Source organism: Notamacropus eugenii, chromosome X, assembly GCF_028372415.1.
Source record: "Notamacropus eugenii isolate mMacEug1 chromosome X, mMacEug1.pri_v2, whole genome shotgun sequence".
NCBI classification, from domain to species: domain Eukaryota; kingdom Metazoa; phylum Chordata; class Mammalia; order Diprotodontia; family Macropodidae; genus Notamacropus; species Notamacropus eugenii.
This window is the reverse complement of record NC_092879.1, coordinates 51,169,384-51,457,741: the sequence shown is the minus strand read 5'-3', so window position 1 is coordinate 51,457,741 and position 288,358 is coordinate 51,169,384. Positions and strand designations below refer to the sequence as shown.

The window sequence follows — 288,358 nt, the reverse complement described above, 5'->3', positions numbered from 1 at the left end:
CACTGTGATAAGCACTTTACAATTATTATTCATCTGTAAAATGGGAATAATGGCAGCATGGTATGAGGCTCAAGTGAGGTGATGGATGGAAAATACTTTGGTTTCCTGGGGCTTGATGCAATCAGTACAGTACAAGCAAGCAAGCCTTTATAAAGTACCTATTATGTGCCAGGCACTGTGTGCTAGAGGTGGGGATGCAAAGACAAAAGTGAAAGCCCAGTCCTTGCTGCATTAATAATTATCTGAGAGAGTTGTATGGAAGGAGGAAGGTGGGTGCTAGCCCCCAGAGGCCCTCACATCTGGGGAATGATGACTCTGATGGTCCAGAACAGTGTTAAAGAACCTTGGGGAGCATGTGTCTTCCTGTTTCATACTTTACCTGGCATTAAGGATTGGAAGGTTCACTTGCATGATTTTGACATGTGCAGGGGAGAGAGTTTGGTGTTTTGTTCTACTGGAACAAGTATGTTTTGTTTTGTTGTTTGGGTTTTTCAGTAGTCAACACATGACAAGCAATGGAAGATCTGGTATTCTCTGTATTTTTGCAGGCAGGTATGAGATGGTAAACATGTGGTATGCAAGGATTTCTCAGCTTAGAATCATCATACCCACTTTCTGGGATATAGCCCAGATCACCCTAGATTTCCCTGTCATTGCTAATCACGGTATTGTATCTTGGAATGCCCCCTGCCGCCATCATTGCCCAGATCAAAGCTAAATACATACCAATGGAAAAGAGGAAGGGGTCAAAGCCAATTCGACCTCCAGCCGGAATCTCTGCCAGGATCCATGTTGCCATAGGCGAAGTGCCAACTGCCAAACCCAATGGGAAACACCCCATACATAAGTGTGATCGCTCTGCAGGCCACCCACCCCCATCCCTCCTGGGCCCTGAGGTCTTTCTAGCCAAGGATTCTGATCTTGAACAAGCATCCCTTAAGTGTCTACTATGTTTTACGCTCTTGGCAGGTATGGGATCTGCAAAGACAAAGTGAGGCAGTCTATATTCTACTGGCATTGTGGGAGACTTAGGAGTGTTAATTTTCTTGGGGATCAACTCCAAAGGTCAGGGCCTATCCCAAACACCTTGAGCTTCTTGGAAATAACCCTCCAGAGCCCTGGCACCCAAGGGTTTAGAGCTTCCCTGAATCTCTGCATACCAGTGCTGAGACACCCAGTAAGAAGGTCAGATGGATGCTTTTCTTTGGGTATGTCAGGCCAGCCAGTGCTTATTTTGAAAATATCCTCCTCTTGGGGTGCCAAGGGGGGCTCAGAGGTTTTGCTGTAACCAGAAGGGAGGGAACCTCAGCCCCACAGCCCCCTCTGCCAACCTTGCTTATGCAGCTCCCAGTTGCAATCCATTTGCCTTTCAGCCTGAATCCAGTAGCGGCTGTCAGTCCATAGAGCTGCCTTCATCTTGGACACCACTGCATTTCCTGGAATGGAAGGAACACAAAAATCATAGCTTTACAGCTGAAAGGGTCCTCAAAGGCCATTGAATCCAACTCATGTATTTTATAGATGGGGAAACTGAGCCCCAGGGAGAGGAAGAGACTGGTCTAAGGTCACATAAATGATAGAGAGGTGGAAGGGATGTTAGAGACCATCTGGTCCAACCCCCTCATTTTTTCAGGTGAAGAAACTGAGGCTCAAGGAGGTATAGTGACTTGCCTAAGGTCACACAGTCAGTGAGTAGCAGAGCCAGGACCTCTGGCTCCAAATTTTATGCTCTTTCCACTGTACCAGGATGTTTCACCAAATGACAACTTAGAGTCTTGATGGAAGACCTCCCTTCTTACTTTGTTGGCAATCAGCTGGGAGTGCCAACCCTCTTCCCAACCCATGGTGGTCCCTCTCTCAGAGTACTCATTGCCCTACCTGATTTTAACAGCCTTTCTGTCTATGTCTTTTCCCCTTTCCTAGTCTGTGAGTGCCATGAGGGCTGGCAACAGGCCTTGCTCATCTCCAAGGACCCCACACCCAGCACATAATACAATTCAGTCCACTAAACACATCAGTTCATTGCCTACTGTTCATGGGTCAGCAGAGGTCATATTAGGAATCTTTCACCAGGGACCAAAAGAGTGGGGGAAGGGAGAGGGAAGTGGGGACATGGCAGACCAGTGGACAGTTTAGTCATGGGGCAAGAGAGTCAGGGCCTAGGAGAGGAATGAGTGGCCCAGAGCCTGACGAGGGAGTTGGGGTCATGCAACACAGAGCAAGTCTAAGAGGACCATGAGCTATAGGAGGAATGGTAGCACCTCCCTGCCCTCAATTCCATTGTCTAACCTCTGGGGAATTCCCTGGTTATCCTGTCATAGTTATGGATCTGGTGGTCTATGTTAGGCCTCCAGAGGCTTGGATTTCCTCATGCAGTATGTGCCGAGTAAATGAAGTATATGTAGTTTTAATGCATGTTTAAAATAGCATTTCCTAAGAAATATTCAGAGCTGTATTATTTGTAGAAGGCAGGGTATGCAGTGGAAAGCATGTGAGCTCTAAAGGCAGAGAATCTGGGTTTGAGTACCATCTCTGATGCTCTCTGGACCCTGGACAAGGCCAAGCCAGGGGCATCAGGGGCCTGAGGACCCAGACACTGGCCCAGGGCAGGTGGTTCCCTGGCCAGAAGGATGTTGGGGAGGTGAGTGTGGAGGTCATCACCTGCAGAGCCGCTGAAGCCAGAGATCCACTGGCGTCTCTCATCATGTTTGGCAAGGTACTCGCTCTGAAAAATCAAGCGGACACCTTCATGAACTTTTTGCATCCTGGGTCACCCTTTGCCCACAATGGCCTAGAATGCCCTCCCTTTTTCTCTCCCCAAATCTAACCTGCCATCATAGCCCAGTTGCAGTTTGGCCTCCTCCATGAAGCCTTCCTTGGTGTGGTGCTATAGAAAGAATAATGTAGGGCTAGGTACCAGAAGACCTGGGTTCAAATCTTGACTCTGATGCTTTTTAGCCCCGGGTAGGGGAGTTCCTCTCTCCAAGCCTTGGCTTTCACATCTGTAAAATGGGTCTAATAATCCTTGCACTACCCACTTCCAAAGGTGGCCAAGACATAATAAGCCCTATGTAAGCCTTAAAGGGCTCTGGAAATTGTTACTTTTGCCACCCTCATTAATCGCTCCTTCCCTTAGCTCTCACACTGCTTCATCCATGTAAATCCCCTCTCTTGCTCCATGGGCCTGTGTCTCCTGTTCCCCTTGTATCCGTTCAGGGCAAAACACAGAAAGACTGGGCCCAGATTAGATCTCTATGTGTATCAGGTAGAGCAGCTTTGAAATGGTCTTTCAGAGAGCACTTTCTGTACCTCAGAGTTTGTCAGATTGGTCTTCGGGCCTTCACACTGGCTGCCCTGAGGCCCCTGGATTCCTTCAGATTTCACCTCCAATCCCACCTTTTCCAGGAGGCTGTTCCAGGTTCCCCCATCCCCCAGACCTGTCTGACCTTTGCCCTCTTGTACCTATTGATGGATATGTTGTCTCCTCCATTACAATGGAAGCTCCTTGAAGGCAGGGGCTGTTTTCTACTTTTCTTTGTATCCCCAGTGCCCAGCATAGAGTTTAGCACACAGTAAGCACTTAATAAATGCTTGTTGATTGATTGACCTACAGCAGAGACTACTCTGACCCAGACCCCAGTCCTCAGTCCCCCATTTGTCCCCAATTTCCCTGTCTCTACTTGACCTGCCTACCAGTCTGGCAGATAAAGTCACCATCCTCAGCATCATTACCTACAAGCACTTATTAAGCACTTACTGTATGCCAAGTACTCTGCTAAGCACTGGAAATACAAAGAAAGGCAGAAAAAAGAGTGATCTTAAGGAGATCATGTTTAATGGAAGAGATGACAGCAACAACTATGTACATCCAATCTGTAAATGGAAGGTAATCTCAGGAAAGAGGGCCTAGCATTGAGGGGGACTGGGAAAGGCTTCTTGCGGAAGCTGAGACTAGAAAGTAACCAGGGGAGCTAGGAAACCTGGAAATGAGGAGGGAAAACATTCCAGGCATAAGGGAGAGCCAGGACAAAGGCACGGAGTCAGAAGATGGGGCAAGAAGGTCAGTGTAGCTGGATCATAGAGTACGTGTCAAAAGACTGAAAACATAGGAAGGGGCGGGTTATGAAGGGTTTTGAATGCCAAACAGAGGATTTATATTTGATCCTAGAGGTAATAGGGAGCCATGGAAGTTTAGTAAGTAAGGTGGTGACAGGTTCAGACCTGAGCTTTAGGAAGATGACTTGAAGACCCAGAAAAGAACATTTTTGTGACCAAAGTTCTTGGCCATGTCAAATGGTTCAGCATCAACATCGACATCAAAAAGTGCTGAGACTTTGTTGGTGGAAATGCCACTAAAGCAGAGGCCTTACCATCTGCTTTGCTGCTGCAACCTAAAGATCAAGAGACTTTTCCTTCTTTCTTGCTTTCTACAGGGGTTGTCTCTCTCGTTAGAGTGTGGGCTCCTTGAGAACAGAGACTGTCTGACTTTTCTATTTATTCTTCTAGAACTTAACACAATGCTTTGCACATAGCACTTAATGAAAACTTAAGTCATTCACTTATTCATTTACTCATTCATTCATTCATGTAGTTCTTTACATTTCCAGCTCACTGTTCCCTCTTGAGTTACAGTGAACAAACCTGTGCCTCCATGTCCTGTCCTGCCTTCCATGATGTGAGATCCCCTCTCACCCTCCTTCATTTCCAGCTTGAGTCTTCTCTCAGTGACTAACATTGGACTAGGCAGGGGAGGGGGTGGCCACTCACCATGTGGGCATCAGTGTCAGGAATGATGTAGGCATCAAGCCTATTAGTCTCCATCTGCTGTCGAAGGTCCTTGAGCCGGGCAGTAGTGTTGACAGCTGTGGCTGGAAGATACTGACATGGCCCCCCAACGTCCCAGGGAGATAGACAGAAACACAATGGTTTGGATGGGGTAGAGTCTGGATCCTCCGCCCTTCCAGCCCCAGTATGGATTTACATGCCTCTGACTTCAGGGCCCATTGACTTCGCTACAGAAAAAGATCCCAAGAAGCCCTGAATATGTCCTCATCCTCCCTGACCTTGGTGCAGCCTTTGATAATGTCGACTGCACTTTCCTGGATCCTCCAGCCCTCACTGCACCTCTCCACTTACCAGCCTGGCCATTCGCTCTCAGTCTCCTTCACTGGTTTATCATCCATATTATGTCTGCCCCCTAATTATAGTCATCTCCTCCCAGGTCTCTATCCTGGGTTATCCATGGAGGGAAAAGAGCCCATACAGATGCGTCGGAGGGTGGAGGAGGTGGGAGGAGAGAGCAGTCAGAACATCTGCTCACTGCCCCTTGGCCTGGATGCCTGGAGTTGGCTTGGGAAAGACTCCATTAATTTTCCAGTTTCCATAACTAGAATGCTCGACACCCCTCCCCTCCCCTACTAGTCCTAATCCCCTAGGCAACTGATGATATTCAAATAAATGAGTGTTTATCAAATGCCTACTATATGAAAGGTGCTGTTAGGCACTTAGAAACATGAGAGGCGATGGGGGGAGGGGGAGGGGGGCAGACATGGCAGGCCTCAGTCCCTTCTGCAAGTCCAGCCCAGTCTGGCACCCATGGAACTCTGGGTAGTCTTTGCAGCCACTAACAGCTTCTTTCTTCTATTCTTTCTCCACCCATTTTTGTTTCTCTCCTTCCAACTCTATGCCTCCCTCTATCTTTTTCTCTCCTTCCATCTTTCCTCATTCTTCTCCTCTCCCAGGCTCCCTCCCTCTTTCTGTCTCTTCTTCCCTCTTTTTGTCTTCCCTCTTGTTCTTTGTCTCTTCCTCACTCTTTGCCATCTCTCTCTCCTTCTCTCTCCCCCTCCTTCCCTTCTCCTCTTATTCTTACCTTCCTCCTTCTTCCTCTCCTTTCCTTTGTCCCTTCCCCCTCCCTCTCTCTGTCTCTCCCCCTCTCTCTCCCTCTATGTCTGTCTCTCTGTCTCTCCCTCCCTCCCCCCTCCACTTCCCATTCCCTTTGTTTTTTTTCTCTTTACTCTCCCCTCCACCACCCCCCCCCCTTGCCTCAGCTTGAGGTTGCCAATGGCCCCCATGGCATCCCCCAGCCCCTCTGGTGCCTCTGGAGGTGGGATATTGATGGAGCCAGAGAGGACTAGGCAGTAATGACTGATTCTCCAGCAGTTAATCAGAAACAGAGCCCCTGAGCCAGGAAACCAGGAGCAAGTCTGGTGGAAAGGGGAGAGTCTGGGAGCTGAGAGAATTGTCTTGGAAAGGGAGGCATTGAGTAAAGGGGCCAGCAAAAGCCACGTGGTGAGAGGGGCCCTGCTCTGGGAAGGGGGTCAGTCTCACCGGTGGGATCACAGAACAATTTCTCATATCCTCTCCTCCAGATGTTGTTTGCTTTGGGTGGCCTAGGACACAGGCTAGAAAACAGTGGGAGAAACAGTCACTTGCACTACCTCAGCCTGGTTTGGATTTTTTTTAATCTGGGGATCCTGTACATTCAATGGATGATGTTCTAGAGCTAGAGTTAGAAGACCTGAGTTCAAATTCTGCTTCTGTGTGACTTTAGGCACAATACTTCCTTTCTCTGGGTCTGCTTGCTCTGTAAAAGTAGGGAGGGGGGTAGATTAGAAGATCTCTGCTTCCAATAATCTCTGATTAGACGATCTCTTCCAGCCTCAACCATCTTCCTTCCAACTCTGATCCCTTTGTCTCTTTCACTCTCACCGAGTGGGATTTACCCAAAAGGCAATGGTGGGAAACCTGTCATTTTCAGACTCTAGAGATGGGGCAGGAGCTGCCTGGCTGCCTGGCTGGCTTGGGGGAGGCAGGGAAGGGGTGCCCCCGCTCTGATCAAAGCTCAAGGGGAAGATGAGACATATAGATGGAGGGGTGGCAGTTTGATTTTTTTTAATGATTAACCTTTAAATTGAACAAAGTTTAAAAGAATCCCAGCCCAAGGTTTTAAGATGAGAAGGTACCTTGATAAAATAACTGGATGAATCACACAGGCATCTTCCCCTCTCTTTAATATCTCTCAAAGCTCCAAGATCAGCTGGGTGGAGCTGGGAAGAGTCACCCAGATAAGACTAAACCAATGGCTGGGTGGGGCAGATTAGCTGTGAATCCCACCTCAGTGGATTCCCCCTCTTTGTTGTTCAGTCATGTCCAACTCTTCATGACCCCACTTGGGGTTTTCTTGGCAGAGATCCTGGAGTGATTTACCATTTCCTTCTCCAGCTCATTTTAAAGATGAGGAAACTGAGGCAAACAGGGTGACATGACTTACCCAGGGCCACACAGCTAGGAAGTATCTGAGGCCAGATTGGAACTCAGATCTTCCTGACTCCAGGCCTTGTGCCATATCCATATCAGTGCCGCCTCAGATTCCCCTCTACTAGTGAGAGTCACCCACATAACCCCCCTAGGAGGGTCTCAGCTATGAGCACTTTAGAACAGATTCGTTGATAAGAGAATGTGCCGCCTGTCACCCAGTCCAAAGTAGGGGCCTGCTGAGCAGGGGCACAGTCCGTGTATGTTTGGAAACAACTCATCTGGAAAAATGCCCATTTCTCTAGCGCTGTAAGGCTTGCAAAGTGCTTTCCTCACCACTCTGGTGGTAGGCAGTGGGAAGAGCTTTCTTTTACTGGTGATGGGCCACTGGACATAAACTAGTTTTCTGGGAGCCTCTCTGTGAAGGGCCGTTCTGAAGTTCGGGTAGTCATTCATAGTCATTCAAAGTACTCCACTGGTTAGGTAATTTGCTGGTAGTCCCACACAGGCAAGCATCTATGAGGCACTCAGCTCCAGGTCTGGTTATCACAAGCCCAAGGTACTAGGAAGCTGTCTGGCCTGGTGGCTTGTCTGAGGGGTTTGGCCGTGGGGACGATCACGATACCAGCAACAAGAACAATAACTTAAAAACTCACATGTCTCTCATACCTTTCGTTTAAAAAGTACTTTTCCTGCAAAACCCCTATAAGGAAGCTGCCATATGTATTAGTATTTCCATTTTACAGATGAAAAAACTGAGGCATAGAGAAGTGGAATGTGCTAGAATCCTAGATTTCAAGCTAAACAGGACCGTTCATATCATTTAGCCCAACCCTCTCATTTTGCGGCAGGGGAAACCTCCTTTACCACAGAGAGAAGCAACAGCTTAGCCAAGGTCACACAGCAAGTAAGGAACTGGGTCAGCACATGAACTCAGGTCTCTTGACTACAAGTCCAATACTCTTTTTCTTATACCAGGCTTCCTATTTTGGGTACTAAATGCCTATCAATATAGTTGGCACAGAAAAGAGAAAAGGTTTCTTCATCGTTCTGCTTTCTGGACCTCAGTTTCCCCATTTGTAAACTGAGAGCACTGGGCAAGATGCTTTCTAAGGACCCTTCTAGCTCTAAGACTGCTATGATCATTTTCCCCCGAGTGCCCACCCTGAGGAGTAGTTTTCTTGAGAAAGATAGGAGAGGAGCGGAGAAGAGAAAGAGATGCAAATAGGGCAAAGTCACCTAAGGGAGAGGAACCATGAGCCACCCAAGTCTAGGCTCCTGCCCCACTCAGTCTTCCTACCCCTGAATGGAAGAAAGAGGAAGTCATCCACATACCACACAGAAGGAAGGCCCAGAGACCAGCCAGGACCATGGTGCCTCCGTGGCTGTGTCTGGACCAAGCCGGGCACGACCCTTCTCCCTGTAGGGCTTCCTCAGGCCTCCCTGAGACTGCAGGGCTGGGCTGGGTCTGCTGAAGGGACTGGGGCCTACACACCGTCCAGCCCCCACTGGCGCCTCCCAATGACTCCGAGGGACCTGGTAGATCGCTGGGAGCCTTAAACTGTCTTTGCTGGCTTCACGAAAACAGCCAGGGTATACTGGGGCCGGGGGCAAAGTGCAAAGGTTCCCAGGGTGGAGAAGCCACAGCTGTTTTGAATCAGCACCTCCCAACCCCCAACCCCTTTCTGTTCCAGTTTCCAATGGGGCAGGGCCCAGACAGGCTCTGCAAATCAGGCCTTCCCTCTGCCACAAGCTGTTTCCTATCCTGCAGCCCTCACCCCAGAGCTGGCTGTAGCTGCACACCGGCCTCCGGATGGACTTGTTTTCTCTTCGCATTGTCTCGCTTGGCTTCTCTCTGGCTAACAAAGTCTGGCCTCTCTCCTTCCTGGGGGCCTGGGAAACCACATTAGACCCCTTTGGAAACCTCCCCATCACTTGGAAGTTGGCAGTTTCTGTTGAACACAAAGCACACTTCTTTGAAGTCAAAGGACCTAGCTTGAAGTCCTTGGACCAATTTCTTCCCTTTTCTGGGCCTCAGTTTCTTCCTCTGTAAAATGAGGGGTTTGAAACAAATGGTGGTTAAGGTCCCTTCAGACTCTAGATCCTGTGGGCCTGTCAGGTTTTCCCCAAGCCCTCCCCCTGCCCACTTTTCAGGAGGTTGTTGCCTGAAATCCCACCATCAGGACTTAAGACCTGAGATCCTTTTAACCCCTGGAAGGCTTGATTACATAATAGCAGGTCCTGTTCATATAGGAAGAAGGTAAGCTTTGTGTGGGCAGTGACTGCTTTTCTCTACGTCCTTGTCATCTGCTATTTGATACTTCATCTTCCACCTCTGCACCTTTGCATGCCTGGAATGGACTCAGATCCTTAACAACTGTTCAAGACTTAACTGAAGTAGTGCTTCCTGCAGGGAGCCTTTCCTGATCCCCCTAGTTATTCATCTCTTTCCGTGTTCTACACCCCAAAAGGAATACAAACTCCTCCAAGTCAGGGAGCTGGTTTTCATTTTGTCTTTGTGAAGAAACTGAAGTCTAGAGAACTGTGAAGCAAGTTTTCCAAGATCCTGTGAGGAGTAGGCAACAGAGCAGGGATTGGAACCCAGGTCCTTTGATTTCAAATTCAATGTTCTTTCCATGATGCCATGGTCTTTAGGGGAAAAGGGAAGGTAGGTGGTATTGCAGGGGATAGAATGCGGGGTTTAGAGTTAGGAAGTCCTGAGTTCAAATGTGACCTCAAATACTAGCTGTGTGACCCTGAGCAAGTCACTTCACCCTGTTTGCCTCAGTTTCCTCATCTATAAAATGAGCTGGAGAAGGAAATGAAAACCATTCCAAGATCTCTGCCAAGAAAATTCCAAAATGGAGTCAGACATAACTGAAAAATGACTCAGAAACAATAGCAAAATACTGGACAGAAGGTCAGAGGTCCTGAGTTCAAATTCCATTCTTGCCACTTTAACATGTGTGACCTTGGATAAATCACTTGCCCTCTATAGGCCTCAGTCTCCTCCTCTGTAAAATGAAGGGGTTGGCTTAAATGACTTCAGATGTCCTTCCAGCTCTGAGTTCTTGATCCTATGAGGGTCCTAGAAAGTGGCCTCCTCCTCTCCCATCCTCCCTGCTCACAATCTCTCCCTCACCTGCCTGCCACATTTTATCACTACCTATGCCCTGCTAAATTAGCATGTTCATGCTCATTAACCCCTTACTGAGGTTAAGTTTCCCAGGTCTCCTGAGAGTGGGGGCAGAGGAGATGGGAGCCTGGGAGGGTCAGTTTGGACTAGGGAGAAGGAGCAGAGTACAGGCTGCCGCCTTGGGGGGAAGGGAGGGCAAGAAAGGGAGGCTTTGACAGCAGGCATCCTGGAGCCTGGGAAAAGAGCTGGGGTCAAAGGTCATAAGTTGGGGAAGGGGGTGAACTGCCCCTCCTCCTTAGGAGACCCCCCCAATAACTTAGCTTCCATCTTATTACATCTCCTCCTGCCCTTTTCTTCCTGGAACTGTTGACCCATCAGTCGGGATGACAGCAAAGAGCCCTGCGATTTTTACAAGCTTGAAAGCCAGCCTGGGCAAACCAGTAAGTCTTCTCTGTCACTGGTCCTGGCCACCGGCCCTTTATGGTCCGGACTCTGCACTATAGACATGCTATTCATCCTGCAAGGCACCATCCAAGTCAGGGCTCTCTGGTATCCTGGCAACTCTCCCTATAAAGATGTTGATGGCAGCCTTGCCTGCCTCTCCTCCTCCCTTTCCTTATTTCCTTATCCCTTATCTCCCTCATCACTCTTCTCTTAGCTCGTTGGTTTCCGGAATGGAGCCCCTGCTGAGACCTGGTTTATGTCAGGGAAATGACCTAGGGAGTGGATACAGCTAAGGGCTAAGGTCCGTGCTTTGCTGGGTCTTCTCTAGGGTTACAGCCTGCTGACTTCAAGCTTTGGGCTGGGGCCAAGTTAAGGACTAGGTGAAAGTATTTAGCAACTCTCCTCTCCTCCTGACCCCCCCACAGTGTCTGAAAGCGGGGATTGGGGGCTTTGGCTAGATGGAGATGGGGTGCAGCCCCCAATATAGGGCTTGTCTTGGGTGCCCTGGTCCCCAGCTTCCACCCTTTCCTCGGCACATGAATTCTCATCTGAGCCTGGACATGGTAGTCAGAATTTTTAAACCTGTACTATTGGCCAGGGGAGAAGGGTGAGTCATCTTCCCCCTCACTTCTCGGTGTCTTTGGTCATATGGGGATTCAGGGGAGGGTATGACACCCCCCCCCCCCAAGCTCCATACATTCCTAAATCCAGTCCTCTGTGCCATGGGCCAGGTGTCTGTATAAGCTGGGCCCGTTCGAGGTCATGAGGGTCTAGCTCACAGCTCCCCAGATACTCAGAATGGAAATAGATTTCAGGGGTCATCTAATCTAGACCCTTCTATAATGTACCCATCTTCAACTTTCGCTTCAAGATCTCCAATGGTAGGGAAGCCATTGGCTCCGATGCAGCCCATTTTCTCATAACCAGCTCCAATTGTTGGGAGGTGTTTTCAGACATTGAGCCAAAGGGTCTCTGCTTTTTCCTCACTGGGCCTGCTTCTGTGGAGCCAGACAGAACAGGCTGAAGCCCTCCTCTATAGAAGAGGCCATCTGTTTATTGGAGACAGCACTCATATGTCACCTCCTGCCCCCAATGCCCCAGGTCCTCTCAGTACCCAAGGATAGAGGTCATCTGAAGCCAGTGACTTGAACTCATCAAAGGCAGCTAGTTAATTTCCCCTTATCTCCTTCCTTATCTTGGGCATCAACTCTCCATCAGCCACTTTTGCTTTGGCCTTTGCAGTGCAAAGGTCAGCCTCCCTTGCAGAGAAAACAAGCCAAATAAGTACAGGGTCATTCTGCTTTCTCTCTATTGTCCATTGTCATTGACCTGTCAGACTCTGGCAGTGGCCCCAGTGCCTCGAAAGAGGTAGCGTGTTACCTTTGGGAGCTCTGCTGGTGAGTCAGCAAGAAACTTGGGTTCACAACCAATCTCTGTTACTAACTACCTGAGTGGCCTTTGCCAAGCCACTTCCTCCCTTTGGGCCTTGGTTTCCCCCATTGTAAAATGAGTAACTTGGACTAGATTCTCCCCAAATGGGGTCACAGAGAGTCAGACACTACTGAAAATGATTTAAAGGTACCTTAGAGGCCATATAATCCAAACCCTTCATTTTACAGAAGAGGAAACTGAGGCCAGAGAGGCCTAGGCCACTAGATGTGGAGTCAGTTGAGGGATTTGCCCAAAGTTACACAGGTAGGAAGTGGCAGAGCCACCACTCAAAATCCAGGCCCTATGACTTCAAACTACTTTACCATTTCCCCATGGAAAGGAGGAAGGACCTTCTGACCTCTGAGACCTTAGGAACATAGGACGTAGAGCTGAAAGGGACTTGCAAACCATCTAGCCCAGTCCCTCATTTTAGAGAGTCGGAAAATGAGGTCAAGACAAAGAAAGTGACTTGCCTAAGATCACACAGCTAACTAGTGGTAGGATTTGAAACCTGATTCTGATTCTAAATTCAATACTCTTTCCAGCACACCACCTCGCTGCCCATCCCCTTAAGCTCCCAGGCTCGAAAATGAGCTATTAATACTAAGCCACTGGTTCTCCCTGGGAAGCCTAAGATGTCACGGAGCCCCATGCCAGTCCCTCTACAGAAGTGCCAATCTAGAGCCCCGAGCTTCATTTCCTGTCGCCAAGGTGATTTTAGAACCGGATCAGATGGTGATGGGTGATGAATCATTCGGTATTCTCCTATTTATTTTCCTTTGCTTCCCTGGCCTTCAAGGGTTGTTTTTTCCCCTCTGTGTTTATTCTACGTTTTATTCCACTTGCGTTAGTTTCTCTTCCCCCTCCATGTCTTACAAAAAAGGAAAGGAAGTGACAGGATTCCAGAAGCATGCCTCCTTCCCCGAGGAGCTCAGCACTGCACCTGCTGCATGACTGGGCTAAGTCGTCAGCGAGACCTCATTAAAGGCAACTCCACTTCATTCCAAAACACAGCACTGTCTCTCAAGTTTGTCAAAGAAATGATTGAATGAGTGAATGAATGAATGAGTGAATGAATGAATGAGACTGCTTGAAAGGGTCTTCCAAGCCTCTGAGAGACCTTAGAAAGAAACTAGCCAAATCCTCTCATTTTAGAAATGAGGAAACTGAGACCCAAAGGGGCTGAAGCTCCAGTCCCACCTCAGGTACTTACTGACTGTGTGACCTTGGGCAAGTCACTTAACCTCTATTTGCCTCAGTGTCCTCATCTAGAAAATGAGGAGGTTTGACTGAATGACCTTGAAGGTCCCTTCTGTCTCTAAATCTATGATCCCATGTGACTTACCCAGAATCATGCAGCTAGTATCCAAAGACGGATTCAAACTCAGGCCTCTAGAGTGCATTAAGGTCAAACAAGTAGGAAATGGCAGAGGCGGCATTCGAACTCAGGCCCTTTGACTTCAAATTCAGCACTCATTCCACCTTACCATGTCCTGATGGGAAGAGGGAGGGGCTCTCTTAGCTCTGAGACTGTAGCAACATAGAACTTAGAGCTGAAAGGGAGCTGAGACGCCATCTAACCCAACTGCCTCTTTTTAAAGAGTAGGAAAAAACCCCTACAGAATCATCAAACACGAAGCCCTCAGATTGGCCTACAACATTGTTGACTGAACAGGAACCAGATGAAAATAGAATCGAGAAATGTTTGATAAAACAAATAAAAATACAATAGAACATAGATAATGTTAATTTGTGGTTTTCCAAGTTAATATGCAGCCGGCAGGGATCTTTCTATTCCGTTTTATTTGCCCTCTTCTCTAACACCACTGGTTTATAGGTCTCTCAGCACCCCTTGAGGAAGCGTGAAAGTTATTACTCCCATTTTACTGATGAGGAAACAGTCTCTAGAAGGGTAAGTGACTTAGCCACAGTCACACAGCAAGAAGTGTCAGGGCTAGGTAGGGCTCCAGTCCAGCTCCTCTGTCTCCCAAGTAGGTCCTTTTTCTACTCCCCCTAATGTTAGTGACCTTCATCTATTCAGTCGAGCGTGTCTCCTTTAGTGCGCTATTTTGAGTTAGTAGAAATAATTTAAAGGTGCAGAGGTATTCTAGAACGCAGTATTTTCGTGAATTCAGTTCCTCTCTTACTCTGAGTTAGAGAGACTGGCTTGTCTCAGGTTATTTCCTTTTTACAGCAAGAAGTTGCAGGGGCAGATCAGTCCTTTCCCCACATCATGAAAACCTTAGTAAGGAACTGGCTGCCTTCTTTGCTCATCATCAGCAGGACTTTGACTTGTGGCTCCCACTGAACCATCTCCACTCTCTCCTTTTTTTGACTTTTAATGCCAGGACTACAGATGAGTCCATGACTGATACTGCGGTCCTCCTCTGCAGTTAGCCAGCTTTGTGATTTTGGATAAGTCATTCTCCTCATCTATACAATGATGAAGATGGTTTAGATGGTTTCTAAGGTCCAGTTTGGACAGCTAAGCTGTGCAGTGGATAGAGTGCCAGGCCTGGAATCAGGGAGACTTGAGTTCAAATTTGGCCTTGGACACTTACTAGCTGTGTGACCCTGGGCAAGTCACTTAACCTTGTTTGCCTCAGTTTCCTCCTCTATATAATGAGCTGGAGAAGGAAATGGCAAACCACTCTAGGATCTTTGCCAAAAAAAACTCCAAATGGGATCACAGAGAGTTAGACATGACTGAAATGACTAAAAAACAACAGCAGAAAGGTCCAGTTCATTTCTAAAGTTCTGTATTTCTACCATCAATATAGGAACAGTGGAACCTAGAGGGTCCATCTAGGGTCTGGGTCCCAGATAGGTAGCATTGACTGTCCAACCAAGGCATCTTGTCTGCATGGGCAGGACTAGGCTCCACCCACAAACACAAAAACAACACACCCAGCATTTTAAGATTTGCAAAAATGATTTATGTTAAGTTGGAGCCTTACAATCACCCTGAGAAGTAGGTTGTGCAGGTTTCATTATTTCCACTGAATAAACTGAGGCTCAGCAAGGAGGGGCCCTTCCCACTGCACCTCACTGCCTGTCTAGCATGGCCCATGTACTGCATCATGGTTATATGCATGTGAACTTCATGAGCTCATGGGGACTGTGTCTGTCTAAGTTTGGTATCTTGCCCAGAGCCTAGCACGAGGCTCGGGACATATTTAGATCTTAATAAATCCTCAGGATTAAGGAGCATGATATCACCTCATAACTCTAGAATCAGAAGGGACCTTGGAAGTCATTTAGTCCAACTCTCTCATTTTACGAATGGGGAAACTGAGACCCAGGGAAATGAAGGGATCCAAGGTTAGATAAGTAGTTGAGGATCAGAAGTGGAATTTGAACCAAAGAACTATTAACTGTGGAGCCAAGGCTCTTCTCACTCTACCATACTTCCTGCCATGGTTGTTGCATGAAGGAATGAGTGAATGAATGAATGAATGGGACAACTCTTGACCCTGACTTGGAAATCCTTTTGTACTATTGCAGAATTTCATCAAACTAGAATCTGAATCCCTCTGAAGAGTAGGCTGGGGGAGGAGGAGGAGTCACTGCCTTAATGGAGCCTAGCTCCAAACTGGATCCTCCAGATCTTTGTAGGATGTCACCCCCCACTCCTTGCCTCCATTGTTCCCAGGAGCCAAGGGAAGAATAATGGACTTTGGCAGCACCTCCTTAAGCTCAGAGACCTTTATGTACAGCCCTGGTGACAGGCTGTCTGCTATCCAAGAACCAGCCAGTGGATGAATTCTTCCAACTGATGCATGACCCATGAAACAGATCAGACCTTACATCTTCAGGCTTTCCTCCCTCCAAGTCTATGAGGCAACGAGTACAAGGATTCTGGTCCCCATTTTACGGAGAAGGAAACAGGATTGGAAAAGTTAAGACACTTGCCCAAGGTCACACAGCTCATGAGTGGCCAAGTGGGAACTTGGACTCGGGTCTCCTGATGTCAAGTTCAATGTTCTTGCCATGATCGCCACTCCTCCTCCACTCCAGGAGGAAATTAAAGACTCAGAAGCCAGGATAACTCCCCAAGAGGGAGAGAATACAATAAAGACAAGGAAATGCTCCCTGAACAACAGATGGACTCAACCTTTCAGCCTTACTGGAGCAAGGAATTTGCTGACTTCTCAGGAATCAGCCTTTGGCAGAGGCTACATTCTGGACAAAGGGGAAATGATCTGATCAAGGGTGTCAGCCAGGGTCGCTGGCAATTTAGTTAGGAAGGGGAGAGGCCGGGGAGGATGAGGTGGGGGGGGAAGGGGAACAAGAGGCCCAGACTTCTCTAGCACCGTCAGGTGAAGGAGGCACACACTTGAGGATTTGGGGGCTGGGTGGGGAAATTGATGAAATTGAGTCAGGACCTCTGGATGGAGCTGGGACTGGGGGATGGGGGGAACCAACAGAACAGCCCAATGAATGCCCTTGGAAATGCTGTTCTGGCTAGGGTCAGTTTCAAAGCTTCCCTCACTTCTCCAGGACACAGTCCTGAGGGTGGTGTCCCCAGTAAGGTGGAGGTCCACAGCCTAGGCAGCCAATCCCAGTTCTGACACAAGCTGTGTGACTTTCGTCAAGTTACTCCCCCTCTCTGAGTCTCCCCTTCCTCCTCTGTGAAGTGGAGAGAATACCTCCAGTACTGTCTTCCTCCTCCCAGAGTAACTGTGTGTGAAGAATCCTTTGTAAAACACAAAGTGGTAGAGAAAAAGGAGACCCTTATGATTATTAAGACAGGCATGGGGGTATAATGCATCTAGTGCTGGAACTGGAGTCAGAAGACCTTATGGGTTCCAATCCTGCCTCAGATCCTATCTATGTCACCCTGAGTAAATTGCTTCCCCTCCATGGGCCTCAGTTCCCTCTGTAAAATGAGAGGATAGGGCTTGATGACCCCTGAGAGCCTTTCCAGCCTTAGATCTCAGATCTTATGATGCTAAGCCCCAGGGGCAACTAGGACAGGTGAACTGGGGGACCTATCACCTTAAAGCTCAGAAAAAACAAATTCACCGAGTCTGACAGTGAGTTAAGAGTTTGGGGCACGGAGTGGGGGGATAGAGAAGCTGGGAAAGAAATTGGAAACTATTGTGAGGCTCTGTCTGTAACGGTTTCCAGAAGAGACCATCCCATAACCCTCCAAAACATTCAGTTTAAAACAGCAAATCCCTCCCCCTTTCAGCCAAGCCTCCAACCCCCAGTTGGCTGGCTTCAGTCTGAACTGGTGGTGGCAGCAGCAACTCCTGAGAAATCCCCTGATTGAGGGATTGGCTGCCAATGGGCACAGAGAAAACATGTTCTCCTGGGTGGCAAGAGATCTGGGTTCTGGGCTGTTTTCCTATGTGCTGTATGACTTTGGGCTAGTTCTCCCCTTCTCTAAGGGTCCTCCTTTCCAGCTCTAACGTGATATGATCCTTCCAAGGGGCAGGAATCCTGACTTAACCTCTGGCCTTTCTAGCTCCCAGGCCATAGTTCTGACCTCAAGGTGCTTGGGGAGGCCCCATAAGTCCTTCCATTTCTACAGTGGCTAAAATGCTATTCCCACAAGAGCCCCTTTAGGCAGGTAGTATAAGCGTCAGGGACCCCAAGGAGAAAGGAGGAAACCAAAGGTAAGAGAAATGAAGCGATTTCACCCGCTTCTAGGTTAGAACTGGGATTCCAAGCCAGGTCACCCAACTCTCAGGCCCTAAGCAATTTCTTCACGGCCCTATAACCTCCCTCTTGATTTGGGGCCTTCCCTCCCTGGTCCAGTGCCCTGTGCTGTCCTCAGCTCCATCCCCTTACTCTTGTCCCTGCCCCAATCCCCGTCTGTCTAGGCCTCACTCCTTCACCCAGTCTACATCTCATTTCCTTCAAGTTCTGTGTCTTCTAAGATGGAAACCAGCAAACCAGGGAGATAAAATTCATAGAATTGTTGGTGTCAATCTGGGATTGGGAGCCTCAGAGATCATCTAGGACAGGGATTTGGAGCAAGGGGTAGATGAACTTCCTTTCTTTAATATTTCAACAACTGTATTTCAATATTCAGTTATCCCTTCCACATCATGAGGGTTAGGGACTCAGTGCCCCTGTGATCTGGAAAATCTGTATAAAATTTTTTGGCCCTCCTTTCATACCAGAGAAGAAATCTGGATTATTATGGTATTAAAAGATAAAATAATGTTGATGTTATACAATGCTATACATATATTTTATGCATTTCTGAGTTTCTGAACTTTTCCCGTATTGTCTGCTGGCCTTTGCATGTCCTCTGTGGCTTCTGCAAAACTCCCCCCAAATTCCTATTTAATTTCTTATGCTGATCAGAGATATATTGAAACAGAGATGGGGAAAGTCAAGATGTGGAAGAGGTAACTGTAATTGATTTTCTGTATAATCCCATGTATTTTATTTTTTGCCTTTGAAAACTTTATTCTGAGAAGGGGTGCATAGGCTTCCCTAGACACTGCCCATGATACAGCAAAGGCCTTGCACCCCTGATATAGTCCAACCCCCTCATTTTATGGATGAATAAACTAAAGCTCAGAAAAGGGAAATGATTTGCCTAAGGTCACACAGGTAGTAAGTAGCTAGGATTTGAACCCAGGGCTTCTGTATCCAATCAGCCCTCTTCATCTTCCATCCCCTCCCATGTCCTCCATCCCCTCTCATGCTATACTGCCTCTGCTGATGTACTAAAGGGAGATGGCTGAAAGGCCTTCCTTCCTTCCCAGGGAATTATTTAAAAATAATTCTAGTTGAAAGTGGGCTTTCTGAAGACAAAACCCTCATGCGTGTTGCCTAACCCAAAAGAGGGATGCTAAGGGTACTTTTAGGTCAAGTAAAAAGAGAAAGTGTGGCTGAAACAAGCTACTGGAAGAGAGATATGGGGACAGACAGGGTTCTCAACTCATACTATAGAAGCTAGCTACTCACTGCGCCTAAGTGTGTGCCACCTTCCCTCCCCCAGGCACACTACACATCAAGCTTTTGCCAGAAAAGGCCCAAATCCAACACAATTATTTTTGGGACAGGCATTTAATGGTAGGGACACACAAATACTACAATTGTTTAGCCTTGGAATACAGTCCAGGAAATGCTTTCAGGGCCTAACATGTTCTTGGTCTGTACCGAGAGAGAGTCCTCAGTGTCCTGGCTACAGAGGTGGTCATCCTGCTCTCCTCAGGCCTGACGAAGCCATCTGGAGGATTAGAGCTAGGTCCCAGCACCATGGTTCAAGAAGGACATCAATCAGATGGAAATTCCTCCAGGAGGGCAGCAGGACGGTGAAGGGCCTCCAATTCATACCATATGTATCTCTAGTAAAGAGGAAGAAAGGCAGGAGACTGGTGAGGAGTCAGAAATTAGTTTCCTATAGTGTGGGCTGCCTTGAATCCTCTCTGAAAGGCTGGATGTCAAGGACTACTTTTGCACCTTAATATCTGTTCTCTAAGAAGGCAAAGACTAGTTTCCGGAGCATGTCCAAACTGGAAGGGTCTCAGAAGCCACCAAGTTCAATTATACTGTTTGAATTCATGTATTTTTCCCCCAACCCTCCCCTTTTATAGAAGAGGACAATGGAGCCTGGGGAGGAGATGGGACTTGCCCTGGGATACCAATGCATGAGATCACTGGCCACTATGGCGGTGGGAAATCCCAACAAGGGAGCTCACCCTAACCTTACTGGCTTCACAGTTTTGTCTGGTGCAATCCTTCCACTGCGATCTTATTGCCAAGCCTAGAACTATTAAAAAAAGAAAAAGCAGGGGTGGGGGTTTGGGGGAAGAAAGAAAACACAAAGGCATAATAGAAATGGAAATGGTTGAGAAACCCCAAAGGAGGGCAAACCTCAACTGTGTTATTTTGAAGGCGACGGCAGCAGCTGCATCTGTCTGGGGTCGGTACTGGTTTCTGGGCTTCACCCTTGGCAGGCCAGCCATGCCCTGTGGCCTGGCCCTGCTCCAGCCCATCTCCTCCTCTCACCCCTAGAGCTTGGGAAGCTGGGCCAGGGCTTTCCTCAGCAGCTAACCACAGTTCAGGGGGGAGGCCTACTGAACAGAAGTGGGAATTGGGGAGGGAGGCTGAAGAAACCTGGGACAGAAGAGGCAGTGTGGTCCAGACAGTGGAAAAATACCAGGCTGAGGGACAGGAGGCTCCCATCGGAATCTGGGCTCTGCCAACATATTCCTCTATGTATCTTTGAACCAATCACTTCATTTCTCCACTTTTCTGGGCCTCGGGGTTGGATTTGACACTCTCTAAGACCCTTTCTTCTGATATCCTATGATCATGGGAGAAAGGCAGAAATTCAACAGTGGGTGATGGTTGGGGGCAGTGGGAGGGAGGGGAGGGAAGAGGATCCATGGCATGCTGGGCAAACCCTGCCTGATCCTACCTCCATGAAGCTTCTCGTGACTACTCTGGAACACGGCCATCTACCCACACCCTGCCCGACAGATGCCATAGCCTTCCAGCTTGACACTGTATTATGCTATAGTCCTCACTAATTCTGTCATGTAGTAATAAGAGCTCGCACTCCTGTAGCACTTTTAAGGTTTGCAGAGAATTTTAAGGCATCATCTCATCTGATCCTCACAATAACCCTGTGATGAGAGGTGCTATGACTTTCCTCATAGAATGGGTGCTGAATAAATAAGTACCCAATCGATTCATCATACTGACAAGACCAGGGAGGCTCAGAGCTATATAAATATTACATACTATTTTGGTTGCTGTTAAGTAATACAGGATTCAAACTCAGGCCTTTCTATTATGTTCTCCCAAGTCTCTTCTTTGCCCAGCTGGGCCATAAACTCCTCCAGAGGGAATGTAGATGGTTTTACCCAAGGCCAGTTCTACTACTAGACAGATGCACATCTCAAAAATCCAGGATCTCAAAAGGCTCGATGGTAGGTAAGGGACCCCAAGTCTGAGTCCATGCTACATGAAGGGCTCCAGGGATTTCCATACCAGGCAAGCAAGACATTGCACTGAACGGAAAGATCTGCTAGAGAATTTCTCTCGGTAGCAATCTCCCAGGGGCCCCCCAAAGCAGGATTTGATTCCCCAAGGTTTAATCTGCTTGTGTTGTCTCAGGCACATGGCTTGTGTGTCAAACAAGGGACATGTGGGTCTGACTTGAGAATTCAAGGGTACTCCGAATTGGAAGGTGTGAAGAATTGGACAACTGCTCTTGGTTCTGGAGATACCCAAAGCTTGGCCAGCCTGGTGCAGGGAGTCACTGCTTCCCAATGGCAGGATGAGGTGCTTCCCTCTGACTCAGTTTGCATACCTCAGTGAGTGTTCCATCCTGCCGTTTTCTGACCTGCTTGAGACCCCAGGGCCCTGGGCTGCCAACCTAATTCTTGTCCCAATCAAGTTTACACTGGACTAGCCCTCAGAGGGTCTGGGTTCAAAGTCCATCTCTGATGCTTACTATGTATGGCCTTAGGTAAATGCCTTCCGATTTCTGGGCCTCAGTTTCCTTATCTCATTTCTCTTCCAGCTCTGAATCTTCTAATCTTGGGAAAAAAAGGCAGGCCCTGAAATGTGTTTATGTGAGGTAGGGGGGAAGAGAGGAGTAGAGCCTTGAGTCATGCTCATGGCCTGTGCAGGTGGTGGAAAGGCTAATTATAGACCACAAAGGGAGGATACCGCCACTTCCCTCCTTGTCCCTCTCTGGCCACTTGGAGGCCGACCTGGAAACTGGCCTCCTCCCCTCAGCCTTCTAGGAAACCCCAGCCCCACCAAGAGCCCAGCCCACCTTCCCCCCTTCTCTGGCTGGGCTTCTTCTAAATGAGTTTTGTCCTGTTTACCATGGCGCTTATTTGTTTTGGGGGATGAGGAGAGGCAGGTGCCCAGAGGATAGGGGGAAGAGGGGGAAGGACATGTTTTCCAAGGGAGCTCAAGGAGAGTTTAAATGTCCATCAGAACCAGGGAGGCAGTTTTTAAAAGAACTGATTTCCTGGATCTTGTGACCAAGGAGCTCATCACTGAGCCACCAAGCTTCTAATGATGGGCCTCTCTATAATTAGTTGGGCTGGTCCTCAGAGACATGGTCCATATCATTGACATCTGGGTCATACCAGAGTTTGTGCTCAGCACTGGCACCCACATTCTGTTGCCTACTTACAGCTGCCATGCCTCTTCATTGCTTTGTGGGTTGCCTGAGATTTCAGTGATTCCTGATATACAGCTTCAGGAGAATACTGGCACCAATAGGTCACCTTCTATACTAATGGAGTGATTCTCTACTGAGGAGATCATGGATCCACTAAAGATTCCATTCCGTCCCATATGATGCTTTGCTCCCCTCCCCCCCCCACACCAAGGGCAGTTAGAGAGTCAAGCACCAGACTAGATTACCCTCTGGTAGGTCCAGATATTCATGGACCTATATAAACTTCCAGACTTCTAGTCCTACCCTGGGTGGGCCTTCCCCCTCTTCCCTTTTCTCCTCTTCCCAAGGGCATCTCCCCACACTCACACATCCACAAGAGGAAAGTAGGCAGCAAGAAAGAAGCTTCTCCCTAGGATCCATAGTGCCAGCGATTGGTGAGGTCTGGGTTTGTTCCTCTGTACCAAGACTGGTACTCACCTCTGACTCCTGCTTGGTCCAGAGACTTGATCCCAAAGTTCCCATGCTGTTCTCCCACCAACATTCTCCAACTACCAGTTCATTGTCTTGCAGTCCCAAGATCCCAGTTTGGTCGAGGAACTTACCACTCTACCATGTCTCCTTCATCTGTCATCCCTTGGGTCATTCAGCTTCCTCCAAGGCATAGATGACCAGAACTCTCTCCAGGGACTATCCCTTCAAGGATATCACTGAGGGATATGAACTCAGTGATCAATGATGTCAAAGGCTCTGTGATGTGCCTGTGGTGATGCCCTATTAAGGAGACAAGTTGGTCAGTGCCCTCAGTGTCTGAAGGGACCTCATCAGTGGGCATCAAGGACCCAGGACACTGTGCCTGGCCATCTCTTACTACATATCTATTTCATCATACCTTAGGGCTGAAGTTTGGATGGGAGTAGCTGCCATCACTCGTCCCTGGTATGGCTCATCCCCAGTATGTCTTTCAATCTTGTGGTCCGCTCTGGCTGATGATTTTAGAACAATAATCCCTGTGTAGAAATGGAGGAAAGGGATGAAATTTGACCCTCTGGGTAACATCTTCCTGAATCTACCTTGGGGAAGAGTTTGTTTTCCCTGGATGACTACTTTTTGATCTGGAAAGGTTAAAGGTCATTTAACTCAACTCTCAGTTTCTAGGTGAGGCAACTTGACCTCAGAGCAGAGAAGTGACTTTCCCGAGGTCATATGCTTAGTAAATGTCAGGTCTAGGATTCGAACACAGATTTTAGGACCAGGGTTGGTGCTCTTTTCACTGTGGTTCCCATTGCAGCTCTGACCACTAGCAGCTAATCCCCAGGTTAGGCACTTTGGGAACATCAACAACAGTTTCTAACCTGATTTCTACTATCATAGTATTTAGAGCTAGTTATGGTCCTAGACAGCATATAGTTCAACTCATACAAGTGAGAAGGAAGGCCCTCAAATAGCTAATAGATCTCATTTATACTGTACTTTAAGGTTTACAGAGCATTTTACATGTTCTTCCTCAAAACAACCCTGGGAGGAAGGGGGTATTATTATCTCCATTTTACAAATGAGGAAACTGAGGCAAACAGAGGTTAAGTGATTTGCCCAGGATCACATAGCTACTGAGTATCTGAGGCTGGATTAGAACTCAGGTCTTCATGTCTAACCACTAGATCACACAGGTAGAAAGTAGCAGAGCTTAGATTCGAACTCAGGTCTCCTGCCTCTTGCTGGGCCGTTCCTCTCCTCCCACCCCTCTTGTATCTGAGCAGGGGTCTAACTATGGGTCTGGCTTCTCAGTCAGGGATGGAACAAAGCAAAGTTCAGTGGCCCCACTAGGGGATGGGGCTCAGGCCCTTGGCCTCATTAGCAGGCTGGCCAGAGCATCTGAGCTAAGGACCCTGGAGATACATAGACTGCTTCTGCCAGTAGCTTCACTGAGAATCCCCCCTCCAACCTGGAGGACCCCAATAAATAGGACACCAATGAATCAGCCAAGACTGAAGTTAGCATCTTGTAGGGGCTTGGGATGGTTCGAAGGAAAAGCCAGAAAATAACCAAATGAAATCTAGCCTGGACCAAGGCCAGTTGACCTCATATGTATGTGGCCCAGATAGTCAGGAAGCAGGGAGTTTGTGGGAGGGAGGAGAGCCCAGGGACACAGAGGGACGTGAGTGGGCAGCTAGTTAGTGGGGATTGTGGCAGGGGCTTGGAGAAGGAAACCATTTAGGGGCTGGCAACTCGGGCCAGGAGAGAGGGGCTCTGTGTGCTTAGAGCCTGCCCTCCCTCCCAGACAGGAACGTGATCAGCTAAGCAGCACCAGAGGTCCTGGGTTTGAATCCTGCCTCTGTCCCTTCCAAGCTGGGTAATGACCTTGAACCTGTCTCTGGGCCTTGTTACTCCCTCTCTGTTTACTCATATGGTCTGCATTTCCCTGAGATCTCTGCTCTAGCCGTGAGGACAAAGTCTTGACTACCTACCACTTTCTTGGTGGGGTTTTGCTTAATTGTGTGGAGTTTTGCTCTGTGGTTTTGCTCTTTTGTTTGGGGCTTCTGCTTCATTTGCTTGGACTCTGTCTTTGGCTCTCGTTCCTAGGCCTGAACATTTATAGCTGTTCAAACAAAATTTTAGCAGGAAAGAAACTTAAAAAAAAACAACCAATGAGAGAGGTGGGTTGGATGATTTGGCCAGGCCCCTTCTCAACTCTGAGTCCTTTGATCTGATCACAGATGGCTTCACACAGAGCCAACCTTCCGAGCCTCCAGAGTGGTGAGCAAGAGATGCCCACAGGGGTGATACCAATTTGGGCTCGGTTAGGGCAGGAGTTGGGGGTCATTGACAACCTAATGACCACACAGATAGAAAACACTTTTTGCTGAGCCAGTTTTCTTCTTTTAGTGGCCCTCCCCTCCTTTCCTCCTTCCTGGGTCAACCCAAGCCTGCCATCTGCCTTGGCTCTCATCTCCCTGCTCCAACTTTCTCCTCTACCCTGAAAGGAAAGTTCCCAGCTCATGTCCTGTCCAGAGCCTCAGTGGCCAACTTTACCTGGGCTCAGGGCCAGCCAGGAGTTAGGTGCACTGGGGGTAGGGGGAGGGGAGATAGAAACTCCCGTAACCAATGCTGGTTTTCCCCTCAAGGATCACATGCTTATTTATAAGAGAGGCACGGAACTCTTCAGCATGTCTAACAAACAAAAGGGGGGCTGCCCAAGCTGATTGGTTAACCCTGAGCCACAGCAGCACACAAGGGGAGGCCCCAAGATGGAGGACCCAGTCAGCCACGATCTAACGTGTCCTAGAGACCTGACAACAAATAGGGGTTTCGGATCCAGCCTGGGTCCCAGGGAGCTCCCTCCACTGAGAAGCTCTGAATGTGGGGGAGGAAGAGCAGCCTGGCAACTGGATTCAAATTCCAGCTCTGCCAATTATCATCAGTGCTACCTTAGACAGGTCACTTTTATTTTGTGGGTCTGGGTAGTTTCGTCTGTAAAATGGAGATAATACCTGCGCTCCCTCCCTCAAAGGGTGGTTGTGGGGCCCAAATGAGAACTGGCACATGAAATGTGAACACACTGGAATATTATACATAAGGGGGCAAAATAGTTCAGAAGAAAGATTTGGTGCCAAATGCCTCAGGTGTGAATCCTGCCTTTGTCACTTTGTCATTACTTGTGTGATTTTGGACAAGACTTTCTCCTTCCTTGGGCCTGTTTCTTTCTCTGTAAAATGAGGAGGTTGGACTAGGTGATGCTTCCAGCTCTAAATCTCCCATCATATATGTGTTATTATTCACCATGAGACGTTTGCTATGAAAACATTGGGCCTTAGTTCTCCTCCAGTCCAGGAGCACCTGGGATAACTGAGCCTTTTACCCTGCTAGGCCACCCACTAGCTCTGCCTATGAATCCTATGAACCCCATCCTGGCTCCCAAAGAGCCCACTCCACATTTGTGATCCCTTATGGCATTCTTATTTGCAAAGAATGGCCCATTATATGCTCAGGCTACCATCTGGGACCACCCAGCTCCCAGCCCCCACAGTCTCCCATAGGTGCAACCCCTCTGGGGTTGCCTCAGATGTTCCCTGATTGAGTCAGAATCTGTCAATCAGAGATAATCATCACAGGCTTGGACTCAGAGGGGTGCATCTCCCTCACTCTTCCACTGTCTTCTGGGCAGTTCCCTTTCCTGCAGTGCCCAGGTAGGAGGCCCTACCAGAGGAGCTCCAACTAACCAGCCAGCCAGCTTTGTCCTGGACCTTCCAGGGATACACAACTTACCTCCAGCTTCCTTTGACTATCCTTTCCATTCTCTCCCATGGGGTGGTTGCCTGAAACGGAAAGGTAGCTCATTCAAATCTCTGCTCCTTTCAAAGTCTGATTTCTTTCAGGCTTAGGGGTTCATTTCTCTTCGGGCTGAGGGTCTGGCTTGTCAAATTTCTAGGACCTCAGAAGTAATTTAGACACGCTTCCTGATTTGACAGAGGTGGAAACTGAGGCCCAGAGAAAGGAATTAACCAGACCAAGGTCACACAGGTAAGATGTGGCAAAACTTGATGGGATTTGAAATCACCTGGAGCTAAGTTCTGGCTCTGCTACTTGCTATCTGTATGACTTTGGTCAAGTCATTCAACTCCTCTGGACCTTGGTTTCCTCCTCTGTAAAATAAGGGAGTTGGACTTGGCTGCTAAGAACCCTTACAGTTCTAAAATCTTCCCATCAGAGAAGAAGAATAGGGTTGATCACAAAGAGGTAATTTTCCTGTTCTCCACCTGTGTGCCTTGGTTAGAAGGTGGGAGATTGGGGCTAGCCTCAAGGCAATTGGGTTACAGTTAATAGGAACTTTGGCGATCATTGAATCTAATGCCCTCGTTTTACCAGGGAAATGAAGTGACTTGCCTAGGATCACAGCTAGTGTCTAAGGTAGGATTCAAAACCCAAATCTTCCTGACTCGTTGCCTCTCTATTCAGGGACTCGATGTCATAGTAGGCAGTGAGGGAGCACTCGAGCACTTTTTTCACTCGTGACCCCTTCAGGGCTTCTTAAGCTGTGGGTCACAACTCAACCCAGAATATTCTAGAATCTTAGAACCTTCTAGGGGTTGAAATTGCTCTTGGGCACTCTAGGAGAGGCCCCTCAGCCCTGCCAATGACGGGGGTATGTTTTTTGAGGGTCTCAGCTAGGAAGCAGTTGATGGTCAATAGAGAGGCTGTTGGGGAGCTCCTTGTGCAGTCCCATGATGGGAAGGGACAGGCAGATCTGCAGTGCCAGACAACTCTAACACTGGAATTCATTCTGGGCAGGCCTCCTATTGTTTATATGGCATCCCCCGTCACTTAATATGTCCCAGCCCCACAAAGGATGCATGCCACTCTCACACAATAGAGAGTGTCTGGGCCAAAAAAGGCCAAAATTCAACTCCAGGCGAGCTCTGAGCTGTGTCTGCACCCCAGGAGCATGACTAAGCTGGGTGGTAGCAACAACCAAGGCTAATGGTGGGGGCCCAGCCCTGTATCACTGGGTGTTACCATACCCTTGATGTCTGAATAATTCCACATGCTCCATCCTGTTCCAGCCCAGAGATCTCCCAGCTACTAAGGGACTTTTGGGGAGGCTGGAGTGGGGAAGGGTTTGAGAGAAGAGATGGTTTCAGTGCTTGCCTTGGGATCGCATGTTTTATATCTGATCTCAGAAACAGGGAAGGCAGCCTGGTTCCTGAACATGGTTCCTTATCAGAGTGAGCATCCCAGGCAGGATCCTCAACAGAGCCAGAGCTGTAGCTACCAGTTTTGGTGGCGAGGGACAAAGTGCAGAAAACAGTCACAAGATGGTGGAGACAAGCAGGGAGGAGAAGATCCTGGGATACAAGGCCTTGTAACAGGTTAGAGGTGGAGGAAGAAGTGAGGCAGAGAACCTGGGGTACCCTCGGAAGCTGTTGCCAATTAAGGAGGTGGCAGGGCAGAGGTGGGAAGGCAGGGCAGGGGCTCAGAATCCTATGAGCCAAAGGAATGGGGAGCCGTTGAAGATCTTCAGTCAGGTATGATTAAACTCATTTAATTTAATTTACCTACAGAGAACAGGGTCAGATTGAAGATGGAGCCCTGGGGAATCTTTATGCCTGCTTGGCAAGCCAGAAAGTGAGCTGATTGGTGACCTTCAAAGGAAACACAAGGAGAAAAGAGTCAAGTTGGCTCATCTTGGCTCACCATGGCCCAGGTCAGCTCAGCTCAGCTTGGAGTAGCCCAACCCAAATGAATCGACTAGAGCCCAACCGAGCTGCCCATCATGGTCTAACTTAGCCTAGTCTAGCTCTGTATTCTAAGATGTTAGAACCAAGGTGTCAACCAAGCAGCAAACCCTCAGGAAAGCTGTTCAGAGATTGCCCCTCATTGGTTCACTCATGTCATGTGATCCCAGGTTCAGTTCTAGAATCTTCGCTGTGGAAAATTCTAAGCATGTAATAGCTCACTACACAGGAATACATGGGTTCCCCAGAGTTAGGAAGGCCCCAGGAGCCTAGTAAATTAAGGCAGCCAAGGTAGACTTGGCATCAAGAGAGACCTGAGTTCAGCTTCGGACTGTGGTACTAATCTCAGTCTCAGTTTTCAGCAATTTAAAATGCAGATAATAACAGCACCTACCTCACAAGAACATATGAGATCATGTATGTAAAACACTTTATAATCAGAAAATACTAGATAGATTATAGTTACTATTATTTAAAAAAGCACATCAGTCCTGGAAGAGACCTTATGACATAGAACAGATGATGTCAGGGCTGAAGAGATCTTAAGCCACAGTTCTTAACCTGTGGTCTGTGAACTTTGTTTTAATAAAAATATCTTGGCAACTGTGTCTCAATAAAATTGGCTTTCTTTTCATCCTATGGACAAGCCTTTATCCATTTAAAAACTTGATTTGGAGAAGGGGGCCATGGGCCTCACCAGACTGACTGCCTGTTGGGTGTCCAGGACACCCCAAAACCCCTGCATTAGAGCATAGAATGTCAGAGCTGAAAGGGATCGGGACATAGAATGTCCAAAATAGACCCCAGAGATAGTAAGATCACACATTGAAAGCTGAAACGGACCTTAGAAACTATCTAGCTCAACCCCCTCATTTTACAGATAAAGAAACTGAGGCTCAGGGAGGGGAAGAGACTTTCCCACAGTCACACAGGTAGTCAGTGACACCGTCCAAGATTCCAACTTAGGTCCTGTGACTCCAAATTCAGCAAGGTCATCTCATGCAACCTCATTTTACGAAAGAGGAAACTGAGGGTTAGGGAGAAGAAGGGACTTACCCAAAATCAAACCAAAGTTGGCGACTGATGGGACACTTGCCGATGGCTTGGAATTCCAGTCTTCCCAAGGACACCAGTCTGCACAATGTGGAAAGCTTCATCTTCAAGGAATGAAGGGGTCCTTTGGATAGCAACATAAGCCCGGAGCTTTCTGGGACAGTCTCACTTGGCTGTTTCTTCCCGTTCCTAGAGGACTCCAGGCTAGACAACTTCAGCTGGCTGCTGGAATCTGCTTTTCTCCCCTCCAGCAGCCTGTGGCTGAGGCCTCCCCCAATAGCCAAATTGCAGGCAAGGGTGTGTCTGAGCAGACCTCAGGCAGACTGACTGTGTCTTTTCTTCCCTGTGTCTGGCAGGGGCTCCCAGCTATTTCCAATTGCAAAAGTTGGCCAGGGGGAGAAGGAGGAGAAGGAGGAGGAGCAATGGATGAGAAGAGCTTTTTGGAGCTCAGCTTGCTGCCTCTGCCCAGGCAAAACTCATAATGTTCCCCAGAGTCTGACCCTAGCAAAAACACCTCTCCCCGTTCTTCCCTCAATCCTCCCTTTGCCGGCCCCCATCCTCCTCCCAATGCAGACACAGGTCAGAGGATCATGGGATATCTGAGCTGAAAGGAATCTTGAAGTTTGTCTAGTCCAACCCCCTTGGTTTAGGGATAAGGAAACTGAGGTACGGAGAAAGAGGCTGTGTTTTGCTTAGGGAAGGAAATGATGATTCTGCAGTTGGGGATCCAGGTTCAAACTCTACCTCTGATGCATACTACCTGTATGACCTTGGACAAGTCACTTCCCCTCTGTGGGCCTCAGTTTCCTCCACTGTAAAATAAGGGGGTTGGACTTGATGGCCCCTGAGATTCCTTTTAGCTCTAGAGCTAGGATCCTAGGATTCCAAGTCATGTTCCTACTCTGGGCCTCAGTTTCCTCATCTGTAAAATGAGAAGATTGGGCTACATTATCTCTGAGGGCCCTTCCATCTCTAGATCTAAGATATCATGATTGAAGGAAGTGACTCATCTAAGGTCCCACATAAGGACATAGCTCTAGAGCTGGCAGGGGCCCTGGAGACCATCTTGTCCAACCCCCTCATTTTACAGGTGAGGAAACTCAGGTTTTGAAGAAAGGAAGAGACTTGTTCAAGGTCACACTGCCAGTGAGTGACAGAGCTTGGTTGGGAATCTTGGTCTTCTGACTCCCAATCTAGTGATCTTTCCACAGTAGCACTCCTCTCCATTCCCAATTGCCCCTTCTCCATATCAGGTCTTTCTATTCAATTCAGTTTTTATTCATTTAACAACCATTTCTATTCTTGGGGACAAGGCCCTGGAGGCCCCTCATAGGATGACAGAATCTCACAGATGGCAGGGACCCCACAAATCACAAAGTCCAGTTAGTACCTTGTAGGGATCTTCTCTACAATGGTGTCTTCCAAGTTGCCATCCAGGGCCCACTGGAAGGCCTTGGGTGAGCAGGACACACTCATTCCATTTCTAGGCAGCTCTCACTACTATCAGCTTTTTACTTCATGGAACCAAAATCGGCCTCCATGACACACTCATCTGCTCCAGATCCTGCCGCCCTTGCCAGCCTAGTGGAGCAAGTCTGATCCTTTTTTCACATGCATCCTAAATACTTTAAGACTGTGGCCATGTCCCCTCCCAGGCTTCTCCAGGCTCCACATACCCAGTTCCTTTAAGTGATCCTCATCTGATATGGTCTTAAGGTCCATCATTCATATTCTTGGCTGCCCTAAAATGTGGTACCTGGATCTGAACACATTCCTTTAGATGAGGCCTGAGTAAGGCAGAGGATGGGTTGCTATCTCACCTTCCTGAATTCTGTACACTATGAATCTCTTAATGAAGCCCCAGATCACATTAGCTTTTTTTTTTTTACTTGTCATACTTATCACACTGTGAAGTTCTTAGATTCTTTACAGGAGAACTGTTTTCTGAGACTAGGCAAATTCATGGCAGTCTGGGCTATTGTTGAAAGGATTTGGCCCTTTAACATAACTTGGTACTCTGAGTGGCTCGTCAGTCATCTCTCTTGCCCTATGACAGCCACAAGGGGGAAGGTATTGCATGTGTGAAAAAGACATCTTGCAGCTAGTCTTCTCTGGACTATGGCTCTCCAGATGGTTCTCCAGATGGGACTCCAGGGAGGGGATGGTCAGGGTAAGGTCCTTCTCCATCTCAGTGTCATGGTGATCCTGCCTACATGGCAGTTAAGGGTGGAGGCTACAATGAGGCCCCTGGTCACCTCCACTCCTTCTCTCCTTATTCTTTCTTGATCTTGGGGGAGAGAGCATCCCAAGCTGGACATATCTAGGACTGGCAACAACTTTGTGAATTCTGAAAGTTCTGAAGGTTCTGGGAAGCCTGTAAATGCTAGCTGTGGTGTTCTTGGAGAGGCAATGGCTGATTAAGGGCTAATATTTAGACTGACAGAAAGAGGACTGGCTCAGCTTGACTGAGCCCGCAGGGGTAGAAATTCTGTCCCACTCCCTTTCTAAACTCAGCTATTGCTGTTTGTACTGGTTTGTGGACTGGGTTCAGTCATGGGGAAGCCTGACATCTAATTAGCAGATTTGGATTCCTCATTCACACATTCACTGGCTTACTAACAAAGCCCCACCCCAGAGTTCCAGGAATGAAGCTAATAATAGTAACAGCTATGGCTCAAAAGTCTAAAGTTTCCCTAAAATGGGGGAGGTAAAAGAAGTACCCAATTCACAGTGTAAATCAGGTATGGTTTAGGTAGTTTATTCCTATACAGAAAGAAATGCTAAATATATAGAGAGACACAGAGTGCACGAACAGAATGATTTAAACAAGATTTATCACTCAATATAAAACTCAAATAGATTTGTAATTTCATTCATTTGGAAGCTGAACAGCGTAGATTGAAACCCATTTGCACTTCTCATCCAGTATGACTCTCATTTGTGTCCTCACAAAAGTTCATCACAGTTGCAATCTTCTGGGAGAGTAGTAGTTAAATTCTCCTCAGGACATAAATCAGTTGGAAAGGTTGCTAATTAACCATTTCATACTTTACCTTGGATTGCCATTGTCTAACTCCTGGTAAAAATCTGCCTATAGGCCAACCAAGCTAGAGTAATGGGCGACTGGACAACCGGAGCCCAGTCCTCATGAGCATGCATATCACATTTTACCTAATTCAGTCACACATGAGGACTTTGGAACATGCATAGGTAGTCTGTGATTGTTTCCTGTACTCTTACTGGGTGGGAAAGAGGAACTGGGAATGGACACAAAAGGCACTAACTGACCAAGTTAGCCTTCTATAAGCCTCTCAGATGGGGACAGAGGTAGTGCTGGGCCTATACTCCCTCCTCCCCCACCCAGGCCCACATGAAAATATGTGGTACCTCTTTTGTTTCTTTGAGTTTGTTTTTTCCTATTATTAGGTGAAGGAGTTGATGCAAACGTGTAGTGTCCTGCAGCAAGGAAGGACAGCAAGGGGGTGACTCATTCATAGGCTATGTTGCATTTGGAATTGAACTTGGTGGAATGAGTGTAACTGTTTTAAGTTTGAGTCTACTCTCCCCAGACACTGAGGAAGGTTGTGTCTCGGACTCAGAGGAATGTGTTTGTAATTACTGTTCTTGCTCTATTTCCCCAGTAGGTATCCCTTTGTAAAAGCTAAAATTGATGTTGACTTGCTAAATTGGGAGTGGGGCACTCATCATATGGAGGTTAGTCAATGATATAAGGGAGAAACTAACAATAGCTAGTGATTGGTGGATAGCACACATCACACTGTAGGCTTGTGCTAAAAGCATTAAAAGAATGACCCCCAGGACCCTGAGGGGCAAACAGAGTTAGCCTATCTCTCTGGCTTGGCATTCCCCCTCAGCTGGGCCTCTGTCTTCCTCACCTTCTTCTCTTGGTTTTTCTGGCTTCCTTCCAAACTTAGCTCAAGGTGCATTTTCTGCAGGAGGTCTTTCCCAGTCCCCCCAGATGCTAGGAACTTCCCCTTTCAGATTACCTCCTATCTACTTTGTATGTATCTTAGGCATACGTACATAAATACATACATATGTGTATATATACACGTGTGTGTGTGTGTGTGTATGCATAATCTTCTCCAAAAGGGGCAGCTAGGTGGTGCAGCGGATAGGGCTCTGGACCTGGAGCCAGGAAAACCTAAATTCAAATCTGGCCTCAGATCTTTACTAGCTGTGTGACCCTGGGAAACTCACTTCACCCTGTTTGCCTCAGTTTCCTCATCTGTAAAATGAACTGGAGAAGGAAAGGGCAAACCACTCCAGGATCTCTGCCAAGAAAATCTCAAATGGGGTCACAAAGAATAGGATATGACAGAACAACAACCAACACAACATATCTCTCCTATAAAAATGTAAGCTCTTTCATGATTGGCACTATTTTTGCCTTTCTCTGTGGCCCTAGAACCTAGTGCAGGCCCTGGCACATAGGAAGGGCTGTATAAATGTCTATTGTTTCCCTAGGCCCAGTTTGGCTGGTTTGATCCATGGAAGGGGGACTCCAGGTAGAGGCAGAGTTGGGGGAGCCAGCACCTTCACTCACCCTGGCACTGTCTACCCCCTCTTCCAAATACTTTGTTCCCTCTCTAGGTTGTGCTTGCCCAGGACATACACCTGCTTGTTCCACCTCCTTGAGGGAAAAGTAGGTCATAGCTCCCTATGGCAGCAGCCTTGTTAGGGGAGCTGCAAACCCACCCTAGACCAAGCAAAACTAAACACAAGGGGCTCCATTCACAGATATCCTCAACCTATGGGCAGCTAGGTGGTGCAGTGCACCAGTGCAGGAGTCAGAAGGACCTGAGTTCAAATCTCACCTCAGACACTTGACACTCACTAGCTGTATGACCTTGGGCAAGTCACTTAACCCCAATTGCCTCATCCTGGGTCATCTCCAGTCATCCTGATGAATATCTGGTCACTGGATTCAGATGGTTCTGGAGGAGAAGTGAGGCTGGTGACCTGCACAGCCCTCCCTCACTCAAAACAAAGTCAAGTGCAAGTCATGTCATTATTTCTCTAATGGCATGGTCTTCTTTGGCAACGAAGGACAAACACACACAGCCCCAACCTAGTGAAACTGTTTGCAATGGGCCTGCTCTGAGGGAGGGGAAGAACAATGGAGTAAAGAACTCCCCCTACAGCCTCACCCCCTTGGCCTTGGCACCAGCCAAACCACCAGCCAGAGGCGAATGCTCATTTTTGCTGGTTAAATGACATCCACTGGTCCCTGTAGATCCCCAGGGCATCTCTTTCTCCCCATCCTCAAAATATTAGATCAAATTTATTTTCCTGCTGCTCTTGCTTTGGTCTAAGATTTCAATCCTTAATTATCAGATGGACTAAGTTTGGATCCTGGCTGCTCCAACAGCATGGAGGGAGAGAGAGGAGGGGTGAATAGTGGAAAGAGCCCTTTTCAGGCTAGGAATCAGGAGACTGGGTTTAATATATGACATCCCTACTACCTGTGTGACCTTGGGCAAATCATTACCTCTCTCTGGGTCTCAGTTTTGTCTTCTGTAAAATAGGGACAATCCCTTTCGCAAGACCTACCTCATAGTATCATAGAATTTTAGATGTGGCAATGACCTCTGAGGTTATCTAGCCTAATCCTCTCATTTTACAGATGGGGAAACTGAGGCCCAGAGAGGTGAAGTGACTTGGGATGACAGAATCATAGATTTAGGGCTGGAAGAGATCTTAGAGGTCCTTTAGTTCTTTTAGAGATAGGAAAACTGTGGCCCCAAGAGGGACCTAATTTGCAGAAATATGTACGTGGGGACTCAAACTCAAGAGGCCAGATGTGGGCAGGACTGCAGCAGAGACACCCCCCCCTCCCCCGGGGGCCAGAGTAGAACTGTATGTGCCCCAGTCCAGGTCTCATTCCCTGAACGAAACTCCCGCTATGCGCACCAGGTCAACTGCCAACTGAGCTGGAGGGCTGTGTTTGGGGAGCGGACGGGGGATGATGGCTTGAGGATGGCCCCTTGTTCCCGTCCCCGCAAACTGCTGTGGAGGAGATAGGTGCTGACCTCAGCTAGCAAAGCCTTCCCCAAGCCTGCAGGCACTGCCCCCTGCTGGAGCCTGGGGGAATGTGGTCCAGGAAAGGGCTGCTCCTTCCTCCTCACCCACCAGCAGCTCCTACTCTCAGAATTTTCTCACAAGTCACTTAGGAAAAAAAAAGCTGCCACTGAGAAACCCAGCTGGAGGAGATCCTAGAAGGGCATCGAGTCCAACCCTTTCCTCTTAAAGGGAAGGAGACTGAGGCCCTGGGAGGGAAAGGGACTTGACCAAGGTCACATCTGGAATCCTAGAGTCTCAGAGGCCAGCTAGTTCAAATCCCTCATTTTGCAGAGTAGGAGACTGAGGTCCAGGGAGAGGGATGGACTTGTCTAAAGTCACACCTATGATCACAAATCCAGATGTGGAAAGGTCCCTAAAGGATAAGGAAGCTGGAATGTCAGAGGCAGTCTAGTGTTGTTTTTATCTCAGTGATACCAGTTGAACTTGTTGCCAGTTTACTGTTTGAGATCAGGGTGCTCAGGGGCACCGAACATCCACAATGGACATAAGAGTGTCTCATAAACATCTCTCTCCCTGCTTTGACTCTATAGGTTTACCACAGCTTCAACCTCTTTCCATATCTGGGGAGTACCAGGTTCCACACATTTAGTTCTTATTTGTGTGAAATCAGGAGGCCTTTGATTTGTTCAGAAACTCGCCACAGCAGTCATTTCAAACTTTCTCATCTCTCCTCAAGCCACCATCTCCCCTCATCCTCTCAAAGACCTCCCCGTGTATTTTACTGGAAAAAGGGAAAGCAGCCCTCTTTTGCCTTCTCTACAAATCAAAACCCCATCACATTACTCTCCATGATCTCTTCCTTTCCTCAAATCTCTAATGAAGAGGTGGCCCTTTCCTTTGCCAAGGTCAACAACTTGGTCGAGTGTCCTTGATCCCATCAGCCACCTCCCCCCACCCCCATTTTCTCTAGCCGATTGCCCTCTTCTCTCTAACCTCCAATCTCTCCCTATTGGTTCCTTTCCTGATGCCTACAAACATGACCAGGTTTCCACTCAACCCAGCATCCTTAAAAATAAACAACTCTCACTAGACCTTCAAGTATGCCCCATCCCTCTCTTCAGTTTCACAATCAAACTCCCAGAAAAAGCTATCTCCATTCATTACTTCCACTTTCTCTCTGCTCTCCTTGGAGATTGGATTTCTGATCTTATCTCTCAACTGAAACTGTTTTCGACAAAGTTACCAATGATCTGATCTCTTAATTGCCAAACCTCTAAGACTTTTCTTAGTTCTCATTCTTCTTAAAGTCTCTGTAGCATTTGCAACTGTGGCCTTCAGTCGTCTCCTGCATTCTCTCTCCTCTCAAGTTCTCTCTCTTGGTTCTCCTTTTATCTTTCTCAGCTCCAGGAATTGTCTCTGTCTGTCCCCTATGCCTGGATCACTCTTCCCCCTCCATTCTGACTACTGACCCTCATGGCTTCTTTTAAGTTCCAACTAAAATCTCACATGCACACTTTCTGCCCCAAAAGCTATAAAACTGTGCATACCCTTTGACTCAGCTATACCACTGCTAGGGGCAGCTAGGTGGTGCAGTGCACCAGTGCAGAAGTCAGGAGGACCTGAGTTCAAATCTCACCTCAGACACTTGACACTCACTAGCTGTATGACCTTGGGCAAGTCACTTAACTCCAATTGCCTCATCCTGGGTCATCTCCAGTCATCCTGATGAATATCTGGTCACTGTATTCAGGTGGTTCTGGAGGAGAAGTGAGGCTGGTGACCTGCACAGCCCTCCCTCACTCAAAACAAAGTCAAGTGCAAGTCATGTCATTATTTCTCTAATGGCATGGTCTTTGGCAAAGAAGGACGAACACACACACACACACATAAAATCTCACATTCACAGGAAGTCTTGCTCAATCTCTTTTAATTCTGGTGCCTTTCCTCTGTTAATTATTTCCCATTTATCCCATGTATGTATGTAATTTGATTCATTGTATTTATTTGCAGGTTGCCTCCCCCATTAGATTGTGAACTCCTTGAGGACAGTGGCTGTCTTTTGCCTCTTTTTGAATCCCCAGCACTTAGAACAGTGCCCAGCACATAGTAGATGCTTAATATTGTTTACTGATTGCTTATTGCTCCTCCTCAATATCCTTTGCTGGATTATCATCTGTATCTTACCCTCTGACTGTGAGTATATGCCGAGACTCTGCCCTGGTTTCCTTTTCAGCTCTTTCTACCTTTTATCTCTCGGTGATCTCTTCAGGTCTATTGGGTTTAATGATCGTCTTTATGCAAATGACTCCCAGATCCATAAATCCAGTGCAATCTCTCTCCTGAACTCTAGTCTCCAATCTCCAGCTGCCTATTGTTCATTTTGAACAGTTTTGATCTGTTTTCCATAAAGCTGCCAAATTGGTATTGCTAAAGCTCAAATTTGACCCCTGCTCTAGAAGTTCAAGTTACTCCCTGTTGCCTTCCAGGATGGGTGCAAATCACTTTTCTTTGTGCACTCTATATTTCACCCAAACAGACAGCAATTCCTAGGACATAAAATCTCATCTGTTTTCCTGCATTTTCACTGACTGTTTGCCAATTTTGTTGGGATCTACTGCATTTTAATAAGCTGGGGGTGGGGAGTAGGGAGGGGATGTAGGAATGGAAGCCTCTAGTTGAGGAGACATGACTTGTATCCATGCAGCAGGCCAGTCATAATCACAGGTCCCACTTTTCTAGGCTTTCAAAACCTTCAAAATACTTTCCTCACCACAAGCCTGGGAAGTAAAATTGTCTTCCACATGATAGCCTTTCAAATGCTTGAAGACAGTTACCAAGTGTTCCCAGAGTCTTCTCTTCTCCAGATGAAACAGTCTCAGTTACTTCAATGGATTCTCATATGACATGAACTCTGGGTCCATCATCATCCTGGTTGTCCTCATCCAAACACTCTCCAGTTTATCAATGTGCTTCTTAAGCCACATGTCCAGAGCTGAACATCATACTCTCAACTAGACCTGATAAGGGCAGAGGACGGTAGCATTCTTATCTCACCATTCCTGGTAGCCCTGCCCAAGGTTGCATTAGTGTTTTTGGCTGCCATATCCCATTGCTGACTCATATTGAGCTCATAGTCCACCAAACCACTGAAATCATTTGCAGACAATCTGCTGTCTGACCAGAACTCCCCTCTCCCCTACTTTGTATTTGTGAAGTTGAATTTTTGCACCCAGGTGTCAGACTTTACATTTAATCCAACTGAATTTCATCTGAATAGATCTAGTCCAATGCTCTTGCCTGTCAAGATCTTTTCAGATCCTGACATTGTTATCCAGGGTGTTAGCTCTCTCTTTTGGCTGTGTGATGTCTGCAAATTTGACGATTATGCCTTCTGTGTCTTTATTCAAGTCTTTGATAAAAATGCATTAAACAGCACAGGCCCAGAGCCCTGAAGCACCCCCTGGGGATCACTGCCCTGATGATTTGAAACCAATCTTTGAGGTTGGCCAGCCACTCAATTCTGAATCCATGTACTTGTATTGGTATCTAGTCCCTATTTCTCCATCTTCTCCTGACCTGAGATATTTTACCAAAAGCTTTGCTAAAATCAGGCAAATTATATCTACAGTATTTCTCTTACTTACTGGTTTAGAAATCCTTACAAATGAGGAAATCATGTCTGGCATGACTTATTCCTGATAAAGCTATCTGAAGTTTCCTAAGCAGTCAGTCAGTAAGTCAATGGACATCTATTAAGCATCAACTATATGCTGGGCACTGTGCTAAGTTCTGGGGATACAAAGAAAGGCAAAAGATAGTCCCTGCTCTCAAGAAGGTCACAGTCTAATGGGGGAGGCAAAAAACAGACAACTATGAAAGCAAACTATAGACAGGATAAATTGGAGTTAATCAACAGAGGGAAGGTACTGGAATTAAGGATGTTTGGGAAGGATTTTGTGTAGAAGATGGGATTTTAGATGAGATTTGAAGAAAGCCAGGGAAGTAGAAGGTGGAATTGAGGAAAAAGAGAATGCCAAGCATGAGAATGGACAGGGAAAATGCATGGAGTTGAGAGATGGGCATCTTATTTGAGGAACAGTAAGATCAATGTCATTGGATCACAGAACATGTGGGGGTGAATAAAGTGTGAGACTGGAAAGTTTGGACAAAGTGAGGCTGCTTATGAAGGGCCTTGAAAACCAAACACAGAACTTAATGTTTGATTCTGGAGGTGATAGGGAGCCACTGGAGTTTATTGAATGGGGAGTAGGGTGACATGATCTCTTCTAGATCTAGGAAGATCAATCTGACAGCTGAGGGGAAGAAGGACTGAAGTGGGCAGAGACTTGAGGTGGGGAGCCCAACCAGCAGCTAGTGCAATAATGCAGGGGTGGGATGATGAGGGCCCACACCAGGGTAGTGGTAGTGTCAGAAGAGAGAAAGAGGTGTATATGAGAGAAACTACAAAGGTAAAATTGATAGAACTTAGCAACAGATTGGATAGGAGAGACAGAGCAAGGAATTAAGACTGACACTAAGGTTGAAAGCCTAGGGGACAGAGGGCATGGTGGTGCCCTTGACAGTAAGAAGGTAGAAAGGGGAGGGTTTAGGAGGAAAGATAATGAATTCAGTTCTGGAAATGTTCAATTTAAAGTGCCTCCAATAGTTTGAGATGTTCAATAGACAGCTGGAGATGTGAGACTAGAGGTCAGGAGAAAGATTAGGGCTGGATAAATAGATCTGGGAATTATCTGCATAAAGATGATAATTGAATCCATGGGAAGTGAAAAGATCACTAAGTGAAATTATTTAGAGAGAGAATATTATAGTAGGAGAAGAGAAGGGAGCCCAGGACAGCACCCTGTACACCGCCATGGCTAACAGGTATGACCTAAAGATACAGCAAGGGAAAAAAAGAATCAGCAGTAAGGTAGAGAAGGGGAAAACCAGGACAGAGCAGTGTCACAGATGCCTACCCAAGAGAGAATCAAGGAGAAAGAGGCAACTGATAGTATGGAAGGCTGCAGAGAGGTTAGGAAGGATGAAGACATAGAAAAGGCCATGAGATTAGACATTAAGGAGATCATTTACTGGTAACTGGAGAAAGCAGTTTCAGTTGAATGATGATGCAACAAGACAGACTACAGAGAGTTAAGAAAGGAGAGAAAGTGGAAGCAGTGACTATAGAAAGTCTTCTCAATGAATTTAGCTACAAAAGGGAGAAAAGATATAGGAAGATAGCTAGCAGGAATTGGTCAATCGAGAGGTTTTTAATTTTATTTTCAATTTTTTAACATTAATTTTCTTTCTTCTTCCTGCCCCTTACCCACCCACTGAGAAGGCAAATAAGATGATACTCATTATGCATATGAAGTCATACAAAACATATTTCCACAATAGCCTTGTTGCAAAAAAAAAAGCAAGAAAAAAATAAAAAATGAAAAAATGTACTTCCATCTGCACTCAGAGTCCATCAGTTTCTCTATGTGGAAGTAGATAGTATTTTTCATCATGACTTCTTTGGAATCGTCTTGGATTATTGTCTTTTACAAGTGGTCATTGCTAGAATATTACTGTTTCTGTACCCAGTGCAGTCCTGGTTGTGAAGTGAGGGGGGTTTGTAGGCAGTTAGGGAAGCAGCCAGTTGTGGCTGTTGTTCATTCTTCATTTTCAAAGAGGATCAATGACATCACAGGGCAATGTCTTGACTTGCTTGTGAATTTCGTCAGCCTCACTCTCTTCCAAAGTCATCAAAGTCAAGATAGTAGTCAAGGAGAGATAGAAGATAAGTGAGTGAGTGGAAATAATAGAAGGGGCAATCTCCTGGAGAAGACAAGACGGAATGGATATTTGTGCACATAGAAGGGTTTGCTTTGGTAGGGAGAAGGGCTACCTCTTCATATGAGACAGGGATGAAAGAGGAAATAGTGGCAGAAGGCATTTGAGTGATGTAAGATAATGAAAAGAGGAAAAGAAGAAACCCTGACAATGGCCTCTGTTTTTCAGTGAAATATGAAGTAGGTTCCTAACTAAGAGGGTAAGGGGAGAGGGAGCTATAGGAAGTTTGAGGAGAAATGGAAGAGTGGTGAGTGGAATACTGAGTCAATTATGGAGGTGTAAAAGGAGTGCCTCAACACGGTGAGGATCCAGTTGAGGTTATGTAACATAAATTTGTAGTGTCCCCAGTCAGCATGGTCTCATGATTTTCTCCAGCTTCATTCAGCAGTACATGAATTAGGAGTCAAGACAGCACATGGAAGGATATTCCAGGACTGAGGCTTGGCAGGGCAGTTAGGGACCCAAGAGAAGAGGAAGTATGGAGTTAAGCTGGTTCACCAAAGGGTCAAGATGGGGAAAGAAGAAGAGTGTAGCCACTGTGGGGTTGATAGCCTGGGAAAGAGTTGAGGGATTAAGGGATTGGAGGTCACATTGGGAATGAAGGACAGGTGAAGAGATTGTAAGTCTGGAGGGATGGAATGGCAACAGATGTTGATAATATTAGAGAATTTCAGATTCATGAACATGGAAGTGGAATGTTTGTGAGTGATGTCAAACTTAAGGGTTCATGGGTGTAAGTTGGGAAACTGGGAGCTTAAGGTATTTGAGTGTGTATCAATATGTACATTGAAGTCCCCTAGTATGAAGGCAGGAGTTGGGGAGGGCAGAAAGATTATGAACCAGACACTGAATTCACTGAAGAAAGAAGGCGTTTATCCTGAAGGCTGGTAGACAACAGCTACCTGAATTTTGATTGGGTGGTAGGTGTGGATCTCAAAGGAGGAAAGATTACTGAGTGATGGTAGTAGAGGATGAGCTAGAACAAGGCCATTGGGAGCAAGTAGTATTCTTATACTCCTCCTTCCCTTAGTGAGTTGGAGGGAATAAGTAAAAGTGTTCACTTGTACAAAGGGTAACCAGGGAAATGTGTCATTAGTGAGGAGCTAGGTCTCAATGAGAATCAAAAGATGGAAGGAGTGGCAAAGGAAAAGATTTAAGATGAAAGCCAGTTTGTTACCTATGGAACAAGCATTCCAGAGAGCATTGTGGAAGTTGTAGGTAGCTTTAAAGTGAGATTATTGTGGTTTGTCCTTCGTTTTCAAAGAGGATCCATCATATCATAGGTGATGGATGTCTTGACTTGCCCGTGAATTGAATTTAAGTGAGGCAGAGTTGCACAAAATTCTCAGCCTTACTCTCTCTTTTGGTGAGTCATCAAAGTCCAGTGGAATATTGAGGGGATTGAATTGAGTGCAAAGTGAATAGGGGGTGGGCAGTGGGCATGGAGAATAGGGTCTGAATCACTTAAACGGGGAGGGGGAGTTTGTTAATCATTGAGAAATATATTCAGGTAGGTTATCAACATCCCTAGGGGTCTAGCCTCAGGGTGGAGTTCTCTCTGGATTGTAGGCAGCTCAGGTCAAGGGTCCAGCAGGGTGGGGCCCACAGAATGGCATTTCTCTCCTTTATCTTCAGACAAGCCAGCCTGGGATACCATAGGAAAAGAACAATGGAACAGCCATTGGGAGCATGGGAAGTGATATGCTCAGCCTTGGGCCTTAGAAGGATTATTTTGGTTGCTGAGTAGAGGATGGTTTGGAAAAGGGAAACTGAAAGAAGAGAGCCCAATTAGGAAGTTCCTTCAATAGTCTGGGTATAAGCCAATGGGGACTTGACCTAGGTCAGACACCAGAGATACAGAGGTTGAATTACCAAGACTTACGAACTGATTGGATCTGGAGGGGGACGGAGAAGGAAGAGTACTTTCCTCTCTGTGAGTTTCATTTTTATCCTCCAGAAAGTAAGGGTGTTTTGCAGGAATAGAAGATTCTGCACAATGGCTACCATATTATAAAGGAAAAACAATATGAAAAAACATCAGAACCATGATCATTGCAGTGACTGGTCATGACTTTGAAAGATCATTGGTAAAGCACGTTTCCTTCCTCTTGGCAGAAGGACTATCAGGGTGGAGTGGGGTCTACAGTATCCTATATGGCCCATATGCTGGTTTGGTTTGCTTGGATACTCTTCCTTGTTACAAGAGAGGGTTCTGTTGGTGGGAATGAGCAGGGACATTACTGAAAAAGAAAGAAAAGGAAACAGACATAAGTAAAATACCTGAGAGAGCTGAATTATCTCCTATCGCTGACATTCTCTAATGCGAAGACATTTCTCTCTGAACTTGTGTTGCCTTATCTGAAAAATAGTGATAAGAGGTTTGAAACTACCTCTATCTGAGGGCAGGTATGAGAAAAATACTTTGTAAACTCTGAAAGTGCTCTGCTGATATGAACTCTCACTATTATGAGTAGTGATAGTAGCACACCCCTGGAATAAAACGGAGGCAATTAGCCAGAAGTTTCCTTCTTCGACAACACTGATCAAACATTTGGGGAAACTGAGAACTTGAATTGAATTACCCAGAGGTTTATATCAATTATCAACTTCCCCAGTAGTGTGTGTGTGTGTGTGTGTGTGTGTGCGTGCATGTGTGTGTGCGCACATGGGTGTGTATGTGTAGACATGGTCTGAAGTCCAAATAGGATTGAGCAGGGAAGGAGTCCAACAAGGCTGCTATCAGAGAGTTCTCCAGGTGAGGGGAAGGAAGCAGCTTAATGAGCTCTCCTCTTTCTAATTTCTACAAATCAGTGATTCAGGGGACTGGCATGCCTTTGGACATTCCAAGCTGATGAGATATCCTGGGCCAGGAATGCACAGACATACCAGAGGGAGAGAAAACAATGGGAGACAAGATGGAAATGAGCAATGGATTTTTTCAGTCTCTTGACCCAACTTTGAGGAGCCCAGAGAATAGGGAGGAAGAGGAGGAAATGTCCTTGCCGGAAAGGAGATTATGCTTCAGCCTGCATCAGGGAAGCCACTTGTAAGACTCTGAAGATCAGGAATGTCAAGCCTCAAGGGAGGTAGTCGGGGTGGAAGCACCAGGGGGGAGAGAGAGAGAGGAAAGAGGCCATATATTGATGGCTGGAGGTGAAAGCCCAGAAGGAAAGGGAAGGGAGACAAAAGACAAAATAACCACTCCCCAAAGCCATCTGTCAGTCAGTGCTATAGTGGATGGGACAGCATCTCAAACTCAGCAGAGCCAGCAAGGGGTTCGTCATCCTCTACCTCACCTTCCCTTCCTTGTTTCCGAGGGTACCATTATCCTTCCAGTCACCCACATTCCCAAACTTGGAGTCATCCTCAACTCTTCATTCTCCTTCAGCTCTTAACTTCCACATTCAAAAAATTGGCCAAGTCTTATTGATCCTACCTCCACTAGACATATCTTGCAACTTTCCTCTTCTTTTCACTCACTTAACACCTGAGGAGGGAGAGATCACTTTAGACAGAGGGATGTGTGTGAAGTGTTGGCAGTCAGGGGAGGCTTCCTGGAGCTTTGAAAGAAGGGACAGACTTCAGCCGACAAGGACTGGAAGTGGGGCAGGTTTTAAGCATGAGGGAATGTCATGAATCAAAGCATGGACCCCTAAGCAGGCAGAACTGGAGCTGAAAAGTAGTTATAGTATTTTAGAATTGGAAGAATCTAAAATATCCAGCCCAATTCCAGATCATGGCATCTAGAGTTGGAAATGAACTTGGAGGCTATTGGATTTAACTCCTTTGTTTTACAGAGGGGGGAAACTGAGACTTAGGGAGTAGAAGTGACTTGCCTAAGGCCACACACAGGCTCAGTAGTTTTTCCAGCTAAGGGATGATTAGTTCCAATGATGAAACCTGTCACATGTATTCAGGTTCTAACTATTAGAAGTTATCATTATATGTGAAATGCAGTAAGTGGTTCCAGTCCAATGGATTTGAATGATTTGACCATTTCACAGGATTCTTTATTCTAACTAATGGGAACCTGACTGTACTTTCAATGGGTACAGCGGAGACCATCTCTAGTCATCCTGATCCACATCTGGTCACTGGACCCAGATGGCTCCAGAGAAGAGAATGAGGCTGGTGACTTTGCCCAGCCCTCCCTCACTTAAACCCAATTCACATGCAAGTCATGGCATCACCTCCTTGGTGTCATGGTTCTTTTTGAGAGTGAAAGACAAACCACAACAACATTGGATATAGCTGAAAGAATGACTGAGTCAGGTGCTGAGCTCCTGGTGAAAGGAGGGAGAATTGCCCTGAGGTCCATAGTTAAGCACAAGTAGGAAATGGATAGAGTGATCTAGAAAGATGAAGTGAACCCCAAAGGAGATGTTCCATTCGATTCAACAGACATGCTCATGACGGTGCGTTAAAAACATTATGTGGGTATGTGTCAGGGAGGAGGGGGAGGTGACTGGAGGCAGGGGACAACAGTTAGGAGATTATTACACTGAAATTAGCCTCTCTGGGCCTCAGTTTCCTTATTTGTACAATGAGGAGTTGGACCAGTCAAACACTTAGGGTCCCTTCTAACCCTAGAGTTCCTATTTTCATTGAGAAGTGACAAGAGCCTGAAGTGGGGTGGGTGCTGGAGCATAGAGGGGCAACCAGATAGGAAAGACTGAGTCTTGACAATGGATTAGCTGTAGGGGACAGAAGAGAGGAAAGAGATGAAGCCATTTCCCCACATTGAGCATTGATTGATTAATGGCTCATTCTCCACATCGCACCTCCTACCTCAGTTGGAGAGACACTTTTTACTCAGGTCAGATCCGAGGCAGCCAAGATCCAATCCTTCTCTGCTCTTAGATTCTGTGATTCTTTGAAATTGAGACCCAGACAAACAGGTTCAAAGACTTGCCGAAGGCGGTCAAGGCAGGAAATTAGTAAAGATGGGATCTGAACCCAGGCCCTCTGACCAAATCCAGGGCTCTCCCAATACATCAATGGAAAAAGCATAGCAGAATTACAAGGTCACTGTAGAAAATGAATCCTGGTATCTCTTTTGCCTGTGAGGATGTTACCTTGGGAAAGATCTGACTCAATCTTTGTGTACTCAGGGAAAGGGCAAGTATGAAAGATGATGAAGTAGGAACCCAGGAAGATCTCAATTCCCTGAATGTCAGAAAAGAGATCAAATAAGGCCAGGCATGGGACAGAAATGCTCTATCCGGCAGGCAATACGGACTATGCTGGGCCTGGAACTTGGGAGTGAAGAATCAGCTGGGGACGGTAAAGTATACTGTTTCTAGCTACTGTGTCAGACAGTTGTGGACAAGGGCCACACCTGGCTCTCCTCTGACTAAGGAGAGGTTTGCTGAAGTGTTTGTTTCTCCAGTGTGGGAATGGTCTAGTCATATTCTCTCACCCCTTTCCGCTGGTGTGCCAAACAGACTAAGAGTAGGGCTCAGTCGGGGACCATGATCAGGTCCCTAATCTGGACCTGGGATCAGAACTCAGTCTGTAATTAGTGTAGGGTTTGGTCCCTAACCAGAGAGAAGGCTGAGTCTGGGGCTGGGTTTAGAGACTACTATATGGTGGAGTAGAATGGAACAGGCCCAGAAGAGGTGAAATTATTTCCCTGTCCCTGTATCTTAACCTTACAAGATGCCACCCATTTCTGATAACATCAGCAAGCAAGATCGAGAATCAAGAATCGGGAATTGGGAAGGTTCTGTGGGCTGGCTGCTGAAATCTGAGGATGACGGACCCTTTCAGGAGTGATTCCCAAAATATGGTAGCCAGGCCTCCTGAGGAAGGAATTCATGAGTGGTAGGGCGGAAATATTGAACTTCAAAAGGACTCAGTTTGGAGAAATAAAGGGATTGAATAGGGAGGTCATCCCTTGGGGACAAGACTATTTTGGGGCGAGAGAGAAGAGGAAGGATGGAGACCCCTGGGGGACACCATAAAGGATGTGGGTAGGAAATGGAATCTGCTTGGAAAGACAAGGAGGACCAGTGTGGTTATGGGTGGAGTCAGAGGATCAGAAGAAATCAGGAAGGATACAGAAGAAAGGGGTCAAAGGGATAGGTTGACCCTATGGGGTGGAGATCAAAATAGTCAGATATGGAGAGGCTGGGAAAAGTGGGGCATTCTCCCATCCAGGTGGTTCCCCTGTCAAGCAAATCTAACAAAAGCATTTAGAGCCACAAGGGACCTTAGACTACATCCCTGTCCAACTCCTTCATTTTAAAGATAGGGAAAATGAGGCCTAGGGAGGGTAGGACCCTCCGTCAGCTCAAGGGCCACCTTCTGCAAGAGACCTTTCCCGTTTCCACCCCCTCCCCTCCCCCCATCAGTGGCTACTGCAGGGGTGGGGAACCTGCAGCCTCAAAGCCACATGTAGCCTTCTAGGTCCTTGGGTGCAGTCTTTTGACTTAGTCCAAGTTTCACAGAACAAATCCTTTTATAGAAGGGATTTGTTCTGTGAAGTTTGGAGTCAATCAAAGGGCCACACTCGAGGACCTAGAGGGATACTTGTGGCCTCAAGGTTGCAGGTTCCCCACCCCTGGTAGTGCCTTCTCCCATAAGGATACCTTGTGTCTATGTATGTATGTATCTTGTGTACACCTGTGTGTGTACATGTTGTCTCACTCATTAGAATGTAAGCCCCCTGGGGGCAGAGACTGTCTCTTGTTTGTCTTTGTATCCCCAGCACCTAGTAGAATGCCTGGCACCTAGGAAAAGGGATTGGAACGGGACATGTGATTCCACTGGAATTCCCAGATGAAGAAACTCCCTCTACCAGTGCAAGTTGGCACCTCCTCTGTACCTTATAGCCCTAGAGAGCTGCCTAGAACACTTGAGGTTAAGTGACTTTTCCAAGGTCATGAAGCCAATATGTATTAGAGATGGGCTCCAAGACCAGATCTCTACCCACTGCCTAGAATACAATAGATGTTTAATAAATGCCTGTTGATTGAGGGATTGTTCCAAGGTCATACAGCTAGTAAGCAGGGAAGCCTAGACTTAAACTCAGGTCTTCTGGATCCAAATCCTATATTCTTTCCATGACCCCACCAGCTTCCTAGATTTATGCAAAAGCTAAATGAGGGGACCAGTTCCTCAGCTCCTAAAGACTGCTTCCCTTGGAGAGTGTTCCTCTAGAGATCATGTTCCCCAAGGGAATTTCAAATAGTATTTCACTTAGAAAAAATTTCTCTTTTCTTGTGTCAATTTGTTGTTGTCAAGTTGTTTTTTAGTCATGTCTGATTCTTTGTGACCCCATTTGGGGTTTTTGTGGTAAAGATACTGGAGTGGTTCACCATTTCTTTCTCCAGTTCATTTTACAGATGAGGAAAATGAGACAGACAGGGTGAAGTGACTTGCCCAGGGTCACACAGCTAGTAAGTATCTGAAGCCAGATTTGAACTCAGGAAGATGTCTTATTCATTCCAAGCCCTGAGCTCTCTCCTCTGCAGCACTACCTAGCAGCACTTCTCAAGACTACTGCCTAAAAGGAGGTATCAGGCAACATCTGAAATTTCACAGGCAGGAACTGGAGAAAAGCTTGAGCACCAAAACGATAAGGTATCGAGGAAGCAGCCAGTTATTTTGTGGAACACAATGTATTTCATATTGTTAAAGGAAGCTTGCTGAATTTGGAGTCTAAGGATCTGGGTTCCAATTCCTATTCTGTTCCTTCTTAGCCATGAGATCTTGGCCACCTGGGCCAATCTATCTGGGCTTTAGTTTCCTCTTCTGGAAAATGAGAAAGCTAGGCCTTGTAAGGTCCCTTCCAGCCAGCCAGTCATATGCTTATCGATGTTTAACAACGAGCTTGGGAACGGGGATGGGGAATGTATGTTAGACACACTTTGAAGTTTAATTTACATATTCACATTTCCTCCTTCCCTTTCTAGAGTCTAGACAATCAACAAAACAATCAATCAAACTCTGATTGGGAGCATTTGTCAGTTTCCGGGTGTTTAAATGCTGTCTCCAACGCATTCCCTAAAGTAGCTTTAGTTCTAGGATCCCATGAACTGAGGTCAACTCTTCAATAAAGTCATTTGGAGCAGGGAGATTCTTGGTGCAGGGGCAAGAGGCATTGAAAGAAGACAGGTTGGCATTATCTACCAGGGCAGGGCGGGATACCACCCGTGGAGCCAAGCAAAGAATTCAGGGAATCTAAGAATCCTCCTCCTAAAATCTTTTAGACATCAATGATCTAATTGTTGTTATAAGCATGTTCATCATCATCATCATCTTTCTTTTTAGAAATCTTATTTTTATTGAGATCTTTTGTTTTTACATTGCCTTTATTTCTGAATATATCACTCCTCCTTCCCCATACTCAATGAACAATCCCTCATAACAGAGATCAGAAAAGGAGAAGCTGTTCATCAAAACCAACCAATGCATCCACAACAGTGTATGCAATCTTCCACACCCATAGCCCCCCACATCTGCAAAGATGGGAGGGAAAAGGACTCATCTCTGTAGCACTTTCCTCACAACAGTCCTGTGAGGTAGGGGATGCAAGCATTATTATCTGGAACCTGGGGCTCAGGCAGGGGAAATAACTTGCCCATGGCCTCACAGCTACTTAGTGGACAGTTGGGGAGTCAGGTCTTCTGATTCTCTCTCTCTGTCTCTCTCTCTGTCTCTCTCTGTCTCTGTCTGTCTCTCTGTCTGTCTCTCTGTCTGTCTGTCTGTCTGTCTGTCTCTCTCTCTCTCTCCTCATGCTCTCTATCCACTCTGCCTCTGTTCTCTTTCCACTATACTTGTATGCCTGCCTTGAACAGATGTGTGGACCTTCGGTTCACATCGTTAATTCCAATCTGGGTTCCAAGTGGTTTGTGTATCTCAGTCTCTGATTAAAATTCCTGAAGCAAAAAATGAGTGGTGAGGATTTCTACCGTACCACTTCCTAGGCAGATAGCAACACATCCATAAGTAAGCATCTTCTAGAGTTGCCTGAGGCTCAGAGGGATTAAGGGATTTGCCCAGGGTGACCCAGTGTTCTTCCTACTAAGCTTGCTAGGTCTTTGCCTTTCTGCCATAAAGGATGCAGAATTCTAATAGTTCAGGTTTCAGCGCCCTCTTAACCAGGGCTAGAAGAATTGTTTGAAAAGCCAGCTGGAAGGATCTGGAGAAATTTAGCAGGAGAGGAGGACATTCAAGGGGGTTGTGTTAACTTCATTCAAGTCTTTGAAGAGCTGTCCTGGGAGAACAGGGATCAGGATGGTTCATCTTGGCTCCCAGGGATAGAACTGGGAGCAAGGTGGAGGGGAAATTGCAGACAGATTTATGTCTGATGAAAGAAAGAGATTGCTGAAATAAATAGAGTTAGCTAAACTCTCAGCCTTGGAAGTAAGCTGATGTTAACACTGCAACTGACATTTATAAAGTGCTTTATAGTTTATAAGGTGATTTACATCTTTAACAAGCCTAGAATCATAAATCTAGAGATGACAGGGACCCCAGGAGTCCAAAGCAGTCATTTTACAGAGGAGGAAACTGAGGCCTGCACAGGGAAAGGGACTGGCCCAAGGTCACATATAGGATCTTAGATCTGGAGTAGGAAGGTCAATAAACATTTATTAAGCACTTACTATGTGTCAGGAACTGTGCTAAACACTGAAGATACAAAGAAAGGTAAAAGCCTTTCCCTGTTCTCAAGGCATTCATATATCCAGTCACCACCTTGCTCAGCTCAGGTGGATACCTGAGGTTAAAGAGGTTAAGTAAGTGAATTGCTAAAGATCACACAGGTAGCATCAGTGGCAAGATTTGGACCCATGTTCTGAAAAGTTCCCATCAGCTCCCTCAGTGACATTTGGCTACTGAATTACAGAATCTCAGGTTCGGAAGGAGCCTCAGGGGCCATCAAAAGACTATAAAATCCCTGATAAATGGACCTCAGGATTCTTTTTCCTCCTTCTTCTCTACTTCCCTTTTTAAAAAATCTTAACAAAACTAAGATCCTCACAGGGCTGCCAGAAATGTTTTGTGAACTATAAAGCATCAGCTGTCAGTACTGAACCTGGAGTTCCTATTGGTGTCTGGTTCAGCCAGATAGAGCACAGTTCTAATAAAGTCAAGGTCATGGGTCTTATGTTGTCCTTTGCGACCCCATTTGGAGTTTTCTTGGCAGAGATACTGGAGGGGGTTGCCATTTCCTTCTCCAGCTTATTTGACAGATGAGGAAACTAAGGCAAACAGCCCAGTGACTTGCCCAGGATCACACAACTAGTAAGTGTCTGAGGCCAGATTTGAACTCAGGAACATGAGTCTTCCTCACTACAGGCCTGGCACACTATCCACTGCAGTGACATCTAGCCCACAAGAATGGGCACAAGGGGTCAAATGTGGTTTGGCCACACCCACCCACATGCCAAATGCTTGATGTAGAAATACCTTAAACTCAACTGGGTAAACAATAGAACCTGGAGAGGGGATAGGCCAACTGAGGTGGTAGAGTCAGGGAAGGCTTGGTCCAAAACAAAACTAACTCTTAAGTGACCAAGTCAGGATTCAAACCCAAGTCCTTTGACTCCAAATCTACCCTTCCCATCGCTCCATACACCAACAGGCCTTTGAGGCAGCCATTGTTCTGCCAATTTTACAGCTGAGGAAATAGAATTAGAGAAAGGGAAGAGGCATCAGAGTTGGGGATGAAGAACCACGCATTTGGTGGCAGAAGGCCTGATTCTAGGGCTAGCTGTGACAGTGATGGTGTAACTGTGGGTAGATCATTTTCCCAATCCAGACTTCAGTTTTCCCCATCTGTTAAGGGCAGTTAACTAAAAGACCTCTTAGGTCCCTTTTAGCTATCTACAAGCCTGAGATCTCTCAGGTTCCTTTCCATTTACCATGTTCTGGGATTCTGTGATCCTGCACACAGACTAAACTGTGACCTCCATCACCCTTGTCAATCGGATATCATGTCCCCACTGCTGATCAGGGTCTGTCTCTGGGCCCATGCTCTAAACCTTTCCAGCTTGATAGCATCTGTCAGATCTTGATCTCTGCTGGCACAGCCTTCTGTGTCCCATGACCATGTGCACATCATGATGGGGAATGGGCCTATGTCATCGCAGAATCTCAGACTTGGAAGGGATCTCAGAGATCTTCTAGCCCAACTGGTGAACAAGAATCTCTAGCATGCAGTACTCCAGCCTCTCCTTGGAGAGCCCTGACCCCTACAGGGATGAGAAAAGCACAACCTCCAGGCTTCCACTGCCAGGAAGATTTTCCTTCTATCAAGCCTACATGTGCCTCTCCCCAGCTCCCAACCATTGCTTCCAAACAGGAGAAACCTACTCCCTTGTCCACATGGTAGCCCTCCAGATGTGTGAAGACTGTGATGACACTGGATCATGGATTTGGAGCAAGAATAGACCTGGGCATTCATCAAGGCTTAGGAGCCCAGGATGCTGGTGCTGGGTGATATGATCAAGATCCTAGAGCTTAAAGGGACCTCAGAGCCACTCAGCCTCTTCATTTTACAGAGGAGGAAACTGAGGCTGCCGCTGGTTAACTGGCATCCTGAGGCCTTACAAGTAGTAAGGATTTGAACCTTTAGACTCTGACTTAGAGTCCAGTGCTCCTTTCCCCTAGGCTAAGCCCCTCACTTTGCAGAAGAGAAGGAGGCTCAGAGAGGTAACTGGTAAGCCTGGAATTCAAATTCTCAGTGCCCCCCAATCCCAGCGTACTTTCCATTTCACAAAAGTTCCCTTACCCAGCCCAGCAGGATACGGCCTCCTTGCTAAAACCTCCTCAGCCCCTTCACTGCATTCTCATCTATAAGGTGGGATCTCCAGGGTAACCATCCTGCTCTCTCTTTTTGAAGGATTTCAAATTTTTATCAAAGTCTAAAAGTGGGCTGCCCAGAACTAAGTCTACTACTGCATTGGGGGAGGGGGCGGGGATCCAGGTCAGAGGACAGACATCTTGCCAGTTTTTAGTTTTAGATAGTAAAAACTCACTATTTTTAAGGCTATTCCTCAGTGAGTTTTCTGTGTGTATCAGGCCCTTCCTGTACCAGATATGCTTAAAGCAGTGGGAGTGAAGGTCTATTTTCAGTATGCTCTGACTGCCACCTATATGCTGAGTCTTATACCGAGTACTGTGCCAAGGTTCCGAGAAAGAAGTCAGGCTCTGTGTCCAGGGCAGCTCCCAGGCTGATAGAAAAGACACAGTCCTTGTCTCAGGAAGCTCCCTGACTGGAGAGAAACCTAGATCCCTCCTCTCCTCTCCCCTTTTGATGGACTTACCAAGTTTAATGGGGGAGATTCAGCAGTCAGCCGGGAGTAGTACAATGGGCATTGGCTTTGGGGCCAGAATATTACTTATTACCTGTGTGATCTGGGTTCAAACCCCAGCCTGCTATTTACTAGACCCGTGCATGACCTTGGGTCTTAGGCAAGTGACAGATAATCTGGAGGGGACTAACCACCTTGGACTAGCAGCCTCTGAGTTTCTTCCTGCTCCGACTTTATGATTTGATATATTAGATAGGAAAAAATGCAGAGTCTCATTACGATACTCTGGTCCAAAGGGTGGGTACAAATTCAAGACAATTTGAATACCCAAACAAGTAGCCTGAGCATAGTTGGATGGGGAAAGCCAAAGGAACAACCAAGGAAATGCAGGTTCAAACCAGGATTGTCACAGACTCATAGAATTTCAGGATTGGAAGGAACCTCTGGGACATCTAGTCCCATCTGTATGGGAAAGTCAAGAGGCATGTTGTCGTTATCTAGGGAAAGGTTCCAAGAAGACTTGGGACCTCAGATCTTGGGGAGAGGGGAAGGGGGGTGGGGAAGAAAGCATCTTCTAGGTGTAGGTACATCACAGGAGGATCTTTTCTCAGTGTGGCTGAATAAGGGAGGCCAACCTGGGTAAGGTTTGATTAGATGACCTCAAAGGCCTTTCTAATTGTGAGATACAGTGAAACTTAGGGACACAGGATCTAGAGGCTCAAGAGACTTCAACAGCCATGTGGTGCAACCCTCTTATTCTGCAGAGAGGAAAACTGAGGCTAAGGGAGGGGAAATGACTTGCCCAGTGTCACACATGTATAAATAAGTAAGCTTCAAAGGTGAACTCCGAAACAGGGACAGCTAACTGCAGAGCCAGCTTCTCTCTTCACTGTGATGGAGAGAAAGGGAGGCCCCTGACGACTAGGCCTCTCAGGTCTCCCCAAATCCAATTCCAGATGTGATGGGCAATGGTCAGCCCTGCAACTGTCTCCAGCAGACCTTTCTGGTTTGGGGGCTGGCAACTACAGTTGAGTATGGGATGAGTGGATAGCGGTGGAGAAGCCTGGGTTGACTTTTCTCCTTCCCTAGGTTTCCTGACAGCTGCTGAGGAAACGAGGTGAGAAAGGGTTAAGATTCCGCCCCCCCCCCCCCCCCCCCCATGCTTCCTGCGTTTGAAATCCTCCAGGTCTCTGGAAACCCACTAGCCTTGGCCTAGGGCCAAGCGGGCATTGTCCTGGGAGAGTGGGGCTGGGGGGCGGGGGAGGCGGAGCTGGATGCCTTTGTTGTGGGTCGCCCCCTTTCAGTGCCCTTAGTATGGGGGGGGCGGGGCGGGGAGGGAGGCCTTCTCCCCCCTTCCCTCCAGCCCCCGCCGATGACCACATGACCAGGCGGGCTCTTGGCCAAGGCAGCCCCGGGCTCGGCTACAAAATGCAGCCCGGGGAGTGATCGGGCCAGCATTGTCGCTTGGCGGCCGGCTGCCCCCCTCGGAGGAGGGAGAGGGAACTAGTGAGCGAGCAGAGCAGCGCGAGATCGCGAGCCTTCTGCCAGCCTGCCCGCCTGCCAGCCTCGGTCTGTCCTTCCCTGCAGGCAGCCGCCGCCGCAGGGGACCAGGAGAAGGCGACGAGCTAGCGGCGGGCAGCCTGCCGCGGGGCCCGGGGCGGCGCTCCTTGCCCGGCTCGCCCAGGCTCCTCTCGGCTGCGCCCTGCACGGCACCGCTCTGCACGGCTCGGCACGGCACGGCACCGCACGCGCGGCCGGCTGGCTGGCTGGCCCGACGCAGGGACGCAGGCGCGGGCTGCCGGGCTGAAATCCCCCCACCCCGCACCCACGCCCCCCTCGCACGCCCCGCCGCTAGCTCGAGCTCGCTCTCCCCTGCAACTCGGCTCCCCAGGGCCGGCGTCCTCCCCGCCCCCGTAACCGCGGCCAGCGGCGCCAGCCCAGCCCGGCCCGGCCCGGCCCGGCCAAAGCATGAATTTGTGCCTGTGCTTGCAGGCGCTCCTGCTTCTCTGGCTCTCCTTGACTTCGGTTTGTGGAGGTGAGTGGGGGGCGGGGGGAGGCTGGGAGGTGTCCGCTCCCCGGATTGCTCCTTCTGACAAGCTCTGAGACCCCCTCTGCTCCCCCCCACCCCGGGGAGTTGAGCCACGCGCCGGGAGGTGATTGACAGGACAGCCCTGGGCGGGGGGATGGGAGGGGCACTGGAGCCCAGCTCTGTGGGCACAACGTGCCCCCCAGCCAGAGGAGGGCATTGGGCTTGCTGGGGCAGGAAGATTCCAGGGAACTGCCCCCCCCCCCAGTGGGTGGACGATGTGCCAACATGCAGACGTGACACTTGTTGCATAGGCCCTGGCCCACGGGGAAGGAGCCCAGCTGTTGCTCAGTTGACCCGTGGGGAGAAAAATCATCTCCCTCCTCTTCCCACCTCCTGCAGGTTGGATCTGGTCCAGAGCTCTCTGATAAAGGCCTGGAGATTCGGGTGCTTTTTGTACCTCCCTTCATCCTCAGGAGATGCTGCCTTAGGACCAGACACGGAGACAGCCAGGGCTCCAAGGCGCCCTAGAGGTCACAAAGGCTTTGGTCAAGTGGGAAAAGTGTCGGGTGGTCTCAGCTCTGCCCCTGGCCCTGTGACCTTGAGCAGCTTGCTCTCCTCTGACTTGGGTTTCTTCCCCTATAAAATGAGAGTGTAGGATTAAGTAATCTCCAAAATCTTTAGTGCAATTCTCTCTCCTTTCCCTTCCAATTTTACAGATGAGGAAACTGAGGCTCAGGGAGCTCAAGTGAGTTGTCCATAGTCACATGGCACTCAAATGGCAGATTTGGGACTTGAGCCAGGCCTCCTGAGTTCTGGCTCTGCCACTTCCCACCTTTGTGTCTCCCACAAGTTGATTGAACTTTCTGGGCCTCCGTTTCCTCATCTGTAAGATGAGCTCTAAAGTCCCATGGTGCTCTAAGTCAAGGATCCTATGATCCTGACTCCCAGTCCAGTGCTCTCAGTTCTGTCACTTTCTTCCTTTTTGCCCCTGTTCACATGCACCTCTTAGCACCTAGTTATAGCAAAGATGAAATCCTGAAACTTTTTCCCTGGGGGAAGGGATAGTAGGTATGTGGAGAGGAAGTTACACTGCCCTGAGTGGGCACAGAGGTTGCCCAACCATGGCACAAAGAAAAGAAACCCCTTTGTCCTGCTTCACAGTACCCCAGGCTCTGGCAGCTGGCCGCCCACTCAGCCACCAGCACCACCAAGGCTGGTCATCCTCTGCCTGTCGATGACTTCCCCTGCTTTTGCCAGCTCTCATCTCGAGCTGGCCCTAATCCTGAGATCCACCGGCTCCCTGCTGATGGGCATATCTGCCAGGCATTCCCCCTCCCACTCCTCCTCCAGGTCCAGCTCACAACAAAGGGGAATAAACTGAAGTTTAGTGGATTTTGGTACCTGGGAGATAGGGCTACAGGATTAGGGACCTGGGAGTAAGGGGAAAAGTTCAAGGTGACTTCCATACTAACCAGGGAGGAGGGAGGCACACCTTTCTGCCAATGGAAAAAGTACTGAACTTGGCAAGGGAAGGATCTGGGTTCCAGACCCTCGTCTGCCCCTGCCCTACCTGTGTGACCTTGGACAAGGCTCTTCTCTCTAAACTTCAGTTTCCCATTCTGTCCCACGGTGGGGCTATGATAAGTACCTTATCTGTATAAGTATCTCATTTTCTCATCCTTCTTCAGCTCCTAACCTCTCCCATTTTTGTTTTTATAAGTCAATTCTCCTTTCTCTCCTTCCCTGGATTGGAGAGAGAACCCAGCCTCAAGGGAGCTGTCCAGTCTTCTCTCTTCTTAGAGCGGAACAGAAGGACGGATATCAGGAAGGAGGGCCCTGGTCTAACCAAGACAGTGTCAGCCTCCCAATACCTTGTGGGGCCAGTCCTTCTGCCCTCTTACTATTTTTATCAGCTGCCTACTATGTGCCAGTACTCACTGTGGGTGGAGAGAGGTAGAGTTTGAATTCAAGTGAGGTGCCAAGCCTTCAAACAATTTATTGATTCACTGGGAGATGGGAGGTCAAATGCTTCACATCGTAAGACCAGAGAAAGAGCAATATAGATGGGAGGAGTGAGAGCTACCAATTATTTGGCAGAGAGCACTGGCTTTGAGCTGCCTGTGTGACCTTAAGCAAGTCTCTTTCCTTTTCTGGGCCTCACTTTCCTCATCTGTAAAGTGACTCGGTTGGACTAGATGCCCTCTGAGGTTCCTGTGTTCTTCATAGTTTACAAAGCTTTTGTCAAGTTATCTTTTCATATGTTTTCATAAGTTTTCATCTTTGCAACAATATTAGGAGAGAATAGGTAGGGCAGATGTTATTGTCCTATTTAATGGATGAGAAAGTTGAGATTGTTACAACTCCCATTTTGCTAGTGCTCTGAGGTTTAGTGTTTTCCTTGTAACCCCGTGGAAGTTAGTTCAAATTTCAAATATTACTCTCCTCTATTTTTCAAATAGAGAAACTGAGACTCAAAGAGGTGATTTCCTCCCTCCTCCCCAAGGTCACACAGCTGGGAAGCAGATCGAGGTTTCCTGCCTCCTAAGACAAGAACTCGGTTATTCTGCAGCTTCTGACTGATAGGGGTGTCAGTGGGGCTGGGGGGCTAGGTAAGATCACCTCTTGACCATACTGTCAAACAGGGTGCACATCTCTCTCTGGCCATAGATGCCAAATAGTCAGTGATTACTGCTGGACCTCAGAAATTCTTACAACCCCACTCCAACCCTTGTGAGCCCTCTTGGTCTGTCTATAGCTTCCTCACCCCAGGATCACCTGTTTACAGTCTGCCTTGGAGTCAAAATAGCTCTATTATAATTCTGGCTCCTGTGTGACCTGGGGGTCAGTCTCTCCTCCTTCTCTGGGCTTTGGTGCCCCTATCCATAAAGCAGAGGGAGTCTTGAACAGCCCTTCTAGCTTTCCATCCTAAAGGATTGAGCCCATGATTTGCCCTGTAACCAGGGAGGGCTGGTATCTCTGGAGCTAGCCACCAGGTCTCACCCTTCCCTTCCTCTCCTTTCTCCTTTCTCCCCCTTCAAGGACCAAGCAGGGCTGCTTCCTCCTCCCAGGGTCTCCCAGGGCCTTCAGTCTCTCCTCCCCATCCCTAGCTCTCCCTGCCACTCAGGGGCTGAAACTCCACACGCTCTTCTCCAAGCTCTGTTCTTACTTGGAATGTATCTCCCCCCACTTCTGACCTGGTTTACCCTTTGCTATTCTGGGGCTGAGACCCTGGGGAGAGGCCCTCTGTCCTTGTCTAGACTACCTCGCCCGATTGCTAGCCCAAAGCTTTTGGCCACCTGGATGGCACGGTCCTGTCTGTCCAGGGTGTGGGGGCAGTGGAAACGGGATCATGCCATCCCCAAACACTTCACCCCCACAGAATTGGTAACCTGAGCAAGGGCTCTCTGAGGCAAAGGACAAATCATAAAGAGGGTGTCCCTGAGCCGAGAAAGGTTGCCCCAGAGTGAGGGCAGGGCCACTGTCCCTGGAAATAGCTCCAAGAAATAAGCCTTCCTACCTCCCGGCTGCTTTCGAGCTCTAGAGGAGGGGTGGGGATGGGGCCAGAGCCAGGCAGGGGAGGCAGGCAAGAGGCTGGATTATAGTTCAGATCAGAACTAGAAATTAGAACTGGGAGGAGACCTTGGAGATCACCAAGATCACTCCCAGATCAGCCTGACTTGGAGACAGGAAGCCCTGGGATGGAATCCCACCTCTGACACTAGCCCTATGACGTTAGAGAAGTCATTTGACCTCTATGACCTTCGATTTCTTTATCCTTAATATACAGTTACTAGCAACCTGTCACCCGGTTGTTGTGATGATCATAAGGTTGGAGAGGTGCAGTGGCTCATCCAAGGTCACACAAAGGAGCCTTGATCTCGAGCTATAAGACCCTTTGGAGGCTGCCTAGTCAAACGTCCAAGGAGGAAAGAGACTTTGCCAAGGTCACATAGGCATGTCTCTGAAGGTGGGGTTTTAGCACAAGTCCTCTCATTCTTTCCAGTGATCCAGGCAACTGAGATGAGATGGGGAATCAAATGAAAAAAAACATACATAAAATGCCTTATAAGCCCTAGTTCTAGCTATGAAAAAAAAGCTATTATTGTATCAATATAAATTAATACTGTAATATCCTTCTCTAGCACTTTAAGGCTTACTGGACAGTCTCTCTTTTGTTTCTCTCAAAAACCAAGGTTGTTGTGATCAGTAGTATTATCCTCATTTTACAGATGAGGAAACTGAGGCTCAGAGAAGTTAATGGACTTGCCCCATGGTCACACAGCTAGTAAGTATGAAAGGTAGGATTTGCTCTCAAGTCCAGCACTCTCTCCATTATTAAGCCAGGAGTAATGGCAGCCTCTGGTTTTTCATTTTGGTAAGATCTGGGTTTTCAGAGGTCATTTTGTCTGTAAATGAGTCTTTGAGGTAAGAGCCTATATGTCAGGAAGTTGGGGGAGGGGGAGGGATGGAGCCACAGACTTGGAGGACTCCACTGACTCCTTGAGATCACGGAGGAAAAGAAAGCCTGGTCATGGTGGTAAAGAGTGTTGGTCTGGGCCTTGGGGGGCTTGGGTGTAAATCCCAGCTCTTTTCTCATAGTAACTTCGTGACTCTGGGTAAATCACTACCCTTCTCTGAGTGTTAGCTCATAAAATGGGGATAAAATCCCTTGCAGCATTTCTCAAGAGGAAGGGAATTCCCACAGTGTACATGAGCTCAGTCCCTACCTGTAGCCCTGGACTGTCAGCTGGAAATCTGATGCAGCAGGGTGTGAAGTGAGGTGAGAAGGGGCAGCTAAGACTTTCTCCATTCCCCGACGCCTCTCCTAGCCTTGTACTTTGCCCCCTCTCCTGCCCAAAGGTCTAACTCCTAGAGAGTCAAATGCTATTCAGGGGAGCCTTTGGGAAAGCCCTGCCTAAATTCTAGGCCTTGGGACCTCCCTTCCTTCCTTCTCCCTTCCTTGGCCTTTGCCCTCAGCACTTCACTTAGGACTGGTGCTCACACCCCTCCAAGGCAGTGGCCTTGCCCCTAGGTGTTCCAAGGGTCTTAACTTCCAGGAGCTCTCAGCTGTTCATTGGCAGTGGGCCCTCCCAGCTCTGCTGACTACCCTGAAGTCCAGAAACCAAAGGACTTAGATTGGAAGTCTTATTCATCTCATTCATGTTCTAAATCTTAGAATATGAAAAAAAAGTCAGAGGATAGTCCTTTAAACCCTGAATGCCAGTGCTGGAAGTTTAGAGGTCTGAGCTTCGAACAGAGAGTGCAGGGTCCTAGATTTGTGTTGGATGAGACCGAAGCACAGGGAACCAAGGACCAGCCAGGTCGGGACCTGCTTCTAGTCACATGACTAAGTGGCAGACATCTGAACCCAAATCTTTGTCTGCGTGTCTCTGTCAGAGCAGGAAGGGACTGCAGAGACTATCTGGTATAACCCTCCTATTTTACTGATGGGGAAACTGAGTTCTAGAGAGAGGGAGTGATGTAGCCAAGGACATACAGTGGCAGAGCTTGGAGAAAGTTCAAACGAGCAGGAGAGCTGGTGAACTAGGGCCCTGCCAGACCGAAGAGGTGAGGGGTGGAGTCACACCAGGATAAAGATCACCCTGACTTGTTGGCAGGAATCTGATAGCCGTTCCATTCTCTCCACACCCCTTTCCAACAGTGACTTCAGCCATTGGAGACAAAAGGTTTTTTTATGGCCCTAACCAAACATTAGGGCAGCTAGGTGGCACAGTGAACAGAGTACCAGACCTGGAGTCAGGAGAACTCCTCTTCCTAAGTTCAAATCTGGCCTCAGACACTTACTAGCTGTGTGACTCTGGGCAAGTCACTTCATCCTGTTTGCCTCAGTTTCCTCATCTGTAAAATGAGCTCAAGAAGAAAATGGCAAACCACTCTAGTATCTCTACCAAGAAAACCCCAAATGGGGTCATGGAGAGTCAGACATGACTGAAAACGATGGAACCAAGCATTATCCTGTACAACTCCCTGGGGTTGGAGAGCACTGATATGACAGTCAGGCCCAGGAAGCTCAGCTGTCCAAGCAGGAATCCGGAAGGAGCCCTTGAAGATCATTTAGAGAGGGCAGCATTAAGTAGTGGTTAGATCAGCCTGACTTGGAGTCAGGAAGCCTCTGGCAGCCCACCTTGGAGGGGTCCAAGGATGGAGGAAGGGCCTTTACTGTAGGACTCATATATGTCCTTCCGCTCCACGATCAAATCTTAAGTGGCAGCTCCCCTCCCCCCAAGAGGTGAAAAGGGTACTGAGCTAGGAATGGAATCTGTGGACTCCAGTTCCCCTTTGGCTAAGTAGCTACATGATCTCTAGAAGCTGAACTGGACCTCTGTCATTTTACTGAGGTGGGAACTGAGACCCAGAGTGGGGACTGACCCAAGGTCATGCATTCAGAGAGACAAAAGATCATCAAGAAGGCACTGTAGAGGTTGCCTAATCATGGGGTTTGCAACTAGGAGGGATCTTAGGAAATCATCATAGGTTCCAAGATCCAGAGCTGGAAGGTCATCAGAGGTCATCTAGCCCAATCTCATTTTGCAGATGAGGAAACTGAGACCCCCACGCAATGGAAAATGACCTGCCCAAGGTCACATGGGGTATAAGGGGCAAGGTAGGGATTTCATTCCGAGCCTCTGATGGATGTCCCACATTGAAACCTTGAGCCAAGTGGCTTCTTTCCCTTTTCTCAAGTAAGGGTGTTATTTTGGTCCTCTTGGAGAATGAAGGACAACAACCAGGGATACTGATCCCTGTCTCCCTGTCTCACCTTCTTCAAAGGAGCATCTGAAGGGAAGCCCATTGTCAAGCTTACAGTGGTAGGAAAAAACTGGAGCTGCTACTGTTGTTACTCTTTTTGATGGTTATTTATCATAAAGAGCTCCCATGGATCAATCCATTGGTCAGCTCCTACTCCGAGCCTCAAATTGGGCTAGTGCTGAGGATACAGTGGCAGAGGTGAGATGCTTCCTGCTCTCAAGGGGCTTCCATGCACAATTATACTTTTCCGTACAATTTTGTGTATGCCGTCTCCCTCATTAGACTGTGTTCTTTGAGGTCAAGGACTCAGTTTTTGCCTTGCCTTGGATCCCCAGCCCTTAGTTCAGTGCCTGGAACATAGTAGGTGCTTAATAAATGCTTGTTGTTGATCCAGGTTTTGAACCCCTTGAGACTGCAGAGAGAATGACCTGAGGGCCAGTAGCCAACAGCCAACAGAATTGGAATAGAGTGATTAATTTTAATGGATCAGATTTCAGGGGAGAAGAGATTGTTGTTATGGGGGATGGTTTGAGGTTTACCAGGAAGAGCTTGGGTCAGGGATCTTATTGACTCTGGAAGCATGAGGGGAGGAGCCAAGGCACCAAGCCTGCTCTCTCCCCAGCCCCAGCCCCCTAACAGGGTGGCACAGGGAACTCAGGCCTGCCTGCCTTGGGGTGGAGGTCTCTTGGTTCCAGGCTGGGAGCCAGCCTCCACTCCCTCTGACTCAGCATTATGGAGGGGTAGCCCACGTGCGACTCCCTATCCCGGGAGCTCCCCCCCTCCACTTGCTCTAACGAGCTGGTTTTCGTGCTGAGGGACTGAGAGAGAGGCAGCCCTACTTTGGATTCTCACGATGGGGAAGGCGGGAGGGAGGGGGGAAACACTTCTTCATGGATTATCTTCCAGGCAGCTGGACACATGAGCAGTCCAACCCAGATTCCTAATGATGGCCACCCCCAGGTCTCTGCAGAGTCCACATATCAGGCAGCTTGAGCATTTAGGGAATAGAAAGCAGCTTGACTGGCTTTTGGGGAGGGAGGGCAAAGTCTAGAAGAATGGAATGGCGACAGGGATCCATAAGCCCCTACATTTGCATGCTTTGGGCCACATTCCATGCTGTGAAGTAGGCAAGCTAGGGGCTATCAATCCCATTTTACAGATGAGGAAATTGTGGCTCCTGGGACAGAGTAGGGGGAGGGTGGCTTAAGAATTGCAGAATCTGAGAGTCTGAAAGGACCTTAGGTACTCACTTACTCCTGGTAATCCAAAGCAGAACTGCCTTCCTCATCCCCTTTTCATAAACAAACAAAAAACTAACTCATTTTAACAAATGAGACACCCTTGGATAGGGACCATAGAGGCCATCTAGACCCATTCATACCTGAACAGGAATCCCCTGCACCTCCAACGTTAACCTCTGCCAAGTGTTCACTACCTCCCTCCTTTGTCTTCTTCCTCAGGCAGCCCCTTCCATTCTGAGACGCTCCTGGTTCTTAAGAAATCCATCCTTACATTGAGTTGAAATATGCGTCTGCCGTTACAAGCACTGGGTATGGCTCTGTCCCCTGGGGCCAAACAGAGCAGGTCTGATCCCTCTCCCAGGGACCACCTCTCAAACACTAGAACATAGCTCTCACCTTCCTCTCAAAGTTTCCTTAGGCTGCACAATCCTCCTCCTTTGACTCATTGTCATATAGCTGTTGTTGATCAACCTCTTCTCCTTGAAGTTCTTCTCTCTAGAGCTCTGGGACACTCCTGGTTTTCCTTCTTCCTAATTCCTTCTTTGCTGGATCTTCACCCTCTAACCATGGGTACCTCCCAAGGCTCTGGTCTGAGCCCATTTCTCTTGGTAGTCTCATCAGCTTCCATGGGTTCAATTGTCATTCTATGCAGATCATTCCCCTGTCTAGTTGTTCAGCCCTAACCTCTTTGCTGACCTATGTTTTCACGTCTCCACTTGCCTATTGAACATCTCAAAATGTATGTCCCCTAGACATCTTAAACTCAGCATTTCCAAAACTGAAAATCATTATCTTTTCCCCTATCCTAACTTCCCCATTATCATCAAGGGTATCTCCATTCTTCCAGTCAGCCAGACTCATGACCAAGGTGTCATCCTCAACTCATTCTCTCTCACCCTCCATATCCAATGGGTTACCAAATCCTGTTGTTTCTACCTACCCTCACATCATCTCCTACATAGTCCCCTTCTCTCCTCTGACCCTGCTACCATCCTAGTCCAGGCCCTTATCATCCCACATCAACACTATTGAAATAGCCTTCTGGTTGGAGTCTTCTTGCCTTAATTTTCTCTTCACTCCATTTCATTCTTTGCTCAGCTATCAAATTGATCTTCCTAATGCTCAGGTCTGACTACGTCAGCCCCACCCTTCAGTAAATTCTCCTGGATCCTTATTACCCCAGGATCAAATATAAAATCTTCTGCCTGGTTCATAACCTGACCCCTTCCTACCTTTCTAGTCTTTGTACACTTATTCCCTTCTGTTTCCTACAATACAGTTATACTGGCCTCCTTTCTAGACTTCACACATACAACCATCCATCTTTCCCTCCAGGCATTTTCATTGACCGTCACTCAGGCCTGGGATTCTCTCTCTCCCAGATTCCTTGTTTTCCTTTAAGTCCCAGTTAAAGTCCCACCTAAAGTTATTAGAAGTCTATTCTGTTCCCCCTTAATACTTCCCTCTATGGATTGTCTCTGATTTATCCTTTAGATAGCAGGTGGCACAGTGGATAGAGCGCTGGGCCTGGAGTCAGGAAAACCTGAGTTCAAATCTAGCCTCAGACACTTGCTAGCAGTGTAACCCTGAGCAAGTCACTTGACCCTGTTTGCCTTAGTTTTTCATCTATAAAATGACCTGGAGAGGGAAATGGCAAACAACTCCGGGATCTCTGCCAAGAAAATCCCATATGGGGTCACAGAGAGTCAACTGCAACTGAAAAAAGACTGAACAGTACTGTGTACTGTTGAGCAAGTGTGAAGCCTTACTGAGACTTTCTTTCCTCACGTCTGTTCAACACAGTTGTTTGTGTGCTGTTTTTGCCTTTAGACTGAGCTCCTTGAGAGTAAGGACTGTTTTTGTTGTTGTCTCTCCGCCTGGACATAGTAGGTGCGTAATAAAAGTTTGTTGACCTGACTTGGTTTGCTATATAGCATGAACATCCTTCAGGGCTGGTCACCCTCTTTTGGACGCCACCCAACTTATCAATATCATTTCTGAAATTTAGTTCCTAGAACTGAACACAACGCTCCAGATGGAGGCTGACCATCTAGAGAGAATAGTAGGGCTGCCATATTCCTGGACCTCAATGTCACCCCTCTTTTAATGCCACCTAAATGGCATTACTTTGTTGGACCACCATGTCATTATCTTGACTCAGATATAGCTTACAATCCACCAAACCCCCCCAGATCTTTGTCATGAGAACCATGATCTAGTCATTATCCTACACCTGGGAGGTTGATTTTTTGAACCCACGTGCAGGACTTTACATTCATCCCCACTGATTTTCTCCTTGTCAGATTTGACCCACTGTTCTAGACTGTTCAGATGGTTTTTTGCATCTTGCACCCCATGTTGCACCCAACTATGTGCATTAGTTCTCTCTCTCATCTTTGGATCTGCAGATTTAATGGGCCTGCCACTTCTGCCTTCATCCATGTTATCGATAAAAAATGTCAACCTGCACAGAGCTCGGGTTCAGCAAGAAAGCTTTGGGGACCTGGTTAGGGGAGAGGAGGTAGAAGGAACTGTCTTCCCCTGGGTCATGGCCAGCTCTGACTGATGCCGATAAACGCATGGAAACTGTGTGTAAGGAGAGGGTGAAGCATGATCAGGATGGAGCCAAAGAAGGGATGTGTGTGTCGGGGGGCAGAAGGGGAGAAGCAAGCCTTGGAAGAGGAGGAGATATGATTGGAAAACTGGGGAGGGGCAGTGGTGGGAGGCTGTGTGGAAATAGTGAGCTAATTGTGAAGGATTCTGGGAAGAATGGGGAAATGGAGCACCAGGGAGAGGACAGTAGCTGTGGGGGAAAGAGGACCCATGCTCTTGTATAATAATAAAATGATTTCTCTAGAGCTTCTCTAACATTAACTCATTTGATCCTCACAGCAACCCTATAAGGTGATTTGGCTAAGGTCACATGTCTAGGAGGCTTAGTACTGGAACTTGAACCCAAGTCCCTTGACTCTAGTATTCTTTCCACTCTGAAGTGCTGAATTAGAGTCCAGAGGCTACCTACGTAGTATTGTCATTTACCCATCCTGGGTCTCAGTTTCCTAATTTGTCAAAAATGAAGAGATTTGGACTAGCTAGCCTCTGAGGTCATCTAGCTGTCAATCTATAATGATTGAGATCCAGTCCAATCCAATCTTTCCCCAATCATCCTCTCCCCTTGCCTATTCACCCTCTGCTTACACACAGTTTCCATGCATTTTCCTACCTTGCTCAGTCTCCTCACCTCAAGGCATAAAGAGCTTGACCTACACCTGATTCTATGTGGAGTCGTTCCTCTATGTAAACCTAGATGGCAGAGACTGGGCACTGAAGGCTATTGACCCACCTGTGGCACAAATATTCAATGATGAACTGATTGGAAGCTTCCTCTGGAAAACAAGAGCGGACAAATATGCTCTGAAGTCAGAGGGCCTGGGTTCAGATCCTTCCTCTTACCTGTGCAACCTTGGGCAAAGTGCTTCCCCTCCCTGGGCCTCAGTTTCCTCTTCTGTAAAATGAAGAGGTTGGACAAGAAGGCCTTGTGGTCCCTTCCAGTTTCTATCTAGGATCAGCAGAAGAAGGGCTACGTTAACTGGGATGGGAGGGTGCTGACATTGTCAGGAAGTGGACTGATAGGCATGGTTCTAGACTGGAGGTAGCGACTGCAGATTTGAGACCTTTCCAGTTCCTGTCGATAACCATTCAATGTAACTTTCTTCTGGGCTGACCTTGAGCTTCATGGGATGGGGTGGAGTTGGGGGGTAAGGAAGGGACAGTGGATTTGGATGATAAACTGCTAGAGTTAGAAGGAATCATGGTGATAAGATCATTAAGTACAATGCCCTCCCTACTCAGCCCCCCTGAAAGAGAAAACTTAGGTTCAGAGGGGGAGAGAGATTTCTCTGTTTTGTTCAAAAACAGGAAAGTAAAGGGTGAGGGTCACAAAGGGGAGGGCACTTTTCCGGGAAAAATAAAAAGCTGTGTGGCCTAATGGAAGACACTAGACTAGGAGTTAAAGACCTGGATTCAAATCCCAGCTGCCTTTTACTTCCTAAAACAAAAAAGCTAGACTCACTCCAAGGTCCTGTCTAGCTCTTGTGTACCAGTTTCTGTTTCTAATCTTACCATGTATTTAGTAATATTAATATCAACTTGAATTTCCCCAGAATTTACAAAGTACCTTCCTTACAACAGACCATTTTGTGGAGGAGGCAACTGAGTCCAGAGAAACTGAGTGACGTCAGTGATTACACAGCTAGTAAGCACCAGAGCTGGGACTCAAAGCCAGCCTGATTCCAATCTCAGGGCTCCTTCTAGTACACTCTCCTTGCCCAGTAACATAATACTTTTTGTATTTTCCAAGATCTTTATTATAACTCTTCAGGTGGTGTCTTTTGTTGCCTCAGTTTCCTCACTAGGACCACTGCTATGGTGGCATTTTTTCCCTTAGCAGGGAAAATGTTGGATTTGGAGTTAGAGGTTCTGGGTTCTAGTCCTTGCTCTGTCATTTACTACATTGGGCAAATCCTTCAGCCTTTTGGGGCCTTGGTTTCCTCATCTTTGTAAAGTGATGAGCCCCCTTGTACCCCCAGGTTCTCTTAAGCTCTAAATCTATGATCCTGTGAATCAAGGCGAGTCTGGGGGGGGGGGCGGTGTGGAGATAATGGTCCCAGCCCCTAGCACAGAGGCCTCCCTTTGGATTCAGCTGGAGTGACCTCATCTCCTTTTGGCTGCTGTTTAAATAGGGCAGAGGATGGGGAGGAGGGAGGGAGAGAGGGAAAGAAACTCTCCTGGGACCTGCTTGGGGGTCAAGAGGGAAGAGAGGAGACTGGCGTCGCAACCCCTCTTACTCTCAGGGTATGGGTTGTAGAATCATGGAATTTGAGCTGGAAGGGACCTTTGGGTGGTCTCATCCAACCCCTTTGGTTTACTGTTGACTTGCCCAAGGTCACACACTTAGTAAAGAGAAGCACCAGAATTTGCACCCAGGCCCTTTGCATTTTCACAGTTCTTTCTGCTCAGAGCCTGAAAGTTAGGGAGGAGTGAGTGGGGGGTCCCAGACCTAGAGCAGGGCAGGACTGTCTCAAGAGGAAGTGGCATTGAATTGTGAGGATCAGAGGGGACTAAAGGAGGTTGGGGGTCCCTTCGGCATTTCCTTTTGTGTTCCTTCCCCCCTGAGGGTTGACCTCAGAAGGAAGGAAGAGGAATGAGGTAAGTCCGGGGGTGAGGGGCAGCCCCCAGCCCGTCAATGGGATCTACTAAGAGGCCCAGCCCTTCCTCCCTCGAGAGGAAACTCTGCTTCTGATGGTTGACTGGGAGCAGTGGGGGTCAGGTGGGAAAGAGGGAGGCAGAGAGGCTGACAGGGAGAAGAGGGAGGCTGAGAGGAAACCAAGCAGCCAGAACTGACTGAGGCCCCTTTGTCATGCTTAAGGAGGAAAGATGGTGTCCCCAGCTTTGAGGCCTAGATTGGCAGTGGCCCTGTAGCTGCCTGGCCAGGGGGTACAGCTGGGAGGGGCTTCAGGTAGGAGAGAAGGGAAGGGGTTCCAGTCCCAGGTGGGCCCAGATGGAGGGGCCGATTCTTTGGAGGCTAACGTTTCAGGATCAGGCCCTGATGGAGCTTTGACCCCACACTGACCTTAACCTGTCTTAGCCCTAGCATCACTCATAGTCTCAATAGCAAGAAGCATTTATTAATCTCCTACTACATACTAGACACTGTGAGACTTTGGAGGGTGGGGGAGGAATGTAAAAACAGAACTGAAAATTGTTCCTATCCTTAGAGAGCTTACGTTCTATTTGGGGTCAGGGGAAAATGGACATAGCTAAGGTGATGAGAACTATGTTCAAATTAAATACAAAGGAATTCTGGGAAGGGAGAGCAGTAATGGTGGGGAGGGGAGGGCAGGTAAATCAGAGAAGGCATGTTGTAAGGAGAGCACTCTTGAAATGAACCTTGGTGGGAGCTAGAGACAGCAAGAGTTCTAGGTAAGGAGGGAGAATGATGGGAAATCATCCTGGAAAGATGCGTTGGGGCCAGATTGGGAAGGACTTGAAAGCCAAACAGAGAAGTTTGAATTTTATCCCAAAGGCAATAGGGGGCAGCATTCTGAATGGGGAGTGATGTATCCCTATTACCTCCCAGGCACACATCCTGTGGGAGGCAGTGTGGTACAGTGGAAAGAGTACTGGCTCTGGACCTGGGTCCAAATACTGTCTCTGGTGCTTATACCTTGCGTGAGCTTGGACAAGTCCCTTCTCCTCCATGGGCCTCAGTTTCCTCCTCTGTGTAATAAAGGGATTGGACTAAATGGTCCTTGAAGTCCCTTCCAGCTCCATCTGCTGGTAACCTTGGGGAGATCATGGCACCTTTCTGGGCCTCAGTTTCCTCATCTGCAAAATGGGAGGGTTTGACAAGATGATCTCTGAAAGGCTTCCCAGTTCTGAGGTCTGCAGTCTACTAACCTTCTTTTCCCTCCCCTCAGGGCCCCTGGTGGAAGCTTTGGACAGGAAGGAGCTGGAGGAAGGGAACATTCGGACCCTGGTGCAGCCCAAAGTGGCGAGAACTGGGGGCCCCTGGCAGGGTGGCAGAAGGAAGTTCCGGAGGCAGCGGCCCCGCCTCTCCCACAAAGGCCCCATGCCTTTCTGAAGCAGGTAGCTAAGTGGGCCAAACAGGCTGAGGTGAGGGCTGGGGTGAGACAAGGGGGCCTCCCATTGCTTCCAGGACACACCAGGCAGTCTTCCCTTCCCATGGGGAGTCTCCATTCCCTGTTAGGGAATCGAGCTAAATGAAATGGATACAGACCTGGGAGGAGGCTCAATTTTCTATAAAATGAAGAAGGACTCCTTCGCCAACATCCTCTCTTTAAGACCCCTCCCAGCCCTGCTCTTCTCTGTTCCAAGACCCCTCCCAGCTCTGACCTTGGTACTAGTTAATGAAGCCAGTGGAGAAGAGCCCAGTGCAATAAGATACGTTATTCTCCATGTCTCTTGCACTTCTAAAGTGACCAGCCATGAGAGGAAAGCAGCCCAAGTCTTATTACTCCATTTTACAGAAGAAAAAACCCAATACTCATAAAGAGATGTAACTCATTTATGATCACACAGCTAGGGAGTCGGAGTGCTGAGATTCAAGAACTAGGGCTTCTGGGAAGAGTTTGGAGAGAACGAAGACAACTCACATGTATACATTTCTAGCCACTAGGTTCCTCCAGAAAACATTTATTCCAAAACTGATCTCCCCATCCTCCAGTGTAGAAGAACCTGGAGGCTGGAGAAGGGCAGGCATTTTCCCAGGGCCGCCCATGTAATCATCAACTCATAAACCATAGACTGTCAAAAGCCAAAAGTGTCTATGTGGTCTGGTCCTGTCCTAGATGAGGGAATTAAGAACCAAAGGGAAAGGGACTTGCCCAAGGTCATACAGCTAGTTAGGGACTTCATTTGGGTCTCTTTTCTCTTGTCCTATGATTTTCAATACTGTGTCACCTGTAGTTAGGTAGGATTGGTCCAGACAGACAGACCCAGCATGGCTTTGGAGGCTGAGGGTTTTTCTCAGCCCTGGAGAGGGAGTGTAGATGAGCCTTCAGCCTAGGTGTCCCTGGGAGGGATGAGAGGGTTGTCAGGCAGGGTCAGTGAGGACAGGAGGGAATAGGGCAGATGCAAAGAGGAACAGTAAAGGGAATGGAGGGGAAGGAGCCAACATAGGAAGTCCCAGATGTCAACTTCCTGAGGGCCAGGATCTTCATTACTTCTTGTTTCTCCCCAAGGTAACTGGGATGTGGCTTTGTGTAGGATTTGTTCCCTTTTCCCGTGATGCATTAGACTTGATTTGGAGTTCAGGGTCCATTGAAAAGAGAATGTGTGTGTGTGTGTGTGTGTGTATCTGTGTATGTGTATCTGTGTGTGTGTCTGTGTGTGTGTGTGTCTAGCCCTAAAGGACCTTAAGCAGGATTATCCTTATGAGTTTTCTCTGCTTTGTGTTTGTCCCCAGCGTTATTAAGGACTCCAAGGGTCCATGTCTTCCCTCCCTGTTCTGCTCCCAGCAGATGGACGGCTTTTCCTACCTGCAGATGGGCCAGACCCCTCCCACACAACAGCTTCCCCACACCGCTGCCTGGATGGAGTTGTCCTTGGACCCCTTTCTTTCTCCTGGACTCACTTAATCCACTTCCCTCCCTCCTCCCTGCCTCAACCCCTTATTACATCTGGGGCTCTGACACTGAGAGGAGTGGGGGAAGGCTTTCATTCCCTTCTCTACCTCCCTCCAAGTCCATCTTCCAAATGTCACTTTGGCCCCCCTTCACCTAGTGATCCATGGGAATTCGGGTGTCCAGGCTGGGGCTTTCCCCCCTTCCCCTTAGGGTACCATGATGCAGTTGCTTTCTCTTCAATGAGCCCTGCTCTTAAGGGTGCCCAAAGAAGGAGATGTAAGGGGGGAGAGGGGCCAGCAGAGCCTTCAAGAGGGGTATTTAGGGGATAGAGATCAAGATGACTAAGAGAAACTGGAGGACCCTGGGGAGGCTCTGGTGGAAGGTGGGGTCACTTCGATATTGTGCCTTGCAATTTGGGGGTCTGGTTTCTGGTGAAGCCAACTGGATCCTTTGTTGGAGGGGAAGACAGCTGGTGTGTCTTTCCCACCTTCCAGTGCTGGGGACAATTTAAATTTTTGTCACTCTCCCCCCAAGGGAGAAGGGGTCCTTTGAAGCACTTTCTTAGATGTGGGGGGAGGGGAGTCCCCTCTGAAGTCTTAAGATGCCCCCATTTCCTTGTCTCTATGGTGTGTGTTTCTTCCTTCCTTCTACCTTCTAGAGATTTAAGAATATATATAAAGTATACATAAAGGTCCACACGTACACACACGCACACACACGCACACACACGCAGTCCAGAAGAGAGCTATTTTTGTGAAACAATGGCTTACGTGGATGGGAGGATTCTATTTATTCTTAATTAAACTTCCAAAATTAAAGGGAGGGATCTGACTTGTTCCACTTGGCCCCAGAGGGGTCAAAATAATGCAATGGGTGAAGGTTGCATTGAGGCAGATTTGGGTTCCATCAGGGAAAAAACTACGTAATCATTAGAGCTGGCCTCAAATAAAAGGAGCTGCCTTGGGAGGTAGTGAGTTCCCTGTCACTGCACATATTCCAGCACAGATTGACCAGTCACTTGCTGGGTATGTTGTAAAGGTCATTCCTGTTGGGTTGGACTGGATGGCCCCCCAAATTCCTTCTGGCTCTGTGATTCTGGGAATATGGCAGGGTTAGGGTTCCTCAGCCTTTCTGGGGAATGAGGATGTGTTGCCTTTGTTCAAAGGTCATTTCTGCTTCTCCCAGAATGCTTTTTGCATCCTTCCTGTTACTCAAAGGGGGCTGGGACTCAGAGGGAGGGCGTAATACTCTTCACTCCAGTTCCCCATGCCCTTTCATTTAACCCTCCATTCTCAAATGAAATTCTAGCTGCTGACTCCCTCCCACCCCCATGCCCAAACTTAGGCTGGGGTAACCCATAAAATAAGGAGCCTGTTGGGAAGATAGGTGCCTTTCCCCTACCACAGTGCCAAGAATCCTAGAATATCAGAGTTAGAAAATTGCTTAAGGATTCTAGTCCACCCCCCTGTTCCCTTCATGGGGAAACTGAAGCCAAGAAGGGGGTGAGGGGAGCCAGATCTGGGGTGGAAAGAGGGAGAGCTAGCTATGAACTGCCCACTTTCTGGAAGGGAGCTGTACCACTCCCCCCACACCTCTAGTGATGCACAATTGTTCCTCCCCAAATGTCCCTTTGCTGTGGGTGACTTGGATTCATTTGGGCTAGGTTTCCTCCCCTGCAGCAGTTAAAGCAGTGGCCCAGGGGCCAGTGTGGCCCAGGGCCCATCATAAGATATGGACCTGGAGAGCTCATCTAGTCCAATCCCTTATCTTATGGTGGGGGGGTGGGGTGGGGTGGGGGTGGGGCAAGGTCTATAGAGATGAAATGACTCACCCAAGGTCAGATGAGTGGCAAAGCTGGAATTTTAACCCAGGTTTCGACTTCCAATTCAGCACTTTTCCCACTGTTCTACAGCTCTTTTCATGATGTACTTTTGTGGCCCAGGCCTGAGAACCTGACTTGGGCCCTCCCTTTTTCCTATTTGGCTGCGCCTTACCGCCCTACCCACCTCCAGTCTCCTGCCTTAGTAGCTGAGGCCCCATGTTCACCTGAGGTCAAACCAGGATTGTCCATACTCCAGGGCTGCTGGTCCAGGCATATATCCCTGGCTGGGAGGGTAGAAGGGCCAGAGATAGCTGGAGGAGGAAGAGGAAGAGAAGAAAGGGGACAACCAGGTCTTAGCTAATCCCATTTCACATGGTAGCAATTCAGTTGGTGGTTCTAATTTATGCCAAGATGGAACCCTTCTTTCTTGAGGCACCATCCACTCCTGGCAATGGTCACGTCAATTCCTGTGTTTGTAATATTGTCCTGTGTAAATATGTCTTTATAATAAAGAGTTTTAAAAGGGCACTAAACCCTTATTTTTGGAGTTTGAGTGATGGTGTGTTCCCTTCTCCTTTGGGGATGTAAAGCTGACATCCCAAGTCCTCCTTCAGTCTTTTCCTATAGGTTGTGAGTCAGATTGTGTATGGCAGATGACAGGCACGTAATGAAACATACCCCCTCAGTAGGCCAATGTACTGGCTTGTTCTGCTTAGCTGGATCTCATTTTAAGGACATGGAGGTTGTGGGGGTTGTGGGGGTTGTGGGTGGCTTATGACAGTGATGTAGAAAAATGAATCAATAAAATACATTTTTAAAAAATTGGAGGCAGGCCCCTACATATAAGCCTTGATGCCAGGGGAGGCTGAGGCTGGTAGAGTTCCAACTTCTGAGCTCCATTGAGTGTCCCCACCCATATGTCTAGCTTCCAAGAGCAAGGGGTCACCAGGCTGTGTAAGGATGGGCCAAACTGGCCCAGGTCAGAAAAATGGAGCAGGTCAAAACTTCCATGCCAATCGGCAGTGGAATTGGCCCCTTGAGTGGCCACTGAGTCAGATGAGAAGACTCCATCTCAAAAAGAAAAGAAAAGATTTGGTACTACCTATGCCACTGTGAGCAAGTCCATTCTTTTTTGGGCCTCAGTTTCCTCTTCTGAAAAATGGAGTAGGAATATCAGATAGCTTCTGATATCTCTTCCAGCTCATGGGATTCAGACGTGGACAGTGTCAAATCCAGGCCCCCTACTTTACATGTAGTGAGACCTGTTCCCCCGAATGTAGCATGGGAGTGTGTGACTTGAAGGGAGACAAAATGGATATCTCCAGCCTCTTCTTATCTTCCTTTAATTCCTGCCAGGAGGGGAAGCAAGAGATTGTGGCCAGGTGCTTGGCCACCCTGCTCTCCTCAGGGCTAGAATTATGTCATGGATATAACAGAAACTGCCAGACCTCCTCGTGCCGGCTTCTTCCCAGAATCTTGTTCTCCCTTCAACAACCTGAAGGAGAGTTGGCATTGTCTATATTCTCTCTTGAGGCTGGAATCCAGAAGTATCTGCAGAGATTGACCCTCTCTCCTCTCCCACTCTTGCCAACTCTGCCACTGGATATGAACCCAACTCCTCGACTCCCAGTATCTTCATAAAACAAAATCTGTTCCCTCTGGGAACACTGGTCTAATTGGATGCTGTGTACTAGGGGCAGCTCTAGGTGGCTCAATGGAGAGACTACTAGACCTGGAGTCAGGAAGACCTGAGCTCAAATATAGACTCTTACTAGCTCTGTAACCCTGGGCAAGTCACTTAATCTGTTTGCCTCAGTTTCTCAACTGTAAAATGGGGATAATAATAGCACCCACTTCCCTGAGTTGTTGTGAGGATCAAATGAAATAATATTTGTAAAGGACTTAGTATGGTTCCTGGCATGTAGTAGGTGCTTAATAAATGTATCTTCCCTTCCTCCCCTGATAAAAACAACCTCAGCACCAAAAATGACAATATGTGGTAAAAGTAAAAACAGAAACATAAGGACAAGCAACTCTAAGTTATAAAGAAGGTGCCAACCTTCATTGGTGGAGGGAGTTTCCTCCTCCAGGGGTCCCAATACCACTTGCAGTGCATAGAGCGCTAGGCCTGGAGTCAGGAAGATCTGAGTTCAAAGCTGCCCTCAGACACTTAACTGGCTGTGTGACCTTGGGTAAATCACTTACCTTTGCCTGCCTCAGTTTCCTCAGTCATAAAATGGAGATTAATAACTGCTACCTCAAAGGGTTGTTGTGAGGACCAAAAGAGATAATCTTTATAAAATGATTGGCACAATGCCTAGCACATAGTAGGTGTTTACTTAATAAATGCTTCTTCCCTTTCCCTTCCCTTGTTCCCCAATTAGATCACAAGTTCGGGCCTTATCCTACAAGTGTGAGAAGGGTCTTGAGAGATCATCTACTTGAACACCTGGATCTTCTAAAGGAAGCACCTGAGAGTGGGGCATTCAAGGCTTTGCTCTGCTGCCTCATGACTGTGTGCCCTTGGGCTAAGCATCTCAACCCTTGATATCTTGGGTTCTCATCTGTACACCTTAGAACATGCTGGGAGTGTGAGCAGTTATGACTCTCCCATGCCTAGTTAGGAACAGGACAAAAGCAGTAGGGCTGGTGTGTTTGGGGGTGTCCCTGCTATAGCTATGAGGGGAGAAATGGGGGCCTGCTTTTAAAGGTTCAAAGGGGGCTGGTCTGAGCCCCTCCTCTTTGGGTACTTTGACAGGGGTCTGAGTGACAAGGTCTAGATTAGCTGATTATTGCCCCTGCTGTCTGTGGGCCCCTGACTTCATGAACAAGAATTCCTTTCCCCCGCCACACACAGTTTCTGTTACCCATGAATTCAGCCGGCACCAGGGGCACAGCAAGATAAGGGTAGAATAAACTGAAGACCACCCAGAAAGGAGTGAGAGCTGAAAAGGGTGACAAGGAGATGTCTCCTAAGTGCACCCTTGGGATTCCTTAATGTTGTGTGCTTCTGCCCCTTCTTTCCCACCCCCTGGGACTGGGCAGATGGGCTGGGAAGAATATTATATCCATATTACACTCAGCTTATTCTAATAATAGCACAGAGAGGGGGCTCCTCACTCTAGCCCTGCCAAGCCAGCTTTCCCCTCTTCCCAGAACTGGAGAGAATTCTCACACATGGGCCTGAATTGCAATCATTACTGATTCTTCAAAGACCAACAACTCAGGGTGTCAGAGGACAAGTGGGAATTTCTACAGCCCACAAAGTCCTAAGCCCTCTGCTCAAAAAAATTCCAGGTTCCAAGTTGCACCTCCCAAGCTCCACATCCTATATGGTTCCAAGCTCTAGTTTCCATGCTCCGTGCCCTGGAGCAGTTCCAAGTTCCAGGTGTCATTCTGTGTATTTCTAGGTCCCAAATTACAGGTTTTATGTCCTGCATGTTGTCAGGTTCCAAGTTGCAGGTTTTTTGCCCTTTTTCCAGGGTTTAAGTGTTACATCCTATGTTCTAGCTTCCAAGTTCCAAGTTCCATGCCTTGTGTAGTTCCAAGTTCAATGTTCTATGCCCTATATCATTCTCTATTCTAGATTCTCTGGTTTAACTCTAAGAACCACATCTATTAAGCCTACTGCCCTTGTGTGCATGATCCATGCCTTGATTTAGAGAGCACAGTCATGGGAAACTACCCCTTTTCTTTTGTCCAGGAGTAATTAAAATGAACATTTAAACAGAGAGCATTTATTCAGGACAGTAATAAAGAAATAAGGGGCCAATATCCCAACCTCATTAGTATAATGGAAAAAATCCTGGTTGTATAGTCAGAGGAACTGGCTTGGAAACCCACCTCTGATACTTGTGACCTTGAGCAAGTCACTTGCCCTCCTTGGGCCTCAGTTTCTTCATCTGTAAAATGTGTAAGTTAGACTCATTGGCCTCTGAGACCCCTTCTAGGTCTAGGATCCTAATGTAGCTCATATAATCTCTAGGACTCCTTATTCTAACTCTCACTTGCACTGATAAATAGGCACCAAAAGAGTAAGGCTGGCCATATCTCTTTTTTTTTAAATTTTTTTTTTCATTTCCAGTTCTAAGTTCTCTCTCTCCCTTCACTCTCTCCCCTACCCATTGAAAAGGCAAAAATAGGATACCCATTATACATATGAAGTCATCCAAAATATATTTCTGCATTAGCTGTTACAAAAAAAGCAAGGAAAATAAAGAAATAAAATAAAAATATGCTTCAATCTGTACTCTGAGACTATCAGTTCTATATCCGGAATTGATTAGAGTTTTCCATCATGAGGCCTTTGAGACTGTGGTGGGTCATTGTGTTGATCAGTTACCAAGTTTTTCATAGTTAATTATCTTTACAATATTGCTGTTCCTGTGTACGGTGTTCAATTTCACTTCACTTTGTATCAGTTTATATAGGCCTTCCCAGGATTTTCTGAAACCATCCTCTTTATCATTTCTTACAGCTCTATCACTAATCTATCACTGGCTATCACTAATAATTAGAGAGATGCAAATTTTAAAAAAAACTCTGAGGTATCAACTCACAGGCATCAGATTGGCTAAAATGACAAAAAAAAAGGGAAACAAGTGTTGGAGGAAATGTGGGAAAATAGGTACACTGGTGAATTATTGGGGAAGCTGTGAACTAGCCCAACCAATTCTGGAGAACAATTTGGAACTATGCCCAGAGGACTATGCATACCCTTTGACCCAGCAATACCACTTTGTTATTGTCGTTGTTCAGCCTTATTGGACTCTTCAAAGACCCTATTTGGAGGTTTTCTTGGTAAGTATACTGGAGTGGTTTGCTATTTTCTTCTTCAGGCCATTTTACAGATGAGGAAATTGAGGCAACTTACCCAGGTCACACAGCTAGTAAGTGTCTGAGGTCAGATTTGAACTCAGGAAGAGGAGTCTTCCTGATACCAAGCCCAGTGCTCTGTGCACTGCAATGCCACCTAGCTACAATGCTACAACTAGGCCTAACCCCTAGCACATTAAAAAAAAAAAAAAAGGAAAAAGACCTATATGAACAAAAGTAGCTCTTCTTGCAGTAGCAAAGAGTTGCAAACTAAGGGGATGCCCATCAATTAGGGTTAGGTTTATTGGTTTTAAATTTTATGTAATCAAAATGATTCATTTTACCTCCTGTGAATTTCTCTATCTCTTGTTTGGTCATGAATTCTTCCTTAATGCACAGATCTGATGGGTAATTTCTTCCATGGTCCTCTAATTTGTTTATTACTTTTTATGTCAAATGATGTACTAATTTTGAGTTTATCTTAGTATGCAGTATGAAATGTTGGTCTATGCTTAGTTTCTGCCAGACTACTTTCCAATTGCCCAGCAATTTTTGTCAAAAAGTGAGTTCTTGCACCAATAGCTGAGATGTTTAAGTTTATCAAACACTAGGTTACTGTGCTCATTTACATCTGTATATCGTGTACCTAATCTATTTCACCGATCAACTATTCTATTTCTTATCCAGTACCAAATTGTATCAATGATTACTGCTTTGTTATATAGTTTGAGATCTGGTGCTGCTAGGCCCCCTTCCTTCACATTTTTTTTCTTTGATTCTTTTGATATTTTGTTCCTTTTAACCTTTTATTCCTTCAGATGAATTTTGTCATTACTTTTTCAGCTCTATAAAGTAATTCTTTGGTAGATTGGTTGGTATTGAAAAAATGGCTCTGAAAAAATATGGGCTCAGGTTACCCATGAGCAATTAATATTTCTCTGGTTATTTAGATTTGTCTTTGTGTGAAGAGTCTTTCGTAATTGTGTTCATATAATTCCTGCGTGTGTTTTGGCAAGTATATTCCCAAATATTTTAGACTGTCTGCAGTTATTTTCAATGGAATTTCTCTTTTTATCTCTTCCTGCTGGATTTTGTTGGTAATATATGATGACTTATGTGGGGTTTTTTATATCTTGCAACTTTGCTAAAGTTGTTCATTTATATAATAATAACTAGTTTTTTAGTTAACTCTCTCCAGTTCTCTAAGCATACTATCATATCATCTGCAAAGAGTGATCATTTTGCTTCTCCACTGGCAATGCTTATTCCTTTAATTTTGTTTTCTTGTCTTATTGCTGTATATTTCTAGTACAGTATTGAATAATGGTCATAATGGTCATCCTGGATTCACCTTTGATCATATTGGGAAGGCTTCCAGTTTATCCTCATTACATGGAATGCTTACTCTTGGTATTAGAAGATGCTTCTTATCATTTAAAGAAAAGTTCCATTTATTCCTATGCTCTCTAGTGGTTTTATTAGGAAGTGGGTGTTGTATTTTGTCAAAAGTTTTTCCTGCATCTATTGATATTAACCTATGACTTTTGTTGTTTTGGTTGTTGATTTCATCAATTATTCTTATAGTTTTCCTAATATAGAATTGCCTTGCATTCCTGTTATAAATCCAACCTGATCATGTTAGTTGGACTTTGTGATGTGTTGTTGTAATTTCCTGGCTAATATTTTATTTAAAAAATTTTAATCTACATTCATTAGGAGAACTATAAGTCTATAGTTTTCTTTCTCTGTTTTTGTTCCCCTTGGTTTAAGTATCAAAGCCATATTTGTGTTACAGAAGGAATTTGGTAGGGCTCCTTCTTTATTTTTAAACAGTTTATATGATACTGGAATTAATTGTTCTTTAAAGTTTTGGTAGAATTCGCTTGTAAATCAATTTGGTCCTAGGATTTTTTTTATTAGAGAACCCATTTATGACTTGTTCAATTTATTTATAAGGTTACTTAAATAATTTCCTGTCCTGTTAATCTGTAAATATTCAGCCAGTTGGTTTAGATTGTCAGTTTTATTGGCACATAGTTGGGCAAAATAGCTCCTGATATTTATTTTAATTTCATCTTCATTGGTTCTGCATTTACCCTTTCCTTTTTGATACTGATAATTTGGTTTTCTTCTTTCTTTCTTTTTAAAAATAAAGTTAGCCAATGGTTTATATATTTTATTGGTTTTTTTCATAAAAACTAGTTTCTAGCTTTATTTATCAATTCAATTTTTAAACTTTCTTTTTATTAATTTCTTCCTTTATTTTCAGGATTTCCAATTTAGTGTGTAATTGGGAAATTTTAATTTGTTCTTTTTCTAGTTTTTTAGTTGCATGCCCAGTTCATTGATTTATTCTTTCGCTCTTTTTTGATGAAAGCATTTAGAGGCATAATATTTCCCCTAAGTATTACTATGGCTTCATCCCACATATTTTGTTGTTTCATTGTTACCATTATCTCTGATGGAATTAATGATTGTTTCTATGATTTGTTCCTTGATCCACTTATTCTTTAGGATTAGATTATTTAGCTTCTGATTAATTTTTAATCTATACCACAAAGACCCTTTATTAAATTGTATTTTTTAATTTCATTATGGTCTGAAAAGGGTACATTTAATATTTTTATTTCTCTGCATTTGTTTGTAAGGTTTTTATGCCCTAATACATGGTCAATTTTTGTAAAGGTGCCATACATAGTTGAGAAAATGTATATTCCTTTATATTTCCATTCATTTTTCTCCAGAGGTCTTTCATATATAACTTTTCTAAAATTCTATTCATTTCCTTAACTTCTTTCTTCTTTATTTTATGGTTAGATTTATGTAGGTCTGAGAAGAGTAAATTGAGCTCCCTCTAGTCTTATTATCTATTTCCTCCTGTAACTCATTTAATTTTTCCTTCAAGAATTTGGATACTATGCTAATTGGTATGTGTGTGTATATATATATGTTTAGTACTGATATTACTTCATTGTCTACTTTATTATATTTTATCAAAATATACTTTCTCTGATTATATCTTTTCATTAGGTTTATTTTTGCTTTCTTTTTGTCTGAGATCGTGATTACTACCCTTGCCCTTTTTACTTGTTAAAGTATGATAGATTCTGCTCCAGCCCCTTATTTTCACTTTGGGTATGTCTTTCTGTTTCAAGTATGTCTCTTGCAAACGATATATTGTTGAATTCTTGTTTCTAATCTATTCTGCTATCTGCTTCTGTTTTATGGGTGAGTTCATTCTATTCACATTCACAGTTATGATTACTAACTGCATTTCTCTCCATTCTATTCTTTTCTATTTATCTCTGCCCTGGAACTGTGACCCAGAACTAGGCAATGGGCAAAGGAGCTGCCAAATGGCACCTGGTCTTGCACCCACTGTTAGCACAGGGATCCTTTAACATCTTTCTAAGTATTTAGTCCCATTACCATCTCTGAGCACTACTGGTGCCTCTGCTGCTGCTGCAGCTACTTCCAAGTCCCACAGCTTGTGCTGTGTATACCATGCCACATTGTGCTCCCTGCAAGCCCCTACCCTCATGTCCACATACCTCTCTTTTTTCTTCTTAAGCTGTCGTTGGCTGGAAAAATGCCTCACCATGACTTCTTATTGGTTATTCTATTCAAATTTGGTTTGACGTATTTATTAAAAGATGTTGGGTTGGGAGAGCTCAGCAGAAATGCTCATTTTACTCTGCCATCTTGGCTGTACTCTGGCTACATCTCTTTCTCAGGGATCTAGGGGTACCCCTGAGGAGTTGCAGGGTTCTTCTCTAATGCTATCGATTCAGCCCTCTAGTCTGGTGTGTTCTTAGACCCAAAGAAGGGCCCCATTAGCAATTGTTTGTTACATTTAGTATCTTCCTAATATCAGCAATACCCTTCAGTGATTAGTGTCCCAGTTTCCTTTGACCAATTAACATAAATTGCTAAAAAGAGAGAAGTATAAATAGAAGAGAATTGGATGAAGGAAAATACAGTTTGCAGTCCTAACTGTGAATATGAAAGGATATGTACTAAGAAGATAAGGCAAGATTAGAAGCCCAAACAGAAGCACCTGGATCCAAGCTGCAGTCCTCTGATGCTCAAGGAAGTGTTTTCATACTCTACTGATACTTGAAAGGCAAGACCAAGTGCAATGGGAAGAAGGTGCAAAGATGAATGAATATTTTGGCTTGGTGTCAGTAAAAACCTCTTAACAACTGGAACTGTCCAAGAGTGGGATGGGCTGCCTGGGCAGGAAGGGCACTCTCCATTATTGGAAGTCTTTAAGCAAGTCTAGTTTAGGAATTTTGTAGAGGGAATTCTTGTTCAGTTAAAGGCCTCTCGAGTTCCTCCCAACTGAGGACATTTGTAGACTCTGATTTTGTCTACCCCTTTAAATTCTAAATTTTACTGTCATTTGATTTATTCTGAAGTCAGTACTGAATGAGTGAATGCCCCCTGCTGGCAGAGCCTCAGACTTATGGGATTCTTTTATGCCAGACCAAGAAAACAAATACCAGCCCTAGTGGGATGAATCAATGAATCAAGAAGTATGTATTAAGCATCGGCTGTGTGCCAGGGACTGTATGAGGCATCAGATATACAAGTACAAAGAATGAATTCTTACTCACAAGTGGCTTACCTTCTAACGGAGGAGATAAGTACATACATAAATATATGTAACATAAATATAAAGTGAATAAATACAAATATATACAAATTAGTTAAATACAAGGTGAGAAGGGAGTGCATTTCAGAGATGGAGGATGGCCAGTACAAAGGCTTCGAGATGGGAAATGGAACATGGTGTAAGGGAAGAGAGAAGGTCAGTTTGGATGGATTGCAGAGTGTGGTAGGGGAAGCACTGTCCAATGAGGCTGGAAAGGTAGGTTGGAGCCAGTATGTGTACATATTTGTTGATTCATTGATGATCTGAAATAGGGAGAGATTTGAGTCAGGGAGATCAATTAGGAGGCCAGTGTAATAATCTAGGCAAGAGGTGATGAGGGTCACAACTAGGCTTGTAGCTAACCTCATGAGTGCAGAAAAATGGTCAGATTGAGAGATGATACTGACTAGAGGAAGCCAAGATAATGTTATACTCCTTGGAAACTGGAAGGACAATGGTATTTTCGACAGAAATAGGGAAATTTGAAATAAGGTAGGGTTTAGGGATAATGAGTTCAGTTGTGGGAACATTAAATTCAAGATATCTCCAAGACATTCAGTCTGAAATGTCTAATAGGCAAGTGGTGATGTGAAGCTGAAACTCAGGAGAGATATATGGGGCTGGATATATGGATCTGAAAATTGTCTCCATAGAGAGGAGAGTTAAATTCATGAAAGCTGATGAAGTTACCAAGTGAGAGTATAGAGAGAAAAAAGAAGAGGATTTAGGACAGAACCCTGGGGTTCTGATACAGTTAGGTACTGTTAGGCAGATATAGGTGATAAGCCAGCAAAAGAGATGGAGAAGGAGCGATCAGAAAGATAGGTAAATGAGGAGAAAGCAGTGTCATGAAAACCCAGAGGAAAGAGTGTATCCAGGAGAGGATGGTCATTAATGTAAAATGTAGAAACAGATCAAGAAGGATTCGGATTTTGATTATCTTTCTACCCCTCTTCTGGGATGGTTCTGGCAACAAGCATCTCCACTTCCTCTCCTGGGCATGAAACAGCTGTTTCTATTCATCATACATCTGGTCTGAGAAGTTCACATCTGTTGGCTGAAATCCTCCATCCCTTTACTGATTCCCTGGAGTGAAGGAATGGGGTAGCTCAGTGAGAAAGTCTCCGAAATCTAAATCTCTGGCAGGCATTTCTCCCCTGAGTTCCCATCTCACCTCTCCTAGACCATTGGTTTTGTAGTCAGAGGGAACTGAGTTTAAATTCTGGTTCCGATGATTCCTAGCTGTGTGATCTTGAACAAATCCATTCCCATCTCTGGATCTGTTTCCTCCTCTTTAAAAATGAGAGTTAAACCAGATGATCTCGCTCCTAAGGCCTCTTGCAGTAATAGAATATAAACTTCTTGAAGGCAAGGACTGTTTTATTTTTGCTTTTGCATCCCCATCACCTAGCTCAGTTCCCAGCACATGGTAGACATTTAATGAGTGTTTGTGACTTAATTGATTAAATCCCTTGTTCCCATGATCTCCATCTGCATAGGCATCTGGCACAGTGGGGTATGGAATGAACACTGGGTCTGGAGTCTAAGGACCTGGATTTGAATTTTGTGTGCCCTTGGGCAAATAGCTTAACTTCCCCAGGCCTCAGTTTTCTCATTTGTACAATGGAGATGCTGGAATAGATGATCCCTGTGGTATCTTCCAGCTTTGAATCAGTGATCTTCTGTGTCTCAATCTCAGCCTTCTCCTTAACCCACTTCCCAGTTCCCTATCTCCTTCAGGATGACATTCTATCTGTTAGGTTACTCTGGACCAGGGGTGGGGAACCTGAGGCCTCGAGGCCACATGTGGTTTTCTAGGTCCTCAAGTGCGACCATTTGACTGAAACAAAACATGAAAAATGTGACGTTCAGATTCAGTCAAAGGGCTGCACTTGAGAACCTAGACTAGACCTGTGGCCTGGAGGCCGTGGGTTCCCCACCCCTGCTCTGGACAGTGGTATGAAGCTGGGAGCACTGGGCACCAAATGGGCCAAGTCTATTTGAGGTAATGGGACTGGTCTGTTTGGCATCAGCCAGAGAATATTTCTTAAGACAGTACAGATAGACTTTCCATCCTCCCAGGCACCCACACTCCAAATCTTCTCCAAAGTCCTCAGTTCCTAAATCCAAGCAGGTACCAAGTCCTATCTTTCTATCATCCCAGTATGGTTTTTACCTCCATCTCTTTCTCTCTATTGCTACTGCCTCCACCCTAGTTCAGATATCCACCACCTCTCTTCTGGACTCCTGTAATAGCCTCCTAAGTGGTCTCCCTGCCTCTAATCTCTCCCCTCTCCAATTTAGCCCCCACTCACATAATCTAAGCTATGAGTCTGACCACATCCCTTCCCTCTACTCTAAAATATTCAGAGGCTCCTTGTCTCTTGGATCAAATGAGATAATACCTGTGAGGTGCTCTGTAGAGATGCTGATTATTATTCACAGGATGTCCTGGAGCCAACTTGCTGGGAGTCAATTGTTAAATTTTCACTGTGAACATTTATATGTTGGAAATCAGCAAAAGCAACACATTAGGATTTGAGTTATTGTTTTGTCAGTTGTCTAGACTTAAGAAAGTGATAGAGAAAATGGTAATAAAACAGCTCCAACTTCAAAGTGTGCCTGGCGTACATCTGTTTTCCTTGAAGAGCTGGTTGTTACACATTTGTGAACACATTCTTGAGATATATATATATATATATATATAGATATATAGATATATATAAAATGAAAGAGGGAGGAAGGGAGGAAAGAAGGAAGGAAGAAGAAAAAGAAGGAAGAAGGAGGGAGAGAGAGAGGAAGGGAAGGAAGGAAGCAAGGGAAAGAAATTAAAAAAGGAAGGAAGACCTGGATCCAAGTGGTGCTTCTGATACATTGTCTCTGTGACCCTGAGCATGTTACCCCTCTGTACTCTTGATAACTCTTTAAGTGTTTAAGATACAGAGCACATATTGCTATGCATTGGCAGATAAAGTGAGTTTGTTTATTAGGGAGTTTTCTATATTGGTGAAATTCTAGGCCAGAATGATGGAGCCTAGGAGGCTAAGATTGCCCAGGACAAGTGTGGAGGCTGAGGTTGTGTTGCCCCCACCCCCCACAACAGTATTTGCCTTAAATGATGTCAATGTTGACACCTCCCCAGTCAACCTGGACAGCTGACCTGATGGGACATGAGCCAGGGCCAGGGTAGGGGCACCATAGCCGAGGCTCAGGAGCTGAGGAACCTCCTCTGTCTTCTGGAGGGCAACTGGGCAGGCTTGTTCTGGGCGAGTGCCTCATTGTTCTCTGGAAAGGTGCTCAGATGACCCGGTTGTGCCAGAAGAGTCCAACGTTTGGACAGACAGGTGTCCTGGGGCTGTCCATGGTACTGATGGCTTTGCCCTGGACTGTCCTCTCAAAGGCAAACTGAAATAATTGGGGCTGTTTTGTGAATGACTCCGAAGCTGATTCAGTCATTCACTAAAATACCTGTCAGTCTGACAACAGTTCAGAGCTCAAGTCCACTGTCTAGCTGGCCTAGGCAGAGCACCTCCACTAGAGGCCAGGGTGGGGTGGGGGGGACAGGTGGGGGTAGCATGCTGATGTGGAGAAGATTCATAGCTAAGGGGACATCCTGGGCTGGAAGTAATAGGATTATGAGAATACGAGAGAGGTGGACGGGACCAGGACCTCAGAGCTATCTAATCCAATCCCCTCATTTTACAGAGGAGGAAACTGAGGCCCAGAAGGGGGAGGGACTTATCCCAGGTCACATGTGCAGTAAATAGCAGAGTCAGGATTTGAACCCAGGTCCCCTGACTCCAGATTCAGGATGCTTCTTTCTGCTTTTCATTCCCTAGTGTCAGAGACATGGAAAGGAGATGAGTCAGAGTTTTCTTCATCTACCTGGTCTGTGTGTCCCCTTCCTGTCCCCTGTCTTTCCTGTCCCCCTGTCCCCAGCATGCTTAGAATCACAGAACCACAAAACAGTAGCAATAAAATCGCCCTCAGTAACAGACTAGCCCTTTAACGTTTTGGACGTTCTCCCATCTGAGTCTCCCAACAATCTGGTGAGGTGGGTGACCAAGGCATTATTGCCCCCATTTTACAGAGTCGCAAACGAGATGCAGAGAACCTGAGCATCTCAGCCAGGGGCACACAGCTAAAAAGTCTGGATGGTCCTGTGCCAGCTCTGTTTCTGACTTTCTGGACTTCACCACCGAGTCTCAGCTGCCTTCTCACCACGGATGTCCCCTCATTGCCTGTGCCTCCAGGCCAGCCATCCTTCATTCCTCAACCTGCTCTGCTCCTGACTTTGCACCTCCCCCCAGCCCTGCCCCGACTTCTCAGCTCCCTTTTAGGCATAGTTTTTCCCCATTAGAATTGAAGTTCCTTGAGGGCAGGACCTGGTTTTAGCTTTTAGCTCAGTGCCTGACACTTGGTAAGTGTAGAATAAATTTTTACTGATTTGACTTGATTTGGAAGAGTCATCAGAACATAAAACACAAAATGTCACAGCTAGAAGGGGCCTTAAAGACCACCTAGTCTAACCTCCTCCTTTTACAGACGAGAAAACTGAGGATCAAGGAGGGGAAGAGACATACCCAAGGTCACACATGGGACATAAATGCCAGAACCTTGGACTAGAACTTAGGTATTCTGACATCTTCCTCAAGTAGCAGTCCATGTCCCAGAACCTTTCCTGATCCATCCTCCGTCTCCAAGTCAAACTTCAGCTCAATTTCAATTCAATGAAACAAATTATGGGTTTGTTATATGTAAAGGGCTTTGTGCTCAGGCCTGAGCATACAAGGGTGAAATAACTCAGTCCCCATCTTTAAGGAGTTTTTAGTCTTCTATGGGGAAGGGTCATTCAGTTGTTCAGTCATTTTTCTGTTGTGCCTGACTCTCCCTGAACCCATTTGAGGTTTCCTTGGCAAACATACTGGAGTGGTTTGCCATTTCCTTTTCTAGCTCATTTTTACCGAGTTGGAAACTGAGACAAATGGGGGTAAGTGACTTACCCATGGTCACACAACTAGTAAGTGTATGAAGCGAGATTTGAACTCAGAAAAAAAGAATTTTCCTGACTACAGGCCCAGCTCTCTATCCACTGCAGCATTCAGATTCTACCTTCAGAGTATCCCCTCTCCCTTAGTCTCTGCCACTGACTTGCTGTGTGCCCTTGAGACATGTCACACTTCCTCTTTGTCTCTAAGGCCTCCTCTGGGGCTATTCTTTTTTGTTCCCTTTTCTAAGGTCCCTGGTCTGTGACTTAGTGACCGTGACCACATTGCCCAGAGAAGGACACTTTGAGGCATCCCTAGGCTCTCTGCTTTTCTTAGCTAAGCCAGAAAGGCTGCTGATGTGAAGCCCACAGCTATCTTCCTAGGCTATCCCTGGCAGGGCATTTGGTCTCTGGGCACCTTGGCTGATCCCCGACAACTCTGTCTACACAGCATGTGCATATACCTAAGTCAATCTTGCCAGGCCCCTTCCATCTGGCTCCCCCTCCTCAAGGGTCAGGAACTCTGTAACTCCAAAGCCAAGCATCTCTCTCTGGAGGGTGGGGGAAAAGTTCCAGGCATTTCCCCTCCTCAGCCAGAGGAATGTAGGAGAGGACCAAGAACAATGAGGAGAGGACAGCCCTAGCCCCTAGAGGGTAAGTGACGTGGTCCCTGGGATGAGGCCACTCGTGGGAGGAGGGGCACAGCTGCCTGCCAGAAGCCCAGGCAGAGCAGGGGGTGTGAGGGTGACATGCAGGAGGAGATGGGAATCCTTGAAGGAGGAAGCAGGAAACAGCTAGAGATGCTACTGACAGGCATTTCCCGGGGCAGGATGTGCTCGAGCATTCTGGCCTTCCCCCTGCAGCTGCTTCAAGGCGGGCAGCTTCCCCCTGACCTGAGGGGCAGGGGCCCCCAGGCCCTACCTTCCCTGACTTACAGCTATACAAACAGATGGCCAGGCTCTCTTTAGCCTGATAATGCTAACAATAATGATGAAGATATTAATAGCTCACTTTTTAATAGCAGTTAACAAAAAGCTTTCTTCACAATGACCCAGGGATCATCTCCATTTTACAGATGAGGAAACTGAGACCCAGAGAGGGGAACTGACCCATCAAAGGTCACCCAGCTACTTAGCACCACATTTGGGATTTGAACTCATATTTCTCCTGATTCTTCTTCTCCACATGTGAAAAAGGTGAACTTTGTTCAAGTTCATTTTCTTCTTCATTCCTTTATCCAGGGAGCATTGGAGCTGGGAGGGCCCTTAGAACATAGAACACAGCACATAAGAGCTAGAAGGGAATTTGGAGACCAATTGGCCCACCCCCTAATTTATAGAGGTCTGTACCCAGCTCTCTGATTCCTGGCAAACTACCATTTGCTCTCAGTCTATGCACTTTCATCATGGAAGAGGTAAGTTGTTTTTCTTCATGATCAGTGACCTCCCGATCTCAACCATCCCCTTTAAGATAGTGGGGCAATGGAGAAAGAGTTAGTTAATGTAGTTAAGATGGCAGATTCAATCAGGTAGGAGGGAGGGAGGAAATGCTGCAGTGGGGGCAGGGCCTACAGCCACAGGGACTTAGTCCCAGGGCCTGAACTTTGTTTTCTTATGGTAAACATTCCTTGATATAAACATCTGGGAGAGATGCAATAACATTGAATCTGAAAAACAAAACATAATGGGAATTAGACCTGCCTCCAAAGAGCGATAGGCCTGCACTGAGAAGATGAGGTTCAAGGAGCCTTCACTGTGGAATTTCCTGCCTCAAGCTTGATGGATTTGCCATTCTTGTCCTCAAGTGAATGTCAGCCTTAGGGACTTGGGAGACAGTCAGCAGGATCCCCTTCCCGCCCCCACACTGAGCTGTCCAGCTGGCCCCAAGTGACCTGACTAGAGAAGGGCCAGGGCATGGGACCAAGTAGCAAGGTTGGCTGATTCAGGTCATTGCTATTCCTTCCCCTGGCTCAAATGCACACCCCAGGTATGATGAGGGGAAAATTAACATGGTCCAGAAGGTACATGTTTAGCCTGGAGAATAGGAGACTTAGTGGGAGACACAATAACTGCATTCTATGTCCTATAGTCCCTCCCAGCTCTGTTACTTCATGAAAAAACATCAGATTTGGAGGGAGAAGAGCTGAAATCCCACAAGCAAGTAAAACATGGCCAGCTCATAGTGCAGACTCATTGTGCCCTGCCCTGCCCTCCATTTGCTTTCCTGTGTATGCAACCTGGGCCCAGTCTGACAGCTCTACTTCTGGACTCGATATTGATAATAAAACCAGTAGCTATTATTTCTAAAGATGGTTAGTGTCAAAGTCATAGAATCTCCCATTAGGAATGAACTCATCAACCATCTGGTCCAAGCCATACCTGAACAAGAATCTCTTTATCAAAGTCCATCTACCTTTTTCTTGAAGATGTCTACCCAAATATCGAACGACAGCTACCTAATCTCTCCCTCCCCTCCTCAACTCCATCTCCACTTTCAAGTCATTTCTTCTTCAGGCTAAACATCCCATGTTTACATTCGTGTACAGCATGATCTAGAGAACCTTCACCAGTCTGGTTGTTCTCCTTTAGACTTCCTCCAGCTTATCAACATCCTTCCTACAACGTGCTGCTGCCCAGAACTGAACTTGACTACCCTAAACCAACATGAGCAGCTTCCTGGATTAAAAGAACAAAGCTAGGACAGCATATGAAACCACTAATCTCCACCTCATATGGCTTGAGGGGTTGTTGTTTTTTGTATGTTTCAAATTTGACATGGGCATTCCAACACTGCTCTGTCTGTCCATGTCCCCTTCTGAGCTTCCTCTTCCTCTCTTGTTTATTTTCAAATGCTTCCCTGATGCTCTTGTCTTTTGTTTCCTCATCATTTTTAGGATTGCTTTCATTCCTTCTCTCAGCCTTCCCTTCCTCTTTGACACCCCCTCCACTCCCAACTACAGCTTTCTTACACCTAAGCTTGCAACTGATCTTGGTGCTTCATAATGAGAGCTCAGGTCCACTACAACCCCCAGATCTTTGGAGCAGGAGCTACTGTCTAGCCATTGCTTCCTGGTATTGTACTTAGGAAATTTTTCTTTTGAACCTGGCTGTCAAATCGTCATTCAGCCTTTTTCAATTTCATGTCATCAATTCAGTCCGATGTTTTCGCTTGTCATAATCTTTGTGAGCCTGACTCTTGTCATCTGATGGATGTGTTAATTATCTCTCCCTGCTTTGTGTTATCTGCAACTTGAGAAGAATTCCACCTATCCCTTTATCCAAGCCATTGATAAAAAATGTTAAGACAGCTCTCTGGGGACAAGCACAGATCTCTGGGATGCTTTGCTAGAAACTTCCTTCCCAGCTGACATCAAACCATCAATTATGTCTGATCTTTCAACTAGCTCCAAATGCACCTCAAAGTACTAGTGTCTTGACCACATCACTCCACTTTTCCCTCAAGAATGACAAGTAACTTTCTCAAATATTTTGCTAATATGTAGGTCAATTAGTTGCCACTGAGCTTGCTCGGTCTCTCCTAGTTTTCTTCTCATCTGCCCACTCCTTCTCAGTCTTTACTAAATCTCCCACCCCCAAGTCAAAGGTGTCCTCAAGGCTCTGGGTCCTGGCTCCTCCTCTCTTTTCTTTCTGTGTTCTCTCATCGGTGATCTCATCAGCTCCCATGGGTTTAATTATCTCTATGCAGATGATTTCAAGATTTATATAGCCAACTCTAATATCTCTGATGAGTTTTAGTACCATATCAACAAGCCCATTGGACATTTTGAACTAGATGTCCTATGGGTGTCTCAAATTCAATATAACCAAAACAAAATCTTCCATCTTTCTCCCTAAAATCTCTCCTCCTCCAAACTCCCTTATTTCTGTTGAGGGGCCACCATCCTTCCAGTCACCCAAGTTCCTGATCTCATAATCATCCTTGACTTTCCCTCTCCATTACTTCCCATATATAATCAGTGGTCAAATCCACCACCACAATCATACATTCATCTCTTTCTCTCTGCTCACAATGCCAGCACCTTAGTTCAGATTTTCTTTATCTCTCCCCAGGCTATCAAAACAGCCTCAGAATTAGATTCCCCACTTCTAGCCTCTCTCTTTACAATCCATCCTCCACAAAGATGCCAAAATTATCTTCTCAGAACCCATGACACTCCTCACCTCAAGAAACTTTAGTGGCTCCCTATTGCCTCTTGGGTACTATGAACCCTCTAGACTGGCATTTAAAGCCTTTCACAGTCTGACTTTTGCTTCCCTGCTCCAGGCTTATTTCACACGAATCCTCCTCACATTTTCTGTGTTCCAGCACAATTGGCCTACTTCTGTCTCCTAGAAACTCTAGCTTCAAGGCTCAGCTCACATAGCATTTCCTACAGGAAACCTTTCCTGATCCTCTTCCCACCTTAGTTGTTAGTATTCTCTCCCTCCTCACATAATTCTGTATCTATGTGTCTGTTTATATCTTGTATCTACCAATGGAATATAAGTTCTTTGAATACAAGGAGTTCTCCTTTTTGTCTCTGTATTCCCAATGTCTAGCACAGTGCCTTGTACTTAGGGCCTTTGGAGATTAGAGTGAATAAACTATATCCACATTTCTCTGGATCCTCTCTCGACCTAAATTTCCTCTTCTGTAAAAATGAGGGAGGCTAGACTAGATGACCATGAAGATCCCTTTTAGCTCTCAATCCTTGGTTCTGTGATCTACCCCTGTCAAAAACCAAAATGAGGTTCACAGAGCATGCATGACTTGTTTCTGATGAGGCCAGCTTAGTTCATTAGAATCAGTCATCATATCCTTCTCTAGGTACTGGCTTGACTATCTTGGAAATTCATGAGATGACTTTGCTTGTGATCACCCAAGTAGCAGAATTTGAATCCAGCTCCTCAGACTCTTTCCACTGCACCCTGTTACCTTTGACAAGGTCATTAGACTGATAGGTCAAGGGAGTCCTATAGGCACGGTATGCTTAGATTTCAGCAAAATATTTGACAAGGTCTCTCGTGCCTTGCTCATGGATAGGATGGAGAATTTCTTTGACTGTGTCAGCAGTACATGTGAAGAGATCTCAGTTGCCCCTTAGGATTTTGTTTTGCATCTGTGCTATTCTTCTCTTTGCTCAGTTTCTATTTTGGTCGCTTTCTTTCTCGTGTGGCTTTTTTTTTTTAGCCACTTCTTTTCCCTTTAGTGTCATTATTCTTGGTTTTCCCCCGAGGGCTTATGAAGAGCTGTTTACACTAATGTAATTATAATTGTAGGATCTTCAATTTCGAGCTGGAAAGGAAGTTAGAGGTCATTGAGTTGACCCTCCCTTTCATTTTACAGATAAGGAAACTGAGACTCAGAGGAGTCTCCTGCCTAAGGCCACATAGAAATGACAGGGTTTCATCTAACATTGTGCGTAATTCTGGATTTTGTGTCTTGTCCCCTTATTAGACTGGGTTACATGAAGGCAGAGATGGTTCCTTATCTGAACTTGGTACTTCCTCTGCACTGACTATAGGGCTATCCACAGCGTAGGTGCTTCCTAAATGTGTTGTATTATATTGAATTAATTCGTTTTGTAGAGGATCAGGCCTAACCAGGTGGGACACAATGCAGGGAAAGTTTGATTGGGGAAGAAAGAAGAGGAGGAAAAGAAAGAAGGCTGATGTTCAAGGGGGCAGCCTAGCTAGTTGCCAGTACTTTGATGTTTGGATGTGACTTTATCCACCTTTTTGGCCTCTTGGGTTGGCAAGGACAGGGGGAGGATGTCAGATGAAGGGCGGTATATGAAATGTGAAGGAGAAAGGACAGAGACTGAAAGGATTAGAGACTGAGGCACAGTGATAGTCAGGGGCACAGCAGAGCTAGGTTTGTCCCTGCTAATGAAGTCTGTGTGGTGCAGGCCTTAGGAGCCTTTGTGTACAACTCTCCACTGAGGGGTGGTTCAGGGATATACAGGTACGTGAGCCAGACAGCCACTTGGGATATTTCCAGCCCCGTTCTCGAGACTGTGGTGTCCTGTTCACTCAAGCAAACGCAACTATGAGAATTGCCAGAAGCTCTCCAATGTTTGTTAGGAGTTAACTGTGTGTCTGCCTCCCACTTTCCTGAGATAGGAAGGCTACTATAAGACAGGCTGATTCTTTCCTGCTCCTGTGCTAGAGCTGGGAGGCTGAAGATTTCAACCTGAGTTCAGTGGATAGAGCAGTTCAGTTCAGTTCAGTTCAGTGGATAGAGCAAGTGGATAGAGCAAATCTGACCTCAAGTACCTGCTATCTGTGTGACTCTGGGCAAGTCTGCATCAGTTTCCTCATCTGTAAGGTGGGGAAATTAATACCTCCCAGGGTTGTTGTGAGGAGCAAATGAGGTAATATCTGTAAAGGGCTTAGGCTGGCACAGAAATGTTTGTTTCCTTGTTTTCTAGGGATACGAAGGAAAGCAAAAAACCGTTCATGTTCTAACTGCGGAGATAATATGCAAACAACTAGGAAATCTTTTAGGAACAGAGTCAAATGAAAAAGGCTGGAAGGGCACGAGGAGGCCTGGTTGTGAAGGGCTTTCAATGCCAAGCTCGGTATTTCATATCTGATCCTAGAGGAAATAGGGAGCCACTGGAGTTTACTGAAGGGGGTTGGGAGTAATATAGTCAGACCTTCGATTTAGGAAGGTCAGTCTGACAGCTGAATAGAAGATGGACTAAAGTGGAGAGGAATTTGAGACAGGGAGACCAGGCAGCAGGTCTAAATAGCCTGGGCATGAGGGGATGAGGACCTGGACCAAAGTGGTGGCTCAGTGAGTAGAGAGATGTATATAAGAGATGTAAAGACAGAAACAATAAAGACTCGCCAACACACTGGATGTGGGGTATGAGTGGGGGTAAAGAGTCAGAGTTTGGCACAGATTTAGAACTGGAAGGGATCTTAGAGGTCATATAGTCCAACACCCCTTATTTTACAAATAAGGAAACTGAGTCCCTGAGAGATTAGGTGATATACCTAGACCAGAGATGTGACTGTGATTGTGACTCCAAAATCTCTAGTGATTCTCTATTCTGTAGACTCAGGGCTTCTTCAACTTTTTCTTCTCACAATCCCTTCAGCGCAGTTGTGACCCACAGTTAAGGAGCACTAAAGGAGTTATTAGTAGAAAAAGTTGAAGAAATCCTGAGTTTAGAACAAAATAAAAAATCTTCGGCCTTGGTGCTTCAATTCCTCCACCATCTGACTCCCACGGATCTTTCCACTCTTCTTTCATATTTCTCTCCTTCACATGCTCCCCAATCCAGTTAGACCAGTCTTCTTGCTGTTTCCGTATACAACATTCTATTCCCGATCCATGTCTTTGCATAGGTGGCTGGTCTCCCAGGTATGGACTATGCTCCTCCCTACCGCCCCCTCTTGGAATGTCCAACTTCCTTCAGAGCTCAGCTCAGGGACTGGCTCCTTTACAAGATCTTTCTTTCTGCTATTTGTATCTATACTGTAGCTTCCCTGTAGAATGGAAACCTCTCAAAGGCAAGACCCTTTCATTTTTTGGCCTTCTTATCCCCCTTCTCAAAGAGCCTTGTACATTGTAAGCGCTTAATCAGCATTCACTGAATTGAGTTGTTCAAGGGCATACAGAGCAGGGATGCAAAGATGGGTATTCTGACTTCAAATTCACCTTACCACTCTTTAGAGCAAGACAATAATTGTTTTAATTTAGCAACCCCTGCTCTATACTTCCCCCACACACATATATTTGAAGAAGCTTGTTTTCTATGTAGGAAGGTAAAGGGAACAGTCTATAATATTTCCAATAAATCGACACACAACAGAAAAACGAGAAATTGATTACAAGTCGGGCACTCTATCTAGTCATAATCTAGCTAGAAAATGGAGATGATGATAATAGCGCCTACCTCCCAGAGTTGTTGTGAGGATCAAATGAAACAGCATATATAAAGTGCATTGAAAATATTAAAATGCTAGGGAAATGCTGGTTAACATCATCATCAACATTAGCACTGCTGTTGCTGTTTTCTAAAGGAGTAAAATGCTGGTAAACCTCTGCCACCTGCTGGCTAGATCTAGGATCAGCAACCTTCCACTTCCAGTTCCTGAGCCCAAGCTCCAGAAACAGGTGGCCCAGGGACATTTAGCGACCGCCCACTAGCGCCGAGTTTGCATATTTAAGGGCATGTCCTAAGCCTTTCTGTCTTCTCTTGATGAATTCCCTTAATGGGTCATTTCATCCATTCCCATGGGTTCAATTATTGATATATTGCAAATTGACACCTTAGTTTTAATATTTCCATGCCCAATATCTGTGAAGAATCTTTTCCCTGTATAATATCTCCAGCTGAATGTATGAATGTAATCGCAAATGCAACATGTCCAAAATTTAAGTCATCTTCCCCAAATCTGCCCCTTTTCCCAATTTCCCATTTCTATTAATGACACAACCATCCTTCCAGGACTCCAGGCTTACAAGCTTGGAGTTACCCTTGACTTTTTCCTCTCCTTCATGGCCTACTTTCAATCAGTTGCGCAAGTCTTGTTGAATCAATCTCTTCTCCACTGGCACTGCCGTCCCTTTGGTTCATGCCCTCATCACCTTTTAGCTCCTAAGTGGTCTCCCTGCCTCCAGTCTCTCTCCTCTTGAACCCTTCATGTCACTGCCAAAATCATCTTCTTAAGACTCAACTCAATATGTGCCACTGTCCTGTTCAAAGATTATCTATTGCTGATGGGGAAAAACACTATCTTTTTAAACCTGGCTCCAAATCACCTCTCCAGCATTATTTCACCCTGCTCCTCATCATGCTGTTCTTACCCCCCCAACCCCGGGGTGCTCTCTGCCTTACCTCTGCTTCTTGAAATCCCAATCCTCTTTCAAGGCTCAACTCAAGGGCCACTATCTTCAAGAGGCCGTTTCCAATTCCCTGAGTTGTAAGTGCCTGTCTTCCCACCACCTACAAACCCATCCATCCCATCATCACTGTTTATCTTGTACATATTTTCTGTATCTACTCTCCATGAATACACTCTACTCCCCCAGTAGAATTTAACTTCCTTGAAGGCAGGGACTGTCTTATTTTCATATTTATATCCCCAGTGCCTGGTGCTTGCAAGGTACCTAATAAGTACTTGGTAAATTGGTGTGTTGCAGTCAAACTGGACAGTGAAATACAGAAAGAGTCCTGGCTCTGGAGTCAGAGGACCAACCCATGACTCTGCTCCTTACTACCCATGATGCCTTGGGCAAATCACTTGCCGTCCCTAGGCCTCAGTTTCCTGCTCTATAAAATAGACCAGCTGGACTAAATGGCTTCTGAGGTCCCTTCTAGCTCTACATCTATGATCCTAAATGTGACCTCAGTCAAGTCACTTCTCTTTCCTGGCCTCAGTTTCCTCCTTTGTAAAATGAGAAGGGTAGACTAGTTGACCTCTAAAGGATAGTCGTTGGAGATTACTTGTGAGTTCCTTATAATTGCCACAGGTTTTTCTGCAGAGTGAAGAAATGGGAGTAGGAAGAATGTGGCTCCCAAGAAACAAGCAAGGTAACTTCCACAGGAGAAGACAAGGGACTGATGCTTCAAAAGACAGGCTGATCCACTCTCCCATGAGACTGGACATGGTACAATGGTAAAGACTCCTACTGAAGCATCAAGAAAGTGGGTGGCAATCCCACATCTACTACTAGCTTGCTGTAACAACAAGGTTGTATTAGAATAGTCTCTAACATTTTCTATTGTACTGCCTAGTTGGCTGATCTGGGGCAAGCGCTTTCCCCTCAACGGGTCAAAGTTTTCTCTTTTCTCAAATGAAATTGAACTAGACCAGGGGTGGGGAACCTGCAGCCTTAAGGACACATGTAGCCCTCTAGGTCCTCAAGTGCTGCCCTTGAACTGAATCCAAATTTCACAGAACAAATCCTCTTAATCAAAGGATCTGTTCTGTAAAACTTTGACTCAGCCCAAAGGCTGCACCCGAGGATTTAGAAGGCTACATGTGTCCTCGAGGCTGCCATTTCCCCACTTGTGGACTAGAAATAATCCCTGAGGTCCTTTTCAGTAATAACTGTTCACAGAATCACAGACTTAGAGACAAGAGGGGCCTTAGAGATCATCAAACCAATCCCCTCATTTTACAGAAGAGGAATTTGAGGCCCAGGGAAGTGACATGCCTAGAGTCAGACAGTTAAATGTCTGAGGCATTACAAAAGATTATGAAGTCTTGGGCAAGAAATTAAAGACTTTAGGGGCATAAGTGGTGTTTTTATCATTGCTGTCCATTAATGAAAAGGGCTTTAGAAGAAAAAGGGAGATTTGGGAAGTAAATAGCTAGTTAAGAAGATGATGCTTTAAAATGGATTTCTAGACCACAGTTTAAAAATATAGGGATGCCAGGCTCTTGATCAGTAAGGAATGCACCTAACAGGGGCTGCTAAAAATGTACTGAGCTAGCACATTAAAAGTATTTAATAAATGCTTTATCTATCTAACTAGAGAGCCTGATATGAGGACAATTGGACCTCTTGGATATCACTGAGAGTTGGTGAGATGAGACCTATCACTGGAATATGGTTCTAGAAGGATAGACCTTATTCACAAGGAATAAGATAAGGAAAAGAGGTGGGGTAGAACAGCATTCCTCATTCATGTGAGGAAATCCCGGAACCAAGGGTTGGGGGGAAGGTGGCAAGCATGGTTAGAGACCACCTAGACAAAAACAAATGACTGAAGAGCTTGGGACACATCACAGGTTTGGCACAAAGGCCTAATATAATAGTGATGGGGACTTCAACCAGCTGTAGTTCTCTCTGCCAAAAGCATTTTTTGGCTTGCCTTAATGATAAGGTCATCCTTCAAAAGGGAATCTCTATGCTGGATTTGGCTTTTACTAACTGATAAAACTGGAGTAACTGGTTGCTGGGGCAGGAATTATGAGAACCTTAGAAGGAAGGCACCATTTAGAATATTAAACAGAAGGAAAGCCAAGCACAACTTGATAAGCACCTCAGATTTTAGGAGGATGTATTTCACAAGGTTCAGGGAAAGGACAGATAAGATTCCATGGCCTGAAATTCTGTAGGGAAAATCAGTCCAAGAGGGATAGGAAGCTCTCATGAGCAAAATTCTGGAGGGACAAAGAATTTCAAAGAGGAAAAACAGGAGAGATGGTGAGAGTCCAAAGTAGATGCACAGGTAATTTATCAACCAATTTCGATTTGAAAAGAATATGTACAGAAGAGGTAAGCAAGGGAGGTAACCAAGGAAGAGTGCAAAAGCACGACATGTTCTTTTTGGAAGGGCACCAGTCGTGGTAAAATTCAAAATGCTTGGTGGCTGATAAGGAAAGCTAAGGACAGTAAAAAAAATTGTTTTTTAAGCTACATTCGAGGGAAGAGAGGAGGATCAAAGAAGGGATTGCTCTGGGTGGATGGGCTAAGGCAGCTAGATGTCACAACGGATAACATTGGACCTGGAGACAGAAATCCTGAGGTCAAATCCTGCCTTGGCTATATCCCAGCTACATGATGCTAGGCAAGTCACTTAGCCTTTCAGCATAAGTTTTTTCATCTGCAAAATGGAGAAAATGATAGCATCTACCTCATTGGATTATCGTGAGGATCAAATGAAATCGAACACTTTGCAAAGTAGAAGTGCTATATAAATGTTGGCTATTGTTAAGACTGGAAGAGGGCATGTCTTCTGCTTCTTTTTTCTCTGCTTAGGAAAATGGTCTTTGGACTGGAAAGTACAGAATAAAATGGCTAATAGGGATTTGAAACTCAAGTAGAGAGATGGAAGAAAGCAGCAAACTGTCCTTGAGGAGTCTCCAATTGCCAGGGCAGAAATCCTCCAGCACTATTTCTAGCTCATTGTTGGTAGCATTTTTATTTTCGACTCAAAGGCCAGAACCCAAATACAGAAGAAAGAAACAAAAACATATCATAAACTTAAATATTAGAACTTAAATACAAAGGAAGAAAGAAAAAAGTCATGTCGTGAGCAAAGTAGAACATGAGAGAGGATGCAAAATATGGAATAATAAATTTTCATTTTAAGAAAGCCTGTATGATAAATAACACTTGTGTTGAAAATTGTCCTTTTCTTTGCTTCCTTGTGTAGACTTCCTTTTGTTCTCTGCTGTACACTTTTTTACTTCGCTCTTTTTTTCCCTCCCCCAGAAGGCTACAATAAAGTTTAGGTATGTTTCTCTATAGCTATAGATATAAACATACATATACATACATAAATAGGTATATACTTTCCCAAACCTATTCTACAACTGATCTTTGTTTTTATATTTGTGCATACTTCTTGTTTTCTATCCCTCCTGCCTCCTCTACTTTACTTCTACCCACTACTTTGCCCTCCTATTACTTGCCTACCCCACTCCAAAGATCCCTCCCCTATTCTCCCATTCCCATAAATCTAAACACCCTTCTATACCCACCTTTTACCTATTCCCTCCCCCTCCCCTCTACAGATCCCTCCCTTGTCCTCTTCCCACCCATGCCCCTACAGTTTTATTTCTTCTGAATTTAGAAGACTTTTATACTCTTCTAAATATGTGTGTGTATGTATGTATGTATGTATGTATGTATGTATGTATGTATTGTTCCCTCTTAAACCCATTCCCAATTGAAAGGTAGTTAACAGAACTACCAGTCCTCCTCCCGATCTAATTCCTCGATATCAATTCTTCCTCTTGCACCTCATTTGTATAAAATAATTACTCTTCTTAGCCATTCCTAAATGGCTTTTAAATTCATATCGTACTCAGGTTTACCCCAATCTTTCTTATGAGCTAACCAATTATTAATAAGAATCTTAGACACACATTTTATATATATAAAAAGTAAATAGCCTGTCCTTATGAATCCTTTATAATCAATCTTTGGTATATACCTTATATTTCTCTTGGTTCTTGTATGTCAAGGTTTTTTAAAGGATTTTTTAAACAAAGTGTTGAAAGTCTGAGAGTCTATCAAATGACCATTTTTTCCCTTCAGGATAATACTTAATTTTGCAGGGTATGATACTTTCACCTGGAGCCCCAGTTCTTTTACTCTTCAATATATTGTGTTCCAAGACCTGGGGTCCTTTAATGTCTCTGCTGCTAGGTTTTGTGTGATTTAATTGTGGCACTATCATATTTAAATTGTTTTATCTTGATGGTTTTAATATTTTATCCTTGAGCTCGGGGTTTCGGAATTTGACTATGATATTCCTATGAGTTTTCCTCATAGGGTCTCTTTTAAGTGGTGATCGGTGGATTTTTTTTATTTCTGCTTTCCCTTCTTGTTCTAATGCTTCAGGACAATTTTCTTTAATTATTTCTTGTATTATTGTTTCAAGAGTCTTTTTTTGATCATAACTTTCAGCTAGTCCTATTATTTTTAATGTTTTCTCTTCTTGATCTATTCTCCAAATCTGTTGCTATTCTTATGTTTCACTTTCTCTTCTATTTTTCATTATTCATATTTTGTTTAATTATTTCTTGATCTTATTTCACTGGCTTCACTTTGCCCAATTCTAATTTTCAAGGTAACATTTTCTTAATATTCTGGATCTCCTTTTCTAATTGGTTACTTTCCTTTTATAACCTTCTTGTTTTTCTTGGATTATTTATTTATTTATTTTAGTTTTTCCTTCATCTCTGTCATTTGATTTTTAAAGTCTTTTTAAAGATCTTTCAAACATTCTTTTGTGGCAAGTGACCATTTGACATTACTCTTTGGAGGTTTTGAAAATGAACCCCTGTTATCTACAATCCCATAATAGCTTTCTATGGTTGCTCTTTTTCTCCTTCGCCTGTGCTTTTTTTTTTTTTTTTTTTTTTTTTTTTTTTGTGGTAACAGTTTAATTTTTGTCATCACCTCTAGCCCTGGGGTTTGGGAAATGACGCCTCTCGCCCCAGATCTTCAGTTAGTTCTCGCCTCTAGCCTGGAACCAAAGCCAACAAAACCTCCAACCTGCTGTAAGTGCCCAAAGTCAGGGGCTTTCTGCCCCACTGCTTCTGCACTCACTGGGCATGTACTGGATCTTTCTTGCCCCCGCTGACTTTTGCAGCACAGCTGGGTCTGGCATTCCTTATCAGCAGAGGTTCCCTCAATCTTCCCTGTGGGTGGGGCCAAGGCAGCCTCTCAAACCAACTAACCCTAGGACTGGCTGTTTGTGGTTAAAACTGGACCTAGCCTGGAGGTGTTTACTCTTCGCCCAGACCAAACCTCTTCCCTGGATTTTTCTTCTGATCTCAGCTTGTCCCAGGAAGACCCCATTTGTGCCCTGGTTCTTGTTTATTTTTACCCACTAGTATCGTTTTTTCCCATGACTCTTGATAGTTTGTAATTTTCTTTTATTTTTAATTAATTTATTTGACATTCATTTTAACAAAATTTTGGGTTCCAAATTTTCTCCCCTTTTGTCCCCCCCCCAAACACCGAGCATTCTAATTGCCCCTATCACCAATCTGCTCTCTCTTCTATCATCCCTCTCTGCCCTTGTCTCCATCTTCTCTTTTGTCCTGTAGGGCCAGATAACTTTCTATACCCCTTTACCTGTATTTCTTATTTCCTAGTGGCAAGAACATTACTCGACAGTTGTTCCTAACACTTTGAGTTCCAACTTCTTTACCCCCCTCCCTTCCCACCCCTTCCCTTTGGAAGGCAAGCAATTCAATATAGGCCAAATCTGTGTAGTTTTGCAAATGACTTCCATAATAGTTGTGTTGTATAAGACTGACTATATTTCCCTCCATCCTATCCTGTCCCCCATTACTTCTATTCTCTTTTGATCCTGTCCCTTCCCATGAGTGTCGACCTCAAATTGCTCCCTGCTCCCCATGCCCTCCCTTCCATCATCCCCCCCACCCTGCTTATCCCCTTATCCCCCACTTTCCTATATTGTAAGATAGGTTTTCATACCAAAATGAGCATGCATTTTATTCCTTCCTTTAGTGGGATGTGATGAGAGTAGACTTCATGTTTTTCTCTCACCTCCCCTCTTTATCCCTCCACTAATAAGTCTTTTGCTTGCCTCTTTTATGAGAGATAATTTGCCCCATTCCATTTCTCCCTTTCTCCTCCCAATATATTTCTCTCACTGCTTGATTTCATTTTTTTAAGATATGATCCCATCCTCTTCAATTCACTCTGTGCACTCTGTCTCTATGTGTGTGTGTGTGTGTGTGTGTGTGTGTGTGTGCATGTGTGCGTGTGTAATCCCACCCAGTACCCAGATACTGAAAAGTTTCAAGAGTTACAAATATTGTCTTTCCATGTAGGAATGTAAACAGTTCAACTTTAGCAAGTCCTTTATGACTTCTCTTTGCTGTTCACCTTTTCATGCTTCTCTTCATTCTTGTGTTTGAAAGTCAAATTTTCTTTTCAGCTCTGGTCTTTTCATCAAGAATGCTTGAAAGTCCTCAATTTCATTGAAAGACCATTTTTTCCCCTGAAGTACTATACTCAGTTTTGCTGGGTAGGTGATTCTTGGTTTTAGTCCTAGTTCCTTTGACTTCTGGAATATCCTATTCCATGCCCTTCGATCCCTTAATGTAGAAGCTGCTAGATCTTGTGTTATCCTGATTGTACTTCCATAATACTTGAATTGTTTCTTTCTAGCTGCTTGCAATATTTTCTCCTTGACCTGGGAACTCTGGAATTTGGCCACAATGTTCCTAGGAGTTTCTCTTTTTGGATCTCTTTCACGCGGTGTTCTGTGGATTCCTTGAATGTTTATTTTGCCCTCTGGTTCTAGAATCTCAGGGCAGTTTTCCTTGATAATTTCATGAAAGATGATGTCTAGGCTCTTTTTTTGATCATGGCTTTCAGGTAGTCCCATAATTTTTAAATTGTCTCTCCTGGATCTATTTTCCAGGTCAGTTGTTTTTCCAATGAGATATTTCACATTATCTTCCATTTTTTCATTCTTTTGGTTTTGTTTTGTGATTTCTTGGTTTCTCATAAAGTCATTAGCCTCCATCTGTTCCATTCTAATTTTGAAAGAACTATTTTCTTCAGTGAGCTTTTGAATCTCCTTTTCCATTTGGCTAATTCTGCTTTTGAAAGCATTCTTCTCCTCATTGGCTTTTTGAATCTCTTCTGCCAATTGAGTTAGCCTGTTTTTCAAGGTGTTATTTTCTTCAGCATTTTTTTGGGTCTCCTTTAGCAGGGTGCTGACCTGCTGTTCATACTTTGACTGCATATCTCTCATTTCTCTTCCCAGCTTTTCCTCCACCTCTCTAAGTTGATTTTCAAAATCCTTTTTGAGCTCTTCCATGGCCTGAGCCCACAGAATATTTAGTCTGGATGTTTGGGATACAGAGGCCTTGACTTCTATGTCTTTGCCTGATGGTAAGCATTGTTCTTCCTCATCAGAAGGGAAGGGAGGAGATGCCTGTTCACCAAGAAAGTAACCTTCTATAGTCTTATTTCTTTTCCCTTTTCTGGGCATTTTCCCAGCCAGTGACTTGACCTCTGAATATTCTCCTCACACCCACCTCGCCTCCTGATCCTCCCAGCCAGTGCTTGGGGTCTGAGATTCAAATGCTGCTCCCCAGCCTTGGGGCTTCAGCAGGGGCAGGGCTGCTATTCAGTGTGAGATTAAGTTCAGGTGCTCAGGTCGGGGCAGGGCCACCTCTCAGGCTCAGTTCCCTCAGGGGGTTTATGCACAGACCTTCAACAATGGATCCAGGCTCCTGCCTGCTTGGGGAGCCCTGGTCTGCTGCTGCATCAGCTACTGCCTCCCGAGGGGGCCTGAGTTATGGGGGCACCCCACTCCCCTCTCAACCTGCCAAGAAGACCCTCTCACTGACCCCCGTCACCTGTGGGTGGAGGGACCCGCACGGCCACTGGAGATCCTGTCCCTGAAGCCTGCTCAGATCTGCTCCTCTCCGTGTCGCGGCCGCGGCAGGGCTGGGCTGGGCTTCGCGTCCGCAGCGCGACGGACCTTTTGCGAGAGGTTTGCAGGTCCCTCTGGAACAGAAATCTCCTTTGCTCCACTGTGCTGTGGCCTCTGGTGCTGCAGAATTTGCAGTGAGTTGCTATTTACAGATGTTCTATGGGTTGTGGGTTCGGAGCTATGTGTATGTGCATCTTTCTACTCCGCCATCTTGGCTCCGCCCCCCTGTAATTTTCTTAATGTTCATATTGTTGACTATTTAGTGATCTTTAAAAGACTGTGGGGAATGAAAGGTGCCACAGGATGGGAGAAGGGCAAAATCCTAATTAAAAAAAAAGAGAGATAATAGACTTTGGAAACTACTCAAACCAGTGAGTTTGGCTTTTATTCCTAGCAAGAACATATCGTTAAAGGGACAGTGAATGTTCAGAAAAGGAAGTGATAATGACGAAGAAGCCAGCATCTCTGCACCCAAAGCAGGTAAGGGCCCACTAACCTCATTTCCTTTTATGACAGGGTTACGAAGGAGTGGATACAGAGCTGGCCTGCAAGCCAGGAAGATCACAGGATGCTGCAATTAGGGCTAGAAGGGATCTTCCAGGCTATGGAGTCCAACTCCTTCATTTTACAGAAGGTGAAACTGAAGCTGAGAGGTGAAGCAATTTGTCCAGAGTCATACAGCTAACATCTGAGGTAAGAACTGAATTCAGATCTTCCTGATTACACTGCTCTACCACCTAGCAGCCTAAGACCAGCCTCTGCCAATGGCTGTGTGACACTTAACCTCACTAAGAAAATATGTGGCAGAGAAGGTGCCAACTTGCACAGGAAGAGGCAGTTTTCTCACCTGAGAGTTCCAGATGCCAGTGAAATCACAAATCCAGTCCTTATCCCCGTTCTTCTCGATGTCAGATACAGACAGCTAGGTGGTGCCATAGTGCACAGAACCTTGGGCCTGGAATCAGGAACACTCCTCTTCCTGAGCTGAAATCTGGACTTAGTCACTTACTAGCTGTGTGATCCCAGGCAAGTCAACAAACAGCAAACAATAACTACAGTTTTAAGCAAAGCACTTGATAGTCACTCATGCAATGCTTGTTGATGAGGTGGGGAAATTTGAGGTAGACAATGGTACAGTTAAGTGGAACCAGAGCTGGTTGTATGACCACATCCAAAGATTAATTATTAACAGTTCAATGTCAACTTAGAAGGATGCGTCAAGTGGAGGGTTCTAGGGATCGGTGCTTGATCCTGGGTAGTTTACAGTTTAATCAGAGACTTGGATAAAGGCATAGGATAAAGTCCTACTAAATGTGGAGATGACTCAAGCTGAGAGGGATTGCCAGCACAATGGTTAACAATCAGGATCCCAAAAGATCTTGATAAGCTAGAAGGCTTGGCAAAGTCCAGTAAAATGAAATGTAATAGGGACAAGTGTCAAATCTTAACACTTGGGTTAAATAAACAAACAACTTCATAAGCACATGTTGGGGAGGTGTGACTTTAATAGCAGTTCCTCTGTAAATGACCTAGGTGATCTAGTTGGCCACAAGCTCAACAATGAGTCAGACTTCCAAACAATGGGCGCTGTCCAAACCTGGAATGGACTCTCTAGAGAGGAGGTGCCTTCCCCCTTCTTAGAGGTCTTCAGGAAGGGGGTCATAATGGGGATTCCTTTTGTGTATAGGTTGAACCAGACTGCTCTCGAGGTCCTTCGAGTCCTCAAATTAAGTGATTCTGTGATGGAAACCAGCATGATGAAGGGCTATTCTAATCTTGAGTCTGGGACCTTTTTTTTTCTTTTTAACGCATTTAAAATCATTATTCTGAGGAGTTCATAGGCTAGGCTTGCTTTGCTTGGTCTCTAAGGTGGTCATTGTCAGAGCCAAATGAGATCAAATGTTATCAAGAGACATACAGTTTCAACAGCCTAGAGCCTCAAGAAAGCCAGGTCCTGTGCCACTTATAAGTGCTATGGTCCAGAGGGTTTGTCTCCCCTCTTTCATTCTGTTTCCTCCTCTGAAAAGTGATAGAGCTGGATTAGATGATCTTGAAGTTTCCCTCCAGTTCCAATTTGCTCTAGTTCTCATACTCTGAGTTCTGTGTATAAGGTTATCCTAAGAAATCTATCATGGGTACCTTGTAAAGAGAGTTAAAAGTGGATTGGGCTTGTCCTTAAATCAGGAAACCCCCAAGAACCTTCTCCTTGAATGGGGTTAACAAATAAAATATGCTGGTGCTCAGACAGTCAGCAATACAAAAGTTTCTTCCTCTGAATTTCTGGGAAAATTGAGAAAAGCAGGCCTGCCACATCATCAGTGTGCCTATACAAGCTGCTGCTGCTGGGTGCCATCACTGGCTAACAGCACTCTTGAAGCCTCGGGTGTGGTTAGAGAGGTTGGGCTGTGATCAGCACATTCACCCTGAGGAGAGGAAGGAGGGCGCTGTGCTCAAGAGGAAACTTTGAGGTCTAACTCTTCAGGAAGGCCCAGAAGGGGTGAGCTCTGCAGGTCACGAAAGGAAGGGCCAGGGAAGGAAGAAACCTTGTCCCCCAACCCCTACAATACTGACATGGGGGGTGGGGCTCTCCTCCCCTTGAAAATTTGAAAGGGATCAAAGTGTAGGGCAAAAAGTATTTTTCAAAAAATAACTAGTTTCAATGGTCCTAGATGGTAGACCCGGAATGGGTTTGTTAAAGGAAATGAAGATGTTTCCCTAAACACCAGTGTATGGTTTAAGCACATGACCCTTCCTGGTATGGAGGTGGCCCCAGATTCACTAACAAAATTCCAGCCCCAGCAGGTTTCCCAAGCTGGAACAGCACTGAGTATGGGTCTACACCCAACTGGCTTAGCTCATTTTGGAGAAGCTCATCAGCAGAGATCCTACCACCTTGTCTTCTTTTTCTAACTTTTGGCGACTAATGAAGTCAGGGTGGGATGGGTATCAGTGGAGCGGGGCCCACATTAAACGAAATCCTGTGAGCTTCCAATTGCAGAGACACAGACCTGCTCACCCTTTTCCCCAGAGGCATCCCCTGTTGTGAAATCATGCATTTAAGTTTTAACAGAGCCAGATTTCTTAAAGCAGTAGGTAGTAAGAGTACTGGCCTATGAGTCTGCTGCTCCTCCAGTTTTACTATGAAAATAAAGCACTTTAAAGTTAACTTCATATATCCTCTCTTACTTGACCCTTACTTGACCCTGGGAGAGCAGTAGGTACTACAAATATTATTTTCATTTTGGAGGCTCAGAGTAACTTGGTTATGGTTCAGCATCAGAGATTGGATTTGAACTCAGGTCCCACCTGACACTAAGTCCAGTATTCCTTCCACTCACTACATCACTCTTCCTCTCTATATGGCTGCCACACCAGATGGCTGGGTGACCTTGGACCAGCCCTCTCTGGATTGCTGTTAAAAAAAAAAAAAGAAGAATTCTGCTTAGATGAGTACTAAGGTCCTCCTCCACCCTAATCTTGAGATTCTAAGATGGGGGGATCGAAAACCAAGGGAGGCAGGCCACATTTCAGGCCCAGGGGGAGTCCAGCCTGTGGACCCCCATTCCCTTCAGCCCCCCGCATCCCAAGACCACACTTTCATATGTTGTACAACACATATTTATTCAAGGGAATGAAGAATTTTCCAATAAATTATAATAATAAAAAGATACCAACAAGATAAAGGGGACCCACTAGCAGCTAAGACCCCTTGGGGGAAAAACAAGACAAAAAAAAAACTATTTTGGAGTAAGAGTCAAAACAATGAAAAAACAGTGAAAGAAACAACACAGCCCCAAGGGCTGGAACCCTTTACAACAACAACAATGACAGTAAGAACAACAACAGTAAATGCTGGATGTGGAATCCATCCTGGGAGGCAATAATGAACAAACACACGAGGTACTTACGAAGCCTGGAGTAGGCAGGCCCTCCCCCAACCCCCTACCTACAGATTGTCCAGAACCCTCAGCTCTGAGAACTTGTCATGACCAGAGCTATAGAACAGACTGAGGCAGAGAAACTACTTGGTACTTTGATTTGAAAATGAAGCAGGTATGGTGGCTACACACTTACTACCCCCCACAGCCAGCAGCCACACATCCTGGCTGACCCTTGAGATTCCAAGTTGATGATATAGGAGAAAGCTTGTCTACACAAAATCCTTCCCTGCCCTTTGCCATGACCATGCCCTAATTCCTACAACCTCCCCAACTTTCAGGACCATTGGAAATAGGCAAGACCATATAATTTCAGTCTTCTGTTAGCCAACTAAGACAAAAAAATTACCTTAGGACTAACATCTTTCAAACTGCTTGGCACCAATAACTTGACTCTTATTTCCAAAGGGCTGAATCTCAATCAAGCAGACTGACATTTCTTCCATGTCATAAAAATAATTCTCAAGAGATTGGAGAGCCATGCTTAGCATGGCTTCCAATGTCCCTCCATTAAGTATGCTAACGGAACAAGTGCCCAAAGCACACATGGAATAAAAGAACTGTATGTCAAGCACCTCTAATTTCATTTTCAAGAGAAGGCAAGAATGAGTCACTTCTGATTGTGGCTCTCATGTGGGGGTGAGGGAGTGGGGGGGGTGACGTTTCCCATCAGGCAATTTGATTAACGGTTGGCAACCAACTTGCTTACTAATAAAGGTTAAGAAAAAAAGAGAGAATGACCTGCTGGTCTGTGTTCAATGAACAATTTGAAGAGATGTTAAAGGTGGGGAAATAAGGTGCTTTGTTGGCCCCAATGTCATCTTGGTAAACTGTTGCCTCTTTGACCTAGTACTTAAAAAGGTGGTTGCACACTACATTGGAAGTTCCCAAAATACTATCTACCCTGGCTCTAAACCCTTGAAGGAGCAGATTTCTTTGTGAGCAGGGGGATTCTGCTCACCCTTTGGTACTGAGGATGAATACCAAGAGGTTCCTGGGATTCTGAGGTCATCCTCAGTGATAATACTAGAGTTAGCTCCAACACTTGGTATGGTGGTCTAAGTGTTGTTTGAGAAGATGAGGTTCCAAGGGTGGGAGTAAGTCCCAAGGACACCCAGAGCCTCGTACTTTTACCCCCTAGATAGTTCCTGCAAGACAGAGAAACGCCTTCACCCTCAAGGTAACCAGGTTGCATTCATTTTGGTTGTGGGCCTCTGAAGTCAAAGAAAGTTCCTTTCCCACTGGTCACTAAGGCTCAGTTGCTGGGTATGGTTTGAGAGAAGGGGAGATGGCCCTAGCCACTGTAGGCACATGAACAGACCGAGACCCAGAAATGCCACTGTAGTAAGAACGTACAAATGCTGGCAGGAGCCTTACCCAGGTGACCTTCTCCAAAGTGATACTACTGTTTGAATGGGGGTACCAGTGGGGCTGGGGACAAGAGAGCCAAATACCATTCAGATGAATGACTCCAGATACAAATTTCATCTAAAGCAAATAGTGCGTATCAGTCTAGAACATTCACATCTCAGACCCCAAGTCGAGGGTGCTAAGCAGAGACAGGACAGTCAGATTTGGGCAACAAATAGATTTGGAAAACACTGGAGTGTTAATACAGATCTCTTTGTCCCATAAAGGTAAAGCACATAATTACCAAAATGTGGAGACTTTGGCTTGGCAACATGTTGAGTCTGAAATTCTCTAATGGATAAGGACATGTAACTTGTGTTTTGGTGGGTGGAGGAGCTACTAGAAGACTCCCCTAAGCACTGTAAACTGTAGATTTTCAATAGCCAGCAGCTACAATGCTGTGCAACACCTCTGGTGGCAAAAAACTCCTTCAACTAATTCTTAATACTCAAAGCTAGTGATCCTCCAGGCTAGAATCTCAGGAAGGGGGTGGAGGATGCAAGATGAAGAGAGTTAGTCTTCATCACCACTAAGCAGGAAACCCAGGAGGAACTGGATAGCATGCTGGCGATCGGTCGGAGTCTGTCTTGACATCAGATTAGGCGAAGGCCGTAGCAGGAGACCAGAGAAGAGATTGGCTGGATGGAGGGAAGAAGGAAAAAGGCAGAGTTACTTGTTAGGCTTCACCTACCCATGGACTCCAGAGGGTGGGATGAGATTAGGGGCAGGGGGGCGAGAATGACTTGGGTGCCCCAGTCCAACCAAATCAGAGAGCAGCTAGAAAGAACACACTCAAGAGTCACAATTGCAAAGAAACCTTACCAATCATGTTGACGTTGACATTGTTTGTTTTAGAGTGCTTTAAGAGTTCCCGAAGGAAAGACATCAGGTACCGGAAAACGTTTCTGTGGCACCGTGGAAGATGTGATATCACCTGTTTTAAAAAAAGGCAGAAGAGGGAAGAAGGAAATAGAGGAACTGCCAAAAAGCTCTTTATACCTCGAAATTTACAACACCCTCCACCTTTTCTTTATCTTGGTCATGACTCCCCACCATGTACTCTAGACCAGCATCTGCCAGGTTATGACACACAAGGTAAGCTCATGTTCCTGTCTGACTCCCGAATGGTAATCAAGTCATACTGTCACCAACTTTACTTGTATGCTTGGCCTCCCCAGCAGCTCAGTGTTAATCTGCTTGTTTCCGCTTTCCCCGTGCAAGTTAACCACAGCACCGACTGGGCCAAATGGGTTTTCTTCAATATCAGTTAATATAAAGTTGCCAGCCTTGGCGCCCACTGGTCTATCTCAGATAAAGACAGGTACTCTCAACTGTTCCTCACAAATCCACAATATTATTCTAAAATTAAGAACGAACACCAAAGGAAAAAATGGCTACCAACCACCCTAAATAGGATCCCAAAGACATAACTTTATGTAGCCAGTGCCATTAACTTCATCTTGGAATACAAGGGTATTATTAAATACCTTTCAACACCCCACCAAGAAAAAAACAGACCCAAGCCATCATATGGCTGCTTTGACTTTGCCAAAAAGACTTCCCTTAGGGTGGGCGATTCCAGTCTAATCATCTCCTCAGGTGAATGGAACTGACCTGTCGGGAGAGGCGGGGGTCATGAGAATAGTCAAGGCATCTCTGATATAACTCGTAACAGATGACAGGCTCTGGTAGGGCTTCCAGGAAGATGAGAAGGGCTTCAGCCACGGAGTGATTGCTGCCAGCTGAACAAAGATGAGTCAAGGAGCAGATATCCCCATGACTATGATGCCAGGAAACCTATGCTAGGTCCTATGCCCCTTGCTTCCTTGAACTCCCACAGGATCTGCTTTGTTACTCATGTCATACTGGTTATCTCTGGGATTTCACATTTTATTGCCTTGGAAAACTCTCAGAAATTCAGGGCCTTTCTGATGTAAGACCTGATCAGAACCGGTAAAGGGGAATTCTGCTGGAGTTCAGGGTCTATGAGATCCCATTTCCCATCCGGCCAAACTAACCATCACTCTTTTCCATTCCTAGCAGGGACAAAGAGGTGGCACAGCTTGGTATATAGTGCTGGGCTTAGAGTCATGGAGACTTGTGTTCAACAACCAATTCTGATATTAGCTATGTAACCTTGGGCAAATCATTCTCCCTCTAATCTAGCAGGCTTCTATATGAAGCTGGCTTGTGACTTGCACTGGTGAAAGTAAATCTCACAATGAGAGTTCTCTATGATGATAAAGTCTCAGATCCTTTGTGCAGTAGGATCATAATGATAATGGACCTGAGGCCGCCTTGTATTATGGACAGAAGCTGGACTAGGGAGTTAAGAGAGGTTCAACTCCTAGCTCCAATATTGACTAAAATGTGATCATAAATAAGTCCCTGCAACTGAACCTCATTTTTCTTACCTAGAGAATGGGAATAACATTTGCTCTACCTATTTTACAAGGTTGGGTATAAAAGTACTCTATACTATTATTTGATGGCTATGGATATTAACAGCCTGAAGGAGAGCAAGGCCAATGCTGTGGGTCCCATCTTCCATACCCATTCCAGTTCCCATTCACCAGATTCCTCATTTCTTTCAGAACCAATCTAGTGTGATGAGAAATCAGGGGTTCCTCAGGGTTTGGGAAGAGCCAAGTCAAGGAAATGTCCAAGAAGGCTTTAATGAAGGTGTTCAGTAAGAGAATGAAGACATAACTATAAAGATAGAAAGAAGGGCAAAAAAAGGTGCTGGGGATTCACTGAGCTTTCTAAGCCTGTGTTGAAAAGGATACGGACTGTCTCAGGAATGCTGGTATCCAAACAATCGATGATTTGCTGTAACTCTTCCTGCATGCCGGGGGTCTGGAACAGGTCCTCCTATCAAAGATGTCAAGAGTGAGGGGAAACAAACCAAATCCCCGAAACCCTAGGATTACAGAGATCAGTCAGCAGCTGAAAACAGCAGTGAGGAGCAAAAGGAGGGTGGCATTTGGATCAGCCACAGAAAGGGACAACACCGGGGTACATACTGAACAAGCCTAACTGCCTTTTCCTGAATTATCTTTAAAACTCATGTGATGAAAGCTGGATTTCAACACAAGAAAATCATTTTCACTTCAGTCTGTAGAAGATGCTGAGAAAGAATAAGGAAAATGAATTCTCCCCAGGTCAGGGAGACAACTTGGAACCCTCAGCTTGGGAAAAGGGAGCAAGATTATCAATCAAGCAGAGTCAAATATTATTCATATTACCAAAGGAAGAAAATATATTTTTACAATAATTTTCTTTTTCCCTTGGTCTGGTTTTGGCTCAAGAGATATTATTCTCTGCTGGAGATTCTAGGGTCAATCTAAAAGAAACATTAGGTACAAGTCTTACAGGTATGTGACTCCAGTTTTGCTAGAGCCTTTAAAGTATTACCGCCATATAAAAAGTAATTCTCCTGAAACCAATTTTGGGGGATATAGAAGAACCTGGAATTTAGAAAACCCCAAATTCACCTCTCCTGTGAGGTTTTAGGCAAATTACCTAGCTCCAATCTGGATCTCGGTCTTAAATGTAAACTAGAAAAAGAGCAAACACTTCCTACCTCAGAGTAATAATGTGTGGCTCTAATAAAATCATGTATAGAAGACATTTTGAAATGTGACAACCAATGAAATCATGTATATGTAAAGACATTTTGAAAAGTGAAAACCATACAAATTGGAGGTATCCTAACTTCACACAGCACTCACCTACCTCTAAAGATCCTAGAACATCTCTCACTTACCTGTTGACAGCCATTCTTATGTAAGTGATCCACTAAAAGCCAGATTTCTTTGGGAACCTGAAGGGGTCTCTCGCCAACATTCCCCTCCAAAGGAGCCAATGGCAGAAGAGGGTTCTCCTAATTATCAAGATGAAAAAGGGATGAAAGTCAACAGTTAACATTAAAAGAGGGCTTCTAGGGTTGTTTACTTTAATCTCCTATATCTGAGAGTACCAGTATGGTTTCCTTTTCATCTTTGACAATTCTCATTCAGCCCCCACCATAGACGCATCTGGATGGAAACACACATGACTAAATTCCTCAGTCAGCCCCATGGTCCCCTTTTTAAAAAGCCTCCTGCATATGTCTTTAGCACAGCCATGCTGGAATTTCTATTGTCTGTAAGGCCTTCTTTAGGCACCGTGGAGGAAATACTTTGTAGAGCTACACCTCTGTGCCTCTGAGAGACCATCTCTTTTAAGTTATAAGCCATTTCAGAATGATGGTACCGAGAGCCAGGGCTCTACAGATGTATCACAGCATGGACTATAGATCAATCTAATAGGAAATTATGTGATAACTGTCAATGTTGCAAGAGCCTATATACTCCAAACATCGATGAATACAAACATGGAGGGCTCATGAAAACCAGTCTGACTGTTATCACTAATTTGGGTACAATTCTTTTGTGATTTTAAGTATGAATAGATGTGACAGGTACAGTAACCTTACTCTAAGAACCAATTAACTACAGAGGCCTCCAAAGGGCATCTTCCCCATCTCCTGACCCTACATACATAGCGAATGTTAATTAAGCCAGGAGCAGAGGTGAGGTCCAGACCTAAGGGCCTTTTTAAAAAAATTTATCTTTGTTACATTTTAAGTTCCCAGTAGTCTCCCTCCCTCCCCACCCCACACTAGAGAAGGTCACCATTTGACACAGTATGTAAAACCATGCTATGGACCCCTTCTCCTTATCAGTTCTTTCTCTGGAGGTAGATGGCATCTTCCTTCCTAGGTCCTTTGTAGTTGATTTGAGTACTTTTATAATACTCAGAATGGCTTGGTTGATTAATTATTCCTTGAAAAATATTGCTGTTACTGTATATAATGTTCTCAGACCAAAGGTACTTAATCCTGCTGTAAGCCTGTAGCAGCACTGAATAAATCAATGTAGGAGCTGGAAGTACAGGGAAAATTCTGGGATCGAAGGCCAGAAGCTTCTCTCCATGGAGACTCTGACGCTTGTTCTGCCCACTTCTCCTTTCTGTAGGGTGCTTTGGGGGATAGCAGGGTGATCTTTGGGTAATTTAGAATGGGAAAGTGAACAAAAACGAAGGAACAAAAAATCAAGGTGGGACATCATCCAAGGTAGTCATAACTAAATTGGAATTTGAAAATTGCTGGAGAATAAAGCAAAAAAAAAAAGAAATTAATTTTATAGACTGGAGAAACTTCTCAGGAGATACCATTGTTAGAGTTATACATTTAGAGTTCTATGGGACTTTAGTGGTCATTTAATCCAATTCTCTCATTTTATAGATGAGGATAAGGCCTAGAGAAGTTAAGTGCTATGCCCAAGCAAGTCAAGTCTGACTATAAATATAGTACTCTCTTAACCAGAGGCAGCTAGGCAGCTCAATGAATAAAGTGCTGGGCCTAGAGTCAGGAAAACCTGAGTTCAAATCCAGCCTCAGATACTTACTAGTTGTGTGAACCTAGGCAAGTCACTTTACTTCTGCCTTAATCTACTGGAGAAGGAAATAGCAAACTACTCCAGTATCTTTGCCAACAAAACCCCACGGACTGTATTGGTGTGCTATGGTCCAAGGGATCATAAAGAGTCAGACAAGACTGAACAACAACTCTTTCCACTGAACAATGTGGGAAGAAACTAGGTAACTGCCTGTATTTACTTTTTTTTTTCCTAAAGGGGAATACAGATAATAGATTCTAATGCACTTATTTTTGATAAACAATGGAAGTTTTTAGGGATATTAATGATATGAAAGCATTACTACCAATGTACAAGATGAAGAACTGAGCAAGCTGTTAATAGGAGAGGGTCAGGAATGGAGTTCTCTCAAATTCTAGCCACTTAAAGGGTTAGTAAATTGTCAATCGGTTATCTATTCCAAACTATTTCCATTTCTAACCTCGCACATCATAATCCTAAAAAACACATTTGAGTATTTGTGTCTTTGAAGTATCAGGAAAGACACATGCAGGCATGTTTACTTTCTTAAAAAAAAATTTTTATATAAAGAAATATTTTCGTTTTAGTATATCTAAATAATATTTATACAAAATCTAATAAGATAGTAACAAAATTATTGTGTCCATATGATATATTTTTGTTTACTTCCATGCATTTAAAAATGTTTTTGTTTTTAACATATCTATCCCTACCCTTTTTTTACCCCAATAGAAGGTCTCATTGGTAATACATATGTGTGCATATATACTGGGGCAGCTAGGTGACACAGTGGATACAGCCCTGGGCTTGAAGTCAGGAAGACTCATCTTCCTGAGTTTAAATCCAGCCCCAGACACTTACTAGCTGTGTGATGCTGGGCAAGTCACTTAACCTTGTTTGCCTTAGTTTCCTTATCTGTAAAATAACATGGAGAGGGAAATGGCAAACCATTCCAGTATCTTTGCCAAGGAAACTCCCAATGGGGCCACACAGAGTCAGACACGACTGAAAAACAACTGGTATATGTATGTATGTATGTATGTGCATACACATACACGCAAGTGTGTAAATGAGCATCTATATGTTTGTGTGTGTATACACACATGCATGCATACATGTATCCATGAACAGATGTGTGTGTGTGTGTGTGTGTGTGTGTGTGTGTATGTATATAGTCAGGCAAAGAGAAATGTCAGCCTAGTGGCCATGTGGGAATATGCAGGTTTCATTTTACACTTTCAATCAGCCAATTCTCCACCAACAGGTGGGGGCCACCCTCCCCCATTTGTACACATTGTTGATTTTTTTAGCACTCATTTCTTCAAAAATTTAAGTTCCCAGTTCTCTCCCTCTCCCTCCCTCTTTCCCCCACCCACTGAGAAGGCAAGTAATTATACATGTAAAGGTAGGGTATGCTTACTTTCAAAAGGTCCAAAATCTAATCTTAAACCTTATTTTGATTTCCAAAGGCAAAACAAATGTGCTGTGGCTCCCCTCTAGAGTATGCAGTGCCATATAACAATAATAAAACCGTAACGAGGGGTTTAAGACCCCAGCTGCAGTCTAGTGTCATGCTAGATGTTATTAAAAACTCTCAACAAATATCTTCCTTCGGTTCCAGACTGAGAGAGAGAGAGACTCAGTCCTGCCTGTAAACAGGCTCTTACCATAGTTACTGATCCACCTCTGGAAGCTCTGTAGGAACAGATGAAAATCTGGAGACCAAACAGGGTAGCTTGTTTCAAGGATTTATCGTTACAGCTAACTTAATTATAATAGTAATAAAAATCCAACTCTTCTAGTTCTGCCCTCCATAAAGATGGCATACAACTGGCTGACCCTTCCCTCATTTTGTCATAAACCTTCAAAACACTGGAGAGAGTCACGTTTCATTTTTAAAAATCTGCATCTGGAAACCTCCAAGTTCTATTGCTCTTTGGCACTAGTGACTAGACTTGGCGAGTTAATATCTTCCCTTTCCTTCAGACACATTCAAATGCAAGGGATTAATAACCTGGAGGGGAAAGCCCAAAGAACCGAGACCAGACAAACTCAGAAACAATCCATCGGTTGTATTACCTTTTCTACGAAGCTGTCTTCTCCCTGAGAGCAGAGCAGGAAGAGAATGTTATTTATAGACAGAAAATGGTTAGAATTTGCAGAAACAGAAGCAGAATCAGTATTATGAGAACTCACCAGCTCTCCCAATAAATGTTTTAAAATAGCCTTGGATTGTTCAATAAGTGGGGAACATGTAGCACAACTCCCTCCCCCCCCCCACTCACTTTTTTTCTGTATACATGTTAGAGGAATCAGTCTCAGGGAAACTTACTCAGAGCAATTATGAAAAATGTATTTTTGGGTTTTTTTTTTAATAGGGAGAAAAACCCATCAGCAATCCCTGACTTAACACCCCCATATATAAATGGCTTCCTGGGTATGTATAACTTTCCTGGGTATGTGGGCCCTAGGAACTTTCTTTTCCCTTGCTCATTGAAGACCACATTTCTGCCTGTCCATTCTCACCTCACCAAGGTGCTGGTCCAAGGAGACAGTGAGATTGAAAGAAGGTGGAAAATCCCCCAACAAATTATTCTTCTTCCCCCAGTAACCTCACTCCCACCATTGTTCCATCCCAAAAGCTGGGCTTACCCATACAATCTGTTCATCTCCCCTCTTTCCAGCAACCCAGTAGGCTTATTGGCTTGGGGCATTTAATCTGATTTCAGTCCTTGAAGTACCCCCAAGGTCTACCATTCTCACTTCTTTGCACCTTTGCCTTTCTCTACAGGGAAGGTCTAAGTGCAAAAAGAGAAGGGAGGCAGGAGGCCAACAGAAAAGGCATGAACCTCATCAGTCCCGTTACTTTTGTTGTGAAAACATCCAGTGGGCTGTGGGGGGTTTTCAGGGACAGAAAAGTAGGGGAGAATGTATAAGGACCTCTGTTTGCACTAGGCAAGAGAAGGAGAGAAACTTCTGTTGTAAACAACAGGTGCTAATAGTGGAAAGAGAAGTGGGTAGATCAATCACTAAGAGTCTCGGAAAAAGAAAGAGGGTAATAGGGAACTCGCCCAGATTGAGAATATTGTACAAGCCAAAGGTTCCTCCCAGATCTCTTGTAGTTACCATTCCTAGGTTGGAGTCGGGAGAGTCTTATTGTTTTGGTTGTTTTGGCTCAATTGGTGGGGGAAGTGGGTTCTGAGTACCTCAAGTTGGAATTCCAGATGAGTTTCCTCATAAAGATGCTGTCAGACATGGCAGTTGGTTCTATAGTACCAGTACTAGCATTACCAGTACAACATTAGTACTACTTCCTTCAGGTACATCATTAAATATGCTTTTGGGAGCTACTTTGGGAACCCAACCACTGGGCATAACAAAAGGAAAACCCATTAGGTATGACCGTTTCTCATGAGTCCATGACAAGTGTGAAGACACCAAATGGTCACTCTACCAAAACCTGTCCAACCAGTACCCAAGAATAATTTCATCAATGGATCGAATCAATCAATACTGACCAACTACTATGTGTACTTATTGCATTAGGGAGCTGTAAAGAAATATAAGAGATGTACCCTGAGATAAAAGAACCTCAGCTAAGACACATACATAACACATTCTAGAATTGATGACTAATGATACTAACCAGTAAGTGCCAACTGAGTGGTAAGACAACATGAGCATCTATAAGACTTCTGAGGTGAGATGAAAGGGACCTGGCTACCTGGGTATGAGAGGAAAGGGATCTCAGACGTCAACTAATCCCTTATCAGAGGAAACTGAGGCAGGGGAAGTGATATGTTCAAGGTCACAACAGGATCACAGTTCTAGAACCTGAAGAGATCTTGGAGGTCACCTAGTCCAACTCTGTCATTTTATTTTAAAGAGGGGAAAACTGAGATAAAGAGCGGGGAAATGACTTGTCCAAGATCACATAGATGGTAAGTGGTACAGTAGGGGTTTGAATTGATGTCCTCTAACATACCCAGTCTTTTCAACACATGGGGGCATTTCAATGTTGATGGCAGTATCTGAGTGGAGTCTTGAAAGAAGGATAAAATTATGAGAGAAAAAAGGGGACAGGGTGGGCAGGTCATTCTAAGCAGGAGGATAGCATGACCATGAGCAAAGGTGGTGAGGCAGAGACATACAAGGCAACATCCAGAGGCCCCTGTGACTAGTTTCACTGGAAACTGGGGTATAGGTAGGGGAGTAGTGGGAGATTAGGCAGAAAATGTAGGTTGGAACCATGATGCAGAGGGCCTATATAATTATATCCTGTGGGCAATGGGCAGCAGCCCAGAAACATTTTTAGCCAGAGGGTGATATAATCAAAGCAGTGTTTTAGAAATATTAATCCAATGATGGGATGTAGACTGGATTAAAAAGAGGAAGAGGTTGAAAGGAAGAAAACCAGTTGGGAGGCAAACTGTACACAAAGGAAGTGTGAAATGAATGATCACAGGGGGATGAGAGAAAGGGCAAGAACTGTTCCATTCCTAGAATAAAACACGTACTCCTGCTGCTTTTCATTTTTCTTATTTGTCTTGGCCTGGGGCTACAAGGAAGTGAACTAGGAGGGAAGATGGCTAGGAAGAGGATTGATATGGAAAAGTCATATCAATCAATGAATGGAGAACGGATAGAACTTAGTGAGTCTCTTGGGGAAGAGGGAGGGTGAGGATGGCAGCTATTCTGTTAAAAGCCCACATGTCTCGGAAGAGGCAAGGAGAAAGTAGGGAGAAGTTTAATACTGGACTCAAACCTGCAAAGGGAAACAACTATGTGACCAATCAACAGCCTACTGTGGGGACCGTAAGGAAGAGTAGGTCCGATTTGTTAAGGAAGGCCCAAGTGGTCACCACACAGCAGAAATGACACTCCCCAGCACAGGGCTGCCCAGCCGGTGGCTTGTGGCCTATTAAAGAGCTGCTGCCCAGGATGGCTACAATGTCACTACGCCTAACTATGAAATCACAGTCACGTGGAGGAAATCTCACACTTGAACAATGTGAACCTGAGTTCAAAATACAAAAGCAAAAAAAGCTATTGGAAATCAAAGCTCTCTAACTATCCACAGATGAAGTGAGAAAAGAGAGGTCAGGTTGGTCAAAGAAAGAGCAAACAGATCCTGAAGGGACTTGGAGCCAAGCTCATCTCTAAATGCCTGTTTATTCTTATTCCCTTCCTAAGGGGCTCCTCTCTCCCCAAAATGGTTTGGCTCCCTATTCCTCAACCTTTTTTTTTTTTTTGCCTTTGGGTCATCCAAATGAGCCAAATCCAATCCAATCCTTCCATCAGGTTCTAGTCATCTCATTTCCAGTTTATAATAACATCTCCCCGTGAAACAGCCTGGGATAGTGGGTTGAGAACTGCCCTTGGACTCAGGGAGACCTAGGTTCTATGTCCTATCTCTGACATATACTGGTTATATGACTTCAGGGAAAGCACTTAACTTCCCACTGCTCTAGGCAACCCTGAGAGAAGCAACACGCACTGGTAGAGGGAATTTCCTCATCTGGGAGTTCTCTATATCAATGAAACCACAGATCTAGTCCTTATCCCTCTTTTCCTCATGAAATCCCTCATTTCTAGCCTCCCTCCATTTGTCAGTCAATCAAATGCATGCTATTTGTCAGGCACTGTGCTAAGTGCCGGCATTACAAATTGATGCCAAACAAAAACAATCCACCCCAGTTCCTGCTCTCGTGGAGCTTGTGGTCCAACAGAGGGTGGGGGGAGAGACAGTTCTCCATGCTTTAGGCATACAAGCTGACCATGTTATATACCCTCCAAAGTCTTCCAGGTGCCTCATGGATCAAAGGCTAATTCCTGCTAGTGAACTTCAGGGCACTGCCACATCCCACCCCTCTCCTATATAAAGAGACCCATGAGTGACTGCATCCTCTCACCTTCGCTATCCACTCCAATTACACAAACATGGGGACTTCCTTTGCAGTTTTCACTTCTTAATTCAAACTGTTCCCCTGCCTCTATTAGAAGAACCTCTCCTATAGTGAGTAATTTCTACTCTTCAAGTCAGTGGATTTGATTCAAAATTAGGTTCCTTCAAAACTCTTTCCCACTCGGCCCAGAATCACTTTCTCCTCTGTACTGAACTTACCTTATTTCTTCCTAATGTCATATATACAATCTATTTAAGTGCCACATCTATAATCCCAAATTGCATGATTTTGGAATTAGCTCAGTAATCAATCAAGTTCAAACCCTCAAAGAAATTTTAAAAGTCTATTATTAACCCCAAGCTGTAGAATTTCCTGCCACTGACTTTGTGAAACGTAGATTTGCTAGAGCAGGATGACAAAGTACCCAATATGTTCGATATAATTCAGGGAATGTGGCTGGTGTTAGGATTAGGGGAAATCACCTCGATACTAACCCCAGATCAGACTTTGATCATAATGCAGACCTCACCACCCGTGTATCAGCATCACCTGACTAAACCAGAGGCACTTCTACATAAATTTCCTGCTGCCCAACATGGACCCCAGACATCATGTATCCTGGGTGTACGAAATGAATGTCTGAGGAGGAAGAGGATCTTCTGCTGTCTTCCATAAATGTTAAAAGAAATAGATTGTTTTTGTCTAAAAAAAAATTAGAAGACAACTTCACTCATCTGTCTCTTCTAACCTTGGCCTTCCTAGGCATGGCCTAATCAATCAACATTTATTTCTTAAGTGTTTGCTATATGCCAGGCACCGTGCTAAGTACTGGGGATACAAAAAGGGCAAAAGACAGTCCCTGACCCTATAGAGCTGCCAATCTAATGGGAGAGACAACATGCAAATAAATATGTACAAAGCAAGCTACATACAATGGCCTAAGTCACAAGCACCATGAAAGGTGATTAAGAACAGGGGGACAGGGAACAGCAGGGGCTGTGATCAGAAAACAGGGACTCTAGATCTGTGGCAAAAAGAGCTTTACTTTTTTTTTTGTATTCACATATTAAAGTGAATAATACAGCACAGTATGCTAACTTTTGATATTACTATCTCATAATATTTAGCCACCTTCTTGTGACTGGGAACATGAAAAATATTAAGACTTAGAGGAAAATGTTTCAGAAGGTCATAATCAAGTCAACCAACAGGATGGGAATGGGAGTATTAAAGAGAGCTCACAAGTAATCTTAGAATTGCTCTTTGCTGCCAAACATTAATTCGAATCACTTAGCACTGAAACATGGCCCCTGCTAAGGGAGAATGCAGGAACTGAAGAATGTTGGAATATTACGAGCTGTCAAGTGAATGAGGATACCAAAACCCAGACTCTGTAAGGAGAATGAGGAGCAGAATGCAGGCTATAACTAAACATAGATTTTCACCAGAACTCTATTTAAAAGAATGCTCTTTCTTAGGACTGGAAGATCATTTAAGTAGAATATGCTTCAGCTCACCCTTTCCCTTGTGAACAAGGGATGAAGATCAATCAGGATGGAAGAGGCGTCTCTGAAGAGCCAGCAAATCCAGTATTAGTTCCTTACATATGCTGGCTTAACTCTAGGACTCAGTGGAAGTTTACTACTTGGTAATAGCAATGGCCTCTTTGTGGTGGCTGAGCTTCAGGGGAGAATTAGTGCCAATAGAGGAATACACCAGCGTGAAGTGGTTTCTCAGCTTTTACCAATCGAAAATAAAGTTGGGAACGCATCTTTGTCAAATGGTATCATTGGCATTTTAAATGGTGAAGTATTAAATGTGAAAGACTGTGATATTGAAATGGAAGAAAACAGGTATCAAGAGAAATAATCAGAAATGTTGGACTCTAATGTGCTGAATGAAATCATTCCCTTTCAAACAGGATTAAAGAACCCTGTTGCAGCAGTAAGAAGGCTCTAGGGAAATAAATTCCAAGGAAGAATAGGGATCGGACTGAAGGGTTTTAATCTATTTGAGTCACAGCTGAAACAATACTATGGCAACAGAAGAGACTATCCACAGACTACCCACAGACAAGTCAGCTGCCCACTGTTGCCCTCCACCACTTTACCCCTCCTTTGGCCAAGCCAGTCATTTGCTACATCTGGGCCAAACGGTTAAGCCTGAATGTTAATGTCACATTTGGTCATCATTTCACCTTATTTACTCTGGGTCAAGACTAAGAGTTCCCTTTTAGAACCAGAAGAGGTATGTAGAAAAACCCAACACCATTTACATAGAGGATAAAAGTTCCTTATCAATTTTCTATTATTTAGGATAAGTATCACTTTTGTAATTAGATTCATCATGGTTTGGCTGGAGAAACATAAAATAACTCTCTTTTAAGCAGGCCACATACACAGTGGTCCCTCCTCCAGACAACCACCTGGGTTCATTACAGAGACGGTAAATGACAGCAAACTTGGAGTTAGGAAGACCTCGTTTCTAGTCCTGGTTCTAACATGGACTTGCCAGGAGATGTTAACCAAATTACTGTGTCTGTGCCACAGCATCCTCACCTGCATAGATTTCTGCACAGTTAGGCTGTGAATGAATACCTATCCTACAAGGCTGTTGGGAGACTACTCAAGATAACACATGAGGAAGTGCTTTCTCTGGAAAGGGAAGGCTTATATTTCATTCACTGGAGTTAGTATTCTCAAATCGTGTACCAGCCCAGCACCAGCTACACATTACAAGTGTGTTTCCTTCTAGTCTACTAGCATTGAAGTCACCCTAGAGTAATAGGTTCTGTTACTAACCCAAGGCTGGAAGGGAACAAAACCAGACAATGTCAAAGATCAATGCAAGATGACAGACACAGGGAGGTGAGACATAAAGTATGGTAAATGCTCCTCTTTTAGGAATGTTTCTTACCAGGTCAATGAGTTTGGTAACAGGAACTTCTCGAATCGGTCTTTTCATGCGGCACAAAGCTTCCAAGGATGTGCCAAAGCAGCTTGGGAGGTAACTTCCACTGATGGTCAGGAAGTAATCTTTGCCTCGGTCCAAGTGAAGGACAAGAATATCTTCAATCTTATCTTCTCCTGAATTCAGAATTGTCACTGAGTCTTTACTGACATAGACATCCAAGGAAATGTCGACTGTCTCACCTAAAATGAAGTAGACAAAACTTGGCTATGCAAGCTTCCAGTGGAAAAACAATGAGAATCCCCAAAAGATAATTCTTCAAAAGAAGAGATATGAACTATTAACACCTATACGAACAAAATACTCCACATCACTAATAAGACCAACCCAGCCAATTGGCAGAGATAATAAAGGGCAGAAAAAATGTAGCGTGGGATTGTGGAAACGGAGGTACATGAATACCCTGAGTGTGGACCTTGGAACCAATCCACTTGCTCTAGGAAAATGATTGGGAACTGTCTTGGCAAATGCCACTGGGAACCATGTTATAAAAGTGGCTCAACTGTTCAAACTTTTTGATATTGCTACTGGGTATATGTATTCCAAGATCAAAGAGAAATTGAGAAAGGTCCTAAAATCAAAATATTCATAGAAGGACATTTTTGTGGTAACAAAAACACTGGAAACAAAGGAGGCATCCGTTGACTGGGAAATAGTTGAAGAAACTGTGGTATAGGAACATAATGGCACATTATTGTGCTCTACGAAATTATGAATATGCAAAACACAGAGAAACAAGAAAGGATTTGCTCAACTAAGAAGAACCAGGAGAAAATATACAGCGATCACAATAATGTAAAGGAAAACACCTTTAAAAGACCAATCAGACCAATGTTGACATCAGAATGTTCATGTCACTATAATGATCAATTCTTGGCATTGAAGGCCTGATGATGAAACATACCTTCTCTTCACTCAGAAGAGAGGTGGTGGATTATGGGCACAGGATAAGGCATATGCTATCAGACATGGTCAATGTGTTGCTTTGTTTAGCTTAACTGTCCTTCTCTGTTACAAAGAAAGGTTCTATTTTTAGAGTAGGATAGAGGGCCATATATGGATGTGCAAGGAAGTGATAGCAATGTAAATAAAATTAAAAGGAAAAGCAATAAGAGGGAGGTTAGAAACACAAAGCACAGCCATTGTGAACACAAGGAAAGTGAAGTAAGAGCCACAGCTAGAAAAGACAAGAGAAAGAAATGCCCGGCAGTCTTGAGGAGACAATGAGTGCTATGTGTGCCAAAGATAAAGGAAGGAACTCACTTGGTTCTAAGTAACCCTCAGAGGGCTCTGCCCGAAGCCAGGGCTTGCAGTACTGGCTGTCACTTAGCTTAGGGATGAAGGAAAAATGACATGGCACTTGGCCGTTGTTGGTGACCTGGAACTTCTGCTTCTGAAGTTGGCGGAATTTCACCTTCTCAAATATAAACTAGGGAATGAGAAAAAGGCATAAATAATTGATGTCATCCGCAGGGGAAATGCAGTTGGGCCAGCGGCTTTAGAGAGGTTCTAGGTAATAGGCAAGAGGGCTGGTCTTTGCTAAATATGTTGCTAGCAGTTGGACTCCATAACTCAGCCCGGACCATGCCCTCCCACATGCTACTTCTGCTACATGGCTCACTGTTAGCTGGTGTTCACCCTATAATTGACTATCTAAAGGCTGGAGACTGGGGGTGTAGGGGCACGGAATAAGGGGGATGGTATGCATGTTGGCTAGCATAACTAACTGGATGGTTTTTGTCACTGCTGTCTCTCCAGGCTACCACTCTTGGTGTCTTAACAGCCTGAGTCTCAACAGGGTCACCTACTGCTAGTGGCCCTATGCCCAATCCAGCTTCTGGGTTTCTACTTAGAGTGTTAAGGAGGAGAAATCCCCAGAGTCATTGAAAGGGAAGTAATCCCAGTTTCCTCTGGGCTAGCCAATATATACAACATGCAAAGAAGCCACACGATCCAACTCACTTCTCTCTTGCTGAGTTCTAATGAAGGAAGAAAATCATTTTCCATTCTATCCATGATGCGAACACTGTCCTCAAATACCTTCCTGTATCTTCTGTCATCCACAACCTTCACCTGAAAGAAAACAGGCCACTTTTCAGTTTCATATGTAGTCCTCCTCCTAAACCACACTGCCTCCAAGTCTTCAAACAATCCTGAAATGATCGTTAAGGTAAATGCCTGGATGATACTGAGCCCTACAGATGCACACTTTAAGATAAACATGGTGGCTGGCAGTTACCTGGCTACCTTCTTGTGAATTAAAACTTCAAATGATGGAGAAAATGGATAATAATCAACTACTCAGGACTACATTTTTGCTACATTTGCTACATTTTTCAGTAAAAGAAATATGACGTGACAAAAGTGAGTTCTTGAATAAGCCAGAATGGTAACAACTGGTCCAACATGTACAATAATACCAATAATGAGTGATAATACTAAGAGAGAGGCAGCATGGTACAGTAGAAAACTGAAATGAGGACCCCTAAGTGCTACTTGGAATTCTTCCTAATGAACAGGAACTGCTTCGAAGATGGGGTGGGAAACCTTCAACCCTTGGGTTAATTTTCTCTGGCCTGCAACAAGTTTGTGACTACTAATTATCTCTTGGGCATCCTATCTTCCCTCTGCAAACAGCCATACATTTCTACAGCCATGAAGATGCATTGTCTTGAAAGTCTTCTGCACTAACAGTCTAACAGCTTTTCAGATGGAGATGTGACTTTGTGAAAGGCGAACCTTTTCCTCCTTTGGTAGAGCTCTGTGGTATGAGGGATCAGAGCACTATTAAATTCAACATCCAGGTAGGGGAGAAAAAAAAAAATCAAAGAATTTCCTCACTAATTCCATTTTAGAAAAGGAAAATATGACAAAATACAGGTAGGTGTTAGTTAGGAAAGTAAAATATTAGGGTGGAATTTTCAAAGTCAATACAAGAGGTCTAGAGTTCATTTTAAAGCACCACATTTCTATCAAAAGTATGAGATATTAAAAAACAACCTTCCTCCCCCCAAAACAAACCATGCCCCCCTCCCCAGGATGACTGACTGGGAAATTCAAAGAGCCTGTTGTAGGGGGAAAAGGTACTTTTCAAAAACTGGCCAGTTAACAAAGTGAAGTTTGCAAGGTTTGACAGGTGAGAAATTTGATATGAGGACAAACTTAGAACACAGTAATGAGATGCTTTAAAAAGACCAAGGGGTAGAAGATGGCTACAGAATATTATGCAAGGACATGAACACCACATAGGGTCAGATGAACTCTCTTCCAGCCCAGTGCTCTGTCTCTAACAAGGGCACCAAGGGACACCTTTGGGAGAACATGAGAATGAACGTGCCCAAGGCTTTGTCTTCAGAAGATCAAGGTTGCAATCAGGAGATCTAGCTCTGATTTCTAGCTCTAACACTTAATAGCTGAGGAAATCAATCAATCTCTCAAGCCTCAGTTTCCTCCTCTGTGAAATGGGAATAACACTTGTACATAATAATTATCTCCCTGGACTGTTGTGAGCAAAGTACTTAAACCTTAAAGTGCTAGAAGGGTGAAATAGCAGTTACTCTAGACCAGCTTCTCAGCGGGAGTTGATGATCATGGTATTGAAGGTAGGCCAAGAGATAAAAAGAGCAAGCAGGAAGCAGGGGAGAGGCCCTGGGCTGGGCAGGTGAGATATGTTGACCCCCTCAGTGCTCCTCCCTTCTCTTTGATGCCTTTTTCCTCTGTCTTCCTCGGCCTGGGATGGCCCCTTTCCCATTCTTACCAGCCAAAAGTAGAGACCAAAAAATATTTTTAAGTTTTATAATTGTTTTTAATTTGAAAAGCTGATGATTTGAGTCTTTTATAGTTTTCTCATCTAAGAAAGAAACCAACTTCCCCTTCCTCCCAAAGTGCTTTTTACTTGGAAAGGTTGGGGAACCTTAAAACAATACAAAATAGAACAATGATTCTTGCGTGCTGTCTGTCCACCATTATTTTCTGCATATCAAGAGGCAACAGTAGAATGTCCTGAACCCTGAGCTAACTTGAAGGCAGTCACTTGGCCACATGCTATGCACTCAAGGTGCCATACTTTGTAAGTCAGAATGCGGAGGGCCAGCATTTTCCTCCTTGGAGATGTCACCCTACAACATTCCAAATTCCGATTCTGGCCAGGGCTAGGCACAGGTCCACCCAAGGTTCATTCTGTAAACTTGGTTCGGTACAGGACCCCTCTCACTTGCATGTCTGCAAGTCACATTCCTGAACCTAGCCCAGTACCAAAGCAGCCTGCAAAGAAGGCGGCAGGGTGCAAGACCTTTGTCTAGCTATATTTCTTTGCATATTTTCCTCTAGGATTGAGCCCAACATGGCTTGCACATGATAACACCACCACTGTGTAGTAAAAAGGCCTCTGGATTAGGAATCAGAAGACCTGAGTTTGAGCCCTAGCTTAACCACAGAGTGGTCACATAACCTTGGACAAAGCACTTAACCTCCTTGGGCCTCAAGTTTCCTCATTTACTTATATCTGTCCTGCCTACCTCATAGAGATGTGAAAATCAAATAGGATAATAATATATGTGAAAGTACCTCATAAAATGCAAAGCACTATACAGAAGGTAGAAATATTATCTCCTTATTTCTGTGTGACCTATCCAGCTGGGGTCCTGCACTAGGACCAAGCTGGGTATCCCAATGGGGCTTTGTCCCAGACTAGACCCGGATCTTTGGGAGGGTCTTCGCTGTCTGAAATGATCCAGAGGCTAGCTGGCATGTTCCGTGTCCTCTGTAGGTGTTAAAATGTGAGAGTTGCTCACAGGCCTTTGAAAACTTGTAACTCTTTCTGAATAGGAACTGCAAAAGACTGAGACTACTGTTGGAGGATGAGGGAAAATAAGAACCCTATTTCACTGAAGTCACAAGGTCATAAGACTTCGAGCTAAAAGGGACCCTGGACCCTTGAGCTCATCAAATTCAGAGGTTCTTAATCTTTAATGTTTAGTGTCCTGGACCCCTTGGTCATTCTTGTAAGACCCATGGACCCCTTTCTCAGAATCATGTTTGTCAGTGTATGAAACAAAATACACATGATTACAAAGGAAACCAATTCTGTTGAAATATGTTGATCAAAATCTTAAAGAAAACAACTTCAAAGACCCTAAGTTAAGAGTCCCTGACCTAGATCAACCCTTAGCATTTTACAGAACAAGAAACTGAGGCCCAGAGATGGGTAATGATTTTTCTCAAGGTCAAACAGCTTAGTGGAGAAGTAAGATTTGATCCCTAGACCTCTGACTAAAAATCTACCACTCTCCTTCTACCACACCATACCACGCTGCTTCCCAGGGGGCCTAGACAACATTTATGAGGTCCAGGTTAGGAGAACATTCATACCACTATGAAATGTATCTCCTGTCAACATGGATGGCACATCTACTCCTTAGTCCATAATTCTGAAATTGATTCCTTGACTGGGAGCCCCACTTGTATTTGAGTAAATTACTTCTGATCTTGATTAATGCTCTAGGAGGGAGACACTTCATAAATGTTTGGTGAAAAAAAAAAGACCAAATGTGCACTTACCCCAATGAGGAAGAGAGAACTGACGGGTTTGTGGTCACTGGTTTTAAGCTCCATGTGACTCCCGTAGCGCTCCTGATTAACGTTAGTCCCTCTCCAAAGGATTCGGTCACACCATGCTGGAGTACGACATTTCCCACTGCAAATAAAAGAATGAGCATATCAACACCCAGTGAGCCCGCTGGTCTAGCCAGCCTGGCCTGGCATCCCCTCTGGCATCCCCACAAACCCCTGTTTCCCTAGAATGGGAAGCCTGGGAAACACACCATTCTTAGTAACAAGGATGTACTTGTCCCTTAACTTTGGGCTCAGTGTCTCCAAATTTGGGATATAAAACTGAGAAATAAGTTTTTGTGAAGTTATGACTTCTACCTTCTCATAACTGAATACAAATTTAGAGCTGACAAACAAACATAAGAACATTTAACTTTGCCTGCACATTAGGAAGAGACTCAATTCATCATTTCCTGAGAAGAAAGGGAAACCTTTGCCCAGGATGCAGAAGATGGCTACAGACCATGTGTACAGAAACAACAAAGTACAAAGACAAGATCTGTCAAAATTACCTCAGGGGTATTGGTTTAGTTGCAGAATCACGGCACCAATCCCCACTTACGGAAGCCAAGCATACCTGGGTGCTTGGCCCATCACTTCTACCTGAGAATTTTGGGTTCAGCCAGATAGGAGATGGTGAGCAACAAAGGCTTAGAAGGAAGAAGACAAAAAGGTGGCAGGAACTTGCCTAGAGAGGACCCAGACTCCTGAAGGGCAGGGATTAAAAGATCACAGCCTCCTAAGGACGGCTTCCCTTGTGCTTTGATCACCCGAATGCCTCTCCCCTTCACTCTTCTGGGATTCTCACAGCTATCACTCCTTCCCCACTCTGATATCACCCTACCCCCCAACCCTCAGAACTGTGATTCTCTATCAGAGAAGCAGTTGAAGAAGAATCCAGAAGGGCAGCAGAAAGAGTGGTGTTGGTGGTAGTGGATAAATAAGAAGGCAACAAACCTAACAACATCTTTGGTGGTATTAAAATATGAGAAGGGCCTAAGCAGGGTCTGGAGGCATGGATTCAGCTTTCCTGATGTCACTAACAGAAATAATGGTTTCTTCTTTACTTCTGCTCTTGAGGATATCTATTATCTAACACCAGTCCTTAAAAACCCAATTCTGCTCAGATATCATGTTATATTCTTTTCATCACTGGCACTCTAGGGAGGGATTTAGCGTGTTTCAAAGTCACATGTCATCAGGCCTTAAATTACTTCAGGAGGTGGCTCCTGCTTTACCTGGAATCCCATCTGTCTGTTTTCGGGTCAAACTTGTAGGTGGGCATAAACCGAATTTCACCTTCTATAAAGTCAGCAAATGCTTTCTTGTGAGAACGTTGAATATTTAGCTAGAGATGGAAAGAAACATCATCTTAGTGTACACTATCACCAAGTTAATCATTATCCTCTCCTAGTTTTTAAGTACCCATTTCCACAGACCCCAAAGCTCTCTGAAACAAAGACAATTACAATTGGTTTTCCATCTTTCGAATCAACAGCTCCCATCTCATTCCAGGCAAGAGGCTCATTAGTAGCATCCAGCCATCTCTCTGAGCTAATGGGGGTCAAGGATAAAATGGAAAAATTAAACCTCTTGGCTTCTACCAATCATCTTTACCCTCTAGGGATGGGGTTGAATTTCAAGCTCCTCCTCAATCAATTATTTTTACCATGGTGATACACAAGTAGCGAAATTGATTAGTTTGAACTTTACTCTCTTTGCCTAGGAGAGCAAAATGGCTAAAAGATGAACTACGCAGTAGAAGAGAGAAAGAAAAGAAAGGGAGGGACATATCAGTCCTAGAATTAACCATAACACGAATGTGAAGGTAGAAGTTGACAAGAGAAGTCTATGTACTTTTAAGGACAGGGATTCAGAGAATCAGAGAATGCTGGAGCCTACAAGGGACTTAAGAGATAATGTAGCCCAATTCCCTCATTTTATAGCTTTCCCTCCAACCCTCTTAAGTTTATTCAATAATTGCCAAGTATTTATTAAGTTTTTACTATGTGCCTCTAAGCTGAGAAACCCACCTCCTACTTCAGTGAAAAAACGATGCCATTCACTGACAGTTCCTCTTCTCTCCTTGTCATCTCATATCACTCAGAAGTCTTCCCTCAACTTCTCCTTTACACCTTATCATCCTCACTCTATCACTTATCCTCAATCTCCCCTGGCCTTCTAGCTACTATCCTCCTGCCAACAAACACACCTAGTCTCCCCTCATGTGATCTGCCCATTGCTATGAGCTAGCATCCTCCATCTTACAACTTTCATGTCTCTACTTCCTCTTTTCTCATTCTCTTCTAAACATTCTGTGGTCTGGCTTCTTGCCTCATCATTCAACTGAAACTGCCCTCCCCAAAGTCACTGATGATCTTTTAATTGCCAAATGGAATGGGGCTTTTTTCAGTTCTCATCTTTCTTGACCTCTCGGCCTGGCTTCCGACAAGGTTGACCATCCTTTTCTGAATACTCTCTTCTCTCTAGCTTTTGTGACACTGCTTTTTCCTAGTTCTCCTCCTACCTGTCTGACTACTCCTTCTCAGTCTCCTTTATTAGATCTTCAGCTTGTGGGTGCCCCAAAGGTCTGTCTTTGGCCTGCTTCTCTTCTCCCTTTAAACCTTTCTCACTCAGAGTCTCATGAGTTCCCACGGATCCAATTATCATCTCTATGCAAATGATTCAGATTTATTTATGCAGCCCTAACCTCTTTCCTGACTTCCAGTCTTTCACCTCCAACTGCCTATTGGCCATCTCTCACTGGCTGTTCCATGAGTAATCTCAACGTGTCTAAAACTGCACTCATCTTTTCCCCAAAACCCTCCCCCTCTTCCTAACTTCCATCTTCCAAATCACCCAAGTTGATGACCCTAGGTGCCATCTTTGACTCTCATTTCTCCTTGGACCTCTCACATCCTATCTGGTGCCAAATCCTACCTTCCCAAGTCCCATACCTTCTCTCCTCTGACATTGCTACCACTCTGGGCCAGGCCCCCATCACCTTGCTCCTGCACTATTTCCATCACTTTCTGGTGAGTGTCCCTCCCTACTCTAGCCCATCGTCCACTTAGCTGCCAAAAGTGATCTTCCTAAAGCACAAGTCTGACCATGTTACCCTCCAACCTCAATTTATTAAACCTTCAGATAAAATCTTCTGCCTTTTCAATTCCTTCCTAGCTTGGCCTCTTCCTACCTCTGCAGCCTCCTTATATCCCATTCCCCTCTGTATATTCTATGAGGCAGTGACACTGGCCTCCTTTGCTATTCCTCCAACAAGACAAGTTCACCTCCTAGACAAGACATCTCCTGACTCCATACCTTTTCATTGGCTGTCTCCCATGCCTGACATACTCTCCCTCCCTCATCTCTTCAACCTGGTTTCCTGGTTATTCAAGAAGCCTACCTGCTCTCCCGCAAATGTCCTGTCTTTCCTCGATTCCTCCAGCTCTCAGCCAAAGTCTCACCATCTGCATGAAGCCTTTCCCCATCCCTGTTAACTGCACCTTCCCTGCTGTTTATTATCCCTAATTTAAGCTCCAGGGAGCTTGTTTGTACACAGGCGTTTGTACACTGTCTCCCTTGGGTGTCACATCAGTGGTACCTCAAAAGCAACATGTCCAAAATGGACATGTCGTGATCTTCGCCCTTAAAGCCCATCCCTTCTCCAAACACCCTCATTTCTGTTGAGGGCACTACCATTCTCCCAGTCACCAGGTTCACGGCTTCAGTATAGTCCTTGACTTTGTTCTGTCTCTTACCCTCTTATCAAATCAGCTGCCAAATCTTTTCTCTGAAACACCTGTCCCTTTTTTCAATATTCATAGCCACCACCTTAATTGGAGGGGGGGGGTCTTTATCACTTCTGGACTATTACAACAGCATTCAAGCTGTTCTCTCTCCCCTTTCCAGGCCAATCTCCACACAACTGCCAAGATAATTTGCCTAAAGTAAAGGTTTCCCTATGTTACACCCCTGCGCAGGAAACTTCAATGGCTCACTATTCCCTCTAGGATCCTTACACTGGCATTCATTCCTCAAGTGGTCCTTTACAATGTGGCTCCAGTCTCCCTTTCCAGGATTCTTTCCCACATATTCTGGCTTTCAGTCAAACTAGCCTGCTTCCTTTTCCCTAAACTTGGTACTTCATCTCTTGCCTTTCTGCCTCTGCAGTCTGTTCCCCATGCCTGGAACGAACTAGTTCCTCACCTCTTAGAACTCTTAGTTCACTTCTGATAAGACTCAGCTGCCTTGCTCTCTCCCTCCTCAAGTTATCTCCTTACATGGTAGCCCACCCCATAAAATGGAAGTGCCTTGAGGACAGGGACTGGTTTTTGGTTTGGGATCCCTGGCGCCTAGCACAGATTGAGTCCCTCATAAACATTCGTTGAATTGAATTAAGTGACATGCTCAAAGTTTCCCATCAAGCTGGGGCCAAGCTTGGTTCTGAAGTCAGGTCTCCTGACTCCTAGGCTCGTCCCTTCCCACAATACCACACTGGGAAATTCCAACTGTGTGCCTCCTCTCTAAGGGAAAAGGGGTTAAAAAAGCATCTATATAGTATCCACTTTGTGCCAGGCACCGTTAAGCACTTTTTAACAAAGGTTATCTCACTGAGAAATGCTCAAGTCACATTTGAGACTCGAAGACAAATTCATTGCCACTGAAAAAAAGAATAAATGTCAAGCTTCCCCAAAACTGAGTTTTACAGAAAAATTTCAGAATCAGTTTCGAAGTCTTCCCACCCTTCACTAGCCTGCTCTCATTCCCCACAGCACATCAACCTCCACCATCTGGCTGAGGCAAACGCTTCTTCTGTATCCCCACCGATCAGCACACTTGGTTCCTCCCTCCCATTTTCTGAGCCTGCTAAACCATCATGGAAGAGTCCTGCCTCCTCCCACAATCCAACCACACCTCTCCCCCTCCTTTAAATCTGGGCTTCCAGGAAGCTTTTCCCAATCAGCCCACCCCATCCTCCAGGCCCATCACTTATCTAATTTCTACTGTACAGTATGTCCATTTTGGCTGCTCTATTAGAATAGAAACTCCTTGAGATAAGAGATGTTATCTAATCCTTAATGCAACCCATTCCCCAGCATCCAATGCAGTGGCATAGAGCCTGAGTGGGGCCACAATCCATATGTGCTGAACAACTGGCTGTTTTCACAAGATTATACACACTCTTCCCAAATCCAGGGCTCCCAGAACAGGCCTTCCACTCACTTTCCCAGCTTAGAAAGCCACCAGGCTTCTCCCTCATTAGTCACTCTCTTCTCCTTCATACCCCAAAATTGATCTCAGAGAATGGCTTGAGAATGGAAATGAGGGTCATTTACTCACCTGGTCCAGTTTCAAGAGTTTCTGAAGTTCATTCCTGTTAATAAGCGTTTTCACTTCATTGGCATCAGGCATGCAGAGTCTATAGTTCAAATCTCCCAACCAGATGACAACACTGAGGGGAAAGACAAACACAAGAAAAAAAACCAGGAATGAACAGCCAAGTTCAAGCACAGTGCTGAGTACACCTCGGCCAAAAAGCTCCCTAAGGGCATCTAATGCAAGGAGGGGTGGCTGCTGATGCTATGTAATTCATCTAGCATCTTTTGGCCCAACCCAGAGAGGCCTGCCTTGCAAATCCCTACAGAGGGCAAAAATCTGTACCCAACAAAGATAAAGAGCTGCAAAATTACTGGAAAAGCAGGACCCTCCCTGCCACCCCTAACTCCACTCCCATAAACCTGCCCAGCCTCGAATCTGGTGGGGCAAAGAATCCAGGAGATGTGCAAGAGATTCAGGAGCCAAGGAGTTAGAAGACTAAAAAACGAGATGTATTTCTCAAACCATTTCAGACTTTTGCCAGGCCCTCAGCAGGGGGGAAACTGAAAGTCTGCTCTAAGAGCTTTTCCTGCAGCAGGACAAGCAGTGTCAGGGCTCTCCAGTGGTGGGGCCCCCTATTTCCAAGGTCCAATTTAGCTCCAGGGCTGTGACTTTCATTGACTCATTCTGCCTGGGAGTTCCACTCCTGGCATGGGAGATAGTAATCTGCCATGCTATGTGGCGCCTAACCTTTGTAATACGTCCTCTAATTGACTAAAAAATGAGATGTATTTCTCAAACCATTTCAGACTTTTGCCAGGCCCTCAGCAGGGGGGAAACTGAAAGTCTGCTCTAAGAGCTTTTCCTGCAGCAGGACAAGCAGTGTCAGGGCTCTCCAGTGGTGGGCCCCCCTATTTCCAAGGTCCAATTTAGCTCCAGGGCTGTGACTTTCATTGACTCATTCTGCCTGGGAGTTCCACTCCTGGCATGGGAGATAGTAATCTGTCATGCTATGTGGCACCTAACCTTTGTAATAAGTCCTCAAATATGCTGCTTTGATGGGAACCCTGTGGGGCTCCTGAAAGTGTCTGCACATGAGTGTTATGGAGCCTGAGGTGAACTTCAAAGGGCATTCTCACATCAACTGTCTGCCTCAAGTTCCACCTCCAAGTGGTTATTTAGGAAAACCTATTAAGGTGGAAGGGACCTTTGCGATCATTTAGTGCTTATTTTAGAGCTGAGATAACTGAGGCCCAGAAAGCCCAAGTGATTTGCCTACAGTCACACAGTACAAAAGGGTTGATCTAAGCTGTGTTTTCAAATGGAGAGAATCCAGAAAAAAAATCAAAGGACTCTAAATTCTGAGGCTTTGGTCTTTACCACTATGGAATTTAGTCTGAATTCCCATCATCAGGCCAGTCTGGATATGAGCAAATATAATCATTATCCTTACCTACCATTCCCCCAAGCCTCATCTGATGTTGCTCCTGATATTCCCAGATCTCTGTATCCTGGCTCATCTGATGCCTCAATTGGCTACTTAACTCATCTCATATCCCCTAATTTCCTTAATTACATTTCAGTCACACACACACAACCTTTCATGTCCTAACTGTTCCACCACTGACAATCCATTCCCAACTGACTTCTGTCTATTACTAACCTTCACCTGTAAATTAAGCCATGGGCTTTACTAATCACTCACATTCCCTTCCCCCTCACCCCCTACCCAACATCTTAAAAATCTTCCATATTTACTTTCAAAATGATTGCTTTCTATCCCCTTCAAATTCCTACCCCTAAGATTTCACTCAGTCGAACCATTCACAGAACAAAATCTCCTAATGATGCCTGCCAAGAGACCTCTTCTGTATCCCTTCCTGAGTTCCCACAAACAACTAACACCTTGAAACAATCCCAAAGCTCTGTAAAGAGTGCTGGGTATGGAATCAGGGCCTCTAAGTTCAAACTCTGGCCCTTTTGCCTCTAGATGTATGATTCTATGACCGCTAAGGTCCTTTCTAGATCTAAGCCTATGATCCTAGGAGACCACTGCTCCTGAGATCTTCTCCTTCTGATCTATCTTATCAAATTATATCACTTCATCCTTTTATAGAAAGGTTTCCAACTGATCCCATCATGCCCCTGGGAAGCTAAAGCAGAGCAAGATACTCACTCATGCTTCATGATGTTTAGATGACCCTGATTTGGGACCAAGAAAGTCATTCGGGAACAGATGTCCTTATAATCCTGATTTCGACGTTCAAAGTCTTCCACATGGGCAGCCAGATGGGAATTGACAATGCAAAATGTAGTGTTGTGGAACAAAAACCTCACAGCAACAGCCCCTTTGTTACCCTGGTAGGAAGAGCAATTATTTCCAATAATCACAAAAGCCAAGAAGCAAGGGTATTTCACATAAACGCAGATAAATAGTTCACTTTCAACCCGAAGCAACTTACCATTTTTCCCATGAGTCCTGTTCCCACAGTTTCTGTTACAACATCATGGAGGTATTTACATTGGTCCTTTTTGGCAAATATAAGTAGCATCATCCCAACCAGGCGGACTAACTGAACCTAAGAGATGAGTAGAGGGGAGCATTTAAAAGGTTAGCAGGAATACTCATCATTAAGATTACTTGTAAGTGTTGAGCACTTTAAAGTCTACAAAGCACTCTCTTCCCACCAACTCTACAAAGTAAGGCATTTCAACAGGGTCAGGAAGGCCCCAGTAAGGAAATGCATTTAACTGATGCAGATCAGAAATCCGTCTCAAACTTCTGATGTTAGAGTATTGTCTTGGGAACCGAGCAGTAAAGTCACCTGTCTGAGGTCACTTAACTTTAGAGTGTGTTAGAGGTAGGGCTTATACTAAGATCATGAGATTTAGATCTGACCTTAGAGCAGGCCTGCACAAACTTCGACCCACGGGCCTGCATTTACAGATGAGGAGAGTCAGGTGTTTCGGACTCCAGTGCTGGTTTTCTATCTACTTCTATGCTGCCTCCCAACGACGATTATCCATTTTACAGCTGAGGAAACTGAAGGTCAGGAGTTAAAATGACTTGTCCTTGATAACTAATGAACAGCCAACTAATAAGTGCCCACACCAAGAGTTGAAAATTTTCACACCATACGGCCTCTTTCCAATATCTATAATATCTCGTGGTCAATTTTATCAAGGAACTGATTCCTAAACCTGAATCCTAGAAAATTTTTTTCTTTTTCTGTTTTATTTTAGACTCAAACACTAGAACACAAATACAGAATAGAGAAAAGAAACAAAAACTTATTATAAATTTAAATATCATAACTTAAATACAAAGTAAGAGAGAAAAAAGCACACCATGTGCAAAACAGAACATAAGGGAGGATTCAAAATATGTAACAATAAATTTTCATTTCAAGAAAGCCTGTATGATAATACACGTTGTGTTGAGAACTGTCCATTTTTTCTTTGCTTCCTTGTAAGTTTCTTTTGTTCCCCCCTACTCCACCCCAGGCTACAATTAAGTTTGGATAGATTTCTCTATAGCTATGTATACATATATACAGACATATACTTTTCCGAATTCTACTGCTGATCTTGTTTTTATGTTTGTGCATATTTCTTGTTTCCTATCCCTCCTGCCCCCTCTACTTCAACCTGCTACCTTGCTCTCCCATTACTGGCCTATCCCCCTCCAAGATTCTCTCCCTGAAACTTTTTATTCTTTAAAAAGAGTCCATTGGAAAAGGAGGATGTAAATATCTGGAGCGAGCAAAACATTTCATTCTCAATGGCACCTGGGCTTCTGAAAGCTATGCCAAAGGACTGTGAGCCTGGGCAAGGCCTGTGCCAAGCTGGAGAGTTGTCAAGCACAGGAACTTCAATGCACTGTCTCCTTCTTGGGAACAAGTGTTTTAGGGTTTTGTGGTTTTTTTATGGGGGGAGGTGCACAGAAGCCCATGAAGAGCAGCCAATACAGTAAGGAGGGGGCGATGATCTGCATCGGTGGGGGAACCAGCCTCACAGATGAGAGAACAAAGACTTAAAGGATTAGCTTGAAATTCAGCTACCACAAAAAAAAGCTGAAAAGAGTCTGAACTCGTCCTGGCCAAATGTCTCCTTTTTACTGCACCATTTTCACTTCTTTTTCCCAAAAACCATTCCATTCATGAAATGCCCTAATCCTTTTCACTCTAGTTATCTTGCTTTATTTTTTTAAAAAACACATTTTATTTCTTTTTCTTTACATTGAATTTATTCATCATCAGATTTATTATTTATTAAATTATGTTGTTTTGGGGGCGGAGCCAAGATGGCGGAGTAGAAAGACGCACATACACATAGCTCCGAACCCACAAGCCACAGAACGGCTAGAGGGGACCAACCCACGGTGAATTCTGCACCCAGATGCCACGGAATATTGGAGCGAGGGAGATTTTTGTTCCGGAGAGACCTGCAAACCTCTCGCGGGGGGTCCTTCGCGCTGCGGACTGGGCGCCGGGATTGGGAGCTGAGTGCAGCCCTGCAGCGGCCGCGACACCGTGAGGAAAAGATCTGAACGGGCTATGGGGACAAGATATCCTGCGGCCACGAGGGTCCCTCCACCCACAGAGGGACCTGCAAACCTCTCGCAAAAGGTCCGTCGCGCTGCAGACACGGAGCCCAGCCCGGACCTGCGGTGGCCGCGGCTCCGAGAGGTACAGATCTGAGCAGGCTTTAGGGACGGGATCTCCAGTGGCAGCACAAGCCCCCCGACCCACAGGTGACGAGGGTCGGTGGGAGAGTCTCTTTGTCGGGTCGAGAGGGGAGTGGGGTGCCCCCATGGCTCGGGCCCCCCCGGGAGATAGAAGCTGAGAGGCGGCTGCAGACAGGGGCTCCCCAAGTGGGCAGGAGCCTGGATCCATTGTGGAAGGTCTGTGCATAAACCTCCTGAGGGAACTGGGCCTGAGAGGCAGCCCTGCCCCGACCTGACCATCTGAACTTAATTCTCACACTGAATAGCAGCCCTGCCCCCGCCAAAAGCCCTAAGGCGGGAAGCAGCATTTGAATCTCAGTCCCCAAACGCTGGCTGGGAGGACCAGGAGGTGAGGTGGGTGTGAGGAGAATATTCAGAGGTCAAGCCACTGGCTGGGGAGAATGCCCAGAAAAGGGAAAAGAAATAAAACTATTGAAGGGTACTTTCTCGGAGAAAAGACACCTCCTCCCTTCCTTTCTGATGAAGAAGAACAATGCTTACCATCAGGCAAAGACACAGAAATCAAGGATTCTGTGTCCCAGCCCACCCAATGGGCTCAGGCCATGGAAGAACTCAAAAAGAATTTTGAAAGTCAAGTTGGAGAGGTGGAGGAAAAACTGGGAAGAGAAATGAGAGGGATGAAAGAGAAGCATGAAAGGCAGATCAGCTCCCTGCTAAAGGAGAACCAAAAAAATGTTGAAGAAATTAACACCTTGAAAACTAGCCTAACTCAATTGGCAAAAGAGGTTCAAAAGGCCAATGAGGAGAAGAATGCTTTCAAAAGCAGAATTAGCCAAATGGAAAAGGAGATTCAAAAGCTCACTGAAGAAAATAGATCTTTCAAAACTGGAATGGTACAGATGGACGCTAAGGACTTTATGAGAAAGACAGATATCACAGAACATAGCGTGAAGATTCGAAAAATGGAAGATAATGTGAAATATCTTATTGGAAAAGCAACTGACCTGGAAAATAGAATCAGGAGAGACAATGTAAAAATTCTGGGACTACCTGAAAACCATGATCAAGAGAAGAGCCTAGACATCATCTTCCATGAAATTATCAAGGAAAACTGCCCTAAGATTCTAGAACCAGAGGGCAAAATAAATATTCAAGGAATCCACAGAACACCGCATGAAAGAGATCCAAAAAGAGAAACTCCTAGGAACATTGTGGCCAAATTCCAGAACTCCCAGGTGAAAGAGAAAATATTGCAAGCAGCTAGAAAGAAACAATTCAAGTATTGTGGAAATACAATCAGGATAACACAAGATCTAGCACCCTCTACATTAAGGGATCGAAGGGAATGGAATAGGATATTCCAGAAGTCAAAGGAACTAGGACTAAAACCAAGAATCACCTACCCAGCAAAACTGAGTATAATACTTCAGGAGAAAAAATGGTCTTTCAATGAAATAGAGGATTTTCAAATTTTCTTGATGAAAAGACCAGAGCTGAAAAGAAAATTTGACTTTCAAACACAAGAATGAAGAGAACCATGAAAAGGTGAACAGCAAAGAGAAGTCATAAGGGACTTACTAAAGTTGAACTGTTTACATTCCTACATGGAAAGACAATATTTGTAACTCTTGAAACATTTCAGTATCTGGGTACTGGGTGGGAGTACACACACACACACACATGCACACACGCACACATACATAGAGACAGAGTGCACAGAGTGAATTGAAGAGGATGGGATCATATCTTAAAAAAAAAATGAAATCAAGCAGTGAGAGAGAAATATTGGGAGGAGAAAGGGAGAAGTTGAATGGGGCAAATTATCTCTCATAAAAGAGGCAAGCAAAAGACTTATTAGTGGAGGGATAAAGAGGGGAGGCAAGAGAAAAACATGAGGTCTACTCTCATCACATTCCACTAAAGGAAAGAATAAAATGCACACTCATTTTGATAGGAAAACCTATCTCATAATACAGGAGAGTGGGGGACAGGGGCACAAGCAGGGTGGGGGGGAGGATGGAGGGGAGGGCATGGGGAGGAGAATGCAATCCGAGGTCGACACTCATGGGGAGGGAAAGGATCTTAAGAGAATAGAAGTAATGGGGGTCAGGATAGGATGGAGGGAAATATAATTAGTCCTATACAACACAACTAGTATGGAAATCTTTTGCAAAACTACACAGATTTGGCCTATATTGAATTGCTTGTTTTCCAAAGGGAAGGGGTGGAGAGGGAGGGAGCTAAAGAAGTTGGAACTCAAAGTGTTAGGATCAACTGTAATGTTCTTACTACTAGGAAATAAGAAATACAGGTTAAGGGGTAAAGAAAGCTATCTGGCCCTACAGGACAAAAGAGAAGATGGAGACAAGGGCAGAGAGGGAGGATAGAAGAGAGAGCAGATTGGTCACAGGGGCAATTAGAATGCTTGGTGTTTGGGGGGGGGGGATAAAAGGGGAGAAAATTTGTAACCCAAAATGTTGTGAAAATAAATGTTAAAAGTTAAATAAAAAAAAAATAAATTATGTTGTTTTATCATTGCATACTTATTTTGTTATTTATTTGTTAGGATGATTTGTTAAATTTGTTATTGTTTTTACGTTGCCCAGACTTCTCCCAGTACTCCTCCTTCGCAGACAGCCATGCCATATAACAAAGAACATTACTTTAATTTCAGGCACAGAACTACAGATGTGGCTGAAATGCAGAGAGTCTGGGGACATGCCAGAAAGAAGGAAAGCATATGAGAATGAAATATGCCAACATCTTCAGGAAGCTGATACCCAATGGGAGCCTTCAAAAGAGGTGAGATGAAAAACTGGTAAATAAAGGTAACGCTTTATTTAGCAAGCAAACTTTGGCATATAGGTCTTCTAAAGTTCAATAAGCTATCCCACCTTGCCAAAGAATATTGCTCACTGTTCTTCTTGGGAACATAGGAACAGATGAAAGGGCCCTTAGAGATCATCTAGTTGCAACTTCTCATTTTACAGATGGAGAAACCAAGGCCCAGAGAGGGGAAATGACTTGGTTAAGGATAAACTGGTAGTAAGTGGCAAACTTGGGGTCTTCTGACCCCTAAATGCAATGCTCTTTCCCCCTATACCTCACTGGTTTATAGGATTTTAGCACTGGAAGGCACCTAAACAACCACTTTGCCTTAGACTGAATACAGAATATAGTATTCAGTTCTAGAGGCTACATTTTAGGATGCACATTGATAAGCTAGAGAGTATCCAGAGGTCAACCAGGGTGCTGAAGGGCTTTGAGCTCAAGCCCTGTGTGGCTTTGGTTGAAAGAGATGAGGACAATTAGTTGGGAGAAGACAAGACATGGGGGCAGGAGTGATGAAAGGCCCACAAAAGCCATTTTTAAGTATTTAAATTGCTGTCATGTAAAAGCAGATTAGAATTATTCTGCTTGGCTGCAGAGTGCAAAAGGAGGTACTATGGGGAGAAATTCAGAGAGATACATTTTTGAAAATCCAGGCTGTCCCAAAGTGGAATGTAGACTTCTAGCTAGATGCCCGGGTCAGTGGTTGCATCAAAGTCCTGAGACACTTCATTATTTCAAGAAAAGCAAGAAAGTTACCAAAAAAAAAATCATCACGACAAAAAAGAGGACAAAGTGAAGAAATCCTCACAAGGAACACTTAATGGGAAACCAGCAGAGAATTATGAAATGAGCCAACAAAATAAGAGGTCCTAAGACACTGAGGAAATACTAGGGGATAAAAGAAAGAGAAGAGAAAGCTCCCAGTGAAAGGAATGCAGTGTAGCCGAAAGGCCTCAGCAGAGGGCCTTCTAACTTTTTTTGGACCCTGGACCCCTTTAGCTGTCAGTCTGGTGAAACCGAGGATCCTCTTCTCAGAATACAGCTTTCAAAAGTATAAAATAAAATACCCAGGACTACAAGGGAAATCAATTATATTGAAATATGGTGATCAAAATACTTTGAAGAAAACTCAAGTTCCAAGTTAAAAACTTGCTGCTCTGGAAAGAAAATGCAACAAGTACAAATCTCTCCAGAGTAGCACTTAATTTCCAATTTAAAAAAGGAAAAAAATTCTAAAAAGAGAAAGGAAGAGAAATTCTAACTCTGAAAGAGAATTAAAAAAAAATTATAAAAGATAAAAGTATAATTGGCTGCCTCAGAAGGTAGTGAGTTCCTCTTCACTAGAGGTGATTCTTGTTCAGGTTCAGAGACCTAAGAGCCTCTGTAGGAAGGGCCTTTCCAACTTGGGGGTTCTGTGACTTTCTGAGTAAAATATCTAAGTCTGACCATATTATCTGAGAACAAGTTCAGTGTTGGGGTACTCTTTACCCAGGTAAAGGATAGACTGGATCAGTTTGGCATTTCTCTTTATTCCAGGCTGGAAGAAATTCATTTTCAGCTACCCTATTAAAGCAAGTTATGAATCAGAGAGAATTTGCTGGTAAATCCCATGCTGAAGAAGAAAATTCAACTGGACTCACTTTCTTATACTTGGATTTGTAGTGTAAGGCTCTGTCCACAGATGTCAGCCACTCCTGCTCCTTTGTAGACTCAAAGTAAAAGAAAGCTTCCGTGCTTAAATCCAGTTCTTGAAACCTAATAATAAGGGGATATAGAGATTAATACATACTGCTTCACCTACTTCTAACCTACTTCTTCTCAAGTCTAGAAATACAAGATGAAAAAGGGGAAGAGAAAAAGAATCAGTACTTTCCTAGAAATGTTCTAGTCACTTTAGCATCCAGTGATGACATGGAACTTTCTTTTCTGAGTCTAACATTGTATTTAGAAGCCATACCAAAAAAAAAAAAAAATTCACTGAATGTTATGTATTTCTAAAAGGTGGTAAACAAAGAGTTTGGCTTTGAGATCTGAGGAAATCATTGCTACAAAATTATCTCAAACTTTGGCTTTTAAGATAAAAAAATCTATATAAAATATTCATGAAAACTAGATTTTTAATGGCAAAAAGTTGTAAACAGCATGAATCAATGATTGAGAAATGACTCAATAAATGGTGGTATATCAATGAAAGAGAATGTTATTACTGTGCCAATTATAAATAATACAAAGAAATATGGAAAGACTTACATGAAGATATAATGAAGGCAGAATCAGACCAATTCACTTACAAATAAATATCAACCATGTGAAAACAATGACAGTAATGAAACCCAACAGTTAAAGAAAAGGAAAACAGGAGGGGGATACAGCAGCAAGACATTCTTCTTATTGTCCTAATAAAGTAAACATACATAAAATTTAACTAATTTGAGTGATTGGTTTTATGTTTTATAGCCACTTCTAAAATTTGATTTGCTAATGGTCACTAAGTTTAGAATTTGAAAATTTGTCCTCAAAGTATAATTTTCTATGGAATTGTCTGTTTCCTTATGTTGTATATGCTACCAGTCTGTTTGCAGTCATATAGAACTGTTCCTCACGCTGCCAACTCACACTGCTGGTTTTTGTAGATCTTGAATGTTTAACCAAAAAGATATTTCTAAAGAAGTAAAACCAAGAAAAGGGACAGATTGGTCCCAATGAAGAGGCAAAAGGAAATGACAACAGGGTCCCTTACCCAAGGCAGTAAATATCTGGAGGATCAGTATCACAGTTCAGCCAGGGTTCCAAAGCACTGTCTGGAGACTGACCATTCACATTCCATGTTCCAACAAAGAACCTGGCATACACCAATGACCAAAATGAATTATTTTAAAAAACAAAACAAAAATCCAAATATGAATTAGTATAAATGCTTTCTTATGTTGTCCATATTGGAGGATGTAGCACTTGGGGAAAATAGTTATTTCAAACAAGATTTCAAAATCTGGCCTGATATGCAAGCAAACACCCCTGTTCCGGGCATCCACGAATACACATGGATATGCTTTCTCCCATTCATCACCTAAATTGTTTTCTTTAGGAAAATCTACCAAAATGAGCACTGTAAAGAGTACTATAATGAGCACACATTTTTGCTAGCACTTTAAAAGTGCTAATACAAAACATTCACCTCACAATAGTCAATGCAAGTACAATTATTCCCATTTTACAGAAGAAGAAACTGAGGTTCAGCAAAGGGAAGTCTTGCCCACAGTCACAAAGAAAAATGAAGTTAACTGCACAGGACAATTTATTTACTTATTTATCATTCCCAATTCTTATATCTAGAATAATTAAGTAGCCACTTGATGGGAATAACTTGGAGACAACAAAGTTATTTTCATGTGTACTCAAAGTCTAGGACTTTTAAAGAGAGGTGGGAAGATACAACTTTATTGGAAGCTAGGGTCAAGTCTGCCACTTTTTTTTTTCCACAGGCTACCATGGGACTATACAGACCTGTGATTCATCAATGTGGGGAAGACCCCAGTGGGAAAACTCTCTCCAGCATACAAATTAGCAACTCATTTGTAGCTTATCATCTTTGAGAGTAGCTTTGGGGTACTTAGAGGTTAAGTGACTTGCTCCAGGTCACAGAGATAGTATGAGTCAGAGGGGAGGACTGGAACCAAGGCCTTCCTGACTCTTAGGATGGGCCTCAAACCACTGCTCCAGTGCTGCCTCATTACTATACATAGCATGCGTGTGCGTGCGTGCGTGCGTGTGTGTGTGTGTGTGTGTGTGTTCATCCTTCGTTGCTGAAGAAGACCATGCCATCAGAGAAATAATGACATGACTTACACTTGACTTTGTTTTGAGTGAGGGAGGGCTGTGCAGGCCACCAGCCTCACTTCTCTTCCAGAGCCATCTGAATTAAGTGACCAGATATTCATCAGGATGACTGGAGATGACCCGGGATGAGGCAATTGGGGTTAAGTGACTTGCCCAAGGTCACACAGCTAGTGAGTGTCAAGTGTCTGAGGTGAGATTTGAACTCAGGTCCTCCTGACTCCTGCACTGGTGCTCTATCCACTGCACCACCTAGCTGCCCCACTATACAGAATAACAGCAAGGGGGAAACCTATAACTCTCTGAACTATTTACATACAGATACAAAGGTCATAGGGAAAGAAGAGTAATTAGAGAGTACGACTTAAGATAAAAGGGATAGCTCAGCTAGAATGCATGGAATATGATAGGACAGTTTGAAACCTTAGACTACATTGTTCAAGCAGTCTGCCAGGTGCTGGGGGAAGATAGAAAGTTTAGGCCAGATGCTATTTCCCTGTCCTCAAGGAACTTACAATCTAGTAAGAGAAGAAGACACAGAATCATAAAAATGATTATTAATAATAACAAAGATGATAAAACTATTAGCATTTACATAGCACTTACTATGTGCCAGGTGCTGTGCTAAGTTCTTTACAATGACATCATTCAGTAAATGCATTAAAGCTACAAAATGAATTCAGTACCAGTTGTGGTAAAGGTTAAAAACTGTAAGGCTTCCTATAGGGAGAGAGAGTCAAATTTGAGTTTTAAAGCATGACTAGAGAAAACAATACATCCCAGACATTAGGAAGAGTATAAGTAAAGGCACAGGAGGGTTGGAGGTAGAAATTTGACCTTTTCTCCTTTGGATCTCAGACAGTAAGTACATTGTACTGTGAATTTGATTGTCCATTATAGTTATCTGTACGTACAAACCCTATTCCCCCCATGAACTTTATGAAGGCAGACACTGTGCCTTCTTTTCTCTGACCAAGTAGTCAGAAGTCCTTTAAAAGCAATGAAAATAAGGAGTCCATTCCTTTAAAGTCAAATTCTTCAGTGATCACTCGATATTGCCTGGTCATGTAAGTACCCTACTTATACCCATTCCCTTCCAAGTTACTCTGTCCTACGCTAAGGTATTATATGTGCAAAATAGCATGGAGCATTAAGTCAGTTGCCCAATAATTCAAGCATATGGTGTCTTGGTTAAGCCTTGGGTCTCTCCTGCTGCCTAGTTCAGGACTCTCCAGCCAGTAGCTCTTAACAAATTGCTGTTATACTGAATGTAGTTGGAAGTATGGGAACGAGGTCAACAGGGAGAAAAGTATTTAGGTTAGGGCAAGAATGGAAAAGAATGAAAGGGATATTACAGAAGTCTGTTCCAGACCTCCAAGTCAGAAGGAGGCAGTAGGTGAAACTTTGGGCAGCACTGTTGATGATGGGGAAAGGGTCTTCAATATTTAGCTACCCAGATACCTCCCTGAAAAATTATTTCACAGGTAAACAGACTAACAAACTGTTGAAATGTGTTGAAAAGCAGTCTCTTAGTTTAGATTATTTTAATTTTCGTCTTATTAACTTAAAAGATCTTGTCATAGCTCTAAAGACAGATGGTACTCTCAGGAGAGGTGACCACAAAGGAACAAAATCCTATGTTTTGGCAATTAGAATTTGGCAATAAATGGTAATTAGAAATTCTAAGAGAGGTTGTGGAATCTCTCCAGATGATTGCAGAGACCATAACTATCTGTCTTGGCCTTTAACCAACTTGGAGGCAAAGGAGAGAATCAGATGGCCCTTTTCTTCATTCTGAGTTTTTCAGGAAGGTTTAAAGGTAGCAAACCAAATATCAAAGAGCACTCCTTACATATGTGATGTATCCATCCTCCTTTCCTTTGGATAGGGAGGAAAAGGAAGGCATGCTCACCTGAAAGTCTGAATATTCACATATTCTTTCTCTCTTTTTGCCAGGATATGTCTGATGAGTCCCTCTCGCTGCCCAGACTGCGAGGTGGGTACAAAGAGCTTCCTCATGGTGTTGGTCACTTTAGGCTGGTCTTTGCCTACAGTGTCCTTTTCACGTGAAAACCTGAATAAGGGAATCAAAAGCACAGTTCTCTTGGAGTCGAAATCTCTCATATAGAACGACTTAGGTGCTTCTCAGAAAGGACTTACTGTTTGCTCATGTGGCCAGGGGGTGGTGGAGGCTCCCGCCGGCTCTTGTTCTGCCGATTGTGCACATTTCGTTTCTTCTCCAAATTCATATCGGTGAAATTATCTTCAAATCCAAGCACTCCTGAAAATGTAAGAAGTACTCAAGTTATCAGGGAGGTCTTGCCCCCCTCCCCTAAAAGAGTTCAGTACTAACAAGGTTAAAGGAAAAGAAAGGATAACTGCCAGGTAAGCCAGGGTAGGCTAGAAATTTGAGTACTTTTCAGATGAAAGAATATACCAGGGCGGGTGGGAAAAGAGCATTACCTTGGAGGTCTGGGGGGCAAACACATCAGTCAGGAAGGGTTGACATACTAAGTAGAAGTAGAGACACATTAACCAGGAACCTGAAGAGATACCATACACTACAGGAAGGGTTAGAAGGAACATCGGGGAGCTGGAGTGGACCAAGGGAAACTGAACCCCTGGACACTCCAACACTGCACATCACCTCATCTGTCCAGATAAAAATCTCATGACCGCAATGATCAGAGCAGCCTTGGAAAGAGATGCTTCTTCAGTACCTGAAACATCCGATTCATTGGGAGTTTTTTCCGGAGTCTCTAATCTCTGGTACCAGCTGGTGGACTCCCTGAACTCAGGAAGTGAAGTAGGTTTATAAGCTAGAGAGAGAGAGAGAAAGAGAGGGAGGGAGGGAGGGAGGGAGAAGCATGAAAAAATTGGCTACTCAGCATCAAGTGGAATTTACAAAGACAAAAAGTTATTTACCCAGGGCTCTGAACAGTAAGAAATGCAACAGTTTCCCTCAAGGCCAACTGTGATGGCCCTGGGGCCAACACAAAATATCTACATTTGACTGTAAAGTAGGCCTATGATAAGCAGTAACAATTTTGCCTTCCAAGGTAGCTCTAGATTTGAACCTCCTCCCCCAAACCTATCCTCTGAAATCCATCTAGAAAAGAACTGGCCTCTAGCCTGAAGTGGTAAGGCCCCTGTTCAGTGGTCTTGGAATAAATTCTACTCTGTGTCAGCATATAAGAAATCCACTTCTACCCAAAGGAGATTTAAAAACAACAACGACCAGGTATCAATTTACCTTCCTGAGCAGCAAGGATGTCTGTGAGAAAAGTCAGGCACCGATCCTCATCAGGGATTTCGAAGAGACGCTCCCCGAGCCAATCACCCTGGACCCGGATTTTGCAGGGATCTAGAAAGAGGCAAAGAGAGGACTAGGGAACAGAACTGGTTGACCATGAACTTAACTCTTAATTTATTCATTTTTTTTACAAATGGGATAATGCAGATCACAAAGAATACAGAACACTGACAAAATCATATTAATAGCTGACATTCACAGAATATACTTCAAAGTTTGAAAATCCCTTTATATGCATTATCTCACATTTGATTCTCACAATAAGCCTGAGAGGTAGGTATTTACAGGTATTATTGTCCCTGACTCACAAATGATGCTCATTATAAGAGTTAACATTTATGCAGCACTTACTATGAATCAGGAATTGTGTTAAGTGTTTTTACAAATATTCAAATAAACCTGGGATGTAGGTGCTATTATTATCATCATCCCCATTTTACAGATGGGAAAACTGAGGCAAACAAAGGTTACATAACCTGTCCAAGGTCACACAGCTAGTAAGTGTCTGAGACCAGATTTGAACTCAGGTCTTTCTGACTCCAGGCCTATGCTCTATCAACTGTGCCAACTAGCTACCTCAAATAAGATAAGAAAACCAAGGCAGAGAGAAGTGAGATTACTTGGTCCTTGGTCAGGAAGCAAGTAAATGACCAGGGAAAGATCTAGACCTAGGTTTTCTTGATTAAAAAGGTAACGTTCTTTCTACAACATTACACTGCCTCAAGCAATTCTACAGATTAAGAACTAGAAAGGGAAAAGGCCAGGCCAGAAATTCAGAGTGGAATTAGGGGCCCTAAGAGGTTAAAAGGCCAGGAAAGCCTGCTGTGCTGATGCACAAGGTAAAAATTGATGTTTTTAGGAACCAGCTTCCACCAAAAAACCATCAAGATGTTGGCAGGAATAGCCCAGAATAGAACTGAATACCCCCAGAGGCTGATGCGCCAAAGAAATGGGCAAGGTAATGTAATGCCCACTGCACCCTCATGTTATGGTAATATTTCCAAGAAAGTCTAAAGTCAATGCAAAATGTTGGACATTGTGGGGAGGGGGGAGGAGAAAGAGAGTACCTGTCCCCGGTGAAGTACATCCGGCACTACCAACTGGCTTCGCTTCTTTGCTGTGCATCCCTATCATTATTAGCTAGTTATAGCTTAAAACCAGAGGACAAAAGGCAAGTGAGGTGGTTTGCTAATTTAGCAGCCACATCAAGGTATACAGGACTGTCCTAGGCCTTTCTGAAACAGGAGCCTTCTACCTAATCCCCTTCCAAATGGAAAATCCCTAGTAAGTAATGATAACCACTATTCATGATGGCTATTAAAACTTTATCTCTCCAATATAATACAAAAGCAATATCCTCAAGTCATTTAGTAAAAATAAAAATAAGTATAGTTGAGTAGAAGATCTATGTAGACCTTTTCTTTATGTGTAACAAATCATTCAGACTTGTCAAATACTTGGCACGGAATGAACTTCCCTGGTCTGTTAGGGCAGTGACCCATTCGCAAAGCTTTGCCTATCTTTTACCTTGTGCTCATAATCTGCTGGCTTTAGTTAAGAAAATAGAAGAAAGAAGAGGTTTACCACACGACAAGCACACATGGGGAGCACCCACAATTCCTCTGAAGGATTTGGAGGAAGAAAACTTGAAGAAGAAAAATAAAACCAAGAGGAGGGCACCAGGGGGAATGCGAAGAGAAGGCACTGAGAAAATCACAGGCTGCCTCAAATCCTCAATTAAATAAATAACAAGGGCACAGAACAGAGTAGAATGCAGAGGAGAGAGAAAAGGGTTGGGGCAGGGGGTTGAGGAGAGATCTGGCGATGAGAAGCAGCCTGGAGGCAAAGAATAAAACTCCTTCAGGCTCATGCTCACTCCTTTCCTAGAAAATCTTTATGAAAATATCAAGATGCATAAGACTGTGGGATAGGAGATTTTAAATAAAAACATTCTCCTCAACACCGTGAAAGATATTTTGGCAAAACCGACTGAACGGTTTCTAAGATTAGGGCCCTAGATGCATTCAAGGAGTGCCATACATCCCACCTGACAACAGCATCTGGATCGAGGACTCTAGTTGCATGCCAGGCATTCCTGTGGCACCAATCCCAAAGAGACCCCAAAGCAGGAATCAAAGGAAGTTTATAATGGTTCTGAGACCATTCCCAACACCCTGGGGATTCACGTGACCCCGGATGAACATAAGCCCTTTCGAGTGATTTCTAAACCAGTACTGCAGATCATGTTACTTCCTTCTCATAGAAAATCATAGAAACCTGAAGCTGAAAGAGAACAGAGACAGAACTAGGCCAACCCTTGCATTTTACAGGCGAGAATCTGGAAGAGTTCCAACCTAAAGCCATGCTACAGAGACAACTTCTTTCAAACAAGTTAATTCTCTCTCATCTAAGTTAATCAGTTGCTGATAACAAAGTCCTCTCCTCAATCCTTCATTAATTCAGAACATGAGAAAGATTTCCCAGCAGGTAAACACCTACAAAAAGCCCTATGATGGTGAACCACCTGAAGGACTCAAATCAGAACCACCAGATGACCCAAGAAATGATCGGCCCAAAGCTCAAAGTATTCTGCAACAAACTCTATGAGGCCTGACTGGCAGGTAATGTTCAGGTCAGATATCAAAATAAAAACTGGCTTTCTTTTAGGTTTTTCTGTACTACAAGAATGATTCCTGCTAAATTTCCCCCCAATCCAATCCTCTACACGGCCAATATATGTGCCAACACGTGACTGATTTCTATACGATAGGAGAGGATGCAATAAAGTGCATTTTTTGATAAATGTTACTTAATTTGTCTTTTCAGTTTCAGGTCAGAACCTCACAAGGAACAGAACCTACTACCAGTATCTCATTTTGACAGAGAGGTGAGCTGTTGCTGTTGCCGCTACAGTTGAGGCTGAGGATTTAGGCCTTTGCTCTATTTTCATCTTTTTCCCCTTCTCTTTTTTAAACAGAAGAAAGAACACATGGGTAGGTTATATTCTCCCTTGGACATATGCAAATAGGGGTCAGCAGCTGGGTTTAACTTAGTCATAGAATCAGAAAGCTGGGAAGCACAGCAACGCTACTCCAAACCTCCAAGAGAATCCTAATATCAGAAATGGAAGAGGCCTACCATTGGGTAGCTGTGGCTACCCAAACCATTAGACTCTGATACTGCTAAAGGCTAGAACCGTGTCTAAATAAAGCACGTATATGCCCCATTTCCTCTAGCACAATGTCATGCACCTCTCTGTCAAGGTTAGGAAGAACATTCAGTGGTCAACTCTGCTGGCCCACAGCAACCTCCCAAGTGTTGATTTTTATCTTCCCCATAACACATTACAATGAAAAATGGTAAACAATGAAGAACAGCTTGCAGAGGAAGTCAAAGATGAATGTGTTCTTGAAAAGTCCGAAGGAAAGCAAAGAGATGGACCAAGCTCCCTCTGGCCTGAAGACAGAGTCCTAGGGAAGAGGGGGGCTTAAAAAATCCTCACAGGAAAAAGGGACACCCTAGACAAGGAATTCCAGTAACTGTAGTCCCCAAAGACAATACAAAGAAAGGAAAACAGAATTATCTACTAATGAGTCAAGGGGAAAAAACCCCAGGGGTAAGAGAAGGTAGAATTCACACAGAACAAAGTTAGAGCTCATACTAATGATTTGGCTCAAGGCAACAAGCTTTGATAGCCTGAGGACATTTCAAGGCCCAGCCTGGTTTCCATTTTTACTAAAATTCTAGCTTGCCACCTGATTTCTTTTGCATTTGATCTGGTGCTAGTTTGTACAGTTGCTTTAAAAAGATGGCAAGCAGAGGCTACAGTGAGGGTAGAGGGAATACCATTCGTCCCTTCCCTGCCTTCTTCATAGCAAATGTTCAGTTCAGTGAATACTTGTTTATTTGCCCAGATTTATTCTATACAAGAAAATACTCACTGTTGGCTGCTATGTCAATCAGTAGAGTTTCTTCTGCTTCTGAGAAAAAAATGTGAATTAGTATAAGAGAAAAATAATTTATAAGCATTAAAACAATTACAAACCTAACTCAAAAAACACTGCAGCCTTCAATAATCACTTTTAGGTCTTGAAAGTCATTCAGAAAACCTTTGACCTTTTGGGAAGGTATCCAGGCTTCTGAGACTACACAGACATCAACTAAGAGAAAAATTCACTGAACAAATAATCAAAGGGAATCTTCAAAACAAGGCAAACTCCTGGAGTACAAGTTCATACAGTTGAAGAAATAATACTGGTATAAATTTAAATGAAAATTTAATTCCTCTGAACCAGATAACCAGATCTAATATATTAGGTCTTCAGATGTTTTCTATTTAGAGACTAAAGTTAATAAATAAGGGACCTCAGATGGCCAGAAATTATTGTCCCAACATAGATCTCTTCTGTAATGACCTTCCTAGGGATCCAAGCCACTTAGGGGTATGGTTCATCTGAAGGCTTTCTACTGCCTTCCAGCTGTGCTTAGCACCTGTGACCTCAGAGCCATGCATACTCAGGGGGCAGCCAGTCAGTTACTGGCCCCTTCCAAAGCCCCTTCTGTTCTCCTTTGGTTCTGGCTGCTTGTTGTCAAGTTCTCTCACCTTTGGACCCTGGCTTGCCTTGGAACTATGTTACCTGCCTGTTCCTCCCTCACTTTCCTCAACTTGGCTTCATGACCCTAGGTCTTTCAGATCCATGTGTATGAATACTACTACTACTACTACTACTACTACTATTACTACTACGTATTATAGCTATGTGTCCTTGTGTCTGATCCCCTTAACTGTACTGTAAGGTCCATCTTAAGCCTCCTGATCTGATCATAGACTCTCTAGCACAGGATAGCCTATACTTGTTACTGTCTCTGCCATGGTATTTTTCACTTGCAAAAGTATCCATCTGATTCTTGTGCAAATATCATGTCATTTGCCCTCTTCAGAAAACCTTTGGTGGCTTCCTATTGCCCAACAAGTACCGTTAAAATTTCCCATTTCTGGTATTCAAGGCCCTCTGCTATCTGCTGGCACCTGACTTTTGCAACATTGTCTTAGATCACTTCCTTCTACTGCACATACTACCAGCCTAACTGGTCTATTCTGCCCCTTGAGCTTTCCTACCTTGGAGTCTTTGTGCAGTTGTTCCCTGTACCTTGACTTCTTCCCCTCTTGGTCCGCTGAATTGCTGCTTAGCTTTGAAAGCCCCTCACTGCCCCTTCTTCTTCCACAAAGCCTTCCCTGCTCCTCAGTAATGTCCTTGCCCTTTGGACGTACAATCTTCTGCCTCCTATAGCCCTTCGTTTCAGACTCCTCTAGTGTACTTTATGGTGCATTGTGTGTAAGCATGACATTCCTTTTTCATTCCTTCATTTGTCTGGGTTGATGCCTTATCTCCCTGGATAAAAGGTGAGTTTCATGAGGACAGGGACCTTGTGTCATCTAAACTTTGTCTCTCCCCCAGTAGCAGCACAGAGCTCTGCAAGAAAAGGGTTCAGAACAATGATTTTTGAATGGAATGAGGACAAAGAGACTCTGAGGTAGAGAGAGAGTACTACTAAGTCTCTCCAGTTCCGGACAGAGTGATCTAAAGACAATCATGAAAACAAAAAAATAGACAATCAAGAAAAATAAAAAACCCACCAGGAATGAACATGAGCAGGGCAGCTGGGTGGCACAATGGATAGAGTACCAGTCTTGGAGTCAGGAGGACCTGAGTTCAAATCCAGCCTCAGACACTTACTAGCTGTGTGACCCAGTTCCCATTGTTCCATCCCCCCAAAAAAAGAATCAACATGAGCACTATAGAGTATCTTGCTTTAACTTTGTGCAATGCTCAAAAGTAGAACTCATCTAAATAATATACAGATTGGAAAGTAAGTAGGCTATGGAAGAAGTAAAAATGTCCCCTATAAAAATAAGGACAGGGTTATTGAGCTTTTTGTGTACTATGGGCCCCTTTAGCAGTTTGGGGAAGCCTACAAACCCCTTCTCAAAATAATGCATTTTTTTAGAAGACTTCATAATAGAAGGAAATGCTAAACTGCACTTGGAGGTTAGTGAAAATAAAGCTGTCATTTTTTTCTATCCAAGTACACAGGGTCCCCAAAATGTATCCACAGGATGTCTTAAGAGTCCGTGGGTCCCAGCTTCAGAAGTCCTGCACTAGACTGATAATTATTTCTAAATCCCAGAGAAGAAATGCTGAAATATCACAACTGTACAAAATTTGCAATTCATTCCTTCTCACTGAAATCTGTGATTTGAAGAACTGGGGGTGGGAAAAGTTGATCTTTGAGGTAGGAGGAGGAACACAGGGCTTCCTGGAAACAGAGCAAGCTGTCGGGGCTATCTTTGGCATCTCCCCTCAGCCAAAAAGTGCATGGGGCTACATGTAAGCCTAAGGACATACCACGCTTGGAAGACTGATGTAACCTGCCAAGATATCTATCCACATAGCAAGGCACGAAGGTGCCATTTAGCTGGCTGAAGAGCTCCCATCTCTTCAGTGCTGTGCTGAGAGCAGTACTCATGGAAGATGACCCTACTCTAGCCAGGCTTCTCTCAAAAGATCCCCAGAGACAAGAACTGGTACACTGAGTTTCTTCCTGCCTGCTAAATCAGGTGGGCCCAGAGGAGACATTGTAAAACCATCCTCAGTTGTTCAACTGCCTAGCTCAATTCAATTTGAGGTTACAGAATTAGCACGTACTATGAAATGAAATAACAGATAGCTTCTATTCTCAATCCCTAGACAGGAATTCAAAAGAGAAGAGGCCCAAACACTTTCCCTCCTGGAATCTACTTCTCTGTGTTTCATCAGTATTAAGGCTTAACAATATGGACTACAGACTGTGACATATTTTGATTGGGCTGGGCTTCCCACCCCCCACCCCCCGCTCCCCCACCAAAGGGTTGGAATTGCACATGTTGGGGAGAATGGCAGAAAATACATTAAATGCTGATATTTTCAGACAGGGGTGAGACTCATGGTTTGGGTCAGTGAGTGCAGCAGATTCAATTTGCATGTGGGTCAATCAGCATTCATTTCAATTCAACAGACCTTTATTGAATGCCTACTGTGTGCTGGGCACCATGCTGCATGATGAGGCAGATGGAATGTCTGGATAAGGTATGAGGAACAATGTAAGCAAAAATAGACAGAAGTGAGAGAGCATGAGTTGTTTGGACTGAATGAGGTATAGAGCGTATGGAAGAGAGAGTAACATGAGCTAAGGCTAGAAAGGTAGGGTAGTGACAAATATGGGAAGGCCTCGAATGCCAGGCCAAAGAGTCTGACCTTCTCACATTAGGCAAAAGGCATTGAAGATTTCTGCACATGGGAATGTTGTGACCAGATCTGAGCATAAGTAAGATTAGTCTAGCAGTGGTGTGAATGACAGATTGGAGGAGGACCTGAAAAAAATCTATTAGAAGTAAATTGCCCTGGTGCAGCCAGGTGGTAACAAGGGCTTGTCCTGGGGTGGTGGCTATGGGAATAGAGAGGACACGATAAATGTGAGGGATGTTGTGGAGGTGAAAATGGCAGGTCATAAGAGGTGAAATGAAGGGGACAGGTCAAAGAGAGAGGCTCTGGTCTCTGGCCACGGACAATACACCTCTGCAAGCCTAGATGATGAGCCAACAAGAATGGGTCACAAAGTGAAGCAGAGAGCATAGAGAGTTCAATCCACCTAAAACCTTCCCTAGACAAAGCATCCATCCTGCTAACGGTGGATTTAGTAGGTTCATCTTTGTACACCACTTATACAACATTGATTGTGACTGGGTTTGAGTGTATGTGATGCCAGATAACACAATAATGACCAGAGGGAAAATTATGAAACTAGCTAAGTAATCAAAGCTTGTACCTTGTATACATTTAAAGTGGCTATTAATAGGAATGACATCTTGTACAGGCACCTCCTTTTCATAAAACTGGATTATTAACCTAGGAAACAGAAGGATGGATCTAAGAGCAGCAACCAATGAAAAATGTTAAAAATACCAAATAATCATCCCCATTTCCGCGGTTCTTTAAGGTGACACACTTCTTCGCATACGTTACCTCATTTAAGCCTCCCCCCCATGAAGCAGGTAATATGTTATCATGATCATGTTATCATTAATACATTATCAACATTATGAATGGGGAAACTGAAGCGCAGAGAGATGACCATATGATTCATCAAGGTGAAAAGCTGGGACCCTTAGGCCTAGATCTTCTGACTTCAAATCGAGTGCTCTTTCCAGTACGCTCTACCGCCTCGCCAACGTTATATTCACATTGAGAATCTACATTCATTAGAGGATTATGAACACAAGATCGCTTGTTTTATTAGACTTCCTGCATGTGGTTTCCTGTGGCATATATAGGACAGCACTGACAGCTAGGGATTGCCCCAAAGGGTTGGCCTTGCTGGGTCATTTTTGACAACTCGCAGGGTAGATGACATAAAGAATGCTGTTGTGTGTCCTCACCCTATAAATGTTTATAAGCTAAGCCACATGATGTGCTTCCAAATATACAAACTGAACAAGGAAATTCTTATCTTTCACTTCCCAAGGCTAAAATTTAGTAAGTCAAGTTTTATACTTGTATACCCCACATCACATTGCCCCAACCACTGTAATTTCATAACGTTAGGCCATCATAACCAGATCACAAAAGCCCGTTGTAAGATCATAACTTGTCCAATTCCTCTGAAATGCAAATTATAATTTTTTTTCCCTATGGGACCAGCTGTCCCTGTAATGAGTTGCTGAATTAAACAAGAGGATGTTGGGCAGGGTATATCTGACCACATAAAAGTCTGGACTGAGCCTGAGTTCCCTAGAATAAGATACAAGAACGGTAAAGTTGATGCTACTTATGAAATAGATGGCCTATAATCAAGGCATCACCTGTTGTCACTTGACCTTTTGGTAAGCAATTAATTTGAGCCATCCTTCAAGGATGTGCTAAAACTGTTCAATTCTCCTCTCGAAAAGTGAAAGTGGTTTTCTGGGCTAACTTTCCATTTCTGTCTTATGCTTTTCTCCTTTAGGTTTTTTGTTTTGTTTCTTTTTTTAAAACATCTGTTAAGCTTTATGAGGATACTCTAGGGGGAGGGAAATTGCTTAGCCAGATTTGTGGGAATAATTCTCATTCTGCCTTCCTTTTCTTGGTTCTGTTTGTCTGATATGGGGATGTTTCTTACGTGAGGCTAACTGTGAAGGTCTTTGAAGGAATTAGAAGAGAGATTTATGAGTCCAGATGGATACCAAAAACTAGGTAAAAAGTAAATGGCAAGGAGAAACTGTTGGTTTATGGTAACTTTACTCAAATATGCTGCCTCTGAAGTAAAAGAATGCAGACATGGGATAGCGCTGGAAAGCAGCATAAACACTTCAATGGGACTATATTCTTTGCGGTCACCATAAAACAATATGATAGCCCTGCGGTAAAAACTGGAGCCCAGGAAACAGTGTGGCTAGAAGTGAGTCTAAAGAAGAAAGTCCAAGTTGAAAAAGATAAAAGAATGACATAAGGAAGCAAAAAAGTTCAGAAGCACTACCAAGAGGTTGTAGAATAGCCTGAAACACAAAAAACTTTGCTTGCCTGAGAAAAGATCAATGGGAAGCCAGCCTTGTTCCTGGCAGAGGATAAACTAAGAGGTTTGAGCCTAACCTAGATTGGCAATCCTCCCAAGATATGTGCTTTCATCAATGAGGGAACTTCCCCAACTCTCACAGATCACAGCTTCTACCCATTTGAAGAATGGTCTTCATGCACTGGGTTGGCTGCAAAAAAAGATTCATCACCTCTCAGCCAACCTTCAGGGGATGAACTTTTGTACATTTAATGAAATAGTCCTCAGATGAAGATGACTGCTCTTGCATCAAAATCTTGGCCTCCTAGTAGGTATGACCTTCCAGAGAGCAAAGCACCAAGAGTCTAGGGTCAGCTCTACACCATGATCTGTGCAGGACTTGGAAGAGGATTTGAGAACTATCCCTTGTGGGGGGTACCCCATAAATCTTTCTTCCTATTTTCATGCTTAGGAAGAAAATTTTTTGAATGTAATTTGACTTCCCAAGCAACATAAGACACAAGAAACCGTATACCCATGGATAGAGTTTGCATTTAGAAACATCTCCTTAACCAAGGAGATTTAGAGAAAGTTTAATGATCAAATTAATAGCTTCCTGATGTGTAATATAAGACAACCAGGATAAACTGTAATCAGTGAAAAATAATCTACACCTTTGGAATTTATAGCATGTTAAGAAAACCCATCAAACTGAAGGGTATATATTGTTTTAACAAGAACAACTATAAACGATGTGTTTCTTCTGATGGTGTCCAGAAAGATGGGATCAGACAAGTAAAAATATCAGGTTTTTATCAAGTACTGTCCAAGAGACACTGTAACTTGCAGACATAACTATCTGGTCACTAGAATGTTATTTTCAATGATGGAATTAGAATAGTTCACCATGGCTTATGGGGAAATATCTTTTGAGACCAGGGAGGCCCTTTTGTTCTGACTGGTCACCATACACAAACTCGGTTTACTAATTCAGTTTCTAAGTACTTTTAGTAATTAGGTAATGAATATACCTAGTAAGTGGAAGAACAGATTATAAAGCATAATATAATAGTATACATACAGGTGTTATACCATTATTAATTAACAGAAATTTTATTAATTAATAATATGATATGCATACAAGTATTATATTATTGGTTATAATATGTAAATATTATCTGTGAATTAATAACATTATAATATATAAATGTTATTATGATATATGAATATGATAATACATAAATATTGAATTTGAATCAAGAAGAATGACGTGTGAGACAGTGTAGCCTAGTGGGAAGATCCAGAGAACATGAGTCGGAATTCTTACTCCTCCACTTACTAGTTAGGCCACTTGGACAAATCACTGAAGGTCCCAGGCCTTGGGTTTTGTTTTGTTTTTTCCAAGAAAATAGGGTGGAATGAGAGGAGCAATAATTTTTGTGCTCCCTATCCCACAGGGTTGTTCAAAGGATTCAAATGAGATAATGTATGCATTAATGTAAAAAACTTTCTAACTATCAAATACTATGTCTGTTTAAGTGGTGCACTTTATACAAGTGACCTATTGTTACCGCTCTAAGGAGAGCCAGAGCCAGACAAAGAACCTTTTCCATGTCGATCAAGGTGCAGATCCAATGGGGAGGACTTAGGAAAAGCCTAGGTAAAACTGGCTTGGCTTTGTTGATGATAATAATAATGAAATAGCTTTCTGGTGCAAACAGATCTCTTGTGACTTTGGCTAGGCTAAGCTAGGACACTCTCAGGAGAGCTGAATATAGAGTTGAGTCGGGAAAGTCTGAACCATGTTAATCCCACCAAGATACCACACCCTATAAGGAGGTCCAGCCTGAATCAGAAGCTTACTCACTGAGTAACATGAAAAATGTTCTTGAGTTAGTTCTTTAATAACTGAATAAACTGATGTTCTATTTGATAATTCAATAACCTGTTGAGATTTTTGTGGGCTAGGATGAAATGACAGCTGTTTGTTATGCCATCCTTTAGGGAGTATCTGCTGAAAGATATGGATGAGAATTACACAGGGAAGTACCCTGAACCATTCAAACTAAATCAACCGATCAAGCCCTAGAGGCACAAGTGCCTATCGGAGTCACAGCTCGATAGGTCAGTCCATGCCAGGCTAGAGGATCAGTTACAGTCCAGAATGAGGTCACCTGGATGACCTGGCAAGGTGAGAAATGGGAGACATCTGATGCACACCTAAAGGAGTGTCTGCTCTCAGAGGACCGAACAGTCTTGATTAGAAAATAACCAGAGAGTAGAGGAGTAAGCAGAGACAATATGAGCTGAACCTGGCTGCCAAAGAGTCAGCCAGCTCAGAGTGAACGTGATGTTTAATGAACGCCATGAAGACCTCAGAAGGTTCTGACTAGGGGAACAGTTAGAGCCCTTGGCACAGGTAATGCTGATGACTGTGGTCACTACGAGAGCTATTTTGAGTACGGATAAGGTGGCAATGGTATGAAAGCTGGCAGCCACATGGTCAGCTCACTAGAGTGTTCTTTTGATCAGTCATTGATAATTTATCAAACTCCCACTTCATGCTGTTCGAAGCTACTAAGAGTATTTGTCCCCAAGTCACTCAGAGGGAGAGTTATTTATTAGTCCTAGCTTAGTAGGAGGGGGAAGCACCAGGAGACCTGGGCTTGAGTCCCAAGCTCTGATACTTACACTGGCCATGTGACCCCTAGGTCAAATTATTAAAGTGGTAATGTCTAAAGCCACTATTCTGGCATCAAAAGCCTCCATTTAAAGGAGTTCCTAATTTTCTCATCAACGGTTGCAAGTGGGGATTAAGTTGTACAGAATTAAAGAAGGCAAAGCCTAGTCTGTTAAAAGTAACAAAACAGCATTTTCTAAGGTACTTTTATTTAATCCTTTCCTAAACATTTTCCCATCTATTATCTCATTTTATCCACCATACACTGAAAAGACCAAGCAAGGTGGAGAGCTGCTATTATTCTCACTACCACGACATGGGAAACAAGAGCTTAAAGAGATGGAGATGATATAGTGGAAAAAATATTAAATCTGCATGAGGAGACTGGGGGTTGAATTTTGGCCCTGCCTCTTACTCTGTGACCTTGGGAAAGTCACTTTCCAGTTCTAATCCTCAGTTTCTTCCCCTGAAAAATGGGAATGATGATACTTGCACCATTTATCTTGTAGGGCTGTTGCCTTTAAAGGCAACAAAGAAGTCAGATACTACTATTATGATAAAAGTGAGTGAGGTACCCTCTTTTTGAGCCTGTTTCTTTACCTGTAAAATCAATAAAGCTTCAAACGCTACAGGAATATCAGATGTTATCATTATGTGACTTGTCCTCTTCCTAAGCCTCAGTTTCCTCACTTGTAAAATGGGGATATTTGTATTACCCACCTCACAAGAGCATGAGGGAAGCACTAAATCATAAGGCGATATAAAAAGGCCCAAGTCTTTGGAGCTGGCCCAGAGATGAGTCAGAAAGACCTGGGTTCAAAGTCCCTTCTATAACATAGAAGTTTCATCACCCTGAGCAAGTCACTCAAGATGATCAACTTTCTCAGGATTTAGGATTCAGAGCTGGACTGATTTCTCATGGTAGAGGGAGTTACCTTGTGCAGAGTTCTTTATGAAATCACAAGACCATACAAAAGAGAAAAGGAAGCGGGGGAGATAGAGAAAAGTAATTTGTTCTTATTATTACTAGGATGAAGTGACAAGGCCAAATAGGTCAGTGGCAGAGCAGGGCATTCTTTACTTCTGGCCTTAGTTTTCTGCTCTGTAACATTAAAGAATTGGATTCTTTCTAGAGTTCTTTATCTCCAACTCTGCTACTTTTGAGACCTTTGGTATGGTAGCTCCTCTCTCTCCCGCCATCACTCAGTTTCCTCCTCTGGAAAATAAAGGGGACCTGGACTGTCTCTATAGGGGCCCATTGGAGCTCCCTTCTGGTTCTAAATCTAGGCAGCTAGATATAACCACAGCACCATGCTAGGAGGTGGGGAAAACCCAGGGAATACCCTGGTTTTAATCCTGCCTAAGACACTTTCTAGCCACATGTGACCTTGAGCAAATAATCAATGTTTGCCTCAGTTTCCGTATTTGTAAAATGGGGATAATAACAGCACTTTCCACCCAGGGCTGTTATGAAGATCAAATGAGATAATATTATTGTAATTATTGCAACTATTATCATTACATCTATGATCCTTTCCCTGAGCCCCCCTTATCTCTCAGTAGAATGAGGTTGGCAGTAAGATTTGTAACATGGACAAAGCTCTGGACTTAGAGTCAGGAAAACTTGGATTCCAATCTTGTCTCAGACACTTTAGTGACTCCCTGAGCAAGTCATTTAATGTCTCTAGGCCTCAGTTTCCTCGTGTAAAATGATTGGGTTGGGATCAAAGACCTTTGAGGTTGCCTCTACTCTAAAAAGACGATTTTAGGAATAGAGCCCCTCCCAGATCCTTAATTCTACGGGGGGCGGGGGGGGGGGGCGCGTCCTTATACTGGGGCACAACCCTAGGGGCTCTTAAAAGGGCCTTCCACAGGTTCCCCTCCTGCTCCTCCCCATCCTCCTTCGTCCCCCACCATCCTCCTCCCCTCAATATTCCTCCCATTCTCCTCTCCCCCCCCCACCCAGGGTCCCCCCTCCCCAATTCTCCTACCCCTCCCTCAACCCTTCTCCCATCTCCCGGCCCCGCCCAGCCCTCGGAAGGCACTGCTCTTCACCCTGGGCCCGGGCGCCGCGCCCGGTGGTGGCCGAGGCTGACCGCCTGGCACTGGCGGAATAGTCCCTGCCTGCCGGGGGTACCCAGGGCCCAGAGGATTTCCCTCCTCCCTAGCCCGATCCCGAGGCTACTTACTCAGACTGTGCGCCCCTTCGAGCCAGGATCAAGCGGCAGGCCTCTCGTTCGGGGCCCTTCAACTCCCAGCCCTCGATTGTATGAAGGGGGGACAGTCAAGGAATCCAAGCTCAAAGCCAAGGCAGGGGTGCCTCGGGAGGGGGGCGCGCTCCCGCCCCAGCCCCGCCCGACCCCCGTTTCGGTCACGGCCGCCGCCCCGCCTGCGTGCGATAGCGAGGGCGACAACGACCGACCCCCCTTCTTTCCCGGGCTCCCCCTCCCTCCTCCGCCTCCCCCTTGACTTGGCCCTCGCCCCTCGCCCTTCCCAGAGGTGGATACTGTGAGGAACTGCACTCTGGTCGTGGGCCGATCCATCCGGGCGGGCGAGCGGACCGGCGCCGGGGGTTGTGAACACCGATCGCACGGTGTGAACCCGACCACCCAATCGGCAGCCCTCCTCCGCTTGCCTGACGGCCCGCCAGCCGGGCGGCCCCGCTTCGCCTGGTCTGCCGGAAGAAATTAACAGCTGCCCAGAGAGCTCCCGCGCTCCTACTGCGAGAGAGCGCCCCGAGCGGACAGCAGAGAGAACGAGAGCCAGTGAGCGTGAGAGGGAGCGAGCGCCTCCCTGCGCGCAGGGCTCCGCCCTCCGCCAACGGCGCCCCCGCGTGCTCTAGTGCCGCCACTGCAGAGCCGGAGTCTCGAGCCTCGGCCGCGGCTCCCCGCTGGGAAGCCAGCCAGCCAGCCATCTGCTGAGATCGCAGGCTTTCAATGAAACGACAATGGACGCCCTAGATCATCCTCTCCAACCTGGGGCCCTTCCAGTTATCCGTGCACAGACGAGTAAAAAGAGCTTGGAAAGCCTAACTTTCCTGTTCTAACTCAGCTACTGTATAGCTGGCTGGGTGACCCTGGGTGATATTTCGCCACTCATCCATTGGACCGCCCTAGGCACCTCGAAATCAGGCTGTTTCAAAAGGGCCCATGTGCTTTGGTAGATGAGGTTCCTTCACCAGAGATACACAGATGAAATTATTCATTGGTAGGTTCTCCCCTCCCCCCATCCGCCACATCCCCACCTCCCCAAAAAGTGCCAGGATGGTACTGTGCTAATTAAATTAACCAAAGAGACTTGGAGGAAAATGACCCCGTGGAACCTAGAGGCAAGAATGTTAGCTCTGCAAGACCCTCTGATGTTTACTGTACAGCCTTGTATGATTATGGGGCTTGGGTTAGACAAGGTCTGAGGTCCCTTCCATTTCTAGGATCCAGGATCCCTAAATCTGATCATTTCCATTTTGACAGTCTGTTCTGTGATTCGAATGTGTTTAATGATGCCCTGAGGGCCTTTGAAAAGGCGCGCGCGCGCGCGCACAAGCAGGCGCTCGCCCACCTTTCTCCTCTCCTGCTGCTCAAGTGCCCTCTGCCTGGTTCTTTCCCGCTGTTGTCCAGGGCAGCCCAGTAAACCGGCAATCCTGAGCATTTCCCAAGGCAAGCCGACTTCCCAGCCCTCTGAGCAATGGTGGAGAGAACCCCCACCCTGTAGGAGAGTGTAAACACTTCAGACCCCCCACCTGGGCCCATCGCCCGCCGACTTGAGGGTGGGGAGAGGAAGAACCAGTTCCTTGCTCTGCTCGGTTCCTAGTTTAATTTATTCTGGCTAACGAATTTCTACGGTACTAGAGTGACAACGTTCTGCCAGCAGGTAAAAATGTTCTAGCTTATTTTCTAAAACCATCATCCCTTTCTGTCTAGCACCTCCACCCCCACCCCCAGCTCAAACCACACTTGGGGTACCTCACACCGCTGCATTTATCATCATCTCTTAAATAGCATAGTTATCTGTGTGTGTACTAACCCCCCCCCCCCATTTGAGTTTACATAAATGTCTTTATCCCCTCCTTCCTGCCCCACCCCCCAAACTCTGGTCATATTTATCCCCGCCTTTTCTAATCACTAAGGTCTTGGTGATCCCATCTGGAAAATCCTGTGGAGTCTCCCTCCCCTTTCTTACTGCGCCCCAACACCCACCCATCCACATCCCACATCCTCCCATTACTCAAATTCCCTCCTACCCTGGTCTCTCTCTCTTCTCCTTGCCCCCAGCAACCAGATAATCTTCCCTAAAAACAGGGGGAAAAAGAAAAAGAAACAAAACTGGGCTGTTTTGATGTGGAGGGAGGAGGAAGCCCAGTCTGGAGAAACAGAAATGTCAATGAGTTAAAATCTGACTTGCCTGTTATATGCATAGTAGTGAGCTGGGATTGATACAAAAGAAAGTAATTTAAAAAAAAAAACAAAACAAAAAACCCCAGCAACCTTTGCCTTCCAGGGGCTTTACTGGAGTGGAAAAATAGACACTCAGATCAAGTGTCACAGTTTTCCACATGGGAATCCCTACTCTATAATAATATCACAGGCCTGGCATCCCTTCCCCTCCTCCCCCTTCCCCTTTTATTTATTCAATATTATACCAGTTACAGGAAACTACACCAGTGCAAAAACAATGTGGCACTAAAAAGTTGGGGCACTAAAAAATTTGTCCTATTTGTGTCACACTCAGGGTCATAGGAGCAACATAGCCAGTATGTCTATATGAGGGGTGGTACAAATGGCCTCAGATCCTTTCTTGACTCCAGAACTGACTCTCTATCCATATGCTATGCTTTCCGTAAAAATACATATATAGAACTATTATGGGGATTAAACTCCCTGAATTCAACAGGATTTGTGTTAAAGTCTCAGTTATGTTCAAAGCAGAGTCTGATAAAGTCTTGTCTAGATGGATCATTTATTTTCTCGGAAGGCAGGAAGCAGTGAGGAGACCTGCTTACCACTGGGACTTGAATAAAATGGGAAGTTCTTAACTTTGAAAGGATAAAAAAAAATAACTGCCATTTCTTGACATGAGAATAAACATGGCCTGGATGTCTGTGTGGGAAAAAAGAAGGGAAAAAAGATGGGCATTTTGCCTGAGTTCATTATGAATTTTAACCATGAGATAGACATCTGCGAGAAAGAAAAAAAAAACTGATATATCATCTTGGACTGCAGTGACTTAAAGTGGGGGAGGGGAGCATCCAGAAAAAGGGAGGGAGAAGAATGTCCTAAACTTGTCCTCTACGTTGGTCTCACCACACCTGGAGTATTGTATTTAGTTCATTTTATGGGGAATTTAGGGTTTGACAAATGTCCAGAGACAGCAGAGGGACGTGAGCAGCATCACAGCAGGATTATTGCTTAAGGAGAAGTGAATAGAAGAGATGGGAAAGTTCCAGGAATAGAATTGGACCTCAATATTGTAATCTCTCTGAAGGCAGGGCTTCAACTTGTGTAGATGCCCCTCAATTGAATACAGAAAATTTTCAAATGTTTAAATGCATAGTTATTTAATAACTCAATCAACTGAGTCATAATTGTAACATCAAATGACCCATTAGACTAAGCTGTCCAAAAATGGAAATTTCCCTGTTCCTGGAAATAATCAAAGCAGAGTCTGGGTTGCCCCTTGGTTCATAGATGGTCAAAAAAAAAGTTTTTTGGGTATCTCCAGGGTTGAACTAGTAGATAAAAGTCAGTCCTTTAAAGAATTACAATTCTTGGGGGTAGGGAGTGAAAGCAAGGATACAGGGGAAAATCTAAGTGATATGCAAACCAAAGATATCAACTAAAATTTTTTTAAGAGGTTACATCTATTGGGAAAGATAAGAGGGGCCTAGGTGGCAAAATGGATAGAGTGCCCAGCCTGAAGTCAGGCAGACTTCTTCTGCCTCAGACATTTATTAGCTATGTGACCCTAGGCCTGTTTTGCCTCAGTTTCTTCATCTGTCAAATGAGCTGGAGTCCTTAAAAAATGGCAAACCCTCCGGTTATCTTAGTTGAAAAAAACCCCAAAAACCCAGACACAACTGAACAACAAGACCACAAGGCACAAAATTGTTTAATATAATTAAAATATAGTTAAATATAACTATAATTAAAATATGATTGCAATTACTTAAGATAAGCATTCTTTTTTTTGACACTACCACCCCTATTCACCCCCCCTCCCTCTCTTCCTCCTTCCTTCCCTACACTGTTCCATTCCCACCAACTTCCTTTTCTACACTGGCCTAAAAAGAGCAAATGTAATATTTCTTTAATGGCACTTTAGGAGGCCTCACTCATGAGCTCAATATTTTGCAAAGATGAAGAAAGGACCAAGGATGAAACACAGTGACAGTGTTCCAAGTAGGCCCACCCTCTGCCGTGAGTTGAAGCTGATGGGACACACACAATAGCATTTTAAAGCTATCATCAAGATTGAGGAAAGGATATTTAACATTTTCCCTGCTGCAGCTGCTATGTTAGATTCCTGACAGTTAGATAACTGTCAGATATCAAACTAAGAAGGAAAACCTTAACCGGATCATAGATGTGGAAAGCTAGGGAATAGAGGGGGCAGATCACTTTCGTCAAGACTGCAATACGAATTGGTCTAGGCTATCTTAAGCCTGCATACCATATGGCCCATGGGCCACTTGTGGCTTGCCAAAGGGTTTTGGGTGGTCTATGAAGGATATAAAAGAATCCACCCTTCCACTAGTCATTATTATTTGTGCCTGTCATGTAACTTTTGCCACTGTTCACTCTCTCCTGTTTGTCACATGACCTGTGGCAATCAGTCTGTCTCTAGTCTGAGAGGAGTGATTTCATGATAAAGGAAAACTTTGAAGTTTAAGGTTTAAAATTAATTGAAATTTCCTTTTTAAAAAATGTTTTATTTGCAAAATAGGTTAATCATTAATTTATACTTTCACTTGGAAAGTTATGGCCCAAAGAAGTTTAGCCTATTTTAATTTTGGCCCCTACCTGTCAAGTTGTGCAGGTCTGTATTAAGCCTTAAGAGTTCTGCCTCCTCTGAAGGACTCTTGACAGAGAGAGCCTAACTCAGATCCTCAGCTTTAGCGGTGAGAAATAGTGTGAGAAATAAAAATTCATTAAAAACTGGACTGTTTTCACTTGGTCCCAGAAGTCTAAGTCCTATGTAGAAACTGATTAGATGACACATGTAAAAGTCATGGCTGGACCAAGATTGGGCTCTACAGTTCCTTCCCCAGCTCCTGAGTTAGAATAGAGGTAGACATGACATGAGTTGGACTAAGTTGGTGGCTCCTACCCAGTCACCCTTATCCCCCCCCCACCCCCCCTCCGCCACCCACTGTTGTCCCTACCCCCAGCTCTGAGCTTGAAGAGATATGGTTGCGGATCTCATACACTCTTTAAAAATAACAGACTCAAAGATCTTTTTTGTTTTTTAAAGGAGACAGTGATTTATTATCAAAATTTCTGTGCTGTGCTAAGCAACTAGGAAAATGACATTTGTTGCTGCTGTTAAAGATCTAAATCCCATTAACTTATTTGGTGAACTTGATTTTGGTCTGTACAAGTGCTCTTCCTTAAATTAAAGATGGCATTGTTGGAATCTGCTGACAAAGATGAAAATTGTTCTGCCAGACGTAAGAAATAACTTAGGTTTTGGCTTAAGTGAGGAGAGATGTTAACAGGTTTTTTTTTTGCTTTTGGTTTGTGCACGTGATCTTCCTTAAATTAAAGATAGCATTTATTGGAATCCGCTGGCAAAGACTAAAATTGTTCTGTCAGATGTAAGAAATAACTTAGGGTCCTGGATTAGTCGAGGAGAAATGTTAACAGGTTTTGTTTTGTTTTGTTTTTTTTTTTGATTTTGGTATTGCGTGAATGATTGTCCTTAAATTAAAGATGGCATTTGTTGGAATCTGCTGGCAAAGATGAACATTGTTGTCAGTGCGAAGAAATAAATACCTTAGGTCTTGGATAAAATAAGAGGAGAGGAGATGATGTTTAAAAGTTTTATGCCGTGGCTTTTGAGGATGTTGCAACTAGGTTAAGGCAGGGTGGGCATTCTGCCTGGCTGTTGATGTTTACTTACAACATTGTCTTATTTTTCTCCTCTTATTTGCTTTTTTCTCCATTTTGCTCTCATGGGGAGCTGGAGAAGCTCTATCCCCCCAGAGATTGGAGTCTTTGGTTTGAGATCAGCCTTGACATGCTGCAGGGTTTTTGACCCTGTCCTGAGAAAGGCAGAATGACAAGTACTTAGGATAAAGAACTAAGGATCAGGGAGATCAGCTTAGTGGCAAGCTAAGCTAAGATGACACTTTATGATGGATCAAAAGGGGGAAAATCTAGGGAGATGAATGTAGATTAACATTAGAAAGGTTATCAAATGCTATTAAAGGTCAAAGAGAACTCCTAAATAAACATATTTGTGTGCATGTATGTGTGGCTATATCCATACATATGTATATATGCATATATAGATATAAATAGATAATAGATAAATATATATATCTATCTTTATATATGCATAAAGAGAGAAGTGAGCTTACTGTATTATACACCATCTTTACAAGGCTGTTTTTAAAGCACAGCAGTGCCAGTCCCAGCCCGGGCACCCCCTTATATACTGTCTGGGGTACTGACCTCACAAGAGCCTGATGAGGTAAGCAGGCCTTTATGATGTGAATTTTCCAAATTAGGTAATTGGGCCTCACCAAGATAAGTGATTTGAGGGACTGACAGTTGTAATTCAGCAGAGTTGGGAACTGGAAACTTCTGATTCCAAATCTAAACCTTCTTTTCCATCACCACAATGGCTCCCAACCTCAATGGGTCTGTGGGACACAAGAAATCCTGATTCAAAGCAATCTGCATTGTTATTTTTTTTAATAGCAACTTTATTGAGGCCTTTTATCTTCATAACACAATCTTTCTTTCTCCATTCTTGGATGCCTTGTTTTGGTTTTGCTTCCCCCCCCCCCCCTTAGGGTTCAATTTCTTTTTTTTAGCGATCTTTTCATTTCCATCAGCATAGAAATTGTGCTCCTACATTCCCTCTTTCCCACTAGGGAGCCCCTCCAACTTCTAGTGGTCCCAACTCCTCTGTGAAGATTTTACTTTTTTTCTGTAATCTAATTATGTGTGTATATTGTCTTGCCTAATAGAATATAAATTCCTTGAGTTCAGGGGTGATTTTCTTGCTTTGTAATTATATCCCCAGGACCTCCTGGTGCCTATCAATAGATCTTGTCTATTCTCTGAATTTCTCCTATTTGTCATTTCTCCCTGCATGCAATATCCCATCCCATTCATCTGGCACTATTTGTTCAACCACTTCTAAACTGCATTAACTTTTCCTCATTATATACAAAGTTCTGGGGCAATTCCTCAGGATTTTGAGGAAGCTCCTTGTAGTAATCTCTCTTCAGAAGACAAACTTTCTTTTGATTAAGATTTAGAGCCAGAGTCCTTTGGGCCTAACTATGGAACTCTGTCAGTGGAATCACAGTGTGGTTTGGTGTATCTGTCAAGATGCCAGATCTGAGAAAAACATCGGGACAATATTGAAACTGTTATACCCGTGGTGATCCCTGTCTTAGGAGAGTATTAGACAGTAGCAGTAACTCTTTAAAGATCTTTTGTCAGCTTGTAAACAAGATTGGATACCCTGAAATAAGTCAGAGAATCCTGGAATGTCAGAACTGGAAGAGACATCACCTATTTAATTCAACACTCAGACCTGACTAAGAATTCCCCTCTATGGTATCCCTGGTAAGTAATCTTCCTATCCACTTTGCCAGCTAGCTGCCCCAAGAAGTTATGTCTTGTCTATACAGTCAGTATATGTTACAGATGGGACTTGAATCCAGATCTTCTTGACTCCAAGGCCAGGCCTCTACCTAATATGCTGTGATGTCTGGTCCAAAGGGAAGTATGACCAAGTGGGTGTTCAGGTCCTACTTCTGATACTACCTGTGTGATCTTGTCATTTATTCTCCCCAAGCCTTAGTTTCCTCATCTGTAAAATAAAGGGATCAAACTAGGTCTCTGACTTTATGATAATATACATATATAGGAAGTTTTCAGAATATACACTTTTAAACAGTGTGGTTTTAAAATCAAATTGTTTATTTTCCTGGGAAAATGTAATCCTGTTTCCAAGGGCTCAAAAGTAGGCAATTGATCAATGAAGGCCTCCTTTAGTGGGCACCTTTCTCCTGCCTTTGTAAGGAAATGAATTGCAGAGAAAAGAAAAAGGAGTGTATTTGTGTGATCAAAGAACTGAGAGCTGGAAGGGGCTCTTCATTTTCCAGATGAGGAACTGAGGCCCCAAGAAGGGGGGGAAGGAACTTGCCCTAAGGTCATACAGTGAATGCAGAGCCTGGAGCGAAACTCTTGTCTTCTGATTTTCCAGCCAAAGCCCTCGATTCTCAGCACTCTGCAAAGTCGGAGTTGTTCCCACTTGAGGGACTGACAATCTGGTGAGTTTCCAAAGTGAGCAGGAAGAATTTTGGAGAGAGAATTAAGGATATGAAAGAATTGAAGCTGGTATCTCTGAGAGTCTCCCCTTTCTGTGCGCATTATTGGTGGATATCTCTCCTAGCCACCCAGATCTTTCAAGCCCCCTTTCCCACAATCAAAACTTGCCCAAGGAAATGGGAATCTTTCTCATAAATTGCAATAATTAAAAACTTCTCTCTTCCTTGGCTAGTTATGTTTTCTGATGTGCTTTATATAATCTTTAGTGAAAGCAATGAAGCTCTCTCTGATCTTGTAATTTTAGACATTTGCTAGGTTGTGGAGGTATTTTTGTAGGGAAAGGAGGGAGAAAGGTGTTTTTCTCCTCTCCCTGCCTCCATCCCAAAGTGCCTGACACATAGAATCATAGCTGTGGAGCTGGAAGGGATCTCAGAAGCTCCCTGGTCCAGCCCTGTTATTGGACAGAGGAGGAAACTGAGGCCAGAGAGGTGAAGGGACTTGCTCGAAATTACAGGTGTAGACATTTCAATCCAAATTCTCTTATTCATTCCAGAGCTAGGTTTTGGTCCACAGTGACAGGTTACCTTCTCCACATTAGGGATTTAAAGAAATGGTTGATAGACTGGATTAGAAAGCAGACTGGCAAGGTCCCCAGGGTGGAACTAATTAATTCTCAATTTTTCAATCTGTAGCTTTTTGGAGGGGGGGGGGGGTACACTGCTTTCTTTTAAACCTTTTTTAATGACGGATAATTTAAACTCTGCAGGTTGGAAAGAAAATAGAGGGAAAAAAACACAGGAGTTCAAGTCAAATCAAGAAGCCTTTATTAAGCACCTACTATGTGCCAGGTACTATGTGAAACTTTGGGTTAGCATTGACAAGTGAAGGCCTTTGGGAGGACTGCTCATCCCACTGTGTCAGTCTCAGTGGGGGGCCTGGAGAATGCAAATTGCCCAGCTTCCCGTTTGGGACTGTAGACATAAATTGTTTTTAGATGCACCCAATATCTGAGTGCCCAGTCTGCTCCAGGAGCCGAATGCCGGCTGTTAAGTCAGAAAACCGCTTGCTGTGTGACTATGGATGCCTCTTCCTTTGCTTCTGCGTGCTGGGTTTTCCCACCTGTAAATGGAGGAGATGGGACTAGAAGGTGGTAATCCCGCAGCCCCTTCCAACAAAGGAAGGGCCAGCGAGTTTCTGGGTTTTGGGGGTGGCCAGAGAGTCCATCACTGGTCTGGGCCTAAAGGCCTGGGTGGAGCTTTGCTCAGGGAATTTTATAAGCAGGGAACCAAGAGCCCTTGGAGGTTACAAAACAACCAAAAAAAAAAAAAAGAAGCTGGACCTCAGTTTGGTTCCCCCTCCCCCTTCCCTCTCTCCTCTCCTTTTTCCCCCTCCCTTTTCTCCCCATCTACGGGTGGTCTATTGGGTGCGCTAGGGGTCGAGGTCGGGGGGGGTGTCGGGGAGAGCGCGTTTGAACGAACGCTCCGGCGCGGGTTGGGAGGGGGGAGTCTCGCGATTGTTGTGGGGGGCGCCGGGAGGGGGGCCACGGGGGGCGGGGAGGGGAGGGGGGAGGCCGTGACGTAGGAGGGCTGAGAAGGAGAAGGGGGCGGCGGCTCTGTGCTCTTGGCTCCCTTCTCCCCTGCTCAGCCGAGGGGGCTCGCAGCTGGCCGCTTCTCCTGCCCAGCTTCCCGAGATCGGCCTGAACCCCGAGTCCCGAGCTCCGAACTCCGAGCCCGCGGCCTCCCCGCCGCAGCCGCCGAGCTCATGGAGCTGCAGCAGTCTGGCCCTGGGGCCAGAGCGGAGGAGGAGCCGGGACCGTCCACAGTTCGGGAGGCGGGAGCGGCCCCCGGGGACCGGGGGGAAGAGGAGGAAGAGGAGGTAGGCTAAGCCTGCCGTGGGGCGGGGGGTGGGGTGGGTGGGGGGCGGCGGGGAGCCTCGCGCTGCCTCACTTCTCCAGCCTCGGCGCCCTTGCCTGCAGGGGTGACCCCCTCCGCGCCCACCGTCGGAGCCGGCGGCATGGGCCTGAGGGAGGAGGCGGGGAGGGGGGGAGGAGCAAGGAGAGGTAGAGAAAAGGGGGGCCGATTGGGCTGGGGCGCGGGGGCCGAGCCCTTGAGGGGCCCTACACTTCCCGAGGGGCTGGGAAAAGAAGCTAATTTGGATCTCTCTTGCTGGGATGGGGAAAGCTCGAGCGAGTCGTTTTCATTGGCTAGCCGGGCCTCGGGGATTGGGGGGTGGAAAAGAAATCGTCTCTGGCCCTGGCAATCCCCACCCCCATCGTCCTAGCCAGGCCACCCTGGACAGCAGCCCCTGAATTTTCCCTTCCCCCTCGCTTGTAGTCCCTCCCAGGAGCAGGGCCTTCTCTGCTGCTGTCTGTCTCCTGTTTCCCGTTCTTTCCTTCAGCCTCAGCCGGTCCCCCGACATACACGCAGTTGAATTTTTTCTTTAAACCGGCATCTTTGGGGATGAGCCACCCTCCGCTTCCCGGATGGGCTTGGGTCTGCTCTGATGGTTGCCCTATAGAATTGATGCTTTGCTGCTCCCCATCTTCGGGCACAGAACCGCGGAGGCATGATGAAGAACCAGAGCTCGAAGTTTTCCCCATTAGAGATAGTATAGGGACAGCTGGGCTGTTGTTGTTCAAAATTGCTTTTGTGATAGCATCTCCATATATTGAGATTTTACCTTTTAAGGCGTGCCAGGCTTGCATTTTTACTATGTAAGGTAATTAACGTGATGCTGCCCGGCCGTCAAGTGACCTGGCTTGGATTATGACGTGATGGTGATGTCAGAGGACCAAATGTCAACCTTTCCAGGGCAATTAATAACTTCTCTCTTGCCTTACCACGTCACAAAATCACTTACTACTCATCCTTATGAGTGATTTAAAAGTCAGCAGATTTTTTTCCTCCCAAAGAACCTGTGGCAGATTTTACTGTTAGAAGCTGGAAGAGGAACACAGCCTAAAAGGAGCCTGTTTAGTGAAATTCTGAGTTCCTTTGCCACTTGACCCTTGAAAATGTTCAAACCTCCCTCTAATAAATTCAACCAGACTTTGCCACAAACAACAGTAGGGAGCAAATCTTAACCAGTTTTTAAATAAAGACTCGAAAGAGCATGTATGTCTTATTCCCTGAGAATGACACTGTACTTTCAAGTGTCCAATAACACTTTAAATCTCCCAAACTGTGAAATAGGATGGTACTTCATCATTAAGGCCAGTGCTGTGCCCTGGCATTTACTTTCCTCTTTATAAAAAGCACAATAGAATTTGTGAACACTGAATGCCTTAACCCTCCCATTCCTGTTAGGCAGGGTGTCCCAAAAGTCTTAGTGCACTTTTCAACCATTACAAACAAACTTTAAACTGCGATTAGACTTTGGGGACACACTGTATATATTGTATGTAGTCACAGAAAATTGTATACTGGGTGTAAGTAGGTTGCAGCATATTAATAATGATGACTTATGAGCAAGAAAAGTAAAAGATACTGAAGACATAGATGAATGATGGGAAAAGGAGGTGGGACATTTTAGCTTCCCTCATGGCCGCCCAGCTGAAGACTCATAAGAGGGCCTCCAGTGGAGGATTTATGGAGGACAAGGACAAGGACGCTGGAAAAACAGTTGTACATCCTGGGCTGGGCCTTCCCAAGCTTTGAGTCAGAGCCTGTATATCAGTTGTGCGTCTGTTGTCTAAGGAACAGAATAGCTGTCAAGAAAGGATCAATGAATGAACAAGGTTGACCTCAGGGTGGGGAATTTTTGAGGTGCAATAATTTCTGAAGACTTGTCTTTACTAAGTTATGTATGGGTTGTGACTTGCATTGGTAGAGGGACTAGCCACACTAATGAAATAACAGAAAATAAAATTTAAAAAATAGGTAGTGTTTTTACATAGCGCTTTAAAGTTTGCAAAGCACTTTACAATCTATTAACTCGTTTGATCTGCACAACTACCCTGCGAGGTAGGTGCTATTATAACACCCATTTTACAGATGAAGAAACTAAGGCATTGAGCTTAAGAGATTGCCCAGGGGCTGAGACAGGATTCAGACTCGGGTCTTGCTCATTCTAACCAGTTGTAGCTCCCTGAATAAAAAGAAAAGAAAAGAATAATCTTTATTATTATTGATAATGATGATAGTATTTATGTGGGGTGTTCCAAATGACTTAGTTCTCGGTTTAAATGACTTAAAACTTCACTAAGACTTTTGGAACCTCCCCCCCACCCCTGCCCCGCCCTCTCCCTCCATAACTTTCTCTAAGGTTGGCCAATGACTTTCCCCTTATATCGCCTCACTTGATCCTCACTTTTCAACCTAGTAAAAGAGATGATATTATTAGCCTCATTCTACTGAAGGAGAAAATTTAATGACCCATTTACCCTCTGCCCTTGGGGACTTTCTTTGTAGATCTATTTGAATAACAATAATAATACCTAGCTAGCATTTAAATAACACTTTAAGGTTTTCAACTCACTTTTCTATCTCATTTGATCTTCACCACTGTTGGGAGAGGTAAGTGCTTTTATTATCCTCATTTTATAAGCAAACTGAGGCTGAGTAAGGTTAGGTTAATATGTTATATTTTAAGTGATTACAAGCTGTTGTGCTTTTTGTTTTTCTCTGTCCACTTTTTCTGGTTCTCTTGTTTTCTCTCTTCCCCCCTCTTATTTGTTACTTCTAACCTGTTGTGTACTAGTAAACCTGATAACCAAAATTGTTAGAATTATGTGAAAAGTAAGAGTTAATAGGCTGGATTTGAGTATTTAGGGTTAGAGTCAATGAGGAACGAGTCAATGGGTAAGCGAGATGAGCTTTGGAGGCTTCTGAATTCTCTTTTGACTGATCGCAGGTTTTTGGAGAACTCTTCTTGATTCTAGGATGTGTTTTCTTGGTAGCTGAGGTTGTTCTATCAGAGAAGGCATTTTCAGGAACAAAAATGTCTCGAAAAAACAATAATGCCTATATCTGTAGGATTTTAAGGTTTACAAAGCACCTCCTTAGAACAGCCCGGTGAAGTTGGCAGTGCATATATTCTTATTCCCATTTCACAGATGGAGAAACTGAGACTTAGAAGCATAAATTGAACTGGCCAGAAAAGAAAAAGAGGAAAGGAACAAAAGACTCATGATTTAAAAAATTATGGTCACCCTGCCTTATATTCTCTTGCCATTAAATTAAATTAAATTGCCTTGAAATTTAAAAGATTACTCTACCATGTTAGGGTGGGTTTTTTTTCCTCTTTAGAAAAGGAAAAAAAAAGCTTTATTGAGCTTTTATATATAAATATATATATTTACCTTTTATATATAAATACCTCTTATATATAAATATATATGTATATGTATGTATGTGTCTATGTATGTATCAGTTCTTTCCAGTTTTCCATCCCTCCCTATCTCCCCCCAGCAACTAAGATAAACAGTTAAGTGAAAACATCCCGGGACTTGGGGGCCACATTCTTCTCCAAGAGTTCATTTCCTCTCCAGTCAGAAGATGTTGCATCATCTCTTCTCTGGGCCATGCTGGTCTTTGAACTGTGGGTGTACTCGCCACTTTCCTAGAATTGCCATTCCTATTGTAGTCGTTGTGTCTTGTCTCCTGGTTCTTCGTTCTTGACTTCTTTGGGTTCTTACCATCCTTCCTCCTTTTCCTTTTCTCTATCTGAATTCCTCCTGTGGGTGCGATCCATTTGAATGCCTTCCCCCAAATTTGAAAACAACATACATACTTTCAGCAACAAAGTTTATCTGGCAGGTTTAAAAAAATAGTTTGGGAAGGGAATGCAAGTTAATTAAAGGAAACTTGGTCCCTCTTGCTCCCAGATCAAGAATTTTAATTAGCGTATAAATTAAATCAACAGGGGGTTTGCAGATTCTTCTGAAAAGTTAGCAAAAGCTTATGGAGTCAAAATGCTTTGTCGGATTAAGGGTTTTTTTTTTCCTTTTCATAAAAGTTCCTGTGTATGTTTATATTCTTGCCTGAAGAATGAGGCAATTTTTAACATTATGAAATTGGAAAACAGAATTTTACCTCCTCACCAATAGCTTCTAAGGAATTGGAACCTGAGGGGCTTGGTTTCCCCTTTGTTCTCCAATTTAGAAATAGGATTAGAACCCAGGATTCCTGATTGATTCTCTGTCTGGTGTTCTTTCTTCCACACTGAGAAGTTTCAGAAATTACTAGCTCAGATGAACTGTATCATTTCATAACACAAATCTTTCTGTGGAAAGCTTCCCACCCTTCCCCAATGACCAGGTTGCTTAGGGGTTCTCCCTTTTAGGAAATTCCTTGTCCCAGTGCTGGTCTGCAACTGTTCTTCAGAGCTGCATGTAGTCTTATGGGGTTGTCCAGGGTGTTGTGAAGGTGACCTCCCCAGGGTCACACCGCTAAGGATATATCTGAGGCGGGATTTGAGGGTCTTCTTCCCTCTCTGGATAGCCCATTATCCATTACTTCCATAATGTCTCTTGGAGTTACTTTTCCAATTTGTTGAAAATAAAGATACACCAGACATTATTTTCAGTGTGTACAATTAGATCATGTCAACCCCAAAGTTTTTCACAAGAACCAAATTTCATTTTTATTTCTGTCTTTTGATATTATTTTCATTTCCTCGTAGCTTCTTCCTCACCTGCTTTACCCAACAAGTCCTCTTTTCTAACAAATATCAGTAAAGAGGGAGAACCAAGAAGTTCAGCAAAACCAACCTACTCTATTCTACTCCCATAGTGCCTCTGTTCAGCAATGTGCCTTTCCTCTGTCCTTCTATGAGGCCAAGCTTGGTTGTTATAATCACACAGTATTCAATTGCTTCTTATTGGGCTTTTGATTTACATTATTGTCATTGTTCATCTTTTACTGGAAACCTTTCTCAACCCTCTTAATTCTAGTGCCTTCCCTCCATTATTGATTTCCTATTTATTCAGTATCAAGCTTGCATTATTTATATTTATTTGCAAGTTGTCTCTTCCATTAGATTGTAAGAGCCTCGAAGGCAGGGGCTGTCTTTTGCCTCTTTTTGTAACTCCAGCTCTTAGCACAGTGCCAATAAATATTTGTCAGTTGTCTATATTGTTCTCCTGTCTTCAGTAAGTCTTTTCTTACTTCTCTTCATTCTTCATATTCCTTGTTTTTTATAGAATTCTTCTACATTCAAGTCACACAATTTATTTGTTATTGTTTAGTTGTTTTCATTTGTATCTTACTCTTTGGGATGCCATTTGGGGCATTCTTGGTAAAGATACTGGATATAGTGGTTTGCCATTTCCTTCTCCAGCTCAGTTTACAGATGGGGAAACTAAGGCAAGGACTGAACAACTGCAAGTTATGGGGCATCAACATAGCTTCTAGCTCTCTTCTAACAGGAGAAATGCTGCCACATGTAAATTCTGTGAGATTAGAGTCTATCGTTATGCTATTTTCTGTATGACCTGTGCTTAATTGTTTATTGCCCAACTGCCTGGTGTCTTTGGGATATTTCTTTCCTTTCTTTGACTTCCCTGGAGCATCTGCCCAGCAATGATGGCAGTAAGGTCCTTTCCAGCTCTTCAAGGCTGCGCTTCCAGGCACTGAACTAGGTACTGAGGGCGATGCCTATGATAGGAAAAGGCACTGTACCAGATGGTAGAGATGAAGGGATTCATAAAAAGGAAGCTACCTCTGGCCTCAGCCCCTCTGGCCTGCTTTTACTTTCTTCATGCTACATCAGTGCTAACATTTTAAAAACTGCTAATCAAAACATAAATTTATAAAAAACGCTAACTCTGGTTTTCTAAGAACCTATCTTATTTCCGTGAATGGAAATCAGGATTTCTGCATTTTAATCATGTTCTTTAACTTGGGAATATTAGCAAAAAATACAGTATATTCTAGGTTGTCAGAATATACTGAACATTATTCATTTTAAATTAATTAAAATTATTATATTCTGTGATCTAAGTTTTTGGACTCACCCGGTGAAAGAATGACAAAAAATAATGAACAAGGACGAGTGGGAATGCAAAGATAGTCCTTGCCCTCAAGGAGTTTACATTTCTGTGAGGAAGACTATGCCCCAAAGGTCAATGCCTTTAGGCAGCCTGGGCGGCAACTCTGGTCCTGAAGGTTGTTTCCTTGTTCATTTGTTTTGTGACCTGGGGCAGCTAGGTGGTGCAGTAGATAGAGCATCAGTGCAGGAGTTAGGAGGACCTGAGTTCAAATGTCACCTCAGACACTTGACACTCACTAGCTGTATGACCTTGGGCAAGTCACTTAACCCCAATTGCCTCATCATGGGTCATCTCCAGTCATCCTGGTGAATATCTGGTGACTGGATTCAGATGGCTCTGGAGGAGAAGTGAGGCTGGTGACCTGCCCAGCCCTCCCTCACTCAAAACAAAGTGCAATGCAAGTCATGTCATCATTTCTCTGATGGCATGGTCTTCTTCGGCAACGAAGGACGAACACATACCTGTTTTGTGACCCCATTTTATGTTCTCTTGGATTTTAGCTGGAACTTGAAGACAGTCAGTGGTTTGCCATTTCCTTCTCCACCTCGTTTAACAGATGGGAAACTAAGGCAAATAGGGTGAAGTGACTTGTCTAGGATCATACAACTAAGTGATTTTAACTTTCTGTCTGTCGAAATCAATTTTACTCTTCTTTTTCATGAGTTGACTGAGAACATTTCGGTTGTTATTGTTTTAAGCATATAGCTTGTCATCTACTGACTGATTTTTCTTGAAAATTTCAGAAAAATGACCCTCCTTTTCAACTGAAACCTCCCCCTAAAGCTTGTAGACCTGAAAAGGAAATCGATTCCGAATACGAAGAGAAGATGGTATGTGCATTTGCTTGAGTCAGTCTCTGATTGGGGTGGTTAATTTTTGTTGTAGTGGGACGTAGCACAATAAAAGTGTGAGATACAGGAGAACCAAAGAATTTTCCAGAAGTCTTATGGTCCCTTGTCGCTCCAGACTTATTTGGTTCTAGATTCTAGGTTAATGCTGCTCCATCCCCCCAAACGCTCCCCAGTTTTATAGCTGAAGAAGGTAAAACTCAGAGAAGTTATGACTTGCTTCCTGGGCCTCTTTTCTACCCTCCCACCTTCATTGGACCTCCTGTAACATCATTAACTAGTAAGTCAGCGTTTTCACATAGTTTAAATAATACTAGCTTGAATTTGCATAGCAGTTTATTTGGGTGATCGCTTTTGAGCCCTGGGGCCATCCTGCAAGGTAGGTGCTATTATAAGCCCTATTTTAAAGCTGGGGAAACTGAGGCATTCCCAGGTCACTTCATAAACCTGTGTATCTTTTGTGAGTGAATTGTAGTAAATTGGAAAAAATGTGATCAGAGTAGATTAGTTATGTTACTCAGGGAAGATAGTCTATCTATGTTCACATTTCTCAGATTATGCTTTAGTTTTCAGGTATTAAAATCCATTTGGGGAGTTTTAATTTTGACTAGCATCCTGTTCCAATCTCCCAGCCCCGCCTCGCGCCCCGCCCCCCCCAGGGTTGTTGTAAGGATCAGATAAAATAATAAGTGTACCAAGCTTAGCACAGTGCTCAGTACATTGGAAGTGCTACATAAATCTTAGCTATTATTATGTTATCGTCATCATCCTTGGGGTCATTGAATTTCATGTTTGGGGGGAGGTAAGCTGTTAAATGAAATAGTGTTTTGGGAAAGATGGAAGAGTGTGTGTGTGTGTGTGTGTGTGTGTGTGTGTGTGTGTGTGTGTGTGTGTATGTGTATGTGTACGTAAGTGCTTGCATGCTCACATGTGTTTTAGATCGCTACTTAAAGATGATGGCATTAGCTTCTTGACGCTTTATTTTCCTGAATTTCTGTTGTCTTAGATTGAAGCTGTTGTGTTACTTACTGGTCATAAGAATGATCATCCTCAGGGGACAGAATGAAATGGAAACTTTTTTAGGTTTCTTCCAGCTGCTGTTTGGAATGTATTTAACATAAATTTGAGAGTCAGACAAAGAGCTTTTCCAGGTTCTCTTATATCTGTGCCCTTCCTAAGTACTCAGAGTCCCTTTTAGTCCAGGAAAGAGATGGAGTAAGCCACCGTAGGCATCTGTATTTCTGTTCCTTATCTAGGGAACTTAATTCTTTGATTTGCTTAAAGAGATACTCTGATCTGCTGTAGGGCAGTGCTTTTCTAGCAAAGGCAAATGCCATGTTGCCCTCCTGTGACATGAAGCAATATTATACTTTGAGAATTAATCTCAGATACTGTGATGTCTCAAGCTTTAATACAGCGAATGATCTAATCAGTTAATCTTTCTGGAAGCCTATTAGGTGCCAGGCACTGTGCTGGGGATCCAAAGAAAGCCAAAAGACAGTCCCTGCCTTGAACAGCTCTCAGGAGTCTGATGGGGGAAAAAAGGCAAAAAAACTAGGTACAAATAAGCCATGTAGAAGAGAAATAGAAAATACCGAAAAGAGGGAAGCATTAAGAGGGGTTGGGAAAGGCTTCCAGCAGAAGGTAGGATTTTAGCTGGGGTTTGAAAGCAGCCAGGAAGCCAGGAAGGGGAGAGAGTGATTCAGGCATGGGGGACAGCCAGTGAAAATGCCTATATGTTGATGTAATACAAGCTTCCCCTTTACTGTATCTGAATGGAGAAATATTTGTCAGACTTATAAAATGATAATTGAAGCACTTTGGAAAGGAAATAAGCAAGTATTGATTTTTAGCTATAGTTTGAATATTCCTAAAAGTTTAGCATATGGCGCCACATTATTCATCAGTAATAATGGCTTACGTTCTTCATTTCATAGCAGATTTTATATTATGAGGCTTTCAGAGAATTTGGTATATATGGACCATTTCAAGGAACTTCTTAGCTCTATCCCAATCACCAAACCTCTGCCTGGGCCTCAGTTTCCTCACTTGTAAAATGATGTTTATGGTAGCACCTTCCCAACAGGATTGTTGAGAAGATCAAATTTGGTAATGTTTGTTAGGCCCTTTAAAGGATTTTTACACATGTACACTTTACACATTACATATGGTGCTGTGTACATGAGAACTGCATTCAAGTTCCATTAGTTTGGAACATCATTTTTCAGAACAATGAATTTTTTTTGGTCTTAATTGTTAAAGAAGGTCATGGTGCTTATTTTCAGGGGCTTACTAAGTCATTCAAGTGACTGGGTTTTTAACTTAATTTACTGAAAAGATCATAGAATCATAGATTGAGAGCTGAAAGGGACCTCAGAGGTGATCCAGTAGGACACTCTCATTTTTCAGATAAGGAAACTGAGACCCAGGGAGGGGAAGTGACTTGCCAAGGTCACATATTCAGTAAATATCAGCGGTGGGATAATATACTAAATATATATACTAATAATATATAATATTATGTGCTATATATATATACTAATATACTGAACATTTGCCCTGACAAAATGAAATACTTTACAGTTGAAAGGATCCCTGAATGTCATCTAATCTAATCTCTTCACATCTTCTTGTTGGTGAAATCAGCCTACCCCAATTTTTTAAAGAAGTACCACCGATAAGTTTTCTTGACTATTGTCTTACAAGGATTTTTAAGAAGGAGAAGGAGAAAATGAATTATATTGTCAGACTTGAGGGCCTTTAAAGCAGAATTTCCTTCCTTCTAATAACAATTAACAAATGTTATAAATGTGTTATTTTTCTTTTTAGAAAACAGACCGAGCAAAAAGATTTGAATTTCTACTAAAGCAGACCGAGCTTTTCGCTCATTTCATTCAGCCTGCGGCACAGAAATCGCCAACATCGCCACTGAAGGTGAAAGTGGGCCGTCCCCGTGTGAAGCGTGATGAAAAGCAATGCCTCCTTTCAGCTGGGGAGTACGTTTGCATCTTTCTTTTGTTATATGTTTGAATCTCAGTCACATATGAGTAGATTGTGGTAAGTTTAGCTATGATGCTATGGAGCTGGCAAGAATTCTTTCCACCAGAAGTTCCCAAGTCAGGCTTAATGATGATTTATTCCCTGATTAGCCAGAATGCAAATGTGCCCTGTTGAATTACAGAGGAGATGAGGAAACCATCGTTCATTTCTTCCTAAAGCCCAAGTTCAGATTGAACACAAAGATAGGTACTTCTTTCATTATCCCTTTCAGCTATCGCCACAGACGGACGGAGCAAGAAGAAGATGAGGAACTGTTGTCTGAGAGCCGAAAAACATCGAATGTTTGTGTCCGATTCGAAGTGTCTCCTTCATGTGAGTACTACGCCATCTGGATGACTTTTCCCAGGCTGGCTTAAGGAGGACGTTGCTTGGTGCCTTTAAGAAAAAGATACTTTATGGTAAGATGGTTGATCTAATTTTAATTTTGCAGATGTGAAAGGAGGAACGCTGCGAGATTATCAGGTTAGGGGCCTGAACTGGATGATCTCCCTTTATGAAAATGGAGTTAATGGCATTCTGGCAGATGAAATGGTAAGGAACCGCTGGCAAAGGAGTGTACCCTGGATTCCCTCTCTTTTCTTTGCAAAGCCATTTTTATTGTTATTGTTTTCATAGTGCCTACATTTCCCCCTGCATACCTCTCTCCCCTGCCCTTATAAAAAGGAATTTTTTAAGAAGAGGAATAAGAAAAACAATTCAGCAAAACCAATGAACACATTAAAAAATCTGACCCTAAGTCCAATATTCTCTATCTGTTGAGCCCTACCTTTGCTCAAGGAGTGGGGGGGGGGGGGGGGGGGAGGGGGGGCGCCATCTTCTTCTTTCTCTTTTCCGGGACCAAACTTGTTCTTTATAATGTAGTGACATGCAGTTTCATTTATTTTGGGTTGGTTGTTCTCTTCATTTGTAATGTTGTCATTGTGCATTTCTTTTTCCTGGTTCTACTTCATTTTATATTGGTTCAGGTAAGTCTTCCCATGCATGATGTATTCATTGTGTTGGTTGGTCTTTACTGCACTATAATTCTTCATTACATTCATGGACCACAATTTGTTTAGCCATTCTCCAGTCAGTGGGCATCTACTTTGACTCCAATTTTGTGCTACTATGAAAAGTGATGCTATGAATATTTTGGTATAGACAGTGTCTTCCCTTTGTCATTGACCTCCTTGGGATATATGCCTAGCCATGGAATCCCAGGGACCATTGTAGTGACTCCCTGTCCTTTCAAAGGCTTTAGATAAATCAGAATTATCTCTACCTCAGTGTGGGGAAAGAAAATAGTTCCTAATTATAGAGAAAGCTATCTATTGCCTTGAGGATGCTGTGCTACCTACGTGGAATGCCTAGTAAAGTTTATAAAAATAGTTTCCTTACCAGTTTCCCAAATTCTTGCTGAGAATTCTTGCTGGAACAAGATCTTTTGTTCTCTATGTAATTTGAACAACTAACATTTCTGTAGTGCTTCAAGGTTGGCAGAGTGCTTGACAAATATGATCTCATGTGATCCTCAAAACAACCAAGTATGTTATTATTATCCCCATTTTACTGGTGAGGGAACTGAGGCTCAGAGAGCCAAAGTGACTTGCCCAGGGTCACATAGCTATTAAGTGAACAAAGCAGGATTTAGAGTCAGATCGTCCTGATGTGAGTCTTGTGTTCTATCTGCTAGAGGCAGTGTTTTTTATCCTGTACTACTGGGTTCCCTTCCCTGCCTTGGTTCTATTTTAGAGCTTCAGGATTGACCCAGAATTCCTTGCACTAAGATGAATCTGTAAATAGCCAACAGATTTTGAGGTAGCAACACCTGAAGGCTGTGTACTAGACAAAAGTAATGGCAGTTGATAAAAATGAATGATACTGTTTAATCTGATTAACTTAGTGGAGCTCTGATATACTGTGGTGGCTGCCATCTTACTGATTTCTGAGGGAAGAGACTTTTTAATTTTCTTTATTTCTCCAGTACCTTGTACACAGTAGGTACTTAATAAATGTTTGTTGACCTGAACTGAATTTACATGGCCATTCTCTGCAGCAGTGGAGATTGATATCCCTTCATGGCAAAGAAATTGATTACTTAGTGGCCAACTGTCTGGTAATAAGCTATGTGAAAGAGGCCAGTCCCTTGGGTGACAGTCTATCTGTCTCTGGTACTGTATTGGAAGACTTTGTGGCATAATTAACTCTTCCAGAGCCTTCAAGACTCCAGGGTCACCTCTGGTATGATGTGGTAGGACTTTAGAGGGCACACTCCCAGTTAGTGAATTCTGGAGCCACACGGGAATCTCCATTAACCAAAGAAGCCCCTCAGTGCCCCGGAAATAGTTCCAATATAATGTAATAGCCTATTAATGGCATTAAACATCTGAAAGAGCTATAGGATGATCAGAGAATGCCACAGGCACCTCAGCATGGCCTGAGTATCATGGGGCAACCCTTTGAGGACACAGACAGCTCATTAAAGGAAAGCCTTCCTTGAGGAATAAGCACAAAGTGTGTAATTTGACTAAGAGTTCATCCAGAAGCACATAACCGATTGTCAGCTCCCTCAGGGTCCTACTCAGTTACAATCAAATTGACTCCAGACCAAATTGATCCCCAGAACCTGGCCTTCCATCTCCCATTTTCTTGCCTTTATACAGAGTAAAATTTCATGCCAGGAATGTATTCTTCTGTTTCTCACTTAGCTTCCTTCAAGACTTAGATTGGGTACACTTCCTATGATCTAATCCTTTTCCTGCCTACCTACTGAGTAATACTCTCTTCCTTCTTAAATAATTCTGTGTATACGTGGGTCTGTTTACATTCTTTATAGTAAACCCCATTCCACCCCCACCCCCCCAACACAAGCTCTCTGAAGGCAGGGTTGGTTTTTTACTTTGTATTTCTTCTCTCTCCTCCCTTCCCCTCCAAGCATATGTATAATTGATGCTTGTTGAATTGGATTGAATGTGTTTAGAATTCCTCCATTCCAGTGGCTCCTGGCGTGTTTCATTTCTCTTTTGTTGACTCCGTAAATACTAAGAATCAAAGTTGTTTTTCCCCGCCCTTGTATTTTGAATCGTTCTTTCTTAGAGTCATGATTCTACATGTGGAAAAATAGGCAAATATTCAGTTCCAGTGTTAGTGCTAACAAAATGTTTCATTATTTGATGTTTTGTGACTTCTCTCTTTTTGCATTGATGATGCAGGGTCTTGGAAAAACTTTACAAACGATTGCATTGCTTGGCTATCTAAAACACTATCGGAATATTCCTGGGCCTCACATGGTTTTGGTTCCCAAATCAACTTTACACAACTGGATGAATGAGTTTAAACGCTGGGTACCCTCTCTGCGGGCTGTTTGTCTCATCGGGGACAAGGATGCAAGAGTAAGTAAGACCCAGGTATATCTAATGGTGCTTGGGAAGAGCAGCACATTCATGCTGTGGTTTCCAAGCTGCCACTACTTAGCTACATAACTAGCTGAGCAGTGATATCCAATTCTTGTTTTGCTTTGAAGTTGTATTATTTCTATCTTATGTTTTTCTAGCACTTTCATTTCTAAATATATTCTACCCCCTCCCATAACTAGGGAGCCATTCATTATAATGAAGAATAAAAAGAAAGAGGAGGAAAAAGTAGTTCAGCAAGACATTAACCAACTCTGACATTATCCACACCCATATCCCCCTGACCTGTGCAAAGAAGGGAGGGTGCTGTGCACTCTCAGATCTCTGCTTTAGGGTCACTCTGGGGCATTAGAATCCCACAGTGCTCAGCTTCTTTTTTTTTTTTGCCTTCTTTCTTGCCATTTACATTGGGGTAATCAATATTTATCTTGGTTTCCTGGTTTGGTTTCTTTCACCCTCCATCCATTCATATGACTCTTCTCATACACAATTCATTTTTTAAACCAGTGGAATTAATCTAAGCATTTTGAAATTGAACTCATATTCAGTTATTTGCTTTATCTTACCAGGATGGGTGTGTCTATTCCCAAAAATGTTATCTTTGGCTAAACCACTGATGTTAGATTGAAATAGGCAGTATTTTATGTTTTTTAAGCCAAAAGCTACTCTGTAAATGTGTATGGCTTGGACATTTGCTGTGATTCTTGGCTTAGATTCGATTTTGTTTGCAAGGGAGGAATATTTTATTTGTTTGTGGATAGCCTTGCTCGTTGCAATTGTTTTCCAGTTTTGTCTGGCTCCTGCTTATTTCCAGAATTATTTCACATTGCTCTCTTTCTTGTACTTTACATTCAAGCCAAACTGACATGCTTGCAGTTTCCTGAGTATGGTATTCCATCTCCCACCCTCATGCTTTCGCACAGACCATGCCTCATTGCCTGGAATGCACCCCCTCCTCAACCCTTTGTTGTAGAATGTTTAGCTCCCTTCAAGGCTTAACTCAGGTGCCACTCCCTCAGGAAGGCTCTTCTAATTTGCCTAGTTGTTAATGCTGTCTCACTTTTCAAATTTTCTTGTGGACTCATAGCCCCCAGTAGAATGTAAGCTTGAGGACACAGGGCATTTTTCATTTTTCTCAATGTATTCCCAGCACTTAATCCAGTGCCTTACAGATATTAGGTGCCTAATAATAATAATAATAATTAGTGCTTATTAAATTAGATTCAATTTGTCTATGAATATAGAAGTATATAGAATCATAAGACCATAGATTTAGAGCTGAATGTAATGGAAAAGGCTCTTTCATTTTACTGAGGAAAGTGAGGACCAGAGAGGGGAAGGGACTTGCTTAAAGTCACCTGGGAGGTAAGTAGCAAAACCAGGATTCTAACCCAGGTTCTCTGGCTCCAACTCCAGCACTTATATTTTCAGAGACCAATTTTATGGTTTGGTGATGTGTATAGATGAAGCTTGAGGGTGGGGCAGTGAAGAGGGCAGAGCCAAGATGGTGGAGTAGCATGAAGAAGAAAGTCCAGCTTCTCCACAGAGATCAAGAAAATGTGTCTGACGACATTCTGATTGGGGAAATCCAAGAAAAAGTCACAGTGATTCATTTTTCTAGCCCAGATTGGCCTAGGGAGACAGAGAGATCTGTGGACACAGATGATGGGATCTGGCCAGGAGTGTGCCACATGAAGTATATTTGCCCAGGGACTAAAAGAGGATGAGGCTGTGTACCAGGCAAGACAAGATCCAAGACTTGTGATCTTGTGTAGAGATTGGGAACAAGTGCTAGCTGACAACTCTGTCACTCATTACCCAGCTTTGGGTTGCAGATCCAGGGCAGACTGAGGAGACTGCATTTAGTGACAGCATTTTGGGCTATGGAGTGGTCACAGGCCCTAGGCTCTATACTGAGTGAGAAACAAGTTCAGATTCAAGCAGTAGCTGTGTGTCTCTGACCCCAGGAACAGAGTGGAGTCTCAGTTCCAGCCTCCAGCCCAGTTTGAAGAATTCAGAGGAATAACCAGGGCAGAAATCCCAGACCAAGGAGCAACCTGCAGTTTTGTGCCTCAGAGATAGTGACTGAGTCCAAAAGCAGTCTATTGGAACCTCCAACCAGGGTGGTGAGCTCTGACTGGGAGGGCAGTGATCAGATTTTGCCCCATATCACACTACTTTTGGAAACAGTGAAAACATACAAGGTCCCAGCTTGAGCTCTTCCTGAGATCCAGTAACACAACATTTAGTACCCCAAGAAAGCAGAAGGACCCAAAAGGAAAGGAGCTCAAGCCAGACATCCCCCTCCCCCAAAGTGTGTAGAGCCCCACCCTGATATACAGTCCAAAGTCAAGAAGTAGGCTGGAAGAATGAGCAAACGAATCCCATCATAAAGCACTATTATGGTGATAAGAATGTCCAAGACACAAACTCAGAAAAAGAGAATGACAATATCTACAGGCAAAGTCTCAAAGAAACACATCTTGGACAGGAGCCCAAACAAAAGAGTTAAAAAAGCTAACGATGATTTTAAAAACCAATTGAAAGTGATAGAGAAAAAATGGGAAAAGAAATGAGAGCTGTGGAAGAAAGATCTGGAAAGAGAGTTAACAACTTGGAACAATAGGTACAAAACCTTATGTAAGAAAAGACTCCCTAAAAATTAGAATTGACCTTCAATTATAAGCCAATGACTCTATGAGACAACAAGAAATGTTAAAACAAAGTCAAAAGACTGAAAAAAAAAGTAAGGTACAGCAAAAACATAGCAAAAACAACTGATCTAGAAAACAGATCAAGGAGAGATTATTCAAGAATCATTGAACTCCCTGAAAGCATTAACCATAAAAAAAGAGACTAGACATATTTCAAAAAATCATAAAAGAAAACTGCCCAGATCTCTTGGAACCAGAGGACAAAGTAGAAAGAATTTACCGGTCTTCTCTTGAAAGAACGCATTTGTCAGCTTACTCAGCTACTACTCTTTTAGGACTCCAGAGGGAATGAAAAAAGAATTGATTTAATACTTTGATGGATCCATGATTTCGCTGGTATTTGTTCATCCATACATCAGTAATTCATCCATGCAGACACACAGAATCTCAGAGTTGGAAGAGACCTCAAGACCAAAACAAAGATGAATGTGAATCTCCTCTGCAATATACCCAAGAAGTGGTCATTGAAATTATTCTTGAAGACTTCCAGTAAAGGAAAACCCCTTCTCTTTTGAGGTAGTCCATTCCCCATCTACTACTTGTTGCCTTTTCCTTATAGCAACTTTAAATTTCCTTCTTTGGCACTTCTGTCTGCTGTTCCTAGTCCTTCCCTCGGTGTCTGAGCAGAACACAGCTAGGCCATCTTCCACATATAAGCCTTCTAAATACTTGAAGATGCTTGTCACATTCCTGAGTCTTCTCTGGGCTAAACCTCTCAAGTTTCTTCCATTGATGCTCATCTAGTAGGATCTTGAAGGCCTTTCATTGTTCTGGTTCCCCACTTTTGGGTCCTCTCTAGCTTATCATTGTCTTTCCTAAAATGTGATACCCATAACTGGACATCAGAGTCCAGGTCTGCTCTGACCATGGACTCTGACCAGGACAAAGGACAATGGGGCTTAGTACCTCCCCGCTTCTGGACTTCTCTTCTTTCTCGGGAGCCTAAGATTGTGTTGGCTTTTTATTTAGCTGCTCTGTCAGACTCATTGAGCCCACAGTCTACTAAAACTTCCAGATAGTTTTTAGATTAAGTGCTGTCTAGGCTCAACTCCCATTTTATACTTGTGAAACCAGGTTTTTGAACCCAAGTGTAAGGTGACACTGAATTTCATTTTCTTAGATTTGAGTCACAATTCTAACCTGTCAGGGTTTTTTGAATCATAACTCTCATCCAGTATATCTTACTAACCCTCCACTTTTGTGTTATTTGCAAATTTGATAATTTACCATCTATACCTTTATCCAAATCTTGATAAGAGTGTCAAGTAGCTCAGGGCCAAGCATAAATCCCTGGGACACATCATCAAAAATGTCCTTCCAGATGATAATTGACTCATTAATGACTAATCTTTGAGTGTAGACACTCATCTACCTAATTGTAGTAGTTTGACCCATCCTTCTCTTTTTCATAAATACGTAACAAGAGACTTTCACAAATGCTTTATTAAGATCTATGAACACTTTATATATCCAGCATTCCCTTGTTCTACTCATCAAAAAGCAAAATAAGGTTAGTAAGACCTGATCTCTGTTTTTTGAGTTATACCGTCTCCTTGTAATCACTACTTCTGTTTCTAAATGCTTACTAACCGTCCCTTTAACAATATGATCCAGATTTTTGCCAGGACTCAAAGTCAAGTTCATTAGCTCAAAGTCTGTGGATTCTGTTTTGGAAAACTGGGACAGCATTTGCCTCTTTCCAGTTCTGCTATACTCATCTCATTCACAGGAGTTTTTTTTTCTTTTCAAAGTTTCGTGGATGCCTTTTTGTTTTTTATGCCACAAATATCTTCCCAAATTGTCCCAGCTCCCATAGCGAAGCAAAACCAATTGACTGCAATCAAATCTGGTGGCTTGTACAGCATTGAAAGCTGCCTTTCTGCCAAGATAGGGAAGTGGATTTCATCATTTTGTCCTCTGGAATCAGCATTGGGCCTTGCCTTTATCCTGAGTTTGGCTGCCATTTAGTATTGTTGTCGTTTCTAGTATTGTAATTGTTGTGTATCTTGGTCTCTAGATTGTGCTTTCTTTGCTCTGCGTTGGTTTCCGTGTGCTTATTTTATGAAATGTCCTGCTGCTTTTAGAATTGTTGCTCTGAATCGTCTTCCCACGTTCCTCTGAATTCCTCATTCACCATTTCTTGTGGCATAATAATATTCTATTACTTTCCATATCCCACAGTTTGCTCAGCCATTCCCCACTTGATGGGCACCTACTTTCTTCGCTCTCATTTACTACCCTACCCCTATTAAATCATTTGCCAGTTCTTATTAATTCTGCCTCTCCAACATTTCTTAAGTCTCTCTCCTTTCTTCCACTCTCGTTCAGGCCCTCACCACCTCACCCCTGGATTATTGTGCTAGCCTGCTAATTGACCTCCCTGCCTTGAGTCTCTTCCTTTGCCAATCCATCCTCCATGCAGCTGCCCAAGTGATGTTTCTAAAGCCCACATCTCACATGCCATTCCTCTGCTCAAGAAGCTTCAGGGGCTCCCTATTGAATTTAGAATTTTTTAAAAATCCTCTTTTACCTTTACAGGTCTTCACAGTCTGGCTTCAACCTCTTTCCAAATCAGTCACACATTACCTCCCAGCATGCCAAACTTGCTTTTTCAGCCAAACTTGCTATTCCCTGTACATGATATTCAGATACTGGAATTCCTGCCTCTGGTTTTGCATGGGCTGGGATGCTCTCCTTTCTCTTTTCTGTCTCTTAGATTCCCTACCTACCTTCAAGGCTTAGTGAAAATGCCACCTCCTAGAAGATGCATTTCCTCGTTTCCCCAGTTGCTAGTAACCTCTCTCCCTGCCCTTCAGTTACTGTGTGTTTATTTGTCTTTGTATGTATTGGATCTCCCTCCCCACCCCCACTCCCTCAATGTAAGCCTCTTGAGGTTAGAAACTTTCATTTTTGATTCTGTAACCTTTGTATCTGATTCAAATTAGACAAAGAAATGTTTGTGGAATTAAATCTAGTTGAATTTCTAACAAGTTTTGTTCTTCTTTTCTTTTGCTACCACAAGTGCTTTGATGAATATTTTGGTATATGTCAGATCTTTTTTATCTGCCTTTGACCTCCTTGGGGTATATTTCCAGGAGTTGGAATGCTCAGTCCAAGGGTATGAATAGTTTCATAATTGTTCTCAAAATTGCAAATTTCTTTCCATAGTAGTTGAATTAAATCTGGTTCCACCAAACTGCAACACTCCCTAACTCAGACATTATTTCCATCTTTCATCATCTTGACCAATTTGATGGGAGTCAGGTGAAACTTCTGAGTTTTTACTTCTGGCTTTCATCTTATTAGTAATTTGGAAGTATTTTTTAAATATGGCGCTCTGATGGTTCGCCAATTTTCTTTCGAAAGCTATTCATACCCTTTGACCACTTATCTATTGGGTTATGGTACTTGGTCTTAAATTTGTGATATTTTCCTCTATTTTGGATGTTAGCCTGTTATCAGAGAGTTGAACTAACGATCATTGAGATAAAATCAGAGATACTGATTTTGCTTCTTAAACATTTTCTCCTCTTATTCAAGTTACAATGATTTTGTTTGTGAGAAATGAAAAGCAAAACTTGTAACTTTGGATTTATCAAAATGGTTTATTTTTGCCTTGTGTGATCTCTTCTGTCCTTTGGTTATGAATTCTCTGCCTCACCATCGATCTTCAGTGTCTTTGTGTTTTTAAAATGTTTTTTCTACGATGTAACCTCTCCACAGGATCGCAAAAGTCACTGGCAGTGGTCAAGCCATCACAGCTGCCAGGTTTTCAGTACTCGAGGATGTAGTTCATCTGGGCCGGGTGTCTTGAACTCATCAAGGGCAGCTAAGTTTTTGTATTTGGTAAACCTCTGTTAATTAAGAGAATTGTCTGCAAAAGCCAATATGTTCACTTCACATACTGTATGTTCATCAAGAATACCTTCAATATATGCATAGATCGTAAAAATTTTTTAGAGATGAGAAAGTACTTATTGATGTCTTCTTGGTTGACTTTTGGGAGGGAGAAATAGTAATTTAGTCAGTTTTGGGGGCAATCTTCCGCATTTGAGAGCTTTAAAGTGCTTCTGAGTGTTTTCAAGATTATTATTCTTTATTTTTCATCTGAGTAAAAGATTGTATCTTTTTTATTTTACATCATCTTCATTTTTGAATGGAAGGCACCTCCTCCTGTCCTACCCAGAGAGCCATTCCTTGTAATGAAGGTGACATATGGGGAGGGGGAGCAGGTCAGCACCATTTCCTGAACAAGTCTAGCAGTTTATGCAATGTTCCCCACATAGCCCTCCACCTCTGCAAGGAAAAGAGGGAATTCTAAGGATTTTTGAAAATTGTTTGGCCTCCTGTATGAATTTCTCCTGTAGTATAGCCATTCTTTCCAACATTATTTTCTTGAATGCCGTTTCTGATTTCTCATTTAGTACTGAGGGGCTAGTCTAAATGTGTTGGTTCCGTTGTTTTGATGTCTCCGAATTGGAAGGGGGTATAACTGATAGGCAAACCCAGACCTGAATAAAAAACCACAGCATCCCCAACAGTGAGCAGCCAGCTTTTACCTGAAAATGTCGGGTTGCCAAGATTGTGGATAACCTCTGATGACTGTTAATCTCAAGTGCCTCTTTTCCATTTCTCATTATTTTTCTTACCTCCACCCTCTAGGGCCAAGCAGAACATGACCTCTGAGGTCCTTTCCATCTCTAAATCTATGATTTTTATATAATCAAATCTGTCTTTCAGATAATTAACTTTCGAATACTTAAAGACAGCTCTCATGCCTCTCCTTAACCCTCCCTCCCCCTACCAATTCTTCTCTTCTCCAGGCTAAATGTACCCATTTCCTCCAGTCCATTCTTATGGCATGAATTAGAGCTTCTTCACTATCTTGGTTGCCCTCTTCTGCATATTCTATCACTGTCTTTCCTAAAATACTTCAGAAAGGCTCTGACCAAGGCTGAGCACAGCAAGGCTATCACCTCTATAGTCTTGGACTCTACACCTCTTTTAATGTCTACATTGTCTTTTGGTATATAAAATAGTATTCACTTTTTTGGTTGCTACATTGAATTGTGAACTTAGACCAAGCTTGACATTCACAAGAGCTTTAGGAGTAATTGCTTGTCTCATTACACCTCCCCCAACTTGTACTTATGAACCTCATTTCTTTGACCTCAAGTGTAAAACCTTAAATTTCCCCCATTACATTCATTTTCTTAGATTTAGTCCATGTTATAGCCTAAGATTTTTTCTTATCCTCACTCTGGTGAAAATATCATATGTTAGCTGTCCCTTTTATCTTTTGGTCACCTGCATATCTGATAAATGGGGCAGCTAGGTGGTGCAGTGGATAGAGCACCAGTGCAGGAGTCAGGAGGACCTGAGTTCAAATCTCACCTCAGACACTTGACACTCACTAGCTGTGTGACATTGGGCAAGTCACTTAACCCCAATTGCCTCATCCTGGGTCATCTCCAGTCATCCTGGTGACTGGATTCAGATGGCTCTGGAGAAGAAGTGAGGCTGGTGACCTGCCCAGCCCTCCTTCACTCAAAACAAAGTCAAGTGCAAGTCATGTCATCATTTCTCTGATGGCATGGTCTTCTTCAGCAATGAAGGGCAAATACACATCTGATAAACACACCTCTCTGACTTTATTTAAGCTATTGATAATAAAATAATGTTAAACTAGCCCAGGGTCAGACATGGATCCTGGGAAGTGTTATTAGCAATGTCCTTCCAAGTTGATATTGACCTATCAATGATTACTTTTTGAGTCCAAACATTAAAGCAGTTTTGATTCATTATCATACTATAGTCTAGCATATGAGCCTCCATCTCTTTAAGAGTATCATAAGAGAATTTACCAAATGCTTTGTTAAATGTGACAATGATGATAATAGGTAGCGATAGCAATGCAACAGCACACTATAGATAGAGTAATTCATCTTCACATTGCTTTCTAGTTTCTTAAATATATAATCTTGGGATGATGTAGCTTAGGTGTGTCTTGCAGAGAACTTTCATCCTTTTTTTCCCTAAGACTTTCCACTATTTTGCAAGGTAATTCTACTTACAATCTTGTCTTCTTTCTCTGTGATATTTTGCCAAGGAGTTTATCCAAATTGGTGTTGCCCTGACTTGCTTATCTTGGCAAAGAAATCAAAGAGATTTATTGACAAGCAATATGGAGACTCTTTTGACTTCTTTGTTGTGGTGATTTTTTATATTGGTTAAACTTTTCTAAGAAAGAGCAGTCAATGTCTTTACTTTTATCCACATCAAAGTTTATGTACATTAATTGGGTAGGAACTGTCCAGGTCATAGGTTCTGACTAGAAACACAGATGGTAATGTCTGAAATCACTTAGATGTTGGTCACCTGTCATTTTCTTTCTAAGATATTAGTTATTTAAGGTTTTGAGATATTTTTTGTTGTTTCCACTCTCATATTAAAACAAAAACTAATTTTTGAGGGGGAGGTTGGAGACATCTAGCCTTTTTGGAAAGCAATTTGGAATGATGGGGAAAAAGTGATTAAAATGTCCATGCCTGTTGACCCATTGCTTAGCAATATACCCTAAGAAGGTCAAAGATAGAAAGATTCCATATGCACCAAAATAATTATAGCAGCAAGGATCTGGAAACAAAATAGAAGCCCATTTAAACCTTCATTGCCTCCACCCCAGTATTTTCTCAGGCCATTGCCTTTGCTCTGAAGTCACATTCCTCCCTTTCCAATCTCAATCTATTAGTTAGCTATATCAATTCTCTATTTTTCTCTGCTCTGGAATCCCTTGGGCTCTTGCCCTGTGGCTACTCTTCTTTTGCTAAACCTCAGCCTTCAATTTCTCCCACAACCTAACTCTTCTGTATGAGTCACTGAGGAAGCTAGAGGAAATCTTACAACAGTGTTGATGGAGTGTATTACAAAAAGTCTCAGTTGGGCCCTCACTGGAGCAAGGCAGTCTTTTTCTTTCTCCCCATTTGATACTGTTTCATTTTCCTCAGAAGTTATTCTAACCCTTTTCTTCCCTCCTTAAGCACTCTACTTCCTCTTTTTTCCTCAATTGAGGACCATGTCTCTTACTTTATTGAGAAAATTGAGAACATTCAGTGTGAGCTCCCTCTTCTCTCATTCTATTCATCTCAAACCCCCTTGATTTCATTTTCTGCTCACTACTTCTTTCTCCCAATCTCTGATGGCCCTTCTGTTTGCTAAAACCACCCTTTCTTCATGTTTCTTTGATCTCAACCCACTAACGCCATCTTCTCCAGCAGATTACATTCTCCCTTCCCCCCTACCCTCAAATCCTCAACCTTTCCCTATCAATTGCTTTTCCCTATATTTTCTTCAAATATGTACAACTCTTCTCTACTCTTAAAAAACCTTTAGTAGACCCTGCAATCCCCTCAAGCCATTGTCCTATGTTTCTCCTCCCTTTCTCAATAAAATTCCTCAAAAAATGTTCTGTATTTGCTGCCCTTTCCTTCTTCCCCTCTCACTCCTTATCCTTTCATAATCTGGCTTCTGACCTCATGACTCAATGAAAACTTCTTTCTCCAAAATTACTAGGGATCTCTTAATTGCCAAATCTGATGGTCTTGGTCCAGTCCTAACCCTATCTGATGCATTTGATCCTCCTGGATACTGTCCCCTCTCTGGGTTTTTGTGACACTGCTTTCTCCTGGTTTGCCTCCTGCCTATCTAAATGCTTCTTCTTAGTCTCATTTGCTGGCATATTATGCCCTCTAACTGTAGGTGTGCCCCTAGGTTCTTTCCTAAACCCTCATGTCTTCACTTTCTACTATTTCTCTCTCTCTCTCCTTTCCTCTCTCTCTCTCTCTCTTTTTCTCTCTCTCTCTCTTTCTCTCTCTCTCTTTCCTCATAACCTCCCGTGGCTTAACTATCATTGCTATCCAGGTGACTCTTAGATCTATGTTTATCCTCTGAGCATTTCAAACTGAATATCCTGCAGAAGTCTTAAGCACAAAATGTTGAAAACTGAACTCATTATCTGTGCCCGGTCCCGTCCTCCCCTCCCCCAATTCTCCCCTCCTTCAAACTTTCCTGTTTCTGTCAAAGGCACCATGATCCTTCCATTCTGTCAAGTTTGTAATCTCAGCATTATCTGTGATTCTTCATCCCCTATATGCAGTCAGATTACATATCTTGCTATTTCTACCTTATAACATCTATAACTTATACCTCCTTCTCTCTACTATACAACTAGCTATAACCTTCATTCAGATCCTTGGCACCTCTCAACTGGACTATTGCAATTGCCTTCTAACTCTTCTCTCTTCCCCAAGTCTCTCCCCACTCTAATCCATCTTATACACTGCTATGAAAACCATTTTCCTTAAGTGCTCATCTGACCATGTCATTCCCTTACTCACTTAATTCCAATAGCTTCTATTGCCTCTAACATAAAATATTCAGTCCTCAGTTTAGCTTTTAAAGCCCAAAACCACATGATCCTAACCTTTCTTCCCAGATTAATTGGACATTACTTCCCCTCTTACACTCTGGAATTCAGCCAAACTGATTTTCTCTTCATTCTTCACATAAGGTGCTCCATCTCCCATTTCTGTGCCTGAATATGCTCCCCTCTTGCCTTTTTTTCCACAGTTCCTTTCTCTCCTTTAAGATGTGGTTCACATACCTTTTTTTCTCTGAGAATTTAAAAAAAATTCTCAGTTACATGTAAACAAAATTTTTAACATTCATTTTTTAAAATTCTGAGTTCTAAATTCTTTCCCTCCCTTTCTTCTCTTCCCCCACCTTGAGAAGGCAAGCAATTTGATCTAGATTATTCATGTGCAGCCATGAAAACATTTCCATCTTAGCTGTGTTACAAAAGAAAAAACAAGCCCAAAAATTCCAAGAATAATAAAGAAAGTAAAAAAGTAAGTTTCAATCTGCATTCAGACTCTATCAGTTCTTTGTCTGGTGGTGGACAGCACTTTTCATCATGAGTCCTTTAGAATTGTCCTGGATCATCGTCTTGCTCAGAATAGTGAAGTCAGTCACAGTTGATCATCTTGCAATATTGCTATTACTGTGTACAGTGTTCTGATTATGTTCACTTCTTTTTGCATCAGTTTGTGTAAGTTTTTCCAGGTTTTTCTGAAATCATCTTGCTTGTCATTTCTTTTAGCACAATATTATTCCATCACAATCATATACCCCAACTTGTTCAGTCATTCCCCAATTAATTGTAATCCCCTCAATTTCCTATTCTTTGCCACCACAAAAAGAGCTGCTATAAATTTTTTTGTACAACTGGGTCCTTTTTCCTTTTCTTTGGGATATTGTGGTAGTATTGCTGGGTCAAAGGTTATACACAGTTTGATATAGCCCTTTGGGCATAGTTTCAAAGTGTTCTCCAGAATGGTTGGATCACCTCACAACTCCACCAGTACCATGCACCATCTTCTGCATGAAGCCTTTGCTAATCCCCTCAATTGCATGTGCCCTCCCTCCTAAATTACTTGTATTTAACCACTTTATAATTTATTCACTTTATATTTATAGTGTATATACTTTTAGATGTACTTGTTGTCTTCCCCACTTGAATGTAAACTCTTTACAAGTAGGGATTGTTTCATCCTTTGTACTTGTATCCCCACCACAATGCCTGGCACACAGTAGGTGCTTAATAAACACCTCTTGATCTATTGTTTAATTGGGAAATGGCTAATCAAGTAGTGGTTTGTAAATGCAATGAACTCTTGCTGTGCTGTCAGAAATGATGAATATGAAGAATTCAGAGAAGCATGGGCAGACTTAACATGAATTGATATAGAATGAAGTAAGCAGAGCCATGCAAACAATATACATGATGACTGCCATAATACAAACAAAAAGAACAGTAACAAGCAAAATGGAAAGCAGAACACTGAAATTATGATAGTCAAGCTTGACCCTGAAGAGATGATGAACAAATGATCCCCTCCTCTTTTTTTTTTTCAGAAGTAGGGGACTACGGATGTGGAACATTGCATATATTGTCAGACAGTTTATATTTTGGTTAGTTTTGCTGAACTGGCCTTTTGCCCTGCTTTTTTATTCTTTATTACAAAGGATGACTGTGGGTAGAGGAGAGTGAAGGAATATATTTGGAAATGAAGGTGATGTAACAATGAAAGCTGTCAATAAAAAAACACTTTTCAAAAGGTTTCATTGATATCTTATTTTTATGCTGCAGTCATTTCACTATAAATACCACTTACTCCTAATTGAGCTTTTCTGAGTAAAACATTAGAGTTTGTCCTTCATCATGGCCTTCTCATCCTGGAGGAGGGGAGATGTATACCCTCGGGCTTGTGAAGTTGCCACAGAAGCCCAAAGATGTCTTGCCAAAAACCAATAGGTTTTGTGACAGCATCTGATAGCATGGTCAGAGAAGGGAGGTTTGTTTGAATCATCAGTTCTCTGGAAGAGAAAGTAGTTATTATTTCTGAACCTTAGTTAAGATGCCTTTTAGTGTTATCTTTGTTAACATTATTATAATCATTGTTTACATTATTGTCTTGAATTTGTCGTGTGGTTTGGCTTACTGTATCAGTTCATATATGTCTTCCCGTGCTTCTCTGATGTCTTCTTGGTATTATTTCTAATTGCACAGGAGTATTCCATTATATTCACATACCATCACTACTTTAGTCATTCCCTAATTGATTAATGCCTACTTTGTTTCCATTTCTTCTCTACCACAAGAAGTGCTGTTCTAATTATTTTGGTGTATATGCGACCTCCCTTTTTGCGTTAGATGTCCTTGGAATTTTTGATTCACAGCTTCACCAACAGTGTATCATCAGTCAATAAACACTTATGAAATGCCTACTATGTGCTAAGCACTGTGCTAAATGCTGGGGATACAAAAAGAGGCAAAAGAGAGTCCCTGACATTCAGGAGCTCACAGTCTAATGAGGGAAACAACAAGATATGTACATATGGGCTACATGTATGGAATGAATAGAAAATTAACAGAGGGAAGACACTGGAATTAAGAGGGGTTGGGAAAAGCTTCCTGTAGAAGGTAGGATTTTAGTTGGGACTTAAAGGAAGCCAGGAAGCCATGAGTTAGAGATCAAGAGAGAACATGCCAGGCCTAGGGAACAGCCAGAGAAAATGCCTGGAGCCAGTGGAATGTCTCAGTCCTGGAACAGCCAGGAGGTCAGTGTCACTGGATGGAAGAATATGTGGTAGGGAGTAAGACTGGAAAGGTAGGAGGGGGCTAGGTTACGAAAAAATTTGAATGCCAGGGAGAGGATTTCGTATTTGTTCCTAGAGGTGATAGGGAACCACTGGAGTTTATGGAGTGGGAGTCAGGGATAGTGACATGCTTAGATCTGTGCTTTTAGGAAACCACTTTGGTAGCTGAATGGGGAATGGATCTGAGTGGGGAGAGGCTTCACATAGCTTCTCCAATATTGACTATTTCCATATTAAAAAAATAATCTTTGGCACTTTGAGGGAATCCAGTGAGACTTTAGTTATTTTATTGTGTATTTCTCTTTATATTAGTGATTTGGAGCAGTATTTCATAGAGTTGTTGATAATTTGCTCTTTGCAAAGCTGTGTACATGTCCTTTGATCATTTGTTAGTTGAGACTTTCTTGAAGGAAGTTTGTATGATGAGGAAGTGTGATGCTTTTGTAAATTTCTTAGGCCTTCGATCTCTTTTATTTTGTAATCCTGATTCTGCAGATGAATTGACCAAATAGCCCATGAAATGATGTCTTGTTGCCTTTGGGTAGATGGTAGAACCATCCCTACTAACTTCTTTTGGCTCTTCAGCCTTTGTTTTTTGCTTTTATTAAGAGCAAGATTATCATATACAAGTGGCTTTGTTATTAAGAGAGGTTTTTTTTTTATACCAATAGAGTATCAACTCTGGTTTTTGAACAAAGGTCTCACATTTAGGGGACCAGTAGTTTGTGTTTATAGATGGCCTAAATACTGTATGAGTCTCAACAGTCTCTACTTGAATGGCAGTGTGGTACAATGGGAAAACCTCTGGCTCTGGAATCTGAGGACCTGGTTTCAAATGTTCTCTCTAATACAAAGACTGTGCATGACTTTAGACCAGTCCCTTGCCCTCCCTGGGCCTCAGTTTCCTCATATGTCAAATGAATAATTGGACTAGATGCCTCTGAGGTTCCTTCTAGCTCTACAGTCCTGCTCCTGTTGGTGAAGTTGGGTAAGTAATTTCCACTATTCCAGCTTTAGTTTCTTTTTTCTGGAAAATGGGACCATTTGGTGTCTGAGGTTCCCCTCTAACTCTAGAGTCGTGGTCCTATATAGGATCTCCTTTTTACTCCTCTGTCATCACAGCAGAAGCTAAAGAGGACCCAGCAAGACCAATGACTGTTTTTATATTTTCACCTGTTTCATGGTTTATTGGGACCAAAGAATTCTTCACCTAATGGCCAACCGTCTGGTGAGGAGGCTCGCTTTTTAGTTAGGCTCGTCCTGGACTAGTAGACTCAGTCTGTTGCAGCCACGGTGACACTTGAAGTCTTTTCAACTTTGTACAACATGACATTGGCCTAGCTTTAGGAACCCAGCAATCTGTCCCCACGTACCGTTAATAAACAGTGACTTACTACTTTGGTACATAATTGTTTATGCACAAATATCAAACAGAACAATCAACTAGGAGAACATGGGTAGCTTTTATTGTCTCTGAATTCTGCCTCTAAAGGACAGAGTTCAGTTTAAGGATTCACTCTGTTCTGTGGGGGTTATAAAAAGATATCCTCCAAAGTATGGAACACAATGAATTATGTAATTCTCTCATTTTACCTTGAGAAAAATTACTTGATTTAGATTTAATTTTATAAATCATTCATATACTAAAATACTCAGCTTATGAATTTGGAAATAGAAAGTTCTTTTCTTCCCTTGTCAGCCTCAAGAAGTAAATTATGCACCTGAGGGGTGGGTGGGGGAAACCATTCACTCTTTCAGGTCTCTAGGTTATTGAACTCATTATTCGTCTTCCTCTGTCTGTGCATTACTAACATATCGATCTTCCTCTGATATAGTCTTTTACAGATCACAAAAGTGAACTCCATGGGCTCTTGCACAATGGAACATTCAGAAATAGCAGCTTTTAAAGGATTCTTTGTTGAACTCTCCCCCCCCCCCCCCCGCCCTGGGTTGGGGCAGGGGTACAGGTGGGAAGGTTCCTTGACAGAAAGCATGGATTCATTGTGTACAGTAACTTAGTGCCACCTCTATCATCTCCAGATCCTACCTCAGTAATCCTACTGGAAGTTGAAATTTGGGGATATGAGAAGTCTTTGATTTGCAAACTGTTCCTCTGGCTCTTGGAAGTCACTAGCATAATAACAAATATACCTCCCGAGGAGGGACATAGAAAATGACAAATGTGTAGTAGGGAGAATCGTTAATTAAAGAAATGTTAGCTTATAAGGGGTTTTGATTCCCTGTTGTTTGGCTCTCTGTGTTCATGGTCTTCTTTCCCCAGTGTTTTTAAAAGTCATCATTTCAGTAATGCAAAGTTAGGTGTTTTCTGTAATAGCTAGGGATTACATTGGGGAAATTGGTAGGGCTACTCTTCACCATCCACGTGCAATACCAATCCAGTCCTTAAAGTATGCATATTAGTAATGACCTCCTTGGTTTTGTACCCATACACTTATCTCTAGGACATCACGGCATGAACAAAACATGGGACTGAGGGTCAGATTTGTTTCTGAGGCCTAGCTCTGTGACTAACTAACTACATGTATAACTTTGGGAAAGTTATTTCCCCTCCATGTCCTTATCTGAAAAAAAATGTAGAGATTAGACTTTTATGATTTAAGGCATCCTCCAGATCTAAAATTCTATGACTGTCTTGAGAGGATTCAAACATCTCTCAAAACAGAATTTTAATTCTTGTAAATGAAAAAAGACTAAAATACATATGCAGTGTAAAACTTGGAAGAACCAGCAGGTGGCACAAGTCACAAAGTCAGATTTTCACAGACAAAATGGAAACCTGCCCCAATCCAGGTTTTCCCATCTTCTTTCCTTAGTTTAACCGATCCCTTTGCACCTTGGAGACTTTCAATGAATAGTTGGATGGAAATTGAATGAACCTTCATGGTTAATTTGGTTGCCTGTCAATTTTTATTGGTCATGAAAGATAAAGACCATAGAGAAAAGTCCTACTAGTTCAGTTCGGTTACTCAGCAGGTTTGCAGCCTTATTGTATTAGGCATGCCTTTCTCAGGACAGCCTCTCACTGCCCCATGTTAATTTCTGGTGACTTCTTTTGACCTTTTCAGGTCAGGCATTCAAGATATATGAACTTTGACCTCGCCAGTTAGCTTCACCCTGACCAATGACTTACTTGGGTTTGAAAGCATTAGGAGTCACATGTTCTTCATGTTCTCTAGTCTTGAGTTGAGCTATCTTTATAGCCCCCTTTCTGGATAATGGGTGGAGGAAGGGCTTTCCCTACTTGGCCCTGGATCTGGTTTTCTAACTTTTAGTAAAAATTAGCCATCTTCTTTGCCATGAGACTGGTATGCCCCTTTCTTTGAAGCAAATTTTGTTCTATCTTCTTCCCTAACCTTTGACATTCTTACCTAAATATAACCTAAATAGCCTAAATAATCAGCCTTTTGGTTATTTGAGCTATTTTGGTGGGTTCCTCCACTCCTACTCTGTCTGGATCCATCATCTTGGTCCCATCCACTATGTCTCCCTTCCATGTTGCTTCTGCCTATCCTTTCTTATTCTCTGTGGGTTTTTTTAGGTTCTTGATGCTTTGTTCTTTCTCTTGTCATCCTCCCTTTTCATAGTTTAGGCCCATTCAGCTTTCCAATTTTGTTTCTCTTTTTCCTGTTGATTTTCCCCCACCCCCTTTTTTCTCTTCCATCAGACATCCATTCACTGGTATACATTAGCACCTCCATTTTTACAACAAATGCCATGAACTTCAATATGTTGTTTAAAATTGCGTTTAAAAATATAAAATTAGCTCTTGTAGGGAAGAGGAAGGACATTTTCTCAGACTTTAGGCTTCAAAATGGTTGGAGTCGCTGATATAGATTGAATTCCTTTTTAGTTGTTAAGACTGGCTTTTGTTAACTAAAGGTGTTTGCATATTTGATCTTTGGATAAAAAAAGAAAAACAATCCAGAAAACATAATATAAGGAGAATAATCTTATCGAAATCCCTTAGCCTGTAAAAAGGCAGAACCAAAAGAACCTGTCCAGATCAGAAAATGGAGCAGGTCAAAGCTTCTGTGCCAATCAGCAGTGGGATTGGGCCCATGAAAGGCCCTGGGTGAGATAGCGAGAGGTAACCTCAAAACAAACATCCTTGCTCCCCTCATCCCCCAATGGAATTAGCAAATAGGATGTTTTTGTACTGTGTCCCCTTCTAGGAGAATATGTCTGCCACCTTAGATCCTGTTTCTTGGCTTTCTTTTCTTCTCCTTCTCCTTTGTTATATATCTTAGAAAGGATGTATAGCTTTTGGGGCTCTTTTTCATTCTGTATCTTCTTATATAGACCCTTCCATATTTCCATATACTTCTAAATTATGATTATATTTTTATGGTACCAAAATAATCCACTGCAGCCATGATGACAATGGAGTTAATAATTTTTTATATATTTGATATTCTAGTGGGTATAAGGAAGCATCTTAAGGTTGTCTTGTTTTTCATTTCTCTGATTATTGGGAAGTTTGAGCATATTTTCATGAGGTAATTAATAGTTTGTATTTCTTCCTTCATAATTTGTCTGTTTGTGTCCCTTGAAAATTGTCTCATTGGGGAACATTTGTTTTTAGTCCTACAGCTGGGCGATAATACATTTATAGATTCTGAGTATCACACCTTTTTTTCTGTTATATTAAAAACAATTTTTTTTAAACCAATCTGTTTTCTTTCTTTTCCTTTAAAGGTTTTCCTTTAAAAAAAATACCCTCGCATTTTATATACTCAAGTTTGTTGATTTTTGTCTCTCATGTTTTCTTCTCTTCATTTGATAAAATTTTACTTCCTTTCTAGAGTTGAAACAAGCATATTTTTCCTTTTTCTTGCCATTTTTAATGATTTTAAAAAAATACCTAGGTCACTGTCCAGTTAGAATTTGTTCTTTTGTATAATATAAGGCTCCAAACCCATTTTATTTTTTTCTATACATCTATTCAGTTTTCCCAGAAGCATCCTCTGACACTAGCTAATGATTTGGTAAGAATTTAACAATGATCTTCACATACTGATATTCTAATGGAAACAAATTTATTCTGTAACAGGCTGCTTTCATTCGTGACGTAATGATGCCAGGAGAGTGGGATGTTTGTGTCACATCCTATGAAATGGTAATTAAAGAAAAGTCTGTGTTCAAAAAATTTAATTGGCGGTATTTAGTCATTGATGAAGCTCACAGAATTAAGAATGAAAAGTCCAAGGTAAGCTACTGATCTATATCTTATTGAAGTTCTTAAAAAATAGAAACCATTATTATTATTATTTGATCATGATAGGTCATAATAATGAATCTGTGTCTAAAGATGGGTTAGAGTTGTGATACATTCTTGTTGGAAAATCACATTTCTTAGGCTTCCTCCTTAAAGATGAATCAAAAGTTTAATGGGGTTAATAATGCCAAGGGTGTTGGAAATTCACTGAATATTTCTCTTACTCCCCCTGCACTTAACAGTATTTTATTTTTTCAAATTGCATGTAAAGATGGTTTTCAACATTTACTTTTATAAGATTTTGAGTTCCATATTTTTTTCTCCTTCCCTCTCTCCCTCCTCTTCAAGATAGTGAGCAATCTGATATAGGCTATACATGTACAATAATATTAAACATATTTCCACATTAGTCATGTTGTGAAAGAAGAATCAGAGCAAAAGGGAAAATCCATGAGAAAGCAAAAGCAAAAAAAAAAAAGAGAGAGAGAGAGACAATGTATGCTTTGATCTGCATTCAGATTCCATAGTTCTTTCTCTGGATGGGGATAATATTTTCCATCACGAGTCTTTTGGAATTGTCTTAAATCTTTGTATTGCTGTGTTTCTCTTAAGTTAGCACCTATCTGATACATTTTTATATTGAATAAAGTACTTTTTAATTACAATTTAGAAATATTTTTTGCCTTTAACTGAGAGGATCAGTGTGTTACTTGTTTTAAAAATATTTTCTTAACCTTTTGTGATTGCGAAAATAAGATTAGTATCGTAAATCACAGTAAGATGTGCTGACAATCTTGCCGTTCATTTCTGACAACAGTTGGAAAAACTTCTGCTCTCATGTTAGGGTAAGCAGTCTCTTTGGATCACAAGAATACTTTATTGGGGAGCAGAACTAGCATACAACCACCAACAGGCACACGATTTCATATTGAATACAGCATCCGTTAAGAAGTGGTATGATGGAGGTTTGCTTGTTCATTTCAGAAAAGAGTAGGCAAAGTATGACAAAAAAACGTTATTGATGTGGTCGTTATCATTAGCAATTAATTTAAAGCAATTTTGCTTCCTTGAGCAAACTTTTAATGCCTTTCAATGACTGTTTCATGTTTCCTCTAGGTCTTAGAAGTTTAATATAGGGTGTTTATGAAATTGGGCTTCATTCTGGCCTCTATAGTGCTCAACTTAGGCAGTCAGGTGTGTGAGTGAATGAGGTTGGTGGGTCACAAGGAGACAGTGAGTGAAGATGCCAAGCCTTGCCTCCAAGGGAGATAGTCAGGGCTGATCTCTGTAACTCCAAACTTTCTGAAGATTGTCTTAGGTACATGTACCATCTGTGGTCTGTAGATGCAGAAGTGCCCATTTTGCCATGCTCCAATGCAGTACCTTCCTCAACGATTTGTTCTGTACCAAACTCCTTTTTACTTTCAGTTTGATGGTTTCCTTGCTAGGTAAAGAGTGAAGAGAGTGAGAACTGAGTCTCTGAGAGTTCTTCTATTGAGTGGTGATCTATGTGTTGTCTTTCTAGCTTTCTGAGATTGTTCGAGAGTTCAAGACCACAAACCGGTTGTTACTAACTGGAACGCCTCTGCAGAATAATCTTCATGAGCTCTGGGCATTACTCAATTTCTTGCTGCCTGACGTCTTCAATTCCGCAGATGTAAGTTTAAGCCTTGAGCTTTGATTTTCTCATGTTCACAAACATCTGTTTACAAATTGAATGATATGATTTCAAAAGAAGTTTGAAAACAGAACTTGATTGAATTTATAGTGCTTTATTTGTCTGCTGTTTCTGTTTGTTTAAGAATTTAAGCTGTTCTTAACCATCTTAAAATAGATGCACCTGGAAGTCTTTTTTTCTCTTTATCTTAAGGTTCCAAGATTAGCCAGCCCCTAACTGCACATGGCATGTTCTGCTCCTGCTTACGCGATATTGTACAAAGCAGGCCCAGGTCCCCTCTTATGCCAACCTGCCCAGGCTTGCGTATGAACCATTTAACATTTAAAACACCATTGAGGTGTTTGGAGTAGCACTTCAGCAAGCCGGCTGACAACACTGTAATAGAGGGTCTTTAAGAGGACCTCACGTATCCATTTCTTTAAGTCATTAGGATCTGGGTGCCAAAGGGCTCATGGTATATAATAACAATATTTTTCCTTGCTTTTGCTAGAAGCAGAAATTACTTCTGTATCAATCTGAACTTCAGGAGGATGAGGATGGTTGAGCCTGAGTCTCCGCAGAGCCCAAATTAACTGCCTATAGACAGTTACAAAATTCGGCTACCCATTGTGTCTTATTTTAACACCTGCTTAAATACTAATTCTTATTTGTCCACTTGTCTATGTGATAATTTGTTTTTCTACATCAGTGGTCTTTACCTTAGATTGGAAGTTCCTACTGCCTATTCATATAGTTAATAATTACCTTTTGTTTAGGATGAACCATAATTAGGAACTAAACTGAACTGGGGAGGACTAGATTTTGTTGGAGGACTAGATTTTGTTGGAGGACTAGATTTTGTTAACTCCTTGGGGATTCCAACTGTCCATGCTCCTGCAGGTGCTTTTCCCTCCATCTCTGTCTGGGTCATCCTACCCATCATTCATGCTTAAACGCAACTGCCTTCTCAAAGCCTTCACTGCCTCAGTTTCCCTGCAGCCTTGATATCCTCTCTCCTTCTATGTCTCCATGATCACTTTAGAGTTCTCCTGTGGCACCTACCATATTCCCCCTTGTATTTGTAGTTGCTGTGAACTGTCTCAATAAATGTTAATTTAATTTTTAGAAAGCTGTGTACTTAATTGCAGATTGTTTTTGCCTCCCTCTATAGGATTTTGATTCCTGGTTTGACACTAAAAATTGTCTTGGTGATCAGAAGCTTGTGGAAAGACTACACGCAGTAAGTACTAGTTACCAAGGTAATTGAGTAAATAGAAATAAAATAATTGGAGCCACGGGGTCAGCTGCAGCTTGGGGGCAGAGAGGTGGGCAGTCCCTAGCTTTGGCTGGTATGCTTCTTAGCTACCCATCCTGACCAGTCACTTCCTGAAAGTGCCTTTTGGATTTATATTTCTGGGTTGCAGAGATGTTAGTCATGACGACAGGTGTAGACATGGTGTAAAAAAGATTATGATAATTTTTCCTCTCCATAGAGATAGAGCAGAATAAACTGTAACAGAAGCACAAAATCACACACTTGTTCCCTCAAGTCTGTGACCCTGTCCTGAATGCCTACTTATGACATCTCAGGCAGAATGTTCTTGGGCATGCCAGGCCATCTCCTTTTCCCACTTTATTGTTTGCATATCCAGTTCATTTTGTACTATCTACTCCCCAGTGCCTAATTTAGTTCCCTAAATGTGGTACAGAGGATAGAGAGCTGACCTCAGAGCCAGGAAAACCCAGGTTCCAGCTCCACCTCTGACACTTCCTTGCTGTGTGACCCTGGGCAAGTCATTTCATTTCTCAATGCCTAAGGCCACTCACTCTCTGAGACTAGAATTGGCTAAGAAGGTGATGACTTACATTGATAGAAGGAGTTTCCTCAGTGACATACCAGAGCCAGGACTGCTCTCCCTATTCACCCTAAAATGATTTCCATCTTCTTTTCTGCATATGGAGCACATGGGGCCCCTAGAAAAACTCCCCTGGACTCATGATAGATACTCTGGCTATACATCCACTCAGAAGCCCAGTTTGTGAGCCCCTGTTGATGGGTTTTCTGAATCAGGAAACTTGAGAGTTGGAAGGGCCCTTTCAAGCTGTCCAGTCCAACTCTTACACAAAAGTAATTCCTACCATAACATACTGACAAGTGGGTAGCGGGTATCTGGCTGCCCATAGAAGACTTCTAAGGAGGGTGAACCTACCACCTCTCAGGGCAGTCAGTTCCTCTTTGGACTGCTTCTAATTGTTAGGAAGTCTTTCCTAGCTTTACTTGGCCTCTGTAGTTTCTACTATTGGTTTTGCCCCCTGAGAGCCCCTGAATAGGGCAAATCTATACCCTCTTTGACATGACATTCCTTCATAACCTTGAACATAGCTGGCAGAAATCTCCAAATCTACCCTTGAACATGGCTAGCAGAAATCTCCAAGTCTGCCCTTGAACATGGCTAAATGTAACTAGCTCCTCATCTGGGATGGACTCAAAGGCCTTTACTTTCCCATGTGCCCTTCTCTGGATACAGTCTACTTTATCAATGTCCTTCTTAGATTATGGTGCCCAGAACTGAATGCAATACTCCCGATGAGACCTGATGAGAACAGAGTACAGCTCCCTATTCCTGGAAACTAGGCCCCTCATATGTAATCCAAGATTGCATTAGTTCATTTGGCTACTATATCATATCTGATTCATATCAAACTTGCAGTCCACTAAAACACCCAGATCTTTTTCAAAATAACTGCCTCTGACTTTTACGTGTGAAGTGGCTTTTTTTGGTACCCAAGTACAAGACTTTACAGATTTTTAAAATTGAATTTCATCTTACTAGATTCAGTTCAGAGCTTTAGCCTATGAATATCCTTTTAGATCTTGACTGTGCCATCCCATGTGTTAGCCATTCCTTCCAGCTCTTTGTCATCTATAGATGTGCCTTTGTCCATCTGCCATCTGTGTCTTTGTTGAAGTTACTGATAAAAATGTTAAATGGCACAAGTCTAAGCACAGATCCTTGGGGGTTCTCTACTGTAGACCTACCATGTTGACACTGGACCAACCAGTAACTACTATTCTTTGAGTCTGGCCATCCAACCAATTCTGAATCCCTCTGATTGTATCAAGTATCTAATCTTTCTCTCTACCTTCTCCACAAGAATAGTATGATATGTTATCCAGAGCTCTGCTAAAAAAAAGCTAAAGAGTAACCATATACACACTATTCCCCTCATCTATTCATTAGGTAGTTTTCATTGGTATAAGAAACTCCTGATGGGGGAACTCCCTCCACTGATGAAGGTTGGCACTTTCTTTGCAATTTTTAGTCTTATACAGTTGCCTAGGGGACAGACTGGTGAAGTGATTTGTTCAGGGTGACATACTCAGCACATATCAGAGTCCAGACTTGCACTTGGGTCTTCCTAACTTCAAAGCTGGTTCCCCATCCATTGGACCCTACTACCTGTATAGTGATCCTGTCAACAGAGGAAATCAGGTTAGTTTGAGTACTTGATGAAACCATGGTGACTCGTTGTCATGGCCTCTTCCCTTTCTAGATTTTGCTAACCCATCTCTTGAATGTTCTGTTCTAGAATTTTCTCAGGAATTGAAGTCAAGTCATTGGCTTAAAACATATAGATTGTCCTTGTCTCTTTTTTGAAACACAAGGCAACATTTGCCTTTCTTCAATCTTGTAGTACCTCTTTTATCTCTCATGATCTGTCAGATAGCCTTGATGATGACTTGGCAATCACACCTGCTCATTCTTTCAGGACCCAAGGGTGCCTTCTCTTATGGGTCTGGTGACTTGAATTGATGGAGGGCAACTGGAGCTCACTTGCTATCTCCTTACTTATCAACTTCCCGTTAGTCATTGTTGTTCTGTCATTTTCTGTTTTAAGGTCATTCTTTGCAGAGAAAACAGAAACACTATGAGAATTGAACAGCTCTTCTTTCTCTCTGGTATCAGTGATCATCATCCCAGGCAGCCCAAACAAAGGTTCCATCTCTCCATTCTTTGATCTGCCTCTTCTTCCAGGATAGCTTCCTCCCACCTCAGTTTCCCTTACTAGCCTCAGTGCCTTCTGAGCTTTCGCATTCCCTATGCTATTTTTATGATATTGTGCACACTCTTAAATTTCTCTTCTCTTAATTCACCTTGCTTCTACCTTCTGTACATTTCTGTTTCAAATCTAAGTTGCTTGGTGAGTTCCCTGTGCAGCCATATCATTCTCTTCAGAACAATCCCAGCTTTCTTTCTCATTGGAATGTTTCTCTTTTTGGCTTCAGAATTTCTTTCTTGAGCATCTCCCATTCGCCATGGACTGATTTCCCCTTTAGCATTTTAGTCCATGGGATCCTGCATATCTTTCCTCTAAACCCTTTGAAATCTGCTTTCTCAGAATTTCATGTTTATGTCAGATGATGCCTGGATTTCCTGTCCTCTGTATCACAAACTCTGGGAAAGAGTAATCACCTCCTCACCACATTCCCTAATTCTCATTATTTCCACCCCAGTAACTAACTAACTCTTCTCTGTTTGGAAGAACCAGGTTCAGATTAGAATTTCTCCTTGTTGGTTCTTCCACCTTTGAAGGATGAACTTATTACTAAGATAAGTCAAAAAGTTATTAGCTTCTCTATTTTTGGCAGAGAGAATTCAAGCAGATGTCTGGATAATGGAAGTCCCCCATCACTATTATCTTGTCCCATTGCCAAGTTTGTGATCTGCTTCCTAAACTCCTGACCTATTTTCTCATTTCTTTCTAGGTTGTCTGTAATATACTCCAATGATGAAACCACTTCTGTTTCTCCATTCTTTGACCTTCACCTAAATTCTTTATACTTCTCTGCTCTGGTTCCTGGATTTCCTCACATAAGCATACCTTCTTGATGTGCTCCATTTCCTGCTTTTGAACAAAGTATACACATCCAAAGCCATAGTCCAGTCATGGATTTCATCCCACCAAGTCTCAGTGATAACTATAACGTCAAACTTGTCCCCTTGGGTTATTATTGCCTGAACTTTGGTCATTTGGGTATAGACATTTGAAGCTGTGGATTTTTACTACGGGTTCTATTGTTAGGTTTTGCCTTCTGTGAATTTCTGAGTTGTCTTAGTTGCTAGTATTCAATTTTTGTGGACATTCTCTTTAGCAGTGGTGTCAAACTCAAATAGAAATGTATCTCTGCTAGTCATACGTTGATTTAAAAAACCATAAATGAGCATTATGTTGTATTGTATTTTTATTTAATTAAACTTTTCCCAATTACATTTCACTTGGGTTCCACTGTGAGTTTGACTCTTCTGCTGTAAAGTATCTGATTTGAGCGATATGCATAGGCAATCCTCTCTTTCCTCTCTCCTTTTTAAATTCAATCCTGTTTGATTAGATTTGTAAGCTATCTGGCAGATACATTATTATCAACCTTTGTTAGGTCTGGCCAGAATTTCTCAACCCTGTTATTGTAAGCAGTGACCCCATAATCCACATACTATCCTCAGACACCGCCTTCTTAGTTCACTGCCCAAGCAAGTTTTTCTTTTCTTTTTTCTTTCCTGCTGTCCCTGCCTTCAGTAGGGAACAGTAAACTACAGCCTATGCCCCTGTGGGCTTTGGTTTCTCATCCATAATGTACAGAAATATTTTTGAGGATCCTTCAGGAAGTGTCATTTGTGCCCAGGTGAATTGCCAGATTTGATAAGTCTTGGGAGGGAATTCCCTGTTAGGTTCTTAATAGATGCTCCAGGAAGACAACAGAGCCTTCTGTTATTGAGTTGGCTGACAAATAGATGCCTCAGTATCCCTGAGCAGAGAGTCACCCACTTTTCCTGTTCTTCTCTTCTTCCTCTGCCCCCTGCTGGACCATGATCTCTCCCTCATCTCCCATGGCTCTACCATGGCATTCTTGAGAGGACAGGCAGCTTCTACCTGCTCAGAGCATCTAGTTTTCCTCTTCAGGAAGAGCCTGTTTTTAATCTCTAATTGTACAGGAGCTCTTTTCATTCCCTTCTCTTCTGTGTAATAATACACTAATTCTGCCATCCTGCTGAGGGCCATGTTTCCCAGAGTCCACCTCAGATGCCTTTCCCATGGAAGCCTTGTGTTTTTTGTTTGTTTCTTTTATCCTCTCTAACAACCGTGAGAGGGGAAGAGATATGAGACTGAGATCCTTCACCTTCTCCTCTGTGAGGGAGATTAGCTTAAATTTGGAACACAGTCTCTTTATTGTGACAGGAGTACAAAAATTGCCCCTGCCTTGCATGTCATGCACAGCTTCCTCTACTCTCCACAATGATCTAGATTTTCAGGCTTGTTTCTTTGTACCACCGTAGGGTGTTTACAACTCAATGCCAGGGACCTGGTTAAATCTTTTACCATCAGTTATCACCTCTTAACAGCTGGATTGCTCCAACCATTTTCTTTGCTTTGTCCCAACCACTCCAGAGCTACAAGTGCAGCCCCTTCAGCCTTGTACCTATTTGTCGCTTTCACCAATCAGTCCCACCCTCCAGTCCACTCTCAATTTCCTCATTCTTCCCGTTAATCTCTTTTGCCTTTCCCAGATACCCAGAAGATACAGTTAGTTCTAAACAGGGGCATTTAATGAGTTAACATGGTAAGAAAAGATGTTAATAGAACATTCTTATACTTCCCCATAAATACATTCTCAACAGGAGTAGGGACTGGGCATAGGGACATGCATATAGGTAACTCACAGAGGGGAAATGGGAGGCCAAGGTGAGACAACTCTGACGTCCCTGATCTTGTCTTCTGGAGATATCATTGTGCTGCTGTTCTGGGCCCGTGCTTGAGTGTCACACCATGTTTCCTCCCTGGACATTACATCTCCCTGCCTCTCTCTTCTGGGATGCTCTTCTCATTGTACTTGCCTTTTGGATGTCTTCTCAGTTTCATCTTCTTCAGGACCATCTGCCAACCATTTCAGCTTCAGTCTCCTAGAGTACAGTGACTGGGAAATGTCTTCCCAATCAGGGTAGGCTCAAGATTCTGTAATTACAGCCAAAGGTTGTAGCACCCACACCCAGCTAACCAAAAGCAGGCCAGGTACCACCAGACCAATATTGTCTTTTCCTTTAATTCCCCTTTCTGGTGCCAATTCAGCACCAGACAACTTTGTCCCAGACAACTATTTGACTTGGGGTTAGAAAGTCCCCAAATCCTCTCTGACTTGGCAAATAAACACTCATGAGCCTGGACAAAAAGTAGGTGAAGGAGGCCCTTCTTGTTTTCCTACTTGGCCCATAGTCCTACCCTTCTTAGGTTTATATTTGTCAATAGCAAACTCTTCTGGCTTTGATAGTCTATTTTGGTCAACGAAAAGCCTTACCCTCTTCTTGTATTCTACAACTAATAAGAAATAGCCCAAGCAAATTACATGGGGTACAGGTTAACACACAATTGTTTAGTAAGTCACAGGTGGTCATCTCATCTACATAGTCCAATTCACATGCATGGTCTTCACCCTAAAACTGCATAAGCTGTCAAACAGAATTTATAGCCTGTCGTCTGGACATGTATGACAATGTGGCCTGTATTGAACTAAGCCCCCAGGTTCCTACGCAGTACAGAGCACCTAGCATCGCAAATTTCAGTCAGTGACTAGATACATAGACCACACTCAGAAACATGCAGCTTATGCATAATAGCAGTGGTGTCTTAATAGCAAATGGTGCATATTCGCAAATTGTGCCTTTTGTACAAGTTCACCTCTGCCTCTTAATAACAATAGCTCGCATTTATAGAGCAGTTTTAGGTTTGCAGAGTACTTTATAATCGTTATCTCATTTGATATTCACAGCAACCCTTAGAAATAGGTGCTGTTATGATCTCCATTTGATAAATGAGGAAATTGAGGCAGACAGAGGTTATGTGACTTGCCGAGGGTCACACACTTAAATCCCTACAGGAGGCCTTTTCTGATCCCGTTCCTTTCCTTGTCACCCCTCCTCCCCTGCCAGCCCCAGTACTACTACCCTACCCCAAATTAGTTAGAGGCAGTTTTGTTTTTGTTTCTCTATAGTGCCTGGCATATAGTGGGTATTTAATGTCTGTGAACGGATGCCCAACATTAGCAATCAAAGCATTTTGCTTGGCAAAAACTTAAATCACATACACCCCACAATAGCCTAGCCTGTGTTTGAACGTGAAGCACACACTCCAATCTTCTCCAATAATTAGTTACATGGGGAATGGCTTCTCCCTTTTCTCTTGAAGCCTCAGATGTAAGCTGGGTCACTGGCCTAATAAGATCAGCCCTTGTACCCTCTTGAGTTTGTGGTTGGCCTAGATTGCCTGTTGGCATCCTTACATGTGCTGCTCTGTAGGCCCACTCCTGAGCTCCTGGCTGACTCTGGCTGCCTTTTGCTGCCTTTTGGCTCTGTGAGCGCCCTTTGGTTCCCAGGCATTACCACCCCTGGGGTATCAGGGCAGAAAAGGGCTATCTCTGACTTTATCGCTGCCCCACTAAACAGTGATTCCTCTACAGCTGGGCCAGACTTGGTTGATTTCAGTAACCCTCTAGTGGATTCCAATGTCCATTTTCTTTCTCCTCTCATCACCCTTGAGGACCCCAGCTTTGTTCCTTAGGGGGAACAATGCTTTCCTGTTGAAACAATAGAATTAGTCAGAGCTGTGGAATGGGGTGCCAGAGCAAATGCTAACCAGTCCCACCCATGGCACCAACAAGCAGGGATGGGTATGGATGTCTGGGGCCAAAGAGAAAGCTTGAGTTAGTGAGAAGCATAGTCTACTGACCCTGAATGACAAACAGATGTCTCTAAGACATGTGAGATTGCTCTCTGATGTAGTCAAAAGGAAAGAACTAGCAGCCTGTGCTGCATCCTGGGTGGGTGGGGACAGAAGTGCCAACAATGATTAGGACTTAGGTAGATCAGCTTTTTACTTCTAGAGAAGAAAGACAGGGACCATAAAGGCACCATCCTAGTGGTAACACCTGATGTGCACAAACACACCCAACTAGGAACTGCAAAGTTTCAGCTGCTGGGGTGTGATACCACAAGTATGTCTCCGTATCCGGCCTTCCTGCCAGGAACTTCTGTGACCAGGATAGAGACTTTGCAGTGATGCTACCTAAAGAGGGTTTGGCAAGAATCCTACCAGTGTTGAATCTGGCCTTCCCATCCTCGGGAACAGTCATCGCCTGAGCATTTCAATCACTCACCCCTGAATATGTTGGGGCCCTTGAGGGCTGAGCTTAATGGAACCTGGGAGTCCGGCAGAGTCCATGTGTGGCATTGAAATAACCCCTGTGCAAGGCCTGGATCTTCTTGGTGCTCTCTGGAGCATGTAATGTAGGCACCTGAGTGGTGCAGGGGAGATAGTGCTGGAATTGTTGTCAAGAAGATGACTTTAAATTCTGCCTTTGACACTTGTTAGCTCTGTGACCTCAGACAAGTCACGTAGCCCCTCTGTACCTCAGTTTTCCTATCTGTAAAATAGGGCTAATAGTAATAGCACCTAATTCAAAAGGTGTGACTCGAATGAGATAATAAATATAAAACATGCTGCAAACCTTAAAATCTTCTATCAGTGCTAGCTTTTATTATTGCAAGCTGTGTGAGTCTGGAAAAGTCATTTAACTTTCCTGAGTTTCAGTTTCCTCATCTGTAAAATGGGCATACTAATAGCACCTACCTCTCAATATAGTCGATCAAATGAAATAATATATGTAAAGCACATTGCAAGTCTTAAAGTGAAATATAAATGCCAGAAATGATTCAGACTAGCAGTTGGCTTAATCTACTTGACAATGGTTGGTTTCTTATTGGTCTGCTGCTACCTCATGCTTCCTCAGCAGAACCTTGCCACTATCTAAGGAGTGTACTGTTGCTCATTTCTGTAGGAGCCCTTCTGAGCTGAGGTAGACCTCTCTCAGCCAGTCTTGTAGCCACAGATGTTTTTGGGAGGCTCTGCCTTCTTCATCTTCTGAGACTCCAAGGCACAGTGCCTATCAAGACACGGCTCTGATGCCAGTATCAGCAGGTTGGATAGTTTATAGCCCTGTATTCCTGAAGGCCCTGGTAACCCTCCACATGAACTCTGCCAGGTTCCTAGGTTCCATGAGGCTCAGCCCTCAAGGGCCCCAGCATAATCAAGGGTGAGTGATTGAAACGCTCAGGCTGTGAGTGTCCCCGAGGATGAGAAGGCCTGATTTGAGACTGGCAGGATTCTTGCCAAACCCTCTTTATGGTTAGGTTTAGACTGCAAAGTCTCTATCCTGGTCAGAGTGGCTCCAGGCAGGGAGACCAGATACAGAGATATACTTGCTGCATCACACCCCTTCAGCTGAAACTTTGCAGTTCCTGGTTGGGTGTGTTTGTGCACATCAAATAAAAAGCTGATCTACCCAAGGCCTAATCATTGTTGGCACTTCTGTCCCCACCCACCCAGAATGCAGCACAGGCCGCTAGCTCTTTCCTTTGACTATATCAGAGAGCAGTCTCACATGTCTTAGAGACATCTGTTGTCATTCTGGGCCGGTAGAATGTGCTTTCTCTTTGGCTCCAGACATCCATACCCATCCCTGCTTGTTGATGCCATGGGTGGGACTGGTTAGCATTTACTCTGGCTCCCCATTCCACAGCTCTGACTAATTCCATTGTTTCAACAGGGAAGCATTGTTCCCCCTAAGGAACAAAGCTAGGGTCCTCGGGGCCATTCCCTTGCTTCTTGCCTTGTGTGACTTTTTGTTGCTTTCCAGTTAGCCCATGCTCTGGACACCTGTCTTCCAAGGACAATTGAGGCAAAGAGGGTGGATTCATTGCCACAAAGTTCCCCTGGAGGTGCACTTTCTGTGGCAGTCCCAGGTTCTCAATTATATTTATCCTTAGTAGCATTGTTAGTCTAAAGCCTGGGTGCTGTCCCTGGCTCTAACATCTGGAGGTGCTGGGATTACTGTTGCCATGACAACGGGAGCTGCTGACTACTACACGTGATGCCTCTGTCGTTTGTGCTCAGCCTCATTACATTTCCTTTGATGACTTCTTTCTCATGGAAGGCCTCACACATTCTCACTAATTCCTACTTATGCCAGTGTTATATTAATAATCAGAAGAATTAGCTTTAAGGCTTGCGAAGCACTTTACAAATATAATCTCCATTACCGTCCCTTTGGCCAGGCTAGATATGTGCTTGTTTTAGACGGTGTCCATAACCTGTACGCTGTCACCATCCATCTCTCTATCTCTCTATCTCTCCATCTCTGTCTCTGTCTCTCTCTGTCTCTGTCTCTCTCTCTCTCTATATCTATCTATGTACCTGCCCATAGCTGTATATATGCTCATCTATTTAGAGCAAGAAGGACCTCCAAGGCCATCTGGTTTAACTCCCTCACTTTAAAGAGGAGAAAACTGAGGCCCAGGGAGGGGAAATGATTGCACATTGGCTCCTAGATATAGGGCTGGAAGAGATTTCAGGGACCATCTAGTCCAGGTGCAGGGAGCCTGTGGTCTCAAGACCATATGTGACCTTCTAGGTCCTTGGGTGTGGCCTTTTGACTGAGTCCCAAGGTTTACAGAATAAATCCTTTCATTAAGGGAATTTGTTCCGTGACATGGTCTAATGAGGAAGCATCTGTTGAGTCTCTCTGGTACTTAGCCCAGTGCTCCTTGGATAATTAGATAGTTGAGGCAGCAAGGTGGAGTAGTGGATAGAGTGCTAGGCCTAGAGTCAGGATGATCTGAGTTCACATCTTGCCTCAGACCCTTCCTAGCTATGTGACCCTGGATAAGTCACTTATCCTCTATCTGCCTCAGCTTCCTCAGCTATAAAATGGAGATGATGGTGATGATGATGATGATAACACCTACCTCCCAGGGGTAGTGAGGATCAACTGAGAGTATTTTTGTAAAGTGCTTAATACAGTACCTGGTATGTAGTAAGTATTGTATAACTGTTTGCTCTCTTCTCTTCTGTGCCTCAGTGTTTTCGTCTCTCAAATGGGGATAATAATAGTACCTACCTCACAGGCTTGTGAGGATCAGATGAGATAATATATGTAAAACATTTTGCAGACCTTAAAGCAATGTAGAAATGCTTACTATTATTATTTTACCTGTTACTATTGTCAAATTGTGAATGAATACTTTTTCAAAGGATCCTTGCAGTATTTCAAAGGGATATCCCAATTAATCTCCTCACGTTGTAGCACCTCAGGAAGCCCCTTTTATTTGTTAAACTCCCAGAAAATTCAGTCCAGGTTCAAGGCACTCCACAGGCCCACCTTTACTGGAAATCCTAGCTTATTAACCTTTACTAATTTGTTTGCTTTTCCTAGGCAGCCCCAGGAAGTTAGTTCAAATCAATGACATTGAATGAAATAGCAAATATGGCAAGAAGTATATAGTAAAAAGTAATAACTGTTGTAATGGTAAAAGGAATAACGAGAACATTCCCTTCATAAACCTGGGGCATATGTTCCCCCCAAATGGATATATCATTAATGGGAGGAGTGGGCATGTGTAGACAGAAAATGAGAGTGGAGGGGCAGCTGCCATCGCCTGTGTTCATCTCTGTTTCTCTGTCACTCCCTGCCACCAGCTTCTGGACTTTGACTCTTCAGGGCTACCTGTCAGCTATCCCAGCTCTGGTCTCCTGTGATGATGTGACTAGAAAGCCTCTCCCTAATTAAAGCAGACTGATATCCCTTTAATCATAGTCAAAAACTACCCACCACATCTAGTTAACAAAAGCCAGGCAGAATGCCCCCTAATTGAAATTTTTTAGCTCTTACATCTGGGACTAGATAACAATCCTTTGTCCTCAACAATGACCAGACTTTGGTTTAGAAATTCTCAAGATTCTCTGGCTTGGCACACAAATCGTTGGGGCTAGAACAAGGTACATGAAGGAACATGGCTGGTTTTCCTCCCACCATTGGCCTCATTCCTCCATCTATTCCATAACAAATGCAAAGCATTTTGTAGCCTTTAAGGGGCTCTTTAAGGGCTATTTTCATTACTATTACTATTACTGTTAGTTCAGTAATAGCCCAGACTTTCTTGTTTCCTTGCACATGCAAACGCTTTTAAAATTTGCTTCCCTCACACGTGTGTATTCTTCATGATGTATGAGAACTCTTGGCCCATTACATGGAGAGATGCATTTCCCTTATTTTTTTGTTCAAAAGTTACAAAACCTGGGGGGATCCTCATGTTTTGTTTCAAGTTATGACTTAACATTGAAAAATTGAAACTAATAATTGGTACTGGTGACATTATGGAACTAAAGGCCTGGTGACCTATGGGATATGAACTCAAGGTCACATCTGGGCCTATTGTTCTTTTAGTGGTTCCTGGGCAAGGTGATGCTGCTATATCCCCTCCTCATCACTTGTGAGAGAAGCCATTGACTATCTGCTTGGAGAGCACATGCTTATACTCCCCTACTTGCTAGTGGAAAAAAGTCAGGAGATTCCGTCTTCAGTCAGCTGTGTAATGTTGTTTCTTTTGCCTTCTCTATGACTCAGTTTCTTAATCTGTTAAAGTGGGATTAATAAATCTGACACTATCCTTCGCAGGGGCTGTGAAGATAAAATGAAATTTTATGTGGTTTCACAGTAAAAGGTCAAAATTGTTTGATGAATGCCTGGTGCTGTTTGTTGTTAAATAGTTGGATGAACAGTTTTGTGGTCCCATCCACAAAGGCCTTGGTTGTTTTAGGCTTCTCTCGCCACCATTCTTACCCAAGGCTACTAATTCTTTTCGGCGGAGGGAGTCTTATTTCAGTTCAGACCTTTGGGATCTCTGAGCCATTCACATTACCCAGAGGAGCCCCTGAACAAAATCCCCCAGTGGGGAGTTCTTTGACCTTTTATGGCTATATCTCATTTTGGGAGTAGACCCCCAGGTAAGCTCAGGATTTGATCAGTTCCTTGGGACCTACTGTGATTTGAGATGGTAATAATAATAGTTCACATTTCTTTAGAGGCTTCACTCACAGCAACCCTTTGTGATAGGTGGTACGTAGAATATTACTCTTATATAAAATAAAGAAGGCTTTATCTGACATACAGAAAAGTCAGGGCTAAATGTCTAGCTAGTCTGAAGTGTGATTCAAACCAAGGTCTCCCAGTGCCAAGAACAGGGTTTTTTCCACCCTACTGCACTGCTCCACACTTAACCAATCAGTACTTCTCACTGTATCTCAAGCTCTCTTTGAAGGTTTTCCAAATGTGAATTCTTTAATCATATGGGCCCATGGCATCCTGTAGTCAGTATGTGCTATTTGGAATGGACATTGTGGTTCTGAGATAGTCATTTGGCCCATTGGTTCCAGATGGGTAAAACCCAGGAAGCTAGATACCCTCTAGGCATACCCAAATATGACACAAACTGCCTCAGTTAGTTACCCTAAAGTTTGGAAAAGTTGGGTTTTTTCAGTTCACTTGATGGCAAGGAAATTCAGTATTAGAATGTTGGTTAAAATCATGTATATAACTTGCGGTATTAAATTCCTTATAAACTTTCATGAAAAACTTCACTCTTTAGGTTTTAAAACCATTTTTGTTACGACGTATAAAAGCTGAAGTAGAAAAGAGCCTACCTCCTAAAAAGGAAGTAAAAATTTACCTTGGCCTAAGTAAGATGCAAAGGGAATGGTAAGCTTTTTAATTTCATTTAATGTTCATATGTTTGTCCAAGAGAATTTCGTTTCCTTGAATTTACTTGGTAGCACTTTACTTTTGTTTTTATTTCATGACTTAGATTTTATGTTCTGTTTTCAGTAGTAAAACAATGTCAGATATAAAATTTTTCAAATAAGCTTGTCATGAAGTTTTCTCATTAAGGTTGAAGAAAACCGATTGTGGATATTACATAAGTGGATGATGCTATTAGTCATGTGTAAGTAAAGAGGAAATTGAGAGGGAGTCTTAATGAACCATAGGCCGGACAGGTCAGCGATCTATTAATGGCATTAAGAAGAGAACAGAATCTCACTCACTTTAATGAGAATATAACATGAACTCTGAGGAGCCTTTGTAGTGGTTGATAGTCAGGTCTTTAATCCTCTTTTGACTTGTGCAAAAGGTCGAGAGAAGAAATTGTTTACAGGATTGGAAATGATCTCTGAAGGATGATTAGAGGAGCTGAGGATGTTTAGTTTGAACAAAGGAAGCCAAGGCCAGGAACTTGAGAACCATATACAAGTATAAGAAAAAGCATTTTACAGCACATAGCTACCAATGGATCTCCATTTTCATTGATGGATAATGCAAGGAGAAACGGGTTTAAATGACAGAAAAATAGTTTAAATGTTCAAATCTGTACTTGTTTCCACATAACTTCTTTTTTCTTTGCCTTTTTTTCCAATTGAATTTAATCCTCCTAGAAATCTCATTATTTTAAAATGGAAAGTTAAAATAGCTACCGAGGGAATATTACTTTATGGTATTAGTGAACCTTTTACTTAATCATTTAATTATATCATGCTTCTAAAATTGCAGGTACACGCGAATCCTGATGAAAGATATCGACATTTTAAATTCAGCTGGAAAGATGGATAAAATGCGACTGCTGAATATTCTCATGCAATTGAGAAAGTGTTGTAATCATCCCTACCTGTTTGATGGTGCTGAACCTGGCCCACCATATACAACTGACACCCATCTTGTCAATAACAGTGGCAAAATGGTGGCACTGGATAAACTCTTGTCAAAACTCAAAGAACAGGGTGAGAAAAACAAAGCAGAATGTTGATTTTCCTCAGCATATGTTTGAGAACCTTTTGTGCAAGAATAACATTATCCGGTTTTAAGTCTTCCTTGTCCTTGGAATAAAGTTAATGAATTAAAAACCCTGATATGCATTTTCAGATGGGATGTTGATCACCTTAAAAAGCATGCAGCATGCCACGTAGCATGTCATGTTCTAATTTTGAAATGACCTTTTCAATCTCGCATGTTTTTATTTTGTGAACATGTTTAGGGTCAAGAGTCCTCATTTTTAGCCAGATGACACGGCTGCTGGATATCCTGGAGGATTATTGCATGTGGCGGGGTTATGAGTACTGTCGTCTAGATGGCCAGACGCCACATGAGGAAAGGGAGGTGAGAAAGGTTAAGTAGCTGTCCACCATGACAGCTCCATTAAGCAATGTGTTTTCCCTCTGTGTTTTCTACTTTTAAGTAGTTTTCCATTTAGGATGTTGTTTTTGTTGGGAACATTTAATCCTGTACCACTCTAGGACTTTGGGTGGTTTTGTGAACACAATGATGGGAGCTGGATGACCTGGGTTCTCCTCCTGCTTCTGCCACTATTTTGCTCTGTGACCTTATCTCTGCTCCTGTTTCCTCATCTCTTTAGGGAGGGTGCCCTCTTAAAGTCCCTTCTAGCTCTGCCATTCTTTTCCTTTGCTGTGTTTGTTTGTCTTTCTTCTGATGGCTGTAATTTATCTACCTTTAAGTCATTCTCCTTCCTTTCTCAAGGAGTTCAGTGTATGGAATGCCACCTTCCTCACCTCCCCAGCTTCTGCCCTTAAGACCAGTCTACTAAGGGACTTTAATATCCATGTCAACAGTCCCTCAAACACCCATTTTCCTCAGCTTCCTTAAGTCCTGTGACCACCTCCTTCACTCCAACTCAGCCATGTTGAGGGAGGGCCATATCCTGGCTCTTGCCATTAGCCACTTCCCTAATTAGAAATTCTGACATTCCCTTCTCCAACAATAGCTTCCTATCTCTCCATCTCTTTCTTTTCTTCATCCCTCCTGTACCTGTCCTTTGGTCTCATCAGAACCCTAACTCCTCAGTACTTTCTCAGGCCATTACTCCTGCTCTGATAGTACTTACCACCCTTTCCATCTTAACCCAGTAGCTGGTTTTTTCAATTCTCCGTTGTCCTCTGTTCTTGAATCCCTTCTCTGTTCTTCCACTTGGGCTTTATTTACTGGACCTCAGCTGTGGATTATTCCCACAACCTACTTCCTCTGCCCCTCATGAGCCACTCAAGAAACCAGAGGAAATCTCACAACTGTGATGACAAGGTATATTACAAATTCATGTTATCCAGCCTCAATTGGACCCTCACTGGAGCAAGGCAGTCCTTTGGTTCCTCTGGAATTGACTCTCTGTTTCACTTTCCACAGAAGCTCTTCTAAACCTTCTCTTCCCTCCTCAGGTTCCCCACATCTCCTTTTCTTGCCTCTCTCAGCTGAGGACCTCACCATTTACTTAACTGAGAAAACAGAGGATGTTTAAAAAGACCTCACTCTTCTCCCATTCTCTTCATTTCAGAGCTCAACTCCTCTATCTGTGTGCTCAATCCCATCCCTTTCTGTCTTCTCCATCACAGCACATCCTGAACTGGCCTCTCACTGTCTTGAATCTTCACTCTCTCCCTATCTACTGGTTTCTTCTCTGTTGCCTTCAAGCACACCTAGGTCTCCTTCATCCTTCAAAACCCCCTCCACTGGCCCAGACCATCCCTCCAAAATGGCCCACATCTCTCCTTCGTTTCTCAGCTAAACTGTACTCTCGGCCTACTTAATGCCTCATCCCTCCTCAACCCTTTTCAGTCTGATGCAATCTTCATAATCTCTGAACTGAAGCTGCTCTTTCTAAATTTGTTGTCTGGAAAGTGCTTTGTAGGGTGCTATGTAAATGTTTCAGAAGCAGTGTTGTACAGTGGATAGAGAGCTGGCCTCTGAACAGGGAAGACTTGGGTTCATCTAAGTCACTTAACCTCTCAGTGTTCTAGGCATCTTTAAGATTGTAAGTTCACAGAAAGGGCCAACCTGCATTGGGAGAGGGAATGTCCTCATCTGGAAGTTACCCATATTAGTGAAATCCCAGCTATAGGTCCCATCCCTAAAGAAATGTCTACTGTCACTAAATACCATATGCTGGGCCTGAATTCTAGCTAATTTGGCCTCCATTATTCTGAAAAAAATTCCTAGTTGGGTCTTCGCTTGTCTTCTGTTTTGATTGGAACAGCCTTCCTGTAATTTGACTCCTCACCTCTGTGTGGACCCAGTTGCATGTTTGAATGACTTCATCACTGAGCCATATTTTCTGCCTATAACTTTGATCAGGCTATAATTTTCTTTTCTTTGAAAAAAAGTCATTTTTGGTTGAAAACCTTCTCTGATAACCCTTCCTAGCTGTGTGACCTTGGGCAGCTCACTGAATCTCTGTGTGCCCCAGGCCTCTCCTAGATTTGTCTCAAGGTCTGATAAGAGTTTTTGAGAAACAAAAATCACTCCTCCTTCGTGTGCATTCACCTATATTTTATTGCGTCTCATAAAGGTTACTTCCCAATCACTCCCCCCACCCTAAAGAATCCTCCCTTATGAAAAAGAAAACTAGTTAGGCCAACCCAGCCAAGACAGTGGAGATCCCCCGGCTTCTGTATGGAGAAGGGAGAAATCTTTATCATTGATCCCTTGGGAACAAGATTAGCAGTGAGCTTGGTGGCCAGCTTCTCTACTAAATGGTGTAAGGCACTTGTCCAATTCTTATGTCTTAACCTCCTGTCAGTAGGCGCAGAGGGAGGCCTCCTCCCCACTTCTTTTATCTTTTCTTCATATTCTCAGCTGCTGAAGTTTCTCTCTTCTATTCTTTCTCTTCTTTTTTCTTCTTCAAATAGTAAACATACATTTCTTTCTTCTTCTGCCCCGATTTAAAAGACAGAAAGAAACCCTCCACTGTTATAACAAATAAACAAAGATGAACAAAAAGAGGTTCCCACATTGGTCCGTTTCTTAGTCTTGCATCTTGAGGCCATCAACTGTCTCTCAGGAGGTGGGCAACATAGACCATTGAGTTAAATCTTTGTTCTTCTGTGTCCCCATATAAAACACCTTGTCTTACTGTTATTCCATATGGTACTAGAAATGTTAACTTTAGCAATAAAAGAAGAAAAAGAAATTGAAGGAATTAGAACAGGCAAAGAAGAAACTAAGTTATCACTCTTTGCAGATGATATGATGATATACTTAGAGAATCAAGTAAAAAACTACTAGAAATAATAAACAACTTTGGCAAAGTTGCAGGTTACAAAATAAACCCACACAAATCATCTACATTTCTATATATCACTAACAAAGCCCAACAGCAAGAGATAAAAAGAGAAATCCCATTTAAAGCTAGGGTAGACACTATAAAATATTTGGGAGTCTACCTGCCAAAACAAACCCAGGGACTTTATGAACACATTTACAAAACATTTTTCACACAAATTAAGTCAGATCTAAGTAAGTGGAGAAACATCAGTTGCTCGTGGGTAGACTGAGCCAATATAATAAAAATGACAATTCTCCCTAAATTAATTTACTTATTCAGTGCCATACCAATCAAATTATCAGATAATCATTTTCTAGAGCTAGAAAAAATAATATCAGAATTCATCTGGAAGAATCCAAGGTCCAGAATATCCAGAGAATCAATGAAAAGAAATGCTAGGGAAAGTGGCCTAGCCCTACCAGATCTCAAATTGTATTACAAAGCAGCAATCATCAAAACCACTTGGTACTGGCTAAGAAATAGAGGGGTAGATCACTGGAATAGGTTAGGTACTCAAGACACAGTAGTCAGTGAATATAGCAATCTACTGTTTGATAAACCCAAGGACCCCAGCTTCTGGGATAAGAACTCACTGTTTGACAAAAATTTCTGGGAAAACTGAATAACAGTATAGCAGAAACTGGGCATAGACAAGTGCCTGGCACCATACACAAGAATAAAGTCCAAATGGACACATGATCTAGGTATAAAGATTGATACTATAAACAAATTAGGGGAGCAAGGAATAGCGTATTTGTCAGATTTATGAAGAATGGCAAAATTTTTGACCAAACGAGAGATAGAGAACACTATGAAGTGCAAAATGGATAATTTTGATTACATTAAATTGAAAAGATTTTGCACAAACAAACTCAATGTAACCAAGATAAGAGGGAAGCAGAAAACTGGGAAAGAATTTTTGCAGCTAATGTCTGTAATAAAGGCCTCATTTCTAAAATATATGGAGAATTGAGTCAAAGGCACAAGAACACAAGTAATTTCCAGTTGATAAATGGTCAAAGGATATGAACAGGCAGTTTTCAGAGGAAGAAATTAAAGCTATCTATAGTCATATGAAAAAATGCTCTAAATCACTATTCATTACAGAGATGCAAATCAAAACAACTCTGAGATGCCATATCACACCTATCAGATTGGCTAACATGACAAAACAGGATGATGATAAATGTTGGAGAAGATGTGGGAGAGTTGGAACGTTAATTCATTGTTGGTGGAGCTGTGAGCTGATGCAACCATTCTGGAGAGCAATTTGGAATTATGCCCAAAAGGCTACAAAAATGTGCATACCCTTTGACCCAGCAATATCCCTTCTAGGACTGTATCCCAAAGAGTTCATAAAATTAGGAAAGGGTCCCACATGCACAAACATATTTATAGCAGCTCTCTTTGTGGTGGCCAAAAACTGGAAATCAAAGGGATGCCCATCAACTGGGGAATGGCTGGATAAATTGTGGTATATGAGTGTAATGGAATACTATTGTGCTATAAGAAATGATGAACAGGAAGACTTCAGAGAGGCCTGGAAAGACTTAATGAACTGATGCCGAAGGAAAGGAGCACAACCAGGAGACCTTCGTGCACAGCAACAACCACAGTGTGTGAGGAATTTTTCTGGTAGACTTAGCCCTTCACAGCAATGCAAGGACCTAAAACATTCCCAATGGATTCTTGAGGCAAAATGCCTTCCACATCCAGAGAAAGAACTATAGAATTGGATTGCAGAATGAAGCAGACCATTTTCTCTTGTGTTATGTTGTGTTTTGGTTTTTTTTCATGGCTTGTCTCATTCATTTTAATTCTTCTATGCAACATGACTAAGGTAAAAATATATTTAATAAGAATATATGTGTAGAACCTATATAAGATTGCACACCATCTCGGGAAGGGAGTGAGGAGGAAGATTGGAAGGAGGGGAAAAAATCTAAGCTATATGGAAGTGATTGTAGAAAACTGAAAAGAAATAAATTAATTTAAATAAATAAATAAATAAAACACTGTCTTGAACAACTCGAGTTTTGTCTCCCTTTTCAGTGAGACAACCAAGTTCTAAAATAGTATTTTTTTAATTTCCCAACTAGTAAGGTGCAAGATTGAGGTTTTTGCCATTCTTTCTCTCCCCTGCCCAAGTTGGCTTCTCCTCTCCTTGGGTCCATCTTCACTTCTTCCACAACACCATACTGATGCCATGTAGACAGAATGACAATTTAGTATTTGTTCATCTCAAGCTGTTCGTGTGTCTTCTTTTTGTGAAGTAGTCTGTAATGATATGTGTCATTGTGAAGCAGGGATTCACAACCTGGGATCTGTGAATGTTGATGAGCAAAAGAGGACATTTTCATTTGTAATCTTAGGTATTTTATTTGGTGAATTTGAAAATCTTATTCTGAGAAGGGGCCGTTGGCATCACCAGGCTGCCCGAGAGGTCTAGGACCCCAGAAAGGCTAAGATTCTCTATCCTAAAAGTTAAGATTGATGTCTCTGTGATTTCCTTTCTGTGTTCTCACATACAGTATAGTGTGTAGAAGCACATTTTGAAGATGAAAGCAAGCATTATAAAGTGAGTTTGAATAATGGTATATGTGTTTTAGAGACTGCTGCGATTGTGGTGTCCAATTTTTCCATCTTTCTCTTCTTTCTTTTTATTCAAAGGAAGCCATAGATACCTTTAATGCTCCTAACAGTACCAAATTCATTTTTATGCTGAGTACAAGGGCTGGAGGTCTTGGAATTAATTTGGCGACTGCGGATGTGGTTATATTATATGATTCAGACTGGAATCCACAGGTTGATCTACAAGCTATGGTAAGTCATCTTGAAATGAGTCTGTCCTTTGGGTTCAGTGGTCCAGGTTGTAATGTGGTTCCCGATGCTCTGAGGTCATCTGAATTGCAAGCAGGAGCATGTTAGTAAATATTTAACTACCAACTCTCCAAAACAAACCTGTTCACATGAACACACTTTAAGGGTTAGTTTTTATTATCAATATTTTCTCTATTACTTTCTCAAGTCTGGATAGTCGACAAAGCACTAGCTCAAGCCCTGATTTGGAACCTTCAGCAATTTCTGAGGGAGAAGTGATCACAGCGAAAATTTAACAATCATCTGAGTTTAAGCTGGCTCTTGCACACCCCTGAATGTGAGGCAGGGGAGTGTTTTGGATTCTGGTCAACTCTTAATTATCCATGTGTGGACAATCTGCTTGTGATGTTACCCAGTCACTGTTCATTTTATCATTATGTACATTAATGCCAGCCTGGCTGTGCAGCACCCTCCCAGGCCTCTTCTGGTCTCTGCCCAGATTCTATGTCCTCAGGAAATGAAGATATTTTTGATGGTTAGCAGTGGACTGGAGAGGGCAGAGGACTCGGGGAGAGACTCTCACTGGTCTTAAACCACTGAACTTTGGTGGTCTCATTTCATCCTTATGGGCAGTGCATCTGGGATGTAGGGCAGGTATTTGCACATTTGATTCTGAGTTCCTAGGGAGTCCGAAATCTTGTAGTAGAAAGAGAAATGAATTTGAGGTCACAAGACCTAGGTTCAAATCATAGTTTTGCCATGTACTACATTGATCATGAGCAAGTCATTTTCCCTCCTTGGGCCTCAGTTTCCCCTTCTGTAAAGTATGGGGGGGTGGACTCAGTGGCTTCTGAGGCCTCTTCCAGCTCTTTGGTCCATCCATTGGTCTCTCTTCTGAGCAAAGCCCTCCTAACATTAACTTATCCAGAAGCGTTGGCCCAAGTGGGTCCATCCTCTGATTTCTCAAGGCAAAGGAGTGCAGATATTTTTGGCTGTTTTGTATTTTTCCCATTCTCCTGACCTTTGTCTGCATTTGTTTCTTTTTGCTTGTAACTGGCATCATAGAGTGTTCCCCATATCTTTCATTGGCAAGGTAGGCCACTGTTTTCCTTTGAGGGACTGCATTCTTTGATCGCGTAGGTCATTTTGGTTGGCTTGTTTCTTTTCTATTCATATCAATTAGCTGTTTTTAGGAAAGATTTGACTAGAGCCCTTCCTGGCTAGTCAGGGCCCTGAGTTTATTGAAGAATGTGGGTGGGGAGAGGAGAAAAAGGGAAAATGGGGGGAGAAGGAAGGAAGAAGTTGTTTGGGACCGCTGGGGGTGATTTTGAATAGAATGTTCCCTGGTGGGTCCTGAAATTAGATTGGGGGACGCATCTCACACCTCTTTTTTAGACCATGTGCCTTACAGTCCAAGGCTCCCAGCATTAAGTTAAAGGAAAGGTATTTTTTACAGCTGAAAAATGCTTTCCCAAATCATCCTGGGCATTCCACAACTAGGACAGTTTAGAGCTGACCATCATTTTAGAACTGTGAAATTATATACCACATCACTTCAATAAAAAAGTGTGAAAATGGAAGAAAAGTGAATCTTATGAAGATGAAAACATATATGATTTACCCCTCTCGTGTTAACAGCTTTGTAAAAAGTCCCCAGCGGTAAATCTATCAATTTATTGATTTTTTAAAAAAATCAACGTGTTAATGCACATCAATATGCCTAAAATTAGAGCTTGGAGGGAATTCAGAGGCCATCTAGTCCAATCCCCTCATTTCACAGAGGTGGAAACTGAGGCCTAGGAAGGGGAAGAAACTTGCCCAAGGTCACGCAGCTCTTTGGGAATTAGAATTGTGGTGAACTCTGTTAGAGATCAAAGAAAGTTGATAGTGTGGTGAAAGACAAGACTCCTCGATAGGAGTAAGGACAGATTTGGGGTTTCAATCCCAGTTCTGATTCTCATTCTGATTCTGATTCTGTGTGACTACGGGCAAGTCACTTAAGTCTCAGTTTGCTCATCTGTATAATGGGCATGATAATCCACACACAAGTTTTCACACCCCTACGAAAAGTCAAAATCCCTTCTTCCCGCCTCCCATCCTCTGTGATGGATTCATAGGAAGATGTAGCCTGGAGGTGAGACCTGAATAAATACTTTTAGATTTACTGATGGATGGGAAAATCCTGGATAAATTGTGATCTGCCTTATTGGAGAACTTTTTCAATACCTGAGAGATCCTAGAACATCCAAAGAGCCAAGCCAAATCCTTACCCTAGATATACCAGTGGACTAGAATCTAGTCTCCCCACATCTTTCCTCCAATACAGTTAGAGTTTATAAAGAAGACACCATGCCCGTGCTTTGTTATTGTACTTTTTGAAAGTTTTGTCCAGAAATAGAGCAGCTTCTGCACCCTAATCACACTAATAGCTAGTATTTCTATATAGGGTTTGCAGACTTATCTGTGTTTATCTCCATTTGGTGGTTCATTTTTTTCTCTGCCCGCCCCCCCCCCCCCTTTTCCCTTAAAGTGCCTGCATCTCCCTTTAAAGGTCAGCTTCTCAGAGATCGCCGATAAGGTGTGTGTCCTTTGCCTTTGTCCTGAGCCCTAGATCACCCCCCCTCCCCATAATCATCTCACTTTACAGAACAGTTAAGCCTTCATTGCCTCTGTCTCTCTCATCTCCCTCTGGGTTCAAATTACTCTAAAAATTCTCCCTTAGGTAAACAGCAAAAAGTAGAAGGTCTCTGGCTTGGGCTCTGTGCATATATTTTTGCTGTTTTTGTTGTAAGTCCACCTGCTTTTGTAATTCACTATTCCTGTGAAAGTCAGTTTCCCTGTAATCAGTTACTTGGTGCCTAAGTATCCTCCCTCAGCCTCATCTGTTGGAGCCTTTGCCATTTTTCTCTCCTGATTTCTTTATCTTCAGGAAGGTTTTTCCAAATATTTCTATTCTCCCCACCTAGAATGTGCCTCCGTGAATGGGAAGCCTTGTGGATATAGGCAGCATGAAACTTACCTCCTAAAGGGAAAAAGATGGAAGTTCTGTTTTTTAGGATTTGGGGCAAACATATACTATCAGCCGATCAAAAAGCACCTATTAAAGACTTACTACGTGCAAGGCACTGTGCCTTTAAGCACTGTGGCTAAAGAGCAAAAGTGAACACAGCCTGTGCTCTCAAGAAGCATACGTTACAATGGGAGGAGGCAACACAGGCATAAGTCAGTACAGACAAGGTAAACTGGAAAGGTGCCTTACCATGGCCAAAACTGGCTTCCTGTGGAAGATGAAGTTTTGACTGTGGCTTGCCAGGAATCCAGGGAGTCTAAGAAACTCAATTCAGGAGGGAAGGCATTCCAGGCATGGGGCACAGCCAGGGCAAAGACTTGGAGGCTGGAGATAGTCATGTGTGAGGAACAGCAAGGAAGGCCAGTATGACTGGCTAGTAGAGTGTGTGGAGGGGAGTGTTGCGTAAAGACATTGAAAAGCTATAAAGGGGGCCAGATAGAAAGCTTTCACTGCCAAACAAAGGAGTTTACATTTGATCCTAGAGGTAATAGGGAGCCAGTGAAGTGACTGAGTGAGGAATGGGGTGAGAACCGGGAGTGACATATTCAGCCCCATGTTTTTAGGAATCACACTTTGTCTGCTGAGTAGAGGGTGGGTTGATATAGACAGAGACTTGAGGCAAGGAATTGGATCAAGAATCCCCAGTAATATCCATTTGGTTCATTTCCACCAGGATCGAGCTCATCGTATTGGTCAGAAGAAGCCAGTACGGGTATTCCGGCTTATTACTGACAACACTGTGGAAGACAGAATTGTAGAAAGAGCAGAGATCAAATTGAGACTTGACTCCATTGTTATACAGCAAGGTATTAAATGCTTTTCCATAACATTCAAAAAGATGTGTGTATATATACATATATGTGTATGAATATCCATATGATTCCTTAGTTCTTGCAAAAATTTATGTGTGCTTTTAAGGCCTCTACTTTTAAGATATCTTTTTTGTTAAGATTGGTCAGGGCTTGAAATAGAGGGATGGTTTTAGCAATAAGAAAAAAGGATCTTCTTTGAAAACATAATTATTTTAAAGCTGTCTTATCTGCCTATGACATTTAATATGCAGTTTGCGTATTCAGACTTCAGCTAACCTGATATTGGTTTATTTATAATAGCATGTAATTTGGAACACCTGGTATCCAGGGGACAAAACGTTCTGTTGTTTTTTCTGCAAACAGTTATAAGGGAATGCCTGCTCTCAGAACCCCCTAAATGATGCCACTCTAGGTTTTAAAAGAATTCTAGACAAAGAATGTAATGCCACAGTGGAAAACGGGCCAGCAGAGAGGCTTCAGAAGAGATAGCTTTGAGGAGAAATTAAAGCTAGCCAACTTTCTAAACTTCCCAAACAACTCGTGATTTAAATGTCATTGTGTCTGATTGTGAGGCAGAACGTAGGTGGATAGAGAGTTGTCTTTGAAGACAGAGAAGACCTGGGTTCAAGTCCTATCCATAACACATTGCGGCTTTGTGAGTGTGGGTAAGTCACTTAACCTGTTGTTGCTTCTGGTCACTCTGGGAGTCTAGAAGTAACTCTTATTGTCTGATGCAGGTACAAGGAATTTCTGTACAGTGAGTTCTCCACAATGATGAAATAGGTCAGCACCAAAGAGACAGATGCACAAGCACTTTCTTATACAGGCTTTGTAGTACAATCCATTTACAGACCCCAATATTTACTTTTGATAATAGGTAGGCTCATTGATCAACAGTCTAACAAGTTGGCAAAAGATGAGATGCTTCAGATGATACGTCATGGAGCCACACATGTTTTTGCTTCCAAAGAAAGTGAACTGACAGAGGAAGACATTACAACTATTTTAGAGAGAGGGGAGAAGAAGGTCAGTTAAAGGAGAATTTAAAAATGGAATTTTGCATCTTAATTATGTTGATTTTATGTTTATTGTGAGAATTTGGTGTTTGTTTTCGGTCAGGGGCAATTTGCTTTGCTTTTCATGGGAGGGCGTAAAAGTTCACCATGCCTGTTGAAAAAAATTGGAAATTGGTGTACTTCAAAGTTAATTCACTGTTGTCATTTACGTGTTTTAGACCTGCCTAGAGCCTCTGCTACTGGGGGAGGCTGAGGCTGGTGGATCGCTTGAACTCTGAAGTTCTGACTGGCAGTAGGTTTTCTAAAGCCCATTAGGCCTCTAAGCCTTGCCACCAGCGTGGTAGGCCCCTGGGAGCTGGGGCCAGCAGGCTGCCCAAGGAGAGGGGAACCAGTGCATGCTGGGAAATAGAGCCAGTCAAAACTTCCATGTTGGTTCAACCATTAATGGCTGCTTTGTGTCCAGCTGGGGGATGGAGGGGAAAACCTTGTCTTCACTGAAAATGAAAATAAAATGATGTTTTAAGACAACAGCTTAAGCAACAATTTTATTGATCCCTTTCCTTTTTATACCACAATTGTTGCCTATTTTTCTAGTGTCTCCCTGTGGACTTCACCCATGTCTGTATTCATCTGGAACTGATTGTTGAAATGGCAGAGGATGTTCATATTAGCCTAATTTCTACTAGTCTGCATTCGAATATTTCCACTAGGCTATGTGTTGAGTCATTACAGCAGTGGTTTGTGTTTCTTAGTTTATTGACTACTGTACTGCCAGGTTCAATTACAACAACTTTATAAAAAGTTGTCTGAGGCAATGGATTCAAAGTTACTCATTACTGATCTATTGGAATACTTTGAATCCACAGAATTTCCAAGTTAGAAGGGATTTCAGGCCATGCAGTACAATTCCCATCTAAGCCTGAATTGCCTAAACCTAGTGTGGGAAACCTGTGGCCTCGAGGCCACATGTGGCCCTCAAGGTCCTCAAGTGTGGCCCTTTGACTGAATCCAAACTTGTGGCCTTGAGGATGCGGGTCTCCCACCCCTGGCCTAGTCCACAGAGTACAGCCCATTTCACTTTGGGCTACTACTAGTTCTTTTTGGAACAAACATTTTTCACCATTAAGGGTAGTGGAACCACTTCACATCCCACAGTCTTGGATGTGTTTCTAGAGGAAATGGGAAGGACATTAGAGAAAGCAAAGATGGCAAAAGCAGTTAAACTAGAGCAGGTATACACAGAGGAGATCTGTCTTGGCAGTGTGACTACTTTGAGGGCATTGAGGAATCACCTTTGCAGGTATTGGAAGGAAGGGATGGGACCATACCTGGCTGGAGATGTCAAGAATACAGGGTAGCCCAGCCCTTGCCCCTTTACTTCTGTCCTCCTTTTGGCTAAGGCAGTCCCTTCCACAGAAATCTCACAGTCATTGGGTTCATCCCTCCCAAATTTCAGCCATATCTCAGAGCAGATTTGCTTGTTGAATCTTATATTTTCCTGCTTGTGTATATTTATTTATTTTTTGCTACTACATAAAATGATGAGAGCATTACTGAAGTGTTAGAATAATATAGTTTTTACTATTATCATGTTGTATGCAATTTAGCTGTCATAACATTTCTGTTTCTAAGATTCTTGATTGAATTTGGCTTAATCTTATGATAGCATGGACCCTACCATTGTACCATCTTGTCCCACATGTGCCTTTATCTCCTACAAGAATAAACTGATTCAAAGAAAATGGATCGAGCAAAGATTCTAATAGAATGGATAGCCATTGGTTGAGGGTTGTTAAGAAAGCAGAAGTGAGAACTAAGAGTCAATAGTGAATGAAAAATACTTGGGGACAAATAGAATTTCTATTCAGGTTAATATTTGATAAAGGGTCATTTTAGTATGTCTTTTGGACTCATCCTATCTTGCAAGTGGACCAGCTTGGACATTGCAGGTCAAACCCTAGTGTTTAAATAGAGTTGGAAAATGTTGATAAGAGATAAAAGAATTTGGCCATCTGAGCATGCTTTACTGTGTGTGTTTAGACTGCGGAAATGAATGAACGGCTGCAGAAAATGGGAGAGAGCTCTCTTAGAAATTTCACCATGGACACCGAAACAAGTTTGTACAACTTTGAAGGTGAAGATTATAGAGAAAAACAAAAGGTAACTTTGGATGTGGGACCGAAAGGCCCCAAGTTTCACAATTGTCCTTTATAAACATCTATTTTCACCGTCTCTTACATTCATCCCCTTTTCTTCACTCCTTTGGCCACCAGCCTAGTTTAAGCCCTCATTACTTCTTGCTTGGACTGGTTTAATAGCCTTCTAAACCATTTCCCTGGTTCCAGTTTTCTCTAGTTCATCTGCACAGTTTCCAAAACCTTCCTCCTGAGATACAGGTTTGACCACATCATTCCCTCTGTTCAAGAACATTCAATGGCTGCCTCTTGCCTAATAGGTAAAGCCCTCCACAACTTCCAGCAAATCCTTCCAGATATTTCATGTTACTTTCCATCCTGTGGTCTTCAATACTGATAAATTATGAGTTGTTTCCTAAATTCTGCATTTAGTTTCCCATCTCCATACCTTTGCACCAGCAAAGTCTCTAATGCATGTCCTGCTTTCCTCAGCCTCTTAGATTTCTTCTTTTCCTTGAAGGCTTAACCCAAATGCTGCCACCTCCATGAAGCCTCTCTGATCCCCTTTTGTTATTAGTTCTCTCTGTCTCCTCATCTTAGCTTGCTCTTGCTTTTCTGTGTCCATTTGTACCCCACAACAGAATATAAGTTCCTTGAGGAGAAGGAATATTTCATTTTTTATCTCTGTACCCTCAGTACCTAATGAAGTGCTTTGTACACACGAGTCCTCAAAGGACCTATTCATTCCTCATTTTGGGAACTCTCCCAGCAGTCCAGATCACTGCCCACCCTGACTCAGTGGAGAAGTCCTGGGAATTTGACCGAGGCACCCCAAAGTTAAGTGACAGTGCTAGCATGTGGCAGAAGCACACTCGGCCCTCAGGGTTCCCTGATTCCAAGCTCAGCACTCCACCCATCATACCAGATTGTCTTGTACTTTCTAAGTCACTCCATCATTATTTATCGAAGTGAATTAAATTAAAAGAATATGAAGCCACATGGGATCATCAGATGGTGGCCCTGAGGCTGGATGGGGCCGTAGAGGCTATTCAGTCCAGCTCCTTTATTTTACAGATGAGGAACTGGGACCCAGAAAGATAAGGTGCTTTACCCATAGTCACGTTTTACCAAGTGTTTGAGTGAGGTTCTGAATCCAGATCTTACTGACTCACCCCTAAAATGAGATCTGTTTGCCTCACCCCTAAAACGACCAAGCCAGGCTTTTCATGATCATGAAATTTGATTGGAACTTAACCTTTATAACATTTAGTCAGGTCAGGTGAGCAAGCATTTACTAAGTGTGCACTGTGTTCCTGGCACTACTCTGTGTTAAACCCTAGGTTTACAAAGCAAGGCAAAGACAAAAAAACCCAAACCTCTTAAGGAACTCACTGTCTGGTGGGAGAGACGACATGCAAATACCAGATACAAAATAACTATGGCCAGCATGAGTTGTAGATAATCTCAGAGGAAAGGCACTAAGCTTAATGAGGACCAGGAAAGACCTTGCAGAAAGCGAGACTTTAGCTAAGACTTGAAGGATACCACGGAAACCAGGAGGCGGAGATGAGGAGGGAGAGAGTTCTAGGCGTGATGGACAGCCTGAGCAAATACTCAGAGTCAGGAGGTGGAGTATCTTTTGCAAGGCACAGCCAGGAGGCCAGTGACACAGGATCCCAGAGTACGTGGAGGGAAGGAAAGTGTGAGAAGACTGGCAAGGTAGGAGGTTCTAAAAACGAAAAACTGAATTTTAGAGTAGAATAATTGAAATGAAATGTTATTAAGCTGGGGTTTCTTTGGCTTGGTTGGACCTGTGCTTTAGGAAAATCACCTTGGAAGCTGAGAGGAGGCTGTATTGGAGAGGGGGGAGACTTGAAGCAGGCAGCACCCCCCAGCAACCTATTGAAATAGTTCAGGCACGAGGTGGTGTGGCCCCACACCAGGGTGTTGGCAGTGTCAGAGATGCCACAGGGGTGCAATTGATGGACCTTGGCAACAGATTGGCTATGAGGGGGTGAGAGTGAGTGAGGAAGCCAGGATGAATCTAAAGTTGGGAGCCTGAGAGATTGGGAGGATGGTGGTGTGCTCTAATTGGGAAGGGAGATGTGGGATGAGGGGTAAAGATAATAGAGTTCTGTTTGGGGCATATTGAATTTGAGGTCTCTTTGGGTTATTCATTTTGATATAAGGTGGTCCAGAGGACTTTGAAGATATTTTCGTCCAACCATCATTTTATAGCTAGACTCTGTCCCAAGATATGGACTGAATTAAGAAATGCTAAAAGAACTTTTTGATGGTATCATCTATAAAGCAGCCCCACACAATGCAACCCAGGGACAATCTCATCAGGGAGGCCGATGTTTATTTAGCCTGGCAACTTTTAGTATATATTTAAAGTCATCATTTTGTAAACTGACCTAATGAATAGTGTTAAATTTCTTTTCTTATATTTGTCAATTTTACGAAGAATCAGACCTTTTACTATTTTAGTTTACAGCATAAGTAGTAGGTTGACAATGCTCAGTCACTGTCCCTGGCTCTTGACTTCCTGTTGAGATGGAGGCCTAGCTGCATTTTAACTATAGAATTACCCTTGTAATGAGCAAAGCTTCTTTTTACATTCTCCTTTACTCATTATGTGTGACTTTTATGAATTTGAAAATAGTGTCCAGGGGCTTATTGGTACTAAGAATGTTTTCTACATTTGAGGGGGGAAAATTAATATCACTAAAAACATTCTGTTTCATTCCTGGGAAGCAAACTGATTTTTTAAAAAAGTAACTTAGCTAATTTTAATCTACTTGGGTATTTTATGTGAAGTTGCTAATTCTCTTAGCAATAAAGTCCATCTCACGCAGACATAGAGGGATCTGTAACTGTAACCTGAGCATTTTGTCATAAACCTCAGTTATATTATAAAATTAAAGGAATCATTTATACACATGATAATAAATAAGCAAGATGTTTTCTCCAAAGACTTTGAGCCAAGATTACATTGAAATTTTGTGACTTCCATTTTTCTAGTGAGGTTCTCAAAATGTAGCTGATATTCCCTTGAGAAGGCAACTGAAACTTGAAGGCATAGTGCTTAAATGCAAAACTTGACAAATATGAAGTGTGCCGATAGAGTAATGACCTTGATTTTCATGGGTCAGGGTAAAATATCTTGTATTGGGGGAAAGAATGAGTTTTGTTTTTGAGACTTTTTCTGTGTGACTGAGAGCTCACATAGGAGAGACTAAGAGGTCAATGCTGAAAATAAAGTTTAGAGGAAATGTTGTATAGTGGAGGGCACCTTGGTTCTGCCATAAGGGCTGGGTTCTTATCCTCTCTCTGATGCTTGCTGCCTGAGTGACCTTGGTCCCTTCTCCTCCCAAAGTCTCAGTTTCCTCTTCTGTAAAATGAGTGGGTTGGAGAAGATGGCTTCTGAGATACTTTCCAACTTTAGAACAGTGATCCTGTACATGGGAATGATTGTTGAGTCTATGAGAGTGAATATATATTATTAAGGGAATAACGTTTAGAGAAAGACTAGGACTCGAACTTTACAGGCCTGATATGATAGTAAAAGAAATTAATAGAGAGGGAAGTCAGAGGAGGAGAAGAGGGAGAGTGGTATTATAAAGGAGGAAAGAATTTCAAGAAATCCTGTAGTCATTTCATGTGAGGTTTGTCTGTCTCCAGAACCAGATTAGATTTTACCTGTTGGCAAGGTCCAAAGCAGGAAGGACATCTTCTATCCATTTCAATAAAACAATTAAGGAAACATTTAATAAACACAGTGGGCTAGAGTGGGGATGGGGCCATAGTACATAGAGCGCCAAGCTTGGAATCAGGAAAACTCATCTTCATGAGTTTAAATCTGACCTCAGACATTGACTAGATGTGTGACCCTGAACAAGTCACTTCATTCTGTTGGCCTCAGTTTCCTCATCTGTAAAATGAGCTGGAGAAGGACATGGCCAACCACTCCAGGATCTTTGCCAAGAAAACTCCAAATATGGTCAAAAAGAGTTGGAAACAACTGAAAAGTGACTGAGCACCAGTGCTGTGTTAGGGACTGGAGATACAGTGACAAAAGAATGAAATGATCCCCAATGAGCTTCCATTTTGTGCAGGCCATACAGCATTAATACAAAATTGTAAAATGGAAAGAGACTTGAGAAAAGACAATTTATAACAGTTGCTGAGCTCAAAGACATAATCAGCCAATTAAGGAAGATTAGAAGTTTTGCTCTGCAGAAGTAAGGGATAAGGTGAGAGTAGGGAACCTGAATTTGTAGTGAATCTGCACAGTGGCATGACTTTTCCAGATGTGCTTGTCAGTCAGTCAATCAACAAATAGTAAGTGCCTACTATGTGCCAGGCACTATGCTAGGCATCTTAGCAGGATGAGTTGAAGGGGATGATCCAGCCCAGGAGTAGTATTAGGACAAGGAACTGAGCACTCGGGGTAGACAGAATGTGTGGTTGAATTGAATAACTGCAGAATCAAGAGGATGAAGGGAAGAAAGTGGTACCAGAGTAGGGCTGGTGACCTGGGAACAGAGAAAGAGGGATAGTACAACTGAGGTAACATGATGGAGTGAATGGAGTCATTATCCTGACTTGGGTCAGGAAGAGTTGAGTTTGAATTCTGCCCTTAACATTAGCTGTGGTCCTGTTGCCAAGGCACTTTGCCTTTCTGACTTTGTTTCCTCATTTGTAAAATGAGGATGATGAGAGCTGAAGTACCTACTTGAAGTAGTAGTACTAACTTGAAAGAGAAAATATAATGTAACGTATAGAAAACAATTTGTAAACCTTAGAGTGTTATAAAAAGGCCAGCTCTTAGTCACTTAACTGCTTCTTGCCTCAGTTTCCTCATCTGTAAAATGGGGATCATAATAGCACCTATCTCCCAAGGTGGTGGTGAGGATCAAATGAGATAATAATTGTAAAGTGCTTAGCCCGGCACGTAGTAAGTGTTATGTAAATATTACCTATTATTTTTGTTGTTGTTGATAGTAATAATAACTAAAGGTTATAGTAAAGATGAGTAGGTTTAGGAGTGAGGTGGAAGGAGAGATGAAAGGATAAGCAGGGCAAGAAGAGGGAAGTTCAGCATTTAAGATCATGGAGGGAGCCATTGTGAATGATGGTGTGGTCTAAGATAAGACCATCCCAGTGGATGACTGAGGTAGAGTCTACATTGACGTCTTGGGAGTTGAGGAGGCTGAGTGAAATGTGGGGCCAAGGGGATCTCAGGGGTCATCCATGCATATTTTGAAGTGACCTGGAGGCTGGTAGGTGACAGCACAAAGGACCTGGAATGGGTGATCTGATGAAGACAATGTTGAACCCTGGAGGAGGAGAGGAAGCCAAGGTGCAGAGTAGGGTGGCAGCACATAAGGGGGTTCTGAATTATATTTTCCAGCTGATTGTGATCCTTTCTTCGGCTTTTCATCAGGTTTGAGTTAGTTCCCTCTCATTTCAGGTTCTCTTTTCCAAGCATGTTTTGGAAGTGCTTAAATACCTGGTTTTTGTTTGGTATCTAGCTCAGCATGATGGAGTGGATAGAGCCTCCAAAGCGAGAACGCAAGGCCAATTATGCGGTGGATGCCTATTTCAGAGAGGCTTTACGTGTTAGTGAGCCGAAGGTTCCAAAGGTAAGTGAAGCTGGCTCTCTGTTTTCTGAATGTGGCTTAGTACCATTTACTAAGAGCATACCACCAGCCAAATCACACTTCTCTGAGTTGGATAGCAACCATGCCCCCAAAGGCCTGCTCTGATATATCCTCGAAGGGGGATGGAATCCTGTCCCCCAACACTAGAGTTAGAAAGGGGTCCCCCATACACAATCATTTTCTTTTTAGCAAAATGAGTAAAGTATCATGTATTTTTTTCATTTTACTGCATTTGTTTTCCTTTTACAGGCCCCCCGACCACCAAAACAACCAAACATTCAAGATTTTCAATTCTTTCCACCACGTCTATTTGAGCTTCTGGAGAAAGAAATTCTTTATTATCGGAAGACTATAGGCTATAAGGTAATTCCTCCCTCTCTATCACCCCTGTTTAGTTAGCAGTGGACTCTATTGTGATGTCAAAGTATCGGTCCATGTGGATCTAGGGATAAGTAAGGGCAATTTGTGTTTATAAAATGAAAAGGAGATTTAAGGTGCCATGAAATTCTCCTGGATCACCAGTTCTCACTTACTGAGATGAATGGAACATTATACAGTATTTGGACATGATATCAATGTAGAGTTTTGTGATGACTGTGTTTAAGCTGATCAAAGCCTCAACAAGGGGTTTGTGTATGTAATTAAAAAGAAGGCTATGATTTAAGGTCAAGGAAATTGGGGCTAAAGCCTATACATGGGATTCTCATGTTTATGCATGGGGATAGTTCTTAGGGGACCACGTGTTTGCTTTTGGGGTCATATCAGTGAAAATGATAATGAGTTTATGAATTTCAGACAGTTTGCCTTAGGACATAATAGAATAGATGGACTCATTTTCAAGATGAGCTAAATGCCATCAAGTCAGAATAAATTCACTGAATTAAATAAGAGGGGCAGACTATTTCCAGAGGTTGAGAAATAAACTAATTAGTGAAGGGCTGGCAAAAAAAATTGATATCTATAACCATAGGAGAAAATAAAATAATAGCAACCATACACCTGTTTTACATTTGTTAAAGTTCTAAACTTTATGTATATCAGTGATTTTTCTTTGAATTATGACTTTGTGTGTGGGGGGGTGGAATACGATAGCTGCCAAGTGACCTGGAGGCTGGTGATGCTCCAGCATTACCGAATCCAGTAATGCTCCAGAAATGCTCCATGTTGCCAGTTGTGGAGTTTGGGTATAGAGCTGTAGGAAGGCTCTTTAGATCAGGCAACAATGTGGTGAAATATTGAAAATCAGCCCAACCAAGATGACCCAAGCTTGCTTACAGCCTTACTTATCTTTCAGAAAACTTCTGACCTGTCCAGGAACAGGAGGCTGGTTCAGAAACCAATGGAAGAAATAGTTAGAAATGTAAATCTCTTGAAATTAATGGGACTGGATAAGACATATCTTCAGGTTTTTAAAGCAATAGGCAGAAAAGCAGTACTATTCCTCTGGAAAACTCTGAGAGAACAGGCCTACAAGGAGTTTTTAAGAAAAGGAAGACAGCATGGGAGTGTATGTGGGTGTATTTGGGGACCGAAGAGGCAGTGTACTCCAGCCTGGGCCTGAACATGGAGGCCCTCTTTTTATTAAAAACTGGACCAGATAAAAATCATCAAATTAGTAAACCCATCATTAGGTTTTTGTCTCAGTGGACTGACTTATGAGAAGTAAAGTTTTGTAAAATGATGTTTTATTTTTTTTTTATTGATCACAAATCAATTTTCTCTCCCTCCCACTCTTCTCTACTGAAAAAGATAGAAGGAAAATTCTTGTAACAAAGGTGCATAGAAATTTAAGGAGGTAAAAAGCATTCTCTTAAAGTTTGAAGGAATAATATTCACATTTTAAAATCCGATATTTGTCACACTAATCAGAAGGAAGACTTGAAAAGGAGGCCCAGCATTTGACTCATGAACCCCACTCACAGACCTCAAAGTGGGGCTGAGCCATTTTGGCTTGGGATCTGATCACATGGCCTTCTGCAGCCCAAAGATGACCCAAGTCCTGTGAGCTTGGCAATTATCACCTAATTAGTGGGAGATGGAATGTGCCTGGGGGGGCGAAGAAGACTATGGAACAGCGGTTAAACAGTTATGGAACTCTGGGTAACCAGCTATCCTTTACCCCCCCACTGGGCCACCCCAAGTTCCTAGAACAGGGGTGGGGAACCTGTGACCTCAAGACCCCACATGTAGCCTTCTAGGTCCTTAAGTGAGGTCTTTTGACTGAATCTGAATTTTATAGTTTGATAAAATTTAGATTCAGTCAAAAGGCCTCACAAGGACCTAGAAGGTCACATGTGGCCTTAAGGCCACAGATCCCCCACCCCTGTCCTAGAGAGTGTAACTTGGCTCTCTCATGAAACTTAATAGGGCTAACAGTGAGATCCATTGAATTTTGGGTACAATCCTAGATTTAATTTAATCGACTTCCAATTTCAACTTAGCTGCACCTGATTGCTATCCCAGCCTGGCAGTCTCAGAATGGCTTTGAGGTTTTTTCCACCCTTTTTTCTCCCCCATTCTCTGGCTTCTTCCCTTCCCTTCCTTCAGTTGCCTGTATGTGGGATGATGTCTGCTGTTGCCCAGGGAGGTGGTGTTGAGGGGAAATGGGAAGAACAAGAATGAGAAGTGGGGGTGGGGGGAAGGGAGGGCAGAATATTGCAGGGCCCCGCTGCTGCTCTCTCCTTTTCCTCTGTGCCTGAAAAGTTAATTGGCAGGAGAGAAGAGGGGAGAGTGGGGCTTTCTGCCACTATTCCTCCCCCCCCACTCCTGCTTTGTACCCTCTTCTGCAGTCCTAAGAAGCCTTGGCTTTCTTTTCTGCTCTAATGAGCTCCCCTGTTTCACCAGTAGCTTGGAGCTGAGGGAATTCCCACTGCTGGGGTCACATTAGAGAGAGATGTGCGCTTGGCATCCCAAATCGGAACTTAAAATGCATTTCCCCATAGAAACGAGGCTGTAAACAGTGGTTCACTTCTGTAGTCATGGCTGAAATAGGCTGGGTTTGTTGGCCCGAGCTGAGAACCTAAGCCCCATTTATCACATAGTTTCAGTGGGAAAATACATTCTGCATTCCAAACACAATCTATGTAAGTCGAGGACTGCCTCTGTTTAGAAAAGAAAAACTAAATAGTGAAATTGAGGCTCTCTTGGCTTGAATTAGAAGAACCGCAGGGAGAGTGAGGAAAGTCTCCTGTTGCCTGAGGGCAGCATAGAGACTAGGGCTTGGGGGGCTATTTCTCTGTTAGTCTTGAGGTAGGGTGGATTTGATCAGAAGATCTTACCCATCACCAATTTTGGTTGAGGGTTCCTGGGTAGTGACCCTCGCCAGAAACACTTCCATTGTGCGTTCAGGAACCACTTCTTCGGGCAGAAATTATTCACTCTGGTGAGTCCCCCCCCCCCCCCGAAGCCTTCCCTTTTATGTGATTACTTATATATTAACATGGAGATTTTTTTTTTTGTTCTTTCACTAATTTGATTAGTTAAAGGCTAACCTTGACTAATTAAAGGCTAAGTGTAAACATCCCAAAACAAAACATACCCTCCCCTTCTTGCAGTTTCTCAGTGATCATGGAAGAAAATGACTCCAGATTTTTCTGAGGTGGATCAGTCAGTCAGTAAGCATATATGAAGTGTCTGCTATGTTCTGGACCTTTTTTTTTTTTATAAAGTTCTTGATTGAGGGGGGGGGGGGGTTACTTTACCATTACTGATCTTTAATCAGAAATGCCCAATAATGCCACATTTAGATTTGTGTTTATTTTCATTAATTAGTATTCAGTAGAATGCTCAGATCATATATAGTCCTTACTGATGGCTAAAATTTGTCTGCTCAAAGGTAGACATCTTTAAATAATTATCATTGGTTCTTGCTTGATAAATAATGTTACAATCAAGATGATAATAAACCATATCTGAGATCCCAAAAAGAATAGGTGAGAGGCAGTCGGGTGCAATGGAAAGAGTACTGGACTTGGGAGACCTGAGTTCATGTCCTGATTCAAATGTTTCCTGACCATGTCATCTTGAGTATATATAACCTCATCGGTAAAATGGGGATAATCATATATGCTAACTACATCACAGGGTAAGGAAAATGCTTTTTAAACCTTAAAATGTTGTGTAAATGTGAGCTGTTATTCTAATAAATGGCTCAGAGTAAAATGTTTAGTTTTAGAAATGCTTATTTCTTTTCGATTCTAGTGTTATGAGCCAGTTAAGAGGACTTGTAGTTAATGCACTCCTCAAGTGATCAGTTCACTCCCTGACCTAGATGTTTTAACTCAGTGATAAAATTCAGCTCATTTTTGTGGTTATTTTTCAATTTAAAAAATGATTTCGTAAGACAACTTTATTTTGGTCCAGACCTGTGTGGGAGCCCTCCCAGTACCCGGATAGGTCAGCCTCTCTTCTGTGACTTATAATCTTGGTTCCCTAGGCAGTGAGAACATACACAGCAGGGGGCTTCTTCCTAACTGCCACTGCTGCCTTTCCGTTAATAATGGTTAATAATAGAATGTAAATCAGTGCTTCTCAGGGGCTAGATTGTTATCTGCTAGGAGCCTTCAGAAGAGGCACCGACTTCTAGGGGCACTAGTCACTAGAGTCACCAAGATCCATATGCTGGGAGAGGATAATTCATCCTCTAGAATTTATCATATCATATTCCTTTTGGAATATCGCTTAAATATCTTCAGGGAAATAGTAACAGAGTTAAATATGAGATGTTGAGAGTTTGTCAGGGTTCCTCTCTGTAAATGAAGAAAATGCAAACACTTTTGGCCATTTGTTCTTAATCAGAATTCTGTAGGAATATCAGCGTTTGCCCCACAGGAAGGCAATTGGCTCCGTAATGTTTGTGAGTTTGGAGGATGCAACACTGTGATCAACCAATTTTGCAGAGGTACAACTAAAAGGTTTTGAGGTGATTTTAGGTTACTGTTTTCATTTTATGTGCCATCACATCTAACCCTAAGCTCCATATTTCTATAGAATGCTGCCTAAAATGCCAGTGTGGGCTAAAGACAAAAAAAAAGCCCTTTGCCTCTGCCCACTCCATAGCTCTTCATCAAATGCTGCTTAGTTTGCTGCCTCGAAATCAAATCAAATCAAATCTTCTCTTCAAATCTTCTTCCACCAGATTTGGAGAGCATGTCCAGCATTTGGAGCTATTCTAAGAATTGAGGCAAATAACCAGGAAACATGCGGTCGAGATCTAAATGAAGTCGTTGGTCTCAAAATTGATGATGCTTTTTGTTGTAGGTCCTAGAATCCATTGCATTAAATATTCATTCTTCTAATCTCCTCTGTTTCATTAATTCAAGTAGGGTCTTTGATTATGTGGGATTTTTAAATAAGAATAAGCATTTCAGTTTGTGATTAAGTCTTTTCCATTATGCCAATTAGAATAATAATAGCTAGCATTTATATACCGCTTTAAAGTTTGCACAGCATCCTACAAATATGACGTCATTTTCTCCTCATGGCTGTCCTTGGAGATAGATGCTATTATCATTCCCCATTTTAAAGATGAAAAACTGGGGCAGGCAGAGAGTAAGTGACATGGCTAAGGAGTGACTGGGGGTGAGGGGGAAGGTTTCATGCTATTTACTGGAAACTTTTAAAGCCATAAGTACCGGATAGCTTGGCTTAAAATTGTAAATTAGGGAAACATCTTTACTCTTTGGGATTTACCTGCCAAGAAGTTTAATGAACAGGTTCATTATTTTAGATGTTTATATTTTCTTAAAAAGAATATATTCTATGCCCTTGGAAGATATTTTCTAGCCTTCCAATTTTGGCAGCTAGGTGGTGCAGTGGAGAGCATCCTTGGCTACTTAATTAGTGGGCAAGTCACTTAATCTCAGCCTGCCTCAGTTTCTTCACTCTTAAAATGAAAGGGTTATTTTAAATGACCTCCAGGGCCCTGTCTGGCTTTCAAATTCAGTGGTTTTATCATCCTGTGAAGGATTTGGTTATAGTGAGTGGAAAGGGGAGCACATCAGCAAGCCCACTAAAAAGGGAAGGAGCTGAGTATGTTAAGGTGACGGGGAGGAGACTGGGCTGGAAAGAGCCAGGGGAGCTAAAGAAGAGTGGGGAAGAAAAATGAAAGGAGCCTCCCAACTGGTCTCCAAAGCATCCTACATATAACTGCACCTAGATCATGTCACTCACTCACTCAGTAAACTTCACTGGCTTCCTGGCATTGGAAGCCCTTCACAACCTGACCCCTGCCCAGCTTTCTAGCTATGTTACCCATGATTTCTTTTTTCACAACTTAACCGATCTTAGAACTCTGGCTCCTTTGAGGCTCTGTCCATGCCCCATCTCTTCCTCTCCCCCTCCCCCCAAGCCACTGTGGCTTTCCCTCTCCCAAATGTTCCCATCTGGACGGAAAATTAGGGTCCCTCCCAGCTAAATCAGAAGCTCCTCAGGGCAGCCAGATAACTCAGACACTTTATAAATGCTGATTGACTGACTGACTGATTGATAAGACAATGATACTATGAAAGTACAATTTGGGGAAGATGAATCTGACATGCAGGTTGAATTGGGGAGGGAAAATGATTGAAACTTATTAATGCAGTAAAAACTAGGCAGAGTTGGTTTGGGGGGGATCAGGAAGATCCCTGCTCCGTGTACCAGGCATCTCTCTAAGCCTAGGAGTTTCAAACCAGGTGGAGGATCTACATTGCTAGAGGTATTTGCCTTTTAGGGGGTTCCCTATGCCAATGAAATCACAGGTTTTGCTCTCTACCTCCCCCCATCCCACCCCCAAGTGTATATAGACCATTTGCAGAGTGAAAAACTTGCATTTTATTGTGTTGGTGAAGGTGGCGGAGTGGTGTGAACACAGGATTCCCAGCTACTTTTCCCTATCCCTAAAGGGTTGGCAATTCTGGGCATAGGGTATTCTGAGTTCTCTCTCTGTAAGCAGGGGAGGATGGTTGCTCCCTTCCAGCAAGGGCTCTTAAGCTGGGGTCCTTGAACTGTGTTTAAAACAGTTGATAACTGAATTTCAAAACAATTGGTTTCCTTTGTAAATCCTACACATTTGATTTTATGCACTTAAAAGCATTTTTTGGAGAAGGGGCCCACAGGCTTCCCCAGATTGCCAAAAGAGTCCAGGACACAAAAAAGGATTGGGATTCCTTCCTTCAGGGCTCTAGGGGGTCGGGAATTACCCTTTGGTAGGTTGCCTTTCCAGGCATGAGCCCTATTCTTGAGCTAACTGCCAACCCTACAGAAGGGGACTTGGGACATTTTGATCCAACACCGAGGTATCCAATACCTCTTTCTCCCACGACCTGGGAGAATGGGTGGCATACCTCTTGGCCAGGAGAGAGCAGGGCAGACCACAGTTTCCTCATTGCCTTGCTGGCTTTCTTAGATGGGCCCAAGTGTCCAGTCCAGTCTAGCGACCAAAGCTCTGCATGTCCCACCCTCCCCTTTCTCCTGCCTTCACATCATGACATTCACAGCCATTACATCGTGAGCTGGCCTCCCTTGCTTTGAACTCATATCTGTGCTTCCTGTCCTTGTCTTCTGCTTTTACCTCTTCTCCTGACCTTGATAGACATTTGTTTCTTTCCTTTCTGCCTAGCTCTGCCATGCGATCTCATATCTCTATCACTGACCAAAACCATTGATTCGAATTTCTCAGCTATTATTCTATTTGAATGTGTGATGTTACAGGTTCTTTACTTTGTTTCTTTTCTATATAGGCAAGTTAGCTCTTTGTCCAAAGGAGTTTCATAGAGCAGCAGAACTTAACTGTGGAGGAGAGAGGGCCATCCCATAGGGACACCCTGAATTGCATCCTGCCATATCCTGCTTTTTTGGTTTTCGTTTTTGTTTGCATGTTTTTTGCTGGGGCTGGTAATTTTTTGTGGTTTTTGAACTTGGGCCCAGCTCTGTCCCAATAACTCGTACAATATGCCGGCATGCTTTTTCGATCCAGTCTTCCCCTACACATACCAATATCTTTATCCTAAGGTAAGAAATTGAGAATTTTCATCTTCTGAGTTATCTGTGCTGCATTCAACAAACCTGTATTACATTTTACCATGTTCAAGCTCTGAGCTCTCTGGGGGGGGGGAATAGGAAGCTGAATACACCAGTCTTTGTTCTTAAGAAGCTTTATAATCTAGTTAACTGCACCTCTATAAAATGAAGGGGCTAGACTCCATGGCCTCTCGGGGGTTTCTGGCTTTCTGCCTGTGATCCCAGAAGACAGACACATGAGTAGCTAGTTAAGATAAATTAGACTATGGTAAGTGGCATTTTAGGGGAACTGGAAAGGTTCTACAAAAGTGTTTGGATGGGAGGGGAGGTTACTTCTGCGAGTGGGGGGGAGGGAGAGGAACGAGGTGGTGGAGATAATGGAAAGCTTCATAGAGGAGGTAGTATCTAAGCTTGACGTCGAGGGCAAGTGAAGGTGAGTGAGGAAGGAAGGAAGGGGTCATACATTCCAGGTGTGAGCAAAAAACCTGGAGACCAGAAGGATGAGCTCAGACCAATGCATCAGTGAGCCACAGTCAGTACTGTGGGGGAAGGTGGGAAAGGTAGGTCAGAACTGGATCATGTCAAAGGGAAAATGTTTGCATTAGGCATTTTAGAGTAATATTTAAATTACCCATGAACACTTAGACGTACAGATTTGCTTTTTTTTTAAACAACAAATTGAGAAAGAGTATAGTTCTAATGTATCTTACACACAGCAGGTGCTTCTCTTAATTCTACTGTGTTACATTCAGCCTTTAAAGGTCAAGTGTTTTGTTCTCATGATTGTGTGCTAAGCTTAGGTGAGAGTGGTCACTTGGGTGTTAAATTAAAAAGGCCTTGTTTTCCAACTCCCCACATCTCCATCAAACCTGTATCACCCCTGGAAAGTGAGCAGTGTGATATTCGATGTCATTCACATATACAAGAATCCCATTACAAGGGGCTTACCTGGTACCCACAGGGAATGGCATTCTGTCTTCCTTAAGGATACCTTTTAGTTTTGAAGTTTTTTTTGACAGAAATCTTTTTATGATTTCATGGAGTGCCATCTTAAGTGATGTTCCTTTGTATTAGATGTAGGTATAATAAACCTAGCTGTCATAGACAGAGACGTAGAGGTGGGTTAATGACTTGTTATCATACATCAGACTATGTGTATGTGGCAACATGATGATTATCCCTACTGTGAGTGTGGTGCCCTCCTCCTCTTAGGAGTTTTGACCTCCCTAAGCTGAGATTTGCTGTCCTGTTTCTACCTCTGCCTCTGGCTTCTCCCCCATCAGAATTTGCCACTTGCTGTGTCTTCCTCCTGCCCCCCACCCCTACTCCCACCCTGTTTCTTCTGACTCGAATCACTGCTGCTTCTTGTCTCCACTGGCTACTGCCAGCCCTATCATCTCTTCTGTTCTCTGCCATCAGCATTGTGAATCCATGCCATGTCTACTGTCTCTTCCTCTCTCCCCTCTTCTCAACTTTTTTTTCTCTCTTGGCTCCTATCACTGCCCTCCTGTATTAAACTTTCAGGTTTAAAAAAATGGACTGGTTATAGACATCAGTGGCCAGGCAGAGTACCCTCTGCACTTGTGTGACTGACTTATCAGACACAAACCATTGGGTGTAGGCTTTGGGTTTCCAATTCTTGTCACCACAGACTGGGGTGGCAGGGGTCAGGTGTGGACTTTAATTTTTGAAGCTTATCTGGTAGTCTAGGGACTAATGCTGGATAGCTGAGGATGTCTTGTGTGATGGTAGTATGAGAGGGAGAGGGGAAGGTAATGCCCACTTTCCATGTTCTAGGATTTCTCCATTAGAGAGAGAGAGAGAGAGAGAGAGAGAGAGAGAGAGAGAGAGAGAGAGAGAATACCCTATATGTTATTATGTACATAGGAGACTAGGAGACTTAACTGATCACATGGCATACTCCAATCTGGGGCATAATGGGGTGGTCCAGATTAGGCTTTTAGTACAGTCACTATGTGGCACATTTAAAAAATGATTTTCATTACGAGAATTTCATGGCAGATGAAATGGCTCCTTTTGTAATAAATGTGGCAAAGGCTATCTCCATGTGTTTAGACTTTATGTTGTTCATTGTTTGCTGTGTGTCTAGAACCATAAGAAGAGTGCTCCCTAACAGTTTGCTTATTACTCTTTGCTGTGCTGATTTGTAGGTGCCAAGGAATCCTGAACTACCCAATTCAGCCCAGGCTCAAAAAGAGGAGCAGAAGAAGATCGATGAAGCTGAGCCTCACACAGCTGAGGAGACTGAGGAGAAAGAAAAACTTCTCACTCAAGTAAAAATTTCTGTATCTGATAGACTTGTAAACCCTTCCCCCAGACAGTCATGAGGCACACTAGACACACTTAGGAAAGAAAGCGATAATGGCAGAGCCCCTTTCCCTGACTCCGCAGGTGATGACAGGTCAGAGGCACCTTGCCAATATTCTTTTCTAGCAGACATCCTTGTATTTTTGAGCTGCCTGTCATCTGCTAGCAGTTATATTCCAGTTAAGGCCCTTCTTGGCCTAGCTTGACCCTGCACATCCCTCTGGAGAACATGGCCCCAGGCACAAAGCTCTATTGCTACCTAGTTTTCTAAACTCGAAGAAATCACTTCTCTGGGCCTTAGTTTCCTCATCTGTAAAACAATTGGGTTGGGCCTCTGAATCCTTTCAAGATTTTAAAGGACAAATCCTCTCCACCCTAGTGATTATAAAGGGATTCCAGTGGAATCTGAAACTTCTTTGACAACAACCATTTTTAAAAGAACCATTATATTTTCTTGTCTTTTTTGGGGTCATTTAATTATGCTGATAGAAAATTATTATTTTATTTTTTGATATTTAAATTGCTTATGCTAATTAATAATAATTGGTACCTCAAAACACACCCTAGTCATAGATCTTTATTTCTAGAATGATCTTGTAATTCTCAGAGGAAAACCTAGAAATCTTTTAGGAAGGCTTTGACTATGACTGTGGAGATTTCTAATGCAGTTGTTTATGCCTCACCTTTCTTCAGTTGGAAATGGAATTTTTTCTAAGGTGATCATTGATCAGTGAAAATTAAAAGTTCACAGTTATCAAATTGAGAACTTTTCCCATTAAACAAAATGACTATGCTTTGTATATTCCAAATAGTATAGTTGTAAAATAAATGACAGATAATTGGAAGCTGGACTTAAAGGGTTTTTGTAAAATAATAAGATGGTACCTCTTTAAAAAGAATTACATTTCACTGCTTCCTTCTGTCATTCCTATTGATGCCTTGTGGCAAAACGAAGCAAGCAAAAACATATAATATGTGGAACCGAGTCATGTACTGTCTGTATCATTCTGCCCCAGGACTCCCCCCCTTGGCCAGAGGAGGGAGCCATACATGTTTCTTCAGGATATTATGATTCCTCTGACTATGGTTGACTTCCTTTTAGTGATCATTTCATTTACATTGTTATTTTTGGTTTAGCTTCTTTCGATCTGCATCAGTTCATACAAATATTATATTTTTCTGAACTTGTATTCATCTTTTCTTACTACAGAACAATTTCTCATTATATTTTTACATGGGTTTTTTGTTTTTTACTTTAATCATTCACAAATCAATGAATACTCATCATTCTGTTTTATTATCATTATTATTTGCTCTCAGAAATATCTGTGCTTTGAATATTTTAGTATATCTCATTGGATCTTTGTTTCTGTCTTTGACTTTCTTAGGATATATGCCCAGCCTTGCTGGATCAAAGGGCATGGACAGTTTAATCATTTTTCTTGCATAGTTTCAAACTGGTATCTAAGACATTTGGGTCACTTCATGGCTCCACCAACATTGTGCATCAGTGTGCCCTCATTCCATAGCACTGACCACTTCCATATTTTGTCTTTTTTTCCCCACTTCACATAGTGTGAAGTAAAACCTCAGTTGTTTTAATTTGCATTTCTCTAATCATTAATGATTTAGAGACTACAGTTCTTCTTTTGATAACTGTTCATATCCTATGATTACTTAGCTATTGGGAAATGACTCTCATTATTATAGTACTTCAGTCAGCTCTTTATATTTTGGATATCAGCCTTTTATGGCCCCAAATCTATGTAAATATTTTCCTACTCTTGACTGTTTCTTTTCTAATTCTATCTTCATTGATTTCATTCATGTGAAAGTGTCTTAATTTTATGTAGTTAAAATTGCCCATTTTATCTTTTATGTTATGCTTAATCTCTTGTTTAGTTAAGAATTCTCCTCTAGTCTTTGGTGTGGAAGGTACCCAATCCTTTTCTTGTCTTCTGATTTTACTGTGGTATGGTTTTGAATATTCAGATAATACATCTACTTTGAGCTCATTGTGGCATTATGATTTAAGATGTGACTGTTTTCACTCTGATTTTCACCTTCCAGAGTTTTCCTAGCACCTCTTAACAAGAACAGAGTTTTCCCCAATTTATGTTCTTAAGATTATCAAATATTGTCCTTCTTTTCAGGCAGGTAGGTGGCACAGTGGATAGAATGTTGAGCTTGGAGTCAGGAAGACTTGAGTTCAAATGTGGCCTCAGATACTTAGTAGCTGTGTGACCCTGGGCAAGTCACTTAACCCTGTCTATCTCAGTTTCCTTATCTGTAAAAAGAACTGGAGAAGGAAATAGCAAATTGCTCCAGTATCTCTGCCAAAAAAAAAAAACCCGAACTAGGGTCTTGAAGAGTTGGACATGTCTGAAACGACTGAACAACAATTCCTTTTGAGGGTGTAAGCTTTATTTCATGTTTGTCTAGTCAATGCTACTAAGTTTTATTTCTGTTTTATAACCCATACTAACTAGTTTTTTTGTTATTGCATTTTCATTTACCTTGAGGCCTAAGAATGCTATTTATCCTTCATTTATTCTTTTTCTCTTTACTCCCTTTGAGATTCTAGAATTTTTGTTCTTACAACCAAATTTTGATGCTTGCTTGATTAGAAGGTCTCTCCTCAGTAATTTGATTGTCATGGAACTAAATCTGTAAATTTTAAGAATTGAGATTTTTATTATTTTGGCATGACCTGACCATGTGTTATGAATATCTCTTATATAAAGAGAATTTTGTTGTTATACTTATATACATCTTTTTTTAAAAATTTATTTATTTATTTAACTTTTAACATTCATTTTCACAAAATTTTGGGTTCCAAATTTTCTCCCCTTTTGTCCCCTCCCCCCACCCCAAAACACCGAGTGTTCTAATTGCCCCTGTCTGCCAATCTGCCCTCCCTCCCTCCCCACCCCTTCCCTTTGGAAGGCAAGCAATTCAATATAGGCCAAATCTGTGTAGTTTTGCAAATGACTTCCATAATAGTAGTGTTGTGTAAGAACTAATTATATTTCCCTCCATCCTATCCTGTCCCCCATTACTTCTGTTCTCTCTTTTGATCCTGTCCCTCCCCATGAGTGTTGACCTCAAATTGCTCCTCCTCCCCATGCTCTCCCTTCCATCATCCCCCCCCCCCCCGCTTATCTCCTTATCCCCCACTTTCCTGTATTGTAAGATAGGTTTTCATACCAAAATGAGTGTGCATTTTATTCCTTCCTTTAGTGGAATGTGATGAGAGTAAACTTCATGTTTTTCTCTCACCTCCCCTCTCTATCCCTCCACTAATAAGTCTTTTGCTTGCCTCTTTTATGAGAGATATTTTGCCCCATTCCATTTCTCCCTTTCTCCTCCCGATATATTTCTCTCTCACTGCTTGATTTCATTTTTTTAAAGATATGATCCCATCCTCTTCAATTCACTCTGTGCACTCTGTCTCTATGTGTGTGTGTGTGTGTGTGTGTGTGTGCATGTGCATGTGTGTGTGTGTAATCCCACCCAGTACCCAGATACTGAATAGTTTCAAGAGTTACAAATATTGTCTTTCCATGTAGGAATGTAAACAGTTCAACTTTAGTAAAGTCCCTTATGACTTCTCTTTCTGTTTACCTTTTCATGCTTCTCTTCATTCTTGTGTTTGAAAGTCAAATTTTCTTTTCAGCTCTGGTCTTTTCATCAAGAATGCTTGAAAGTCCTCTATTTCACTGAAAGACCAATTTTTCCCCTGAAGTATTATACTCAGTTTTGCTGGGTAGGTAATTCTTGGTTTTAGTCCTAGTTCCTTTGACTTCTGGAATATCCTATTCCACGCCCTTCGATCCCTTAATATGGAAGCTGCTAGATCTTGTGTTATCCTGATTGTATTTCCACAATACTTGAATTGTTTCTTTCTAGCTGCTTGCAACATTTTCTCCTTGACCTGGGAACTCTGGAATTTGGCCACAATGTTCCTAGGAGTTTCTCTTTTTGGATCTCTTTCGGGAGGTGATTTGTGGATTCCTTGAATACTTATTTTGCCCTCTGGTTCTAGAATCTCAGGGCAGTTTTCCTTGATAATTTCATGAAAGATGATGTCTAGGCTCTTTTTTTGATCATGGCTTTCAGGTAGTCCCATAATTTTTAAATTGTCTCTCCTAGATCTATTCTCCAGGTCAGTTGTTTTTCCAATGAGATATTTCACATTATCTTCCATTTTTTCATTCTTTTGGTTTTGTTTTGTGATTTCTTGGTTTCTCATAAAGTCATTAGCCTCCATCTGTGCCATTCTAGTTTTGAAAGAACTATTTTCTTCAGTGAGCTTTTGACTCTCCTTTTCCATTTGGCTAATTCTGCTTTTGAAAGCATTCTTCTCCTCATTGGCTTTTTGAACCTCTTTTGCCAATTGAGTTAGCCTATTTTTCAAGGTGTTATTTTCTTCAGCATTTTTTTGGGTCTCCTTTAGCAGGGTGTTTACTTGTTTTTCATGCTTTGCTTACATGTCACTCAATTCTCTTCCCAGTTTTTCCTTCACCTCTCTAACTTGATTTTCAAAATCCTTTTTGAGCTCTTCCATGGCCTGAGCCCATTGGGTGGGCTGGGATATAGAAGCCTTGATTTCTGTGTCTTTGCCTGATGGTAAGCATTGTTCTTCCTCATCAGAAAGGAAGGGAGGAAATGCCTGTTCACCAAGAAAGTAACCTTCTATAGTCTTATTTTTTTTCCCTTTTCTGGGCATTTTCCCAGCCAGTGACTTGACTTCTGAGTGTCCTCTCCACCCCCACCTCGCCTCCAGATCCGCTCAGCCAGCACTTGGGGTCTGAGATTCAAATGCTGCTTCCCAGCCTCAGGGCTTTGGGCGGGGGCAAGGCTGCTGTTCAGTGTGAGATTAAGTTCAGGTACTCAGGTCAGGGCAGGGCCAGCTCATGGGCTCCATTCCCTCAGGGGGTTTATGCAGAGATCTTCAACAGTGGATCCAGGCTCCTGCCTGCTTGGGGAGCCCTGGTCTGCTCCCACCTCCGCTGCTGCCTTCCGAGGGGGCCTGAGCTATGGGGGCACCCCACTCTCCTCTCGACCCGCCAAAGAGACCTTCTCACCGACCCTTGTCACCTGTGGGTGGAGGGACCCGCGCGGCTGCTGGAGATTCCGTCCCTGAAGCCTGCTCGGATCTGCTCCTTTCAGTGCTGCGCCGCTGGGGCAGGGTTGGGCTCTGCTCCGGGTCCGGGGCGCGAGGGACCTTTTGTGAGAGGTTTTCAGGCTCTCTAGAGCAGAAATCTCGTCCGCTCCGTTCTGTGGCTTCTGCTGCTCCAGAATTCGCCGGTGATTCTTTTCTCTATAGGTATTTTATGGGCAGTGGGTTCGGAGGTGTGCGTCTTTCTACTCTGTCATCTTGGCTCCGCCCCCTATTTATATACATCTTAATGGTGTCCTCCTGGTAGGTTATCTCCAAGATACTTTTTGCATTTTGTAGTTATTTTGAATGAAATTTCTCTTGTTATTGTTGCTTTCTGGTTTTGGATTCTACTGTCTAGAAATGGTGATGATTTTTGTGGATTTATTTTGTTTCTTGCAACCTTGGGGCTGCTCTCACTCATCCTATTTAATTTCTCAGCTGATTCTTAGGGCTTTCCTAAGCATGACAGCATATCATCTGCAAATAAGGATAGTTTTGTCTCTTCTTTACCTACGTTTATGTCTTTGAATTTGTTCTCTGTGTTACTGCTACAACCAACTGCTGCCCATAGAGCAGGCGATCCAGCCTAGCTGAATCAGCTGGGCACACTTCAGGAAAGACAGAAGGCAGCATATGCCAGGTAAGTCAAAACACCACTACCACCACTGCCACCTTGGCAACAGTCTCCACCCTGAGACTCTGATGTAGACAGCCTAGGACCCTGAGACCTGCAAGCCACCAGACCTTCTTCTAACCTAGTCCCCACAGCCATGGTTGAGGGGAAAAAATCACATATAAAATGGGCCCACCTTCCTCATGAACACCAGCAACAACTACCAACCAGTTGCCACCACTAGGAGCTCTGGGAGTGGCTACACCTCCCAGATGACCAGCCCTACTTCTAGCCCAGCCCTGGCAGCCATCCTTGGGATTGTCAAATGACTCAGCGTTAGAAACTGATTGGTTTTTGTCAGTGGTAATGACATCAAGGAAAAGGCGTTATCATCTGCTTTGTTATTGTCCCTTAAGGAACATGGGACCTACTTTTCTATCTGATTTCTATCCAAGATCTTCCTTAGGTGATGTCTACTCCATTACAGTACAGCTCTGTGAAGGCAGAGATTTGTCTGACTTTTCTATTTGTATCCCCAGCACTTAGCACAGTGTTCTGCATATATTAAGCATTTCATAAATACTTCCTTCTTTGCCATAGCTAGCCTTTCTAGAACTATGTCAAAAGATAGCAGAGAGAAGATGCATCTTTGCTTTATTCATGTTTTTATTGTAAAGCTTCTTGAGTTCCTCGATTTCAAAACATGCTAGTTCTTGGTTTTAAATAGATGCTTTAGATCACATTGAGTTTGTAACATAAATGATTGCTTTTTTGTCAAAGGTTTTTTTCTGTCCCTAATGAAATAGTGTGGTTTTGGGTATTGTTGTTTGTAAGATTAACTGCACTAATTGTTCTCCTGTTGTTGAACCAGCCTAGAGCCTTGGTGTGACTCCAACTTGGTTACAATGAATTATTTTCTGTATTTATGGATTGATTTTAAATTTTTTGCATCGATATTCATTACTGAAATTGACCTATCATTCTCTTTCTGTTCTTTGTCCCCTTTTTTTAATATATTAGGACCACATTTATCTCATAAAAAGAGTTTGGTTAGAGTTTTTTCTCTTTTAATTATAATTTTTATGGCATAGGTGTTAATTGCTCTTTAAATGTTTGATGGAATTTACTTATAAATCCATCTGGCCTAGGTTTCTCCTCCCAACCTCCCTTTGGCAGTTAACTTATGGCTTGTTTAATTTACTTTTCTGATATTAGATTAAGTTCTCTATTTCTTATTATGCTTGGTTATTTTATGTTCTTGTAGATTCTTAACAATTGAATAATCAGTTTTGTTGGCATGTAGTTATATGCCATAGTTCTTGATAATTTTTATTTCTTCCCTGATGTGAATTTACTTATTTCATTTTTGGGGTAATTTGTTTTCTCTCTCCCTTTTCTTTCTATCAGGTTAACAATTTACTGATCTTTTTTAGTCTCTCCCAAATGTTTTAGTTTCTCTGTATTTCTCTAAGTTTAAAGACTTCTTCTTTTATACTTGTTTTAGAGTTGCTCATTTATTTCCTAATCTTTTAAGCTGTATACTTTGTTCATCGATGATCTCTTTGTCTATTTTGTTAACATAAGTTTTCAGAAATAAACGATTTCATCTGAAGACCTGCTGCATTATCATCCTAAAAGTTTTGGCATGCTGTCCTATTGTTATTATCTTTAACATAATTACTTCTTGTTTTTATAATTTGGTTTTTTTGACCCAGTTCTTATTTAATATGTCATTATTTCATCTTCCTTTAGGCCTGTATCTTTTGTTCACATTTCCCTTATTTTTGCTCATTTTTTTGGGCATGGTCTGTAAAAGGAGGCAATTGTTATAGAAGCCTTTTTACATTTGTTTATGATTTTTAAAACTTGGTTTATATACATTTGCTATTGCTATTTTCATTGTCTACGGATGCCCTTAAGCATAATGCAGTTTCTCTGTTTGTCTCTCTTGACTTTTTCACTTTTTTATTGTTGCCTTATCTGAGATCATGATTGCAACTCCAGCTTTTTATAGTCGCCTGAAGCAGAATAGATTTTCTTCTATCCTTTCATTTTCAGCCTTTATGTGTCTATATTTTTAAAATGCCTTTTTTTTTGGTAGGGAGCAAATTTTTAGGTTTTGTTTTCTTATCACTTCCTCTATTTTATCTCTTTTGGGGAAAATTTAATCCATTCACATTTAGGGTTATAATTGTTAAGTTTTTATTTTCTTTCATTACCTTTGTATATATTTCATATAAATTTACATAGGTATAGATTAATTATGTATATGCATACATACATATGTATGTATAAAATTTACCTCTTAAGTCAGCACTTACATCTCTCCCATCTCTTTTACTATTACTAACCTGAACCCATTCTCTTCCTTGAGGCTTTCCTCCCTTTCATTACTTTTCCTAACCCTAAATTCTTTGAGTTTCCTTTGGTCTTTCTCTTTTGTTTAACCCTTCTCTTTCCCAACTCAGATAAGATTTCCCTATAAAATCCTCTTAGCCCCTACTCACCTCATCCATTCTTCTGTTTCAAAGATTTTCAATTTGCAAGGCCCCTTTCTGTGAATTGCTGTTTTACTTCCACTTGTGTTACTCCTTACCCCTTTTAGGCTTCTCTACTTCTGTGCCCACTTCAGCAAGATTCATTCATTTATGGAATCAATATTTGAATACCTACTTATGTATAAGGCTTTGTGCTGGGGAAATTCTCTTGTTATTAGAAGGGAGACTATGCCTTGAAGTGGTTTTTTTTTTATTTGTCATGTTTCATTGTACATTGCTAATGCACTTTTTAGTGAATTTTTAAAAATTACATTTGTCATTCTTCAAACTGAGTGCCCACAGGTGCTAAAGTCTAGTTTGAAAGTAGTCATTTTACAGCACATTAGAAACATTCACAGAAGTGAATCAAAACATTGCCATATTTATATCTTATTTTCATTTTTTCCCTGAACACAGAAAAATGAAGCCATGCTGTTATACTCTTAAAAATTCTGCTGGAGTTACCCAGTTGCTATATTATGAATGAAGATTGCTGAATGCATTTGAACAGAGCAAGCTTAAGTAGTAATATAGAGGCTAAGAGGTCTCCCCACCCCTCTCAGGAGTTGAATTTATTACCCTGAAAGGGAACTACATTTTTTTTTAAGAAAAAGGAGGAATAGGAAGGTGGACAGGGGGGAAGCACTAAGGTTTAAGATCATCTTAGATCTTTTCTAGCTTACTTGAGCTAGTCCATGGTGTTAGTTTTTTGGGGGGGAGAGGAAGAGGCTGAGTACAGGGATGTGCTACAGCCAGCTCCTATTGGTTGGTGGGCTGGAAAAAAAAAGGAGAGGGGAAGAGAGGGAAAATCTGACAATTTTCAGTGTCACCATTTATCTGTACCCTGGAAAAAAGTCACGGTTTGATTTATTGTTTTGTTAATTGTTTAGTCTAGAAAGTGATGGACAAAATGTTAATAACACAGGTTAAGCTTAAAAGTATGTCCTGGGGCTTATGGTTTTTTTTTTCTTTTTTCCCAGAGAGCCAGTTATTAAACATTTACTGTGACACCTCTGGATGATTGTATATGTAAAGTTTCTCCTCTGGTGACTTCTAAGACATGTTAATTAATACCCTGAAACAATTAAAACAGTTATAGTATGATATCTTTATTGAAGAAGTTATGGAGACAGTATGATATTTATACAAATTCAATTTTTGTATATCCTTTTAAGCACAGTTGATTTAGGTACAGTGGTTTGGAATAACATGTAGAGAGTGACAAAGGATTTTGGGGATAAATTCTACTCCATATTTTCCCCAGTGTTTGTTGGAGTAATCCATCCAAATCCTTAACATTTGAATGAAAACAAATGATTGTGGGTTTTTTTTTAATGTATCAACAAGTTCAAACTACTGACTGCAGTTTAGAAAAATGACTGACATTCAACGTCACTGGATTTCAATGAAAGAAATTTTTATCCAGAAATTCAAACTATAAAATGAAAGTTTGTGCATTTAAAAGACATTTTTGTAAACTTCTTGAGGACAGTGACCGTTTCATTTTTTTTTGTCTTTGTATTTCTAGTGCAATGCCTGGTGTGTAGTAGGAGCTTTAATTAATGCTTGTTGTGTATGTGAGCCCTGCTATATGAAAAGTATAAGGGCTTCTGGAAAGTCCAGACCTACTTCTACTTCTGCTAAGCCTTCATGCTTCCAAGGTTTTGTTTAGTGCTTCTCTAAGACATCCGGGCATATTCTCTACCTCTTCTGCATACTTAACCATTTCTGCCATAGCTAGATTAAGGAGAAAAAATATACTGGGCTCGAAACATTTAATTCCATGTTGATTGTCTGTTGTCTGGGTGTCAGTCCTCTGTCAGTATTTGTCTTCTGGGGGAAGCATCTCTTCCGTCACCTTTTTCTGTCATTAAAGGACAAGGAAAGGGATTATTGCATATAATATATAGACACTGCTGCTGCTGCTGCTGCTGCTGCTGCTGCTGATGATGATGATGATGGGAGGGTCTTTCATGTTCTCTCCCATTCTTGCTATGTTCTTCAGTCTAAGGTGGGAACATTTCTCCAGCATTTTAACTGAAGTTAAAAAATGATTTACTTAATGAGGGATTGTTTTTTAAAACAATAAATAGAATTCTGTAGTGGAAGGTGCATCTATATGAAAACTTAACACTGCTTGTTCTTGCTAAGTGTCTCTCTTTAATTTGCTTAAATGTAGTAATAAGAAGATACTATTTTCCTAACAGCCCATATTTCTGTAACTTCTTAAGGTTAGCAAAGCACTTTTCATCCATTATATCATTTGATCCTCACAACAACCCTGTGAAGGAGGTGCTATTATTCTGCCCAATTTACAGATGAGGAAAGATCCTTGGAGAGGTTAATTGATTTGCCCACACTTACACAGCTAGTAAATGTCCAAGGTCTGGTTCAAACCTTAGGTCTTCCTGACTGCATGTCCTATACTGTTGTCAACTATACATAGTTACATTTGATACTTACATTTTCTTGAAAATTCAGAGAAGTAACATTGATAACATTATCATTTTTGTTGTTTTTTCAGTTGTGTTCAACCCTTCACGATCCCATTTTGGGGTTTTCTTGGCAAAGGTAGTAGTGAGTGGTTTGCCATTTCTTTCTTCAGTTCATTTTACAAATGAGGAGCTGAGGCAAACTAGGCTAAGTGACTTGCCCAGGGTCACATAGCTTGTAAGTGTTTCGGGCTGGATTTGAACTCAGGTTTTTCCTCATTCCAACCCAGTGCTCTATTCACTTGTGCCAACTATCTGCCCATATAATTATCATTACCTTGACTATTCTTGTGCAGTATTTATTACTCTGTAATGATACTAGGTCTCTACATTTTTGTTTTTATAAATTTTCTATAAATAAAATTAATAAGCTTTAGAATGAAAAATTACAAAGTATCTCCAGATTTAGAATTGTAAATTAACTTTTAGTTGATCAGAAGGATTCCATTCTCTTAATAAAAGAGAAGAGTTATTTTTACAGTAACTCAAGTCTTGATTCAGGAATAAAACATTATCAGATTTCTTAATATTAAAAGTATATGACAGAAGGTGTTTTTAACAGTCTCCCATGTTATTAACAGTAATGTGCAAAAAACAGCAAGTCTGGTTTTGGTTTACTGTTAATAGTGATGTTTTTCTTTTGGCTTACAGGGATTCACAAACTGGAACAAACGAGATTTTAACCAGTTTATTAAAGCTAATGAGAAGTATGGGCGTGATGATATAGATAATATTGCCCGAGAGGTGGAGGGAAAATCGCCTGAGGAGGTCATCGAATATTCAGGTTTGTACATTAGTTTAAACAATGGCTCAGCTTAGTTTTATTCATTTCTTTTTATTTTTAATCTCTAATAGGATTTTGGCTTGTTTAAAGATCATTTTAACTTAAAGGTGTGAAACATACGAAAGTAGAATATTAAACTATTTCCCTCTGGATCATGTTAATTTATGTAAATGAATCTGATTTAGAATATTTTGACTGATACTTTTATTTTTAGTGCTTCTGTGACCTCATCAATGCGGGCTTCCCTCCAGCAGTGCAGATTGCAATCCATGGGCACTCTCTCCTCCAAGTCGTCCTGGGAGGACTCCAAAGGGAGTCCACCGAGTGTCCTGAGGGTGTTTCTTTAGATCTTTTAACACCATCTGGAGATGGATGGATGAATGGAGCATTGCTTAGCCCTTGCAGAAGGACTAGCCCACCTCCTTTTCTGGTGGACAGTTCTTTGTTGCTAATGAACTGCATGCTCACCATGAGTCTTTGCTTTGCCCTTTGGGTAACCTGTAAGGTAATTTCTTCAGAGACAAGGTTTTCCATAGTTTGCAGCCATGCAGTATCACTGCAGTAATACTGATGTTAAAAGATGGGCCTTTATTTCAGGGAGAAGCTTGGTATCATTAAAAGCTCTACACTAATTAGTTAATATAACCATGTAAAATTGTGTCACCTGCTAAATATTGAAAGCAAGAAATGCAACAAATTGTGCCCTGAAGTTTTACCCTTGGAGGTTAGTTTTAGTTAACTCTGAGGGTACAGGTGTGGACTAATGGGGGCCCAAGGACTCATATTTCTGGCTTGTGTCTTAATATACAATGAGTCAAGAATGTAAAACCTGGGACTTCAGATGTTACATATACAAAGGATGGATAATAAACAGGATGATTCTAATGCACAGAAGTAAATCTCACTGAGACTCTGAGCAATGGGACTCATATCTAGAATTTGACTCCAGAAGAACATATACCTTATTTAGAAGGTGTAGAATAGATGCAAGATATGGTGGAGTAGCCTTGTATATTAAGAACTTATGGGGGGAAATTTTGGAACCTGAGGGGAGGAACATGGTGAGGATCAGTGAGCATCAAATGGAAATAATGCTGCAAGGGTTTACTATAGACCACCTGGACAGAAGGAAAATTTAGATATAGGTTTGAGAAACAGATCAAGTGTGACACAGAAACATGATACTATAATAATGGGAAACTCCAACTGTCTGGGCATCTGATGGCTTTATCTGTCTGCCAAAAGCTGATCAGTTTGGAATTTGCCCTACTGGTAATTTCATCCTTCAAATGATGGAGGAAATAGTAAAAGCAATTTCTATTTTGGACTACGTTTTGACCAATGAGGAATGATAATAATGATCACTAACATTTATAAAACACTTTACAGATGTTATCTCATTTGATCCTCACAACAACCCTGGGATGTAGGTGCTGTTATAATCCCCATTTTTACAGTTGAAGAAACTGAGGCAAACAACTTAAATGACTTGCCCAGGGTCACACAGCTAGTTAATGTCTGAGGCCAAATTTGAGTATATGTTTTCCTGACCCCAATCTCAGCATTCTATTTCCTGAGTCACCTACCTGCCTCTAATAGCTTAATATTGTAAAGGGGCACCTAGCTTAAGATGGGTGGCCACCTTTCAGGAATGAATTTCTGAAGATCAGAGCAGAAATGATTCTCATTAGCTATCTGAATGCCTAGAGAACTCAGTGATAAACTTAGATTTTAAAAAGACTTAATTTTTTTAATCCAAAACCAAATACAGATTTTTAAAATTTCATTTTCACATTTAAAAGACTTAAATAAAAGATGGAAGTCAGGACAAATGATTGAGAATGAATTCAGAGGATTGATGTGGTCCTGTAGGAACACCCAAATCCAGAATCAGTTGGCGATGAATGATCTTTGGTTTTGGAAGGAGCGGCCATCCAAGATGAGGGAGGAGATGATCCCAAAGCCTCCAGCCACCTTTGGTGAGCTTCAGGCATGCCTGAGCAGAAGGAACTGGCAGATATGATTACTGCATTGCTTTTGATGGTCTCTGAAGGTTCCCAGAGAATAGGACTGAAGAAGTAAAAAGGCCTGATTTTTTTTAAAAAGGAAAAAGGTAGTGGCATCTGCAGACTCTAAACTAGTGAATTTGACTACTATTCTGGCAAAATTCTAGAACACATCATCAAGGGGATGGCTTGGGAGAAAGAGAAGCAGTGATCATAAAGAGCCAGCATGGATTCATCCCAAATAGGTTATAGCAAACTCCTCTCATTACCATTTTTGACAGGGTAACTAGGTCATAGGTCAGGGCCATACTGTGGTCACAGTGTATGCTTAGATTTCTGCATCTAGATGGTATGTGGATAGAGTTCTGGGGCTGGAAAAGGCAAGATTTGAGTTCAAATCTGGCCTCAGATTAGGGGTGTGACCCTGAGCAAGTCACTTTACCACTATCTGCCTCAGTTGCCTCAGTTGCCAAATGTACGTAATAATAGTATCTGCTTCCCAGGATTGTTGTGAAGATCAAATGAGATAATATGGTGGGATCACTCAGGTGTCTTCCAACTGTGAGATCCTGGGATTCTCAAATAATGAATTACTTTCATTATTTTCAATCATGAAAGATTCCATGCTGTTTTAAGGAAGGGGAATTTGTGAGGAAATTTCAAACTGCAAGTTATTTTCCATTATCTCTTGAGGAAGGAAAAAAAACACCTGTTGGAAGGCTCTCTACAGGTAAGTCTCAGATCCTGGGTAGTTCATAATCCATTATACCATCCACTCATGTAAGTAAAACACATATTCTTTTTACTCCATTAAATGCTCTCTCCTTTCCAGTCTGGTTAATGCCATCCAATCCAATTTGTCCACTTCTTGTGTGCACTTGGTGTGGGTGACAAGTTGTTATTAAAAAGTAAATACTTCTGTCTTTCAGCTGTGTTTTGGGAGCGTTGTAATGAGCTACAAGATATTGAAAGAATCATGGCTCAAATTGAACGAGGAGAAGCTAGAATTCAGCGACGGATCAGTATCAAGAAAGCCCTGGATGCCAAAGTAGTATTTTTCTCCTAACTTTGGAATCATTAGACTGCTAGTAATGAGACAGTGGTCAAACTTCTTTTGCCCTCATGCACCCAAGTAGACACAGTTGTTGTTTGTCTCATTTTCAGATCGCAAGATACAAGGCGCCATTTCATCAGCTGCGCATTCAGTATGGAACCAACAAAGGGAAGAACTACACCGAAGAGGAAGATAGATTCTTGATTTGTATGCTCCATAAAATGGGCTTTGACAAGGAAAATGTGTATGAAGAGTTACGGCAGTGTGTGCGCAATGCTCCTCAATTTCGATTTGATTGGTTTATCAAATCGAGAACTGCCATGGTATGTATTCAGAAAAACAAACTTGTTGCATTGACTGACTCCAGAGGTCTCTCTAGACATTGGAAGTTAGGGCATAATTAGGCAAAAAGTACATTTCTTTCCCATCCTTTTCTCAATATTGCCAGATGATATAAATGACTATAATTCAAAAAACATTTATTAAGTATGCTAGGCACCGTGCTAAGTTTTGGGAATACAAAGATGAGAATGAAACAGACTTTGCCCTCAAGGAACTTACATTTTATTTGGAGGGGGGAAGGAGGAAGGGCAGCATGTAACCAGGTTAGAAATACAAAAATATAAACCAAGTCAGTTCAGGAAGTGGACACGCTACCATAGGGCGGGGGGGGGGGGGGGGGGGGGAGGGCGGTCAGAAAAGGCTTCCTGTAAGAGGCTGCACTTTACCTGACTCAGGGAGTTAGGGATTCTGAGGGGTGCAGGTGTGAGGAAGGCATACATTTCAGACATGATGGACAGTTGTTATAAAGGCATGGAGGCAGGAGATGGAATGCCTTCTGGGGAAATAGGCCAGTGTGCAGGAACATAGAGCATGCCTGAGAGGCACATTACTATGTGAAATCAGTGGAGAAAGATAGATTGGAAGTAGATTGTGAAGGCCTTTAAGTGCCAAACAGATGAGTTGTATTTTATCCTAGTGGCAATGTGAAGCTTCCCAGCAGGGGGAGTAATATGGGCAAACCAGAGCTTTAGGAAAATCAGTTGGGCAGCTGTGGGAGAGAATGGTGGTTGAGGATGGCTCTGTGGTTGCCAGCTTGTATGACCTGAATGATAGTAGGGCCCCTTGACAGAAATGAGCTATTAAGCAAAGGGATGCGTTGAGGTGAGGAGGGGAGGAAGATAGTGGGTTTCATTTTGGACATGTTGAGTTTGAGATGTCTATAGAATGTTGCGGATGGACTGTGTAGAGATGATAAATGGATCCATGAGAACTGATGATAGTCATAATACCTGGTATTTATTTAGCACCATAGGACTTGCAAAGCACTTTACATACAGAAGGACAGATATCTAGTAAGTGTCGTTATTTATTCCCATTTTCCCAATGGGGAAACTGCAATTCAGACAGGCCTAGTGATTTCCATTGTCTCACAGTAAGTATCATGGCAAAGCAAGATTTGAGCCCCAATGTTGGTCCTCTGTAGCCAGCCTGGTGATGAATGCATCTCTTCTCTGTCAGGCCCTAGCTGGCCCTGCACTCCAAGCTTGGGGGGGGGGGGGGGGGGGAGGAAATCTGCTCCGAGCTGGCATTCTTACAGCATGATCTGTGAGAGCTCAGGGTCACCTCCACACAATGACTCAGGCGTCAGAGGCGGACTTTCATGGAGGTAGTGCATGAATAGTGGCCTCAGTTTGGATTTAACTGAGATTTCTCAGGCAAAAAAAATAATAACTAGAAGCCAACAACCCAAACAGTGATTCTATATAGCAGCTCCTAAAATGGGCCACATTTCCACAAAAGCCCCAGTTTTGGCTCCAGCTTGTTAGGGATAGCCAACATCACCTCTTTGTTTCCTTTGAGTAGAAGGATAAGGAGCAGAACTGTTCTGTGGGAAATACTTATTTTTTATAGAAGTTTTAGTGTAGGAGATTGGGTCCATTTAAAAATTAAATAACAACCCACGTTGGTAGAAACACTTTGAAAGTTTAGAGTACTCTTGTCATCATGACCCTATAAAACTGATGTAATGGAAGCAGTAGCACCATTGGCAAAGGCACTGGACGTAGGACCTCAAAGATTTGGCCTTCAGTTATGCCCCCACCTCTCAGGCTTGCTGTGTGATCATGAAGAGGGGAGGAAAGGGGGGAAAAATCACCTAATTTCCAGGAGCCCTTTTCCTCATCTTTAAAGTAGGAATTTACCTTCCCAGGTGGTTGTGAAGCTCCAATGAGAGGTCGATTTTGGTAAACCTTAAAGCACTATGGGAAGGTCACTATTGTCCCCATTTGATAGATGAGCTCACCATCACTAAAGTCATGTTCAGCTGCTTCGTCAGGACCTAGAAGATGACTTTGAGTTTTTGAAGACTGTGCCAGCTCTGGCATTTAGTACAAAGATGGAAAAGTGTTTGATCATGTCATAGCAGTGAGATTGAATGTCTGTTAGCTGAGGCCCAGCCTAACTCAGTTTGGAGAGGCTTACCTCCCAGTTGGCCACAAGGTGATGAGGTGCACTGTTTTTGTTTTTGCTCACAGTCACTTCTGCAGACTGTCCACTGAGGTACCTTCACAGATTAAATCAGAGGCTTGTGAGGTGTTACAGATGAGGACACTAAGACCTAGGGAGGTGAAGTGACCACTCCACAGTCACCCAGTTAACAAGTGCCAGGCTTGGCATTTAAACCTGGGTGTTCTGAGTCTGACCCCCATTATTCTTTCCACAACACTGTTACCCCTCAACACACCACATTCTTTTGTTAATTTCTGATGTCTTATGAACGATATAATTAGGATCATTATGAGTAATTGAATTATAAAGACATACATTCTAACTTGCCATCAAATGCCTCATGTTTCAGCTGAGTTTGCCTTTATGATCAGAGAGGTCTTGGGTTTATATGTATCATACTTGCTTGAGATAATAGCAGTTCAGGGGATGTTTCTGATTGGCTAGACAGTGTGCAGATACACAGAGAAGCGCACCCCACCCTGTCCAGTGCATAAGGCAGCCAGCTACATCTACATCCAGGTATGGCTGTAGGATGTGACCAGAAAGTTGGGAGACTCGCTCATGGCCATTTGGGACTTCAGGAAATCAGTGTCATTACTTTAATGCCCCACTACTTTAAAATAATGACAATAGCTCCCATTTCTCTAGTAAGCAGCTTGCAAAATGCTGTCATGGTACCATAGAACAGATATGCATTGAGCCTTAAGCATGGAGTAAAAAAGAAAGAACAAAAATCCTCTAAGAATACATGAATATGAAAAGAAAAAAATGTGCATAAGGCATCTATTTGTCTCTATCTCTACCTACTTACTTCTCTGTCCATCTGTCTGTCTCTATCTTTCTCTCTGTCCCTATCTACCTCTGTGTCTATCTGTTTGTCTGTCTGTGTCTCTCTGTCTACCTGTGTGTCTGTCTATTTGTATATTTCCCTACATCTCCATCTCTCTGTCTCTCTCTCCATCATCTGTCTACGTTAGTCCAGAGCATTAAGGTTAAGGAAAAATGTTTTGGCTACTATTGGATACTTGGAAACTAATTATTAAGGAATAATGCAGCAGGAATATTCTCTTTATTCACCTTGGAGAATAAAATTGTTCGGTGCCTAGAATGAATTATGGGATTTAACTGGCCTGTGGGCTGGGAGAGACTCAAAGGTGCCTCCAAGCTTAGTCAGTCAACAAACATTAGTGATCAGTTCCACAGTTTGGGTTGGAAAAGAACAGCTTCCCAGAGTCACACGTCTCCAACTGGGAGTCATATGGGACTTCAGGCCTGCAACCGTACCGTATCAAGCAGGTTCAACTGTTTGTGAAGCCACTTGAATGCCAGTCAATCATCTCTTCTGGGCTTTATGTAAGGACATTTCTGAAGCTTATTTCAGTGATGGCTTGTACCTGTATCCCTACTCTTATTCCCTGTCAACACCGTGTCAAAGCATTATGGTGAAATAGATTAAAAAATTCAGGGAAAACCTTTTGTGCTTTTTGTAAGCAAAGTGTAGACAGACGCTCCTCCTACACAGCACTATATTACTAGGGAAAAAGTCAATACATTATAACATCCACTAGGTGTCGCCTATGTTCCATGTAAACAATTAGCTTTGTCCTCCCTCCATTTTCCCTTCTCTTTCTTCAATACATTTTCCTCTGAACACTTTTTTTCTACCAACAGATGTAAAATTTCCCTCTTTATTTTTTTTCAAAGGCAGATGTCAACTGCATTATATCTTCAAAATTGTAAGCAAAAACTTTTAAAAACAGTTTAACTCTGCAGTATATTTTCTGAGTAGTATTTTGGTTTGCATCTCAAAAAGAACGAAAATCTTTGTCTTTTGTTACCTTTGAGAAGGAATCATTTAGGAATTTTTGGAAGTTCTGTTTGCAAAATGGTTGATAGTTTCACATTGTAACTATTTAACGTCAAGCAGGGGTCTCCCAGTGAGAAGGAGGTCTCACTGTCTGACTACTTCTGGAGAGCTGGGTACCACGTTATAGGAAGGACATTGGCAAGCTAGAGGGAACACCTGCATGGTGAAGGCCTTTGAAATCATGACGTATGAGCCTCAGCTGAAGAGTTAGGACTGTTTCATCTGGAGAAGAAGCTGTAGGAGTAGGGTAGATAGAGTGAAGGGTGGTATGGAACTTGAGAGCTGTCTTCAAGTATTGGAGGGGTTGTAATGTGGAAGAAGGGATTTTATTTGTTCTGCTTGACCCCAGAGGGTAGTACTAGGAGCAGTGAGTAAAAATTTCAAAGAAACAGATTTCATCTCCATGGTAGAAAGAACTTGTTAACAGTCAGGGCTATGTAAGGTGGGAACAGTCTGTTTTGGGACATGACGGTCTTCCAAAGGAAGCCTAAGTGGAAGCTTCACTGTTGGAGACATTGTATTGGGTGGGGTTCATCCATAAGTACAGGTTAGACTAGATGTAGGTGGTCTGTGAGGGCCCCTCTGGCACTGAGGTTTGATGATCCTGTAGTAAACTATGCCCATATATAGATCATATACCTATTTGTATGTATGTATTTTTATTTATGTTATAGTTTCATTTATCATACTCAGTCTTGGTCCTAATCTTTTTTGTTTACTTATTAATAGTTCATGGTTGTTTTTGTGTCTACTTAATGCATTCTGAATATGGTATAAGGTAAGCTTCATTTGGAATATGGATTATATATTTAAATATGAACACCATAGATAGGGAGCATTGCAAAATAAGGATTACTACATAGTCAAATGCATTGCTAAAATCCCTTTATTTCATAATTTCCTTCTCGTTTTAATAATGGCATCTTAATGGGTGATGCCTGTCATGTATAATCCAGGCAAAGAAATCTCTATTTCTGGACTTCTAAGATACTTGGTTTTGTTGAGAATCCTATATCACAAATACAGTGGATGCAGTTTGCTTCATTGTTTGAGTATATTGTTACATGGAAATTGAAATCCTCCTGTTAATTAAAGTTAGCTCACACAGAAGCTGTCTGGTGAAAACAGGATTTTGCTAAAAAAACATTCTACTCTGTTGCCCGGAGACACCAACAAATACTCTGAAACCCTTGGTAGAGAAAACATGAAGCCTCAGTGGCTTTAATTTATTCAAGGATCTCAATACTGAATTCATAGCTTTTGACTTAACGAAAAGTCTCAGAGTACTTCAAAGAATGAACCTTCGTTTCTAAATATGCCTCACTCTGAAGGCCTTCAACTAAAGATTGGAGATTACTTTGAGTTTCTTTACCATTCAGAATGCTGGCTACACAAAAGGGAAAATGAGGCTCAGTTCCATTTCTCCAAACTAAAAAGATTGCGATTTCTTTCCCCTGAGAACTTCTTTGGTGTTTAAGTAAGTAATCAGTCTCTATTGAACTGTATAAACAAGTAGAAAGGATATGATCAACTGGTAAGTTTTTTAAGCTCTGAGCATACAAATGGCAGGACCATTTTTCTTCCAAGAGAAACATCAAGATGGGTTCTCAGTCTTAGAATTTCCAAAGACTGTCAAACCTAAATGGAATATTTCAAAATCATTATGAGAAAAGGAAATGGTAACTTTTTATATTTCTATATTTCATACTAGAATTTTCAAATCTTTTTACTAACGTTAACTCATTAATCTTTGTGGCATCCTTAAGTAAACTTGAAAGACTGAGAGCAAAACTAAATTTGATAGACAAAACTTAAACACACACACACATATTAAAGAACCAACAACTCTCAATACTGGAAGGGTACACAGTGGCCATCTACATCTAGTATAACTTGTACTTATAGATGAATTCCCCAATACAGTGTCTCTAACAGTGAGTACAGTCGATAGATCTGGGGTCAGGAGGACCTGAGTTCAAATCTGGCCTCAGATACTTACTAGCTATGTGACCCTGGGCAGGTTGCTTCACTTTGTTTGCCTCAGTTTCCTCATCTGTAAAATGAGCTGGAGAAGGAAATGGCAAAGCACTCCAGTATCTCTGCCAAGAAATCCCCAAATGGGGTAACAGAGAGTCAGATGTGACTGAAAAATGACTAAACAATAACAGTGGGTATCTAGTCTTTACTTAGAAGACTGTTCCTACTTTTGGATAGTCTTAATTGTTAGCAAATTCTTCTGTCATCCAATTTCTTATGTGGATATCTTGATAGGCAGTTTGGTATAGTAGATACAGCATTGCTCTTGCAGTTAGGGAGGCCCAGGTTCAAGTCTCCATCTTACTTGCTAGCAATGTAATTGCACATCCCCTGGTTTCAGTTTCCTTCCCTGTAAAGTGAACAGCTTGGTCTAGATGACCCCTAAGGTCCCTCTACCTCTCAATCTATGATTCTTTCTAACAGGTTAATCTGTTGGGATCCAGAAAAAGAGTGGCAGTCATGCATACTAGAGACACCAAAGGTGTACATTTGGCTAGAGCTGTACATTTGAAGATCATGTAGGCTGACCAGTCAGTGAGCATTCCTCTTGACTGACTCTGCTTCTTCCAAATGCATCAAGGGAGAAGAGTGGTTTTGGATCTCCTGTCAACCAGTCAGGAGCATCCCTTGGTTTCACTACTTTGTCTCTATCCATTATGCTCCCCTCCTATTTTTCAATGTTGTTTTTTCTTTTTTCTTTCTTTTGGGAAGAAATCAGGGGTAAGTGACTTGTCCAGGGTCACACAGCTAGTAAGTGTCTAAGGCTAGATTTGAACTGGGATCCTCCTGACTTCAGGGCCAGTGCTCTAGCTACTACAGCACCACCTAGCTGCCCCAGTATTGTTTTTTCTTCTTAATTTTGAAATTCTTTACTTTTCCCTCTCCCAACAAGAGTTGTCTTATTTTGCAACCTGAATTCAGAAGGCTTCTTATAACTCTGCAGTTTTTTTTAAACTCGTTACCCCACTTCATCTATGAGTCATCTCACTCACTGAAGAGAAGGCTAGAGGCACGACCAGGATGAACCTTTTCCAGAAGCTGTAGATGTGCTTATCGTCTCTAGTATAGATGCTGACTGTTGGGGCATAGCATTAGCCATTCAGAAGAATGACTCAGTCCTTTGGATTAACATGTAAATTTCTTTTTTTTTAATGGAATTTGAGAGTTAGTCACACAAAGTATTACTGCTGCCCACAGTGCAATTAGATTTTAGTGTTATTACTGGTTTGTTTACAAATCACAGCTTTATTATTAATTATCTTGTAGCTTAATGAAGATTTGGAAAAGAACATTCCCCATTAGAACTGTAAGGGAACACAGAATTTCTTATTTTACTGGTATAGTTTTTTGTGTTAACTTTCTCTATTTCGATAGGGTTCAGGATGAATCCTAGGCATTAACTCGTTTATCAGTTCATTACACAAGAGTATTTTATAAACTATCTGCTTGGTCAAGGATGGATTTTCCTTGTAGTTTTCCTCTGGAAAATGGAAAGATTGAAAATCCCATAACTCATTTGAGAGCTGCACTTATCACTTGTAGCTTGTTGGTGATACAGCAAAGTATAAGGAAACTTTGTGTAGAAAAGAAAGGTCGTTTGTACTTCCCTGCTTGGCATATTTGCACCTAAACCTATGCTCTTTCTTTATCTGTTACTTCAAAAAAATAGCACATTCTAAAGGAATTCTTAACCTGCGGTCCATGAACTTGGTTTTAAAAACATTTTGATGATTGAATTTCATTATGATTGGTTTCTCTTGACATCTTACATATTTCATTTTATGCATTGACATGATTCTGAGAAAGGGCCCATCTCAAGACTTCCCCAACCTGCCCAACAAAGGGGCCAGGACATAGAAAAGGTGAACAACCTCTGGGCTAGATCAAAGTTGAGAAACAGGACAGAACACATTAATAGTAAAGACTTGGTGCTGGTTTCTTAACAAATTAAAAGAGAAAAATCCTTTTATGCTCATGGAAGCATATTAGTCTTTAGACAAAATTCTAAACATTTTGGCTACTTATAAAATGCAGAATTTAATATCTATTGGAATCTTGAATTTTGGTGCAGTCAGCTTAACTTTTCTCTGCCTCAGTTTCCTTATTTGGTAAAGTTGTCCTGTTTCAGACTAGATGCTGATTATGAGGAATTCTTTTAAGAAGCAATATTGCAAAATTCTTTGAAAGGCTGCCTGTGAGGGATGCTAAATGAAAAGATTGAAAACAACTTTTGGGGTGACCATGATGGGAGATGTCACTCACATAATGATTGTTAATTTGTAAGTCTGAAGAGCCACTCAGTAATTTGAGACTGCTGTCGTCATGTGGCTGTAGGATTTGATTTAGGATGCTGATAGGAATTGGAGGATTACGAATGTGACAACAGAATGCTGTCACTTGGGGGTCTTCCTATCCCTCCATTATCTTTTTTGGAAGGTGGCATAATATGACATGCCATAAATATTGATTGTTTTTAAAATGTTCAAGCAGCAGTAGTTGAGTAGAAGCATCAGAACCTTTTGTCTCCTCTGAGAAATGCAGGTTGGAGTTATTGGACTGGGAACTCACACTTAACCACTTGTGGCCCTGGAAACAGCCACAGCTTTTTGTGAGATAATAGCAGTTCAGAGAAGTGCCAGGTTAGTCAGGAATCTGGAACATGCTCCAGTGGGGAAGAAGAGAGAGAAGAGAGAAAGGGGGAGATAGAGAGTGAAAGAAAGAGACAGAAAGAGAGAAGGCAAGAAAGGAGAGAAATATAGAAGAGAGAGAAGAGACAAAGAGAACAAGAGGAGAGAAAGAGGGAGAGAGGTAGAAAAAGAGAGTGGAAAGTGTTAGAGAGGGAGAAGGAGAAGGGAAGAGAGTGAGTGAATGAGTTTTGGGGTGGTGAAGCAGAGAAGGAGAGACAGAAGAGAAAAAGAGGCAGAGAGACAGCAATTATATATATATATATATAAATATGTAAAATGTTATATATATATATACATATGTATACATATGTATAGATAGATAGATAGATAGATATGAGGGAGTTCTGTCCTCCCCAGATGCCCAATTTGTGGGCCTCTACCTTATATCGTCTTCATCTTTGTCAGACTGCTCAGTAGCTCATGGTCCCTTTCTCCTTGTAGCTATCGATAGCTATCGCATTCTATCCTTGTAGAATTCTCCATTACAGGGGTAGAAGGTGGAAACTTAGCCAGGAGTACCCCTGGTGTCTCTCAGCTGGGACTGATGTCTCTGCATCTTGTATTCATCTGCTCAGTCACTGGGCAGCCCCATTTTAGTTACATGGCTACTTGGATGTTTGGGCTAGTCACTCAGGCCCAGCGTGTCATTCTCTTATGTACTCTTGACTCTTCAAAATTCTAGAATTAGGATCATTAGAGTGGAGGAGAGGAAGGGAAGCAACACATAGATTGGATGTCCCCAGAGCCAGCGTATTTCCCATCAGTCATACCCTGTTAGATAGCAGTAGGAGCTATCCTATAAGCCTCCTATGTTTGGGGTCACAAATTCTTCCTGTACCGTCATTTGAATTTTCACCACTCATTAATGTTGAGAAGACAAGTTAAGATGGAAGCTGTGTATTATAAAACTTTGTAAAAGTATCTTGCAAAATGTCTCCTTGAGGGAGACAGTGTCCATCTTGAAGTTGGAGGGTATGCTGAGTTTGCCATAAGCTCTATTGAATTGTAAACTTTTCACTGCAGAACTGGAATGCCAGACATCTAAATTTAGTGCCACTAGTGTTTCCTTTAGAATTGTCTACTCGTCCTGAAATCCTCCTAGAATAGTAATGCATCCCTCTTCCTCGCTTCGCAATTTTGTTCTCTTTTATAGTGTTGGAAGAAGCATCAGGCTAAGAACCAGAAGATCTGGACTCAAGCCTGGGTTAGACCATTTGTGATATCATGGCTGAGAAAAGTTAAGTGACCTAACTGAGGAGGGAGCCTCATTTTCCTCACCTATGAAATGGGAGTGATGGCCTCTGTACTAACCACCTCACAGGGCTGAGTTGAGGAACGGGCTTTGGCAAACATGAAGTGCAATACGAATGTGAAATGCTGCTGTTGTTATTATATATTGTTTTCCCCTGCAACTAAAGGCCCCAAGTTTTTGTCCCTTGGGGCAGGGCCTTGTTCTTGCTTGAGAGAAGGGGCAATCGGGCTACAGAATAGTAGAGTTGGTATAAGTTACATAGTTTGTTCACCCAACACTTGGGAAAATCATTCAGTTGTTTTTCAGTCATGACCCCATTTGGTGTTTTCTCGGCAAAGACACTGGAGTCATCTGCCATTTCCTTCTCCAGCTCATTTTACAGGTGAGGAAACTGAGAGAAACAGGATTAAGTGACTTGCCTTGGATCACATAGCTAATAAGTGTCTGAGGCTAGATTTGGACTCAGGTCCTCCTGACTGTATCTAGGGCTAGCACTCTACCCACTGGGGCACCTAGCTAGAATAAATAAAAAGGCTAAAATGGATATGAAAAGGAGAGTTTATAGGGATGAAAACATTCTTCCAACAGATATTTTTCATGTTCATTTGTATACATTCTTTTTTTTTTAAAGGTGGATTCACTGGCATACTCGTACTTTTCTCCTTTAAAAAAAAGCTAGCAAAAGGCTGAATATATAAACCAGGGTTCTGTTTATAGAGCCATCTATTTAGTTTTAGGAACGTTTAAGAGTGGGGATCAATATTGGGGTGGGTACCATTAGAGAAAGTGACATTACCTGTAATTGAAGGTCTATGAAAGCCACCTCCATACGCATCCATCCCCACTCCCATTTCCCTGGTTATTTTTTTGTGCCTTGAATCATTGGTGACTAGTTGAGAGGGTCCAAAGGTTAGAACTTACTGTGCAGTCTATTTATAGACTCAATGAGATGCTTTCTTTGCAGCATAGCATTCTTTCTCTAAAAGTATTAGTTCTTTCTGAGTCACCCATATGACTCATGAATATATATCTGAGACAAAACCTTTCTGAAGGTATCTGCCAGTACAGGCATCTATTACTTATTGAAAATAATAATAGCCAGAGGACGTTAGCTTAATGGTTTGAGAATTGACCTTTCTGTGTACCTAAATTCCCTGGAAACTCAACATCACATCTCATCATCTGCTCTCAACTTGACCCTTTTTATAATAGATAAATTGAAGAAATGCATGGTTTAATTTACGTACTTATTTTTGAGTGAGTGTGTGAAAATGATTTTATAAGGAAACTCGAATGTACTTCTTTCAAATTCTTTAACTTTAGATAATGGTGAACCTGGAATACCTTGTAGCATATGGTGTTGTTGAGTTGTTTCAGTCACATCCAACTCTTGGTGACCCCATTTTGGGGTTTTCCTGGCAAAGATAATGGAATAGTTTGCCATTCCCTTCTCTAGCTCATTTTATAGATAAGGAACTAAGGCAAAGAGGGTGAAATGACTTGCCCAGGGTCACACAGATAGTAGATGTCTAAGGCCACATTTGAACTCCTTAAGAGGAATGTTCCTGATTCCAAGCCCAGTGCTGTACCCACTACGCCATTTACATGCCCCATATACCTATGGGCTATAAGTTCATTTTTAAAAAGTACTTCCAATACGTGGTCAGCATGAGTATTCTCCCAGTCATGGAGATTGTAGCTTCTCACAGGAGGGCATTCCCATGCTAGTATACTGACATATATATGACACATATACTGACAAATGACCAATCCCCAGCAAACAAATACAGACCCCAAAAATATACTGGAGATTTCAGCAAGTAAACTCTACTAGAACTGAGCCGTTATCACAGGTAAGCTTTTTTTTTTTTTCCCACAACTACCTGGACCTAACAAACATTGATCTGTAAAAATTTAAGAATAGGGTTTTTGATAGATATAGATGCAGTTATTCATAATTTCCAAACTACATGGAATAAACAGCTTTCAAAATACAGAGATCTAGAAGGAGAAAACAAAACTGTGGGAACAGGATGAGGATAATGTCATCCCTGTGATCCTGGCCACTAGGAAGGCTATCCCAAAGGTCCTTTTGGGCTCATTGGTCTTAGTTAATTACAAAAAAGCATCCATTTTCTTCACCTGTGCAGTAATCCACAGAACACTGAATATGAACAAGTAATAGCAGGATAGTGACTTGTTCTTTGTAACTTAACCCCATCAAAAGATTAATAGAATGAAGTGATAATATCATAAAAATGAAAAAGCAACACAAAACAAAAAGAACCCACATTTACACTCTACCCTGAGGTTTATAAAGACCTTAATATATTCTACCTAAGGTCTTAATATATTCTACCCAGAACTTGAGCTGGGATTGGGCAGCTGGGTTGCACAGTGGATAGTGTACCAGGCCTGGAATCAGGAAGACCTGAGTTCAAATCTAGCCTCAGACATTTACTAGCTCTGTGACCATGGGCAAGTCACTTCACCCCGTTTGCCTCAGTTTCCTCATCTGTAAAATGAGCTAGAGAAGGAAATGGCAAACCACTCTAGTATCTTTGCAACAATAAACCTTGATCACCTTGGGTGGTCAGTCTGATGAAACTTATGGACCTCTTCTCTGAATTATGTTTGTAAATGGATCAAATAAGATGCATAGGACTACAGAGGAAACACTTATCCCAAAATACAATTGTTAAAATATTAGACAAAACAAGTTTGTGTAAGTTCAAGTTAAGGACTTAGCTAGAGAATGGAACAATGAAAACACAATTGTTGAAAATACTTAACCATTTTGTTGCATACCACTTTGGTTTTTGTTTTGAGAAGAGGGATAATCCTCTGTCATTACTATCATTAAAAAGTCAAATGCTATTTCTTAATGGAATGCCCTCCTTCTCTCTTTTTACCTAATGTTTCCTATCTATTCTCGAAATCCTCAACTCACTTGTTTCCTTTTCCACAATTTCCTCATTTAACAAAAATTTGGTAACTTTCAAAAGCGTTTATTGTGTAATAGCACATATAATCATAATCTTTGTGTTTTAACCCCCTATTAGGGTGTGAGTGCCAAAGGCCCAGGGTGATGAAAGATCACTGGATTCATAGGCTTGGTTTGAACTTCATCTCTAATACTTGGGTGTGACTTAGGAAAAGTCACTAAAGCTCCCTAGACCAGCACTTCTTAAATTGTGGATCACAACCCCATATGGTGTCACAAAAAAATTGGCAATGTTTTTTAAAAAGGTTTCTGAATAGGCAACAACCAAAAATTAATTCAAAATTAAACATGTCATGAATCTGAGGTGTTTCTGGCAGCATTTGCCCATGTTGTTTCTCACAACTTCACTGCAGCCTTGGTTCTGAACACAAAGCATGCGCACTTTGCACCATGCATGTCATCACACCATTCAATGCCTGTGAAGGCTGCCGAAATGCTGAAAAGGGCTAGGGAGCAGAAGTTTAAGAAGCCCTGCTCTAGACTGCATTTTCCTTATCTTGAAAAGGAAAGCTGATCCCTGACTTACTTTTCATCTTTAGATCCTGTGAGCTCCTAGCACCATGGCATATGAGAGCCACTGGATAAATGCTTGTTGAATGAATAGTTGACAGGGACTACCAATCCTTTGTTCCTAAGACAAATGAAGCAGACAGGGCCTCTAGCACGTTATTTCCCAGGCTCAAGAATAGTGTGTAAGCTTACTGTCCATATGTAAAAATCTGTTTTGTAAACCTTTGTTGTTGATATTTTTGGTATATTCTCCTTCTGGCAAGGTTAACCCATAGAATCTTAGGGCTGAAGGAACTCTCAGAGGCCATTTTGTCCAACTTATACCTCAGCAGCAACGACAAGAAAGCAGCTAGTGTTTATAGAGCATTTTAAGGTTTGCAAAATGCTTATGATGTTATCTCATTTTTATCTTCACAACAACCCAGGGAGATAGGTGCCATTATTATCCTCATTTTACAGATGTGGAAATTGAGGTAGACTATATAGATGACTAGCCCAGGTTCACACAGCTAGGAAGGCTCTGTGTCTTCCTGACTTCCTGGCTGCCTGTCATACAACCTGTGCCTGAAGACCTTTGTTGATTAGCCTCTTTGCAACTTCTACCCACAAGTCTTGGTTTGGCCCAGTAGAACAAGTCTAATCTCCTTTCTCCAAGACAGCCCTTCAGAAACTTGAACACAGTTGTCATGTCCTCCCCTGAGTCTTCTCTAGGCTAAACGTCTTGAATGTCTTCATCCTCCCTTTGCATGATATCGTCATCTTGGCCACCCTCCTCTTGATACTCTCTGACCTATTGATATCCCCTCTAAATGGTGGTGCCCAGAACTGAACCCAGTACTCCAGCCCAGGTCTGACCAGGCCAGAAGACAGTGTGGCTGGCACCTCCTTCATCCTAGGCACTACGTTTCTCTCTTATAAATTTTCTTTTATTGTTCTCTTTCGTTTTATACATCACCTTCATTTGCAAATATCTATTCTTACCCTCCCCAGAAAGCCCATCCATTGTGACAAAGAGGGGCAAAGAAATTGGCAAAAAGCAGATAAACAAAAAAACCCCCCAAAATAAATCAACTCAGTCTGACAGTATAGGCACATTTTATACCCCAATTTTGCTTCTTGTAGTGCTACCTGAGGTCTTGTTGGATTTCTTGGCTGTCATATTATTCTGTTGACTCACGTGCTCACGGGCCACTACAAACTCCAGCTCTAGCCACATCTCTCCTCAGTGTAAGACTTGACTTTGATTCCCATTACCTTTCATCTTATTAGAATTGCCCTTGTAGCGTAGACTGTGGAGCTCTTTTATGCTCTGACTCCATTATCTGGAATGTTCACCATCCCTCCTAGTTTCCTATCATTTATGCCTTTGTCCAAGCCACTGGTACAGATTTCATATTGCAACGCCAAGCGCAGATCCCTGACGCACTCCACTGGAGAGATCCTTCCAAGCTGCCATCGAGTAAGCATGTCTGATAATACTTGGAGACCCCATCTCCCATTCTAACTGTAGAGACAAGGCAGCAGGCCAGAATGGTAAGCACACTGCATTTGGAGCCTGTTGGATCTCCCAGATGTTACTTCTTCTTTAGCCTCAGTTTCCCCCTTTATGAAGTGAAGGGATTGGAATACATGACCTCTAAGATCTCTTCCAGCTCTAAATCTGCGAACCCATGATCCTGTAACAACACAGCAGCAATTTGTGTCTAAAACTGGGTCACAGAAGTGAATGGTGTTTTTAAAAACTTGTATTTTGATTTAGGAATTCCAGAGACGCTGTAATACTCTCATATCACTGATTGAGAAAGAAAACATGGAAATTGAAGAAAAGGAAAGAGCAGAAAAAAAGAAACGTGGAGTAAAAGGGCCAGTGGTAAGATAGTTTTTAAAAAATTATTTTAAAACAGTTTAGAGGCGATTTTAGATTCCTAATCTTAACTTGGCAAAAAAGAATAAAGCAAGTTTAAAGTGGTACTTGGAATTATTAGCGTATATATTTTTTGTGAAATGGAAATGTCTTTGTTGGCAAGAGTCATATGCTATAATCACACACATTCTTCTTTTTTGATAGGACTCAGTGATTTTAAAAGTCTTCCAAAAGATTGCCATATAGGTATGAACACTTTGAATGAGGCTAGAGCTATGTTCATGGAGCCAACTGGATTGAACAGACGCTTGAGTTCCCACTCAGTTAATTTAGGCTGGGCCCTGTCTACCATCTCAATGTAAATTGGAACGTCCAACAGTTCGCAAACCTTTATTTAGTCATTTAGTCAATTGTTTGTGGAATCAGCTTTCTCTGGGTTCTAAATCAAACTCTTGACTTTGTGTAGACAGTCTGAAATATTTTAATAAATTGCATTACCTGAGAGAACTTGGGGTAGATTGGCTACAAATCCACCCTCAGAGTTGTAACAGCACATTCTTCTAAATTCAATTTTGCTCAAGAAATGTACTTAATGAAAATAAAGTGGTTCTTAAAGATAAAAGTACATTTCCCAAGCCATTTATAGGTGGATGAAGAGTGACTATTATTTGAAGGTTGTTATATGTTTTTTTTTTCTTGTAAAAAATATTTGGTCAGGTTCTTTGCTATGGTCTGTCTGTTTACTTGGACCACATAGAACATTAACTGTAGAAATTTCTAACCTTCAAGTGAATGGCCATAGTTTTAAGAATTTTTTAATAGTCATGTCCTAGATTTAACATTGATGGGTTCAGGTTTTTCATGTGGGTATTGGAGCAGAGCATTAAATCTCTTTTCTATTTTAGACCCAGAAAAGAAAGGCAGAGCCAGCTACAGAGAGCTCTGGCAAGAAGGATGCCAAGAAGGTGAAATCGTAAAGCCGAGAGAAATAGTGTTAACTGAGGAACATCTACTCCCAGCCCCCCAACCCCATCCTCTTTATGGTCAAATACTAATTGCTAGTTTCTATTGTACTCCTAGTAATTAACAAAAAGTCTCTTGCTAGTTCTAATTTTTTGCATATTTTATATCTTTTAACAATGCTTTTTACCTGAAATGTGTAGTGTTCTACTTTACTCATTCCAAAAATTTTGGTGTCCTGTAGTTCATCAATTTCATGCCTTCTTCAAAATCCCCGCAGTCCTCGTTCTTTGGAAGCTCGTGCTAAGGTTTTAGCTTTTCTATGTTTTGTATGCTACCACTGCTTTGAAAAAGAGCCTGGATTCTATAGATGTATCATTGTTCTTTCATACTTAAAATTTATATGGCTGTGGAAAAATGGAATTAAAATGATTTGAGGAGAAATAGACTTCTGACTTTTTTGTTGTTTTCCTTTCCACAGAGTATGAGCTGCAGATCACGATTAGCATAATAATTGTTTCTTTGAGGTCATCTAAATATTTTTTTCCTGCTGGGATAAAGGGTGAGAAAAGAAAAAAATATCATAAAGCTAATATTTGATACCGTGTTTGCTGTCAGTACACATTACATTTAAATTCTTCTCTAAAATATTCAGGTGGGAAAACATAATAGAAGTATCTATGAGAAATTTAATTAATTCTTGTTTTTTTGGGGGCAGCGGTACAGCAGTAATATTTGGCAAGTCGCACTCTTCTACTACTAACTACTTTAGTTGGCAAGAAGTTAACTCTTTGGTTGCTGACTTCTGTGTGGTCTGTTATAAGACCCAAACTCAAAAATCTCACTCCACCAATTGACAAGCGTTTATCAGACATCTTCTTTCTGCCAAGTACAGTGCCATAAAGATCTGACATAGAACAGACATGGCAACCAGGCAGTCAGGTAGAAATCCAGTTAGTCAGACTCTGGTTATTAAGCCAGAGGTAGGTTCATAAGTGAGCTCCAAGACAGGTTGGTAAAGTCAGGAACATCAGAGGTCATTTGAGAAGGACAGGGGGAAGACTATGATTTAGGCTCTCCCAATACAGATGCCCAGGCCTAGAACCCTGCATGTCAGCAGCAGGGAGCCCAGTGTATGAGCCAAGTGTACCCTCATTTAACCACAGGGTGCCTAAAGGTGCAATTTCAGGGTTCCCTCACAAAGTTCATCACCTGGGACTTGATTTTAGGGGATTACCATCCTTGGAAATGACTGCTGATGTCAAGGCCATGTTTCCCAGAGTCTCTTCCAGGGGCCATAGCCCTCTCAGACACCAGGTGCAGGAGATTTCATTGGGTATACTGGAAGCAAAAGATGTTAATCACTGAAGGTTCAGGGTTCCCTTGTATCAGGAGTGACTCTCAGACACAGAAAGACTTTTGATCTTCAGTTGGGCAAGCCAAGATATGGACAGGCCTGGTCAACAGTCATCAAGAAATTCACAGGATTCAGAGTGTTGGCATTAGACTGATACATTACCCAGTCCACAAGGGATTATGAAGTATTCCAAGTGACCAGAGAGTGGAAAAGTGAGTTTTTCCTGAGAATCTCATTATCTGTAAGGATTTTTTTTTGCTCTCAACTATGTTTTAAAATTCTGGGGGGGGCGGATTTAAGCATGTTACTGAACCAGGGTCCTTGGATACTTGCTTTTTCTACATTCCTTATTTTTTGAGTATTATTGAATCTTCTTATGCAGTTTTAAAACAATTGACAACAGCTGTGAGTTGGGATTCCTTTTTTTTTTTTTTTTCCCAAACCTCAGCCCCCAGAAGCATTTTTTTTTAATTTGTAGAAGCACACAGTATATGCTTGGCAGTATTTTGTTGTTTCACTCAGAAATTTGGATTTAGATGCTATTTTTACCTCATAAGGCTTTTCTTCAAAAAAGAAAATTGAAACTGTATGAACAAGGTATATTCCCCAGTTTTCTTTATGAGGAGGAGGTCTTCAGCAGAGCTACAGTCAGGGTGGGAGCAGAAGGTGAGATGTTGCAGAACCAGGTGATTCTCATGGTACTGGGGGTTGGGTTGATTATGGACATGGTAGTCTCAGAACCATGACTTGAGAGCTGTCTCTTTCAGGCTCTAAAGGAAATGAAAATGTGCTTTGGCAGGTGACCAGGATGGAAAAGGGTCAAAAGTCGGGCCTGAGGAAGACGCACATAAGACTTTCCAAGTGTCATCTTAAATGAGGAATCCCCAAATTAGCTCATAGGTGTTGTTAGCAGTTTTAGCATGACTGCCAATACATTTTATATTGTGTAAATATTTGCAATCTAATCTCAGGAAAAGAGAGAGAAGAAAATGTGTGTCCCTTCTTTTAGTTTTTTTTTCAAATGTATTTTGAAGTGCAATTTTCCTCCCTTAGAAACAGCATTTCTTTACCAGAACAAGAAATTTCTCCTGTGAATTAATAGCTTTATTTGGTTGGGGATTAATGCCACACAGCAGCAAAAGTGACATAAAGAAAAAATTCAGTTCCTTCTCTTTGAAATGTAGAACTGATGGCACAGTGGAAACATTAAAATATAGCGGCTGGTCTGAAATGGAAGGAACCACCAAGTGGCCTGAATGTTGTGGAATGGTTTTATTCTCAGCACAGCTTCAATATGGGGGTGTGTGCGTATGTAGCGTCTTGCCTTAGGACAATACAAAGGCTTATCAAACATGTTATAGGATTAACAGAATACTGGGATGAATAAGTGAATCGAAGGGTGCAGAACAAATGGAAAGTAGGGATATATTTGATTTCACTGACCAATAGTCAATTCCATAAGAGGCAGAGA

At 43.0% G+C, this 288,358-nt stretch overlaps 3 protein-coding genes and 3 long non-coding RNA genes across 9 annotated transcripts in view; 1 reads left to right on the top strand and 5 right to left on the bottom strand.

Moving 5' to 3' along the window:
- The window catches only part of XPNPEP2 (X-prolyl aminopeptidase 2), a 44,282-nt gene extending 35,374 nt beyond the window's left edge, over positions 1-8,908 (bottom strand). Inside the window, exons 1-6 of the mRNA XM_072626905.1 lie at positions 8,590-8,908; positions 6,328-6,401; positions 4,768-4,878; positions 2,662-2,725; positions 1,332-1,436; positions 727-813 (exon numbers count right to left, since the gene is read on the bottom strand). Coding sequence (XP_072483006.1) covers positions 727-813; positions 1,332-1,436; positions 2,662-2,725; positions 4,768-4,878; positions 6,328-6,401; positions 8,590-8,626 — 478 coding nt within the window. The 5' untranslated portion in view covers positions 8,627-8,908. The remainder of the gene's footprint in view (positions 1-726; positions 814-1,331; positions 1,437-2,661; positions 2,726-4,767; positions 4,879-6,327; positions 6,402-8,589) is intronic.
- A 10,367-nt stretch (positions 8,909-19,275) lies between these two features.
- On the bottom strand, positions 19,276-29,993 carry LOC140515237 (uncharacterized). Its single transcript, XR_011970908.1, has 6 exons — positions 29,663-29,993; positions 28,427-28,513; positions 26,640-26,689; positions 23,266-23,383; positions 22,979-23,147; positions 19,276-19,575 (listed from the first exon to the last, which is right to left on the bottom strand). It is a non-coding gene; the product is annotated as an uncharacterized lncRNA (long non-coding RNA).
- Positions 29,994-108,773: 78,780 nt separating this feature from the next.
- Positions 108,774-165,409, bottom strand: OCRL (OCRL inositol polyphosphate-5-phosphatase). 3 transcript variants are annotated; one of them, XM_072626546.1, is made up of 24 exons: positions 165,186-165,409; positions 164,868-164,947; positions 158,298-158,377; positions 154,373-154,411; positions 150,372-150,482; positions 149,839-149,937; positions 149,279-149,399; positions 149,031-149,192; positions 146,025-146,126; positions 144,925-145,039; positions 138,228-138,344; positions 137,942-138,123; positions 135,790-135,901; positions 131,685-131,794; positions 130,396-130,531; positions 126,799-126,909; positions 126,100-126,265; positions 124,783-125,018; positions 118,040-118,063; positions 114,286-114,402; positions 113,306-113,390; positions 112,134-112,261; positions 111,342-111,453; positions 108,774-111,157 (listed from the first exon to the last, which is right to left on the bottom strand). In XM_072626546.1, exons 1-24 carry the CDS (start codon positions 165,219-165,221, stop codon positions 111,033-111,035), a joined length of 2,706 nt encoding a protein of 901 aa, XP_072482647.1. In that variant the 5' UTR covers positions 165,222-165,409; the 3' UTR covers positions 108,774-111,032. The 3 variants fall into 3 exon arrangements, with proteins under 3 accessions (XP_072482647.1, XP_072482648.1, XP_072482649.1); XM_072626547.1 differs by having other exon boundaries at positions 154,373-154,408; XM_072626548.1 differs by lacking the exon at positions 118,040-118,063.
- Positions 165,410-170,128: 4,719 nt separating this feature from the next.
- LOC140516202 (uncharacterized) lies at positions 170,129-171,302 on the bottom strand. The gene is made up of 2 exons (XR_011971314.1): positions 171,254-171,302; positions 170,129-170,935 (listed from the first exon to the last, which is right to left on the bottom strand). It is a non-coding gene; the product is annotated as an uncharacterized lncRNA (long non-coding RNA).
- A 2,688-nt stretch (positions 171,303-173,990) lies between these two features.
- On the bottom strand, positions 173,991-175,819 carry LOC140515662 (uncharacterized). Its single transcript, XR_011971124.1, has 2 exons — positions 175,604-175,819; positions 173,991-174,302 (listed from the first exon to the last, which is right to left on the bottom strand). It is a non-coding gene; the product is annotated as an uncharacterized lncRNA (long non-coding RNA).
- Positions 174,756-285,978, top strand: SMARCA1 (SNF2 related chromatin remodeling ATPase 1). Of its 2 annotated transcripts, XM_072626490.1 has the most exons (25): positions 174,756-175,058; positions 181,917-182,003; positions 184,851-185,017; positions 185,293-185,393; positions 185,512-185,612; positions 188,273-188,452; positions 194,911-195,033; positions 207,476-207,631; positions 209,166-209,297; positions 210,469-210,537; positions 223,829-223,938; positions 224,785-225,011; positions 225,266-225,387; positions 231,011-231,163; positions 234,904-235,036; positions 235,920-236,068; positions 238,099-238,218; positions 243,731-243,841; positions 244,109-244,222; positions 254,032-254,154; positions 265,646-265,778; positions 268,714-268,832; positions 268,949-269,161; positions 284,466-284,576; positions 285,476-285,978. In XM_072626490.1, exons 1-25 carry the CDS (start codon positions 174,945-174,947, stop codon positions 285,545-285,547), a joined length of 3,240 nt encoding a protein of 1,079 aa, XP_072482591.1. In that variant the 5' UTR covers positions 174,756-174,944; the 3' UTR covers positions 285,548-285,978. The 2 variants fall into 2 exon arrangements, with proteins under 2 accessions (XP_072482591.1, XP_072482592.1); XM_072626491.1 differs by lacking the exon at positions 194,911-195,033.
- Positions 285,979-288,358: the final 2,380 nt, after the last annotated feature.

Bases quoted from the DNA above. Each gene is read 5' to 3' on its own strand.
- SMARCA1 (XM_072626490.1), top strand. From the start codon at position 174,945: ATGGAGCTGCAGCAGTCTGGCCCTGGGGCCAGAGCGGAGGAGGAGCCG. The intron at 185,613-188,272 runs GTAAGGAACCGC...TTGATGATGCAG, and splicing joins GCATTCTGGCAGATGAAATG to GGTCTTGGAAAAACTTTACA. The intron at 243,842-244,108 runs GTAAGTGAAGCT...TTCCTTTTACAG, and splicing joins GTGAGCCGAAGGTTCCAAAG to GCCCCCCGACCACCAAAACA.
- OCRL (XM_072626546.1), bottom strand. From the start codon at position 165,221: ATGGATCGGCCCACGACCAGAGTGCAGTTCCTCACA. The intron at 135,902-137,941 runs GTGAGTATCTTG...CTTTCCCCTCAG, and splicing joins CTAAACATCATGAAGCATGA to TGTTGTCATCTGGTTGGGAG. The intron at 125,019-126,099 runs GTGAGTTCCTTC...ACTTCATTTTAG, and splicing joins TGAGGGTTACTTAGAACCAA to GTGAGACAGTCGACATTTCC.